General features: G+C 34.9%; 3 protein-coding genes and 1 long non-coding RNA gene across 7 annotated transcripts; all 4 read left to right on the top strand.

Annotated features, from left to right (window-relative positions):
- Positions 1-58834: 58834 nt before the first annotated feature.
- On the top strand, positions 58835-61480 carry ATXR6 (TRITHORAX-RELATED PROTEIN 6). The gene is made up of 5 exons (XM_089810849.1): positions 58835-59190; positions 59300-59380; positions 59556-59785; positions 60646-60746; positions 60859-61480. The coding sequence occupies exons 1-5, from the start codon at positions 58902-58904 to the stop codon at positions 61229-61231; spliced, it is 1074 nt and encodes a 357-aa protein (XP_089666975.1). The 5' UTR covers positions 58835-58901; the 3' UTR covers positions 61232-61480.
- A 79812-nt stretch (positions 61481-141292) lies between these two features.
- Positions 141293-258675, top strand: LOC149531884 (GDP-mannose transporter GONST1-like). 4 transcript variants are annotated; one of them, XM_089809057.1, is made up of 10 exons: positions 141293-141896; positions 146609-146797; positions 147767-147998; positions 148104-148243; positions 150331-150460; positions 181186-181284; positions 197682-197836; positions 248426-248542; positions 257985-258082; positions 258313-258675. In XM_089809057.1, exons 1-10 carry the CDS (start codon positions 141883-141885, stop codon positions 258354-258356), a joined length of 1218 nt encoding a protein of 405 aa, XP_089665183.1. In that variant the 5' UTR covers positions 141293-141882; the 3' UTR covers positions 258357-258675. The 4 variants fall into 4 exon arrangements, with proteins under 4 accessions (XP_089665183.1, XP_089665185.1, XP_089665182.1 ...); XM_089809059.1 differs by lacking the exon at positions 146609-146797 and having other exon boundaries at positions 141314-141896; XM_089809056.1 differs by lacking the exons at positions 257985-258082; positions 258313-258675 and adding an exon at positions 248644-248809 and having other exon boundaries at positions 141332-141896.
- Positions 215122-216363, top strand: LOC149531886 (uncharacterized). Its single transcript, XM_089811161.1, has 2 exons — positions 215122-215890; positions 216036-216363. The coding sequence occupies exons 1-2, from the start codon at positions 215151-215153 to the stop codon at positions 216361-216363; spliced, it is 1068 nt and encodes a 355-aa protein (XP_089667287.1). The 5' UTR covers positions 215122-215150.
- On the top strand, positions 217350-218204 carry LOC149531885 (uncharacterized). Its single transcript, XR_016359103.1, has 2 exons — positions 217350-217495; positions 217592-218204. It is a non-coding gene; the product is annotated as an uncharacterized LOC149531885 (long non-coding RNA).
- Positions 258676-273547: the final 14872 nt, after the last annotated feature.

Here is a 273547-nt window from a genome sequence, read left to right as displayed (position 1 = left end):
CCCATAAGGATTTGAGCTCAACTTGATAACAAGAGATAGGATTTGAACACTGAACAACAAAAATAATTACTAGGTAATCAAAGAATCATGAGAGTATAACATGTTGTAGGAGATATGGAATATCGATAAAGTACAATCAAAGTAATGTTATTAAATGAATAGTAGCTAAAACATTGATGTGCATGCAATAAAGGGAATAATTGATCAACATCATAATAGACCATATGCAATAAAATACATTCAAAGTAATATGGTTTTGTAAAGAGTGGTGGTGTTATTAGGAAAAGGAGACATGCATGTCCTTTACATTAATAAAAGGGTTTTCTTATTCCAAAATGTAATGTCCCCATCTTTTTACCCTCTTAGTGGAGTTCTTAGCCTTTACATTCTTCGACGGTTAAGTGGAAGAATAAGGAGAAATTGATCAAATTAATTTATTATAAAGTCATTAAATAAATTAAAATCAAAAGGTGACTTTATATTTAATTAATTTAACTAAAAGTGACTAAAGTTAATTAAATTAATTAAAAGAATCTTCTAGAAAGAGGAATTAAATATTATTTTATTTCTTCTAGAAGGAGGTCCATCTATTGGAGGAAAAGAATAAATAGGGATGGCAACCTCATTGTTGATCATTGAATGTGTTTCCATCTACTCTATTGGATAACTTGTGGAGCCAAGGGTTTTTGCAATTGCTACATTGATCATTGGGAACAAACACTCTCATTAATTTGCATAAATGAGGTGGTGGAATATCTTTTGAAGGGTTACTATTTGAGAAGACAAATCAGTCTTTTCATTGTGCCAAATTTGTGGCATAGGGCCAGATTTGTGGAGTAAGATTGAAGGAATAAGTTGGATATTGCTACAGTACTGATTTGCTAGAGTATCGATTTGCTACAATGTCACTACTATAGTAATGTTGCTACATTGTCGTCGCTACATTGCTATAATGACTCACTACAATAAAATTCAAATTTTTGTAGCAATTCTAGGTTTTTATCTATTACATTTTGCATTGTTTGAGAGTAGTTATTTAGGGCATCAATAGGGTTTTTTAAATATGTTGTGCACTGGTTTATATTAGAATTTCATTTTAGGAGTTGTCAAAGGGAATTAGAATATCATTTAAATCATAGCATGCATTGCCTTTAGTCTCATTGTTGAAGATGCATATTTTCTAATTTGTAACCAATGTTTATATGTTCCAATAAAATACAAAAAAAAAAAATTGCATCGCCATTGTTAGTCATTTGGAGTTTGCAAGGATATCTCTTTTAGTTTGGCATTTAGGAACAATCAACATTCAGATCAGCGTTATACTCCTTGTGTCCAAAGTGTTTGACAGCATGTCAAATGGCTAAATTATCAAAGAATTTGGTATTTGATGAAGTTATAGTTGGGGTTATTACACATAAAGCATAATGCAAGTTGTTGCAGGAAGTAAATTGGTACATAAGGAAGCATCAAATCCTTAATCTAATTCTTAGACTTTAAAGTAAAAAATTACAAACCTTTGTTAAAATTCTTTAGGACTGGAAGAAAACCAATTAACTAAACTATCTATATCTAGATTTGGAGCTTGTCTAGCATAGTATTTTCTTCGCAGAAAAGAAATTATTTAAAACAATAAGAGATTGATTTATTAATTTCCTTTGTTGTGTATTTTTTCTCTTTTAATGAACAAAGATAAATAAGATTACATTGATTTATTTTTCTCTTCCTTTCTATACAATTTATGAAATAGAGTAAATTCTAATAATGATCTTGGTCAAGAACAAGTGTATGCAAACTTTGTCAAGATTTACAAACAAGGAATGTAAGCTACCAGATAAAGAAGGATATTGTATAAAGAGGGAAGATAAAGAAGAATCATAAAGGAAGGAAAAGCTATTTGGATCATAATAAAAGTATCTCAAAGGTCTTGGGTTTGTGGCAACTCAATCTTAATAATAATAATAACTAATTTCAACACATAATAATTAATCTTGGCTTTGATCTTTTTTTATAGGTAATCAGCTGAAGCCTAGATTATTTATTATTATTGTTAAGATTAATTATTATTACATGTTAACATTGAGTAAATTTGAACCCAAGACCTCCCCAGTGAGAAGCTCGCAATTTACCAATGTGTTGTAGGCTCTTGCCTCTTGGATTTGACCTTTTACTAACCAATAAATTTAAATTTTAAAATTTTCTTTAAAAAATAAAATTAAACATAAGGAAGATCAACGTACTTAGATTTGTACAATGTCCAAAAGACAAAATATGAGTATTGTAAAATATAATTTTAGCATCATTATTAATAAAGCAGTAATTCCTGGTTAATGAACAACACTTCAACAAGAGACACAACTATATTTTCAATGTCATCAATGTTGGTCTGACTTTTTGTGCAACAGAAGTTTTTGTTAAATTATAGAAAAGTCAAAAATTTATTTTGAAACATAGGTTTTCTAGGTAATCTATCCATAAGAAAAAACTCATGAAAACCCTATGTTCTATCTGTTCATTAATTGTCGGGTGCAAAACTTTTAAATTTTCAAATGAGAAGAATATTCTGTCCATTCTAAATTTTTTGTTTCCCCGAGATTCCCTTTTTCTAAATCGTTCTAACCGTCAGATCCAAGCAGATCTACCGCTATCGTTACCTCGCTATGAAAAATTGCATGCTTTTTAAGCCATGCGAGGTAGCGAGTGCTGAGTTTTTTTACAAGGCGGGACCGCAAAGTGAAGATACGGTGGTCGGATATTGGTTTTCTGAATGATTTATTGTGCAGGTACACTTTGCAACTACCATCCAAACAGGAAAAGGGACCCAATAAAATATCTGAAAATGGAGCCAGAATGATAATTTTTCTGACGCTTCGCCACCTCACTATCAGAAAAATCAGACACTTCCCCATTAGCGAAGTAGTGAGGTCCTGTAAAGTCTAAAGGGGTGGTGACGTTACATTTTTTCGGTGCCTCGACTTCACCAGGTGGCGTGACAAGTCATAAATGTCGTTGTTAGAAGCAATTTAAGTAACAACAATTATTATCTTCTGCCCCTTGCATTTCCCGGTACAGAATTCTTCAAAAATGCTGAATCTCGCTACCTCGCTATCAGAAAAATTAGATACTTCACCGTTAGCGAAGTAGCGAGGCCCCGTAAAAATGAAAGATCGGCAGCAACCTTTGGTGACGTGGAATGATACTTAGGACTACACTAAAGTTTTGACAGGCGCCAGCTATGCAAAGATCTTTGTTTTCATTAATGCCTTCTTATCCGAATAAGCAAAGAGATCCTGAACGTCAGCTTGGAACGGAATCAACGGTCCTCGCTACCTCGCTATGCAAAATTGCATATTCTTTAAGGCATGCGACATAGCGAGTATGAATCAGAAGACCCTGCGCAGTTTCCTCACCCTTGATTGAGTATGTGATCAACGGTTGTCGCTTTCTCGCTATGAAGAGTTGCAAGGGAGATAATTATAGCGACATAGTGAATAGGGCCCACCGCCTTCTTTTCGAGCAAACCTAAAGGCATATCATTTGATTGATTCTGAATCAGATCGACGGTTGTCACTGCTTCGCTATGGCAAGATGCTTGTTTTTTATGCATAACGAAGTAGCGACATGCTGACACGTGTCCTCAAATGTCAGTGGGTCCAGATACAAGCGCCATCAAGGAAAGAAAGATATACGTGGTAAGTTCTCATTGGGTAAAGTGACTGACATGTCAAATGCAACTCCTAGTTGTTCTTTCCGTATCACATGATCGTAGGATCCTTAAAGATCGACGGCGCAGTTTTAAACACAAAATGTAGTGCCACTCCTTGTATTAATTAGACATAAAAGCATCATCCGTGAGAAAAAACAGAGTATAATACAGAGAGTTTTCATCAGTTTCATCTCACGCGAGCAAAGATTTGAAGCCATCCTTGTGCAGAAGCAATTACTGAAGGAAAGTGTGCCAAAGTCTGGTAGAAATTCTGAAGTTGTCTGTTCGCGGAAAGTTTGTGGAAATACAAAGGAAAACAAAGACAAAATTCAAGTAAGTAATACTACCATAATCCTTGTAGGATTTCCAGTTCTGTGAAAAATAAGTCCAAGATGCCTCCAAAGAAGGGATTTTCAGGTGCAGTAAATTATTTGGATAGGAATGTGCATGATGATTTGCTTGAGTTGCTTCCTGAGTCTACTGTAGAGACATCACAAGTTAAGAGGTTAACCTCATTGAACTCTAGGCTAAGGGTAGCTGATGGACTTTATGATAAGGGTAATTGGGTTCAGGATGGTTATGGATTATGACCTGCTTGAAACTGTAGCGAAAAGCTATGATCCAGCCACTAAGGTAGTGAGAAGAATGGATGGTGAGGTTTTGATTACCATCAGTCCAGAAGAAATTAGGAAGGTTTTCGGTCTGGGACCTCTCACCATGTATCATGTGCCCATTAATTTGATAGAGTTAGAAAAAGAATATATGTCCAAAAGGGATATAGTTAGACAAGGTGCATTGAAAGCCCACATAGGTAAGATTGGAAATCTACCAGCAATAACATCATCTTCTAAAGAACCTTTCAAGAAATCATGCTTTAATGCCAGGACAGTAGAAGTATACAGGACCCTGTGCAAAGTCTTCGGAGAGGGCGAAGAAGATTTTATTCCAGTGAGCTTCATGTATATGATCGCCCAAATCTCTTCTTTCGGTGTAGAAATAATTTTTGATTTTGCATCTTACCTGGCTAATGAGATTCAAAATGGATTTGTGGGGATTGCAAAGGGCAAGGTGGAAAAGATCTGGGGTCAGTATTCCCTATTGATGCATATGTTTCTTTTTAAGGGGGCTACATTTTTCGCTAAAGAAATGGTTTTAAATAGGGAACAAGAGGGGGAGGCACTACCAGTTCAATTGTGGAGTGCAGACATGACTTGGGAGGCAGAAAATGCTAGTTTTGTCAGATTTGATAGGCATTTTGCTTCTAAACTAAGATGCTTCATATTGAGTGATAATCCCAAAATTCCTAAAGCACTAATGCATCTTGTTAGGCCTATGGACAGAACCCACAGTTTAAAAGTGTCACATAATTGGGGAGATATCATCCCATATCCAGTCTCAACTGTCATTAGGGTCTATGGTTTCAAAGGGACACCCCATGTACTACCCTATCAGGTACCTTTAAAAGTAGGGGTAGCTGAATTTTTATGGCAGTTGGGAGGAGTGGAGGAAACCTTTTTGCACAAAAGAGGAACAGGATCAATTTTTCCTACTTGCACTATAGCTCATCAGTTTGTAATCACTAAAGAAGGATGGATCTTCCTCTACAAATTTTTGGATCGGTATAAGATGGCAATATCTCATGCTCATTTTTGTGACACAGAAGACTTCTTTAATTCTGCTCTTAGACATAGAATCAAGCTTCGTCCAAGTCAGCATGAATTTTATTTCCCTGAAGATATAATAAGGAATGAATATTCTCTCCAGGAACAAGAAACAAAGAAAGAAAAATGGAGAGTCTATTCAAAAGTTTTGGAATTCATTAATTGTTTTGACAAAGATTACAGTCCTCTTAATAATGCTGCAAATAATGCAGATAGGATAAATAAACTCATGAGTACATTTTCAGAAATAATGGAGGTAATGAATGAAAAGAAACAACATTTTATTGATTCTTTTCCAGATAAAGCCAGAGAAGTTATGAGAAAATTGGGTTTCACCCCTAACATAGGAGTAGGTCCACTGGTTGTCCGAAAGAGGACAGGATATACTGTTATTCAGGAGCAGATGCCCATGGTAAACAAAGAAAAATAGGTAATTGAATCTACTAGTACTGTCCTTGAAGAAAGACCCCCTAAACCTTCTCCCAAAAGAAGAAAAATAATAAGGGAAGAAGAATCCCATGATGAAGGTTACTCACCTTCCCAAACTCCAATGAGAATTGAGGAAGAGCAGCTCACCAATGAGCAAATCGAACAAATGGGGTCACAAGGAGGAGTTTTTGTCACTCAAGCAGAAATTGATGAAGGGAACCCCCAGGAGCCTCCTGTGCCAAGTTTTGAATTGACTGTAGCAGATTTCAGAGGAAGGGAATTAGACCCTATTTTGGAGCAGGCCAGTCAACAATTTTTTTCTGATAACAGTTTTGTTAAATCTAGGGCTTTTCATCAGTTTGCATGGAGGGCAAACATGCACATTTTTGAACAAAGGTGTAGGGATATGAAAGCAGAACATCCAGAAATGGATGAAGCCTCCATTCATAATCAAATAAAAGAATAGATGATACAGGAATTCCAAAATATAACCCCTGACGAGGGTAGACAGATGGTGAAGAATGCAGATATTTTATTATTGCCCAATTGGGATATTGTTGATGCATTAATTTTTAATTCTGTATCAAATAATTTAGGATTGCAGGATCCAGATAAAAAGGATTTCTTAGGGATAGCATTCAGTAATGATCAAGCTGCCCTTGTTATGTGGTCATTAAGAAGAGGATCCAGGACTACTCCATTACAGCCTGATGATTCAGGACTAACAGGGAATATCATTGTGAGGAGGGTCGCTGATACTTCAAATGTACAGGCAGCCTACATGAATGTAGACTTTTCTAAATTTGCCTTGGCCACTGCAGAGAGAGAAGAAAAGGAAATGACTGATTTGCAGAATAAGTATGAAATAGTGGTGGATGCCTACAATCAAGAAGTAAAAAAGAGAATTGAGCTGGAAAACAAGGTATCTCAATTGGAGAAGATACTTGGGAAAAGAAAGGTGGGAGAATCCAGTGTGCCTAGAATTATGTACCCTCCACAGTCATTTGTTGGATCAACCCCTATCATTGAAATACCTGACACCCCTGAAAGGCCACAATTCTATACAGCAGAGGAATTTGAAGAAGAAAAAATAAAGTTGCATGAGTTGCAGATAAAATTGAGAAATCAATATGAAGAAAAGTTAAAGCAGGGTGTAATATATTTGAGGGATAAAATACAATGGTCAACTTTTTATGATCAGTTGACAAGAATTATAACCTTTTTGGATGAGTTGAATAAAGAAAAGGATAGACTGACTTCCCTGGCGCAGAAATGGAGGGAGAGAAATAATGATATTACAATCATATGTATATCTGCAGTCCAAATGCCTTATCACCAAGTTGAGAAGATTTTTGATTTGTTAAATAAGCTAGAAAATTTTGGTGATAAAAGAGATTCTTTACAGAGAAGATTGACACTCTGTTTTTCCAAATATATTGCTGAAAATTTCACCCTATTTTCTTGTGCTTTAGAATCTGTTGATACATTAAAGGTAAAGGAAAAATGGAACAGGGAGATAGATGAGTTATTCAATGAAAGAATAATAAATATTATGAGTGAGGCTGGCCACTGGTTCTAGGCAAATACAAGTGAAAAGCTAGTAAAAATACAGTTGTTTTATACTGCTATGAAGAAAGAATTTGATGATTTAGAAGAAAGTGCAAATTCTTTAATAAAGATACAAAGAGAGGCTCTAAGTTTTGATTGGCCAGAGGATGATGTTTTTAATAAATGGAAAAGTCGGTTTCTAGAACAAATCTTAGAAGATGATGAGGAAGAAGGTGAAAAAGTAACAATCACCCCCGAAGTTAATATTGAGGACACAGAAACTCCCCAGGTTGAAGTAAATTTACAGATAAATGAAGACAACACATCTCTTTCAAACCTCATGGCTACTTATTCTGAGGATGAAGATTGATTGTAAGATCAGATTGTTTTTATTTGTATCTCAACAAATAAGAAGCATAACAGAAAGGGACCCACCAAGAATTGTTTGTTGTAATTAACCTTTCTGTTATTTTGTTCCTGTCTTTAGAAGGACACCTATCATTTGTTTAGCCTGAAGCTTGTTGCATCTCACACTATTTAAGTGAGATCCCAAGGCTAAAGAAGGGTCCGAATTCTTTTCTTCTAAGTATTGTGCTTAGTCTAGTTTTTGGTCCAAATTTTGAAGACAAGTTTGTAATGTGTTTCTCTGTAAAATTTTCTGAAAGTACATGAAGATAGAATGAACTGTGTTTATTTTTGAAGGCTTTTCTAAGTTTATTGTAAAAGATGTACCATTTTCAAAGGAAATGAATACAAATTATGAACTGTCCCCATATCAGTTCTTTCTGAATTTTGTCTCCTACTCAATACTTGGATACCTTGATGTTGTATGAGTAAAAGCCTGTGCAATTGAATGCAATCTAGTTAGGTTGTATATCCATCTATCATTGCTGTTAATTCAATGGATTAAGTAAAAGCTTTGATGAATGTGATAAGTTTCCTTAAGTATTGAAAAGGATTTTGAATGATAAATTCTGATAAGAATTGCTAATACAATTTGTTGTAAGGAAACAGATTAGATCTTATATTTTGCTATAGACTCTGAAACCCCAATGGATTAGGCATTGATCAAGTTATTTCAGCTGAAAGAGAAGTATCTTACAAATTGTTGTTCAAATACATCATCAACTCAAATTTTACTTTTATTTCCTGTAGATCTTCAAAGTTGGCCAGCACTTGTCTGCATGAAATCTTTTTAGCTTCAATTAGCCATTGTTGTTGAAAACGTCTGCAGATCTATAGAAGACTTCTTGGCCATATCTATTTATGGGATGTGTTTGGCAAGATTAGTAAGAATTATATATATATTTGAGGATTTTAAAATGAGAATCAGAATGAAACTAAGAATAATCCTCATATAGTCGTTTCATATTTGAACCATCCCTGGGTATACCCACCCTGGTTTTGCAGAGCCAAAAGAGTAGAAAACCATTTGTGGTTTTGTTGAAGTTGGGTCCAAATACCTTACATATGCAATTATTGATAAGAATAGGCTAGTCTTTAGATTGTGTATGTATTGTCATTCTGGTATTAAGCTTTTTGTCGCTTAGTAGTTTTAGTACCATTTAAAACACCAACAATCAACATGATCGACGAGCATAATAATAGATATTTGGCACTTTTAATCACCAAAAAATGGTATATTTGTTACCCCAAACTGATGTTGATGATGAATAATGTAACGAAAGGTATGTTAGAGAATTGGACCAGTTGTTGTATTTTCATTGATGTTAAGACTATTGACTTGCTGATTTATGTAAGTTGACATATCAATTTGAAATATGTGGTGTTGAGTAATGTTGAGTAAATAATGGTTGGTAAAGATAGAAAATAAAATGAAGAAGTGATTTTAAATGTGTGAGCTTAAGTGGGCAATTGATGAATCAGTCTCTAACAAGGTAATATTGGTTTGCTTGTTTTACATGATTTGATGAAGTGCTAGGATGTTACTTAAGTCAATTATATTGGTCAGTAATAAAGGAATGAAGTTGTGAAGTGAAAATAAAAGGAATTAGTGTATGTTATCGAGCTAGAAACGATGATCGATAAGAAAATATATTGTTCGATTGAAGTAAACTGAAAATGTTTTAGTAAATTGAGAATGTGCTAAAACATAATGTTATCAAGCACATAGTGTTAACTAAGTAAATAGTCTTAACCAAGAAAATGAAAATGTTTGATTAAACAAGAATGTAGGTTGATAATGAAGAACAATTTTGGAAAAATCAATCAAAGGATGACATTAAGTAATGATCTAGATTTATCTAGAAGATTATATGGAAGGAACAAAGTTAGTTACTGGAATCAATAGATGAAAAAGGTTAGGTTAAGATAAATGATGAAGATTCAATGATTGGTTCAAGATCTAAGAAAAGTTTAAGTTTCAAGGTAAAGATCTAAGTAGCACGATCCATAAAAATATTTTTTGAGTGATAGATTCAATGCATGTGAGTTAAGATTTGATTAAATGGATGAGATTATTTGAAGAAAGCCTTGACAAATGAGAATTAGTGATAAAATTGGTCTATATAAAGGATGAACAAGAAGGTTGTTGTTGGTAAGAGTCAAACGAATACAAAAGACTAACCGAGCAAAACAAACTTGAAAAAAAGTGTGAATCGAGAGATGAAAAGTGATGAGATCAAGATTGTGTGTTGATCAACTAGTAAGGAGGAGTTTTAAGAATACCATAAAGTAGAAAGGATATCTAAACAAGCAAAGGTAGTTGCACATTTTATCATATTATTTCACTAAATTACTTTCTAACCACTGTAACAAAAAATCTCTTAACTGAGTGGATTTAACAATCCTATTTCTAAATCCTTTGTAAAGTGACATTCTAACAAATTTACTAAGTCCTCTAACCAAACCACTCATTATAGGGTGATACATCTAGTTGATCTTTTGTGAAAATTCCCTAACAAGGTAATTTGAACATGTATAAGAGAGAAGTGCCCAACTTGAACAAGGAACACTTCCCTACGTGGAAAAGAAATATGTGGTTATATCTATATAAAATTGGAAATTTTTCACTATACTATTTGAATAATGATTGCACTCCATAGATGCTTGGACCTATGACAATTGAGCATATGAGAGACAACTAGGAACATAACATTGTAATGATTGAGATAGCTTCTTCTCTGATTGATGTTGAATTTGATGATATCAAGAACTATGTTACAACAAAGGAAATTTGGGATAGACTTACACTTGTTTATGGAGGTGATCAACATGTATAAAAGAAAATTGTTTGACAATCTCAAAGGAAAATTTGAGGAGATGAGAATAGAAGAATGTGAAAATATTACACAATACAATTTTAGAATTAAGGGGTTGGTAAGCGTCATCAAAGGTGTTGGTGGAACCATGATTGAAGATTATGTGGTAAGAAAAATCCTCATAACTCTCTTACTTCAATATGATATTCGAGTCTATGTTATTTAGGAATTGAGATCCATACCTAGTAATGTTGTTACTTTAGATGCTTTGATGGTAAGCTGACTACATTTGAGCTTAGTAACTATGATAATAATTAATTAATGATAGAAACTACTTTCAAGAAATTATAACCATTGGTAGTTCAATAAATAAAGAGAAGAGACAATCACTGTAGCTTAGGTGGAAGTGCCCAAGACAATATACTATCTGAGGAGAAAGAATAACAAGAATTGGAAGCACTACTAGCAAAGAGGTTACTGAGAGGAAAAGGAAAGTAGAAAGGTAAATTGACTCTAAAATATTTTAATTGAAACAAGATTGATCATTCTCATCTAGGTGTCCTCTTAATGACATGAATGATAAGAAGAACAAGAACAAGAATCAATAGCAAAATTTTAGAGAGTACAAGGATAATGGAAAAAAAATGTGTTGTCTAGTTGAGGAAGGCCAAATTGACAATGAATATAATGACCAAGATAAAGGTGACGAAGTAATATATGTTGCTATGAAGGATGACTCAAAAGAAGAAAGGTATGAAGACGAAAATCCCTTATTTATTGAGTTAGTAAAAATGATACATCGATCATTGATAATGGTTGTTCACATCATATTACTAGTGGTGTTCACATCATCTAATGGTATATTAGAGTCAGTTCACATTGATCTATATGGTCCTATGAGAGTACAAAGTTATTATGATGATCAACACTTCATTTTATTTATTGATGACTACTCAAGGATGATGTTTATAATGTTTCTAAAAGAAATGTTTGATGCATTCCAAATGTTCAAATGGTACAAGGCAAGAGTTGAAAAGGAAATAGATAAGTAACTAAAGTGTTTAAGATCTGATAGAGGAGTTGAATTGATCTTGGATGAATTTAGTGTATTCTATAATGAAAATGGAATCAAAAGACAACTCTTTTCACTGAGAACTCCACAACAAAATGACATAGCTGAAAGAAGGAACAAACAAATATTTGATTGTGCCTGAACATTGTTAATTGATAAGGAGGTTGCACAAATATTTTGATGATAAACCATTAGTATTATTGTTTACACCCTCAATTGAGTACAATTGAAGAAAGGTACAAATAAAACTCCCTATGAACTTTGGTATGAGCATACACCTAACGTTAATTGCTTTAAAATCTTATGAAGTAGGTGCTACATTATGAAAGATGCTAGGAATGGAAAATTTGACTCTAAAGGAGATGAAGACATATTTTTAGGATATTCCACAAAGAGCAATGCTTATAAATATCTCAATAAGACTACTAACAAGATTGTGGGAAGTATAAATGTAAGGATTGATGAGTTTGTAGAAAAAAATGATGGAGATAGCAAAAAGGAACCCAAAGATTATCAAAGATTTGTATAATGTGAAGAAATTTTTGGTAGGTTACCCAAGAAATAGGAAAAAAAATGAGAAACTAATTGAATCCCCGCTGAGAGAAGAAAATGTTGAAGAATAGAAAATCAAGTTGGTACTAGCAAAGTATGTCAGAAGAAATTAGTCACCGACTCAAATAATTGGAGATAAGAATGTAGGAGTCATGACAATAAGTAAGTTGAGAGAAAATTCTTGTTTTCTTTATAAATTTGAGCCTAGATTAGTCATGGATGCACTAGGAAATGAAGATTGGGTTAATGCAATGAAAGAAAAGATTGATCAAATTGAAAAGAACAACACTTGGTCACTAGTATTGAGACCCAAGGAAAAAATGTTATTGGTACAAAATGGATTTTTAGAAATAAGGTGAATGAGAATGGAGATGTGATAAAGTTGAATAAACCAAGACTAGTGTGCAAAGGATATGCTCAGGAGGAAGGTATTGACTATGGTTAGACATTTGTCCCTGTTTCTAGACTAGAAGGTGTGAGAATTCTACTTGCATATGCATCTTATAAAGGCTTAAAAGTATATCAAATGGATGTAAAGTCTTCATTTTTTAATGGAATACTAGAAGTGTACATTGAGCAACCAAGAGGGTTTGTTGATGAAAGTAAAAAAAATATGGTATGTAAACTGCATAAGGTACTATATGGTTTAAAATAGGCACCTCGAGCATGGTATGAAAGACTTCACTCGTATCTAACGAGAATACATTTTATTAGAACTAGTGTTAATAGTAATGTGTACTTGAAAAACAAATCTAAAGATAAGGTGTTAATAGCTAAAATCTTTGTTGATGATACCATAATAGAGGTAAATGAGCTAATGTGTAGATCATTTGTTGATGAAATGAGAAATAAATTGGAAATGTCTATAATTAGAGAGATCAAATTCTTTATTGGATTGCAAATTCAACAGATCAAGGATCTGATATATAAAACACAATCAAAGTACATTAAGGAGATCCTAAAACCTTTTGGGATAGAATAATCAAGACCAATTGGTACACTGATGATAATTGGTTGTGAATTATAAAAAGAAGATGAGTCTATTGAGGTGAATAGAACTCTATACAAATCTATGATCAGTAGGATACAATATGTTTTTCATAGCAAGCTAGACATTGCACATGTTGTTAGTATTGTGGAAAGGTTTTCTTCTAATCCTAAAGAGACACATTTGTCTATTCTGAAGAGAATCTTTGGATATCTGAAAGGAGCCAAGGAATATGGCTTATGGTACAAAAAGGATGGAGATTTTGAATTGAAAGTGTATACTAATGTTGATTGGGAAATTAATATGGATGGCAGGAAAAGTATAAGTGGAGGATCTTTCTTCTTAGGAAAAAGATTAGTGACATGGATAAGTAAAAAGCAAAAATGCATTTCACAGTCAACTGCTAAGGAAAAATATGTTATTGTCGCAATCAATTATTCAAGCACTGTTTGGATCAAACAACTACTTGAAAGGATACAAGAGGAAGTAAGTGGTCAAATGACAATCTATTGCGATAATACCAATGTTATAAACATTTCAAAGAATTTGACGATGCACTCAAAGACAAAGCATATATCAATCAAGTATGATTATTTGAGAGAAAAACTATAGGAGTATGTAAAATATAAGGAGTTGAGTATTGATATATTCACCAAGCCATTACCTAAGGATACTCTTGAGTACCTAAGAGGTAAACCACGGATCATTTCTCTATCTAATGTTCATTAGAGAAAGATGAAGGTCACATCAATTCATGCATTATCAAATTATATATTTATGAGTTGATGCATATGTTCACTATTTAGGAGAAACCTAAAGTTGTGAGAAAACTATTAGGAAGAAAAAGTAATTGGTACAAATAAGGTACAAGGTATAACTACAAGCAAATTTACTTTCAGATAAAGTTTTGCAGATACCTTTGGTGTTGTTTTCGGATGGGGAGAGAACTATTGAATAAGGAGATGATTGAAATGATAAGAATAGTCAAAGGGGGAGAAATAGTAGTAAATAAAAGAAGACCAAAAAAATAGTAAAGGAGAATATAAGAAATGTGAGATGACAAGAAATAGAAAGGAAGGAGAACTAGCCAAGGGAAAGTATATGTGATGACCAAGAGAATGAAGGCAATGAAGACCAAAGAATATAATATAATTAATGAAGACTACTGGTATTTGATGGTATATTTCAGATGTGTTTCCATCAATTTCAAAGGGGGATATTGTTACCCAAAACTAATGTTGATGATGAACAAGGCTGGATAACAAAGAAATGAAAGGTGTGTAGGAGAATTGGATTAGTTGTTATGTTGTCATTATGTCAAGACTATTGACTTCTTGAATTAAATAAGTTTCCATATCAATATGAAGTATGTAGTGTTGAGTAATGTTAAGTAAATAATGGTTGGTAAAGATAGAAGATGAAATGAAAAAGTGATGTTAAGTGTGTGAGCTTAAATGAGCAATTGATGAATCAATCTTTGACAAGGTAAAATTGGTTTGATTGTTTTACATGGTTTGATGGAGTGTTAGAATGTTACACAAGTTGGTTATATTGGTTGGTAATAAAGGAATGAAATTATGAAGTGAAAAGACATGGTATCAATGTGTTTCCAAGCTATAAATGGTGCTCGGTAAGAAAAGATATTGACTAATTGAAGAAACCAAAAATGTACTACTAAACAAAGAATGTGCTAAATGACGCAGTGCAAGGTAGGAGAATCCCCAAAGGAGATGTCCTAGCCCTCGGCTATATAACCATGTAGCAAAATCACAACAACAAGAAGCAATAACACAAGATCTGATACCAAATCACAACTCTTTTATTTATAAAATAATTGTTACATGCAATGTGCCGAGTTGTAAGGCCTTCCCAGTTATGGCTAAATACAATAGCAATTACAATAATAGTTCTGCAAGACCCTCAAGATCCAATCCAAACCCTAGCTAGTCCAGATCCACACTCTAGTAGAAACCTCCAAGGAAGATCTCAACTTGTGCTCGCAAGCCTACCAAGCAATCCCCTTATTTTCCAAGCTGCAGCTACTAGCCCTTCTCAAAATTCGCTCTTCCAAGCTCTTCCTCTTCTCCATGATGGATGAATCATGACTAAAGACTTCTCCACAACCCCTAATCATACCAATCTAAGCCACAAGTCAGCCTAGAACACAAATTAAATGTCATAAGTCGGCCAACAACAACAATTAAATGCCCAAAATCAATGTCTTAGAAAAATCGCGATATCTCCTAGCTCCAAATGAATTAGAACTCATGCTTTGAACCATAGGTAGAAATCTAGGCCCTCTTCAATCCTTGAAATTTTCATCCTCTAACTCATTGTGGAAAAATAATTATATGGCCTGAAACAAACACCAAATTCCCAAACCATGTCAAGTAACCAAAGACCATGTCGAGCTCCAAAGACCATGTTGAGCTCCTGGACCATGCCGAGCTCCATAGACCATGTCGAGCTCTAAGACCATGCTGAGCTCCAAAGACCATGCTGAGTTCCTAGACCATGCCAAGCTCCATAGACCATGTCAAGCTCCCAAGACCATGTCGAGCTCCCAGATCATGCCAAGCTCCACAGACCATGGCAAGCTCCCAGTGTATGTCGAGCACCAATATTCACCAAGCTTCATAACTATTAACCAAAATCCCTCCAAACATATAGGATTGCAAGTGAACCCAAGATGCTCCTGCATCATAAAACATGGTTTTAAGGAGCACATAGTGTTAACCAAGTAAATAGTCTTAATTGTTGAAATGAAAATACTCGGTTAAACAAGGGCATAGATCAATAATGAAGAATAGTTTTGGGAAAATTAGTTAAGGATGACATTGAATGATGATCTGGATTGATCTAGAAGATTCTAAGGAATAAACAAATTTAACTAGTGAAATCAATGGATGAAAAGATTAGGGTTATATAAATGACAAAGATTCAGTGATTGGTTCGAGATCCAAGAAAAGTTCAAGTTCTGGGGTAAAGATCCAATTGGCACAATCCATAAATATTTTTTAAAGTGATAGATTCAATATAAGTGGATTGATATTTGATCAAAAAGTTGATATTAATTTAAGAAAATCCTAATGAATGAAATTTAGTGGCAAACACTATCTATATAAAGGACAAACAAGAATATTGTTTTTGAAATTAAAAGCGACCAAAAATAAGGGGGTCGGCCCTTAACAGCCAAAATGTTGGTAACCAGCACATTACCAACCAATAACAAAAATAGACAAATAGAATAGGAGTACCAGCAGTTAGAAACAAAAACCAAAAACCAGAGAGCTAGAACCAGAAAGGAACCCTAGCAACTAACCAAAGTCCAACAAGGCACCCAGGCCTTATAAAAACTTAAATACAGCTGATAACCAGCAAAACCATAACTGCCATAACAGTATATAAAGTCTTTGGATCGTTGGACCCCATAACTGAACAGAATTAAAAAAAGACTTAGATTTCTTTTTTCCCTTTTCCTCTTGCATGAAGAAGAATCTGGGCCCAGTCGTCGGCAAGAAAATTAAAGAGTAATTAGTTGTCCTCCATGTCCAAGCCAACTTCCTCCTCCTGTGCCAGCAATTGGGGGGTAGTTGTAGCAGCATGAGTAACTTTAAGTCCAAACTTGGAGAAGGTGAAAAACCCCTCCTCCAAAGCTTTGACCCTTTCCTCCAGGTTCATGTAATGCTCCTCCACTATCACAGTCTCCTCTTTATGCTCCTCGACCTTCTTAGCAGCAACCTCCTTCATTTTCTATCCCTGTGGTTTATCCTGCAGCACCCTTGGGTTAGAGGAAATCTTTGAATTTTCCTTAACAGGGGAAGAAGTGTTAATTGGGGAATTATCCTTTTTTCTCATCTCATCAAAAAAAGTAAAAGGTTTAGTGAGAAGTTAGCTAAAACATGGGTTGTCTCGGTATTCCTTTCTTTGCCATCCGACACTTGAGTTTGAGTGTCATCCATCAAAATGTTCCCAGAATTGAAAATTTTTTCCCCCTCCTCATTAATATCATCCTTTTTAGAGTTGGAAATACTTTCCTCCTCCCTTTTGTCACTATTATTGTCTGAGCTATCTTCTTCAACTTCCTCAATGGGGTATCTGATGGACTTCTGCTTACCCCTAGCCTGGGACTGAGCTAACCTACCAGACCTTCTTCTTGCTTTTCCCCCAACATCTTCACCAGAATCCTCTCCAACAACCTCAACCACCTTATCAAATTTAAATTTCTTGTTTCCCTTTTGTTCTAGGGCTATGTCAAGTCATTTATTTTTCTTAGTATCCTTGCTAGGAGATGGCCTAGGAGTATGGATTTTCATCCTCGTATTGGAGCTCGGGGGGGAAATCCGACTATGGCAGGGGTTTTCCACAACAACCTCTCTGGGGGGACACAAAGCTAAGTGGAACTGATATAGACATAAACTTAACCCCTGATGAATAATGGTGAAGTTTAAGCCTTTACTCTTTTTTTCCTTAATATCCTTAATCATATCCTCAAGCTAATGCAGAAGGAAAAATGGAATGGAAATGAAATCCCTATTTCTAAAGTGATTCAACAAAGGAAAATGATAGTAATAGCACACTCCAAACCTACCTTCCAGAGTGAGATACTTCATCAAGACCAGACACACATCATCCCAAGGCTCAGGTAACTTATCCCTTTTAAACCCTCCTCTGTAGCGAATCGGCTCCTCATTCTCCGCAAAGAAGTTTTTCATGCTAGTCTCATCCAAGACTTTAGTGACTTTCTTGCATTTTTTTCCCTTCATTGTGAGTCCTGTTGCCATGGCAATTACCTCCTCCGTGACTTGAAAAGTAATGTCGTTGATTGTAACCTTCCTATCATCCCAATTATTCGCAAATTTTAATGCACAATTTTCATCATGCCCAACGATGGACAACATATAGGGCAAAAGACCCCCTTCTTTCAGAAGATACTAGGTTGCCATCCTGTCCTTGAAGTTCTCTAATCTCGTTGGTTCCAACTGATTCAGATCACCTCCCATTTCAATTCCTCCACTATCCTGCCTCTCTTCCTCAGAAATACGCATCAGAACTTTATCACTTTCAAATTCTCTATGGCTGCTCTCTTGCTTCAATCCTTTGGGGGGAATAGGGATCAAAATTACAGACCCGTGTATGATGAGCACCAGAATCCCATAACATCTTACTATGAGATTCGTGGGTATTAAAAAACCTAATTTTCTCTCCATGTCGATTTTTGACATCCCAATCCATAATATCTATCGTACTTCCATTTGGAGAGCGATTCGAAGCTTGCCTCAAGTTTCAAACAAGAATATTGTTGTTGCAGAGAGCCAAACAAATACAAAAGAGTAACCAAGTAGAACAAAGTTGAAGAAAAGTGTGAATCGAGTGAAGGAAAGTGATGAGATGAATATTGTGTCTTGATCAACTAGCAAGTAAGAGTTTCAAGATGAGAAAAGAGCACAAATGAGATCTGAATAGGCAAACATAGTTGCACATTTTATTAGATCATTTCACTTTTAATTTTTATCCATTATAATGAAGAATCTCTTAACTAAGTGGATTAACAAACCTATTTCTAAATTCTTTGTAAGGTGTCATTCTACAAATTTACTAAGTCTTCTAACCATACCACTCCTTATAGGGTGATAGATCTAGTTGATATTTGGTGAAAATCCCCTAACAAGGTCACATCTAGCAAATGTGTTTGTAACCTGTAACAGGGTTGGTTGTAAACTAAGCTCACTTCAGAAGAGTGAATTATTTGTGGGCGATAATTACCATCATGGTTTTTACCCAAATTGGATTTCCACATTAAATATTGATGTTAAAGTGTGATTGAATGTTTTACATGTTATTTTCATATGCATATTGTTGTGGTCAGTTGAATGCTTAAATATGATCAATAAGATTAGTTTCTAAAAAGGTTTTAAGGTTGAAAATTGTTAAGGGACCTGAAGATAACTAATTCACCCCCAACCCCCCTTAATTATCCAAACACTAGTAAACTATAAGGCCTCTTTTCAACATTTTGAATCTATATACTATATTGCATTATGCTTTTGCATAAGTAATTAATCAATAATCTTTGATCAAAACATCAATTAATCATTTATTCGATTATATCATATGGTTTGACCACCTCATCCCAATTCTTGTTTAATTTGAAGAACATGCTCCCCTTTAATTAAATAAAATTTCCCTTTATCCTATGTGTGCACATAAAAAGGAAATTATAATTAAAAAGAAAAGAAAAGAAAATAAAGTTGTCTATAACTTAAATGCACACTTTCCAAGGTAAGTGAAATCTCTTTTGCCTCTTAATACCATCCACTTATCTTTTTCTTCTTAATCTCATCCATCCCTTTTGCCTCTTGAGATTTTTTTGTACATGGATCATCTAAAGAAATAATCTCCATAGTTGCTTTTGCCACTTAATCTCTAACCATCCAAATCTCTTTAAAAGGAGACTCTCTCCTCACTCTCTTGTCTCAAAGAATCACTCATAACAACTGACAAGTCCAATTGGTTTGCTCGATAAGCAACTAAATGATTAAATTTGGTTAGATGATATTGCATAGGTTGTCCTAGTATTGTATGATCTTTCAATTTTTCTCATATGATATTCCATGTTCACGTGACATTTCACATGCTATCATAAGACATATGGGTCTGTATCTTATGATACTCTAGAAACCTACCATGCAACACTTTATAGTTATGCAAAACATCATACAGCCAAACTCCTAACTACATGCAACATTATAGACTATCATATGAAACGTGAACCATATGAGCTAAAAAAAAAAGTAAAAATTGATAGAACCGAAGAAAGAATGAGTTTGGTTTTTGATAACTTATTAGTGTGGGGTAGTCTCATAGCCACTTATGCATCCTACTTACCTCAATTTGGTGCTTGTGGACTAAAACTTGTATCTTTACTCTGTGAAGGCTCCAAGCTCAGTAAAGGACGAAGAAACAAATGATTTCCATGAAATTGAACCTAACCGAATTTTAACATTTTGGATCCATTTTTAGGATCAAAATCAAAATTTGGATTCATCTTTATTGTCAAAATTGCAATTGAAATTATTCTCATTCTTTATGCAATTGAATGACCCTTTCAAGGAAAATATTCACATCTTTCAAAGAAAACATCATTTCTCCTCTTTATCATTTCATCATATTTATTCTTTGCTCAACTTAATTCTCATGTTTTATCATTTTGTTCAAACTAGGGCACATTCTCATCACTTGGTTGTCAAATTTGGTTCTTGGTTTTTTAATCATTTATCTATCATCATAGACCTTATATTATTTTGATTTTATCAAATCTATCTTTTTTCTACATCTCCTCTCTATAATTTTGATTTTAATCCCAAGGGGAAAGGAATGCCATATCTTTCAATCTTACAAATTGATTATGTTATGTTATCTTTGCTAGGGGTATATTAGCTTCATCACTTCACATCAAGTTGAGATCCTTCAAATATTTTGTACTTTGTAGATGCTTGATCTATCTATTGCTCTTTGGACATATTATTTCTCATTACATCGCATTAGTTTTGGCATTATCTTATCAACCTTGTCACAATGTTCAATTTCATTGCTTTACATCAAACTGTGCATTCAGGATTATCAACCTTGCTGCACTTTGTTCGATCAAGTTTAGAGTCAAATCTCTTATCATCCTGACATCATCATTCTTTGACTCAAAGTGCTTACTCAGACCATTCACACACTGACTTAGAGAGGGGCAAATGTAATCACCCAAAAATAGTCTAGTAAACTATAAACCCGCTTTTCAACATTTTAAATCTCTATGCTAGATTGAATTATGCTTTTGCATAATTAATCAATCAATAATATTTTATCAAATCATCAAATAATCATTTATTTGTTACATCCTATGGTTTGACCACCTTATCATAAGTTTTAATTAATTAGAAAGATCATGCTCCTTTTTAATTAAACCAAAAAAAACCTTGATTCTATGTGTGTGTGTGTAAAAAGAATTTTTAAAAGCAATTTGTCTACAACTTAAATGCATACTTTCCAGGGTGAGTGGAATCTATTTTGCCTCTTAATCTCATCCATCTTCTTTGCCTCTTGAGAATCTCTTGCGCATGGATCAATTAAAGAACAAACCTACACCATTGCTTTTGGCTCTTCATCTCTAATTGTTTAAATATCTTTAAAGGAGGCTCTTGTCTCACCCTCACATATCTTATGTTTTCATACTAATGTTATGTTGTTGCTTTGATTTTTGATTTCTTGAGCACTTGAGCACTCACATGCACTCTCGTATTTGCATACTAGACTAACATTTATTTTTTATTGCATTTAGATTAGTCACACAAATTTACTAGGAGGATCATAATCTTGATATTGTCAGATTAGTTTACTTTTCTTGTTCTTGCATATTATACTAGTTTAATCTTTCATTCTCATTTGAAGTTCTTAGATGCTAGCATTCTCAGTCTCACTCCTTTAATCTTCCATTCTACGGTGCACCTTGCAAGGGTCTCCATATTTGACTTCATTTTATAATCCACCATCACATCATTTAGGTTCTTGTACATTATAGATTTGAAACTATAAGCCGCCTATTGAGTCTCGTAATCAATGGGATCACCTAAGAATAATAGTTTATGGAAGTGTGCCTACTTTGAGCATACAACACTGAGAAATTATTATAACTTTATTTTAAAAAAGACAAATGTAATCTAATGATCGCAATAAATATACAACATGGTCATATCATACCTAAAACAAGTACTTCTTTGATAAAGTACCAATAAACAATGATATTATTATTTCAAGAAGTCAAATGACATGAAACAACAATATGTTACAATGGATAAGTAGGACGAAGTCAAGTATATGTGTGGTTGGAGTTTATAGAGCATAAAATATTGATATTTTATGGATTCATAGAGTTGGATGGTGAATCAAAAGAGAGAGCAATAAGAATCTAAACATTGTTACTTTGTAGTTTCATTGTTTTCTAATTTTTTACTATATGTCTAATACATACATGTACAGATACATGAATGTAGGAGACTATACTTAAATGAAAATTCTTCGAGTGAAATTTTATTTAAATCAGGGGTGAGTCATTTTCATGGTGAAATAGAAGAGTTATGCCCATTTTAGTGACAACAACTTGTCTATAAATATTTTATAGAACTTGCAGTAAAATAAAATTGTGGTACGACTACATTTGGACTATTATGACCCTAGAAATTGGTGAGGAGAAGGATGTGATTATTATGAACAACCAAATTTCTTTATAGAATACATATATTGACATTTAAGGGCTCATATAAGTATTTTTTTAAAAAAAATTATCATGTTATTTTCCATATGAGATCTTGCACTATTATGTTAGCAAGATTGAAAATGCTTTGTGGTTGCATCAACAATGAATATGTGATGATAGTTATTAGAAGATGAAAAAAAGAACACATCAAGTATATCCTCAAGTATAATGAATGAAATATGCATATGATACGATGGCAAGAAAAGAAGCTATTCAAAGCTCGTGACCTACAAAGTAATTATAATTTTCATCAAAGCATCACAACCACTCAATGTATGTTTTGACCAAGTATGTGATGGATATCTTGTTGGAAGATGCAAATTCTAGTACATATATTAATGGAATAGTAAAAGGTTGAAATAAAAAATAGAGGCAATTTTCTAGAGACCAAGTTGACCAAATGAGTACCCAATATCCATGAAAGTAGAATGAAGGGAAATGGAAAAGAGAATCTCAAACTAGAACCCTCAAGTCGACGACCTTGAAAACAAAAGCCAGATGAATAAGAAAGAACAATAAATTCCAGTAGTCATGATAGCACAATCATAAAATAATGTGGGTTTCAAACTCAATTATATGACATTGGTAAGCCAACATCATGAAATTACAAACTATGTAGAAAGAAACCAGAGTATAAACAAACATCTTTTATGTAAATCAAGAAATGCAAAAAACACAATCGATTTTGAGTATTTGTCTGAAATTGAAATTCCTTTTGAAATGATGAAGCCTTGCTAAATTCTTACCAACATTGATAATCTATAAATGTCTTTGTAATAGGAATGGAAAATCCATGTTTGAGCTCCATTTTATATCCATGGCGGTCGACTAGGATTCTAGAACCGTCGAAATACTTGTTTTAAAAGTTGGCAAATATAAAATGGTGAGAATATTGTTTGGGTTATTCTGTGCCCTTAAACAATGTTAAGACTTTCTCTAAGTCCACTATCATTTAAATCGCATCATTTTTATCTACTTTTTATTATTTCTATTTAACAATATAGTAATATTTATTAATGTGTATTACTATATTCTCAAGTTAAAATATTAAATTATTATGTTTGTTTCCTTCAAGAATAAACATTATAATTTAAAATTTATTAATTGATTAATATTGTAAATCAAATAATAATTGTTAGACTCTTCCATTTGAAGGAAATAATTAAAAATGGTTTCCAAAGTGGACGAGGGTGTCTTTATGAGCTCAAAGACTTCTTCTCATAAGTTGAAATAGTTTACAGATAAGAGGAGGGTATATAGGGACATTGGAGAAGATTTGGGGATCAAATTTGACTTTTCCCTAGAGTTTGGAAGACATTTATGATCAGTTAGAGCATTTTGTAGGCAATTTTGATGTGGTGTTGGGTTCTTTATGGGATGATGTGATTTTTTCCCAATATTGTGGCATCTTCTTATTGGGTTTTAAATCCTATTTTTTAGCCTTTTTGTTTGCATTTGGCCCAGCTGGTTGGAGGGAAGATTGTACTTAATGAGTTTTGCAACTAATTTTTTGAAAGAGTTTTAGTTATGCAATTTTTTTCTCTTAGTTACATTTGTTTGTCATTTGGCATTATTTGCATTATTGTGTAGCTCATTTTATAATATATACATAGATAGCCTTGGATACATTTTAGAGATCATTTATAACCTTGTCATTTACTTGCTAAATAGTTTATTTGTGTGATTTGATTGAGTTGTAGTGAAGAATCTTATTTTCCTTCAACTTTGTCTCACTTTCCATGCCTTCTCTATGATAGGTGTAATGTGCAAGTTACAAATTGTGTCAACTAGATGCTATAGTATCTTTATTATGAATTTTCATCTTCCTTTATTGAGAAAATAAGTGTTTAGATGTTTAAGTTAAATATTGATGTGCATACATGTTAAAAGCAACCAATATGAGTTTAGTGTTATTACTTTGGTGTCCAAGTGTTATAGATTCTCTATATATCATACTTAGAAAGGTGTAAATCTACGATGGGACTAAGTAATGCAGGTAGGAGCATTATGAAAATTTAGATGATGGTGGAGTATAATGTATATCATTACTTAGTCCCATCGTAGATTTAAACCTTTATACTTTAATCCCTCTTTACTAAGAGCTCTTTTCAAACACACTCCTCCACCATCATGCTCCCACTTTCCATTGCCTGTCTTAGTGAAATTCTAAAAATGTTTCACACTACTTGTCACATGTATCCCAATAAAGCAATAGTACATCCTTGTATTCTTGAACTATGCAATGCAATTGTCTAACCATATTATGTATCGATTGTATCTTACATCTCTTTCCCTTAACTTGTCATAGAAAATTCTAAGAAAATCCTTGCACAAATTTTGATGAATGATTTCAAACATTACTAATATAGAATAAATACTCTCTTATAACCTTTATGTCATACTTCGCACTATCATGTGCATGAATGAATGCTATATGTACAAAAATTGACACTTGTGTAGAGTGGTAGTATATTTTTTGCACTTCATTTTGAGGTTTTAGTGTATAATTTCTAGCAAAATCAAAATGAATAGAATAGTATCCAAAGGAAAAGTGTCCTTACACAAATTGAATTGCTCATCTAGCCATCTAGCTTTATGTGTATGATGTGTATACTCATAAGCTAATTTCTCGTGATTTTTTTTCAAAAAATCGGTCATACATAAATCATTTTTTACTAATTCAGACCTCTTTAATTCTTTTCCATCATTAACACCATACATAGTTGACTCAAGTATTTTCCAAGAGAAATTTATTTAATTTCATGTGTGTTATCTATATTTAGGTATCTATGCAAATGTTACAAAACCACCACATTTAGGACAAAACCAAATCAATCACATCATCCTATAATAAATTCACCCATCATCTTGTATCCATAGTACATTGGTAATAAATTATATCCATGAGTTAGGAGGTGTAAGTATAGGCTTGATTACAAGAGAGGGGAGGGGGGAAGGAGTGAATCAACAATCACTAATTCAAACTTAATCTATCACTCAATCAAACTAATCAAACTAATTAACCTTTTAACTTCTTAAAATTATAATTAGCACAATAGGTAAAGCAAACTTTAAGTAACATGCAATGCATGAAAATAATCCACACAAGTATAACACCAAATATATCTCATAAAAATCCAAATAGGGTGAAAACCACATTGTGAGAATGATGCTCACAAATTATGTACTCTTCTAGAATACACTTTGTTAGGATCTTTCTCGTTTAAGAGTTACAACAACACTATTAGGTGCTTCCCGGTTAAGGGATTTTCCTTGAGACTGGTTAAAGTTTTATACCTTACTAAGATTAACCTTGTTAGAGGATTTTAAACACTCTTTTGAGAATATCACCTAGTCAGAGGATTTTATAATGGGACCCAATAAGATCCACTTGATTAAGGGATTTTTCTGCTACAATGGTTAGAGAGTAACAAATAATAAATTATCTATAATTTGCACTACCTCTGCTAGACTAGACCTAATGAAGCTCTATATATCAATAATAAACCATACATTGCACACTGGCTTGATCACACTCGATTATGTAACTTATTTTTATATCACTTTAATTGAGCCTGTATGAAATGAGATTTTGGGTCCCCGTATCAAATTATTAGAAAGGGGACATAAAATTTCTTTTTATTTGATAGACCTACCTGCATTACTTAGTCCCATCATAGATTCACACCATTCTATAATTATTTATGCATTTACTAACATTATGCCACCTTTATACTTTAATCCCTCTCTACTAAGAGCTCTTTTTAAACACACTCCTCCACCATCATGCTCCCACCTTCCATGCCCTGCCTCGATGAAATTCCAAAAAAAATTCACACTACTTATCACATTTATCCCAATCAACCAATAGTACATCCTTTTATTCTTGAACTATGTAATGCAATTGTCTAACCATATTATGTGTTGATTGTGCCTTACATCTCTTTCCCTTAAGTTATCATAGAAAATTCCAAAACATCCTTGCACAAATTTTGATGAATGGTTTCAAACATTACTAATATAGAATTTATACTCTCTTATAACCTTTATGTCATACTTTGCGCTATCATGTGCATGAATGAATGCTACATGTACAAAAATTGACACCTGTGTAGAATGGCAGTATATTTTTTGCACTTCATTTTGAGGTCCCCATTATAAAGTATAGTCTAGTATGATTATCAAACACCCACGAGACACTATTTCTATCAATCATCCTTTAATTTGTTTCCCTATTCAAAACCTTTATATCTTAATTGTATTTGACTTTGTGTTTCTTTTATGAAGTGATTTTACATGTTTACTTATTTATGAAGTGCCACTTTCATTGACGACATGTCTCTTATCACTAAATACATTCATTTTTCTTATTGCCCTTTGACCATTTATCAATATTACCTTGACGTGTTCAATATAACTTATGAGAGACGAAGTATATTTTAAAGAGTTCTTAATATTTTTTTGTCTTGTAAGCTAATGAGTTACTTATTTTTCTGCTCTTTTTTCTATCTACACCTTAGGTTCTATGCGATGATTATTAGTGTCAATATCTACTTGAATCCCTTACCTTGTTTACTAAAAACAAACTTGAAATCTTTGTTTGTTGTTTAACTAGATCATTCTCTCCGTTATGCAATATCCATCCATTCTGAAATCTTCATCTCGATTGATCTCATAGACACTTAAATCTGATTACATCATTTAAGTAATGATTTTTAGTCATCTCATAAGGCATCATTAATTTAGTATTGTTTAATATTTAATTAATTTATGTTATCCCCAAACTAGTTAATCTAAATTAATTGACTATAGTCTTATTGATAAATAAAATGACAACCTATAGTCTGATTTATTAATTAATCCTTTATTCCTCTTTTAAATTGAATAATCACACTAGCCTATTTAATATAATCTCATTCTAATCCTTTGATTAATTAAATCAATTAATCGAATCCTCAAACCATGGACTAAACCCCTAACCCAATCCTAACCCAAAGACTCTAACCAAACCCAAACCATGCAACCATGCTAATGCACTTCATTAAGTAATTAAAACATCCACTTGCATTTCTCTAACAAGCCCATTTGCCTCGTAATCCATCCCCTAACCCAATCCTAATCCTCTCCCTAAATATTGGCACAACTCTTAGCATGGATTAAAAAATCGTAAACCAAACCTAAGTCCACCCCCCTTGTCACATCACTCACATCTCCAACCACATGCATTAATGTCAACCTTAAATTCCCCTTACACATTCCTTACACATCCCTTACATGCCCATCCCCCTAATAACTCCTCTGTCCCCTCACATTCCCCCAATAGGCCACATTCCCTCCAAAACCATAATCCCCTCACTCTCACTCCCCTTGCAACAACTGTCACCCCATCATTGACCACAAGGAACCACAATCCACATGCTTCCCTCTCGTTGCATCCTAGCCCTCCCTCACAAATCCTCCACTTTTCATCTTGGCCCTTCATTTCACTACCCTTTGGCTTATAAATTGGACCCTTCCCCTCTCACAAATCATCCACCTTCCATGTTAAAGTTATAAAGCTCCATTTTTCAATAAAGTCATCAACCATACCCTAATAATGTCAAATTTCACCCATACTTTCATAGCTTGAAATCCATTCATCCTCCATTGTTGAAGCCAACTTGAAGCTTTGAAGCACATTGAGCACACATATCTCCATCATTGGACAAATCATCTTTACTTGGAGCTATTAAAGGAGTGAGATTTTCTCTTTTGTTTGCTTGGTTACAATTGTAGGTCCTTTCATAAGTGTTTAGCTTTATTGTTTTATCGAATGCTTGCCTTGTTCAGTATTCCTTTAACACTACATTTTAGGTAATAGAGATCCTTGTTATTTTATAATGTGCAAGAATATCTATCATTAGATGAATCATTACCTCCACTTTCTAAACGCATGCTTCCTCTAGATCACAAACAATATTGCCACTTCAAAAACATGTGGATAAATGAGAAGGGTGGGCCTAAGACTAGAAACCCGCCTTCACAAAGTAAATGAAGGTCACAAATCTCATCAGAATGCAAATACTATCTCTTCCAATGATTACAAAACCTTTCATTAACATGAAAATAACTCATCAAATCCATGATTCGATAATTAGGCTTGATAATTTTCAAATTATGAAAATACAACTCTAATAAGATTCAAACTTTACCAACTAATTAATGTCACAACCTATTAGTAAGATAATCTAAGATGTGAACTCTATCAATTAATTATCAACATTGCCAAATTATTACATAAGTTCAAACTCTTTCATTTAATTAATATGTATACCCAACAAACTAATAGAATAATCTAGAATCAAAAGTTCAAACTGTTTTATTTAATTAATATGTATATCCAACCCACTAATAGGGTAATCTAGAATTAGCAAATAAATGATAAATGTTATAAATTTAAGTCCTACATTTGAGAATTAACTATATTTTCAACATTTGTTTTTTGACAATTAGCCATCTAAAATTATAAATATAATTGCAATCTTAATATTTTAAGCTGATAGGCTTTTATGTGGGAGCTTTGCTCCCAGATTTTACAATTTTTTACCAGAAAATTGTCAGCACTACTGATAAGTAATCATTTTAAGAATATTTTAATTTTTCTTTTATTTCTTTATATTCCCTTTAAATTTCTTTCTATTATTTATTGTTTTGGACAATTAGTTATGTGATTTGTTTCTATTTTTACTAATTTAGAAACTTTTGCTCAATTTTTTTGCACGTCACATTGCTGCCCTTAAAACAGCTATTAGTTTACATTTTTCAAAAGCATTCGAAAAATGAGAAAGTTGTGCAGCTTCTCATAGTGAAGAGAAAAAAATCTTTTAGATTTGTGAGAGCAAGAAGTTTCTCCCATGATTGCCTCTATCTAGCACTAAAGTGGGCATGGAGAATACTATGTGGATATAAAAAAGAGATTGTCCTCACACAAAATATTATTTGCATAAAGTTTGCCAAGAAGACTTATTCTGACAACAATTGAATGGAGGGTCTATCTTCAAACAAATGGATGAAGAGATGTTTTCAGTGGCCAGTGCTTTCCCAATTGCCAATTTCATTTCTTCTCTTGACTAGGTTGATTTGCAATGGTTTTGTCATCACATGCACCTCATTCACAAAATATTTGATGGATTTGCTAAAATAGTCACATATATCCTTGATTTGGGCCCACCTTATTCTTGTTGTTTAGAGGGATTGCAATGAGATAACTCCACTACACATGGCTACTGTTCGACTAAATGTCTGTCTTTGTTGGAAATATAGATGGAGTAACTAAGAGGGGGGGTGAATTAGTTACCACAAAAACAAATCCACAAATCCCTTGGATGTCTGATAAAATAGTAATTGTTGTCACTTGGTAAACATACAGAAAAATGTTGTAACTCAGTAGATGCAGTGTATGTTAACTTATTACTAAACTTTAAGCATTCACAGTGATTAACATGCAACCATAAAAGAAATAACATGAACACATGAAACACCAAATTTAACGTGGAAACCCAATATGGGAAAAACCACCAAGTAACTAGCTACTGATTTTCACTCTTCTAAAGTGAGCCCTGTTAGGAGCCAACCTGGTTAATGGTTACAAAACACACTATTAGGTGTGACCTTGTTAAAGGATTTAATCACCCTATTAGGAGTGGCCTTGCTAGAGGTCTTTAGAACAATTCAAAGGAACTGTCACCTTGTTAGAGAATTTATAAATGGCTGCTAAACCAACTCTATTAAGAGATTTTGGAATCACTACTACAATGATGAGAAAGTAACAATGAGTAGACCTGAATGAGATGCAACTGAATTGCTAATACAGATCTCTGTTATGCTCCACTAGATCATTCCTGATCAAATAAAACTTTTTTGCTCCTCAAGGATATCTAACCATCCTTCAAAGTTTTCTCACACTTTCTTCTTCAATCAATACACTTGCATGTTCGCGCATTACACTTTAGAATTCTCAAGTTGACCTTTTATTTATACCTTGCATATTGTCAAGTGGGCTCATTTACAACTTACAATTACCAATAATCATTACATCAGTCAGCTACAATCATTACATGAACTAATTAAACTTTATTTTCCAAAAAAACAAAATCCTTCATTGGCCAACCCTGCTCGGTAAACACTACTCTTGAACTGATTTCCCGTGTTAACCAACAGAGGCTCGGTTAACACTGCAAACTTTGCAAAATCTTTTGGAGACCGAGTGAACTCAATAAACACTGACTTTCCTTCATTAACCATGTGAGCTCGGTTAACATTGACTTCTACCACAAAATCCTTTGACGCCCGGGTTAGCTCAATTGACACTGTTTCCACAGAGTAATTTTCAGGAATGCTCGGTAGACTCTAAAAATTACTTTGCTAACCAACTGAGCTCGGTAGACACTGATTGATAACTGATATGACATTTGTGTAACATCAAAGACAACACACAATTGGACAATTGTATCCAACAATCTCCCTCTTTGACATCGATGGCAACACAACATGTCATAGTAGAATGAAATTTGTAAACAAGCCTTTTCTTTGATAGAAAATTTTCTCCCTCTTATATTTTATGCCACAAACTTCACTAATGTAGTAATCTCCCTTTGTGAAGGAATTACATAGCTTCTTTTCCAAACAACAAACTCTCCACAAAAAAATATTCAAATTTCAGAAAGATATGACAGTAAACTCTCCCTCTTTGACAACACATGCCAAAGAAAATACATATCAAATGATTAACAACGTACCTTAAGTACTGATTCATATGCAATGTTCCCATGACTATACTGCATCAACTAATAGATCTTCAACTTGGTTCCTATTGATACATCACTAAAACTTTATTTTAGTGAGCTTCAAATAGGGGAATGACCCCTAACTTACCTCTTAGATACAAGAATGCATCCTTAGGTAATGAATTGGTGAATATGTCAGCAATCTGTTCTTTTGTATGGACATATTCCAATATGATCTCCTTATCCTGCACCAACTCTTTGACAAAGTGATACTTTATTGCAATGTGTTTGGTTTTGGAATGCATCACTGGATTCTTGGATATGTTAATTGCACTTGTATTGTCACAAAACATAACAACTGGTTCTTTTATCTGAACCTTCATGCCTTCCAATAACTATTTTTAAAACCAAACAGTATTAGAACAATTCATTGCCGATGCAACATATTCTACTTCTACTGTAGATTGGGATTTGTAATTTTTCTTGGGAGTTCCAGGAGCTGATACCTGTCTTTTGATTCCTCTTTCAATGCAAAAGTTATTGAATTCATGGGAGATGAATTCACCACCTCTATCTAATCTCAAACATTTCAGTCTTTTTCCTATTTCCCTTTCTACTCTGGCCTTCTGACTTCTCTCTTAGATACATAACAGTCATCATTCTAGAGTAGTCATCAAAATGAAGAACTTTTCTCCAATATAGCTCTCAATTCCAATAGGTCCACACAAATTAGTATGCAAAATTTCCAAAATATCTTCAGACTGGTAATTTTTACTTTTAAAGCTAGTCTTTTCCATCTTACCAATCTAACAATTCTTGCATAGACCAACATCAGGTTTCTTTATACTAGGAATGCCTCTTACTTTCCTGAATTTGCTTATCTTTACCATGTTATCAAAATTCACATGACATAACCTTCTGTGCCATAACCAACTTTCTTCGACTTGAGCAATAAAATATGAGCACTCACCAAGTTCAAGATAAAACAAGTTACCTTTTGTTTGTATGCCTGATCCAATCAACTTTCCTTTGTCATCCAGCAGTCTTGCCTTTCCATGCATGAATTCCACCTTGAATCCAATATTGATTAGTTGTGCCACACTCAATAGATTATGTTTTAGTCCTTCAACCCAATAGGCATTATCACATACAAGTTCTTTGGTCAATGAGATTCGGCCTCTTCCTTTTATGCAACAAGGTTCATTATTTCCAAACCTTACACTACCACCATCATAGTCCTCAAAATGTTCAAACTTAATTATGTCACCAATCATATGATGTGAACAACCACTATCTATGATCCATGCATCATTTTTGCTCACATGAGAGATAAGTGTCATCTTATCTTCCTCATCATTATCAGATTCATCTTTCACAACAATGTAAACAATTTCATCTTCATTATCATCAGAATCCTTAGAGTCCTTAGCCACAAAACATGTTTTCTTACTTTTGTCTTTGAATGATTTGAAATCTTTTTGCCAATGCACTTCTGACCTTTCTTCTCATCCTTGTTTTGCTTGTTTGGGCACTTGGTAGCAATATGACCAATTTCCTCACATGAAAAACACATTAGGGGAACCTTACTTTTTATTTTCCTTTTCTCTAGAATATTTTTTTGCAAGTAGAGCTTCAACTACTTCAAGATCATTGTCAGAACTTTCTTCTGATTCTTCTTCACTTTCTGATTGAGATTCCTTTATTTTCTTCCCTTGTTCTTTGAGTGAAAGCTTGGCTTCAAATGCAGATTCAATGTTCTTGGAAGTTGGAACATAATTGTCATAGTTATCTAGCTCATATGCAGTCAATCTTCCTACTATGGCCTCCAAATTTATCTTATGATTTGCTTTACATCTTCTTTCTTGAATTGCAGAAACTAGAATTGCATAAATGGGAAGCAATGTTCTAAGAACTTTACTTACAACAATTTCTTCTTTGATGTCTCCTTCAGAAGCTTTGATAGCACTAACACTTGCTTTGACTCTCTCAACATATTTGGCAACGTTTTCATCCTCTCCCATTCTCGTATGATCAAATTGTCCTCTTAGACTTTTTGCTTTGGATCTCCTCACATTGTCATCACCTCCATAGATATCTGTTAGCTTGTTCCACATTTCAAAGGTAGTATTACATAGCTTAGAGTTGATGCAATGTCTATCATCATGGTGTTATGAGTCTTCTTCTCAACAATATCATTAATAGATAATGTAGCAGAAGGAGTTGTGTATTCTTCATGAAGTTTGTAATGGGCACCCTAGAATGCCCACAAATTGAACCAACGGCCGAAATAGAATTTTTAATACAAACTGAAGATGGAACTGATGCTAAAATTATATTAATTCTCAAAATGATGAAATCAAGTACAAGCAATGTATTCCAAAGGCCAAACCCCAAGGGAATGACGTCTAGAATGTTACAAAAGAGGATGAACATCCCCTATTGCCAAGAAAAATATGTGATTCACACATCCAAGATCTTATCAAATGTCATTTATAAAAATTTGATATTTAACAATGAGACTCTCACCCCTATTTATCCTTTTCCTTCACCCTTCTAGAAGGAACTAAAACATTAATTAATTGCAAGTGCTAGAAGCTTCCCCCTTCCAATAATTAATGCACTCTCTAGAAACTCCTCCCTTGTAATACAAAAATTAATTGTGCTTCTAGAAAATTAAATTACTAGACACTTCCACCTTTCCAATAATCAATACACACTTAGAAGCTTCTCCCTTGTAATACAATAATTAATTAAATTAATTAAATATAAAGTCACCTTTTAAGTTATTTAATGACTTTATAAGAAATTAATTTATTTTCCTCTTATGCTCCACTTAGACTTTGGAGAATGTGAAGGTTAAAAGATGGGGTCATTACAGTCCGCCCTCTTTGAAATTGCTCGTCCTCGAGCAATCTCAGTCTTGTTTGCTATAGCACCTACTAACTCTCCCAAGTACCATCTTTCTCTAGCAAATATCTCCATTTGACTAAATATTTTTTAATCAACCTGCTTCGCAGAGTCCTTTCCTTGGTATCCAAAATAGTATTAGGAATTAATACGAGCTTTCCCTCCTCATCTAATGGTGGTAATTCTGCTGAAGGCACAACTCTTTGATTGATGGCTTTCTTAAACCTTGACACATGAAACACATTATGTACTCGACTACCCTCTGGAAGTTCAATCTCGTAAGCAACCTTGCCCACCTTACAAATCACTTTGCAGGGACCATAAAACCTAGGCTTTAACTTCTCTGCTCCACTTTTCTTGAGTGATGATTGTTTATATGGTTGTAGTCGCAGGTAAACCATATCCCCAACCTCAAAACTGTGTTCTATCTGGTGTTGGTCCACATACAATTTCTGTTGATTTTGGACTTGTTGTATATTCTCCTTGAGCACCCTCAAAATATCCTAACTATCCTGCAAGAAGTGTTTTGCTTTGGGCACTCTACTATCCCCCAAAACCAGATCCATGAAACTAGGTGCTTCATAACTGTACAATGCCATGAATGGAGTCATCTTGATGGACATATGATAAGTGGTGTTATAACAATACTCTCCCATATGTAGCCATTTGACCCAAGCCCTCTATTATGCAGTCACATAGTTCCTCAGATATCCTTCCACCCATTTATTCACAATTTCTGTCTGCCCATCTGTTTGTGGATGATAACTAGTGCTAGGTGTATGATTTGTACCACACAACCTAAATAGTTCCTGCCAAAAAGTACTCATGAATTTACTATCCTGATCATTGACAATGAAACTAGGTAGCCCATGTAACCTAAATATATCTTTGAAGAAAAGATCGGCCACCTATGTTGCTATGTAAGTGGATGGAATAACAAAGAAGTGAGCAAACATCATCAACCGGTCAACTATCACATAGATGCAATCTTTCCCTTATACTCATGCTAACCCGGTGATGAAGTCCATAGAAATGCTTTCCCATTTCCTATCTGGAATGGGCAAAGGCTGTAACAACCTTGCAGGATACATGTACTCTCCCTTATTCTGCTAGCAAATTGTGCACTCCCTAACATACTTTTGAACATCATCCTTGAGCCCTTTCCATGTAAACCGCTCACGGATTTGCCTGTAGGTCTTAAAGACCCCTGGATGTCTAGGTATAGGTGCATCATGAAATGCCTTCAATATTACCTCCCTAAACTGTGATGAAGGAATCAAATATATCTTACACTAAAACTTTATCAATCTATCCATCACCATGTAATGATCATCATGTATGGTGCTTGCAATTACTCTAGAAGCCCAAGTGTCCCTCGCATACTCTTGTATGATCTTATTTCTCTAATCTCCTGTAATCTTAGCTAGAGCATAAATATGAGGTCTCCTAGATAAAGCATTTGCCACCACATTCTTCTTACCTTTGACAAACTCAATGTCAAAGTCACTGGCCTATAACTTTGTAATCCACTTCTATTGACTATCATTCAAATCACATTAACTCATGAAGTATTTGATGCTGTTGTGGTCGGTTTTGATAACAAAATTTCCCCCAACTAGGTAGGACCAAACTTAGCCAATGCATGCATTAAAGCCAACATCTCCCAATCATAGATGGAATAGCTCCTCTCCACTCCACAGAGCTTCCTACTCTCAAAAACAATGGGATGCTTCGATTGCATCAAGATCGCCCCAATCCCATCTCCTGATGCATCACAATGAAGCTCAAATGGCTTTGTGAAATCTGGTAGAGCTAGTACTGGACATGATGACATCACCTTCTTGAAATGATCAAAGCTTCTCTAAGCTGCCTCTGTCCATATGAAGACCCCTTTTCTCGTAAGGTCTGTCAAGGGTGCAGTGATCTGTAAAAATATTTTAACAAATCTCCTGTAAAATCTGCAAAGACCAAGGAATCCCTTAAGCTGTGTAAGATTTATAGGAATAGACCAATCAACAATAGCCCTAATATTTTCAAGATCTACTCAAACTCCATTTGTGCTGGTGATATGCCCAAGGTATAGTAGCTTAGTCATCCCAAACTCGCACTTAGATTCCTTGGCATACAGTGACTCTTTCTCCAAAGTGGACAACACCATCTCAAGATGTTGTAAATGCTGCTCCCAAGTCTTACTAAAGACTAAAATGTCATCAAAGAAAATCAAGACAAATCTCCTAAGCTACTCCCTGAATACCTGATTCGTGCAACTCTGGAATGTAGTAGGGGCATTGGTTAGTCCAAATGGCATAACTAAAAACTCGAAGTGGGCATAGTGACACCGAAAAGCTATCTTCTCAATGTCCTCCTCCCTCATCCTAATCTGATGATACCCTGACCATAGATCAATCTTTGTAAAAAAGCATGCACCATGTAACTCATCAATCAGCTTATCTATTCGTGGGATGAGATTTATATTCTTAATGGTCTTCTTGTTTAATGCCTTGTAATAGATGCACATGAACATCGTCCCATCCTTCTTCTTTACCAACACTACTGTTGAAGAAAAGGGGTTTTTACTGGGCCTGATATGCTTTATTTCCAACAACTCCTTAATTGCCTTCTCTATCTCATCCTTACATTTCTTAGGATGACGATAGGGAGTAATCATGATTGGTTTGGCTCCCTCCTCGAGCTCAATAACATGCTTTATCCCCCTGTCAGGAGGAACCCCATGTAGAATCTCGCCAAATACCTTAGTGTGCCTGTCAAGTATCTCCTGGATATCTAGTGGATGACTCTTCACCTGTGGCTCTTGTGAAGTTGGCATAGTGAAACATTCTGTTGCCCACTCTATGCTATTATGCCGAAAAAGTCTCTGCATTCTCCTCAGGGAAACTACTTTGCAACTCCCATCTGAAAGTCCTCTAAGTACAACAGTTCTTTCCTCATGCTAAAACTTCATCTTCAATTTTGCTAGGTTAAGTGTGAACTCTACTAGTGAGGCCATCCATACCATGCCAAGGATGACATCATTGTCTCCCATGTCTACCACATAGAACTCATCTTCCAACTCATAGCCATCTCCAAACCTGATGTGAAGATTAGATATCTTTCGAGTGCATAATAGTTTGTCACCATTAGCTACCATAACTCTAAATCTGGAGTGCTCCTTAGTTTGTAGATCTCTCTTGGCTACCAATTGTGCATCTATAAAATTATGTGTAGCCCCAGTGTCAATGAGTGAGATCACTTTCGGCCGTTGGATAATACCTCTGACCTTAAATGTGATTGCCTTTTGAGCCCCAGTTAATCGTGCTAATGACTTCTCATCCTCAGGAATGTTGCTCTCCTCTGTAGTGTTGTCCTCATCTAAATCAGAGTGTTGATCCTCCCTCTCTGACTGTGACTCTTCTACTAAGAAATATTCCATTTGATTTGCCTTAGCCTTGAGAGGACACTTATGAGATAAATCCCAAGGCTCTCTACAATGAAAACATAACTTCTTCTTTCTTAAATCATTCAAGGTGTCATTATCCAATTTATCTCTTTTGGGTTGAGCATCCTTGTGAAAAGGTTTTTTGTCCTTCTCCTTGTCCTTTTTCATATAAGAATCCTTGTGCTAAAATCTGCTCCTAAATTGATGTAGGCAAAGAATGAATAACTAGTGCCAAGGGCTCACCCAACTATCCAAACCACCCTGCAAGAGTTAACACAATAGAAGCAAACACAAGGGACGACAAACAAAGGAGGAGAAGAAAGAAATACTTTTATTGATTCATCAAAATATCTTCATACATGTCCAGCTGAAAGCCTTTTAGGTTACGACCAAATACAAATACAACTTCCAGATCCATGATCCAGCTTCAAATTCGCATTTCCAGACTCATATCCTACTCTCTCTCTCTCTCTCTCTCTCTCTCTCTCTCTCTCTCTCTCTCTCTCTCTCTCTCTCTCTCTCTCTCTCTCTCTCTCTCTCTCTCTCTCTCTCTACTCTAAGCCTAAACACCCTATTTATACTTGCCAAAATGACTTACAAAATATTCTAAAACATAGAGAAGCCACAAGTCGGCTCTCAGAAAACATAACTACCTATACCAAAATTAAATGTGAGTAGAGTCAGTCCAAGCTAGAACCAGACATAGACAACTTGACAAACATAGGGAAACTCGGTAGCCACTAGAACTCGGTAACAATTGTCACTTGGCAGCAAATGGGATTCGGTAGCAACTGGCATTCGACAGTAATTGGAACTCGGTAGCAATTGGAACTTGGTAGCAATTGGAACTTGGTAGTAATTGGAAAATCGGTAGCAACTGGAGCTCGGTAGCAACTGGAACTAGGTAGTAACTAGAAACTAGAACTCAGTAGCAACTAGAAACTGGAACTCAGTAGCAACTGGAACTTGGTAGCAATTGATAGAATGAACAAAATGTGCAGGATTACAAGGAAAACCCAAGATGCTCCTGCATCATAAATGAAGAAGGTGCTAAGTCACAAGACTTTTTAGTGGCCTCCTACAACGTAGCTGGGTCATGCCCCTTGACCCAACCTCACAAGGGTTCTGAGAGTCCATCCATAAACGACACTACTAACCTCCTCTCTAAAATATTTGTGACCAACACAACTAACCTCTGAAACTCACTAATATACGTCTCAACAGATCCCCATTGCGTGAGTTGTGCCAACTCCTTAAACTGTAATTCGGGATCATTGGTATCAAGTCTCTCTATGTGCTTCTCAGTGAACTCCTTGTAAGATATGATCTGATTATGTCCCAAGGTTACCATGCCATAGTGCCACCACTCATGTACCAGTCCATCCAAGTGAATAACCACATGCTTTATAGCCTCCTCTTCAGGCATAGGATTCAGCTGCAAGTATGTATCCATCTTCTGCACCCAAGCTTGTACGGTCACCTTCCCTGAAGCATCATAATAAGGTAAAGAAAGTTTCCCAACTTTCTTTCTTAGCTCAAGGTTTTGACTTCACCCTCCTAATCTGGGCATGTGTCTCATCCTCAAGTCAGTGTAATCTCTAAAGGAAATGTCCGCCTGAAACTTCGGTTCGCTGGCCTCCCAATCCTTCCTGAACTGATCCTCTAAATCTGTAATATATGGTTCATTAATCAACTGAACTGGATCTCTAGGTGGGAAGGTGGGTAGAAGAGGTCTCGAGTTGGCTGTTCGAGCTTGGCGTGCAACAAGTCTAAAGTTATCAGCCTCATTGCCATTGTTGTTATGTCCATTGTTACCATTAATGTTATCTCGACCTCCATTATCATTGCCCCTCTTATTGTTGTTTCCATTGTTGGCATCACCTGGATTAATATTGATGCCCATCTATCTAGCCATTAGCTGTAACATTATATCCATTTGCCTATTCTGCTCCTGTTGCATCATATCCATTCACCTATTATGCTCCTGTTGCATCATATCCATTCACCTATTCTGCTCCTGTTGCATCATATCCATTCGCCTATTCTGCTCCTGTTGCATTTGTTGCCCCTCCTCTAATGTACCCAGTAACCTAAACATTACATTTTCTTGATCTGGACCGATATTCCTATCATCTCAGTCACCCATACTGCTGTCTTGTTCAAAGAATATCTCCTCTATGTCTGTATGACTGGATTGTATGTCCCTCTACATGAATGAACTACCCTGTTCGTTCTACAAGTTTGAACTCCTACTTTGTCTTGCTCTAGTATTGCAAAAATTATAAAGCCCTTGTTGCATACTCAAACATAGATGCTGAAAATCTTGACGGGATGACAAGACTTGTAACTGTGATACCACTGTAATGGGCACCTTGGAATGCCCAAAAACTGAACCAACGACCATAATAGAATTTTTAATGCAAACTGAAGATGGAACTGATGCTGAAATTATATTAATTCTCAAAATGATGAAATCAAGTACAAGTAATGTATTCCAAAGGCCAAACCCCAAGGGAATGATGTCTAGAATGTTACAAGAGAGGATGAACGTCCCCTATTGCCAAGAAAAATATGTGATTCGCACATCCAAGCTCTTATCAAATGTCATTCACAAAAATTTGATACTCAATAATGAGACTCTCACCCCTATTTATCCTTTTCCTTCACCCTTCTAGAAGGAACTAAAACATTAATTAATTGCAAGTGCTAGAAGCTTCCCTCTTCCAATAATTAATGCACTCTCTAGAAACTCCTCCCTTGCAATACAAAAATTAATTGTGCTTCTAGAAAATTAAATTACTAGACGCTTCCACCTTTCCAATAATTAATACACACTCTAGAAGCTTCTCCCTTGTAAAACAATAATTAATTAAATTAATTAAATATAAAGTCACCTTTTAATTTTTTATTTTAATTTATTTAATGACTTTATAAGAAATTAATTTAATTTCCTCTTATGCTCCACTTAGACTCTGGAGAACGTGAAGGCTAAAAGATGGGGTCATTACAAAGGTATTTCAATCCTATATCTCCATTGGAAGCCAGATGAAGTCTCATTAGTGACTCAACAAGTTACATTGAATTTTGATAGCAATTTTCCTATTTTTTGTATTTGGTTATTCTATGTCGGTAGATGTTTTCTTAAGGATATTTCAAAAAAAATCCATCACTCAAAATGTTTTTTTTTTTTGTTGAAAAAATAATACTCTATTTTTGTATGGACAAAAAAACTTGTTTTAATGAACATATATGAGAGAAAAGGCAATTCTTTATAGAATTAATGATTAAAATAAAATAAAATAATATATTGATTGATCAAAAAGAAAAGTACAAAAAGGAGGAGTGGGAAAGTGAAGCCTCAACCCACCAAGTTCACAACATAAGAACCAATTACAAAGTAAGACTGCTCATTATAGAATATAACAGTTGTTGAGAGCAAAAAGAGCCAATAGTAATCAATGCAAAACATCACTAGTCTTCAACACAGGAGGTCCACCCTTGAGCACCCTCCATCCAAACAACTTTCTTCTTTTCAAGGATATGAGCAAATAATTCCAGCTTATTAAAGTAGGGCCCTCTAGTATCCCTGATTTCTTGCAGCAACTTTTTAAGAGCATCGTCAAATGCAACCTGATCATCAGCAATAGTGACCCATTCATAACCATTCTTCATTTTGTAAATAAACATGGTGGCACAACCATCGTGGAGAAATCTTTGCAAATTCTCCCATTCAAGCCGCATCACACATCATAGCTGCGAAATAATTTTAAAATGTATGAGTTTCCTATAAAACACAGTAAGAGCTCTGCCATTACCTTGAAAGATATACTCATTTCTAAATTTCCAAATAAACCAAAGGATGTAAGAAGAGAGAAATTCAAATAAATGTGTTGAATCTTAGTTTATTTTATTTCATCTTCATTCTCTATACCAACCATTAAATTTAAGAGTACTTATGTAGCTAGAATGATGAATATAGATTTTAGGGATTTCCAATTAGATATTTTAAGGAAAATTTAATTAAATATTAATTAGCTATGAAAAAGAATCTTAGTGAGTAGTATAGTATTAAAATATTAAAAAGTCATTGGAAAATAATAATTTGTGAGTGGTATAATATTAAAATATTAAAATGTCATTGTGTGTGAAATAATTAAAATAAATAAAAAATAAAATTATGATTTTCTTAGAATTATTTCATATTTATAAATTTATTGTAAATTATTAAAAAATTATATAAAGCTAATTTTATTAAACTTTATTTTTTATGTATATTTATTTAATTTTAGTCCATCTTTTTAATAGCTAATTTGAAATTTCTTTTTATTTTTTATTTTCTAACATTTTCTTCATTTTTGCAAAAAAAAAAATTTCCTTATCCATATCCTAATTTAACCCTACTCAATAACTAAATTACAAAACTAAAATTTATTATCACAATAAAATTCAATTAAATAATTAAAAATAAATGATTTTTTAAAAATAGATTTAAATTATTTATCTTAATCAAAATTATAAAGAACTTGCCTTAATAACATATATTGTACATAATATAAATCTTAACTTTGAATTTGAATTATCTAAACTTGGAAAAAGGGGTAAAAATTTATTCAATTAAAGCCAGATTACAAAAGGCCTTGGGCCCAAACAACCAAAACACCAACCCAACACCAATTAAGTTCTATCCTTTTCCACTAATTGCTCAAAGGTCCCACCAAGATCAGCAGGAAGATCATCCCTATCGAAAAATATCCCAACCAACACCTCTCTCCGATGCCCATTTTGCCAAGACATCAGCCACTCCATTCCATTCCCTAGGAATATGACAGAAGGAGATCCCATCCACAAAGCTACTCAAGTGAAGAATCTCTCTAAAAATAGAGGCAATTTGCCAATTAGTTTCATCCACTCTCTGGTTATTTATCATATCCACAACTATCTGAGAGTCTGACTCACACACCATTCTCCTCCATCCAAGAGAACAAGCCTGCTCCATAGCCACCTTAATGGCCAAAGCCTCCATCATGTTATTGGATTGAACTCCTTTGTGAATAGAGAATATGAAAATAACATTGCCATCTGAATCTCTCCCAATCCCTCCCACTCCAGCCTGTCCAGGATTCCCACGGGAGGAGCCATTAGTGTTAATCTTGAGGACTGCATCAGGTGGAGGACTCCATCTCCCCACTCTACAAACCTTCCTCTTTAGTGGCTGAGATCTCTTACTGCTAATAGTTCCAAATCCTTTATCCACTAATCCTAAGTTCTTGACAACACTGAAATCACCAGGATCCACCGGCTCTGACATATCACATTTAGCAGAGATAGTCTCTTGAAGCCTACTTAAGGTCAACTGCCATATTTTAGTGACTCCCAAGCTGGAGTTACAAAAAATTCGATGGTTACGCTCCAGCCAAAGATTCCAAAGAATGAAAGAAGGTCCAATAGCCCAGGCCACCTGAAGGAATGAAGTTTTCGTAGGGGGTTTGCCAAGGCTATCCCAAAATTCAATAAGAGATTCGACATGAATACATCTATGACACCACGCCTCCCACCACTTATGCCAGATCTCCCTAAAGAGAGGACATAAGAAGAAAACATGAGAGACATCTTCCCCATCCAACCTACATAGGGGACATAAAGAGGGTCCCTGAAACCCTCTTCATTAGAGATTATCCCAAGCAAGACACTTTTTTTGAGCAACCAACCATAGAAAAAAATTACATTTCAGCTAAGAAAATTTATTCCAAACCTTCCTCCACCAGGGAACCTCCTAAACTACATTACATTGGCTATCCAACCGAGCATATCCCTGGGCCACACTAAACTTACCTTTAGTGCAAGGACCCCAAGCCAGGATGTCTTTGTCTTTAGAAGAGCTACATAGCCTGGTAGAGAGAAGATTCGCCAGTTCAACCCGAATCTCTGAGGAGCCCCCCATGGGCCAAACTTGTGGATCCTTCCAACTAGCCACCTCCATCGATCCACACCTCTTAACAATCTTGAAGTGAGCTATCGTGGTCCATCCTACGGAAGAAAAAACTTGATACAGAGGCTGAAGGTGGGGGAAGCTGAAGAGAATAGGAGGGTGGCCATCCCAAGAGTCCTGCCAGAATAACACACTTGACCCCTCATTACAGATTCAGAAAAGGCCTTCCTTGATAAGAGGAGCACCCCTTTTAAGGGTGTCCCAAATAAAGGACCCCTTACCATCAAGCTCAAGTCTAGGAATATCCTGAACCTCCACTCTTGGGAAATACTTATGGGTCAGAATCTTGGCCCAATCTCGATCTTGATTCTTGCACCACCTCCAATATAACTTTGTTGCAAGAGCCTTGACATCAAGAGCCATGCATTTAAGGCCTAGACCCCCAGCAAACTTAGGCAAGAAAATAGTGTCCTAGTTGATTAAGCTCCATTTAGAGCATAGGAGATTGTCTGACCAAAGGAATTGTCGTGACAAAGCATCAAAATCTTTCATAACTCCAATGCGAGGAGTTTGCACTAAACACCTATAAATAGGAAGAGCATGAATCATAGTCTTGAGCAGGGTAACCCTTCCAGCAGATGAGAGCCACCTATGAGTCCAGTGACTCACTCTACTACGAAATTTGTCAACAAGACCTTGCCAATATTCTTTTCGTTGAGTCCCCAAAGCTAAAGGTACTCCGAGATAAATCAAAGGGAGGGATCTAACTTGAAACCTGAGAATTCTAGCAATCCTGACCTGAATCGATTGAGGAGTATTAAAGAAATAAATAGAAGATTTACCTTCATTAATTTACTGTCCAGAAGCTTTTAAATAAGTATCCAAAATCTTTATGGAAGTTTCTTGCCTCATTAATTGTAGCCAAGCCCATTAGTCCAGTATCATCCACAAATTGAAGGTGCGTGTATGTTGGAATATCATTGCACCACTTCCACCCTTGAATAAGTCCCAGATCTGCTTGAGATTTTATAAATCTGCCCAAGCCCTCTACCATAATTATAAATAGATATGGAGAGATAGGATCCCCCTGACGAAGTCCTAGAGAAGCAGAGAATAGGTCAGTAGGTTCTCCATTAATAAGAATCGAAAAGGATGGGGAAGACACACAACTAAGAACCCAATCCACCCATTCCATATTAAATCCAAAAGCTAGAAGCACACGACCTAGAAAATCTCAACTAACTCGGTCATAAGCTTTAGCTAAGTCCAGCTTAATAAACATAGCCTTTTCCTTGGACATGGCCATAGAGTGAATAGCCTCTAAAGCAATAACCATCCCATCAAGAATTTGTCTCCCACTAACAAAACCTCCCTATTCCTCAGAAATCAGAGTGGCAAGAAAAGGCTTAAGCCTCTCAGCAATTAATTTTGTGATAATTTTGTACGTGACATTACATAAAGCAATGGGTCTGAACTGATCCAACCTGTTAGCCCCATCAATCTTGGGAATGAGAGCCAGAAAAGTAGCATTCAGAGACTTGAGCATTTGTTTATTTTGATATGACTCTTAGACAACATCTAGAAGATCAAATTTAATAATGTCCCAAAATTATTGGAAAAATTCAATGGGAAACCCGTCTGGGCCCGGGGCTTTACCTTTCGGCATACCAAAAACCACTTTCTCTAGTTCCTCAAGCATAATAGGTTTCAATAGATCTCTGTTCATACTACTGGATACAAGATGAGGAATACAGTCTAAGATAGCCCTTGTCTCCTCCAAAGAAACAGGATCCTCCTTAGAGAAGAGTTGAGAGAAGTAACTAATGGCCTCTAAAGCAATTGCCTCCTTGGAGCATAGCTGATCTCCAGAAGTAGAAACAAGAGAAGTGATAGAATTCCCAAACATGCGAACTTTAATAGTGTTGTGGAAGAAAGCAATGTTTCTATCTCCCTCTTGCAACCAATCCACCCGAGACTTTTGCTTCCAAAATATTTCCTCCTGAAGCTCCCATTCTTCAACTACCTCCAAAGCTGAGGATTCTTTAAACATCAAATATGGAGTCATTCCTAGGTCCCTGATCTGGCGAGTGACACTATCCAACCTAGCTTGAGCTTTTCTCAAATGTTCTTGAAGGTTTCCAAAGCACTTTTTATTCCACTACTTCAGCCTGAACTTTACATGCTGAAGTCTCTTCTCAAAGGTGTACATGGAAGTACCATGAGGAGGCCTACCCTCATACCACCAGGCTGTCATAAGATCCTGCAGGGAGGGATCCCTCAACCACATCAGCTGAAACTTGAAAGAGGGATTCTTAGAAGTCTTGAAAGGAGTGACAAAGAGCCTAATAGGCCAGTGATTAGAGCCTCTCCAATCAAGAATTTCTAAACTGGTAGGCCATCTACTATCCATCCAAAAGCAGGATACTAGGAACCTATCAACCCTTTCTGAAATAGCCTCCGTCCCACTCCTTCTGTTATTCCAGGTGAATATACCAGAATTGGGTTTAACATCAATAAGATTCAAAGAACCAATTTTATCTCTAAGCATACTAGAAGAAGGACCCAGTCGAAAAATCCTGCCCCTCTTTTCCTCTAGACTAGTAACATCATTAAAATCTCTAGCCACAATCCAGGGAAGAAAAGGATCCAAAGATCAGACAAGAATAATATGATACTACATAAGGGATTTACTTACCAAATCTTTAGGAGCATAAATATTAGAGAACAAGCACCTTTCACCTGTCTCAAAATGAGAAGCCAAAAAAGAGATGGAAGACCTACTCGCAATCCACCACAAAGGAGTCACCTTCTTAGGATTCTAGAGACAAGCGAGACCCCTCAAGCTCCCTTGAGCACCTACTCCCTGCCAGCACCCATGGGGCCAAATCTTTGGTCCCTAGTTATCCAGTTCATCAACTGAAAGCTTAGTTTCTTGAATGAAAATAACATCTGGAGAATGAGACTCTATCAATCTACGAACAACCTTTTGTCTAGGGATGCTGCTCAAACCCCCTCACATTCCAAGAAAGAATAATCATTTAGAAGACTGTGAGAAGTGGGAGTCAATGGGCATCACTAACCCTGCCTCAACCAAAGTCTTGCCCATCATCTTAACCTTCTCCTGATCCGTCTTCCTTCCACTCTTAGCAGAATTCTCTAAGGTCCCCTTTTTAAAAGGCTTCTATTGTAAGCCTAAAGTGGAAGCAGCTTTAGAGCCTTTTGTATTGTCAGGCACCCCTTTCTTGCTAGGATGGTTTGCAACTGTGATATTTGGAGCGTCACAGGGATGCGACCCACCAAGAATATCACAACTAATCTCCTGAACCACTCCATCTGATCCAACTAGCTAGCCTTGTTCTTTCTCTCAGAAACTTGGACAAGAATCCCATCCTCCTATAGCTGGGGTTCCGAAAAGGAACCATCACCCGGGGATATCTCAACAGGTATTCCTTCCTCTTGTACCAAATTCTGTAGAACATTAAACCTGTTAAAAGTACCATCACTTTGTCTATCCGTCCAAGTTCTCTTCTGCCTCTTTCCTTTATTATGTGACTTCACTGGGATAAAACCCTCCTTATCTGCAGAGGGACCATTTGGCATATGGGCCTTCCCCTTGTCTTCCTTAGGAGTCGGCACAGCGGCTGTAGATGATTGAGAAATTTTATTCCGGGGGCATTTGCACTGTAGGTGCCCATACTCACGACAAATCCTGCATCTGCACGATAAATTCTCGTAGTCCAACTGTTGAATCCATGAAGAAGAGCCCATACAAATTTCCATGGAATCAGGTAGCGGATTATTCAGATCAACTTCCACACAAATTCGAGCATATGAAATTACCTTTCGGTCTTGGGTTAGCGTGGCCGACCCAACCGGTTTCCCCAGCAGAAGTGATATCGAATGAAGGATGTCCTTCTCCAAAATTCTAGAGGCAACCGAAGAAGCCTAACCCACACAGGGACCCGAGACGGGATCTCCTCAACGGAGTTAAATCCAATGTGCCAGGGTTTGATGAAAAGCCTAACCTGGTTAAAGAAGTATGGGCCTCCCTCAAAGACCTTGTTCCTATCTGACATACTTGAGAAAATAACCAAAAAATAGTTATTGGCCACCAAAAGAATTTCCATATCCCCTTTCGGGTTCCATATCCAATGCGCCCACGATTCCAACACAGGAAGAGAAAGCTGGAGACCCAAAAACTTACATATGAGCGCATGCTTGCCCCAATACTCCACATCCTTTGAAATCTGTTCTGGTTGAATAATTAACACCGGTCGATCATCAGATCGCTCCAAACATCCATTCATCTTCTTGATACAGACAGAATCCTTTGATGATGAAGCATTCATCCTAGAAGGAATATTGATAGCCTTGCCTTCAGCCCCTCCCCGCAACAAAAGAGAGGAATCAACCATCACCAAATCCTTAGATAATATCTGAGATGGGACCTCTGGTTGCCCCATGAGTAAATACTAAGATCCAATCACAAATCGATTAAATGAACAACAAAACCCACACCTTGTTATTGGCTCCACACTCGCTACCCCCAATTGAAGACATGGCAGACTCAGACCCGCCCCAGTCGATCCCAACTCTGCCCGAGCGCTCAAAACCCCCACCCCTCCACACAGTCTCAATGCTACCTGCTGAATCCTATCCTTGCGAACTAGAAACCGTGCGAACTCCTACACCATAGAACGCCCAAACACCAGGCCTAGGGCACACAGGCCCTAGCCATTGCGATTCGCCCTGCACACGCCATCAATGTATCATTCTTTAATTATTTTCATGTCCTGAATTATCTAAACTAAAAAAAATTACAATAAATAATTTAATTTTAATCTTATTAATTAGCCAATAGACTTTGAAATTACCTAAAATGTTGTCACTTCTCTATTTGTTGATTTTCTAATATGAAATTAATACATGTTTCTAAAATATTTTACTAATTAAGCTTTGCTTTTTTCCAATCATGAAACTTTCCCTCTTGTTTTTTTTGGATGATTTTAGCATTCTCAATTCCCTAAACTTCTCTTCTTCTTTTTTGGACAATGACAAGTTTGTAATTGTTACAAGTCCTTTTCATCTTAATTAAGGTTTTAATTTCTTTCTCAAATTTTATTAGGGTTCATAGATTTATTTTATTTTAGGATATGGATTAAATTTGTATGAAGAGGGTTTGTTTTCCTTTTTATGTAGTCAAATTAATAGCTTTAATTACAAATATGCTGAGATACAGGCTTGTTTAGGAGAGTTGATACTAATTACAATACCATATGCCTTTATTTAAGCTTTTAGCATGTATCAATCATGATCTATTTAGTTCTTTTAAAAGAGTAACTTTTATTATTTAGAATGTTATTGTATTTGTCATAGGCTATATTATTGCAATTAGCTGTACTTAACTAGTTATTAATCTTTTCTATCTCAATCAATTATATGTAAGTATTTTTCATTTTAATTTTAACTTTTACTTTTTGTAATGTTTATTTGTAAGATTTTTTATTTTTAAAATTTTAAAATTTATTTTACTTGAATTTCATTGACTTATAAATTTGGGTCTTATAAGAGTAGATTTTGAAGGAGCACTACCGATATTTTAGAATGTAAAACTATTAAATCAATAATATGTTACTTTATCATACAATTATTTTAATACTAGTATAGATATCTTAAATATATCTATCTAAAGAAATGCTAATAGATTTCCACTAAAAAATCATTATAATTTAATTTACTACATCTATTAAAATTATTTATATTTTCTTTATCTGCATTTATTTATTTTTTCTAACTTAAGCTTTTTATTTTAATTTTTTAAAAATGGATGATTTATATCTTCAAATATTATAATTTAAACAAATATTTTATGTGATATTTATTAAATTATTTTAAAAAGTATATTATGTTTATAATAAGATTTAAACTTTTGAAATGTAGATGGTTGTCAAATTTAACCTAGAAGAATAAAAGTTAACATTAACACACTCACACCATCCCACTTCACAAAATGCCTATCGGCATTAAATATGTTTTTCTTGTGATTATATTTTATGAATAATATTTTATATATTATTTTTTTTGTTTAAATAAAATTATAATATTTAAGATACAACTTAATTAGTTATAATAGTACGATGACATTTATACTTAATTATAGATTTTTTTTTTAAATTATAAAAATTTTAATTAAAAATGTTTTTTTCTAAATATTTAAATATTCAAAATAAAATAATGAATTTTTAGTCTTTCTAAATTAAAAATGAGTTTTTTAATATAAAATTATAGTTTAAAATTTTATAATATTAATAAAATTATATTTAATTTTATCATAATTTTAACTTTACTACTCTATCGACTCTATTTAATTAAGCTATTATAAATTACGACAAATACATGCCCCACTTGTTTACATTTAATTAGAACTAAATCAAAATAAACTACTTACATTATTTAGTTCATGTTGTTTGGGGTCAACTTTTATACTACTAGTGATAAATACAACATAACATTTTTTCAGCAATCTCCTTTGTAATACAAGACAATTTAATCCTATCATCTAATCGTTGCATGTACAATGTGCAATGCTTGTTATATTTAAGGGGAATAATGCCTAGACATGGCTAAAAGGAGCATCAAATTCAGAGCTTGCACATATAGGGGAGAGGCACCAGTAGTGGAGCGGGGTCCAATAATGGTTATAGCAAATGTGAATATTAATACTATTAATAAAACAAATAAATATTAAATCGTGATTACATAGATTTTATTTATTGATAAAAATATTACCAGATATGTGATGGATGGAACCAATAATAGTACACGTGAGAACTTGTAATCTTTAATTTGAAAATAAAAAATATACATTTATTATCAAATGTTATGCAATATATTTTGCTTTGATTAATATAAATAAGTTGACTACAATAACTTCTTTAGTTTTAAAATAATGAATCTATCATAACTAAATAGGTGTCTCATAAAATTATATAGATCTCTTGCATCTCACTATTACAAATAAATATATAGATTCATGATCCAATATGTCACAATTTAAGATTTGATTTTGACTGGCAAATGTTACAACTTTCACTAATTAAGCAATGCTTATTTCCTAAATACCATCACTGAATGTACAATAATAGGACAGTTTATAAATCTATACATATATTCTTCTTTTAATATTACACACAAGTGTACAACAACTGGGTACTTTACAAGTGTAAACAAATCTTTCTTTCTTTTAATATTACCCACTACTGTACAACTACTGGGTACTTTATAACTGTAAAAACATATTTTTATTCCAAATAATGCTGAGTGGTGTACAACTACTAGAATAGGCTACCATCAAATCTAGTCTAAATCTAATTTGAAGTCTTCACTCCAGCTTCCTCCTCCTAGCCGATGCAACATTTATTGGCTTATTTGACCTTTCACCTACAAATGCAGAAAACTTATAAGGCTCACCACAAAAATAAGACAAAGAAAAACCAATGTTTAATTAACAGGAGAACTATCAAAATTTCAAACTCTTAATTTATGAGAGCAAATTACATCATACTAAAACAGTCAAATCATGCAACAAAATTCAATCTGTGGCAACAAAAACCATCCAATCAAATTTAGGAAAATCAAAAGCTCAATCCATGGCAACAAAAACCATCCAATCAAATTTGGATATTAAAAAAGAGTAACCAATTGAAATTTAATCTAATCATGGTTAAAGAAGAGTTAACACAATCTATAAACTGGATGGACGATAGTCTCTTTTCTTTCACTGTAGACATTTTCTCTGCTTGAGCTTGTATTTGGGATCAATGATATTTGTAACTACTCTCATCAACCAAAGCATATTCAGAAGCATAATTTTCAACCAGGCTAAGCATATTCAGGTGCATAAACTTTTATTCATTTTCATTTATATTTTCTTTGCATAGATCTTTCCATTTTTTTAAAAAATTGAAAGATATGCTCAGAGAGAACATACAGTTCAATAGGTTTGTACACATACATTCAAACTAGAGCCCCAGACATTTTTTTTGGCTTGTAACAATAGTATTAGTTTGTTTGAGTTCAGACAACACTGTACATAGTTAGAGATTTATGTATATATCTCATTACTTGAAATCAGTCAATGATATCATATTCCTTATTGCTAAAATTGGCTAGTGTTGTTATTCGATTACATTCTGTGATTGTGTGTGACTGTGCGAGTATTTGTATTAGATAACAATCTATAACCTACATTCAAGATAGTATAATATGAAGAAAACAAAATCTTACAAATAATTCGTCAGATAAAAATTTACCAACTTTTTACATTTAATTATGTATCTTCTACATTCATTAAGGAGCTATCTTATACAACACTATACGTACAAAAAAAATTATATAGTCAGCAAGAATTGGTTAAATCATATATCATAGAATCCACAGCAATTAGTAGAATCTCACTCACTACCAGTACCATCTACTTCACAATCCAATCTCGGACTAAGAAAAAGTTGAGAAATATATTTTTAATAAAAGATATGCTCAAAGACAACATACAGGTCAATAGGTTTGTACAAATATGTTCAAATTAGAGCCCCAAACATTTTTTAGGATTTTCATAGAAACCCCATCACCCATTCAAGTCTTTTTATTGCATATTACTGACCTGTGTGAAAAGAAATGATGTTTATATAACTCTAAGTTGTGAAACCAAATAGTCAGCAACAACAAAAAAATGTTGACCAAAGCATTTGCATTATTTTTTGATTTATTTGTCATTGTATCATTAAATATGTATACAAAAGGAAGTGCAATCATTTAGTAGGTAGAATTTGGTGACAAGCATTAGAAGAAAACATACTATTTTGTTAAAATTATTTCTCAACTTTAAGTCATCTTTGTTAAGATTGATTGCAATCTTATATTAAAAGAAAGAATGACAGTAATTTTCTAATAAATTTCACAGAGACTACATATATTTCACCATGAAATCTTCTAAGAGGAATCAAGTTCAAAGAACAAGGCCTCTACTTATGCACAAAAGAGGGGTTATGCTTCACTGCAATCTAGAAAATGAAAGCAATACCAGAGATCAAATTATCATACCAAATCAACCTCAAATACCAACTCCAGATCCAATAGACATATCGGATGTGCAAGGTAGAGTTGACTTCTACTACACCTAAGAATGCACCAATAAGAAAACAATGGTCAAATTCAGACTTGGATAGTGCAATCAAAGATGTTGAAGATAATCTATATTCCATCTGAGCTGCTGCCAAGAAATGGGGTATTCCTTTTACAACCTTGTCAAATTGGTTGCTTGGTATCACAACTAGAACAAAGAGAGGTCCACCCACTATATTATCGAGTGAAGAAGAAATGGAGATAGTGCAATGGTGTCAAGATATGGCAGAGATGGGATATGGTCTTGAAATAACACAATTGAAAGCACATGTTGCTCACATTTGTGAGACCAGGCCAAACCCTTTTAGAAATGGTTTTCTAGGCAAGTCATGGTGGAGAGGGTTCAAAAGAAGACATCCCGAGTTGGTAGTGAGAATAGCAGAAGGTATAGATAAAGATAGAGCTACCATGCTTAGACCATCCATAACAACAACTTTTTATGACAACTTGGCAAAAATTTACAAAAATAAACAATATGGCCCACACCAAATTTGGAACTGTGATGAAATAGGTGTTCAAACTGGGAGAAATTGTGGAATGAAGGTGTTAGCCAAAAAGGGCTCAAGGAGTGTGCCATATGTACTGTCAAAAAGTAGAGAATGGATCACCATACTATGTTGTGTTAATGCTGCAGGATAGAGCATTCCAGGATTCTACCTCTTTAAAGTTCAAAGGCAAATAAAAAATTATATTGTAGGTTGTGAACCAGGGGCTTGTATGGCAGCCCAACCACATGCATGGATGACCAAGGAACTATTCCTCAATTGGTTGCATCACTTTGCCAGATCTGTGCCTGGTGGAGTCTTACCTAGCAATAGGCATTTACTCATATTCGATGGTCATGGGAGCCATGTGGCACTTTCCACAATACAAGAGGCAAGAGTTCTAGGAATTGATCTCCTTACATTGCCAAGCCACACAAGCCACAAGCTCCAACCTTTAGATGTAAGTGTGTTTTCTCCTTTTAAGAACTACTTCAAGAGAGAGAGATCAGAATGGATGGCAAAGCATCATGGATTAGAAATAAACAAGTCTGAATTAGCTACCTTATGCAGCAAAGCATTCAAAAAGGCCCTCACTCCAGAAAATATAAAGGCAAGATTTAAGAGGACTGGTATCTGGCCATTAGACCCAACATCAGTTATAATTGACATGAATCCTAGTAGAGCATTTCCGATTGCTGTTGAAGAGGAAGATGAAGCAATTGCTCTTGAAAGTATTCTACAATTTGCAGGAGTTAGTGAGTCTGATATTCAAGAAAGAGTAGAACGAATTCAAAGAGAAAATGATGCAATTTAAATGCAACTACAACATGATAATGCCACTACTGAATAGGGACAATATGATTCTACCATTGCTAAACAGGGTCAACATGACTCGGTACAGACTATGCAAGATACATCAGATTTAAGTATTCCAATTGAAGTGAGTATTCCTAATTACATCATGGAAGGTGCTAGAAACCTTTCTGTGAACTTGGACTTAAATAATGAGGATATAGGATTGTCACTGCCATCCCCTCCTCCATCTCTTCCAAACACATTGGTTCATTACTATGCAACAATAGAGTTTGGTGTAGAAAATGAAGAAAATCAATCAATAGAGAATGATGGCAATGCCAACATAGCGGATGAAAACATTACAAATATAGATAAAAACCAGCTAGAAGGTAACCGTATGCCATTACTATCATCTTTCTTGAAGTTACCAAATGCAAGGGTCAATGAAAAATACTCTCATGAGAGTGGTGGCATGATCAGGCTTAGTCGACAGTCCCAAATACTCACAGAAGATGAATTTATACAAATTTACATGGAACAAGAAGCCAGAAAGAAAGAAATTGAAGAATTGAAGGCCGAAAAAAAGGAACAAGCAGAGGAGAGAAAAGCTAGCAGAGCTATCCAGAGAGAGCCGAAAGAACAAAAGAAGCTAGAGAATGCAATGAAGAAGCAAAAGAAGGAACAACTTCAAATGATACGGACGAAAGAGAGAGAGCAAAAAAAGGAACAAGTGAAAAAAATGAGAGAAATTGAAAAAGTTAAAAGGGAGTTGGTAAGGCAGAGGCGTTTAAGCAATCCCTCAAATCATCTTATAGAAAATTCAGTTCTCAGGGATATAATGAACATTTACACTCCTGCTTATTCATCTATTGCCAATTGTTCAAACAATAATCAAAATTCTACAAGCCAAGCACATCTTCCTATAACACCTCTCGTGGAGCAAGGAAAAGGAGGATCTACAGCCATAGCTAATGGAGGGTCAAGTTCTAATATTACATCCATACCCACAGATGTTGTAGGTGTACATAAAAGCTAATATGAATGCCATATATTATGAAGTATTTTGTGGTATATGCCATATGCTATGAAGTATTTTGGCTAACTTCATTTATTGAAGTAACTTGAGACTGGATTATGTTGAAACTTGATATACCATGCGCTATGAAGTATTTTGGTTAAATCCGAACACTGATGTAAATCGAGACCAGATTTTAAACTGTGATGTAATGTTTCAAATTTTTTGGATGGAATATAGGCAAATGAGTGATGACGCCATATACAGGCTCCTTGTAATTGGATATACCAATACCATTCACTATGAAGTATTTTGGTTAACTTCATACATAGATTGTAATCGAGACCATATTATAACTTATGAAGTAAAAATTTTGATTTTTGGAAGGAAGATAGGAAAATGATTGATCGTGCCATATATAGCCTCCTTGAAAGTGGGCATATTTACATAAATTCACATTGTATTTATACATGCATATTTACATACTCATCCATATGTTTGGGCATATTTGATTTTAAAAACTTCATGTGACTATTTCTTGTCAGCTGAAAAATTTATAAATACACTAACTAGTCTAGAGTTGTGTTTTAGTATATATATAAATCCATGCAAATATCTACAAGTACATGAATATATGTATGCTTCTTCGATATGTTAATGCTTCTTCGATATGTTAATGCATTAGTGATCTCCATTTAACTACAATAATTAAACTAATAAAACAATAAAAACTACAAGAATTAAACGAATAAAACAATAATCAAAATACGAACTCGAAATTGGGAAAAAATGGATCATTGCCTTAGTGAGGTCTAAATTAACCTCACCTGAAATCAATAGTGGCTTCATCACACTTTTGAACAAGCATCACCATCTCAACAAGCATCAACATCAACATCTAAACAAGCATCAACATCAGCATCTGAACAAGCAGTGAAGCTACAGTGCCATCGGTCCTATAGTCCACCTAAGATGCACGCCATAATTATATATCCAACAATAAGAATATTAGAAGGTGTAGTTAATTGGAAGAAGACCCATCAATGTTATATATGAAACCTATAGATGTATTCAAATAATGTTGTATCAACAGCAAGAAGTGACCTTTGAAGTTTAGAAGATGTATGGAAGAGCAATATGATGCAAGTGACATGAAGATGAAAAGACTTTAAAATATGATTATTTAACTCTATATACATTGCATCCACCTGCAAATTCAATAAATTCAACTTGATTCACATCATTACCAAGCTATATTTTGCACTCTGAAAACTGAAAGAATAAATACAGTCAACAATGATATTGGGAAAAAATAGTTGTTAATTCGTCACAAACTTTAGAGCATTTATGTGTTTAGGGGCAAAATGTTCCATATAATAATTCCTACCTGTCTTACAAAATCCATTTTTCCATTTTTGGTGACTGCTTGATTTCTATGATGGTGACCCTAGACTTTGAATTCCTTAAAGGATGTCTATAATTGTGCTAACTTTGCTTGCACGTCTCACTTGGCTCATCTCAAACATAAATTTCAAGTAAATATATAGGTTTTCCAACCCATTTCCATGTCATTCTCTCATAACATTGTTAGTTGCATTCATGCAAAGCAGAGGAGCATCTTTAACACCCATTAACATTTCGAGATCCATACAGGTGTATAGATGAGGAATATGATATCTACCCACAAAGTGGACCTTAACAACATTAACAATCCATTTCTACACATACGGATAAGTTCACACTGTTGGAAAATGAAATCAAATTCTTATCAAATGTACTGACATTTCAATGTATTCGTGCCTTTCGTCGTTTTTTTCAGAAATCTAACATATGTGTAACAATAGCTAAAACTGCAGAAGCTTGTTATTATAAATTAATAAAAGAACACATTACCTTTAATAAATCCATTTTGTAATAAAACCTTCACGAACCTGTGGCCTCTGGTACGAATTAAAATTCTGCAAATAGCCAACTCAGTATACGAATGATATGTCACAAATTTAAACTAGAATGTTATGCCAAAACCAAATATGCACAAAAAGAGATGATGGAAGATAATTTTCCGCCGACAGAGATGTAACAAGCACAAGCGCAAGGTGCTTCGGAGCACAAATACTCCAAAAGATAAGGTATGGTATCAAAGATCAAAAACCTAATCACAGAAAAATAAAAGGTAAATTCATTAGAGGAAAATGAAATTATGCAACTATTTTGCTCAAGCCATCTTATTTCCTTTCCATATATGGTGTGAACACAGACCTTTGAAAATACACACAGATATAATCTATTTTTCAGCAAAAGCTTATATTGAAAAACCCTGTACAGAATGCATATGTTAAGAAAGTGGAGCTACGGAAGTCGACCCGTATTCGGCCGACCCGCAGGTCCTACTATTCATGCCAATATTGAAAAGGGGGCGCCAAGGCCTCCCCACAATTTTTTTGGTTACAGGGGACCCCCACAAAAAATATAAGTAAAAGCCCTACCCTACAGTAATGACAGCCACAATGTCTCATGAAAACCCGTCGTTGAATGCCCACCACAACTCGAAAGGTGCTGCCCCTACTATTGTAAAGGGGACGTGGACAGAGGATAGCTCGATTGAGGGCGGCATTGTTGGAATGTCGGCTCCTACCCTAGAGAAGCTAACCGTCCATCTCATTGTTTGAGTGGGCGAGCAGGCCATCCGCCCTCATACTGCGCTATTCGTGGGCTGAAAAGATGTGCTCATTTGGGGAAAATATCCATTATATTTTGGGGCATTTGGGTGAAGGAAATTCTTCCCCTTCCGCACCGCGTTTATGCCCTCGATCTTTTTCTTCCTCTTTTTCGTTGTCGGATAGCATAACACCATCCCATCCCCTCGAGTGACATACAACATATTGCCATAGCTCAAAGCAGCTTGGTATAAAGCTGATGCCCACACGAATTAAACCCCCTACACAATCCATTGCCGACATGAAATAAACCCCAAGCTGCGTTTAGGGCACAATCGCAAATGCAAGGTCGGAAGCTTCGAGATGAATACGTGTATGCTACACCTAGGTTTGATCAACGCGTGGACATGTTAGGGCATAAAAAATCTCGTAAGCAACATTATAGTGTTTATTTTTTAGTCAGATTTTTAAATTAATAGTTGTTGGAAGTAGCAGTATAGGTATAACAGTGTCCATAATAAGGGCATCGATATATTCTTTTGGGTTAATGGTGCCCAAATTTGAGGTAGGTTATAAACAATTTAGGTTGTGGGATGTAGTAAATTTGTGATTGTGTTAATTAATTGAAAATAGAAATGAATTAAATAGATTAGATTTTAAATAGGTTTATATATATTATTGTATATTTTAATTGATTTTTAAAATTATAATGTATTACTATTTGAATTTAATTGTGTTCAATGTGATCCACAATTGGTCTATTTTTGTTTCATATAAGAATAAAATATAACTAAAATAAATGTTATTTAAAAATATGAGGAGTCTTTAAGTATTTAATATGTTGCTTTCATAACATGTATTTGTATATATTTTCATAAGAAATCATGTCTAAACAATCATCTATTGACAATTTTATTATTGAGCTTTGGTCAAATGTCTAAAAAGTCAATATTTGGACACTCTGAACTAAATGGATTATTTCGACAACTTGCGTGATGAGTGGCAGCTTCAAACCTTAGTTATAATTAGTTAAGTGTCTATTTTACGTTTGTTAAAAAAAACGGAAGTCTCACGACATTCCATGTGAGAACTATCTATTGACAAAGTTAGCCCGCTCCACTGCTGGTGCCTCTCCCCTATTAAGGGCTTAAAAGAAAACAATTTTGTTCCCGCGAAAAACAGCGCGGGAACCTGAAAAATAGCTCAAATTTTTTGTGACCTACTTTTCCTCTCGTTCTGTGTTTGTAAATGCTCGAATGCATTGATTTTGATTGCACTGAGATGCTAACAATGACGGTAGTGGCATCAATGGAAGAAAGCATTAACAAGAGGGTGAGGAAGCGTACACAGGCTCCCAGGCCTTGCTCTCCCGATGATACATTGTGCGAAGAATGCGAGCACGGCGATAGAGAATCTGAAATGCTCCTATGTGATAAATGTGACAAAGGGTATCACATGTACTGCCTTCGCCCCGTTGTTGTTCGGATCCCCGCAGATTCTTGGTTCTGCCCGTCTTGTAAGAAGCCTCCAATCAAAGGTATCAGGATCTCATTCAATACCCATTTCGATTTTTCCTTTCATTTTTGCTTTTCCCCCAACTTTTTCTCACTGCTAACCATGAAAAACTTGTGGGATCTATTGTGCAGAGTTTCCTCTGGTGCAAACTAAAATCATCGATTTCTTTCGTATCAGAAGGTCTTCCCAGGATCTTCATCCATTACATCAGGGTATGAGACATTCGGCCTGAAGTTTGGATATATGAATGCCAGTTTGATTCTGTTGCTCTTGATCTTTTAGTGGCACAATTTGGTGGGCTGAAGAAACATTTCAATGTTTTGTATTGTGTTTTTTATTTGCTAATTTTTTTAAGGCTAAGTGATTTTACTTATTGTGTTTGAACAGAGTCAAGAAAACGGAAACGGCGCTCTACTTCTATGATTGTGTCGAAGAAGAAGAGAAGATTGCTGCCATTTGTCCCAACTAAAGACCTAAAGAGAAGATTAGAACAAATGGGATCTTTAGCTACCGCCCTTACTAGCTCAGGGGTGGAGTTCAGTAATGAACTCACATACATGCCTGGCATGGCTCCTAGATCTGCCAATCAAGCTGCTTCGGAGAAAGGGGGCATGCAGGTATGGCCCTAAACATTCTCATGCTTATTACATAGAGCAGATTTTATAACCTTTGCCAAAAGTACAATAAGGCTTATGGATAAACTGAATGCAACGCTGCCATTTCAGTTTAACTAAAATGATCCCCTGTTTCCGTTTGTAATTAACCTTTCCCCAGTGTGTCAAGAGTCGAATACATGTGCATTTTGTTATAAATATTTTTCAAGTCCGTCAGATAGCACTCGAAACTCTCAAGCCAGAGCTACACATTCATTCTATATCAGTAACTGTAACTGAAACCACTAGCTAAACTATAAGAATCTCTGGTATTTCAAAGAAGTTTGTGGTTCTCGGTTTTTTGAAATGTTAATGTTGAAAGAGGGCCAGGTGATCTCTGTGAAGCTTGACCTGAAACCTCCACAGTTTGTGTGGGCCAATACAAGTCTGGCAAATCTGCAATGTAAATTACATACTTCCATCATTTTGGATGAGGGTTAGTATTTGTCGTGAACTAGAAAATGCCTGGCTTTATGGTTGGGTTTTATTTCAATTCGCCAAGTACTGTACTTATTTACCCTTAGTGCTTAGATCTGAAATGACATTTTTGTATAGGTTCATTTCTCCAGTCCAATGCCCTTTTGTGTATTCCCATGAAAATTGCTATTGTATTTTAATACCACTCTTAAATGGGAATGGTTAATAGGATTTTACATTTCAAGACTCAGTTTTAAGAGTCACAATGCTATTGATATTATTAGAACACGGTGCAGGTACCGATGAATTTGCAGCCCGCTAAAAAATATTTGTCAGCGTGCTAATTTTTTTTTGTTAAAGATCATATGTCCTTTTGAAGCTCATGCCATTTCCTGGGTTTTTCACAGATTATGCCTAGAGAAGACAAAGCCGCACTGGAATTTTGTCAGGCTATGTACAAAAGAGGAGAATGGCCTCCATTAATGGTTGTTTATGATTCAATAGAAGGGTAACCACTAAAGCTTTTTCCACTTCATGCGCATATTTAAGCTGTTGTAGAGTAAGTGTATCATAATAAAACCATGCTCCATTTCTAAATTTAACTGAGTTCCTTATGCCAGATTTACAGTGGAGGCTGATAACTTCATAAAGGATCTGACCATAATCACTGAATATGTGGGTGACGTGGATTATTTAAGAAATAGAGAGGAGGATGAAGGAGACAGTATGATGACCTTGCTTTATACAACGGAGCGGTCTGAAACCCTAGTTATTTGTCCTGATAAGCGTAGCAATATAGCAAGGTTCATCAATGGCATAAATAACCACACACCAGAGGGCAGAAAAAAACAAAATCTGAAATGTGTGAGATTTAATGTGGATGGGAAGGCGAGAGTTCTCCTTGTTGCAATTAGAGATATTTGCAAGGGAGAGAGGCTGTATTATGATTACAATGGTTATGAGCAGGAGTATCCAACACACCATTTTGTTTGAATGGCTGTCTAATGACTTCCCAGGCAAAATAAGGCATAGGATGTAAATGTTTCCGTGCCAGGGGCGTAGTCCATTTTTTTTTCAGTATTCGTGTATTTGATTGATGGGCTAAATTTGCCCATTATAGCGGCCTTCATGATCAACGAAAGTCCGATGATCATCATTTGATTGTCTGGGTAAATATCTTGGAGTGTATCTTAATTTTTTTTAACACGGCAATTATTTAAAAGTTTGCTTAAACTTCCAAAATGCTGGCAAAGCTTGGTTGAACATGTTTCATTTGGTCTCTCCAGTGTTCTTTGACAATTAGTTTACATTGGAAATCCTGCTGATTAAGGGAGCTTATCATATCCTTCTCTTTACCCTTCACCTATTTTTATATATCTTATATTAGTGGAATCATTCAGGCTCAAAACCAATTATTGCTTAACTAATAGAATTTGAAAATTAATGTATCTTTAAAGATTTTTTCATAATATGTCACTTTGTTATATTTTTTAAATTTAGAAAAGGTCATTTATCTAGTTTTCTATTCACTCTTACTAATAAAGGTAATGAGAAAAATCTAATTTTGAAACAAAAATTGAAAAGAAATTAAAAAAATCTTTTGGACTCGTACTTTTGCATTAAATGTGACACGCTGGCTTGTCCTTTCATCTAGATTATTGTTTGATTTTTCTCTTGGCAATTTTTGGTTCACTGCCATATCCAATGCCACGTCTTCATTACTAATTTGCAAGGATCACTATTGCAGAAAATTTAACTATTCCAAGCTCTACTTGGAAGTAGATGACACTATCTGTGAGTTTAAAATGTGCGGTTTTCTTTAATTTTCTTGGTTTATGAAGAATAACAGGCCTGCTATGTGAGGTAATTTTTTGAACGATTATGATTCTTTCAAGCATATTTTTTTAAACATTCGTAGCTCATGCTTTCTTGTCTTTTTTGTAATCAAAATTTGAGCTTGTTAAAGGAGATGATGCACTTAGTTTAGATGAGGGGCATGTCAATTTGAGCACCAATACTTAATTTTCCACCTACCCATCTTTGCAGCCCTCATATGCTCACCTTTCTCTCGTCCTCGTAGGTGGCTCTTTGCATTTTCTTTAAGGATTCTTGCATAGACTGTTTATGGCAAGGTAAACTTGTGGTGAGCAAAAGGAGGAAGTTTGAATTGGTTATTGCACTCTAAAATCTCATGATTTGACATGTGTGATGAAGCATACCATATTATCCATGGTCCTTTGCTAACTTTGGAAGTCGCTAGAAGCACTACCTCGAGATTAATAGCGGCCAAAAGTTTGTTAACCTCATATGTAAATCCTATGTTAGTGATGTTGGAGACATTGATGTGATGACCTTAGTGATGGAGCAACATAAAAAAGGGTTCATTTCAATGAAATCATTAAATTAATCATTGGAAGGACAATAGGCCAAATTCTTATACAACATTTGTAATCTCCTATTTGGTTGCAGTGTAATATTTTATCTGATCATTGCTTGTCAACAAAAATTAGTTTTAAGATAATGGAAAGGTAACTAGAAAACCATGGTACCTATACACACAACATTAAAAAAACTAATTTCAATTAAAGGAATGGAAGGCTACATATTTTCTAGATTATCCAAGCCCATTACCTTCCTTACATCAATTGAAATGATGTTTTTTGGAGCTATTAAAAAATGCTAATTTAGGCATTTGATCTAATAGAAGTAGAGTGCCCATTGAAAGATCATGAAAATGCATCACATTTATAGGAATTGATAATCTCCTTAGATCGACTTTCTTGTACTGAATGGCTATACCCAAAATTTGCATTTCTACTCAAAAAAATTAAAGCATTCCAATAGAGGAAGAATCTAATCAAGGCCATTTGTAGCAAAACAAAGACAAAAATGACAGCCAAACAATGGTAGTTGAACATGGGCTAAAGCCATTTGTTCGTAATGTGCCACAACTTTTTAGAAGATTTAGGAGACACTTGTCATGAAATTTTGGTACCATACTCCGCATGTCCTCTACCTATTGAAGAAACGAACATAAAATTCATTTTTTAGACATGTCAAGAATTCACAAATATTACAAATGGTTAAAAACATAAAGTATGGTCATTGTCAAACCTTGTAAGGTTAATAGCTAGTATATTAATTGATATTTAGACTTTTAATTTTTTTTTCTAATATTTTCATTTTTATCATTCCTCCAATTTTATTGAACATTATTTCATTTTTAAAGGGATGTTTAATTAACCAAAACTTATAGAGATTTTTAGATTTTCAAACTCTATATATAATTGATAAGGACGTTAAAAATATGTTAAAATATTAATATTGATATCTTAAATTTCTCTTTAAGAATATTAAGAGTTATAGATACTAAATATTCTTATTTGAATAAAGCAAATACTTATTATATATTTTTAAGAAATTTAATATGATTAATTTATTTTATGTATTATATATTTTATTCCATTTTAACAATAAAATCTTTGTACATATGAAATGAATGTTTTTTTTGATTAATATTTCTTCTTTCTTACTATTTTAAATTATATATATCTGAGAACAATTTATTTAGCTTAATTTATATATCTTCATATAGAAGAGTATTTGATTTAGTTCAATATAATAATAGTTACAAGTAGTGACAAATTAAATCTTAGATTATGTAAACTAAATGCTTCAAAATTTTAAAGATAGGATATCTTTTGAAGGAAACAATTGAAACTTGAAAGTTTTTTCTCTTTTAAGGCAAATTTGAGATCCAAGACTAATTTTGAATCAGAAGCTATAAACTTTATAATCTATTACTTATATTTTTAAAACTAAAACGATTCTTCCTTAGCTTGGTAGGATTGAATCCTCAGGATTGAATCCTCAGGATTGTACCTCTTAGAAATCTCACTACACATCGATGTACTCGAGAACCAGGTCTGCTTAAGCAGAACTAATCTTTTGCCGATTCTTCACAAATTAAAAGCTCTCATTCCATTTCAAGTTCAATGTTAGATGTACAACTCTATACATCTCTTACTCCAATAACCACGACACTAAAGGCAAGAACTTTGGTGCTTGCGCCCCTTGATTTGTACACTATTCTAGACATGCATTTCTATACACCATAATATTTTATAGGGAGCTACAGAGTTTCAAATAATAATAAAATATAAATAAATTGCCCAAAATCTTAATGCTAACAAAAAATTCAAGGGAATTGAAAAATTCCTATGCTAATCTAAAATATAAAGAAATTCAAAGATAATGCATCTTAATACTAATGTGAAATTCAAGGGAATTTTAAAAAATATTCTATATTAATCTAAAATTCATTGGAGTTTGAAAATCTTATACTAAATTAAAATATAAAAGAACTTGAAGTTACATCTTAATGCTAGTCTATAATAACCTTCAATCTACTAACAATTTTCATTTGTTTATATGAGTTAAGTATATAATCTAGATTAAGATCAAATATAAGTTTATAAACATGATCTTTGGTGGGTGCATAGAGGCAAAATAAATGGAAGAAAATTTGACTTTAGTAAATAGATGGTTAAGATTTTGGAATAAGACTTTATGCGAAAATAAAGCTTCTAAAACGATATGGTTGATTAAGAAAAACAATGATCTTGACTTCAAGTAGGAAATTCTTCTGTTATTCGAAAAGATGATAACAAAGTTTTTGCTACCATTGTGCAGCTAAATGAAAAGATAGGGATCTATATTGAAGAAACTTTAAAGCTATAATCTACTTCTTTTAATAGTCTTATACATTCTAAATGATTTTTATATTCAATGATACCATTTAATATATAAAACTATAGCATAATTCTTGTATCCTTTAAAGGTACAAGTACTAGTTATCTACTACAACAATATTGATAAATAGTTCATAATGAATATAAGTGTTTAGACTTAACCCTTGTACTCTTCAAAGGTACAAGTGTTAGTTCTCTACTCTAACAATATTGATAAATAGTTCATAATGAATATAATTGTTTAGACTTTTCACCAAGTAAAATAAAAGCATGATGATGTTGAAAATATATTTTATATTTGCGATGAATAAAAAGACCTCGTGCTTTTCAAATACCATTAATATGATACATTATTTGGATTACAAGATTGATTCACAAGAAAATGAAACTTCAAAATAATATAAAACCATGCCACTCATTTAATGTAGAACCATGTTTTTGATTAAGTAAAACAGGTTTTAAGGGGTGCCTAAAACCCAACAGTAATCAAAAGAAAGCAACATTAAGTCCTGAGCATGAAGAAAATCAACAAGAAACAATAGGCCATAAAAGGCCAGGAGAACTTGACAAAACAAAAAATAGCTTCTAAAAGAGCAGGCAAGCCTAGCAAATGAAAAACCAAAGGAAAAACAAATAAGCTAGGGGTGTAGAACCAGAATCAGTATGCAAAGAACATTTACAAATAAAGTAAACATTCACAAACCAAAAACTAAATTCACATATATGCTTAGACAAAGAAAGCAAACAAGAAGTGCAAACCTCACAAGAGAAAACACTCCATGCTTTCTTGATTATGTAGATGTGTCCTTTTGCTGTGGATGTATGCTCAAGATGCTCAAAAGCTGCTTCAATGGAGATGGGTAATGGCAAATTGGTAGCTTTGTGAGCTCTCAATTTGGCATTATAAGGGTATGGTTGATGGCTTTGGTTCTCAAAATAGCATGGTAACTTTAGCTCAAAGATTGTTGATGAAATGGCTTAGGATGGGATTCAATTTATAGGCTAAGGGGTAGAGGGATGGAGGGCTTAGATGCAAGGATGGATGAAGGCTTAAGGAGGGCTAGGATGCACTCAAAGGAGAGCACATGGATTGTGCTTGTTTAGCACCAATGGGAAGGTGACACTTGTCACAAGGAGGATGAGTGTGAGAGGGTAGGGTAAAGGGTTGGTTAAAGGCATGATGAGTGGGGTTGAGTATGTAAGAGGGATGTAAGAGGAATGAGTGTGGAAGAGGGAAGAGTGTGGAAGATGGGTGTAAGAGTCATGAGTGGGCTTGTAAGAGTCTTTTATGTTTTGTAAGAGCACTCATGACTTAGTGGTTGGTTTTTTTGAGGGGAGACTTTGGTTTGGATTAGGAAAGTCTTAAACTTGTTTAAGGAATGTGATAACATTAGGGGGTGGATTAGGCTTGGGTTTAGGATTAGATTAGGGATGTTAGAGATGTGCAAGTGGATGGCATTAATGAGGGTGGGTGAGTTAGTGGCTAAGCTTGGTTAGTATGGGTGGATGGGGTGGATTAGGCTAAATGGAGGATTAGAGATAGGTTAGGGGTTTTTGAATTTGAGGATTTCATTTATCAAATAGATTTATTTAATAAATGGGGATTTTTGGAATTAGATAGGAGAAAAGGATTTAATTGATAAATAATAGATTATTTGATTTATCAATTAGGACTATAGATGATTAATTAAATTAATCAACTAGGGATGGCAAAGGATTAATTAAATAAGAATTTAATTAATGATGCCTTTAGAGATGGCTAAATTAGATTACCAAAGCAGTGTAATCAAATTTAGGTGTCTACAAGGGGAACCAATTAGGGCACCGTATTTTTGACCAGCTCAGCAACCTTGAGCTCCAACAACCTTGTGGAACCATGTTAATAGTTAAATTACTAGCTTAATTAAGCCGATAGGCTTATTGTGGGAGAGAACTTAATATTTTGACGAAAAAGTTGTAAGACCTCAATTTTTAATTTTTCAATTAATTTTCTGACAAGATTTAAAAAAATCCAATTTTTCAATTTTTTTAATTAGTTATGAATGTTAAACATGAAATAGATTATAGATATTATTATAAGATGGGAATGGTTACTTGATTATTAGAATATTCTATTCCTTTCTACAACATAACGTCTAGGCATATGTTTTTCCATAAATTAGAAATAAAAATAATTAATAATAAAATATTTGTATATTTTTAAATTTTGTGATGTTTGTAAAATTCATCTAATTATATGAATTTTTTTTCATATATATATAAATGAACCAAATTGTTATATTTAAATATATATTTTTTTCATTTCTCAATTCACGATGCTTGAATTAAATTAAGATTATATCAAGATTATTTATATTTATTTATGAGTATCGTAAGAAAATAATTTCTTCAAGATGTCTAAAAATAATAATATTTTTATTATATAATCTGATTTTTCAATCAATACCCTTAGCACATGATGTGCATAAAAGAAGAATAAAAAATAAATGTGATCAAGGATATTTAAATTTCTTGATTAGAATAAAAGATAAACCTATAATCTTAAATGGTATATCAAATTTAACACATATAAATTCACATTTCCATTATGAGTAGTTAAACTTTCATTGTTGGGTTAAATTTTGTTTGTTTATGTTATGTGGCATCTTCACATATTTTGGAAACACTTAAGCATTTTAGGGAATCAAAAAAATTTCAATCAAATTTGAAGCTTATCTTTCATCAAGTTTATATCATTTTTTTGTAGTATTATAATAAATACATATATCTTAATTTAATTATTTGGTAACTATTTTTAAAGATTTATATAGTTGTTGTGTTTTGTTCCATTTATCATAAGAATGTATGTTATTGTGTTACAAATTTTGCAATAAATGCATAAGGTTTGATTTGGTATATATTATTTTCACAATTCTCCTATCGGATTATCGTTGCATGTACAAAAACATGAAATTGCTAGTGTAAAATCATGCTAATAGTTAAGCAACTAATTAAGATGCATGAATTTGGTTTTCATATAGATGGAACAAATTTTCAACATCAAATAAAAAAGTTTTCTTTTTCATTATGTTTGAAATTTATTTATAAAAGAATGTTTTAAGAAAAATAAATTTATATCCATGACATTTTATCATTAACCCTTCAAAATAGCTCAAAACACATCTTTATCACATTGTCACATAGCTGCCAAAACAATTAACCTAGATACTTCTACTTTAATTAATATAGAGATTAAATAAAATTGAGTTAAGATAAAAATGCCATGCTTGTAGTATATCAGGTAATTGCACATCGATTTTTGTAATGACCCTTACTATAAAGGCCACTGAAACCCTCAAACTGGACTTAGGAATTTTGTCAAACAGTTGGCATGTAACCGAATAAGGCTGCAATATTACTAATTGTTGTACAATGAAACCTCAATATATGATGCCAATAATGTATGAGCAACAATTCCAGATTATAACACTACCAATCTAAGAGATAGATGACAATATGAAACTCAAATATGAAGTCCAATGCAATTCTGATTTTATGACAGCAAATAGAACTGATTACAATGAGAGACTGTCACAACTATGCACTTCTAATACATCAAGCTCTTGACAATGCAATGTTATGACATGAACAATAACCCAGTTCAGATTTGGAATGCAAATGAAAAAAATTTTACAACAGTTATTAATGATTGGAAATAACTATTTATGCAATGACAGTGCAGACTGTTCTAATCCATAACATACAATATTTTGGCAATCAAAACTTCAGTTTGTGCACCTGGAATAGTTCCAATTTTGCCGGCTATGAATGCTGAATTAATGCCACACGAAGACCTCACAATCTGCCCCAAACCGACTCACAAAATTGCTGCTGCTGCCCAACTGACAGGGCCGTACAGGTACGGCCTGGTACGGCTGCTAGATAAAAAATATTGCAGCATTTTTTTGTCACTCCAAAAGCAGTAAATCTGGGTGCCTAGGGTTGCTGAATAACCCCCTAAAATATGAAATTCATCCGTCAAGCCAATTAGGAGTTATGAGCAAAAACGTGGGTCCAAACCCTGGACTGGCAGTCTGAAAATAATGCACAACTGTGTCTTCAAACCCTGTTAATCAATCCAAAAATGCTAGGGCACAACTGAAACCCTTATTCCAACCAAAGTAAACCCTTATAACTGAATCTCAATGAAGTCCAAATGAGATGGCTGAATTACCAACTCCTCAAATGCAACAATTTAGGTGATATTTCACACCCTCAAAGTCGCCAATCCAAGGGAGTGATTCGTTCCCAAAGATCAAATAATAATTTGTAGACCCAAGAGACTACAAATTTGCTCCACAATGGAAGAAGTAGAAGAAATCTCCAATCCAAGCATGTCCAAAAATGAGAGGCCCAGCCCTCTCTTTATTCACTTTTCTAAGAAGTTGCTAGAACTTCTAGAAACATCCTTTATAAAATCTCATTATAATGCACTTTTTATAATAAAGTAATTTTATAAAATAAAAAGTGCAACTCAACTTAAAATTATAACATGTAGGCCCCAATAACACATAATAATAAAATATAACCTCTTAACACTTCTTCAAGAGCAAGATATGACCATCTGATCTGCATAATTGACTCTATCTCCACACCATTTGCCTACGAGAGTCTGGAATAGGCAAAATCCATGATCAATGTCATGTCGAACTAAAGAGGGGACATTACAGTCCGCCCCTCCTGAAATTGCTTGGCCTCAAGCAATCTCAACGCCGGGTGCTGTAAAATAGCTTCCCCCTCCCAAGTAGCATCCTCAACAGGTAGATCTTTCCACTTAACCAAGTATTCTCTGATCACTCTTCTACGAAGCTGCTTTTCTCTGCTCTCCAGGATGGATTCTGGCACTAAAATCAATTTTCCCTCATCATCTAAAGGAGGTAATACTGCGGAAGGCACCACATTCTGACCCAACGCCTTCTTGAGGCGGGACACATGAAACACATTGTGCACCCTGCTGTCTGCCAGAAGCTCCAACTCATAAGCCACCTCACCAATTCGCCTGATAACCCTGAATGGTCCATAATAGCATGGCTTGAGTTTCTCTGCACCACTCTTCTTAAGAGTAGATTGCCTGTATGGCTGCAACATGAGGTAAACCATATCATCCACCTTAAAACTACGCTCAGTCCTCTTCTGGTCTGCATACTGCTTCTGCTGGTTCTGAGCTCTCGCAATATTATCTTTGAGAGTAGCAACTATATCCTTACTCTCCTGTAATAATTCTCCTGCACTGGGTACCCGGCTGTCGCCCAACAACAAATCTAAGAAACTAGGTGCTTCATAACTGTAAAGTGCCATGAAGGGTGTCATCTGTATAGTGATGTGATATGTAGTATTGTAACAATACTCGCAGAGATATATCCATCTGACCCAAGCTCGCTGCTGAGCTGCCACATAATTCCTTAAATACCCTTCCACCCATTTGTTCACAATCTCCATCTGACCATCGGTTTGTGGGTGATAGCTAGTGCTGGGTGTAAGCTCTGTGCCACATAACCGAAATACCTCCTGCCAAAAATGACTCATGAAACGGCTATCCTTGTCACTCACAATGTTCCGAGGCAATCCGTGCAATCTAAAAACCTCCCGAAAGAAAACCTCTGCCACCTGAGCTGCTGAGTGGGTAGTGGTGATAGGAAAGAAATGAGCATATTTTGTTAATCTATCTACCACCACATAAATACAATCCCGTCTTTGTACCTTGGGCAAACCTGTGATAAAGTCCATGGAGATGCACTCCCACTTCCTGTCAGGGATCGAAAGTGGCTGTAGGAACCCTGCCGGATAGGTGTGTTCTTGTTTGTTTTGCTGGAAAACAAGACACTCTCAAACGTACTGCAAAACATCAGCTTTCAGCCCCTTCCAAGTGAACCGCTCTCGAACTGACCTGTAAGTCTTGAAGTACCCGGGATGGCCTGCTGTCGGTGAGTCATGAAATGCTCTCAAAATCAGTTGCTTAACCTTCGATCCTGGGACTAGGTAAATCCTGTTCTTGTAAATGATTAAATCATCTACAAGTGTGTATCTGGTATCAATCACTGTTCCCTCCACTATATCGGAGGCCCATGTATCCCTGGCATACTCTGCTATAATCAAGTGTCGCCAATCCTCTGATATCTGAACCATAAGAGTGAGGTGTGGTCTTTGAGAAAGAGCATCTGCAACAACATTCTGAGTTCCCTTGACATATGAGATGTCAAAATCATATGCTTGCAACTTACTTACCCACTTTTGCTGGCGATCATTCAGGTCCCGCTGTCCCAAGAAATGCCTCAAACTGTTATGATCAGTTTTAATACAAAACTTGCTACCCACAAGATATTGTCTGAATTTGGCCAAAGCATGCATGATGGCCAACATCTCCTTATCATATATACTGAATGAACGCTCGGGGCCTCTGACCTTCCTGCTCTCATAAGCTATGGGGTGCTTATTCTGCATAAGTACAACACCTACTCCCTCTCCAGATGCATCACATTGAAGCTCAAATGGCTTCGTGAAATCAGGTAATGCTAGAACTGGGCACGTAGTCATTATCTCCTTAAATCTCATAAAACAATCCTGTGCCTTCTGAGTCCACACAAATTCCCCTTTTTTCAGTAGATCTGTCATGGGAGCTGCATGTCGTGAGTAGCCACTGACAAACCTGCGATAGAAACCACATAAACCAAGGAACCCTCTCAACTGTGTAAGGTTCTTTGGTGGAGGCCAATCAACAATAGCGCAAATCTTTTCAGGATCCATCTGCACTCCATCTGCACTAATAATGTGTCCCAAATATAACAGCTCGGTCATCCCTAAGTCACATTTGGACTCTTTTGCATACAAGGACTCCTTCTGTAAAATGCTCAACACTGTCTCCAAATGCTCTAGATGCTCCTGCCATGATCGGCTATAGATCAAAATGTCATCAAAAAACACCAGCACGAATTTCCTCAACTAATGGTGGAAAACTCTGTTCATAGTGGACTGGAAAGTGGCAGGTGCATTGGTCAGGCCGAAAGGCATGACTACAAACTCAAAGTGCCCACAATGACATCTGAAAGCAGTTTTCTCAATATCCTGTTCACAGACTCTGATCTGGTGATATCCTGATCTCAAATCAATTTTCGTGAAATAACAAGCCCCATGCAATTCATCTATCAACTCATCAATGCGAGGAATGGGATACCTGTTCTTAATGGTTCTCTTATTTAATTCCCTGTAATCAACACACATCCGAAGAGTTCCATCCTTCTTTTTTACCAAAACAACAGAAGATGCAAAAGGTGACTTACTTGGTTGGATGTGCCCCATAGCTAGCAACTCCTCGATGGTTCTTTCGATCTCATCCTCGAGTCGCTTTGGGTGTCGATATGGTGTGATCATGATAGGCTTAGCACCTTCCTCTAGCTCAATAATATGCTCAATGCCTCTGTCCGGTGGCCTGCCTGGTGGAATCTCACTGAATACCTTTTCGTACTTAATCCTCAATTTCTGAATATCAGGATGATATTTCGTCTTATGTTGCTCCTCTTGTGTAGGTGTCAAAGTACAAACTGCTGCCCACTCTATATCATTATGCCTAGTTAATCTCTCCAGCCGCCTAAATGAGATAGTCCTGATGTCTCCATTACGGATAGCCTTAAGCACATGAGTCCTACCATTCACTTCGAATTGTATCTCCATATCCTCTAGTCTCAGGGTAACCACCTTCAATGAATGTAGCCACTGCATTCCAAGTACTATATCCATGTCACCCATGTTGACCACATGATAGTTCGCCTTAAACTCATAGTTGTTCAGGCACAAAGGTAGGTCTCGTACCATCCTGTCACAATGAAGAGTGTATCCATCAGCTACCTTGACTCTTAGTCCCACGAACTCCTCAGTAATGAGTCCACGCTTCTCCACGAATCGTGCATCAATGAAATTATGTGTGGCACCTGTGTCCAATAATGTAATAACCTTCTGCCCAGCCAAAACTCCCCGAAGTCTGAAAGATCCCTCTCTCTAGATACTAGATAGTCGTGCTTCCTGTAAATGTAGCTTTGTTCCCTATTGTTGCCTTGCACTGTCTATCTCCTGCTCTCCCTCTGCTTCCTCAGGATCCTCATCATGATGTTCTGAACTATCTGAATCTGAGCCTTCGTAATAAGCCCACATTGCTCGGTTGGTCTTCCCTTTTGGCCTCATAGGACAGTCATGGCCGTACTCATACGGGCCTTTGCAATAGAAGCATAGCTTCTTCCTACGCAAGTCATTAAGTGTCTCCTTGTCCAACCTCTTACTTTCCTCCTTAGGTAGCTGTGCCTCTCTATGAAAGGGTTTCCTGTCCCTATCTTTTCCTGAAGGGAAACTCTTTGCCTGAAATTTATTTTTAGAAGCTGAAGAGGAATCCATGTCACGAGCTTTCTTAATGGCTTCCTGCAAAGTGGGAGGGTTGAGAGCTTTAATCCACCCTCTCAACAGATCAACTAGCCCATCCATAAATAAAACCAATAGCCTCCGTTCAGATACATCTGTTACTAACACTGCAAGTTTTTGAAATTCTGAAATGTATGTTTCCAATGATCCCCATTGTTTAAGCTGAGCTAACTCCTTGAAATGGAGTTCTGGATCCTTCTTATCAAAACGTTCAATCAGTCTCTTCGTAAACTCCACATATGAGGTAATGTGTGCATGACCCATAGTGATCATACCATGATGCCACCACTCGTGTGCTAACCCATCCAGGAGAATTGCTGCATACTTAATAGCTTCTTCCTCAGACATAGGGTTCAATTGAAAGTATGTGTCAAGTTTTTGAACCCAAGCTCTTGCTGTAGACTTCCCCGAGCCATCATAATATGGTAACTGAAGTTTCCCTACTTTCTTTCGTAGCTCATAGCTCTGAGTCCTATCATGTCCACGGGGCATATGCTTCATCCGCACATCCATATACTCTCTAAAGGTGATTGCAGTTGTAAAATCTGGACATCATGCTTTCCAATCTCTCCTCAGCTGATCCTGTATGTCAGTGATCTGGGGTTCTGGTACTGGCTGCTCTGGAGCTCTAGGAAGGAACGTGAGAATCATAGGTCTCGAACTCACTGTCCTAGCTTGCTGGGGTGCATGACCGAAATTGTTCCCAATTTGTTCGCCTCCATTATGTATCCCATCCTGATTATTCCCATTCTGATTGTTACCATTCTGATTATTTCCTCCACCTATGTTAGCGTTCAACCCCATTTGACGAGCCATCATCTGCATCATAAGCTCCATTCTCTGATTCTGTTCCTGTGCTCTTTGTTCGGCTAATCACTGTCCCTGTGCCAAGGTGTCTAATAACTGTAAAAATCTTTCCTCTCGCTGATCTGGACTGATATTCCTACCTCTATCCATATTGTAGTCGTAGTCTTGATCAAAGAATACCTCCCCTGTGTCTGTATGACTGGATTCTATGTCCACCTGTACAGATGAGCTAGACCGTTCGCTCTGCAGGTCTGAAATCCTATCTTGTCTTGCTTTGGTATTGCGGAAATTATAAAGCCTCTGTCGCATGCTCAAACATAAATGTTCTGATTTTAGTGTTTTGACATTTTGTCAAACACTTTCCCTTCTATCCAGCTGTTCCAAATTCCCTATAAGACCTCCACAGGATGGCAGGACTTATAGCTTTGATACCACTGTAATGACCCTTACTATAAAGGCCACTGAAACCCTCAAACTGGACTTAGGAATTTTGTCAAACAGTTGGCATGTAATCGAATAAGGCTGCAATATTACTAATTTTTGTACAACGAAACCTCAATATATGATGTCAATAATGTATGAGCAATAATTCCATATTATAACACTACCAATCTAAGAGATAGATGACAATATGAAACTCAAATATGAAGTCCAATGCAATTCTGATTTTATGACAGCAAATAGAACTGATTACAATGAGAGACTGTCACAACTATGCACTTCTAATACATCAAGCTCTTGACAATGCAATGTTATGACATGAACAATAACCCAATTCAGATTTGGAATGCAAATGACGAAACTTTTACAACAGTTATTAATGACTGGAAATAACTATTTATGCAATGACAGTGCTGACTGTTCTAATCCATAACATGCAATATTTTGGCAATCAAAACTTCAGTTTGTGCACTTGGAATAGCTCCAATTTTGCCGGATATGAATGCTGAATTAATGCCACATGAAGACCTCACAATCTGCCCCAAACCGACTCACAAAATTGCTGCTGCTGCCCAACTGACAGGGCCGTACAGGTACGGCCTGGTACGGCTGCTAGATAAAAAATATTGCAGCATTTTTTTGTCACTCCAAAAGCAGTAAATCTGGGCACCTAGGGTTGCTGAATAACCCCCTAAAATATGAAATTCATCCGTCAAGCCAATTAGGAGTTATGAGCAAAAACGTGGGTCCAAACCCTGGACTGGCAGTCTGAAAATAATGCACAACTGTGTCTTCAAACCCTGTTAATCAATCCACAAATGCTAGGGCACAACTGAAACCCTTATTCCAACCAAAGTAAACCCTTATAACTGAATCTCAATGAAGTCCAAATGAGATGGCTGAATTACCAACTCCTCAAATGCAACGATTCAGGTGATATTTCACACCCTCAAAGTCGGCAATCCAAGGGAGTGATTCGTTTCCAAAGATCAAATAATAATTTGCAGACCCAAGAGACTACAAATTTGCTCCACAATGGAAGAAGTAGAAGAAATCTCCAATCCAAGCATGTCCAAAATGAGAGGCCCAACCCTCTATTTATTCACTTTTCTAAGAAGTTGCTAGAACTTCTAGAAACATCCTTTATAAAATCTCATTATAATGCACTTTTTCTAGAACTTCTAGAAACATCCTTTATAAAATCTCATTATAATGCACTTTTTATAATAAAGTAATTTTATAAAATAAAAAGTGCAACTCAACTTAAAATTATAACATGTAGGCCCCAATAACACATAATAATAAAATATAACCTCTTAACACTTCTTCAAGAGCAAGATATGACCATCTGATCCGCAGAATTGACTCTCTCTCCACACCATTTGCCTATGAGAGTCTGGAATAGGCAAAATCCATGATCAATGTCATGTCGAACTAAAGAGGGGACATTACAATTTTCATCCCCACAAATCAATATAATGGCAACCTAGTCCTAAAATACATACGAATCCTAAACACCAAATTTCTAAATTAATGCAAATAGGAATGCAACTGAGCATTTAGTGTGAATTTTCCACTATAGTGGATATTAAATGTGTTCGTAGGCATGCATCTTATCTGAGAGGCACTAATAAATGATGTCTCCTTTTCGTTACAAGATTAAAATACTTATCTGCAATTATATTCAACAAAAACATAATGAATTCCATACCATATAGCTAGTCCAAGGACAAACAAAATTGTAAAAGAAACATAATAAATTCCATACTATATAACTAGTCCAATGAAAAACTAAATTGGGGAAAGAAGACAAAACTAGTAATTATAAATATGCATTGTAGAAACAATAAAAAAAATGTTCTCTACACAATCATTTAACACTGCAATGCTATTAATCATTAGTTAGAGCCTCAGGCATACAATATGACAGAAAGTGCTTGCTAGTCATAGCACATATTTAACAGAGGATACTACCATGGGACATTAAGAAGCTTATGCATAAACAAAGGACACAAAGCCCTTGGTCAATTTTTATTGCAGATCTGTAGGCAAGATGTATTTGTGCAATGGAGAAGCCATTTACTGCACACATTCACTACTATCATAGTGTATAATGGTAGTCTGTTTGGCATAACAGATTTGAGACTTTGACCACTTCTATATCTTCTTTCAAGAAAGCTTGTCCCATTTTCTCTACAAATCCACTTGCAAATTTATTGATACCCAACAAATTTCCTAGGACATCTAGGACAATAACCAGATCCTCAAGGATTCATCCATGTAGGGAGACCATGAAATACAAACCATTTAACCAATGTTCCCAAGGATTACGCATTAGTTGGTTACCTAGTGCCACCTCCCATCAAACTCAACATTTTTTGAATACATTTACCTAGCACCACTTTCTTGTTTAGTAGCATAAGACTGTCAAGTTGTCTAAACAATCCGGTTGAAGTCTTCCAGGAGAGAAGCCTATTGGCTTAATAATAGCTCTGTTCAAATATAAGGATAACTAATTGTAGTGCCTACCCCTAGTTCACATTTTGTTTTAATTGCCAAACTCTTTTAGGCCAGTTTTATACTTGATGTTTAGTAGCATTACTTTCAGATTATCAGATGTTGTTTTACACTCAATTTATTATATGATGAGATGACTTGGTACTCTATATTTCATGCATGTATGATGATTATTCAATGTTTTCAATTATCGATGATGATTAGTTAGATGGTTTATTCTCACATGTGCTTTCTTATGGATACTTACCCCATACTGCATGTGTATGGTGTGCGTGTTTGTTTTCTTTATGTATGGTGTTTCTGATGTGGTTAAGGAAGGGAGTCGTAGTCACCTGCTAGTCGGGATCTACACGATGCACCACTTCCTGCCATTGTTTGTTTAGCTTAGAATATTGTGTCTGTACATGCGTGGATTTTATGCAGGTTGCAGGTACCGGGTATCGACTTCCCTGAATTGCCAGGATGAGCGTACCCTATTGCATTATCTCAATGGTAAGAGAGGGGAGATAAACTCTTAAGTCCAATTCCTAAACCCTTTAGCCAATTGTCCTAATTCATAATTAGGGCAAGTATCTGAGTTAAGTACTCTCCGAATGCATCAAATGATGTTATTTCGTGATTATAACCCTTTTGTTTGATTTAGTATGTATTTTTCTATGATGGGTTTTCGTATGTTGCTTTATGAGTCCTTGATGTATTTTCTATTAATTAAGTTTAATTAAAAAGATTAATTAATGATTTAATTTAATAGAAAATTATTATGATATTTTAATAATTGATTATATTTAATTAATTGAGAAATTAATTAAATAAAAAGAATTAAATTTGGAAATATAAAATTTAAGTATAATTTTAGAATGTGATAATATTTATTTAATTTAATAATAATATATATTTAGAGTTCATTTTTTTAAATAAATGCTAAATATTATTATGAATTGAATTAATAAATATTTTATCAATTAAAGTTTCTTAAATAAATTAAAAGTGGGAAAAATATTAAATTATTAAAGGTTTCTAGATCGCATGATCTAAGCATGAGTTTAAATATAAAAGAAATTAATTAAAATGATTAATTAATGATTTAATTTAATAGAAGATTATTATGATATTTTAATATTTAATTATATTTAATTAATTTAGAAATTAACTAAATAAAAAGAATTAAATTTGGAGATAAAAGTTTAAGGATAATTTAGAACATTATAATATTTATTTAATTTAATAATAATATATTTAGAGTTCATTTTTAAATAAATGCTAAATATTATTGTTATTTAAGTTAATTAAATATTTTATCAATTAAGTTCTAAAATAAAGTAAAAAGTGAAAATATATTAATTATTAAAAGTTGTAAGATTGCATGATGCGAGCATGTGTTGAAAATAAATAAATTAATTAAAAAGATAAAATAAGAGGAAATTATAATATTATTTTAATCTCATAAAGTGCGCATGGGATTAAAAGTAATAAAGATTAAAAATAGAAGTCAAGTGGAATATTAAATAAAGTTATTTAATGATTCATTTAATATGCATTAAAAAGATAAAGCAAAGATTAATAAAAAGATAATTTTGAGTTAACTCAGTTGAGCAAAGAGTCCTCTTGGGGGAACGCACAATTAGTGTCCCGATTTGAGGAGAAAACTCTTTATCACAACTTGGGGGTTCATTTTTTTGGAGAGAGCAGATATTGGACACGGGATTTGGGAACAAAGGTTGGAGACGAATTTTGGAAGTGAATCTTCTCTCAATTCTCGGAAGGTTGCGTGTTAGCATCAGGTTCAGGTAGGGTCTTGTGTTTTGATCACTAATTGAATTAAGCAAGATGGTGTTCCAGTCTTCTTTGTGATTGTTAAAATCAAGTCTCTGGGCTTCATGACATGAATCTCTTGTTCTTGGTTCTGAATCTTCGATAATTGTATTGTTAAAATATGTCTAGAAAGAATATATATATATATATATATATATATATATATATATATATATATATATATATATAGAAATTAGAAAATTTGAATGGATTGAAAATATTTCTCTTATCAGATCAATATTGTAAATGTTATTAAAAGTAATTAAAATAATAAAATATGTGTATATAAATTTGTTTTATTAAATTTTTTTAATTACAAAATTATAATAAAGTAAATTAGATTTTATTAAGTAGGAAAGCTTTGTTTATTTTTAAATTTATATTTGAAAAGAATTGGTTATAAAATGTAGTATCTGTATAAAATTTATAAAATAAATTTATTTATTTAAAAATTTTATTTTACAAACATAATAATTATGATAAAATATTTTATAATAATAATAATAAAAAAAGGAAGTAATTTAAAATTTATATTTATATGGGGGTGGGGGGGGGGTCGTTGACCCACACCCCCACCCGTCCTTTCACTGTCGCGTGTCGCAGTAGATACTGCTGCGACAGCAGGTACTGCTGACGCAGTAGTACCTAGCTGCGACAGCAGTCGGTAGCGATTTAATATCGCTTGTTCATACTTTGTTCTGATTTATTAGTTAGGTTATGATAAAGTTTTATATATTCAGTTTAATTATATATATATATATATATATATATATATATATATATATATATATATATTTATGCATTATTAATATTTATTAAATATTATTTAATAAATGAATGTTTATCATAGTTGTTATTATTGAATTAATTAATGATTATGAATATTATTTATTAGAGAATTTTGTTAATAGACATTGTTTATTAATTATTTATTTATTATTAAATAAATAAATATTATTAATTTAGTAAGGTAAATTGGTTTTGGGATTAAGTAAGTTAATAAGAAATATCATAATTATGTTATTATTAAAAAAAAAATTTGATTATTAATGAAATTGAGATTTTTATTATTAATTTAATAATCAATTATTATTATTTTAATAATTAATAAATGATTATTATTTAGTCAAGATTTATCTAAGACAAGAATGAGTTAACTCGTAAAGTAAACTATGAAAACTTATTACTTAAAATATATATGAAACTGGGAATAGAGACCTTACATTGGCTCAATAGTATATTATCAACCAATTTGAAATACGAGATTATTTACTTGAACTCTACACTGAAACTGAAACCCTCTTGTTTAACTCAAACTATGTGTTTTCTAATTCAACCAAATTGTAGATTGTCCTTTTTATGTGTTCTTTGTACTGCTTATGTTTGGGGGTGTTGGGGGTTGTTCTAGTACTGACCAGTTTAGGTTGTTACTAGAGGCTCGGGGTTGTGAATGTGATGTTATGATGATTTGGTCTCGATCTTTCTTAATCCCGACCATGGTAATGTGATGGAGTGCTCTATGACATGATTGCATTTACTAGTTGTTACTGCTTTTAGTCTTCTTGTGTGAAGCTGAGGTGTATGTTTATGAGATACCTGACTTAACCATTTTCGAGTCTCGATCAGTTATATTTGATAACCATTTTTGAGTCATCGATTAGTTATACTTGGATTGCTTTTCGGTCGCTTGAGAGGACTGAAGTGTTTGTTATGTTCTTGATGATGTCATGTGTTGACTTGACCATTTTGGAGTCTTTGATCAGCATTGTGATTTATTATTAGGATACTTTTTGGTTGCTCATTGGAGAACCATTGGATTTTTGTGATTTATCATTGATGCCTTCAATTGCTGATAGAGAACTGTTGTGATCATATGATTATTATTTGATGCTTACCTGTTGCTCATGAAGAACTGATGTAAATTTTGTGGATTATCTTTTATGATGTTTTTCAGTTGCTTGTATAGGACTGAGGTGATTTTATTATGATTCTTTGATTTGTGACTTCATGAGCCTAGGGTAGGTTATCTATGTGTAGTGTCGGGAAGTGGCTTGCAATGGGGATCGGGGCCCTAAGAGGCTGCCTGGAGTAACCCATTGTAAGTTGTGTTAACAAGTGAAAACATCTCACCTAAATACTGACTTAAATGAACCTAATAAGATAATTGTATGTTCTCTCCCATGCCATGAGTGCTAGTACAGGCTAGGATGGGGTAGAAAGAATGCTTGGTTACGACCTTGCATTCCGCAGTATGCCTCGTCAGTACGAGAGGATACTAGTGGCCGCAGGAATCACTAGGGACCCGGGATTCCTAAGGGATTGCTCGGGTAACTTCTACGTGACTTTTGTGATGACACTTTCCCGCTTGCATAGCAGGTTTCCTACATGTCTTTGTGGTGCCTCTGGGTCTAGATGTCTATCTATGTTGGAGCCTTTGCGTTAGTGTACTTTTAGGATTTCCCAGACTTAGAGAGTACTTGTGTTTTGTGTTTGATACCTTGTTTGGGACTTGAGACTATCTCCTCAGCACGGTGGGAGTGGACCATTTAGGTTCCACGCGGTCGGGTGGTAGTGCTTTTTACTCTTACCATTGAGATCCATCCGTGGTCACCGTGGCTAGAGCTTTCTTGGTTGGCATTTACCTTCACTATGTTCTTGGATTATTATGATGGATGGTTAGATTTTATGATAGATGTTTTATCATTATGGATGTATGGATGTATCAGGTATGTTATTAGTTTCATTTATTTTACCGTACTTTGTATCATGGATTTGAGGATGATGTATCTTTATCTTTACATATGTATATTCTTTTAAGCCTTTCATACCCTGTGACATGTACAGTGGATGATTGAGCATTCCGAATTAATTTGCCAAGAGGCATTCAGAGAAAATGTATATTATGGACATTGGACTTTTTGATTATTCTTTCATGTGGAGGTAGTAGTTGTTAGACTTAGAATTAATTAAATTTAAATGTGACTCAACGTCTTGGGATCCTTAAGGAATGTAACTGGTTATGTATGTTTGTTGATGATTACATGTTATTGCTTCCGCTACTAGGTGTTTGATGTGTATGTTATACATTCTTACTTTAAAAAAAAAAAAAAAAAAAAAAATGTTTAGCAAACTTAGTAAAACTTTAGGTTAATTCTTTTGGATCCCTTGGCGGGGCGTTACACTAATTATGGTGACTATGCAAATGTGCATATATGTATTATATAAACTGATATACATGCATTCATACACACTCACATAGTCCTTGTGCTAAATTATCATGCCTTGAATTTCTCACAACAATTATTCTTGTAGTTAATTGAAACTATGCATAGTCAACTAAGTATATATAAATATGTACTTCTAGATTATATAGTATCTCTTGGTGATCAAGTAAATGATCTATTGCACAATATCGATCTAGTGTTGATAAAATATGTTCTAAATATATTGGATCAAGCAAATGATCCATCATAGGATATGCATATTGAAGGTCTTTTATATGGATTTTTTTTATTCCTTAATCACACCTTATTAGTATTGGGTCTATTAAAGAATTCATTATACTTTTGCGTCTCTTCCTGATAAGACATATCAATGTCCCGTACAACATTATAAATATAAACCAGAACTAATAAATATGCAAGAAAATTCATAAATGCATTCTCTTTTTGAATCAATGACTTTTGAATAGAGATCAAAATATATATTTAGATTTGCCATACAATCTTCAACATTGTCGTAATTTAGATCCTCACTAATTTGATTATCATCTGAAAGCAAATTAAATATTGGTATCCATCAAATTTGAAAAATTACTATTCCATTACTTGTTTGATCATAAGTTTGATTAACATTTACATGGTATTAGAGCCTTGTTAAGGAAGATGTAAATTAAACTTGAGAAATGAGATTACTTACCTTAATAGTGCAATCACATTCCATTCTTTAAAATGACAAACACAATCCTATTTGAGGATCACCTTGAAGGTGCTAACAACTTCACAACATGGAAGTTAAGAATCATGATGATATTAAAAGAGGACAAGTTGATTCATATGTAAAAGACAAAAGGACAAAACCTGGAAATGAACTAGAAAAATCTATGAATTGAGAATAACAAAAAAACCATGAAATTAATAGTAGATGTAGTTAGGAACCACATAGTACTTGGCAAAACAAAAAACTACATATCTTATACTCAAATCCCTTGAAAGCACATTTGAAATAAATAACACTAGCAGAGCTCTTGCACTAAAAAGGCAAATGAATCATATAAGCATGAACAAAGGAGAATCCATGAATGTATTCTTCATGAGACTACTAAACTGAGGGATCAACTGTCATCTGTTAGATACAAAATTGATAGCAAATATTTATCCCTAATAGCTTTAGGTGGCCTACCAAATTCATGGGAGTCATTCGTGCAAGGTATAAGTGCAAGTCATAACTTTTGAATTTAGATCGGTTAAGATTTGATTGCCTTAAAGAAGAAGATAGACATATGTCAAAAGGAAATTAAAAAAAAACCTATCGATGAGGTTATTCATGTCCTTGACACAAAATCACATAAGAAAGGAAAGAAGAACTTCAAAAGGAAAATAAATTTCCATGGAAAGGGTTCATCCAATTAGAGAAGAGATGTCTCTCAAGTTCAATGCTTTAGATGTGATCAATATGGACATTGTTGTCAAATGCCCTGAGAAGAAAAATAAATAAGCATCCTATGATAAACTTGAAAAAATGAATACGAAAGATGATTTTGAGAAGTTCTTATTCTACTCAACACTATCAAATTATGTATCAAACAAATTTAACACTTGGGTGACTGATAGTGGGTCATCAAGACATATCACCGAATTTTGAGAAAATCTAGATACTATGGTGGAAGAAACTAATGAAGAGGTAACCATTGGGGATGATTCTACACATCCTATAAAAGGGGTACAAACTTGTACCATCAAGTTAGAATTAGGTATCACTATCCAACTAAATATGTACTATTTGTATATGAAATTAAAAGAAACTAGTACTAATATCTGTGCTTGAAGATAATGGATATAGGGTCACATTCATGGATGGGAAAGTTCTGGCATGGCCAAAGAGTTCTACACATAAGAAAGCTATAACTATAGGTATAAGACAAAGATAACTATACAAACTCTGTATTGAATCTAAACAAGCACTCATTCATGAAACTTCTGACTCCAATGAGATTTGACATTGAAGATTAGGGCATATACACTTCTGTGCCATAACCTCCATTGAAAAATTGGTAATGGGACTATCCAGACTAAATCCAACTCATAGTGGCACATGTAAAGGGTGTGCCTTAGGGAAAAACATTAAAGGATCCTTTCAAGATAGTTTGAGCAAAGCTAAAAATATATTAGAACTAGTCCACTCTCACCTATGTGGATCTATGTCTACCACCTCCATGGGAGGTGCCCTATATTATGTAATTTTTGTAGATGACTTCTCCAAAAAAACCTAGATCTACTTCGTTAAGTGTAAAGAGTCAGAAGAGATCCTTAAAAGGTTCAAGGAGTTCAAATTCCTAATCAAAAACTCCTCTCGAAAGAAAATTAAAACACTACAAATTGACAATGGGAAAGAGTACACTTCAAACATATTTAAAGAATTTTGTTGTTTTCGGGATTAAGGAGTTTACAATACCTTATGATCCTAAAAAAAATGAGGTAGCTAAGAGGAAAAAAAATATGTTGTGGAGGCTGTAAAATCAATGTTGTATGACCAAATATTAGGTACCTCATTTTGGGCAGAAGCATCAAGAACAACCATTTACATCCCAAACAGATGGGCCCATTCACATCTTGATAACAAAACCCATAAAAGCCACCTAAGGATATTTGGTTGCCCTATGTATATTCATGTGCACATAGAGAAGAGGTCAAACTAGAACCTTTTGGGAGGAAAGGAATTTTTGTAGGCTACAATGAAACCTCAAAAGCCTACAAAATCTACATAACTAGACAAAGACAAATATAATTGAGTCAAGATGTCATATTTGAGGAGGACATTGTCTTAAAATGGGAAAAGAACTCAAATGAGTTTGAAATTCAGAATTCACCCCTAAAAATGGAGAAAGACCCTACTCCTGAGTTTTAGAGAGAGTATACAAAAGAAATCTCAAATGAAAACCAAATTGATCTTAAGAATTAGAGGGAGCATCAACAGGAAAATAAAATCATTAATAACAAGAAAAGACTATTTTGTTAGCTTGAATACTGATGATACTACTTTGGAGCAGTATTCTAAGCATTGGAGAGTATTGACATATTGCATTCATGGCTGTGTTTGTTATTGATGTCAACATAACATGATTTCTATAAAGATTGGTTGAGTACTAGACATAGATCTTGATGGTATGGACAATGGTTTGATTGTCTGGTGATATGTAGTTATGGACATATTCAGTACAGTGTCCTGATGATGTCGTCAAGTGTGCAGAGTCGAAGTCGAAGACGTACAAAATTTGTACCTAATTTATAGAGAGCAATTCAAAGACAAAGTATTGGAAAAGAAGTTCCTAATGTTTGTTGGCTATCTTACATCTAAGATGTAATGAAGAGATGCATAGCAAGCAGTGATAGAGGATAGTTAGGTGGTGATGTTAGCAAGTGTGCAGGCCCTAATATCACACGTGTGAAGTTTTGTATAGACTATGAGCCGAAAGTGCTATTGTAATTGTAATTAATTAATTATCTTTTTATAATTAATTAGGAAAACTCAAGGAATTATTACAAAGATATGGTATAAAGGAAAGATGTTTTTCTTGATTGTAATATGTGTTCAAGTATTGTGATCATTGTATAAAGTGCGAAGTGCGAAAAGAAGCAGAATGCTTACTGAATGCGTGTAAGCGATCCAAGGGATTATTGGATTTGAGATTTGTGATCTGGTTACAAGATTAGAAGGTGTAGAGGTCTGATTGACAGGAAAGAGAAAGCAAGAGAAAGAGGAAGGAGTAGTACATTACCATTCTATTATTCTATAAGGAGTAATATAAAGATCATGTTTATAGTGGGTTCATTGGTCTTGCCCTTGAAGCTGTTTGGGCAGTGGGTCCAATTGTCTTCCACAACTCCTAATAGGGATTCAAAGTCTCCTAATAGGGACTCATATGTACTGAATGTATTCATTGACACCTAATAGGGTCTATCCTCTAAGAAGGAATATTTATATTAGTACATCATCTTATGGGTACCATCCCCACCAGGGTTTTCCCTCTGATCAAGGGTTTCCCTAGTTAACATATTTGATGTTATTGTGTATGAGTATCTTGTTGTGGTTTCAGTTTATATTACTCATATAGTTAATTTTGTTTAATGTTGATAATTGTGATAATAGATGGATAATTGATTCACCCCACAAACACCCCCCCCTTCTCAATTATATTAGTGGACTATATATTCTAACACACTTTGGGCTAGAAATATTGTCGAGGAAGATGAAAGATTTGCAACACCCAAAGGAACCTTTAAAGAAAGTAAGAGCCCCAACAAATTCTCGAGCTATGTGGCCTTAATGAGTGAAATCATGAACTCAAAACCTACTAGTGTAAAAGAAGCTCTCAAACATCACTTATGGAAAGATGCCATGACATAAGAGTAAAAATCCATCCTGAAAATGATGTATGGTATATAGTACCTAGACCCAAAGAGAAATATATTGTCTCTTCCAAATTTCAAAATCGAACATGTTGCAGATGGTTGTATGAAGAAACACAAAGCACATTTTATTGCTAGAGGGTTCTCTAAAAAGGAAGGTATTGATTATGAGAAATTTTTTACACTTGTTTCTAGATATACTTTTGTTAGAGCAATCATAGCTATTGTAGCAACTAAAGGCTGGAAGATACACCAAATGGATGTAAAATCTGCATTCTTGAATGAGACTATTGAAGACGAAGTCTATTTAGAAATACTTGAAGGTTTTATGATTCATAACACAACATCTCAGGTATGTAAATTGAAGAAATCCCTATATGGACGTAAGCAGGCTACCTGAGCCTAGTGCAAAAAGATCAACAACTATCTCATGGGTCCAGGGTTCACAAAGAATGTTTAAGATCCTACTATTTAAAGATAGATTTTCAGATCACTGATGTATTTGGTTAACACTCAACCTGATATTTTCTATGGAGTGAATGCTTTTAGCCATTTAATGTGTGAACCATAGGAGATTCACCTTGTTGCTACAAAAAATATATTAAAGTACCTATAGGGTACTATTGGATATGACCTCAAATATAAGAAAGTTAACCTAGATCTACATGGATACTTTGATTCAGATTTTTTAGGAAGTGTGACTAATTGAAAAAACACATCAAGATGTTACTTCAATTTGGGATCAACCATGATTTCTTGGATAAGTAGGATATAATCTTTAGTAGCACAAAGTTTTATATAAGAAGAATACATTGCAGTTGTTATGAGAGCTAGAGAAGCAATATGGCTCAAAAAGTTGACCGTGGGACTATTTGGTGAGCTCCCAAAGCCTACTACTATCCACTACAAGAATCAAAGTTGTATCAAACTCTTAGTGAATCCAGTGTTCCATGATTGGTCTAAGCATATAGAGATTCTTTACCACTATGTGACGGATATGGTAGGTGTAGAACCAGAATCAGTATGCAAAGAACATTAACAAATAAAGTAAACATTCACAAACCAAAAACTAAATTCACATATATGCTTAGACTAAGAAAGAAAATAAGAAGTGCAAACCTCACGAGAGAAAACACTCCATGCTTTCTTGATTCTGTAGATGTGTCCTTTTGCTGTAGATGTATGCTCAAGATGCTCAAAAGTCGCTTCAATGGAGATGGGTAATGGCAAATTGGTAGCTTTGTGAGCTCTCAATTTGGCATTATAAGGGTATGGTTGATGGCTTTGGTTCTCAAAATATCATGGTAACTTTAGCTCAAAGATTGTTGATGAAATGGCTTGGGATGGGATTCAATTTATAGGCTAAGGGGTAGAGGGATGGAGGGCTTAGATGCAAGGATGGATGAAGGCTTAAGGAGGGCTAAGATGCACTCAAAGGGGAGCACATGGATTGTGCTTGTTTAGCACCAATGGGAAGGTGACACTTGTCACAAGGAGGATGAGTGTGAGAGGGTAGGGTTAAGGGTTGGTTAAGGGCATGATGAGTGGGGTTGAGTATGTAAGAGGGATGTAAGAGGAATGAGTGTGGAAGAGGGAAGAGTGTGGAAGATGGGTGTAAGAGTCATGAGTGGGCTTGTAAGAGTCTTTATGTTTTGTAAGAGCACTCATGACTTAGTGGTTGGGTTTTTTTGAGGGGAGACTTTGGTTTGGATTAGGAAAGTCTTAAACTTGTTTAAGGAATGTGACAACATTAGGGGGTGGATTAGGCTTGGGTTTAGGATTAGATTAGGGATGTTAGAGATGTGCAAGTGGATGGCATTAATGAGGGTGGGTGAGTTAGTGGCTAAGCTTGGTTAGTATGGGTGGATGGGGTGGATTAGGCTAAATGGAGGATTAGAGATAGGTTAGGGTTTTTTTTTTTTTGAATTTGAGGATTTCATTTATCAAATAGATTTATTTAATAAATGGGGATTTTTGGAATTAGATAGGAGAAAAGGATTTAATTGATAAATAATAGATTATTTGATTTATCAATTAGGACTATAGATGATTAATTAAATTAATCAACTAGGGGATGAAAAAGGATTAATTAAATAATAATTTAATTAATGATGCCTTTAGAGATGGCTAAATTAGATTACCAAAGTAGTGTAATCAAATTTAGGTGTCTACATTTTGCCCCTCTTTGACATAGTGTTGAGACAACACTATTTCAAAGAAGTTTGAATGAAGACAACATGAGGAAGATGTTTTAGCAACAATGTTGCCCCAGTCTCGGATAAGAAGAGGAGAGACTAGACTTAGATGATGCCCCCTCAAGAAGGCGGCGGGGAGAGAAATGAGGCTTGACGACTTCTTGAAAAGTACAAGAAATTGAGATGAGCTGAGACGCTGGTTGGCGAAGAGAAGGGGCTGAATTGGCTCAAACTCTCACTACGGGAGAATGATAAAGGGAAATCAGAGAAACAATAGTAAAGCAAGCTTAAGACTTTCCAAGATTGGGGGGGGAGATGGAGGAGCGGAGCGCTATAAAAGGAATCCATTGAAGCTTTTTGAGCGGGGGGATACTTCAAAGAGAAGTACCACCATGTAGTTGAGCACTAGATTTGCTATAGGACTGTTGGTTAATTGCCAAGGTTACCAAGAACATCAATGCCTTTTCACCAACCGTCCAGAGGACTGACAAACTGACTCAAAACAAACACACAAGGATTGCCCCAGTATCACACATGAATCCCAGAGGAGGCAGCGTGGAAATGACACTAGGTAACCCACAAGCAGAAAAAGAAAACAAGAAAAAGACCTGATCAAGACCTTACGCTCTAATTGCCCCATTCGCAGCATACCATGATATGGAAGATCATGGCAACCTTGAGGAGGGAACAAGGAGATTGCTTGGAAAAGATATTTCAAGACCCAAAAGGGAAGATCCCAAATCAAAAGAAAGTGAAAATCCAAAAGAGAACTATTTGCCAACGAGATGGGTAAGACGAGGTACTAACGGACCAAGATCAGACATGAGGAAAGCTATATCCTGCAAAAATCTATCAGAGAGCACCTAAGCTGATGGATCTGGATGAGTGATGTGTCTGGCAAGCTGAACTAAGAAGGATAACACTTTGGTGATAGGAGATCTAGCTAAAGGATGCATTGGAATATCTAACCAAGGTGTGTAATGTGTGCAAGATGTTGACCAAGGATGAACTAACATGAAAGCCGGATAGATACAATGATACTAAGCTAAAGAGGATGTATAAGCTGACAGACCAAGATATGTTACAAATGTACAAGTTTGTTCATGTTTTGGTTTTTTTGTGAGATGGAAATTTTTGTGAAGGATGTGATGTCTATAATAGTTGATAGGTGGACAGGTAGATGGTTTGTGAAAAGCTTAAGGAAAATGGGATTCTGTGTGTGCATGTGATAGGATACGGGCTAGGGTACAAGATTATTTACAAGCTGGAATATGGTACAAGCTTTGGACAAGATTTGGATATATACAAGGTATGGTACAAGATTTACAAGGTATAATACAAGCTTTGGTACAAGACTTACAAGCTGTACAGGAGGTATTGACAAGCTCCATCAGATTTTGGATATTTGATTGGAACACCAAGGGAACAAGTAGGTGTTTTATGGGATGGTGGGTGGATGGATGAGGGATAGGATAGTGATAGATAATGGATTAGTCTTTAGCACACAAGGCACCTGAATTACCAGGTTTTTACCAAGGTACCTATCCAAGGCGCTTGAATTGCCAAGTTTTCACCATTGGACGCTTATTTCTCTTTACTATTTTTTTTTTTGTATTTTTTCAAAAGCTGGGTATACCAAGGATCTTCAAGCATAGAACTTCTTGAGGTGAATGATGTTAGTGGGATCATTCAAGAGTTCTCCTTCTGGTGTAGATAATTGATAGGCTCCGGAGCCAAAGGAGGCAGTAACCACATAGGGACCAAGCCATGTAGGTTCAAACTTCCCTTTCTTTTCTCGATCTGCTTCGACTTTCATATTTTCTTTGAGGACCATGTCACCTGGCTGAAAGTGTCGTGGGAGCACCTTCTTGTTGAAATTCCTTTTGAGACAAGTTTGATAGACTGTGAGATGGTCATAGGCTTGTTGTCTCTTCTCGTCTAAGAGATCTAGCTGGGTGAGTCGAGCTACTCTATATTCTTCATCTGAGATTTGCCCTCGCAAAGATATGCGTAGTGAGGGAAGTTCAACTTCTATAGGTAATACCACTTCGGCACCATAGACTAGGGAGTATGGAGTTGTGCCTGTGGATGTACGAAAGGAAGTTCGATAGGCCCATAGAGCCGGATTTATTTGAAGGTGCCAATCACGGCCGAAATCATTGACAACTTTCTTTAGGATTTTGAGGAGGGTTTTATTAGTTGCCTTTGCCTGGCCGTTACCTTGTGGGAAATATGGGCTAGAAAAGCGGTGATGGATGCGGAGGGAAGTGCATAATTCTTCCATGTTGAGATTTTCAAAATTACCTCCATGGTCGGTGAAGATGGTGGATGGGATGCCGAAGCGGCAAACAATGTGGTACAAGATGAACTTGGAGACTTGAACTCCTGTAGCTGAGACTAGGGGGACTGCTTCCACCCACTTAGTGAAATAGTCTGTAGCTGTTATTATCCATTTATGTCCATCAGATGAGAGAGGGGTGATAGTTCCAACTAGATCAAGGCCCCAACAAGCGAAAGGCCAAGGTGGTGCAATAGGTTGTAGATCCTGTGCTGGAGCGTGCACAAGATTTGCATGCTGCTGACATGGGAGACACTTTCTGACAAAGTCACAAGAGTCTTCTTCAATGGTAGGCCAATAGTAGCCTGCTCTAAGGATTTTTCGTGCTAGGACAATACCACTCGTGTGGGCACCGCAAAGTCCGGAATGTACTTCTTTTAATGCCATCGCGGCCTCATTTTCATCTAAACATCGAGAGAGAGTATCGTGATAACCCCGACGATATAGGGTATTGGCTATGATAACATAGCGGGATGATTTTCGGATGAGGTTCTGGCGTTGGGTACGTGTGAGGTGAGGGGATATGATACCATCGTTAAGGTAAGCATGAATTTCATGGTACCAAGGGGATTGGGGACCAACCAAGATACAAACACGGTTCGAATCCTCATTCGCATAGGCAGGTGTGAGGAGCTGCTCAACTAAAAACTCATACTGTGTAGCTTCTTGGGGAATTTCCAAGAGCGAGCCGATAGTGGCCATGGCATCTGCTGCCTTGTTCTGCATTCGAGGCACTTGTGTAAACTGAAGCTTTGTAAAATGCTGGGTCAGCTGATCAACTAGCTCTTTGTAGGGTAATAGCTTTTTATCTTTGGTTTGATATTCATTTAAGACTTGTTTGATGATGAGTTGGGAATCACCAAAGACTTGTAACTCGGTGATATTCCATTCTGCAGCTATCTTTAATCCTGCTACAAGAGCTTCATATTCTGCTATATTGTTGGTGCTAGGGAATTGTAGCTTGAAGGCTTTTGGAATGTAATCTCCTTGAGGTGTAACTAATAATATTACTGCCCCTGATCCATGAGAGGTGTATGAGCCATCAAAATAAAGCTTCCATGGGGGCTGTTCTTCAATTAGGCAAATATGCTCATCTGAAAATTCTGTGAGCAAAGGATATGCATCTACTAGAGGTGCATCAGCTAGGTGATCTGCTATAGCTTGCCCTTTGATTGCCTTTCTGTCCACATACTGGATGTCAAACTCACTTAGTAGCATAACCCATTTGGCCAAACGGCCTGTAAGTGTTGTTCTGGAGAGCATATACTTGAGAGGGTCAATCTTGGAGACTAGTTGGATGGTATGACTTAGCATGTAGTGGCGAAGCTTTTGAGTTGAGAAAACAACTGCCAAACAAGATTTTTCCATAGGAGTGTAATTGATTTCATAACCAACTAGGGTTCTACTAATATAGTAGATGGCTCTCTCTCTGCTATAATCATCATGTTGTGCTAGAAGTGCCCCTAGAGTAGTAGGTGTTGCTGATATATACAAGATCAAGGGACGACTAGGAACTGGTGGAACCAAGATAGGGGGATTGGTGAGATATTGCTTGAGCTGATCGAAGCTGCACTGACATAAAAGATCCCACTTGAAGTTCTCATTCTTCTTTAGCAAGTGTGAAAATGGTGTACACTTATCTGCAAGTTGGGAGATGAAGCGCCGGACAGATTGAAGTTTTCCCTGAAGAGAGCGAAGCTGTCGCAGTGTCTGGGGAGGAGGCATGTTTAAGATAGCCTTGACCTTTTTGGGGTCGATCTCTATACCTCATTTAGAAACTATGAAGCCTAGAAGCTTGCCAGATGTGACCCCAAAGACACACTTCTTTGGATTTAGCATGAGATGATATTGGGCCAACCTATCAAAGACTTTCTCCAGGTCAGCAAGATGATCCATGAAGGTGTGAGATTTGACTAGGATATCGTCCACATAATCCTCCAAAATGCTATGGATAAGATCATGGAAAATGGCTGTCATAGCTCTTTGATAGGTAGCCCCAGCATTCTTTAGGCCAAAAGGCATCATGGTGTAGCAAAAGGTTCCCCAAGGGGTAGTGAATGCTGTCTTATGCTGGTCCTCTTTTGCAATCTTGATTTGATTATACCCAGAAAATCCATCCATAAGGGACAGGATTTCATGTCCAGCTGTAAGATCTACAATCATATCTATGTTGGGCAAGGGAAAATCATCCTTTGGACAAGCTTTGTTAAGATCTCTAAAATTAGTACAGATTCTGATGTCACCGGAAGGCTTAGTGACAGGGACCATGTTGGAGATCCATTCTGAGTAGTCGATAGGTCGGATAACCTTAGCAGCTAACATTCTTTCTAGTTCAGCTTTGACTAGTAATGCCACCTTGGGGTGCATTTTCCTAAGCTTTTGTCTGACAGGCTTGATCTTTGGATCGACTGCAAGATGATGAACTACAAGCTTTGGATCGAGTCCTGGCATGTCCTGATATGACCATGCAAATCGGCCAATGTTCTCTAGTAAAACCTCAAAGAGGAGGTCAGCTTGGTCTTGTGATAGGGATGCAGCAATGTGAACAATTCTAGGGATCTCTGAAGAACCAATGTTGACTTCTCTAGTATCCTCTATTAGAATAGAAGACACCTCTGGTCGATTATCTTGAGGAGGCAATACTAAATCCTCATGTTCTGCTTGTGGCTCTGGATTTTCTTGCTGAGGGGTTCTCTTCACTGCCTTAGCTAGTCCCAGATTTACCTTAGTTCCAGTTTTGGGTGTATCAAAACTAGGTTGGGGATTTTCTCCAAAATACCCCTTGGGATCTAGCTTGTAGATGTAGGCAGAATCTGGCTTTGTCTTCTTATGAGGAGTTTTAGCTCCCATGAATCTTAGAAGCGCTTCCTCTGATGCGAACTCATCAATATGTATGACACTTGGTTGGTCCCAATCTATGAGTTGTGGATGAGCAAGTGGTAGGTCAATGAGATGGATGGATAGTTCTCGGAGAACAGAGTCTCCTAGGAAGATTTGGTTTGGGATATCGTCGTAGGCTCTCTTTTCAACTTCCTTAGGAATGTCTTCAATTTCAACAAGGTCGCGGTGGATGTTCGAAAAAGCGTGACCATTCTCGTTGGTGCCCCCAGTTGTGGGTATGCCAAAGCCAAGACCTGACTTTATTTCCCAATCATGTGCTTCGATGGGACATTGCATGCCCCTTTCTTCTGGTCCTAGTCCACCTCCTTGATAGTTCCATTTTTCAGTGACGAGCTTATGTTGTTGGGGATACTTTTGGCTGAAGTGATCAAGGCGTGCTTGATTTCTTGGAGGTGCATCCTTATGTAGCCAATTGTTGATATCTGGAGTGAGCTCCTCATGAAGAGGGGTTTTTGAGGACACAAAGGTGGTTGGGCCAAACTGTTTGTATCGAGGAGGTGGAATCTCCTTAGCTTTGTGATATGTTGGCCGTCCATGGGTATGTGGATCAAGTGGGATTGCTCCGACAGAAAATGCATCTGATAGACTATATTCTCCACATCCTTTGTTGTTGATCTTTATAGTAGATAGGGTAGAGGCAAGGATGGTTTCTGCGTCATTACAAGTGTGGGATGAGCTGGCGATGGCTGTGCCGATGTCTATTCCAGGGCAATGGTTTGTATATGAAGCTTCAACTGCATTGCAGTAAGCAAAGGGTTCTGGATCGGCATGGATGGTTACCTCAGTGCCTTGATGCAAAAATTTGATGCACTGATGGTAGGTGGATGGAACGGCCTTCATAGCATGAATCCATGGGCGACCGAGGAGGATGTTAAATGGTAGGTTTAGATCAACAACATGGAAAACTGTCTCTTGAATGACTGGCCCAACCTTGATTGGTAGCAAAATAGTCCCTTCTGTGGTCCTTTCCAAGTTGTCATAAGCTTTGATGGTGATAACCTCACTAATCATATCTGCCTCAGTATACCCAGCTTGTTTTATGAATTTTAGGGTGCAAATGTTCAAGGCTGATCCATTATCTATCATTACTCTTTTCACGGCAAAATTGGATACCATGATGGCTATGCGAAGTGGAAGGGTGTGGTCTGGCTCAACCGCGGGTATGTCGGTGGGTTTGAAAGATAGGGCACATGAGGATGAAAGGTGTCCAACAAGATTACGAAAATCAGTAGCATTGATATCAGAAGGGACACGGGATTCTATGAGAGCACTGTCAAGGATGTCTTTGTACACAGGACTAGTGCGAAGAAGGTCTAAAATGGATATTTGGGCTGGCATGTTCCCAAGGTGTTCCAAGATATTGTACCGGCTTTTTGATGGAGCTGATGGTGTTGATGAAACTGGTGGGCCTGCGATGTTAAATCGTGCTCTTCGAGTGGTGACCGCACACTCATTGTCTGGTCCTCGGATATTGATAACATTGACTGAAGGCTCTTTCTCAGATATACAACCTATAAGGCTACCATAGTCTATATAGGATGAAGTGTGGTCATTGTTCTTCCCATGCTGTTGGTTTGGCTGGCGGTTGTTGGTGTTGTTTTGGATAGGTGCTTTTCCAAGATTTTGGTTGTTGTGTGGAGGAAAAGCATTTTGATAAATTTGTAAGCCTGCATTGGGAGAGTTTTGGGCACCAACAATGATTTCCTTCTGATCAATGAGGTCTTGCACATAGTCTTTCAGTTTCATGCATCTGAGGGTGGTGTGACCATTTACCCTATGGAACTTGCAATACTCATTGTCCTTGTACCATGCAGCTTTGGATTGGCTTGGATCAATTTGCTGGGTAGGAGGAAATTTGATAAGGTTTTCCTTAGCCAATTTCTCAAAAATAACATCCAATGGCTCACCAAGGGGTGTATAGTTTCTAGGTGCAGGTTGGAATCTGGGCTTTTGCCCTGCAGCTACATTGATGGCATTAGCTTGATTGTTAGACCCTTGAAAGTTGGGTCTTGTATTGTGGTTTTGATAGCTTTGGTTATTTCGTTGTTGGTAATTGGTAGCTTGTTGGTTGTTTGCTTGATATGGTGGGTTAGACTGGTTTCGAGAAGGACCAATGATATTCACATGTCTGGTGTCAGTAACCCCATCTGTTGCAACATGCTTGTTTTTGTTCCAATACCTAGACTTGTCATTGGAATGTGATTGATTTTGGTTGGCCTCTTTGTAAATCTTTACCACACCATCTTTGATGAGTCCTTGCTCAAGGATCATTCCTTTCTCTTTGATATCCTTATAGGTTTGCAAACAGCTCATGGTCATGTGGTGAGCCAAGCTGGGATGTGCATTATCAATAAACATTTTCACCACATGGCGTTCTGGCAAGGTGCAGGATATGCGGGTGGTAAGGGTTTGCCATCTTTGCAGGTATTCGGCAAGGCTTTCTCCACCTTTTTGCTTGGTGTGGACAAGATCAACTATTGATAGCTCTGTTTCAACAAGATGGGCATATTGGGCTACAAATGCCTCAGATAATTCAGCAAAGTTCTTAATTGTGCCATAGGGGATTCTATAAAACCATTCAAGAGCTGGTCCAGCCAAGCTTTTGGGAAAAAGGCGCAAGAGGAAGACATCATTGTATGCCACGTCCTGGCAATGCATGTAAAATTCTTTGATATGTGTGACAGGGTCTCCTTTTCCTTTGAATTTGTCAAATTTAGGTACCTCAAAGTGTTTGGGAAATGGTGTTGTGGTAATGGCTCTGTCAAATGGGTAAGGACACACATTCTCAAACTTGAATGTCTTTGGATCATTCCCTTCTTGGATGGCTTTCAGGGCTGTCTTCATTTGCTCCCACTCTGAATTGATAGGTGATGGTTGGGGTGCCCCCAATGTAGGAGTGTCTTGAGGTAGGTATGTGCTGGATGGGGCCATTGAATATGGATGGTTATGAGGGATTTGCTGATAGGGATTGTACATTGTTTGGGCAGCTGCATGGTGGATGACGGGTTGTTGAGGGGGAGGTGGCGCATATTGATGCATGTGCTGCGAGGCTTGCTGTTGATATGGGATTTGAGGTTGGGATTGAGGAACATAAGTTGGCTGTGGTTTAAATGGATTGCTTTGTGGAGGTAAGGTATAAGATGGTTGTGAAGCTTGGGGGAAGGATCGGAGGGCTTGTGGGGTTTGACCAATATATGTAGGTTGTGCCCCCATTTGGGATGGCATCTGCAAATAATTGGTGGTTGGCTGGGGTGGTGGATTACCTCCTAGAAGTGGCATTGAAAAGTAGTTGGTAAGTGGAGGTAATGGATTAGTTGGTGGTGGAGGTGGTGGGAATTGAAAGCTTGGGAATGGAACTGATGGGGTTTGATAGCTTTGTGGCTGGATTTGGAAGCTTGGTAGAGTGGTGGTGGGAGCTAGGGTCACTTGGGAGCTTGGTAGAAGATTGGCAGTAGCTTGTGGGATTTGATAGCTTTGTGGAGTGAAGGTAGTAGCTTGTGGATTTGTGGCTGGTGGTATTGAGCTCCCGAGACCTAATGGAAATGATGGGATTGTGCTTTGGGCTGTGGTGAACAAGCTGGGGGCGATAAAAGGTTGATTACTTGGCCCCATGGGTGGCATCCCTGTTGTATATTGTTGAGGTTGGCCAAAGATGCTAGCACTGATTTGGGAGATGGGTGGATTTGGAAGGCTAGGTGTGGGAGCAGTAGCAATAGTGAAGGGGGTGAACGGTGAGATGTTTTGGGTAAAGGGGGTTTGGAGTGGAGAGGTATGAACCAAGGATGGAGTGGTGGTGGCTGGGTTGGCTTGCGGCATGGAGATTTCAACTTGGGTGGATGATGGTATGTTTGGGTCTGTTGGGTCATATGGATTGGCTGGAGGCTCTTCTTTTGGAATATATTGAGGATAATTTGGATCATAAGAGCCTATGGGTGGTGGTAGCTGCCCAAACAATGGGTGAGATGGATCTAATAATGGAGGGGGTCTTCCAAAGTCAAAGGATCCTACATTGTCCCTTCGAAAATTAGCCATGATTGTCTCTTTGTTTTTGTCTATAATGGCGTTTACCAATACTGCATTTCCTGGTTGGTTTATGAAAGCTTCAATGTCAGTAGGTGATGGCATAGCTGGCTCTGGGCTGAAGGATGGTTGAGTGCTCAAGGGGGGTGAGGCTGTTCGATCTAAATGATAGGGCTCCATTGTTTCTTTCTTCTTGGCTAAGCGAGTGACGGGTGGCATGAAAAAATGCTCCTAGGGATGAGATGCAATAATGCTGATGGATGCAAAAGGGGGAAGGCTTTTCTATGCAAATGATTTCCTAGGTTGAGGCAAAGCTATATGACAAAACCTAAGGAGGATTGGGTTGGGGATTCTAACTTCAAAGATATGTTGTCAAAGTACAAAAGGTCTGCTTTCCTATGTGGAAGCTTGGTGGTGATTGTGTCAACTTAAGGATAGACTGATGATCCTTTAGGAAGAACACGAGATTGACCACTTGTGAATCCCAACCTTTAGCTCAAGGTGATGAGGGATAACAAGTGACAAAGCTAGATTACCCTAGACAAAGCTATGTCAAAGGGATAACCTTGGTGAGATTTGGTGGATTTGGAAGATTTTAGGAATGGCAAACTTTTAGCAAGGTGACAACAATTTTGAAAGCTTAGATATGCAGAATTTTGATTACTGGCTAGATGGTATGATTCTAAATGAGATGGATGAGCTAATAATGCTTAAGGGGATAACCCAAGATGGCTGGCTTTTCTACAAAGATGACTCTAGAGTGAAGCTTATCCAAGAAGATGTGGAGAAACAAGGGTGTCTAATCATAGAAATCATGCTTAGTTGGTAAGGCATAAGCAGGATTAACTCCTGGATGTTGGCTAAATTTGATGGTGCGCTCTAACCAGGCCTCTTGAAGTGCTTCGTCGGTAGCTTTGTCCTCTGCTTTGTGGAGTTTTGAAATTCGTGGGCTTGGTGTTATTGCTTTTCTCTTGGCTGAAAGTTCTTGGTATGCTAGAGATGGCTTGAGTTTGACCTTGTGAAACTTCTGTTTGGGTTTGGGTTGTTTCGACATAAATTCTTGAATCTGCTTGGCTTTGGGAAAAATCTCAGTTGTTTTGCTTCAACTTGTTCAACTTCCAAAATAGGCAGTGACTACGCTAAGTGTGCCCTAAGCTAGGATTGACCAAGTTTGGCAAACATTCATTCAACAAGTAAAATAAAAACAAGCAATAGATAGGAACACCCAGATAGAAGTTTGTGGTTCTCAGAATGTGGTACTTGCGCCAAGGAGTGTGTATGTTCTACAAATGTTTCGATCAGTCATTCCAAACACATTAACATCCTAGATGGTTTTCTGCAAGGCAGACAATTGGTTTAGCTAGGGAGTCCTCGATATACGCAAGGTACGTGAGGCCCAAATCTGTAGATGAGACCAAAAGGATGTCACACAACCGAGAGGAGCGGTAACCCACTTCTCCTCTTTCACTTCTCAAGGGTATAAAGTTCCTTGAGGCTTAGCCCGAATGACAAAATCTTGATCCCAAGAGAGGTGTCTTTCGATTCACCTCCCGATTCTTATACTCCGCCGAAACGCTGGAGTTGAGGTCGTCCAAGGGGTGATGAAATCCCCAAGTAGGCCTCCTAAAAAAGAAACAAGGTTTTGGATCCTAATCTTATGCACCCAAGATGGCCTCGAAAGACGACAAGGGGAGAGAAGACTCGGATGACCTTGGGCTAAAAAACACGCTTGTTCTTTTACCAACTGACTCTTATGTGTGCTAATCTAGACTTTGCAAGCACTCATGTTTAAGAGACAATGTTCAATTCCAACTTGAAGCGCCAACAAAAGTAAATCGATCGAAGAATGCACACAATAAGAAGAGTTAGGGTCAAAAAAAGAAAACTCGCGCGCCCGGAGGCCCTCCACATCAAGTATCGATTAATTTTCTTTAAGGCATTCAAGATTGAGTGTGAGTTTGTTTTAAGCCCAAAACAAAAGTGTGTGAGATTTGATTTCAAGCGCGCGCCCGAAGGCTCTCCACGTCAGTTGTTGTTCAATTTTAGTGCCCAAACTTGAAGTGTGATCGATTTAATCTAGAGTTTTGACCATTTAAGAATTTTGATAAAGTTAAAGCAAACGTTCAAAGACCAAGTGAGTGAGTTAGATTGTGGAACATTTAACACCTTTTTCAAGTAGACCCATCCCCATAAATGGCGCTGAGATTGCAACCAATGGTTAATATTTGATGGGTGATTAGAAAAGAGGTGAGTCCAAGGAACTACTCAAATTGATTTTTGTAAATTTGTATTTTAACTTAACAAAGTTTCTTAAATGTCCAAAAATCCAACTTTACCTAGATTGCATGTGAAAAAGAGATTTGTAATGGTTTATTGATCCTTGGCATTCAAGATTGATTTTTTTTTGTTTTAAGCATGCATTCCAAAGAAACTTGATTTTAATCCATGACATTCAAAAGTGTGTTTTTGAGCAACATTCATTCAATGAAAAATGTGTTTAACCATTCAAGTTCATTTTTTTTTTTTTAGCAACATGCATTCAAAGACAAATGGTTAAACATTCAAGTTCATTTTTTTAGCAACATGAAAACCTGCAAGAAGCATGGTTAGTGGTTCCATATGTGCTCCAACCTGCAATGAGACAAAAAAAAAAAAAAAGCAATTTAGTTAGTTAGCCAAAATCTTCAAAAATGAGAGCTTAACTATGGGAAAATTTTTTAAAACTTTTTTTGTTGTTTTTTCTACGCGTAAAAATGCTTAAAACGGTCTAAATCCTATGGAACCACTAACATAAGCAAGCAGAGAACACAGTCTGCCAAAATACGAAGATGCTGAACTACAGAGGCGCCAAAATATGAAGAGGACAAAATAGATTTGCAGCACAGAACCCAGGTGACAAGCAGAGATGTCAATTTTCGCAGACGCAGATTTTCGCAGACGTCGATTTTCGCAGACGCGGATTTTCGCAGATGTTGATTTGTGCAGACGCGGATTTTCGCAGAAGTCAATTTTCGCAGACAGTTGATTTTCGCAGACGCCAAAACCGCGCCAAAAAAAAGCTGAAAAATGCGAATTTTTTTTTTTTAGATGGTATTTCTTCTTCCTAAGTGCGTTCTTTAACCTGCAAAAATAAGCAAAACACCCTCACAACACACTCAAACAACAACAAACATTAGATGGTTAGAAAAATGACATATAGATGAAAATAGATGATTAAATGACCCATAGTGGGGTCCCACCAGGCGTGCCAAAATGTAGAACCAGAATCAGTATGCAAAGAACATTAACAAATAAAGTAAACATTCACAAACCAAAAACTAAATTCACATATATGCTTAGACTAAGAAAGAAAATAAGAAGTGCAAACCTCACGAAAGAAAACACTCCATGCTTTCTTGATTCTGTAGATGTGTCCTTTTGCTGTAGATGTATGCTCAAGATGCTCAAAAGTCGCTTCAATGGAGATGGGTAATGGCAAATTGGTAGCTTTGTGAGCTCTCAATTTGGCATTATAAGGGTATGGTTGATGGCTTTGGTTCTCAAAATAGCATGGTAACTTTAGCTCAAAGATTGTTGATGAAATGGCTTGGGATGGGATTCAATTTATAGGCTAAGGGGTAGAGGGATGGAGGGCTTAGATGCAAGGATGGATGAAGGCTTAAGGAGGGCTAAGATGCACTCAAAGGGGAGCACATGGATTGTGCTTGTTTAGCACCAATGGGAAGGTGACACTTGTCACAAGGAGGATGAGTGTGAGAGGGTAGGGTTAAGGGTTGGTTAAGGGCATGATGAGTGGGGTTGAGTATGTAAGAGGGATGTAAGAGGAATGAGTGTGGAAGAGGGAAGAGTGTGGAAGATGGGTGTAAGAGTCATGAGTGGGCTTGTAAGAGTCTTTATGTTTTGTAAGAGCACTCATGACTTAGTGGTTGGGTTTTTTTGAGGGGAGACTTTGGTTTGGATTAGGAAAGTCTTAAACTTGTTTAAGGAATGTGACAACATTAGGGGGTGGATTAGGCTTGGGTTTAGGATTAGATTAGGGATGTTAGAGATGTGCAAGTGGATGGCATTAATGAGGGTGGGTGAGTTAGTGGCTAAGCTTGGTTAGTATGGGTGGATGGGGTGGATTAGGCTAAATGGAGGATTAGAGATAGGTTAGGGTTTTTTTTTTTTTGAATTTGAGGATTTCATTTATCAAATAGATTTATTTAATAAATGGGGATTTTTGGAATTAGATAGGAGAAAAGGATTTAATTGATAAATAATAGATTATTTGATTTATCAATTAGGACTATAGATGATTAATTAAATTAATCAACTAGGGGATGACAAAGGATTAATTAAATAAGAATTTAATTAATGATGCCTTTAGAGATGGCTAAATTAGATTACCAAAGTAGTGTAATCAAATTTAGGTGTCTACAGTAGGAAGGAATGTGATCCAGCTGGAGTACATTAGTACAAGTGATCAAACAACATACATTTTTACCAGGCCTCTCTCCAGAGTCAAAGTTGAAAACTTCAGAAAAAAACTTGATATGGTTGAAATGTAATTTATTGAGACTAAGTCTCAAAATTATTATATTTGTACTAATATATTTATTTAAATATATTTAATGTGGAAACTCTTATGTCATATGTGTGACTCTATGATTTTATGCCTCCCCTGTGTACATTACTGAAAGGTGACAATCTTTCTGATAATATATACTTGTATACAACATTGTAATGCGATAATGCGATGACTTTACAATGTTCACTATCATGTTGAATATCATGTAACTTGATATATGTGCTTTGATAGTAGTATCTCTTGGACATTGTGATAAATACCATGAGACATTATATTTGTTGGATCATTATATTCCTTATGAGATAAGTATGGTGGATATTATGTGATGTAATATCAGTGAACATGCCATGATATGTTATGGTAGACATCATGAGACATGATGTCAATGCACATACCACAACCATGATATAAGAATGTCATGTGACTTGATGTTTTGTATACGCCTTGATTACACAAGTTAGGTGATAAGTAAATTGATTTATACTTAGTTATCTTCCCTAGCTAAGAGGGAGCACCTTGTTGATATATAATAGCTTCAGTTGGATACAAAGATAACTAATTATGGTTTCTATACACAAATGTGCATATATTTATGTATATCAGTTCACTATGTGAATTGATATACATGCATGCATACACACTCACATAGTCCTTGTGCCAAATTATCATGCCTTGAATTTATCATAGAAATTATCCTTACATTTAATCAAAACTATTCATTCCAACAAAGTATAGAGAAATATTTACTTCTAGATTATATATTATCTCTTGGTAATCAAGTAAATGATCTTTTGAACAATATTGATCAAGTTTTGATCAAATATGTTCTTAATATATTGGATTGAGAAAATCATCCATCATAGAACATGCATATCAAAGGTCTCTTATATGGATTTTGTTTATTGCTTGATCACACTCTATTAGTATTAGGTTTATTAAAGAATCCATTATACCTTCGTGTCTCTTCATGAGAAGACATATCATGAGTGGACATGTCCGCTCATGACATGTCCTTTATAAAATTATAAATATAGACAAAAACCAAGAGATATGCATCAAAATTCATAAAGACATTCTCTCTTCGGATCAACGACTTCATAATAGTGATCAAAATATATTTTTAGACTTGACATATAGTCTTCAACATTATTGTAATTTAAATCCACACTAATATGATTATCATCTACAAGAAAATTAAATACTAGTATCCCTTAAATCTAACAAAATTACCATTAGTTTACGAGTCTGATCATAAGTTTGATTAAGATTTACATAATACATTCTACATAATTTTATTTTATCAATAATTTTAGATATTTTGTTAATATTATAATAAAATATGTAGAACATACTTTTAGAAACTAAAGTTAAAACACTAACCCCATTACAATCATGTATATATTTGTTTGAAAGTAGTTTCCATTGAACCATCTTGAAAGTCTCATCCCTAATTGACTACCCAAAACCACCCTAACAAAATTTTCCATTCAAAGCATAAATGACCAAAAGAGAGGCATTTTTTATTCCTTCATATGCATACCACAACAATATTTGATGTTTCTATTTTCATTGGGGATTATCATTCCAAAATGTAGGTCTTTGGACACCACCAAAAAAAGTTCGTTGCAATGCCACACCCTTGCATCATTTCACACCACCCATACTTGAATCAATTGTCAACCTCACTTGTACCCCATTGCTATATTGAGTCCTCCTTTTCCTTCACACCACTTGTTGTACAAAGCCCCCATTCACCAATTCTAGCTCCTTGAGTTCAAATTTTCTAATCTTAATCTTTAGGTCCTCCCATCCTATATGTATTTTCTCCCAATACTTCTTGTCCACAAAGTTTTTCTAGGGAATGAAAGGAATAAGCCCAAATTGTACTTTTTGTTGATTTGAAATACCCTAAAACACATCAAAACCTTGCCTAAGACTGCCCATTCAAAGAAATGGTCCAATCCCAAGAGCATATCCTCCGTGACTAGGACCCTCAATGCTCACTCGATAGTCTTTGCATCCTCAGCAAGTTCTAATTCTCATCCCATCACAATATTGATAATGTCAATATTGATTCAATACATATGTTTCACCATGACAAATTTTCCCCCAAGCAAGTTTATCATTGCCTTCAAACCACCTTGTCCTTACAATGACACATTTGCATCTCCACTTTCCCCAAAAAGGCTTTTTGTTGCAATTTTTGAGGAGAGCAAAAGTAGCCTCCATATTCACTATAAACACCTAGAGAAAAAACACACAAAGACAAATTTTGATCTCAAAAAAGGAGAAAGTTGTCATTTAATACCATTACACCATCTATCACTATCCAATGTGCCTAAAACATTGCACTTTAATTATGAAATTTCTTCAATTGCACGAGCTCATCATCGATATGGTTATGGTCGCTAGTGCCTGATGCAAGACTAAGATCATGAAAAATCTTTAGATGACTTAAACATCACACATTAAGGCTTGATTCCTAGACTAAAAGTGTTAAATAATTAAAGTTGACTTATTCTTTCAAAGCTTAAATTTTCCCATAATGTGTGATGTTTAAGGGTGGCTGAAGATCTTGTTGATGCACTTCACCAATTTCAGACATCAATGCCCATTTGGGAAGGACATCCACCACCTTATTTCTTTTCCCTGTTGTATGATAGACTTTAAATTTTTTTAAATGTGGTAATTCACTTTGAATGACATTGATTTTTTTTAGATACCAAGATTGGAATGATCTTGTTATGATGGCCTTTACCACCACTTAAAAATCCCCTTCCAAATGTAAACATTTTACTTATAATCTTCAACCTATTCTTATAGCCTATAATATAGTTATAGCTTTTGCTATATTATTAGTCCCATCATGAATTTTTTTTGCCTCCAAACATACTATACTCCTGCCACAATCTTGAACTACACACCAATCCTGGATGGTCCTAGGTTTCTTGTTGAAGCCCCATCAAAGTTAATGTTATCCATCCTTTCTCAAGTTGTTCCATTCGATTGCATCTTTACCTTTGTCTTTCAAGGTTGATTTCACCTAACTAAGCCCATTAACATGCCGTTGCTTTGAAAGTGTTTATCCTATTCCATGAATGGAACCTTTGAATTAAAGTATCTCGAGGTGGTTGCATTCACTACTTCTATACTAGAGAAATTTATCCTAAAAACAACTTGTCTAAACATCCCTTCTTCTCTTGAGAAATTATCTTATTATCCTCCTTCCAAATTTTCCACACTGCTAATGATGAACATACCTTCTATACACATGATAATGTTAATGTGCAACTCATTTGTAGCCAACTTAAAAATATTTTTTGCAAAGTCCTACTTGCCAGTTACCATTCTCCAACATGAATAAGCCACTTTATAGTTTAAAAGGAGATTGTTCGTTGACTATTCATTTCATTCACACATTACATAGTGTGACAACTCTACCATTACTAGTTGTTTTCTCCTATTCCCTGTCAAAATCCTCTCTCTAAAAGATGTTCAAGCAAGAGTGCCAACTTGGGGAGACACTCATTTTCGCAAAATAGGTGTACATGTCACTTCTCTCCATTCCTCCTTTATTATAACATCTAGTGACCCAATTTGGCTAAAAATATCACATTAAAAAAAACCACAGTACACTACCTTATTGATAGCATTTGAAAGTAAAATATACCTATTGTCAAAGATCTCCTTTAGCAACCATTATTGATCCAATGGAAGACATGTCGTCTCATATCTTTCCACACATAGACTTCTCTATCCACATTATATTTGCATTCCATATAATCTTTGAATTTAATTTCCGATTGTTGTGTTAACAATAATTTTAGATGTGAAAATTTATCATTTTAAGCTAATGTGAATAAACCTTCCACGAATCATCCCAAAACTTAATCATTTTCCCATACCCCACTTGCCACATTACATGATCCTTATAAGACTCTACATAAATTTTTAATAAAAATTGTTAATTATATTTTGCATATGAAAGTCAAATAATTTATTATTTTAACAATTGTAATTACCTTCAGAAATTACGGACATTCAGAAGTTAGACTTCGAAAGCATCTATTTTGTATGCTTTCATTGTAAGAAAGTAGGCCATGTGGCTAAGTTATGCCCTAGATTTATGGAAGAGAAAGCTAGGAAATAGGTGTAGAATAGGAATAAGGCCAAGGGCATTTCCAAAGATAAAATTAAGCACTCTAGTGAGGGAGACAAGGTATGGCAACATAAGGAAATTGTGAATTAGGAAGGTGGGCGCAAGCAACAACATGAGGACTAGGTGGGTGCCCTGCCTTCAGCTATTGATGTGGTCCATAGGGAAAATTCTAGAGGGATCTACATTAAGAAAGTTAAAACATTGAAACCTTTGCCAGCCGAGCAGCAGGCTACTAATGAGGTTAGCACAAAGGATGTTCCTCTAGGAAGAGATTCTGAGGATCCTGTTTTCCCCCTGAATTTGATGGAGGTTACTTGTATGGGGGATCTTTTATCTAGGGAGCAAGGGATTTTAAGCACTGATTATGCTGCAGTAGTTTATATAGCTCATGTAATAGATTCCCAAGTTCTTGTAGGGGGTGTGGATGCTGATCAATAGTGTGGTCCCTTCCATAGGGAATCAAGTATCAACCTCGACCTAGAGGTAGCTTCTCTCGAGAAGGTTTCAAGAGTATTGGAAATGATTAGAGCTTCATTACTAGGCCAATTAACTAGAATGGAGGCTCTATTTGCAAGTTGTGTAGATGAGAAACAAGGGGGAATGAACGACGGTGAGAAAGAAAAAGAAGGGTAGAGACCCTTCCCCAGTTTCCCTAGCTGCTACTAGGGGTAGAACGAAAACTAATGTTGGAGCAAAACCTAGAGGTAAAACAGGAAAGAGGAAACCAAAAGGAATTTAGCGGATGGGAGTCAAAAGACCATCCAAAAGGCCTGCCTTGGTAAGAAGAGATGAAGGTCATATCCCAGAATATACATGGGCTAAATGGAGCCCACAAGAAAGTGGTTCTTAAAAATATGATAAGGGATCATAGACTAGATTTTATACTCGTTCAAGAAACTAAAATGAAAAATCAAAGTGTGGAGAGAATCTCTTCCAGTAGTAGTATGGAGAGGTTTGCTATGAACTTAGATGGGGCTTCAGGGGGGTTGCTTTCCCTCTGCAAATCTAGCATTTCCAAGTCTTAATTCCTATATGGTGAAGGTAATATTCTTCTCCATAAAGTTCTTAATATCAAAAATAATGAATTCTGGTATCTTTTGAATGTTTGTGCTCCTAATTCTAAGAATGGTAGGAGGAACTATTGGGTAAAGATTAGAAATATTTTAACCAGCTTCCATGTGGGCAATTATACCATTATGGGGGACTTTAATACCCCCTTAGGGTTGTTGGAAATTTGTTTATCATTCCCCTCAAGATTTGTGACAAGGGCTTAACCGCTTCCTATGTACTATAAGTTGAATGGTTGTATCGAGCATTGATAGATCGATCTTTTGGTGCAACAACAACCCCACTCTAACAAGTGGTATCAGAGCCTGGTCATAGGTTCAACTCCTCAAACCCTCAAGTAATGCTTAGGGGGAGATTGTTGGAAAATTTTTTAGTGCTCCCCTCGTGATTTGTGACAAGGGCTTAACCACCTCCTATGTACTATAAGTTGAGTGGTTGTATCGAGCATTGATAGATTGGTCTTTTGGTGCAAAAACAACCCCACTCTAACAAGGGGATGATGAGAAACAAGGGTTTCTGGCTCTGGATCTGGAGAGTAAGCAGGACTTTTATGACTTCATCAATGATCTAGCATTGTTGGATGCGATGCTTCAATGAGGTTTCTATACCTGGTCAAATAGAAGAATAGGCAGGGACTGCATCCAAGTTCGGCTGGATAGGGCTCTCATATCTTTAGATTGGATGAATTCCAATTATTGTAATTTATCTTTAATGACTCAGATTGGTTTGGATCGCTCTCCTATTTCTCTCACTTTGGATCCCATTGCTATTAAATATAACTTCACCTTCAGATTCGAAAGAATGTTGAGTTTTCACCTAGATATCTTGCTTCACATTTCAGAGTGGTGGAACATTCACATAGAGGGCACTGCCATGTTCAAGGTGGCTAAGAAGTTGAAAAATATCAAACTCAATATCAAGAAGTGGAATAACTCAAATTTTGGTAACATATTCCAATCCAAAGCTAAGATTTCAAGAGACATTAGTATTATTTAGGGTGCTATTCAAAAGGAGGGCTATACTGAGGAGAGGCTCGAGGAGGAAAAAAATCACTCTTGCTAATCTTCACAATATTATTGGTCAAGAGGAAGCTTTTTGGACACAGAGATCAAGAATTGTCTGGTTAAGAGAGGAGGACCAAAACACTAGATTCTTCCATATCTCTACTCTGAAGCACAGAGTTCATAACAGAATCATAAGCATCAAGAAGGGGAATTTTGTTTTGGAGGTTGAAAAAGATATTGTAGCTGAGACCATTTCTTTCTTCTCCAATATTTTGACCAGAGACTTCGATCTTGAGGTTGGGGACCAGCAGGATATTATCTGTAACATTCTAGTTTTGATCTAGCTAAAACATAACTCCATGATTGAGGCTATTCCTTCCCCTCTCAAAATTGAGCAAGTTGTTTTCTCGCTTCTTGTAGAAAAATCACCAAGCCCTGATGGTTTCCTTCCTTTCTTCTCTCACTTGTTCTGGGAAGTGGTCCATCAGGATGTTATCAAAGCGGTTGAAGAGTTTTTTGGAGCTAAAAGTTTGCTCCAGGAGGTGAATGCTACCTTTTTAGTTCTTATCCCTAAAATTCTAGGGGCAGATTCTATGGATCATTTCAGACCCATCAAATTATGTAATTCTTTTTATAAGATCATTTCTAAAGTCCTGGCTAATAAGATAATTGAAATCCTCCATTTGATTATTACTCCTCAGTAGTCTAGTTTTGTTCTGAGGAGACAAATCCTAGATTCTATTATGACTGTCCATGAAGTCATCTGCTCCTTGGATGAAGGTGAGATAAGTATTTTTCCTAAAGCTTGACATGTCGAAGGCTTACGATTGGGTGGACTGGTCTTTTCTCTTTAAGGTCCTCAAACCCTTTGGGCTTGATTCAAAGGTTTGCAAGCTTATCAACCAGCTGATTTTGATTTTCTCTTTGGTTGTTTTGATCAATGGATCTCCTTCTATGTTCTTCAAATCCTCAAGGGGGTTAAGGAAAGGTGATCCCCTTTCACCCATTCTCTTTATCATTCTAGATGAGTACTTAGGAAGGATGATTTCTACCAATAGAAAATCTAAGGCTTTGAAAGGTATTAGACCCTCATCAAGCTGCCTGGTGTTCTCTCACCAACAATTTGTGGATGACACTATTTCAAGTGGGGGGGGGGGGCTTGATTGTGGAGGCTAGGGTGGTCAAAAAGATTTTGAGCTCTTACACTAGGGGCACAGGTTAGCTTATCAATTGGAACAAGAGCTCCATCTTCATCAATACTCTAGCTGTGAGACAGAGGAATATAGTTGATATTTTGGGATGTGGCATAGGTAGCCTTCCCTCGACCTATCTAGGTCTCTGTATGGGCCTCAAACCCCTTGATTCTTTCTAGACCAATCTTATTGATAGGTTTAATAAGTAATTGGCTGGATGAAAGTGTATAACCCTTAACAAAGCTGGCAAAATTCAGTTGGTTAAATCCACCCTTCAGAATTTTCCTACATATGTGCTGAGCTATTTGGGTTTCCCTATAAATATGCTGACATATTGGAGGAGATATAGAGGAATTTTCTTTGGTCTAGTTCAAAGGAATAAAAGAGATTTCCTCTCATTGCTTGGGACAATGTGTGCCTCCCCAAACACTTAGGGGGCTTGGGAATAAGAAAACTGAGACCTTTCAATAAAGCCCTTCAAGCCAAATAGATTTGGAGAATCTTTTCAAGCAAGGGGGATTGACATGATATCATGGTAGATAAATACCTTGGAAGACCTTCCATTAGACAATTATTCAATGAAGCCACCAATCCCAAGGGCTCATGTATCTGGAATGGTACTCTCAAAGCTAGAGATACAACCAATAACAAGGCAAAATGGAGAGTGGGCAATGATATAGAGATTATGTTTTGGTAGGATAACTAGCTTTTCTAGGGGCCTCTCCTCAATCTTCCTGCTTTTGACAGATGGGCTAATACTTGCATTCAAACATTTGGCAGCAAAGTCAGTGACTATAGATTAGGCAAAGAATGGAGAGACCTTTCCTTAATCTCTGAGGAGCTCAAACCTTTGATGACTATCCTTCACACTGTGATTTTGAATGAGGATCAGGACTAGTTAGTGTGGGAGAACACTTCTTCTGGCATTTACTTGGTGGTCTTGGGGTACAAAGCTTAGTTGAAATAAGATTCCAAACCTATATGGGAAAATGCTTGGTACCCTAGCCTTATTCTTGAAATCAACATTTTATTTTGGCTTCTCCTCCAGAATAGGGTGGTTACTATTGACAATCTCATCAAAATGGCTCTTTACATTCCCAATAGATGTATCCTTTGCAAAATTCAGGCTGAGAGTATGGATCACTTGTTTATTCTTTGCTCTTTCATGAGAGAGGTTTGGTCTTTTTTCAGCCATGTTTTTGGGTTGGACTGGTGTGCCCTTGCTATGATTACTAAATTCCTAAGGCAATGGGACAACTAGTGGAAGGTTTCTAGTCTACAAGTCATCAGTAAGTGAGATTTGCCTCACTTTGGTTAGGGAATATGGAAAGAATGTAATAATCAAATATTTGGGAAAGCTAGCTTCCCTGCCAAGATTGTGTTAGGTGAAATTCTCAACACCCTTTTGAAAAGCTACCTTTTTTGCAAAGGTTCTAACCCGTTTGTAGGAGACACCAAGTGCAGTAACGTTATACAAAAAAGAAGAGAGGAATGTTAATGGACATTTCCCCCAATGGAATGGCATAAAGAGAATTTCAATGGGATGACTAAAGGCAATCCAGGGCAAGCTGGCAGTGGTGGGGTGATTTGAAATTGTTACGGTTATGGCATATGGTGGCAACCTTCCCTCTGGGGTACCAAACCAATCACTTCATTGAGGCATGTGCTACCCTTCAAACCACTATGTTGGCTAAGGATATTGGTGTTAAATGCCTTTGGCTTGAGGGGGACCCAAACAACATCATTAAATGCCTAAGAGGTGAGCATTCTCTGTCCTGGTCAATCAAGAATTTGGTAGAAGAAACCAAACAAATCCTGCTCACTTTTGATAGGCTCACTTTTGATAGGGTCCATGTGTCACAAAAATATAGAGAAGCAAACTGGGTTGCTAACTAGATGGCCAATGAGGCAGTCAAAAGGGAAATGTCATACAGGTGGATTAATGGTGACGGGCTTCTAGCAGCAACAAAAAGCATGATAGAGATTGAGAGAATCTAGGGGAGGACGGGAAATATTAAGAGTAATTATGAAAGGTAATATTGTCAAAATCACATTAATTTTATTAAGAGCTAAGCACAGGCTGAACACGAGTTATCTTAATTGGGAGGATTTTTGGCACCCTTTATGGGTGATTGGTAAGCTTAATTACTACTGCATTCTTGAGAACAAAGGTAAGCTTCATTTCGGTGAGTTTTATCAACAATTTATTCTTTGACATCAGAGGTTGCTGAAAATTTCTACTCAAAGCAAGAAGATGGTGGGCAAAATTCATTACAGGGAGCCAAAGGATGAGGCAACAAAATGGAAAAAGCAGTCGAAGGTTTGGGAGAAACTGAGGTATGGTGGCATTTCCAATTTCATTGAGAAATTGCATGGCTGGAACCATAAGTTAGTAGTTACTAATCTTATGGTCATGTCTTGGAAAGATGGGAAAGTAAAGATTGACGATGTTGATTTCTAGGTTAACGAAGGCATTATAGTAGAGGTTATTGGTTTCCCTGTCCCAGGAATCAAATTCTTTGGGGAGAAGAAATTTTCCCTCAATACAGTAAAAGATTTTGCTAAAGATGCCAAGGAGATGAATGGTGAAGACAAGAGCGTACTATGAACCAGATTCATTTTAAAAACTTTGGAGGTTTTTCCTAAGGGCAATTATTTCTTACATTACGTTGGATACTAGGTATGATAGAATCCATACCCATCATTTTCTCATCCTCAACCACTTCAGGTATGGCACAACAATCTCCATACCCCAATACCTCTTCTTCTCTGATAATAAGAATATCATGGGTTACAAGAAGAAATTGTATGCTAACCTGACTTTCCACGAGGGCCTGTTGTTACTGATTTATGAGCACTTCAAGGCTAAAACCCATGGTAGATCTATTACCCACAAAGTGGAGTCCTTGAATGAAATAGAAAGCTCACATATTATGTCTGATATTGAGGATGATGCGAAGCTCCACTCAGATGATGAAGAGGAGGTGGCCAAAATAATTAAGGATTTGACCAAGTACAAGAGGAAAAATTCTAGGAAAGGCTCGGTGGTAAAAGTTTCAAGCTAGAGGTTATTTCAGCTAAGGATTATAGTGAAGAGGATGAGGGAATGGATACGGAAGAGGAGACTGGTGTGAAAGAGGAGGGTATTAGCAAGGTCCAGGCTCGTAAGCAGGTGGAAAGCCTAGCAAAGTGGAGAAAAGGAACACAAATTGAAGCTGAGTAGGACTTTGGCAAGGGTTAGGAGACCACTTCCATTGCTCAGGAGGTCAAGAATGAGGATTATGACAAGGAGAGAACTACCATATCTTTTGGCTCCAAGGGCAGGAAAATGGTCTAGAAGAACTTCAAGTCTTAGATTGTGAACCTAAGGTCTTAGAGGGAGATGATGGTGAAATCCATCTAGAAGAACTTACTAATTCGATAATGGTGGTTCTCAGCAACAATGCTAGGGAGGTGGGGATGAATCTCCTTAACAATGCCCACAACAACATGGTGGATAACTTTTGGTCAATCAAGTGGATTTTCCACAAAATCGAAGAGATAAAGAATAGGGTTAAGGGGCTCCAAAGGAAGGAAGGAGATGATTGGTCAGATAGATTTAGCATTCTGGAAACTAGGGTTACTGAGATGGATAAGACATTGGACAAGATGGAGTGCACTCTTCACAGTTCTGCAAAGTAGAGCCTTAATATTATCAAAGGCTTAAATGATAATATCAAAAAAATGTAAGAGATGATGAAGGTTGGTACAAATGAGAAAGTTGAAATAGTGAATGAGGAAAATGAGGTTCCTAAAGTGGATGCCAACCCCTTGTATGATAGGTTGAGCTATAAAGCGAGATCGAATAAGAGGAAGAGGGACAGGGATGATACTCCAAATGACAATCAACTGATGACTGAAGCAACAAAGACCATGGAAAAGTTGGAGCTTGAGACTGCTGAGTTGGTCAAAGATACAGTACCCTAATTTTTTCTCCCAAATTTTCTATTTTTCCTCTTGGTTTTTAATTTGGTTGGGCTTGCCTGCTCCTTTAAAGGCTATTTTTTCATGGACTAGTTTGTAGCCTTCCTTGCCTTTATAGTTTTTTACTATTCTACTTTATGTTCTAGATTTTAATTCTGCATTATCTTGTTTATTGCGAGATTTCAAGCACCCGTTAAAACCTGTTTTACTTAATGAAAAAAAAATGCAGTTACCTCTCACCTTATCCTTTCAACTCTCAACTCATGTGCATTATTGATCCCACCTCATGTAACTAAATAAATTAAATAAGTTATCTGATAAGTAAATAAAATAAATAAATTCAGATAATTTATTTATTTTTCTATCTTAAATATAAATTATGTTAATATTCAGGTAAGAGTCTGCAACACAACAGTAAATTGTGAGCCTCTTATGGCGGAGGCCTTGGGTTCGAATCTGCTTGAGCTTAACAAATAATAATAATTAATCAACACATAATAACAATTAATCTTGGCTTCACCTCTTACTGATAAAAAAAATAAAAAAATAAAGTTTTAATATTGTAAATATTTTCTCTAGGTATCTACACATCACCTTATCCTACCATCTCATCAATCCATGTCTAATCTAGGTCTTACCCTCTCATTTTTTCTTGAGCATTGATCTTGTCATTTACTTTCTACCATTGATCAAATGTATGTGAGACATTAATAAGACATTCACCCCCTCATTTAACATGTAACACTTTTTATTACTTACTCCATAATCAAATTATCACTTGAAATTATCAAACATTCTCAATCAAGAGCCAAAATTTATCCTTGATTATGAAATCATGGTTATGCTGCTTTGAAGAGAAACCCACATACCAATAAACAGAGTCTCCTAAGATCCTTATGTGTCAATATTATAGTTTATTATTTGATTTGAATATAGCTCTTAGACTTCATTTCATAATTATATGGATTGTGCCTTTGGATCTTGCATTGTGTTATTTCCATTATTCGGTTTCACATTTTTATAGCATTCATATTCTTTGCCTTTTTTTCTTGTCTCCATTCTCTATGCAATTTAGGTACCTCAATATTTTTAGATGGATTTCTTGTCTTACAACTTGGCACTCCTTTTCCACCTATCGACAATAAATGAGAATAAACTCTAGCATAGTTATTGTTGTATTCCTTTTTACAAATGACATGGCCATACTCTGTTTCCCGCTTGATTTTTCTTCTTCTTCTTCTTGTATATTCTTGATACAAATGAACCTTTTGCATTTTTCTGAGGAGTTTGAAAGAAAATTAAAATGGATTAGATGAACTTGCTAACTTTCCTATGCTTCGATTTCAAAAGGAAAATGTATTGGAAGTCATACTTGTTTGACTTCTACTCTTAGTTTTGGTTGCATTTAAACTTTAAAATACTACCCATTGATTATATTTAAATATTTTATAATTACATATTTCTTAATTATTAATAGTTTTTACTTTGTCGGCTATAAAATGATTTTGAGTTAACATTTGTTTTAATAACATGCTCATGTCATCTAAGTTGCCACTATGATAATGCCTCTGGGTGCAGTTAAATTTTTAAAAAAACTAAAAATATTTGAACAAAAAAATGGTAGATGAAGAAATTAATTGATATGTAGTTAATTTGATGTCATAGTACCTACTTTGCATTGGCTTTTTCCCCTTTTTCAATCATTGCTCTTCTCTTGTTAATTTTCTTCGTAAGTGTAAAAATTTGAATTTTCTTCTTCTTCTTCTTTTAGCTCCTTTGAGGGTTCTATTAGGTTTAGGTTTTGTTTTAAGTGAGGCAGTTTAGGTTTAGGTCCTCTTAGACATCCTTTTGGGCCCCACCATCCTTTTGAAGAAAAAAAGATTTGAGAAGCTGTTTGCAAAACTAAAGCTCTAATATAATGGAGGAATTGATTGTGAACTCCCTCCCCACACCCCATGATCATTGCAAAACAAAAATAACATTCCACAAGAGAGAATAACCAAGATACATTACTTAACTATGTATGCTTGAATTGATTTATTAAAAATGAAATACATATAAGATGACTTGCTTATCAAGACAAGGTTGGGAAATAAGATTAGGTGAGAGTATGCAATATTTCTTAAGCCTATGTTATGATACAACTAACTCTGTAATTGCTAAATTAGCCAAGTCTGAAGAATTTAATTTTAAAAATAAAATGAGATCTTATGACAACTAAGAACTTTATAGAAATATTTATATGACTTAGCTAAACATGTGAATGAGATAACTACTGACCTAATAAGGTAAAATACCTAATTCACACAACATAAATATACACATTTAAGTCAACTATCTTCTTTTGTACATAGAAATTATAAATACTAATTGTAAAAAGTACAAATACACACATACTCAAACATTGCACGAAAAACAACTATAAACACAAGTTCATTAGTTCTAATGATTTTTAAAGTTGGCTCATTTAACAATCAACGTTGACATTGATCAAATCATACAAGGTGGGATGCCTATCTACTAAGACAAACGAACAACTTAGTGAAGCTATTTCACATGTAGGAAAATCATCAAAATAATTTCAATATTAATAACTAAATAAGCTTGAAAGATTGTATTCTTAATAGAATGGATCTTCCTTGGAACACTAACTTTCCAAGTACAAGAGTATTACATAAGGGATGAGTTAACCACACAATGCTTGTGTACTACCCAAATGAAATGAGTGAGGCACAATTTCTTTATGTTTTGTTTATTCATTCCTAGCCTAATAATTTCTTCCTTATGACAATATTTTACATTAATTTGATTTAAATATGGTAATAATTTTATGTTTGACTATGTAATTTTTCTGGTTGTTGATGTTTCAAATCATACTCCATGATTCACCATTAAGATAAGTAATAATTAGACAAGAGAATAGTTGAATAAAAGTAGACCAAGAAAATTGAAAATAGATTTTTTTAATCACTAATAGGCCAAAGCTGTGGTTAATTATCATTATTTGTTGCAATTAGTTATTGTTATTATTATTAGGTAAGCTTGAATAGGCTCGAACCTTAGACCTTTCACATTAGAGGCTCACAATTAACCATTGTGTTGTAGGTTCTTGCCTCAAAAACTAAAAATGGATTGTGAAAATTTCACATTTTTAATAAATTGACAATTGTTATATTAATTTCAATATGAAAATTAACCATTGTATTATTAGGTAATCTTGAATAGGATCAAATCTAAGACCCCTCACATAAGAGGCTTACAATTAACCATTGTGTTGTAGGTTCTTGCCCCAAAAACTAAAAATGGATTGTGAAAATTTCATGTTCTTAAAAAATTGATTGGTGTTGTATTAATTTGATATTCCTTAAAATTATTAATGAGACAAATTCAATTCATATTCTTAATTTATGTCATAAGGATTAAATAACATTTTTAAAGATAAATATTCTTTTATTGATCCTTCTCAAGTTGCTCTTACAATCACTATATAAATATAGTGGACTATTTATAGAGATTTTATGCATAGGGTGCTCGATCCCTCTACATTGTACTCAAATGTCACACTCTTCAATACTTAAACCATTCATAATAATTTTACACTTTGTCCCTCTACAAGAGTGGTAATTAATGAATATTTTAGAGGTTAAGTTCCTTCGTAAGAGCTTGGAGTGCATATACCTTATCAAATACAATAGTTAATTAAACCATTTTAGATATATTTAAATATTTCCATATATCATTTTTGCTAGTTGATGATCTATTGACTCCATTCATGTCTAGAAAAAAACATGCATCGATATTAATGAGAATATCAAACAATAGGACATACTTCTATCTAGTGAGATTTTCCACCATCGAGCTACTTGTCTTCTTATGTTGGAAACATTTAAATTTTATTTCAATTCCAACACACCCTCTCAGATGTATTTATGTTGAAATTAGCTATAATACTATCTTTAGAATTTCAAACATGATATAACTTAGTTATAGGAAATTTTAGACATAGTAGAATCTTTCTTATGATACATAATTTTTAGTTATAATTATTTTTCTCCTCTTTAATAATAATTTGTCTATTGATTATTATCATATATAAAAAAACATTCAATAAATCACCTAGTTTCCATATTATTTTCCTTCTAATTTAATATTTAACTAATAAAAATTCTATCTTACAAAATTCATTGTAAATTTTTGTAGCTCGACCAAAATTTCCTTTTATTTTTCTACTAAAATGATTATATAATCCTTTCAATAAAAAAATTATGGCTAGATTAATTAAATATTTAAAAAGTTAACATTCAAAATTGAAATCTTTGTAAAATTGCCAAAACTATAAAAATAATTTATCAATAAAGGGGCTAAACCCTTGTGCACTCATAGGACCATTGGAGGTTAGTAGACATAAAAAATTGCTCCATTGACACATGACTAGTAGAGTGATCAATAATATGTATGGTGTAAATAGTGACTCTATCAAACTAGCTAGCTTCTAACATGCCTAAAGGTACCCTTTTTCGTATTGCTTAAGTATCCAATTAGGAACTTTTAAATATATTTTTAATAGTGAAAAAGATAGAAAGAAGCAACACTAAAGCATTGGGTAGAGATAATTAGTTGTCATTAAAACTTGATAATTCAAAATTCCAAAACAACTTCGTTAGAGAATACATCATAAAACCAAATACATAGTAACCCCTTGAGAGAAGAGACACCATTACAATTTGAACTTTAGCATTTGTTGCTATGAAAAAAAACACCATTTTAGTGAATTTATAGTAGTTGGAATTTAATTTTGTCAAGCTAATTATTAATCCTCTAATGCACTTTAGAATCACTCTACAATTGAAAGCATAAAAAGATAGTTCGAAAGAAAATTTTCAAGTAAAATCATAGAAGCTCTCCTTCTTTATGAACATAATGGTTAGAAAAAATAACCATTCATCTAGTTCTCTAGATATTAAATTGTTGGAAAAAAACTTTCTTTAGAATGATACTATCTTTAGAATTTCAAACATGATATAACTTAGTTATAGGAAATTTTAGACATAATAGAATCTTTCTTATGATACATAATTTTTAGTTATAATTAATTTTCTTCTCTTTTATAATAATTTATCTATTGATTATTATCATATAAAAAACACATTCAATAAATCACCTAGTTTCCATATTATTTTCCTTTTAATTTAATATTTAACTAATAAAATTTTTGTCTTACAAAATTCATTGTAAATTTTTGTAGCTCGACAAAAATTTCCTTTTTTATTTCTACTACTATGATTATATAATCTTTTCAATAAAAAAATTATGGCTAGATTAATTAAATATTTAAAAAGTTAACATTCAAAATTGAAGTCTTGGTAAAATTGCCAAAAATGTAAAAATAATTTATCAATAAAGGGGCTAAACCCTTGTGCACTCATAGGACCATTGGAGGTCAGTAGACATAAAAAATTGCTCCATTAACACATGATTAGTAGAGTGATCAACAATATGTATATACTGGTGTAAATAGTGACTCTATCAAACTAGCTAGCTTCTAACATGCCTAAAGGTACCCCTATTCGTATTGCTTGCTTAAGTATCCAATTAGGAACTTTTAGATACACTTTTAATATTGAAAAAGGTAGAAAGAAGCAACACTAATGCATTGGGTAGAGATAATTAGTTATCATTAAAACTTGATAATTCAAAATTCCAAAACAACTTCGTTAGAGAATACATCATAAAACCAAATACATAGTAACCCCTTGAGAGAAGAGACACCATTACAATTTGAACTTCAACATTTGTTGCTATGAAAAAAAAACACCATTTTAGTGAATTCATAGTAGTTGGAATTTAATTTTGTCAAGCTAATTATTAATCCTCTAATGCACTTTAGAATCACTCTACGATTGAAAGCATTAAAAGATAGTTCGAAAGAAATTTTTTGAGTGAAATCATAGAAGCTCTCCTTCTTTGTGAACATAATGGTTAGAAAAAATAACCATTCATCTAGTTCTCTAGATATTAAATTGTTGGAAAAAAACTTTTAGCTTTTTTTGTTTTGTTTAAATCATTTAGTTGAGACGTGTATTCCCTTAGTGAGACACCTAGTGGATACACATTAGGCACTTTCTCACACACTTGTCAAGTGTGCTCACAAGTGTCTCCTATTTTGAAGGAAACTTAGTTATTGTTTCCTACCTTCTCACTTCTCTAACTTGACTATATACATAAGGTTCTCTTCATACATTACTTGCACTTTCATTATGTGTGATAGGTATTACTATTTGTATTAATTTAGTTTCACATACAAAAGATTGTTGTGCTTTTTAACTATGGGAAATTCCAACATGGTATTAGAGTTGTACTTACATGTACCTTTTCTCATCTAAATGATTCCACACATAGCTTGATCAAGAGAGTGTCACAAAATCAATCATCATCAAGCTATAAAATCCAAAAGGATTGAGAAATGAGGGAAAACCTTTTGTTTGGTGCAAAAATTATAAATGTATTTTGTCAGAAAAAAAATTCTCTTGTAAATACATGAAACTCTATTCCGTACATATTTTTGGTTGAAAAAGTTTTTTTTTTTAAAAGCAAAGGGTCAAATGATCCCCTATCCATTTTGTCTTTGGGTGAAAGTCAAAGTTGCAATGTGAGTTTTTTTTTAGCGAAGCCTTGGCAGTTTCTTAGTGGACACCATGCACAAGTGATTAGCCCGACTCTAATAATGTGACTACATGAATTCAAAACCAACATCTAATGCTTTTTTTTTAATAAATTGTAATATAAAGTTAAAAATTATATAATCTGATGAACAAAGTGTCACTATGTAAATATAATTGTTGTACAAACCATATGCAATGGAATATGTTAAGTGTGTAAAAAGAACAATTTACTAACTAGAGATCTATAAATTTTATAGATGGATGACACCAATAATTGCATTGTAGGGTACAAATTTATATGATCATATGGATGTGCAGAAAAAAAAAGTATTTAAAACTTCCTCTAATGGAGTTGGGATGGAAGTGTTGGATTTTAATGCTTTGATATACATTCTTGTCGGGTTATATTATTTCAAGAATGATGGTAGAATATGTTTTGACCCAAAATTCTAGGAAAAGTCAATAATTTATTGATTGTGGTAACCATCACCTAACTTGAATCCCTTTTAGATATGGTTGAAAACATCAAACATTAATTTATAAGAAAAGTTGAATATGAGTTTCTTTGATGCCCTAGGTTTAACCACAAGGTCCTTGTATTGTCAAAATAGATTGAACACAAAACTCAATCCAAATCGTTCTCCGTACATCCAAGAAGGTTTTGTAAAATTGGAGCTCTAATACCATGTAGGAGTTGATTTCAAACTACCTACACCTAATGATCACTTGGATAAAAACAACAACGATCCACAGTAGATAATAGAAATAACAGATTGCTTACATATGATGGTTGAATTGATTGACTAAATATGAAATGTGTATAGTATGACTTGCTTATAGAGATAAGGTAGAAAGAGGATAAGATCTTGATCATACATGATTATGACATATGTCTAAATCTTATGGTATGAAACAACTCAATTGCCAATTGTTAAATGATGGTTTCATGCTTAGATGTTTTAGCTAATAATTTATTTGCTTAGGTTCTAAACACATATTTTATTAAGTTTACTTAGGAACCACTTAGAAATGTTCTCACTTTCAATGGAATAGTCACATTATCACTTTTCCACTTTTGGTGCACTTATCACTTTATAAATTTTGAAGACTTAAAGAGTGATCTATCTTCAGTGGACATATTGAACAATAATTTTTTCACTTTGGAGGGTCACCTAACTTTAGTGAAAATGTGACGCTTTTAACTATCCACCTTTTGGAAGATGATCCAACTTTATTAGACATGTCACACTATCACTTTTCCACCTTCATTAAACATATCATACTGTTAATTTTCCACATTAAGTAAGAAATAATATATCACTTTATGTATTAAATCACAAGATTAAGACACATGTCATAATATTATGTCTTCCTATGTCTCACTTTGGCCTATTTAACCAAGTGGTCTCTTTTGTAGTATCATTTTTTTGTTGTCTCAATCTATTCTATTCTAAGGAATTTATAACAGGGATACACCATATTATTGACATATTTATTTTCTCTTATCCACATGCTTTATATTATGCCTCTGTATCTTAGGTGGTTATCTTTGTCGAGAAATATCATAAATGACCTAAGACTCAAGATGTTAAAAATATGAGATAATTCCTTATGATAACTAAGAACTTTCAAGAATATTCTTAGGACCTAAGTAAACATGACATATGAATCATACCAACATGAAGATAAAGATGTTTAAGGAAGAAAATTTATCTTGTACATTGCAAACTAAAATATTCTAATTGTTAATAACACTTGCATGCATACAAATTCAAACTTTGCACAAAAAATACTTATATGCACACAATTTTACATGTTTTAACAGTTTCTAAAATTGAACCCTTTTAATAATTCTACATTAGTAAACTATCAATATTTATTTAGTCGACTTAGATAAGGCAAGATTCCTTTTTCGTAAAAAATAGGAATGGCATCATCCATGCATTTTCATATGTAAAATGACAACTTCAAGTGCCACTCATACAAATGACATAATTGAATGTACATGAACTTAATTACAAAGGAAAATTATCAACATAATTTCAACATTGATAACTGTTGAAGTTGATGAAAGATCAACCCCATAGCTCCCAAGAATCACCTGCATGCAAACACCTATCATAGAAAGAGAAAAGCAAAAACCGTGGCGGTTGAAATTCATAGATCCACAGATGAGACATTCTTGATGTGAAAAAAAGAAATTGCAATTATATTAAATGAATGTAATATTTGCAGAGAGAGATCATCCTTATAAAGAAGATCAAAGCCCTAACAGGTAACTAACCTAGGTTGCATGATAACAATTAATAAAAGAATTAATTATTATATGCCCAAAGTTTAGCTTAAGTAAACTAGAGATAATAAGTGACTTAATAATTAAATCAATCTGATTCAATTAATAAGAAAAAACTTTATTACTTTGACACCACCCCTAAGATAAACTTAGGAAGTAGCTAAAAACCTAGAAACTACTACTGAAAGTAAATTTGGGTGGCTTGATGAGGTACCCAAGCACAATCAAATCTCTTGAAAGAGGAGAAATATAGAAAACCACATGGGAAAAACCCCACTCCAAAAACAGATGGAAATAATGCTGAAAAGAACTAGTGAATGATTGACAAAACCTCCAAACTGGAGAATGTCCTAGAAGATAGGATCAAAAAATGGTCATGAAGAACACCACTAAAGCATGTAGAAGTTGCAAAGCTCTCTCAAAAGTAACCACTGATATGAAGAACCTCCATTGAAATAGAACTTGACCAGGTAGAGAAGACTATAATCTACATTGAATCAGGAGACACACAAAGGCAAACAACTAAACTTGAAGATACGAATGACATGAAACACCAAAGCCTAAAGAGCTGATCAATCGAACATGGAAGGCTGCAACTAGAGTAGGAATGAAAATAATAGTGTCTATATGATAAATGATCCATCTCACCAAAATGCATAGGTACCCAACCATTGCATCTTCCTAGTACATAGGAACAAATACTGAGTACATAGCTCACTCCATCGAACCAAGGAAGCATGAGAAATAATAGAAGAACACCCCAATGCAAACAAGGGTGAGGTGATAGGCAACTAGAAAAGTGGGCCAAAAGAATTGCATATTAAGAATCACAATCAAGATGCACAAAAGAGTACATATGTGTGTACTGAGGTGATCAATCTCAGACATGTCATGAGGCTAATGTCACATAACGTAAACTCATTGGATAAAGGAAGATGACAAACAAAGGCAAAACATCAACCCCCCATGACACTTTAATCAGAGTAGTGCATGTACAATAAGACACAAGATATGGTGAATCTGAAGAATACAAAAATCTATATGAGTGTCCTCAGATGATAGTACTCGAATCAAAAGGCAAAATAAGGCAAAACAACTAAAACAAAAATACAAATACAATATGGCACTTTATCTCAATGCGTGTTTGCAAGAATGCATACAAATGATGTCTAAATAGACCATAAGAGACACAAGGCTAATACAATACATAGTACAACTCATGATGAATCATCTAAAGAAATAAAATTGATGCCCGGACCTGAAACAATTAAGATATCCACCAGAATGCAAAAGTGCAAAAAATGCTCAAGATATGTCTTCCAGAGTGCAAAATAGAACCCGTAACTTTGATAGCACAAAAAGCCATAAACAAACATCAAAACTGAAAATTACTTGTACCACTGTGATGGGCTTGGAACCAACTTTCTTGTGATATCTTGTTCACAAAAAATGGAGTCCGTATGCCTGAGGTATGAGTAAAAATGTGAAGGTAGGTCCAAATAGAGTTAAAACAAGAAGTAGAGGTGAAATGCCTTGGTTTTCGTGCCAACATGTCTCAGTTTCCATACCAAAGTACCTCAATTTATGTGCCAACAGGTATAATTTGCCTTAATTTCTATGATAAAAAATCTTTATTTTTGTGCCATAAAATCTTTATTTTCGTGCCAAAAACACAAATTGTTGCATTGAGAAATGTGCCCAATTTGGGAGCAAATTATTTTTGCCTCAAATTCCAATTGTGTCCAAATTGGATGTACCTTATATGAAAATAGGGGTTTTTGGGCGCTACAAGCTCAATGGTGAGGTTCATTTGTTCTCAAAGTGCACCAAAAATTAGTGACCCCCTAGGTCCAATACAAAAATCCTTTGAAAAATGAAACACTTTGAAAGAAAAAGCACAGATCTGAAAGCCAAGCCAAACCTCTCATAAATAAAACATGGGCGTGCAGATCTAGAGCTCTTATACCATGTCAAAGTTGATGAAAGATCAACCCCATGGCTCCCAAGAATCACTTGCATGCAAACACCTATCACAAAAAGAAAGAAGCAAAAGCTATGGAGGTTGGAATTCATAGATCCACAAATGAGACATTCTTGATGTGCAAAAAATAAATTTTAATTATATTGAATGAATCCAATAATTACAAAAAGAGATAGTCCTTATAAAGGAAATCAAAACCCTAATAGGTAATCAACCTAGGTTGCATGATAATAATTACTAAAAGAATTAATTATTATATGCCCAAAGTTTAGCTAAACTAGAGATAATAAGCAACTTAATAATTAAATTAATAAGAATTTTTTTTACTACTCTAACAATATCTAAGCAATGCTCAGAAATCAAAGGTTGAGACACCTTATTCTTAACATAATAGATCACCTTGGGAACATTGGTCTTCCATGTATGAGAGTATCACATAAAGGATAAGTTAAATACAATACTCTTCTATGACCCTCCTCTGGTACCCAAAGCCAAAAGCATGAGGTTATAATTATTTAAGTTTTGAGGTTTTTTTTCCTAGCCTAATAATGACTTTGTTGTGAATATAGGTGATGATAATTTGATTTCAATATGGTAATATTTTTGGGGTTGACTATGCATTTTTGTTATCATTGATGTTTTTGATCATGCTCCACAATTCATCGTTGGGATGAGTTATAACTGGTTAAGAGAATAGAAGGATAGAAGTAGACCATGATAAGTAAAACTAGATTGGGAAAATTTCATATTTTACATTGTTTGACTGATGTTTGTTTAATTTCATTTAACCTTTAATAGTCTTTCATTTTGTACTAACACAATTTTCAACTTTTATATTCTTTAATAAATTTTTATGAGGTTTTAATTTTTACTCTCAATTTATGACATAAGAACTAAATAACATGTTTTTGAGATAAATATTCTTTTATTTATCCTTTTCAAATTACTATGCCAATTATGATATAAACATAGTGGACTATTTGTATGGAGCTTCGTGTATAGGGTGTTCCATTTCTCTCAACTCCACTTGAACATCATAGTCTTAAATAGTTAAACAACTAATAATAATTTTATATTGCATCCCTTACAAAAAGTGGTAGCTAATGAATAATTTAAAGGTGCAAATTTATTCCTAAGAGCTTGAGTGAACGTATACAATCAAATATATTAGTAATTTAAACCTTTAAAAAAATTTCACATTGATTTTCAATTTTTCCCTATTATAAGATAAATGATTGTATTTGTTTCCAATATGAATGCTATCTACATAAATGAGAAAATTGGATAATAGAACCTACTTGTGCCTGGTGATATTTTCAATCTTCAAGCAACTTTCTCTTTTGTGATGAAAACTTTAAGAATCTATGCAAGTTAGCATACCCTTTTGTAGACAACTAAATCCAATCACATAAATTTGTAATCTAATTTAGTTCTCCTCTAGTGAAATATTTAATATTTAATTACTTTATGTCATTCCACTAATTACAAAATTTAATTAATTATCTATTGATTGTATACTAGAAAATGGGGTACAATTCTATAAACTATTACACTTGGGAGAACACATGAAGTAGAGAGTCTCAAGAAGCAGCTTATATCTTTGTAATTGTAACATGCAAGGAAAATGAAAGAGATATTGTACTTGTGGCTCTCAAATGAACCAAGATAAGTGACCCTTGCAAGGTGCACTACAAGATGGGAGATTCAATGGAGTAAGAGCAATGAGATGCTTATATCCAAGGATTTCCAAGTGAGAATGCAAGGTCGAATGAGAGTAGACTAAGATGATAATGCAAGAACTAAATTAGGATGTAATGGAAGCAGATGAAAGGAAAACCTAATCTAACAATACACGAGAGTTACAATCTTCTTAATTAGACTATGTGATTTAAGCTAAATGCAATAAAGGAAATATTAAGCTAGTATGCAAGTAAACTAAATGATAATGCAAATGTGAGTGCTCAAGAATTCAAATGAAAGTGCACCAACATAACAATGGCATAAACATTAGAGATATGAGAGAGTGAGGAGAGAGCCTCTTTTTAAAGAGATATGGACAATGGGAGATTAAGAGGCAAAATCAAGGGTGGAGAATTATTCTCATCTTGACTTTGTGCACGAGATTCTCAAGAGGTAAAATCAATAGATGTGTTTAAGAGGCAAAAGATGTGTGAAGGAGGTTAAGAGGCCAAAAAAAATCCACTCATCTTGGAAAGTGTGTATTCAATGTGTAGTTTTTTTTTTTTTCAATTAGTAAAATGCCTTTTTATGCGCACACATAGAATAGAGGGGATTTATTTAATTAAAGGGGACATGTCTTTTCAATTAAATAAATGTAATCATGCATGATGATTTCTAGGCAGAAATCTATATAGCATAAGTGTAAAGCTCCGGCCCCCTACTATTATAAGGGCGGGCAAATAACCTGTACTTTCACTTCAGTTTTGGACCAAATACCTATGAACCTCTTATCTATGGGCCCCCCCTTCAGAGTATTGTAGGGCATGCCCTTTGTTTCTATAGGAATTTTCTTTTTGGGTGCAAAGGGCTGAACTTAGAATAGTAGGGGAGCCAAGGAAGGTTCAATCAGCGAGCATGCTTTCAAATTCTTATTGGGGCTTTGATGGAGCATCCTTGTTATTTAACTATACCGGGCTAGTCGATTTGGAGGTCCATCATTTATCTACGACTTTCCTTCTATTTATATTATTCTCGTGATGATTTTGATAATCTTCTTCTCATTGATTGGAGTTGCCTCTTGAACTATACATTTTTCGTATTTCTGAATCCTAATCACCTCCATTGATATAGTTTGATCGGTCTCAAAAAATATATGTTCACATTGTCTATGAATGTGAGGTATCTTCCTCCGCTTGAAGTTTCCATTTACCTCTGCACTAATGCTATGGTCTCTCCTTATTACCGCTGAAGATATCAATTGATTATTTATTTTTGAATGTTGGCTTACCTTGTTCCATAGTAGATCTTGCTTGATGTAATGTATTTCTCTGTCCATGATTTTTTTGACCGCCCCTGAAAAATAATATCTTATGTTGTTCTTTGTATCTTCGCTTTTATACATGTTGCTTAGTATTGGCCAATAGTCACATCCGTAGGTGTTAACTAATTAATTATATCATATATTATTATTATTATTATATTATGTTATTAAATATTATGGTTATCATATTAAATATGTTATATAAACATATATAATACCATATTGTATTATCATTAATTCTTGTATCATTAATATATATAATATTATATTGAATAGTTTATTAATCAACTTATTATCTTAGCTATTAATATGCTATATATTCAAATGTGATAATATTTGAATATATTATAATCTTCATTGATTTATAATGTAATTATAATATTTATTATTATTGGTTTATTATTAAAATATATGTCAAAATTAGGGATATTACAAATGATATCATAACATTATTCTGGAGTATGATCATCTCACAATATTCCATTATAAAGTTATTATTGTTATTATGAATAATATCAATTTAGGAATAATTAAATATGATTATTTATATTACATAATTAAATAAATATTGGTCTATATAGTTTATCATTATTATTCTTTTTGTGAGAAATCAATAAGAATATAGGAATTATTATAGTTTATCTAATTATAAGATTCTCTTTAGGAGGGGTCGTGACAGTCCATCCCTCTCGAATTTGCTTGTCCTCAAGCAATAAACATATTCATAGTTGTTTCACCGTATATAAACAAATTGATTACTAGATCCCATTCAAATTTTTACTTGTAATATTACTTCATTCTATTCTATAAAGAGCCACACATGCAGGATATACATTAATACAATGAAGCACATAGAACATGAATTCACTCAAATCATGAAGTACATATAACACATAAGCATATACATGGTTTTTTATTTAGTCATAAATAGATTAAATACACATAGCATACAAACTATGATATGTACATATAAATCATGTGTAAAGATACATGAATACACATGGAGCATGAATCATATATTGAGAATGAAGCTAAGAATTTTAATATAAAGCATGGAGTAAACATGTCAAACGTAAGGAAATAAATTCATGGTGAACACCAAAGATATGAAGCAGTATACTCAAATACACACCAAACATGTAATGCATGGAATAGTGCTCATTGGACACATAAATCATAGGTACAAGTTATGTATGTAAGTCATGAAAAAATTAAGAATACATGAGTACCTGTAAGGCATGGCTAATGAAAATGAATGCACCTAGCACATACATAATGTAATGTACAAAGCATACTTAGGAATTCATACAAATCATGAGGTATACATTAGTGTCTATCATGCACACGAGCTTACTTAAGTCAAGGAGCATACATATGAATAAAGCATGCACATTAGTTCACTTAAGTCATTGAGTATATATGCAGACACATCTAGAACATAAGGGATTAAAGTATACAAATAAGCTTTATGAAATATTCATAGAGGCATCTATGAAGAGTGTGAAGGATATATTCAAGGCATGAAGCATGAGGTGGACATATGAAAAGAGTATATATTAAGCTCATAATAACATATATAGTCATACACTCAAAGCATGGGGTATCACACCTAGCATAAAGACATGAAGCAGTACATAAGTACACATCAACACATCACAGATAAAGATATAAATACACACCAAAATTTTTAAGACATGAAGAAGTACATAGGTATATGTCAAACACATAAAGAAAGAAGCACACAAACAATACACAAAACGTACATGGGGAATGTGCTCATGAGTTACTCCTACATGAAGTTGCAACCACAATGTGTACATATGAACATATGAGGACATGAGGAATACATGTGTTTGTGTAAAGACATGAGGTAGACACATTGAAAACACAAAGCATACACATTGATGCATGAAGACACAAAGTATACACATTGATGCAAGGAGACACAAAGCAAGCACGAAGTAGACACATAAATGCATGAAAACACAAAGCATACATGATAAAGACAGATGATGCATGAAGGCACAAAGCATACACGATGCAGACACATCATACATCCTTTGTTGATTAGATCCTAAAATTAACAATGCATAATGATTATATTTCTTCTTTAGGCTTATGAACCCTGCAACCACAAAATAAGCATTAGTACATATATATAAACTTCAAAGAAATTTGAATATTAATAAGTTAATCCAAGCCAACTCCGTACTAAGCCCAAGAGCGAAACTTTGACCCCCTTGGCCCCGTTGGCAGGGGTTAGGCATCCACACGAGGTGGTCTACTTAGTGGATTTCTTGTTTGGCTAGAAAGATTATTGTGAAAAGGAGCCATTACTATCTTTCCCTTAACTAGCACTACAATAGGGTGTTCTCTCCTGATTGAAAACTCGATAGGAAAGTGGTAGGGTTCCCTTTTCTTATTTACATAATCTTTTGGAAGGAATCTTTCTCTCTCCTTATTATGATCATCATAAGATGGTAGATTTACGGTGCAGAGGGCGCGTGAAACAAGCTCCAAGCATATTCGACAAGTGCTCAAAATTACTCTGCCTCTCCCTCCACCAACTCCCTATCTTAGGATATCATAATGTGGATGAGAAGAGGAGTATTAGATTTAATTAACTTAGTTCATTTGAAAGATTTCTTCTTATAGTACACAAACAACTTTCTCTCTCCTTGTTATGATCATCTTGATGGTAGAATGATGGTGCAGAGGGCGCGTGAAACAAGCTTGAAGCATATCCAACAAGTGCTCGAAATTACTCCGCCTTTCCCCCCACCAACTCCCTATCTAAGATTATGTAATTTGGACGAGAGATAGACTCTCTGTACTATAATTGAAATGTATTCTAATTACTATGTTTTCCTTAAATCAACATTTATTTATATTTTATTTTTTTCCTTTTCATATATATATTTTCGATTTATATTTCATTTTCATATATTCTTTTTATTTTGTAACTAGAACCATTGATAGATTATTCAATATTCTTCACAATAACAAATGTGTTAGAAATAAGAAAGACACTAACAATATATGCACAAATATATACCTTACCATATTACCTTTATGTGTTGAAGTGGTAATTATAGGATATTTAGCCATTATTTATCCTTAAAGTATATTAGTCATCGTATCGCATATTTGTGTATTTCATCTTCAATACATGTCTTCTAATTGCAGTCCCTCTCATTGCATCATGTTTAGGTCTCACATAGATTTCTTGTATTAGAAATTATCACCGCTCTTTTAGTATAACTCTCGCCCCTTTCGGTGCTTGTGCTTATCATTTGCTGTTGATTGGATACTTCCCTCAAAGATTTCTATTGTTCTTCTTAATGCTGGGAACTTAGGCACTCTTCTTCCACCAGGGTGACTACCTAAGACACCTCATCAACTCTCTATTCTTCCAGAGTCAATTTGCCAAACATCAGTATGAAACTCAGTTGCTGGTGAGAGATACTTGGTTGCTGGTAGCCGAGCAGCCTAAAGAGCTGGTACTTGTAATGTCCCCAATTAAGACATTAGATTTTAAAACCGGACTGTGCATACAATTTCCAATTTTCTCTCTAATATAATCAGTGTTTTAATCACTTCATTGTTAATTGCTGAAAATTTCATTGTTCCTTATTCATTGGATATGACTGTTGATTGTTCTAATGATAAGGGTGGTTCAAATTATCCCATCACTAATGGATCTTATTTTTTCTTACACATTAGTCACCGTTATGCATTTTATATTTCCCTTCATGTTATCATGGGGTACTAGCTGAGACTTCGCCGCAATTACTAATTATTTTTATTGTTTGTTTCTTCTACTAGACAATAGATACATAGGTATTCATTTGATTACTTATCTAAGAATTTCTCCTGTACTATGTTGCGTGATGCCCTATAACATTCACAATCCCTCCAAAATATCATATATTATATCCACAAGTTAAACCTTTTGCTAATTGTTAGGTGCTACATATAGCGAATGGTGATCCATTCTATTATGTCTCTTGAATGGAGGAAGGAAATAGAATCATGAGTTCTCTCCTTTTATAATGGTCTTGTTCTTCGATAATCATGATTGCTGCTGGAATTCCCTGATCAAGTTCATATTGACGTTGACATGTAGAATGTACAAGGAGATAAAACTCTCACTGATTTTGTATTGACCCTAAGCAATACCACCGTCTTTTGCTCAATATATACTCTTCGAAGGATATTCTAAGATAATTGAATGTAAATTGATCAGGTTTTTGTTGTTCTTTCAGATCCCCTATCTCATCATGCACTTTGATCCATTTTATTATGATTCCATATTGATATCATCTGTTGCTTGATTCCTCTTACCATGCAACTCAATAGCTTCCATTTTGTCATAGGTGATTGTTACACTGGCAAAGTTTTCTTTACACGTGCTAATAAGACTTGTTTTGAACTTCTTAGAATATCTTAAACATGTCTATTCCCAGCATACAATAATTTCATTTTATCTTTTGTTATGATTAATTTTGAGATCACAATTACCAGAATTCTAAATGAAATCGGATATACAACTTGTGACAGCACTCTCTATTGTACTGACCAGCGATAATGGACAATATGACCACTAGATATTATTCACTTTTTAAGTCATATGTAACCTGCGATGTAGCAACTTAAAGGAAGATAGTTATGCCGTGAGTTGAAAAGAGGTGGTTTCTTATATCATATTGGCTGATTCAAAGTATGATGAATGCATTCATAGGGGAGATTGAATCGATACAATACTGTCAATTCAAGGCTATCGATTCAATCTCGTCAACCACAAACCACAGAATCATCACTCACAACCTGCAAAAATTGATAGCTGGACTCGCACAAGCTCCATGAAATGCTTAGCCCGATATGTTAAATATTTGCCAGACTTAAGATATTTCTTTGGCCAACTTTGTATTAGGTAAGCGCTGAATAGTCATTTTCTCTTTCCAAATATTTTGTTCAAACTTTACACCCAATGATTTTGAATGCTTTAAAATGCGAAGGCTTCATTTTATAAATTTGGGCATGTCTCTAAATATTTCGGGCTCAAATTATAGAGTCCTTCCGATAATTATCTAAAACATTTGAATAAAGTTAGGCTTTAATAAATTGCTCATTGGTCTCCGAATGGCTTCCTGGAATTTTATTCCCAACTTTATATGTTCCCAAGTTAATCTTTCAACAGATATTGATAAATATGCACATGCCCAATGATTTCTATCACATCCAAACTACACAAATTAAACATTAATAATTTTATTCCTTTCACTTGTTACCCAGGACTAAATGAACATGCTTATATTTGATTAAATTTGGGTCGTAGGTACAAATACAACTTCTAGAGGAAATATTCTGAATTACCACTAATACATAAATTTCAACAGACTTGTAAATATTAATTTTCAGTTAAGGATTATAAACTTTATTCCGCTGTCGCCATCTGAAATTTAACTCAAAATCCAAGCTACTATTCTCTTTATCTGCTCTGATAAGAAAAGTTTATGTAATTATTTCTGATAAAGTTTCACAGGTTGGTAGGAAAACCTGCTCTGATACCATTTGTAATGAACTTTTTTTGGAGGTCCATCATTTATCTACAACTTTCCTTCTATTTATATTATTCTCATGATGATTTTGATAATCTTCTTCTCATTGATTAGAGTTGCCTCTTGAACTATACATTTTCTGTATTTCTGAATCCCAATCACCTCCTTTGATATAGTTTGATCGATCTCAAAAAATATATGTTCACATTGTCTATGAATGTGAGGTATCTTCCTTCGCTTGAAGTTTCCATTTACCTTTGCACTAATGCTATGGTCTCTCCTTATTACCACTGAAGATATTAATTGATTATTTATTTCTGAATGTTGGCTTACCTTGTTCCACAGTAGATCTTGCTTGATGTAATGTATTTCTTTGTCCATGATTTTTTTGACCGCCCCTAAAAAATAATATCTTATGTTGTTCTTTGTATCTTCGCTTTTATACATGTTGCTCGTTATTGGCCAATAGTCACATCCGTAGGTGTTAACTAATTAATTATATCATATTATTATTATTATTATTATTATATTATGTTATTAAATATTATGGTTATTATATTAAATATGTTATATAAACATACATAATACCATATTGTATTATCATTAATTCTTGTATCATTAATATATATAATATTATATTGAATAGTTTATTAATAAACTTATTATCATTAGCTATTAATATGATATATATTCAAATGTGATAGTATTTGAATATATTATAATCTTCATTGATTTATAATGTAATTATAATATTTATTATTATTGGTTTATTATTAAAATATATGTCAAAATTAGGGATATTACAAATGATATCATAACATTATTCTGGAGTATGATCATCTCACAATATTCCATTATAAAGTTATTATTGTTATTATGAATAATATCAATTTAGGAATAATTAAATAGGATTATTTATATTACATAATTAAATAAATATTGGTCTATATAGTTTATCATTATTATTCTTTTTGTGAGAAATCAATAAGAATATAGGAATTATTTGAAATGACCCTAGCTATAAAGGTCACTAAATCCCAATATTGTACTATGGAAATTTGTCAAATAGTTTGCAAACAGGCTCTGATACCACTGAAATGACCTTCTTATATATACGTCAAGTTATATAACAAAGGTAGTGATACTGGTAATGCTCAAGAAGAATCAACTCTTACAAATTTTAAGAACAATTCAAACATACATATAAAAATTAAAACCTGAATTTGATGTCTTCATGGGTTGCAGGAAGCAATGGTTACAATCCGAAATATTTCCTCCATCTTCTAAGGATGGTCAAGACTTTGAAGGTCGCTGGGCCGATCCACGCAATTACATCTGCGGGTGATTGAGTCCTTTGCCAAACGCTAATCCTCCTCAATGCATCCGGCCGGTTCTTCAAGAATGTCGTGTTCCCCTACTCAAAGTAATTCAGCGCTTAAATAAAATGAGAGGCTTTTTCCACTGAATGGTCTGCTGATGGAGGAACGTGCCGATCCACAAGGTGCTACCTGTTTGATCACTGAAAAATTAGTTCCAGCAAGGTTGGAAACTGCCGCCCTCCTATTATATCCACCTATGGATCCGCTCGTCTATACCCTGCCGTAAATATGTGTGACTACGACCTTGCGATTTAACAGCAAGGGGTGCGGAATGGAGTTCCAACAGCAGACAGCAACACAGATTTCTTTGGTCATTTTAGGGGTTTCGAATTGGGGAAGGAAAAACGCTCCCGTTAATGGCGAGCTTAAAAGACACCGATTGCTTATCTCCAGAGGAAGAAATCCTCTCCACTACTGCAGTGACTTGTCCCCTTCTAACTAAATCCTTGATGCTGGCCCCAGGCCACGAATTCGCCCAACCTGAAATAGCTGAATGCTACCTCCGAGTGCAATAATTCGGGTGATATCTCACACCCTCAGAATTGCTTATCCATGAGAGTTATCGTTCTCACAGATAGACTGGAAATTTGCAGACCAATGGCTACAAATCGCTCCAAATGGAATAGAAAAACAAATCCTCAAATCCCTGTTTCAAATGGAAGCCCTATGTTCTCTATTTAATCCCTTTGCTGAGAAGTTTCTGGAGATTATCCGGAATCATCTTGCACTACAATTATTAACTTTAGAAAATTAAATAATTAACTTTATAAAGTTAGAATACAACCTTTATTTAATATTGGAATGAGTAGGCCCCACTTACTTAATTGTAATTATCGGAAGACCAAAATGACCCTCTTCCCATAATCATTTGCCTACGAGAGTCGATGATAGGCAAATCCCCTGTTAAAGTTATGCTGTTTAATAAAGGGACATGACATTATTATAGTTTATCTAATTATAAGATTCTCTTTAGGAGGGGTCATGACAATAAAGACTTAGGATAAAGTGGACAAAGTGTAGAATATAATCGAGTAAATGATTAATTGATGATTTGATCAAGGATTATAGATTATATAATTATACGAAATCAATTAAGCATAAGATGTAGTCTAGTATTGAGATTAGAAATGATGGAAAGGGGGCTTATAGTTTGCTAAACCATTTTTGGGTGATTACGATGGAAACCCATTTTTATTAATTTATTGAACCATCACTCTTCTACTAATTGAAACAAATATCATTATTTGGTTTATTTAATTCATAAATTCATTATTCCTCCTTTGATTAAATAAAACTTACTTAAACAATTTGAGCACATGGCTTCTAACTTCAATCCTTAACCTAACCCTTTCTAAACCATTTCACCCTCAATTCTAACTCAACTCAGCTCCTTCACACACACAGATCCTACTCAATTAGATTATAAACTCTGATTAGCTAACTTAACCATCCACTCATTTTCTTCTTCTATCACATGCTTCATAATCTCCCACTTGCCCTCTTATCTTAGCCTAATCACTCACTGAACATTTGTACAACCTTAATCATGATGATTAAGATCTTCCAACCCAAATCCAAGTAAACTCATGACACATCTCCTCCAATCCCAACTCCTTCTCCACTTGTCAACCTTAAATGCCCTTACACACTCAACCACATTCTTCCACATTTGTCCTCTCTTATACACCATCAAAATAGTCATAATCCTCAAGGCTTGACCTTTGAGGATTTGAGACAAGATGTGCCTTTATGACATATTTCCCTAAACCCTTCAAATGCATCTTGATGATCCATTTGACTCTCTTGTTGTTTATAAATTGAGCCCTCATTCCTTCACAATTCATCTACCATTTGGAGAAAAGTTATCATGTCCCTTTGAGATTTAAAAATATGGCTCATAACATCCTAATGCTAAAATTATTCTAGAATCCATACTTAATAATTGAAGCTTGCATCATTTGAGCACACATCACATCAAGAAGAGCTTACTTGGTTAAGAGAGTTTGCGCATTCTTAGGCCTCTTTGATATTTTAGTTTTACTTTTGTCTAATCTTAAATGTTATTACAATTTTAGTTGTTTGAATGCTTAACTAGTTCAGGTATTCCTTTAGCCATTACTTTGTTGTATAGACCTTTAAGATACATTCATGCTGAAAAAATTAGTTATATTACCAATTTGAAAATTTCTAACATGATATAATTTATTTTCTAAGAAATTTTAGACATAATAGAATTTCAACTATGATACATAATTTTCAGGTTTAAGTAATATACTATTTTTTTAATTTTTAATTTTTGTAATTTGTATCATTTAATAATATATAAAAATAAACTACACACACATAATTATAAATATAAATAATATCATTTTTCTTCTAATCAAAATCTTGACTATAAAATAACAATAATTGGTGACATCCATATTTCCTTTTTTCACTCCTTCAATTAAAACTAACTTCATTTATCTATATAGAATAGAGATATCCTTTTGGAAATGTATATATAATGTGAATTTTCTTTTTTTACTCCTTCAATTAAAACTAACTTGCATTAATCTATATAGAATAGAGGTATCTTTTTCGAGATGTATATATACTGTGAATTTATTTAGTATATAAGTGAAATAATGAGAAATAAAATATAAGCCTCCTCTAAATGCATTTTATATAGTTAAACTTAAAGAGATGAGCTAGGATGAATAGGAAATGGAAAGTGTAATATTTTTGTTATTATATTATTATTGATATTATATTAAAAATCAGTGAAACTAAATTAAATATAATAGTATGAGTATATCAACTTAAGTCAAAATGAACTATGAGACATGTTTCAAATTAGTTTACTATTTAAAATTTTTAGGTTAGGTTTAATGTTAGATTTCAATTAGATTTACTATTCATTTTAGTTTAGTGTTGGATTTTATTTTATTGTATAGTTAGAGTTGAGTTATATATATATATATATATATATATATATATATATATATATATATATATATATATGAATGATGAAGGTCTTTTATGAAATATTTGGAACTATCTGATATGGGAGCATGAGCCTTACAATTGAACCTCTTCGGCTAAGAGCCAATGACTAAGGGGTATCTCTTTTTAGTGTCGGAGCCACACGACTTGATCTCCCGTGGGCTCTTTAAGAACCTTTCAACTTCATTGGTACCATTGACAATTAGATTTATACTGAAGCTTAATAATAATCTAAAAATGAAATGAAATCAAATCTTAATCCTAATCCTAAACTAAAATATACCCTAATCAAATTTAACCTTAGCCCTTAACTAAAATTGAACCCATATCTTAAACCAAATCAAGCCTTAATTATAGAAGTAAACAAAATTGATCTCTAAGTGAAATTTAATTTACCTCTAACTCTAAACCTAATTACTACTAAATTAAATTGAACTCTAGCCTTAATTAATTTAATTTGTATTATTATGTGATTTAATGTTTATTTTGATTTTACACAATGATTTATTTTGGTTTTATATTAGAATTAGAATTCAATTGATTTTCATTTTCAATACACATCAACATAGATGACTTCTTGTAGATTTTGGAAAGTTAGATATTTTAAAACTTAGAGTAGACAAACTGGATGATTGATGTATTAAATTCTAAAATAAGAATGATATATTAATTAAAATAATATCACTTGATGATACATATGTTTGAATTTATGATTTTCTACCTCTTTAAGTAAAATATTATTTCATTAATTTATGTGATATAAATAATACATTCCATAAATTATATAAATTATATTATTATTTTTCTAATTAAATATTTGACCATGAAAAGATTCTTTACATTGTAATTAAAAAACATTTTCATTATTATTATTATTTTTTGCAATAAAGGAGTAGAAAATATTGTATGGCAACTCATGTTTGAATGTGCAACATGTGAGGATATTGATATGAAAACAATTTAATTATGAGGAGTCTAAATGAACTATTTTAAAATACTACTTCACTAAACCAAACATTTCTTGACCGCAAAGAATTTGAAAGAACCACCAACATTAAAAAAGAAGAAGAATATTTTTGTATTCTTGATCCCATAAATTAAGTCTTATGAACATCATTAAATTCATTCTTCCATTCATTTATTCTATTGCCACCATTAAAATAACTAGCACTTGCACCAACAGGAGGTGCAATAGTTACGCTGATAGAAAGACATATCTTTTTTTTATATACTAAGAAATTGAAGGGAGAGAAAATCGATTGTATTTCCCCTTATTCTCATTCACCTCCTTCTCTAGCTTCCTCTTTCTCCTACCTCCTTTTTGCCTTTCTAGTTTTGTCTGTTCTTCTTCATCTTCTCCATTCCCTCTCTTTCTTCTTCTTCTTCTTCTTCTCCTCTTTCTCCATTCTATTCTCTTCATTTAGTTGCACCGCTCCTATTTAATTTCTTCTTCTTTTTCTTTTCCTTCTTATTCTCTTTTTGCCTTTTCTTTTTCTTCTTCTACTTCATCTTCCCCTTATCCTTCTTCTTCTTGGCCTTTTCCTTCGCCACCTTCTTCTCCTTCCCTTTCTTACTCATCCTTTCCTCATTTTTCTTCTTCTTGTTCTTTCCATTCTTTTTCTTCTCCCTCTTCTCTTTCAACGACTCCTCCTCCTCCTCCATCTTCTCCTTCTCCTTGCTTCTTTTTTTGCTCTTTTTTTTCCTTTTTTCTTCTTGTACTACCTTTTCTTCATATTCAGTTTCTTCTTCTTGTTTTTTGATTCTACTTCTCTTTCATCTTCTTCTCCATTTTATTGTCCCACTTCTTCTTCATCTTCTTTCGCTGTTCTTTGGAAGAGAGGGTGCCCTAGAGTATTTTTTCAAAATTCTCTTTTAGCTTCTTCTTCTCCTTCTTTTATTGTGCACATGGAGTGTCTTATTTTTTTTTTCCAATAACTTTATTGACTATGTTTAAAATCACTTTTATTATTTTTTCAATATAGAATGTAAACTATTAATTTTTTTCTTGACTACATCCCATCTATCCCTCTAATGATTTCATTATGGTGTCACATGTCAACAAATTTTTATTTTTTATTTTTTATTTTTGAATATAAAAGTTTCCAAATTTTTGAATAATTTTCAAATATATAAAAATAATTAGATAATAAAATAAAATTAGTATACATTTTTTCAAAAAAATCTATCTAAAACATTTCTAGAAATATCATTATAGAAGTGTGTTAGTTTTATTATTTTCTTATTTATACTATTATTATATTTTATTAAAAAAATTATTATATAGTCTAATAAATAAAGAAGTAAAGAATGAGATAATAATCAATATATTTGAAATAATGATCATTTTAAATAAAATATTTTTATTACAAATATCTAACCTTTGAAATTTTAAAATAAAATAATAATTTGAAATGGTTTAGTAAAAGTTATTTTATTCCTTATTTATTTATTTACTTAAAAGTGGTTTTGCATTAAAAAAAATATTATTGTTCTCCATGAACTTGAACTTGGAGTAAAAATTGAAAAGTAAATTTCCATCGAATCCCCATCCTTATAGTGTTGCAAAATTAAGAAATGGTAAAGTTCAGTTATAGTAAACATATTATTTATCATCATTTCCTTCAAAATATGTATTTTAATGTTCATTCTCATTGCTTATTGAAAAAATAATAAAAGAACATACAATTAGATGTAAATTTATTTTAATAAAAAGAAGTACCCCTTAAGAGATTTAAGTTAAGAAAAATTTGCACCTGAATTGACAGTTTATGTAATTAATTAATTAATTTTAAAATCACAAAACCAGTGATCTATGACTTTAAAATTAATAAATTATATAAATTGTCAAATCTGATACATTTGTTTGGCTATTTAGCCAAAAAAAGCCGCTCTCGTTTCCAAAAGATTAAACATCGTAAACCTAATCGCTATGTAGTCCACCTGTGTAATCGTGAGAGAACCGCCAGCTCAACGATAAAATTAGATCATTCATTAACTTTTTTACTTCTACGAAAACCTCCAGGTCAACGACAACGATAGTAGCTAATTGCTGGACAAACACAATTTCAATTTTTTACCCTTTTCTGCGACCACATTTTAATTTTGCCGGCGTCCTACATTGAAAACCGGCGGGCATCCCCGCACAAGGTAGCCTACCGGCTAATAAAAATCATTTGATGTATAAAAATAACAAAAGTAAACGGATTACAATATTAAAGACATATTAAATTTATATTTATTTTAACCAAAAACAATATGACTAGATTATCGTTGATATTAAAGAAGATCACTTTCAAATTTCGAAATCTTCTTGATTTTCCTCAATGGATAGACCCTAAATAATAGATAGGGTCAAATACCCAGGTGGATTAATTACTCCCACCTAGGCAATAAGACGAAGCGTGCCTCACGCATTTGCCAAGCAGACAACACTAGTGAACAAAAAAAAGCAGAAATGAACCATACAATTCAACCCACATGGCAGACGAGGGCGGCCGTACACACTCAGCCATGCCCTGCAAGTGGTGCTTGACATTTCAATTCCCTACGGATTTTTTTAATTTCTGCCCTCCGGTTGGCCAAACTTCATCCCCTCGACAAAAATAACTTATAATACCGAGAAGAACAAAACACCATGGAATTTCCCAACCCTCCAAAAGCAGGGCTTTTCAAATTTGCCCTCCATATCTTCACTAACCCTCTGTTGCAGCCACTTTCCACCCACTTAAATATAATTCAATGTTGGCGCACTTGCAGATTATAGGGTCGAGTCTTCAAATTCGAAGTCCGTCCTCCATAGCCTTCTTCCGGCTTCCCAACTGGAATCTGTGCCCAAGATTGTAAAATCCAGAGCAATTATATGCTTTTGAGAAGGGATTGTACTGTACCGCTGGACATTGGCTGCTGAGAATACGGATGTATATTTGAGTGGGGATTTCAGCTTGAGTTGGCACACGTTGAACGAGAAAGAATGGCCCCTGACACGTAAGTTGGCGGTAATCTGGGTGCCTTTTTTAAGCTTTGGGACTTTCAAACATGATCGATAGCATGTAGAAATGGAAGTCTAAAATTAATAGTTGAGTGAATGGTTTTTTTTATCTATGTTCAGCATAGCTCAAGCATTTGATGACCACCTACGAAAGTTCATGGATACTAGATATATTTACTTGGTAGCTATTTGCAATTGCCTCTAGCCTCACACAATAACCTAGAGGCGAAGAGTTTGTAGTAAAAACAATGCGAGGCTATTGTATGCGTGAGCTTAGAAAAGCAGGGCATTATATTTGAAAGAACAAAATTACATTTTAATTGGACTAGAAAAAGAGTGAATAAGGAAACATATATTTTTAGTAGCGTGGGATAGATTATTTGTTATTGTATACCTCTCCTTTTTTTCCCTTCGATGACAGGGTGCTTTCAATTCCATCCTTACCTGTTATTGTACAACTCTCCTTTGCTTTCTTCGATGACAGCACGCTTCCAATTCTATCCTTGCACTGCCTCTTATGTGATAGCAGCCTTCATTGCATCATCCCACTATGGCCAGTTGACGAACAACGGGAACTATTTCAAAAAGAAAACAAAAGCTTTAGTGAGAATGAATATTAAATGTTTAATAGATTCTTTTCTCTTGCTATTATTTCTGACTGTCATGTTGGATAAGAAGAGCTATACAGGAAAGAAAACAAAAAGACCAACGAATGTTAAGTGAATTTTCTGCTGGGAATTGGTCTTCTAACGGTTTTTAACTTACAGATTCTTCTAGAAGCTTCCTTTTGTCTCCCTCTTGCTATTTTTCTGTTTATTGTCACGTTGCAGACCAGCCAGAACTACAGATTAAAGGAAATAGAAGCCCGTCAAATATGAATGTTGTATTTTCTGTAGGGGATCAGTCTTCTAATGGTTTTGGTTCTTGAACTTCTAGCTTTTTCTAGGATGTTCCTTTTGGCTCTTTCTTGAGCTATTTATTATTATTATTTTTGGTTATGTCATGTTGAAGAATGACAAGGGCTTTATAGAAAAGAAAAGAAAAGCTCCAAAAACTGTGTAGTAAATTTTTATTAGGGGATCGGTCTCCTAATGGTTTTGAACTTTTGGCCTCTTATAGGAACTGTCTTTTGGCTCTTGTTTGGAATTTTTTCTGGTTATGTCATGCAGAAGATGAACAAGAGCTGTGTAGGGAAAATTTAAAAAACAAAAGCATTGCTGAAACTGAATAGCGAATTTTCTGTGGATGATTAATTTTCTAATTGCTTGAGCTTATATATAGAAGCTAACAAAAATACTAATGAATTCCTCAGTAGAATATACACACCAATCACTGAGACAGAATCAAATATCATGGCTACATCATCAACTAGGACTCATCTTAGATGCCAGCACAGGATTTATTGTGATGTTGGGGTGAGTAATGCAACCTCCTTGGTACCATAATATTATAGTTTTAGTTTTGATATTTGTCTCGATGCCATGAATTTCATATTCCATGAATTTATACATTTGGCAATAGTTATTTATCTAAGTGGGTTATTTCCTTCAGCTAAAATTTATCTTTGTACTTATGTGATTGATGTATACTTGTGTATGGGATCAGATTAGCTTCATGTGAAAGATTCTGAACATTATATTTAAACAAATTGCTGATGGTTTTTCCAAATTTTTCCTTTGTCTTTGACTGGCATTTGCTAATAGTTTTTGGTTTTTTTTTTTTTTTGCAAATTTATGTTCTTTTTTTCTGATTTCTTGAGTCCCTTGATAAATTGAAATGCAATGAACAAGAATACACAAAGACAACTGCAACAACGATTAACTAAATTAAATATAAGCTGAACACTGGTTTTATTCCTCAAATAGAGTTCTTTCACAGCTGGATCAGATCTCTCCAGCCCTAGCAAATCAAGACAACAAGTAGCTGCCTACAATTCGATTTCTCCCCCACTAATCTGATGTTGCTGATTGATATTAATTGTGAGTTAAACTCGCAGCTCTGATCTGTCAAAGCATGCCTTCAGAAACCCCAATGCCAAGCCTGGAATGAAGATATGCCAGCTAGGAATATGTACGGCCAGCTATGGAGTTGATAGGAAGTCTGAAAATCAATCCAAGAGTGCTGCTCTGCAGACTGGGAACTTGATTCTGCCTGATACAATTTGAATTCAGTGATGGCCTTGCCAAATTGATGCCAAATATGACTCCGTCCTCTTCGATGCTGCTGTATGGCCAAGAGGAAATGTCTGTCATCTCTAATTTGACTTGCAATAATTCTGATCTATAGATGTATGTTGACCTGTGGGAACTCGAATGATAGGTCAACCTTTGCTCATCTCGTTGCCTAGGAAGGGGGCATTACAGTCCTCCTCTCCCAAAGATTGCTTGTCCATAAGCAATCCTTTTCTGCACCACCACAATTTCAAATAAACCGTATACTGAACACCGATTGCTCCTCCTGCTCTGTTTTGATATAAATGCCATGTAGCCTCAATATACCTGAAACAACTCACTAGGGCTCTGAAGTGCCAATGCAACATTGAAGCCACTTCTCAGATCCCACATTGAAGTATAGTCCTTGCTGTACGTAATGTATAAGTAGATCACATCATCACCAAAAAATAACCATCAGTATATGCTTTGGAGATTCTTTTTTTTCCTGTGTTCTCCATGATATATTGTGCTTTCTCCTCTCCTTGTTGTCTTATTCTTCAGATTAAGGGCATTAAGTAAGTTCGTAAGTCTTTAGCTTGTAGATTTCATAATATTTCTGTGTTGACATAGAAAATTCTGCTACCATGTTGAGCATCATCTTTTGTAGTTTTGTTTAAAACTTTTTACCACCCATTTCTACATGAATTTATAAAGTTATTTTAAATGTAAATATATTTTGAACTTTTATATTTTTGAAAATGTATGTGTATATGCCAAAGTAATGAGAATCGGAATTGGCGAGGCCGAATCAAATCGCGAATCGGCCATGAATCGGAATTGAATCAGCAAATTAAAAAAACCCTTGAAATTTAGTGAGTAACTTATTTCATAAACCCTTTATCGCTGATTCGATTCACCGATTCACAAAAAATTGTTTGGCTTGAATTGAATCACCGAATTGTGTGAATCACCGCGATTCTCATTACTATGGTATATACATACAGATATTTTAAAGGTTACAAGGATTACTTAAACCCGATAATTAAGATAAGAAGCAAACATTGAAAGAAAGCAATATTTTTTATTATTTTCAGTGTATGAGGATATACTTGCTTTCAAAACAATTTTTATTTTGAAGCTTCCGCTGGATAACTATAAATATATATAATGGAATGTGAATTAATGACAAATTATGTTGCAAAGACTGGCATTCATGTTCGACATTGATTAAATTGTTAAGTGTCTTTGTGTAAAGAATGGGAAGTTGAAGTTTGCTTATGTTGGTGAGATTTCCATTTAAGTCCAATCCCCAGCGTGAAGGAAAAATCCAATTAATAATAAGATTTAACCACATGTGACATTAGTGTTCAAATAAATAAAGCACTTTTGAATGCCTTGTGATAATTACTTGTCATCATCTTTTCTTCTTCTAGTTGTTATTTTATGTGTTATGTTTTCTCCAAGATCACATTATTTGTTAATACAGCTTCAGAGATCTTTGTTTTAATCTTCTTTTGTTTACATTTTGGCTATCATAAATTGAGAAAAGTTACTAGTGAGAATGAGTTCTTCAAAGTCTCTTGCTCTTGTTTACCGTACAGGGTAAAGATACTTAACGCATGTAGTATAGCACGATACAACACAAAACAGATACTTTATTCATATATGCAGTATGCACTCAATGCTTACAATCTGAAAACAATGATTACAACAATCATCCAAAGTCCATTTCGGACGGTGTGCATATACCTTCCCGAAGGGGTGACTCAAGCGTCACACGCCCGTTCGGATACTATTCTGCCTGTCGGCTATACTATAGATTTTACCGACAACAGCTCCAGCTTGCGAGATAAAAAACTAATAGGTCAAATTTGCTTATTAAATTTTATCTGTATGTGAAATCCTAAAGAATAGATTGTATAGTTTTCATGTTGGCATTTTGTTTTAGTTTTACTTTTTACAGTAGATTAAATCAAGTAGCTTCCCTCCCGAGTTTGAAGAGAGGATTTCCTCATCCACTGTTCTATTTTGTGTTGTCATGCAAATAACGAATTAAAACACCAACAATTTTATTATTGGGATCTGTTGTATTGTCTTCCAACTTAAACACCTGCCCTTTCATGAATTTTGAATTTGGCAAAGACTGGGAACCATTCCAGTTGGCTAGTGATCCATCCTCTGCCTTGGAAGATCTTTTTTTCACCTCTTATTTTTTCCACCAATATTAGTCATGTTGGACTAGAATATGAAGTGGGTTTGTTGTGAGAGAAAATAAAAGTCATTGGAACTGTCTAATAAATAACGGAAATTATACAATTACCCCAAAAAAAGGCAAAAAATTGTATATATATATTATTTCATTGTCACAATGTACAAATCCTCAATAAGGAGGTGTCACTTTTTAAGTTTTTAGAAATCTACCACAAAAAATAATTTTTCTTCAAACTTACAAAATCATGTACTTTATTCTGAATGTCTCTGTTTGTTGGGTACTTTGAATTGTATTCTGTCATGTTGGTTTTTTTTATGTTTTCTTGAAATCCCTGTGCTTTTAGGGTCACGGCTTTACATGCCTCATTAAATGCAATGGAAAGTCGAACAGTTGATAAAGCTGTTTTGGAGGACTTCAATAAAATAGATATAAATGGAGAATCAAATGAAGTAATGAACAATTTTCCCAATGCAGCATTGAGTCAGGCACCGAGTATCCATAGCCTGATAGGTGGTGGGAGAAGAAGTAGCAGGTAAAATAGCCATTTGTTACATCTTGGTACTTCTTTTAATTGTGTATTTTTAAAAATTATAAATGAATTTGGCATTGTTTAAGGCTTTAGTTTTGCTTGGTTTTTGAATTCCAATTTAAAATTTTAAATGCTTGTTAATGTTCGAGGACCCAAATTATGTCAGCATCAGTATGTTGCTTTGTTTGCTCTTTGTTGTTTTCCTAGCTTTTCCTTTCTTAATGATATGAAGCAGATGCATTCTAATGAAACAATTGGTAAATTTTTATAATCTAAGATATATTTTGTTACATTTAGAAATAAACGATTACTTTTCTGATGCTAGAATTCCTTAGCTATCTTTTGACATTAATGTGAACCGCTTGAGTGTGTTTCTAGACCTTGTAGATGTTGCCAAAATATTGGGCGATAAATAAATAAATGTCAGGAAATTCTCGTCAAGGAATTTACCTTTTGAAGTCTCCTGTTATAGGACATGACTGGACCAGTCATGCAATTCTTATCACTCACTGCAAATTAGTCTTTCAAAATGTCACGTTTTGACTTCTATTTCAAATTTTCAATAGTAATGGACATTATTGCTGTTAATTATCGTGTTTATGTTCTTATCATCTATTTTAAAAAACTAGCATTGTAGAGTTAGCATGCAATATTTTCTTACTGAAGGTTGTGGGGAATACAATGGTTAATTTTTAAGCTGCACTTTTGGTACAATGGACTTCCTCTTTCCTTTGCCTTTGTCTTCTGCTTTATATTTCAGGCTATGTTTTCTGTTTTATATTTCTCTTGTTACAGACTATATGTTTTCTGCTTTATATTTCTCTTGTTACAGACTATGTTTTCATGAGAATATTATGTAATCTGGTGTAGGAGACTCTAGCTTAAAACTTTTTATGCAGATGAGCTCTTTTGATTTTTGATACCATTTATTTATTCACATCTATTTTTATTGAGCTGTTGAAGTTCTTGCAGATCATTGTCAGTAGCAAGGCCTTTGATAAATGATAATGCTGATTTAGAAGATGGTAGTGTGGAGAAAGATGTTGAGAAAACTGTGCGGGAACATGGGTTTATTAAATTGCGGAATCAAGCCCTGCTGTCTGGGATAGCATATTGCCTTTCATCATGTGGCATGATTTTGGTTAATAAGGCTGTCCTATCTAGTTATAGTTTTGATGCTGGAATTTCCCTAATGTTTTATCAGGTACAGTTACAATGCTTCATCTACAATATTTTAAGACACCTTGAGAGAGTAATTATTTTAATCAATCTGAGAATCATTTTCACCAAACTATTGTTCTATATGCAGAATCTTGTTGGCGTGGCAATTGTTATTACACTGAGCTCCTTTGGCATCATAACAACTGAACCACTCACTTGGAAACTTATTAAAGTCTGGCTTCCTGTCAATATTATATTTGTTGGGATGCTTGTTACAAGCATTTTTAGGTATGTAAACTTCTTTAATATTGCAAGGACACACGTTTTATGAAAATGATCCAGCATTTAAGATAATTTTCCATTTTCAAATTGTGTGTGACATTCTGCTTTATTAACTTGATTTTGATTTTGACATATATAAATGTAATTGACATTAGGAAGGAGACAACTGTTTTAATTATTGGAGAATGTCAAATCCTATCTCATTTTGATTGTTGCCTAACGTTTTTGGATGTACTATAAGTTTTTCTCTATTTCAGTTTTAATATATGTAGTTCAAATCTGCATCCTCACCATGGAATCTTCCAATGACTGGGATCAAAAAGCTTCGAATTAGGTTGATTATATTTCATTGTATTTCATTTCATTTGAAGGAATTGATATGAACTTTGGTTCAGAGACTTGCCGATGAAGTACTATATTTTTGTAGTCCATTAGACATCTTCAGTCATAGTTGTACTAATAAAGATGGCACTAAGGTGTTATTTGCATCCAAATTATATTTGCGGTTATTTGTTTTTACTATTTTCATGAATTTTGATCTGTATTGAATTTTTTAAGATTGTGTATTGAATTGGAATGCATTATAGGATGGAAGAATTGACATTGCAAACATCTATAGGTCATATGGAAAATGTACACCTAATTGGCTGAATGGTACTGCTCATCAATAAGCATTATAGTATGGGAATTATCAGATCATATAAAACTACAAATTGAATATTTTATTGGCATGCTGTTATCGTACTGCTACACTGTTGCAACCAACTTTTGTTATCTGTTTAATTGTTACTTGTATGCCACTGTAACTTCCATTGTAATGCTCTAATTTTGCTACTTGTATGGTTATAGTATCACGATCTTGTACACACTATATCATTTGTTCACTTATGATTAAAGATATACATTTATATAAGATGATGTGACATTCATTCCTCATTCATGCAAGTAATTTTATATCAATTATTAAATAGTTTGCATATCAAGGATGTTGCATGAAATATCTTTTAATGTCTGGCATTGTCACACTAGTACATGTGCCTAGGAACAAACGTACAAGTCCAAGGTATGAAACACTTGAATTCACATCTCACACAAGTATTTAGCCAAAGCTCAGTTACTGGGTACAAGTGAAGATAATTGCAAAGCCAAGTCTTGCAGAGAGGGGCCCCCTAAGGTTTAGCAACTCATGGTATCACCCTAATGCAACTCTTTACTAAGGACCTCTCTGACTCTCACTAGTCCATAATAAATAGATACTATTGAAATTCGAAAGTGATTCCAATAACCTTGCAATACACAATTTGTCAATATATAAAATTAGATTTCAATTCCATTTCATTTAGAAATATGGACATTTGCCTGGCTGCTTAAGTGATACTCAGGGGATGTAATATGACTCTAATGGTACAATAAGTGCTGCACGTGATTCATCTCTTGGTGGACATTTGGTAAATAATGCTTAGTTTTTCAATAAGAATTGAAGAGTGAACTAAAATCCTGCTATTGGCAAGCATTTGTAGTTGAGGCCAAGATATTTGCTTATGAATCTAAATCAAAGGTCATTTTTGTTGTGACAGAGAAAATATAAACTGACACTTCTAATACACAGGTGTGGAATAGGGAAAGAAAGAAAGAAAGAATTATATAATGTGTACGGATGACCAAAAGTAGGTCAATGTGACTCGATAGAACAGGAGTATACAATAGACAGTTAAAATTCCCATCAATGGGAAAAGCAAAGGTAAAAAATACAAAACAATAGGGGACAAGCAAAACAAGTGGTCACGAAATAGCTACTGATAGCTAAGTGAAGGAAACAAGAATCCTGAAGAGAAAAGAACAGCCCTAATAGGGTTTTTAATTTTATAATGACTGAATCATTGTGGTAGTCCCCATCATTTGTATCAATTTGTGGTATATGTATTGTCAGTTCTGACTCAGGGGTGTTGAAATGATCTACAAGTTTTGTATCCTGTTGTGTACCGTAGAAAAATTTCCCTATCATTATTAATTTATGCAATTGAAATATTATTAGAAATTTGTGCCATTGAAATATATTTTAGTTTCACTAATTCAAGCATACCTATTGGCAGTTTGAAGTACATAAATGTTGCCATGGTGACAATTTTGAAGAATGTTACAAATATTATAACAGCTGTGGGAGAGGTTTATCTTTTCAAGAAAAAGCATAACAACAAAGTTTGGACTGCCCTCTTCTTGATGGTATATCATTTATTTTTACTTTAGTAGTATATCATTTAAATTTTTTTTTACTAAACACCATTTGGCATAGGAATCAATAAGCTTTTTTAATCTTTTCATTGCAAATTGTCAGTATATGGCGATGTCTCAACTGAGGGCATGCATTCCATTTTTTATTTAATTATCATTAAAATTGCACTGTCATTGTCTTGAAATTTCAAAAATATATGAAGCTGGATTGTCTATTGGAATTTCTTGTGTTATATAAAAACATGTATGATGTTTGATTTCGGGAAAACACCCTTATGCATGTGAACTAGAGTAGATAAAAACTGACAAGGAGTAGGTTATGTTTGTGTTAAATATGATTTATTTTGTCATACAATCGAAATTATTGAAACAAAATTTAAAAATAAAAAAGTTCGAGCATAAAATGAATAGACATGGAGCTACTTCATTGCACCAGTAACTGAAATATTGGACCCACAACAGACTTTTCTGGTACACCGAAATCTGTGACCCTGTGGGGATCAGTGTCCTTTAACCTTGGAATGTGTGTTACCCCTTGAATGTGCAATGGGAGCAAAGGAAATAAAAGTTGCTTCTTTTGGGAGGGATGCATGTTGGATGGCAGTCTTGCATAAAACCTCCAACATCGAGCAAATGAGTTGGTCATAGAAATACAAGAGAGCACATTAATATGCCTCAATTTTAAGTATGTCTCAATGGGTCTCCGAGTTTTAGCAAATAAAAATAGAATTATGAAGTCAAGTTCGGTAGGAAAAAGTGAAACCCAAAAGCTCACATTTCTAACAAAATATGTCAGTAAATACAAGCTACAAGGTAACTCTATGATTTATGTAATGGAAAAATACATTGTTCGTGTAGTAGTATGAGTGGAAGTATCAAACTGAATGTAGTTATTGATTGTCAGGTTATTTGCAATACAGGGTATTATGCTTTTGTTAGTAGAATTGTTTGGGTGAATAAGACCTGGTGGAGTTATTTCTGATTGTTATAACTTATTTTATTCTCCAATATTGAAGGTAAATTGCCTTCTCAAGGGATTTTTAAAGATGATGATAGCAGTTTTGGCTACATCTGTTCCGAATATGTGGTTGTTCAGACATCTCAATAAATTAAATACAAGAGATACAGCCTCTAGCATATGTCTTTTCATATATTTCAATCTTATTTGGAGCTCCAATGTATTTGATACTTCTGATTGGTGAGAAACTCTTGTCAAGAAGCACATGAAAAAATGGTTCCAACATCCCATAAGCCTTATAATGTGTGGTTGCTTTCTAGTTCAGGGGATGTAACTTTTGAAAGTGACAAAAGAATAGTCTTAGAAAACATGAAAATGGAGTCTGTAATGAAATTACCCTTTATTTGGCTGAGAATTTGTAATACCCCGACAATATTTTTTTTTCCATTTTTTTATGTTCACAAAGATATGACCATAGACTCTTAAGACCTTTTGGTCTTGAAGGTTTGGTGTGCGCAAGGTGAAGGCATACGTGGAAGGGATTAGACCATAGTTACACTGCTCTAGGGGACGGGGACGACAGAATGGGGGGACAAGTTTCTGGGACAGGGGGACAGAAGGGCCTTAATTTGGGGACAGTTGGGGGACCGGGGAAGGGTGGCGGGGGACCGGGAGGGGGTTGTGTATACTATACATATGGTATTTAAAATGCTAGTTATGAAAAGATGTATTGCAATATAAGATATAAAGATGTAAAAGAGTAAATACTTGAACGTTGCATTGAATTGAAATATCGAACATTGAACATAAATAGTCAAATCAACAAATAGTCAACATCAAGACGTTCCCCATCCTTGGCGGAGGTGGTGGAATTTGGTGGCGCCGTTGGGGACGGGGAACAGAGTCCCCAAGTCCTTAGTGTGTCCAAGTCTCCGAGACGTGGGGTAAAAAGAGGGGTGACACGTCCCTGTGTTACTATGGATTAGATTGATATTACAAAGATGTATTTGTTGGCAGCAAACCGGACAACTCAATACTGCATTGCTACAAAAAGTATGGAAGCTATGAAATATTTGTTCTAGTGGCAAGCTTTTCAAAACAAATATAATCTTAATATTGAATCAGGTGGTGAATCACCTAGATTAGCATTAGACAAGCTTGGTCATGAGAGATTCCATTATGAGATCATAAACATCCTCTTGAAATCGTCACCATAAATCATCCACCTTTTAAATGTGACCTAGAGATGTACCCCTTGGGCCAAATGCTATCACTCACTTCACATCTCATGGGTTAATCAAGATACAAGATCTTAGGGTCCCCTCCATTATAGATATAGTAGAGCGTAATTTAGTTTTACTCCTCTATATTGTAAGTATTATTAATTTGCAACAGTTCATATTATGAGAGGAGAGTAAACATTGGCTCCATTGGCTTAAAATAAATCAGGTTAGATTTGGGAGATTCATGACCTTGGACCACAACAAAGGTGGAAAGAGACCACAAGGTGGTCAAGACCCAAGAGATCAAACAATCATTACCATAGAGCAAAATAATGAAGACAAAGATTACATGAAATAGTTGAAGATGTACAGTTCTGGAAATTCGCGACCCTTGAATCAACTTACAGTGCAGTTCCAAGATGCTGAGAATGATTTTTAAGACATTATGTGTATTCAGATTTTATTGATGCAGATATAACTGATGTTTTGCTGCATGTACAGTCTTCTATACTCGATCTTGAGTGATGGAGAATATCTCAAGTTATATCTTTGTTGGAAGGAGAATGCTTGGAGAATTAGACTACTGTGTATGTGTGTTCTCCAAACTACATTCTCAACCTTACATATATATCCGATCTAGAGGGTATGTCCCTCAAGGGACATGACCCTTAGTTTAGGCAATAAAACACTATTATCCCTAAATCGGCGATTTCAAGGATTATGTTAAGAATAGACAAAACTAAGCATTAGTTTAGTTAAATGCAAAACAATAACACCTATATGGGAATCGCTGACACCTATAGGGAAGATATAAATGTGTTATTTGCCAATCACTGGATATATATTATCCATACAAGAAGGTACGACCTGTATTAACAGACCTGTAGAATTATACAGGTTACTTTCTGAACACTCCCTCTTAACCTGATAATCCTACAGAGAGATATCATATCTAGCAACATCAATACAGATGTTAAGCAAGAATTAATGCTCTATATCTGTCTGTCTCTTCTTAGTATGTAGTATCATAGAACACATGATACAAAGTCATATTACTAAACCTGTGATATGACAAATCACTGCTACTAGTGTTAAGATACATGTTGTGACTCATAGAAACTGGTATTTCTATATCACAATGAGATCTTGAATTTAAGATCTACCAGAATACAGGATAAACCCGAAGAATTTCTAAAATCCTTCCTTTATCCAATTTGTGACCCATGAACATAGCAATGTCAATGTCACAAGACGATCTAAAACTCATCTGGATCTTACAGTAAAATCTATTGTTTAGTACATTATCTAAGAGATCGTCATCTCTCATAATGCCTTTTATACAAGTATTCATTATTTCAGAGATTGTCATCTTTTAAATAATGATTACACATGGTGGAGCCCATAACAATCAATAGCTTGACAAAAATAAAATTTATTATTTATTAATAATGAAAAGAGTACAAATGAATTACAACTCAACCATACCAAGTCTCTTTTTGAAATGTTTTATCTTTACTCTAGATAGAGGTTTGGTGAGTATGTCTGCTGTCTGATCTGCTGTACAAATGTATTCCAATTTTACAGAATTCCTGTCTACCATATCTCTTACATAATGGTTACGAATTTCAATATGCTTGGATCTGTCATGGAAAACTGGATTCACTGAGAGCTTGATGGAACTTTGATTATCACAATGAATAATTGTAGGATTCATGGCTTGCCCAAATAATCCCACAAGTAACTTCCTTAGCCACATTGCTTCTCGAGAGGCCATCGCTGCTGCAATGTATTCGGCTTCTGTGGAGCTGTGAGCTGCTGAAGACTGCTTTCTGCATATCCATAAAATCATAGCTGATCCTAAACTGAAACATCCTGAAGTGCTTTTCCTCTTTTTAACACTTCCACTCCAATCTGAATCGGTGAATCCATGCAAATCTAAATCAACTTTCTCATATTCGAGTCCATAATTAAGAGTGCCTTGTAAGTATCTCATAATGTGTTTAACAAGAACTAGGTGAATCTCCTTAGGTTCACACATAAATTGACTTAAGGCATGAATAGCATAGCAAATATCAGGTCTTGTATTTACTAGGTACATCAGGGACCCAATCATCTGCTTGTAGAGGGTAGAATCTATTGGAGGTGATTCTGCAACTGCTTTTTTAAGTTTATGCAAATTGGTGTCCATTGGAGAAGACATAGACTTGCAATTCCACATTCCAAATTTCTTCAAGATATCTGAAGTGTAATTTCCTTGATTCAGTATGATACTATCAGCATTCTGTCGTACTTCCAATCCTAGGAAGTAATGGAGAAGACCCAAGTCTTTCATCTCGAATTCTCTGGTTAGATCTTTCTTGCATTGACCTATAAGATGATCATCACTTGTGATTAATAAATCATCAACATACAATATCAATATTACCATACCATCTTTATCTCTTTTATAATATAAGTTTGGATCGGCTTCATTCTTAGAGAATCCTAAGCCGGTGAGATATTTATCAATCCTGTCATACCAGGCCCTGGGAGCCTGTTTAAGCCCATAAAGAGCTTTCTTGAGTCTGCAAACAAAGGCGTTAGGATCATGGGTTTCAAATCCTTCTGGTTGCTCCAGATAGACTTCTTCTGAAATCTTTCTATTGATAAATGTTGTCTTTACATCCATCTGATGTACCTTCCATCCCTTAGATGCGGCAATTGCTAGGACAGCTCGAACGGTAGTATATTTGGCAACAGGAGCAAAGGTGTCTTCATAATTAATCCCTTCTTTTTGAGAAAAACCTCTGGCTACAAATCTGGCTTTATATTTCTCAATACTCCCATCAACAGCATGCTTTATCTTGAATATCCATTTGGAAGAAACAAGGGATTTTCCTTTTGGTCTTGGAAGTAATTCCAAAACATCATTTTTCATAATTGATTGATATTCTTCTGTCATAGCTTCTTTCTAGGCTGGATGTTTAATAGCATCAGAAGGATTGGTTGGCTTTGTTTTGGATAAATCAATCATATTTGCTATATAACCAGAGAATCTTTTAGGTCTTTTACTTTCTCTGACTGATCCTGAAGGTGCAGCAAAATCTTGAGTTGCTTCAATTGTTTTTATGGCCCATAGTGGTCTTTTCTTTGAATTTTTCTCAAGGTTCATATTTTCATTTTTGACCTCTTCTAGTTTTCCCTTTGGGATTCAGATTCACTAATTCTTTTAGAATTTGATAAAGGAGAAGGTTCATTGGAACTTAAGGCTCTTTTGAATGCAAGATCTTCCTCAAAGATTACATCTCTGCTAAGTTCAATAGTTTTCTGTCCAGGTATGAAAATTCTATATGCTTTAGAAGTTTCACTATATCCTACAAGGATACCTTTCGTCCCAGATGGTTCTAATTTGGTTCTCTTTTTTTTTGGAACATGAATGTATACAGGACATCCAAAAATTCTGAGATGACTTATATTGGGTTTTACTTTAGTAAATACTTCTTCAGGGGTTTTATCTTTAAGATAGGAGCGAGGGCTTCTGTTTTGAATGTATATAGTAGTACAAGAGGCTTCTGCCTAGAGATAGTATTCTAGATTTTGGTCAAAAATCATAGCCCTAGCAGCTTCTATAATTGTCCTGTTCTTTCTTTTAGCTACCCTATTTTGTTTTGGGTTATAAGGAACAATGTACTCCCTCTTGATCCCTGATTCTTTACAAAACCTTTTAAACAAGTTTGAGGTATATTCTCCTCCATTATCTGTTCTAAGGGTTTTAATTTTTTGTCATGAAAATTTTTCAGTTAATGCTTTGAATTCTTTAAATCTTTGTAGGATTTCTTCTGATTCTTTGCATTTAAAGAAATAAATCCATGTTTTCCTAGAGAAGTCATCTATGAACAAGACATAATACCAGAATCGTCCAACGGAGGGAACGGACATAGGTCCCCATAAATTTGAATGAATTAATTCTAGTACATTATTTGTTTTTTCTAGTACTATCATGAAAATGACTTCTAGTACTTTTACCCAGGGCACACCCTTTGCAAATACTAGGGTGATCTTTATTTAATTTTGGTAATCCGGTAACCATCTTTTTCATAGTTGATAAAGTTTTAAAGTTTATGTGCAGTAATCTTCTGTGCCATATTTCGTTTGAATCTTTAGCTTCGTGAACTAGGGCTTGAATGGGTCCACTAGATTCTGTATTCAATTCATACAAATATCCCTTTCTTTGACTAGTCAATTTAGCTTTCTTGATGGAAGAGTTCTTAGCCCAAGTTAATACTTTGCCATCCATGAACGCAACATTGTGTCCATCATCTTCAAGTGCTGTTATTGAGATTAGGTTTCTTTTAATCTCTGGTACATAGAGTACACCTTTAAGAAGAAGAGTATTTCCTGTGTTTAGTTTCAAAGTGCAGTTCCCAATTCCTTCAACTGAGTGTGTAGAGTTATCACCAATAGTAACTTCACCGTTAACTTTCTCTGATAAGGAATCTAGAGTTTCTTTGTATCCTGTTATATGTCTTGAAGATCCACTATTTATTACCCATGCCTTATTTGAGATTTCATTTGATAGAGGAATACAAAACACAATTCTCTGGATCATAAGCCTCCTCTTCTCCAATGACATTTGTACAATTTGCTTGTTGTTTGGAGTTTTCCGGACAATTAGATCTATAGTGTCCAAATTTTTCACATTTGAAACACTTTATTTTACATAGATCTTTCTTGGGCTTTCCATTCTTTTGATTTCCCCTTTTCTTCTTGAAGTGGTTTTTCTTGCCTTTATAGGAGTTTGTATTAAGAACGTGAAGTTCTTCATCTTCTACTTTTGGTTTTTCTCTTTTCTTTAGCTTTCTTGACTCTTCTTGAAGACAATCATTCTTGAGCCTATTAAAGTCTGGAAGTTGATCTCTAGCACGTATTTCTTGTGCAAAAGTTTCTAATGATTCTGGCAAACCATCTATGGCCATGAGTGTTAGTTCGGTGTCATTAATGATGGTTCCTATGCTTGACAATTCATCTCTAATGCCAACAACTCTTAGGAAATAAGAGTTTATTGGTTCTCCTTTCTTTATCTGGATGTGATTCAGTTGTCTTTTTAATGCAGGACCCTAGTTGCATTGTTTACTTCAAATGCATTCCGTAATGCATTCATCATATCGTAGGCAATTTGGTGTTTAGTAAGCATAGGTACGATATCATTCTTAACTTCATCCAAGATGATTTGAATGGCTTTTCTATTTCCATTGGTCCATATGGATTTGTGAGGTTCAATTGGTGGCTGTTTGGATGCTCCATCAACAAATTGTTTAACATTGTTTTCTTCAAGAATCATCAAGATTCTGAATTTTCATGCTTCAAAGTGTTCCTTCCCATCGAATTTGTCCTCAGGCCTGATTGTATATGCCATTGGAAATGGAAGAAAACTATTGAATATATAAAAGGTCTGATTACTGAAAATTTGTAGAGCCTTAGCTCTGATAACTTGGCTGTGATACCATGTTCAGTTTTGCAAATTCGTGAGCCTTGAATCAACTTATAGTGCAGTTCCAAGATGCTGAGAATGATCTTTAAGACAATATGTGTATTCAGATTTTATTGATGCAGATATAACTGATGTGTTGTTGCATGTACAGTCTTCTATACTTGATCTTGAGTGATTGAGAATATCTCAAGTTATATCTTTGTTGGAAGGAAAATGCTTGGAGAATCAGACTGCTGTGTATGTGTGTTCTCCAAACTACATTCTCAACTTTATATATATATCCGATCTAGAGGGTATGTCCCTCAAGGGACATGACCCTTAGTTTAGGCAATAAAACACTATTATCCCTAAATTGGCGATTTCAAGGATTATGTTAAGAATAAACAAAACTAAGCATTAGTTTAGTTAAATGCAAAACAATAACACCTATATGGGAATCGCCGGCACCTATAGGGAAGATATAAATGTGTTATTTGCCAATCATTGGATATATATTATCCATACAAGAAGGTACGACCTGTAGAATTATACAGGTTACTTTCTTAACAGAGGAAACTCTAGCTACACAAGTTCAAAATTGGAACCCATTCTTAGAACAAAGTCAAAGTTGGAGCCATAGTTAGAGAAACAAAATCATTTCCATTGCAAGACAATGTTCGAAGGAAGAGCAGGGGAATAGCAAAGCATTTATCACTTCTTGACAAAGTATGGGTTGATCTTTTTGAACAATTGGATAATTCAAGAAAAACTTATATAAAAAAGAGAATTAGGGATAAAGTCAAATGTCTTCACATAATTGTATGAGTAACCTTCAACACATTGAAGGGTTGTCAATTGAAGGAGAAGAAATTGAGCTAGAGGTGTATAAAAGAAATATTTTTAGGAAAAACAAGAGTGCAGGAGAAGCACTAAAACACTTGGAATTAAAAAATCTCTATCGAGTAGGTCACATGCTAGGTTTACATTAGAAAAAACCATGATAGGAGGAAAATTTATCCAAATTCATAGCAATGGGTCATAGAATATTGTGAGGCATTGTAAGACCTGTGAAATAATTTGAATAGCAAATGGGCAAGGTAATATGACAATTTGGCTACAAGATTTTCCAACAATCTTGTGAGTTATAGCAATCAATTGGTTTATGGGAATTGATAATGGTTCTCAAATGTAATAACCCCAACTAGTTATAACTTCTTCAAACACCAAATTCTTTTATACTTCAGTTGTTTGACATTTCGTCAAACACTTTGCAAGCAAGAGATATATTGCATATGTAAATTTTGGTTGCTTTCTAAATGCCAAACTTTAATAAATATGCTTCCAAAGAACACACCGAACAACTAACAATGAAGATGCAATTGTTTTTGAATAACACTGATTACAAATAGGAAAATATGCATTTACATCAATAAGACATTAGGGCAACAAATTTTGATATAAAACTTTGATATACATTAGATTACAATAGATTTTACAAACCCTACCAATGCTGTAAATATCTACTCTCAAACAATGCAAGATGTAGTAGATAAAAACCTGGAATTGCTCCAAAAACATGAATTTTCTTGTAGCAAATCACTGTAGCAAACTCCAGCTTATTCCTTACTCCACAAAGCTGGCCCTAGGCCACAAATTCGGCACAAGGAAAAGATTGATTTGTCTTCTCCAACAGTCGGAACCCTTCGGAAGATATTCACCACCTTAGTTATGCAAATCAATTGGAGTGTTCGTTCCCAATGATCAATATAACTGTAGAAACTCTTGGCTCCACAAGCTGTCCGAAGGAGTAGATGGTAACACATTTGATGCTCAACAATGAGGCTGCCCTCCCTATTTATTCTTTTTCTTCACCTTTTTAGAAGGAAATCAAATATTATTTAATTGCACTCTCTAGAAGCTTCCCCCCTTCCAATACAATAATTAGTTGTATTTGTAGAAAATGCACTCTCTAGAAGCTTCCCCCTTTCCAATACAATAATTAGATGTGCTTCTAGAAAATAAAATTAATTAAATATGAAGTCACTTTTTAATTTTTATTTATTTAATGACTTTATAAGAAATTAATTTAATCAATTTCTCCTTATTTCTCCACTTAGCCTTCGGAGAATGTAAAGGCTAAGAACTCCACTGAGATGCTAAAAAGATGGGGACATTACATTAAAAAACATGAGAGAGATTAAATAAGGCCTCCAAAGAAAAGTTCAAGTTGCTTCATGATGATATGAAAAAATAGCAAAAAATTACAATCGAAAACAAGGTAAGCACAACAATATTGCTGATTAAGTTAGAGAAATAATTGACTAACAGTTTTAACAAAAAATGGTCATCAAAGGTGTGCTCTCATTAAGCAAAAGGATGAAGGTAGTGGCCCCCTCTTCCTATTTAGAAGCCTACAATTGATTGGGGAACATAAAAATTGAAAACAAAATGTTGTCTCATGGTAAAAGAAAAATAGAGGAAGATGAAAACTGTAATGTCCCCGTTTTTGAGATGGATTTTAATAATAATAGAGTTTAAATATAAGACTAAACAAATAAATAAATAATAATTTTTTATTAATCTAAATAATAATACCAAAAATAGAGAAAGAAATAAACCATACAATATAATTAAGAATACAAATAATGATATATTATTTATAAGTCATATATTATCAACATAATCAAGAAACAAATATAATAGAATATAATTATAATAGTTATATAATAATAATGATGATAAATGATAAAATGAATAATTAAAATTAAATTATACTATAAACATAAACAAATAAAAGATATGTATGAACAAAGGGGCGTGATCCATACCAAAGGAGTCTATGAAATATATATAATATAATATGAATTCTTTCTAAAAGAATATATCAGGGGCGGATTAGAAGAATATATATTTATCAGATATGAGTGGAACTAAGGAAGGAAAATATATAAATTACAGGCAGCAGTAGGAGATTAGAAGGCAAGCATCCGGGAGACACAATTAGCAATGATAAAGATGGACTGCATTTAATACAGTTGGGTACTGATTATGAAAGAAAAATAAAGAGACTTACCTATTGATCGAACATGTTTTCTCCAGACTCTTTGACTATTACATTCAGCCTGATAAGTATTACCTGGAGCAGTGTTGGAGGAGAATAAAATAAAGAGCATTATAATTTACACGTGGATTTATGAAGCATAGGGAAGTTACTTATGGAGGGAGAAGTATATTTAGATGTCATGTGAGCAAATGGCAGAGCCAGCATAATAATATTAGAACAAAGAAAACATAATTAGCAAAAAAGATCTGCTTAAGGAACTGAGGTCAGCAGTGAACATATAAGCTCTACAAGATGGATAGACATTGAACGTTATATATTATAGAGAACTTTGGGGGACCACTAACAGCCATCATCGTATAAAAAGAAGAAGACAATGATACAATACCACAGCGATAGGAATCAAATCCAGCAGAGTCTATGGTAAGTCCAAGCAATTTGAGCATCATGAATCGACATATTATTGGCTAAAAACAAATACAGAGACGTAGACAATAGGAGCATCATCTCTACGAGGCTCAAACTTATGTCGATTGAATTAACAGACTGCTTGCATATTAAATGGGACTTTGGTTTCAGAGAGTTTGCAGCATCTTCACATCACCCCTCGTGCAAGGCAATACATGGGTATGAAGAAAAGAACAACCACAATAAATCAGAGAATATCCATATGGAGAAAAATAATCATCAAATAAGGACAAATATATACGTACCCACCAAGGTGTAATCACATCCAAAAACTCATATTAAAGAGCATAAAAGATCAATTTTCTATTGAATCTATCATTTATGGAGAATGAGGATTATATACTATCGAAAGGAGAATGAGATGATATTTAATATACATGATATTTGATCAAATAGAAAATAATACATATATTTCCATCCAGCGATAGGTAGGAAAGTAATACATATAAAGGAGGAGAATATTTATTATAGTTGGTTTAGGGTAGTCAAAATATCACAAGAACATTGACTAGAATTGGTCATTAGGCATTCAGGAAAGAGCTGAAAAGGACTTTACGTCTTGTGAGGATTCATATCAGTGAATAGAAATGCATCAATAAGGAGGAATTATATAAAAATCACTTAAGATAACAATAGTGATAGTAAACAAAAGATGGTACAAGCACTTTTGAGGGACATGCTTTGAATATGAAAGAATTGAATGTAGAGATAGAAACCAAGAAACTAATGAATTGGTGTACTAATTGCAAGACTAGAGTTCACACCACTAGTATTTGTCTAAGTTGCTGGTTCGGGTTTGGTTCCAAGTTCGAAGTTCGAGAACCAGTTTGCAAGTTCGACAAAATTTTGGAAAGGGGTTTGGGTTCATTTGGGTTTGTTAGTACAAAAACATGTAAAAATTAATTATATATATATATATATATATATACACATTTTTATGAAGTATGAGTTAAAATTAGAATGTAGCATAGTAGCATAAACACATTTAAGCAACAAGAACTTTAAAACACCATAAACAGTAGTATATCATAGTGATCATACCATCATATAGTAACATAGTTCAATCAACTTCAACATCAAAGATTCAAAACATTTAAAATATCAAGTGCAAGTATCATTGTTTCACGTTCATGGTTTAACTAATGGAATGAAAATCTATTAAAATTCAGAATTTTTAGTTCTAAGTTCTTCAATCTTCATCTTCTTCTTCATCTCCTTCTCTACCTCCGGTATTACTTGCACTAAGGCCAATGGGATCAGCGGCAAAATCAACAACGGTATTGACATCAAAGTCATCAAAATCATCAATTGTAAGCCCATCAGTGGAAGCATCCAAATCCGCAATCTCTACACCTACATCCCACTTCTTTGTCTCCCTTTCTTTGTATTCTTGACTCTTGTGCGAAAGAAGGCGCAAGTTGTTATGCACAGATATCAGGTTCTTTGCTTTTTTTGATTGCATCCTATTGCACTTCACCGAGTGGATGAAAGAATAGGTGCTCCAATTTCTTTCTGATGCAAAAGAACTAGCAACCTATAAAGACAACATAGGATAAGCAATTAAAAAAGAATTAATTCAATCTTAAAAAAAATTTAAAATCACTATCTAGTCATGATTCTTTTGAAGATAAAGTGAGCTAATTTTTTAAAAATAAAACTTACTTGTGATATAACTTTGATTGCAAGGGGCTGCAATGTTTGGAATTTTTGGCCATGGAGGTACCACCAACCATGAGCAGCCGTCTTGAAGCGATGACAAAGAGCATCATTACTTAGACCTCTAGCATTGACAAACTCTATGAACTCATCCATGATTACATCTCTCATATCATCATCAGGAAATATTCTTCTAAATGCTGCCTGGTACCCCTCAGACACTTCCATATCTCTATATGGTGGCAACCTTCTTGGTAGATCACAATATTGTGAGCTATAGTATTTTGGGGTCAAGGCATAGGCAAGCAAATGTAATGGAGTGGTCATTTTGTTCCATCTTTCATTAATAATTTTTTGCACTTGTTTGAAAAAAGTCTCTTGCGTATCTTGCTCCTCCTCATTTATAATTTGCTTGATCTTCTCAATCATTGGAGTGTATGCCATCATAGATCTCTCCAAGGCAAGGCCTATCCATGTTAGTGTACCTAAGCATGCTCATAATGGGCTCAGTGATCTTAAGGAGATATTCCACACGTTCCCACCATGACTCAGCCAATAGCCTATCATTTATTTTGTTTGCCCTTTTAGTGTTCTTTTGCTTCCATACACCCCCATTGTGGCTGATTACCATAACTTGAAGTGCATCTTTCACTTGCACGAGTCATCTTAATACGATTATATGTGATGCAAAACGGGTCTTAGCAACCTGTGACATAAATTAGAGCAAAAAATAACTATTAGATACATATTTTAGAAAGCTAAGAAAACTTTATACACATTGGCAATTGTACAAGTAAAATATGAAAAATCAGAAATTGTTGAATATTGAAAATTAAATTACTAACTTGAGTTCAAGTTCATTTACCTTCAATAACTCCAATTTTGAGTAGTTCCTGAAAAGAGATTGAGTCATGTGGTGGTTTGTGACAAACATTTGTATGTCCTCAGCCTCTTCATACACTGTTTTGATCCACTCAATTTGGTTCCCAACCTTTTGTAGCATAAGATTGAGCGAATGGACTGCACAAGGTGTCTAAAAGATATGTTGGTATTGTGATTCAACCAACAAACCTGCTCCTCTACAATTCTTTGCATTGTCCGTTATGACTTGGACAACGTTTCTTGCACCTACTTGTTTCATGGCCTCAATTAGGATATCGACAATAAATGACCCATCTTTTACTTTGTCCTCACAGTCCACCGCTTTCAGAAACATTTCAGAAACATTGCCCCTTTAGGGGACACCACAAGGACATTGATCAAGCGCTGGTTCTTGGAATCCTTCCAGCCATCTGAAACAATTGTCACCCTTGTCTCAACCCATGAGTCTCTTATGGGCTTCAATTGATTTTCAATCCATTGGACCTCATCATCCAACAAGGTGGTGCGCACTTTCTCATACCTGTGGCCACAATAACCTTTTGGAGCTTCATTGGCACCCCTCAACATGTCCTTCCAAAGTGGAGAGCAGACAACATTAAAAGACAACCCATTTGCATATAGGCATCTTCCCACCTTAATGTTAGCAATTTCCCAGGGCTTATTTTGAAAAGAAGTTTCTAGTGGCCCCTTTCTTTTGTGTACAACAGGGATAGATTCAGTGTCAGTGTCTGCTGTAGTACTGAAGAAGGGGTGGTCTTGTACTATAACATCTGAGGGGGGCTGCATTCCCTTTGCTCTTTTACTTTTATTGCTACTGAGTTCTGTTGCCCTGAGTCCTTTTCTCTCTTCTACTGCCTCATGCTCTTCAATATATTTTAACACAATTTGATTTGGTATAGGGGCATCTTTTTTGCCAAGGCATTTCTTGAACCACATAAATGACCTACCACACGATAATAAGAACTATTTCTTTCTACACCACATCCCCAACATCTCCAACAGAATGCACCACCTCTTAGAAGGGGTTTTATAATGTCTACATACTTCCATAGAGGAGAACCAGAGCTGGGTTCCATTCTTTGTTCGGTGTTGCCTATTGATGAAGAGGTAGATGACATTCCTTTCCCTATGGCAAGAAATTAAATACATGTTCATAATTTATATGTAAGAAAATGTCAAATTTTGGAATAATGGAAAACATTCAAGAACATATGAAGATTGAAAGAGAAATGAAAAAATGAAAAAACTAGAACAAAAACAATAGCAAATGGAATAAGATCTTACCTTTTCTAGCCATTGCAAGTTTGCAAATGTGTATGAATGATGCACAAACACTTGAAGAACACCAACAAATCAATCTTCAAACTCCTCCTTGCACAATCAGATGCTTGCTCAAAAACTTATGTGCTCTTCTTTAAGACAAAATAACCTATTTAGAAACATCAAATGACAATGAGAGGGCACAAAACCAATTAATAACACCTTTTTAGGTTACATGGATGCCAAAAAATTATACAAAATTGCAAATAAAACACTTAAAATCACGTTTGTAGTTGCGGGTTCGAACTGGGTTCGATTTTTTGGACGTGGTTCGCTCGGGTTCGAACCAGATCGAACCAAGCTTGTGAAAAGAGGACCTTGGTCGAACCAAGTTTGAACTGGACCCGAATTTGGAACCAGTTCAAACCAAATCGTGGTCCGGAGAGGGGGGGGGTACTCGTGCAACCTAGGTATTTGTTATAGAAATATGTTTTGCAAGATTTGCCACCTTATGGGTCATTGAATAAGAGATTGTCCATATAATAGGAAGACTATGAGTACTTAAGTACTCTACAAAGGGCGGGTAATCCACTATGAAAAAGCCACATAACATTTCTAGGCAATTATTAAAATAAGAGTAGGTCAAAATTAAATATATGAAGAGTGCAAAAGATGTGCCATCCTACAATGCTAAGAATATAATTGAATGGGGACACTTAGCAAGAGACTACTAGCACAAGCAGTACAAATTGTAGCTATCATGCAAATGATGTGGGCTTGGAAATTGTGAAGACATTAGATGTCCAAAGGAAAAGATGAGTATCCACATGATTTTTCTAAAGCATAATGAAGTATTGGCCGTTAATTGTTCCCTAACAAAGACGAACGTGTACTCGAACCCACATACAAAAGAGGAAGGCTTTGTAAAGCAAGGGTGAAGTGAAAAATGCTATGGCTAAAGAATGATCCCTATGCAAATACAAGTATGGTAACAAATCAATTACAATTTAAAACAAATGTTACAACGTAGGTACTTTAAACTATTTTACGAATTAAAGTAGTGGACTAGTTATGAAGTATACTTTAAATTTGAAAGGATGTTGTACTAGAGAACAAGATAGTGCATGCTATAATCCATGTGGAATTTAGTGACAATGAAGATCCAATAGTTGATGATCAACTATTAGGTAGCCAAGCGATTGATTCAATGATATTGAGAGTTAACACAACAAATAAACCAATGGTGGTGAATATGGAGATCCTTGGAAGGAACCTCACCAATATGATTATTGATGGGGAGTCTAGTGTAAATGTTCCTCCAAAAGACATTTGGAGATGTTTTGAGAAGTTGATAATTTGGACCTGAACTTTTCAATTAGTAGCTATAGATTAATGGGGTATTAAGGTACTTGGAGTTTTAATGGGCCAAAGTTAACTATTAGAACCCAACTTTTTTTGTTGAATTTTGTATTCATTTCATTGTGGAAGAAAGCATATGAAGCTTTGTTGACTTGGGGTGTACTAGTAGCAACAATAGCCAACACAATTGGAAAAAGAATACAATCTTTATTGTTAACAACAATTGAAAGTGCTCCGTCCCAAAAAGTAAGCACTTAAAAAATTGTGCTCATTTTGTGGACATTTTTAGCGTACTTTTGTGTATTTCTTATAGTAGGATCTCATATTACACTTAAATGCTTATTTAATTCAATCAAAGGTTCTCCTTTTATGCATGATTTCTCATTTTTTCATCCATTTCATAATTCATCTTCAACTTAGGACCTATGCATGCATTTTTAGGATTTTGGGATTTGCCTTGATTTCTTGGTGAACTGTGACTTTGACAACCCCCTTTTGGCACAATCCCCTCGGTCTGAGAAAAAATTAATAGAAGCTTGCTTTGACTAGGTTGACTAGGTTGGTCTTGTCCTAGAACATTGTAATTTAATAGGCTTTGGGCCCGATGGGGTGGTTTTTCTCCTACATCTTGAATCGAGGTCGACCAAACAAAATCTGAGCCCTAGAATGTGTATATAAGGAGGCCTCTTCCTGACATTTTCACTTCATCCATTATTGCTATCGCACATACAAGCAAACTATTATACATGTATTGTGCATTCAAGATATTTCAAGTTCAAGCAAACATCCATTGAAGGCATTCCATTATCAAGCATTCAAGTGAGGAAGCCATCAAGCATTTGAAGTCTTTATTCCATCATTTCTGTCTTGCATTCAAGGCATTTCCTTCCGTAGATCTAGCTTCTTTTTCTATTGGAGGCCAAGCAAAGGAGCTGACATCAAGGAAGGAGATCTAATCTTTGTTGCGTGATAATATTCTTTAAATTACAATTATTTCAATTCATGGCTGATTCCTTAAAGGGGTTACACTAAGGTGAACCCCTCCCTTCAACCTTCTTCCCCTTCTTTTCTGAGCGTAGGAAAAAGTTGTAGAGTTTCAGATCCAAAATTGAGAATATTGGTCATAGTTGCAGATCTTTTGAAAGCTTCATCAATTTTGGAGTTAAAAAGACTAGGTCCAAATTTTCCTTTGAGTTTGAGATTTTCACATGCAACTGTTACAAGCATCAGAGTTCTAGATCCAAAATCTTACCTGATTCCAATATCTCTGCGACAGTGAGAATTAGATCTGAAGGTCCACTTGCCTCTTCTTTCTTCAAGGTGAGTCCACTCTCGCACTTACTTTTACATATGAGATATACATTGCTTTCATTTATATATCATTATCATCCCTTTCATAAGGAAATTCGTAAACCCTACATTGTGTAGATCATGAATTTACATTCTTACTCTTTGATTGTGCTAACCAGATTCACTTTGTTGGAGGTTTTAGGAATCCTAGTTTATGTAGGAAGTGGGATCCAACATTGATCACTGTTTCTTACATTAGAGGAAGTATATAATTGATTTGAAAAACCAAGCAATCAATGAGAAAAAAGCTTCTCAAATTCGTTAGATTCTAACTTTAAAGAAGAATGCACAGAGAACTAGGATTAGGGTTTGTTGGAATTGAATGACAAAGGGGTTATATAATACAATTGTTTTTGGAAGATGAAACAAATTTTATTTGTGCCCTGTTTCATTGGAAAATGGAAGATTATGAAGTTATTTTGTTAAATAGTAATTTAATTGAAGCCACTAAGATCAACGAAGTCAACTAGGGATTGTGTGATGATAAGCAACTAAATAAGAATTATTTAGAAAAAATGAATAATATATGCATGCCATACATAGTATGAGACTCACAAAAGTTTAGCAAAAGCACCATATTTCACTTATGCTTTCCAAATAAATGAAGTTAGATTAGGTAATGTGTCATAGGGGATTTATAGGAAAAATACCATACAAGGAATTAAATGGAAAAAGAAAAGGAGATTGAAGGATAAAAAGTGGTTGCAACATGGAATAAATGAAATATAATAAGTTCATACTTTTGTGGGGTGGAAAAGTAAAATGTTTGAAAATTAGATATTAAAGATCCCCTAATACCATTGTGTGCTCCATTTCTTCTCCTATTGTATAGCTTAATTCAATCTTCACAATAGAGCACGCTTGTATAAATTTTCATTTTCTTTTCCAAATTTTCATTTTCATTATCCATAAGAGAAAATCAACCCCTATAAGGGGTAATTATAACTCCCATACCTAACATTCTTTTTTTCCATTCATCCATAATAGCTTCCAAGGGAAAATAGTCCTCATCTACACCTGGTAGATTTCATGTTCACTTGAACAAAGGGGAAATTCTTCTTCCATCAGAATTTTCTTGAATTTGGTGCTTAATTTATTGTAAGTGCTGGATAGTGGAAAAATCATCTTCATCTCGACAAAGGGTAAAATCCATATCCAGTGCTTTCTTTTTATATTGTAAATATCATCCTCATGAGTGGGAAATCGGCTTGAATAGGGATTTCCATATTTTTTAAGGGGAAATTCTATTTCCATCGAGATTTTGTGCATTTTTTAAAGGAAAAAATGATTTTCATAAGGTTTTTGCATATTTAAGTATGAAAAATAATTTTTTATGGGGATTTTAAGGCCCCTATGCATAACATGTCTTTTTAATTTATTTGCACTATTTGACTAGCCAAAATATTAATAATGTACTTAAGAATTTTATTTCAAACCATTACAACTTGACCCAGTGAAACCATAACCTTGACACTCCTGTATGCACTTGCAACTTGACAACTTAATCACTTCACCACTCCTTAATCCTTTTGAGCTTTGAATTGTCACCTTAACAACCAAAACCGAACAACTATGTGCAAAAAGAGGGAATCTCCATTTGCAATAGAGGGACGATGTGAAAACCACAAAATAAAGTCTTACTTAATCATGGCATCCCTCCAAACACTTTGATCAACAATCTCCTAAAAGTGGATGGCTCAAAATCTTTGATGTTTGTCACCATGGCCAGATAACTACAAAACCTCTCAGGTGCGTGACTCTCTCTAACCATCTTTTGTGGTTGATCCACTTACTCCTTGGCCTCTTTCAAGGTGTCGTGAAGCCATCTCAACTTCCTCTTCCCTAAAGTGATCTCTTGTGGAGCAAGATCCTCATGCCCCCTAATCTCTTGTGTAGGTCCAGGCATAGGAGATGTACTGCTAGAACTTGTGCTAGGACCTATGCCTTGTATACTTGGAGAATTTGTACTAGGTGAACTTGTAACCCCTAAACTCTGTGTCTTGAGACTTGTGACTGTGTCTCCTATGATATACTGTCTTGTACATGTGGAATCTGATTGTTACCACCTATTGACTCACATGACCTTCTAAAGGCTCGCTCCTCAAATTTGACATCCCTCATAACAATCTTCCTCTTTGTTAAACCTTTGAGATTTCATTGTAGCCAACAAGAATGCCCCTTCTTTGCAGTTGGCTCCAACTTTGTCCTCTTCTCTGAAGGGACACGTGAGTATGTCACACACACAAAGATGCAAATGTATCCAATAGCTGTCCTCTTTCCAATGAAGGCTTCTTCAGGAGTCTTGCTACCCAATGCCTTTATGGGGACTTTTGTTTTGAAGGAAAATTGCTTTCTTACAAGCCTCAATCCATAAGAAAAATAAGAACCCCTGATTATGTATCATATCTCTTGCTGCCCCATCAATAACCCTACACTTTCTCTCTGCACCTCCATTCTGTTGTGGGTTATAAGCTATTGTTAGCCTCCTTCTAATGACCTTTTATTTGCAATAGTTTGCAAACTCATTTGACCGGTACTCACCTATGTTAGCTGATCTTAGGACTTTGATCTTCTTTCCCTTTTGGTTCTCCAAAAGAATGGTAGCTCTTAAAAGTTTAAAATTGTTTGAAGATCTTTTGTTCTTGGTTTTCAAGAAGATCCAGGTCCTCTCGGAGTAGTCATCAATGAAGGTCACCTAGTATTCATGACCGCAAAAGGAAACTGTAGACATGGACCCACATATGTCAGAATGTACCAAGTCTAGAATGCCTGCTGATCTAGTATCACCGGCGGATAAGACTGTCTTAAGTGTATTTCCCCAAAGTGCAATGCTTGCATACTTCCTGGTACTTAGTACTAAACTTTGGCAATCTTTTCACTATCTGCCTTAGTAACCTCAAAGATTCAAGATGCAGGCAAGCTATCCTCCTATGCCATAGCTCACACAAGTGATTGCTGCTACTATTGTTGGTCAAGGCATGTATAGGCTATAGAGAAAGTTGATACGAGCTCTTCTGTTGAGTCCCAATCACTTTAGCTGAAGTGACACTAGATGCCTCGGGGTAAATAAGTACCTGTCCTCCATGGTAGAAACTGAAATCAGATTCTTCCTCAGCCTTGTAAAATACAATACATCCCGTAGTACCATAGGAGATGAGGCTCCCTCTAAAAGGAAACAAATGTCCCACTGCCCTGACACAGGTAGCATCTCCAATTATAATCTCCATGCCATTTGCTAACTTTGTGAGATTTGAAAAATATTCTCAGACACTTGACATCTGATAGGATGTTTCTGTCAGTCGACTGGATGGTCCCGGCGGTGTTTCTGTAGCCGACGGAATGATTGTCGTCGGTGTTTTGTATTCTGTAGCCGATGGGTAAATAGTTTGTAGCGGACATAATGTTTGTGGCCGACGGACTCCTCCGGGAAGGTTCGGAGGATAGTATTTATATCCCGTCTGGGATCATTGTAAATCATCTTCTATCATCTATCAATTATTCATCTTATGAAGCATAATGTATGTTTGGCATATGCGAATATAATTCTGCTATTCATGTTCCGTTGTCTGTATGCGTTGATTTCTTTACCAGTACGGTAAACAACTTCATTGTCTATATACCACACACTTGAAGATTTGGCACTAGTAGATAGCCATACAAATTGGGAACTCATTCTCAAACTTGGAAGCAAACTCGTCCACCTTAGTTGAAGCTGCCACACCCTTCTTCTTCTTGCTGGGACATTGCCTAGCATAGTTGTTACGTCCCAATTTTCTATCCAATTTAAAATGTTCAAGTCAGTTGTTAGTTAAATTTTTTTATAATCCTACGAAATGATAAGATGGTTAGTTGTTATAATTTCATATGAAGATAACATGCTAAACTTGATTATTTATCATGAATTCATGGAATTGAAAAGGCGGTTAGCAGTTATGATTATTTATGATTAATAACTTGTTATGGTAATATGACTTAACTGCAGAGAATTTCCTTGTAGGGAGCACGCCAAAGGGGTGGAAGCATGGTCAGAAAAGAATTGGGCATCACCATCACTGGGGAAATGGGTATGAATCATGAATCACCATGATTCAGGACCTAGCGACTGCATAACAGGATACACACATTAGACACGCATGAGCTATTAGATAAACATTAAAAACATTAATGATTTTGACTCAATTAAAGTACATACCTTTATTGGATTATGATTGACATTTCCATCATTTCAGTGTAACACATATTTATGTATGTGCACATAGATATAGAAATAAAGGTGACGCCATAGTATTATTTCTATACAAGATTCTTTCTATTGCGTACATTTAAATACATGTACAAGAAGATAAAATAATATTCCAAATAAAGCATGTATTTAGAGATACTACCTTGGATAAAATATATAGTATGATGCCATCTTATAAATACATCTAAATGCAAGTAGATAAATATATTATAAATTATCCTTGATTTATAACCTTTAAGATCTTCTCCATATTTATTCAATTCTTTTCTAGAAATTGAAATATACACTTGGCATATTATATCGACGTCCAAGAAGGCAAGACATTCTTTAAGAGTTACAGCTTATTAAAAGCCTGGAGAGATCGAATGCCTCTATATATTGGGAGTCGTGAGAAACTGAGAACATGAAGAATTGATTTCCTCTCCTCATACTATTTCCGATTCATCTCTACAGTTGTTGTCACGTCCTTACCTTCTCATTTTTACCTGTACCTGAAAGTCGTGATTGATAATCACCCAGAGCTGTGTTCGGAATTACTCCAATGGAAGGATTGGATTGTTAGCGCCCAGCCAAGGCTCTTCGTTCTTCCAACAACTAGGTTATGTGGTCAACTTTCCATAATCAATTAATATGTAAATTTTCTTTATCGAATTACTATTGCATTTGTACTTACAGCAGTAAGGTATATTTCCATGCAAAACTGAACTTCATCTTTGTTTGGTGTCATCGAATAGTTTCTCAGTAAGCTAGCTATTCCCTTGCTGAGCTGAGATCAATTGCTCATGACAATTCTATACATCTTCAATTTTTATTGCTGTATGACAGAATTGTATTGTATTGCTGCAAGTCTTAAGATTATTTTTCTCAAGTTATAAAAGCTGATTATATACTAGAACATGTAATTTTCATACACTAGCTGAGGATCAGCAGAATGAGTTGGTTTACTTTGAGATATAAACACCAGGGACTCACCCGAGTGTATGGCCAAGGAAGAGGTGATAAAAAAATCTGCAATAATATGGAAACAAAATCAGACATAACAATTATATATATTATTTTAAAAAGGAAAATCATTTAAAAGCTTATGCATGTCTAATTCATTCTCTATTGTCAAGTCAAGTGGTGTGATTAAGTACCAGAATGCTCAATGGCCGACAAGGTGTTCCATGTCTATTCTGGGTAGGGAGGGCTTTTCTAGTTAAAAAAAGTATGGGGATAAGTTTAAGGTTCATGGTTGGGAGGTTAAGCCCCTAACAATGTTTCCCCTCTCCACGAGATGTAAGGACGTGCATCAGATAAAGATAAGTTGAGCATTCAAACATGTATTGGTAACAAGTATTTTTACTTTTATGATATTTATACAAGTAGAAGATATGATGGATTAATTTATATCGTTGAATTCTGTTATTTCTTTTGATGAAAGCAACCTTTCTCGTCAATGTAATTGTTAACCATTTAGATCGATTGACCTTCGGACTGAATATGGAATATATCTATAGGATTGTTATTTCAGTCTTTTATTTATAAGAATAATGATTATGAGCATATCTTCTAATCTTATGTTATTGCCACAGTTACCAATAGGAAGAAAGGGAATGAAACAGAGGTATCTGATGCCCTGAAAGATACAGTGTTTTCTAATGTCTTAAATGATAGAGTGGTATCTGATGCCATAAATGATACAGTGGTATCTGACGCCCCAAATGATACAGTGGTATTTGATGTCCCAAACGATACAGTGGTATTTGATGTCCCAAACGATACAGTGATATCTGATGCCCCAAATGATACAGTGGTATTTGATGCCCTAATTAATACAGTGGTATGTGATGCCCTAAATGATCCAATGATAATAGATGCCCTAATTGATACAGTGGTATGTGATACACTAAATAATTGAATGGTAATTGATGCGCTAATTGATGTAGTGGTATTTGATGGTAATTGTCATTTGATTTTGAGTGGTATTTGTGGACTAACTTGGGTGTTTGCAGAAGCATCCCTAGATTGATTTTAGTTCAAATTCCATGGTATGTAGATTTTAATTTCCATAGTAAATTCATTGATGGTGTTTTGAATTGTTAGCTATGAATTTTCCTTTAACTGACTATAACCATTAATCTCTTTCACATGAACATAACTGATATAACTGTCTTACTATGAATATGAAGTAATAACTGTTTATCTTTGATATGATAGTGGTTATTTAAGACTTGGGAAAAGTGATTGTTACAATAGTGTCCCATCTTCCTACAAGCAAAGCAAAGCATTTTGTTTTATTGGAGTCCTTTGGCTGCTCATCTCCATTTTGCTACTTGTCCTCACCCTTTGAACCATTTGGTCTTTTTCTTACTCTTTGCAGCAAGAGCCACATTCTCCTCCTCATCCCCACCATGCTGCCTTCTAGAAGATCTAGAGCTAAGTCTCAGCTCCTCTTGCACAAAACAACCCAAAGTTATCCCAATTAGGCATGTTTTCATGTACTACAATGCCTCTCGCAAAGCTCTCCCATGACTTCTAAAAACCGTTCAAAGCTATCCTTCCTAGCTCAGCTGAATCAACATTCTCACTTACAACAGATAGTGCATCCCATACTTGAGATATCTTGGTGAGATATGAGATAACTGCCTTGGACTTCGTACTTCTTAACTTCTCCCTGAATATGGTTTTCCTGTTCCACCCTGCGCCTTGGTAAAGACCCTTAAGGCCTCCCACATCTCAAATGCATAAGCACTGGTATTTACATGAGGTATGATGTGGTATTTCATGGCATCGAAAATTAGCCTTTTGGCTTTTATATTCTTCATCTTGAAATCTGCAAGTAATGCTGGATCCTGAGGAGTTGTTACAGATTTCTCCACAATATCCAACAGTTTACTCTCCCCCCAAGATTAAGACGATTCTAGCCTTCCAGGCACTCCAATTTTCTGCTCCACTCAATATGTCTTCATACCTAAGTCTAGAAGAAGTCATGACTGTCAATACTTCTCTGAAGAAAACCAATAAACAAAAATGAAATACAAAATCTGCTCTTTGTAAAAGGTTTATTGTGTCAAAATTTTGAACCTGAGTTGAATGTAAAGTTTCAAACACTTATGCCTCTGGCAATTTCAGATCCTTATGCCTTCCTTAACTCTGATACCATGTTAATTTTTGTTGTGAAAATGATGTGATTAACTGGACTGTTAACTTTCACATGTTAATTTTTGTTGTGAAAATGATGTTATTAATTGCACTGTTCACTTTCACATCAATTTGCTTAATGTTCTTATATGTTTTTTTCAGTTTCATGATTAAACAGAAGCACTGTAGAAGATGCGACATGGAATGAATAAACAGTGATATCTAGAAACATGAACTGACATAAACATAGAAACCATTGCAGTGTCTCTTAACATAAGTCCGATACACTATAGCAAATAGAAAAGATGACTCAAAATGACATGGAGATTTGAGCAAAAGCTGAGGTAGAAAACCCCTGAGGGCCTGAAGGGGAAAACCCAGAAGAAAATAAATTTTATTATCAAATGTTTTCAGTATGCCTTGCAACAGTAAAAACAAAAAAAAAACTTAACATTCTCAGAAATTACATAGCTCAGAATGAAGAACTTCTCAGTCAATTGAGAAGGACTTTCTATGGTCCAACATCTGCTGTACATGGCACTGGTAGAACTAGTCTGATTTTCTCAGAGAATGATTATCTTTACTGTCAAGAAGATTCTTCTTCTTTCCTGCTCCTGTGTCTGCAAAAGACCTTTGTCTTCACCCTTTTTTACACTTCTTCTCAATGCCCAGCTGCTGCTCTTCCGCTATTTAAAATTCTCTAACAAACCTAAAAGCACCAACCCTAAACATGGACAGTAAGGATTAGCACAAGGGAACGGTCAGGGTTTAATTTTAATCACCCTTGCTTGCATTAGGCAGTCACCTGAGTGAAGTTAAAAGGACATATCAGAATGAGAATTCTAACACACAGGAAAAGTGCTCTACATTAACCTCTTGGAACTCATGGGCAAAAGCACTTCTGAGAGTCACTTTCACGGTTAACTTCAAAAAATTCTACACTAAGAATATCAGTAATAGTTATTTTCCATAGTGTGTAACCAAATAGTTCTAATTCATACTGCTAATGATCATCAAAGTGATTTTTTAAAATTGTATGACAATATTCAAAATATTATTTAAACTGGAAACTCACATGAAATTTGATGCAACCTAAACTAGATTGAAATGCAAACAGCTTTTACTATTAATACCTGGATTCAGACAGTGATCGGGACAACAGGATCAACCCTCCTTAAAGGAAGATCAAAGATAACCATATGATAAATAATAGTCCAAAGCAGAAAATATAATACTCCATTGTCTATACATTATCGTACTGAGCCTGCACATGAATCTTCCCTACCCTGTGATTATCCAGATATGAGGGTAACAGCTATTCTCAACTGTATGTTGTGTGTTCAGTATTTGATTTGTATCACTGCTACATTGTCAACATCTTTGGATAAATCAGATATGGGTATTAATCAATATTAAATGGCAATCAGTAATTTGAAGAAATGTAATCATAAAGGTCCAGATCATTATCTAACAGCAGCAGTAGTTATTATTTGACTTACAGATTTTAAATCCTATGATTTTTACTCAAATATGTATGCGAAACATAAGCAAGAAGCTTGACCATAAGGAATAATACAATTTTTTGAGTGCACAACACTTCACAAAGGCAATTCTGGGTATCTTCTACCTTGCTGTAATTCTGAAGTCAGTTTTTTAATTTAACCTCATTTTGGAGATAATCCTGGGCCTGTTTGGTTGCTGGAATATGATAAAGGAATTGGAATCTAAAATTCTTGATTTGGGATTCTGGAACTTGAAATCCATATTACAGTTTCAAAAATTTATTTAGGGACTGTTTGGTTCAAACCCAAAAATATTTGATATTCGGAATTTGTTATTCCAAGCCTGTTTGGTTCAGAATACGAATATAAAAGTTACAGTGAGAAAGGAGATTCATATCTCCAATTTGTTCAAGGACCTGTTCATGGTGCTTTCAACTCCACACATGCCGAAAATGTCGATGTTCATTGCAAAATAAAAATTCAAGAAAAAGTTAAAAGGACGAAAGAAATTATATATGTGCAGTACTAGTTCTTTTATTTAATCCAAACATATGAGCAGGTGCGACAATAGCCCCCAATTTATAAAAATTGTATTTGTACGAATTTCTGCAATAATCTTTCTAATTTCTTCAAGCAGTACCTGCTATTTTTTACAAAATGACGTTCAAAGGGTGCTCAAAGTAGATGCAAAGGGTATCATTTATTGAAACGCCTCACTCTCTCGGTTACAACTCAATTAAATTTCAAAAATATGTTAAAAAATAGGTTCTCCCAAATGGGCATCTGGATGTCAAACCCAATTAAATTTAACTTTAGTTGAAATCCTTATTTTTAAAAAATGGGATTTAAAATGGGAATTAAAACGAGAATTCCAAATAACATGTATATTGAGAGGAGACGGAATTGTTGTTTTGGGGGTCAAATGGGGATACCTAATCCACATTTCCCCGATTTCCAATTCCCATTTTGCAGACCCAAACAGTGGATTAGGAATTTTTGAGAATTCCGAATTCCAATTCCTGTTCAAATCCACGATCCAAACGGACCCTAGGTGTAGAGACTTTGGGGTAGATAGACAACTACCTTAATGTTGGCAGTGGGCCAGCATCCCTCATAGGATTCACAACTACCTTAACCTGTAGGTACCTTTTAGGCCTGTGTTTTCTATTCAGATAAAATTCTATAATTCACCACACCATGAATATACCCTTCAGTTTGAGTTTTGTCTGTAGAAGAAACTCCTTATCTCAATACAAAATTGTGATATGCAAATTTCAACTAATATTTATCACAATCTAATGAATGACAGATTAGTGATCATATCTTTAATGTTGCCCTTCTAGCCTTCTGTTCCATTAACTTTGGCATTAATTCCTTGTCATATCCATTTCCTGGCTGTCTAGAGATCTTGCAAATATGTCCTCAAATGGTGGTCAGATTCTTAGATAGCTGATACATAAACATCATGCTGTGTTTCATGTGTGTGAAAGAGTTTAGAAAATAAAAAGTACAGTTGGAAAGAAAGTTGGAAAAAGTAATTTTGAGGAGCATAGCATGTTGCAAATTTAATAAAAAACTACTGACAGTATAAGTTTTAGCAATTCATTGGTGGGGCAATTTTCATGAGAATACTGTAGTGGTAATTGTATATTCAATAATGAACACGGAGTTTATAGTATATAGGCAATAATATTATGATGTTTCTAGAAGAAACACATGTTAACAGAAGTCGGAATTAGAAACTATCTAAGCAAACTAAAATGAACATTGAAGAAGCATTGCATTATTTTAATGCCCTCCCTTAATGATCATCAGTCTAACAACCCTGCATAAGACAATTTTTAGGTCTCTGGTCACAAATTCATAGAAGGCTGCCCCCTTGTGGTTATGAATGCATAGAATGCTCTACAAAATGAGTCAATTATTTAGAGTCTTAGACCCTCCCTGAATCTATAGAATTTTTGGAAGTGACCAAGATAACCAAAATCCTTCCAATGGTCCAACCTGAGGTTGGAAAACAAAAGTGCCCCTCCTTATAGCCAGAGACACCGAGTAGACACTATATTGTGCAAAAAGTCTGCAAGAACGTTTGCAGATCAATGATTCAGTACTATGACTCAAAACAGATTGTAAGAAACCATTATTTTTGTGGAAAAAAATGCTAAACCCTTGATGTGATGCTGAGATCACCCATGCAAAACTCTGGTTATTTCAGTAGAAAAATCATAAAATTAAACAGTGATTTTTTGAGGAAAAATATATAAAACCTTATAGTAATTTTTTGGGGAAAAAATATAAAACCCTACAGTATTTTTTTAATGAAAATCAATATTAAACACACGACTTTTAAGAAGAAAAATGAATAAAACAAATGTGACTTTTGAGGTATAAAATTAATCAAAACTAGACATGATTTTAAGAGTCCAAAAATCTATCAAAACCAGACACTACAATGTCAGCCATGTTTTTTTGTGGAGAAAATCAGCGAGCCTTCTTGCAGAGAAAGATTCCATGATTTTTTTGTGAAAAAATCGTGCAAAAAATAAAAGTAGCACCATGATGTTTACAATAGAATCATGCAAAATCCTTTAAGCAATGCATGACAGAATAGAGATATCACGCAGCAAAAAACCCTCAATAACTAGCTAGCAAAATCCAAGGCACATTTTTTCAGAATACAAAACTTTTTTTGAGGAAAACTGGTAACACCTACGAAAGAAAACCATGGTTTTGTCCAAAATTGCTAAAAAATTAGAGATTTTGTTTTGCAAGGAGAAAGCTCGAAACCCTATCGCTGAAAACAATGGACCCATGGTTTTTTGTTCAAAATAAAATCACAAAAAATGCTGCAAAATGAACCCACAAAACCCTAGGTGCAAGTTGGACAAAGCAAAACCAGAACTCAGGGTTGTGAAAATCCCATGAAACATGCAGTCCTTCCAATTACCAAATGGAGAAAACACACCTAGTGCAAAAAATGCAGGCTTTGAAAACCCTCAAAACACAAACAAAAAACAACCACCCTCCAAAAATAACACAAAAGAAAATAGAGTTGCATCATAAAGTGTCGTAGAGCAAGCACAAAGGACACTAAATCTTGGAAAAAAAACATCTGTGGGTTCAGGCAGAATAAATGTGAGTAAAAAATGGCTCATGGAAATGTTTAGAACCATCATGAGGTGTCACAAGAACTGTCGCACAGGAGAATAGATGTATAGCAAACCAAAAATGACTTTTCCTTCCTTCATAAAACCCTCTTCATGAAAAGAAGTGATTTGCAAGGAAAAATGGGCTGAAAAACCCTTGATACTGCTTTCCTAAACCTTCAAAACTTGTAGAGGGTTCACAACTGTTTTTTCAAAAAATGAAAAGAACAATTCATTTATTTTTTAATGCCCATATTTTTATTAAAAAAATCCCCAAACTTTAAGGAATTCCATTGACCCACTCTAATACCATGTAACAGTAATTATATATTCAATTATGAAAACAAAGTTTACAATATATAGGCAATTACATTACGATGTTTCAAAAAGGAACAAATGTAAACAAAGGTCAGAGATAGAAACTACGGAAACAAACTAAGATGAGCACTAAATAAAAAAATGCATCATTTTAGTAGATGCTTGTGGTAATCCTTGGTCTACACGAGATCCTAGATTGAAAATTTGATCATATGTACAGACTGTAATGAATGGATACATTTCAAACCTGCCTTTGTTCCTTTACGAGTCTGTTTTCTTGTGAGTGTTTATGCCCATGTACAACGTTATTCTCTTCAATCTCTTCATCCTTTTCAAAACATGATATGGTCAATTTCCCAAATCAAGCTTACTTTAATGATTCACCATCTCTTAGGTTTCCATTACATTTCTAATTTCAATCAATTTTTTTAAATTGCTAGCAGCAGAACTTTCATATTTCATGTCGATACTTGAAGGCACAATTGTGACCGGAGTCCTATTTTATGCAACATGACATTTTATTTTTTTTAACAAAATTTGTCCATGTATGTATTTCTTGTGTTAAGTTTTGGGACTACTGTGGTTGTATGTGGAGTTGTGAACTATGCTAGTCAACATGTTTTTTGGGTGCTTTTTTTTTCGTAATATTAAATTTGGAATTTTTTATCACAAATAAAATTATTTGATGTGATATTGGTGAACTTTTATTGCTGTGCAGATTATATCTGCCATTTGTGGAGGCATTACAGATCTTTCTTTTCATGCAGTGGGTTATATGTGGCAAATTTTGAATTGTTTGCTCACAGCTTCATACTCGGTAAGTTCTGTCACTGATCTGTATAGTTGTCCCAATTTGAAATCATACATTCTATTAATGTCATTTGTGCCTTTATGGAAAGACAGCATTCTGTACATGTTTAAAAACATGCAATTCATCCCCAGGCTGCGATATACTTCCTAGACAATAGTACACTTATTTATTCAATAACAATGCCTGCTAATATTTTTGAAGTCTGCATGTTTAATAAGAAAAAAAGACAAATTGAATTTGGCAAACTGGTTCTGGAGAGATCACACCCCGAGCCACCACTAAAAATCTAATTTATAACTCTCTTTACTTTTCTTATGATTCTATGAACTCGTATCAAATATTAAATGTACAACAACTCTCATGTAGGTGCAAGAAGCATAGCTACTGAAGTTGATAATTTGTATTAAGACATGTACTGAAAATATCAAAGGTGCATATCAATGTTGGAAAGATTGAAACATTGTTTCTAGAGTCCACATATGCAATTAGACAAGCTAGTGCCAAATTTCAGGAGGATATATAGGAAACATGATGCTGTGTCTGTATTAAAGGTGATTTTTGTTAGGAAAAATCCTAGCCATTGTTTGAGAGGAAGCAACACTAAAGATTTGCTTTACTTAGCAATATGAGTGAAACAACTTGGTATAGTATAAGTATATAAAGAGCTTACATATTCAAATAGAATCACTATTCTTTTTGTAGGTCAAACTACACTCAACTTTTGTTTTTCCTTAAAGATGCTAGTTATCTGTTTACATCTACTTAGTAAATCATAATTAATAGTTATCAAGAGCATGCAATATTATTAGCTTATTATGTTTTATAAGATCAAATTTCGTTCCAAACTTGTTTGATATGTATGAAAAAATTATTGATTTGACGAGTTGACAGAGGATGCATATGAAGGTAAAATTGAGAACATGGTAACTGTATATACTATTTGTAACTATTTCAGGGGTTTGTGCCAATTGTTTTGTAATGTTCTGCAAATTCTGAGTCTTGAATCAGACTTATAATTCAGTTCTGAGATTTTCCTGAGAATGATCTTCTTAATATTATCAATATTAAGTATGTTGTTGAAGGTTTATCTTGAATGTAGATTCAATGTTCTATTTCCAAACTGATAATATATAATATTGGAGACTTATTGATTGCTGGAAGTGAGATGCTTATAGGAGCAGACTGTTGTGAATTGTGTGTCCTCTAATCTGCATTCACAACCGAATATATACCTTGCTAGAGGGTGTGTTCCTTAAGGGACACAACCCTTCACTTGACATTTAAAAATACATCTTCCTAAGTCAGCAATTTCAGGAGACTTAGTTTAAGATTTAACTAACTAAACATTAGTTTAGTCAAACACAAACAAAGACATCCCGAGAAAGTCGCTGGCACCTATAGGATAAGCACGTATAAATATTAGATGCCAATCTTAAGATATATCAACACTAAGAGAGGTACTGTCTGTACTGTCAGACCTGTAGGATTATATAGGTTAGAATCTTAACATGTTTTGAGTCATTCCAGTGGTGTTTTAGTTGTTCTGGATTTTGAAAATTTTCAAACCAATTTGAAAGGTACGCTTGCATTTCCTTAAAACATGCTGTGAAACTATATACAAGATGGAAAACTCTTATTTTACATAATTATGATAATCAAAATTTTCTCTGGAATAGCCATTTTGTGTATAAATTGTGTCAACAAGTACTCATAATTCTCACAATGCTATAATTGTGGAGTTTTGAGGTAATTGTGGAGTTTTGTTCGCAGTACCATATCATTGTAGAGTAATTTTCTAGATTTAAATGTGTAAGGGTCTTTGTTCTGACATGTTCAATCTATTATTGGAGGCATAGGTTGCTTCTCCTTGATGATGAGTGGACAAAAACATTTACATAGTTGAAACCGATAGTTGATTTTTTAATATCCCTTGTGACATACAGTACCAGGTAACACGAATCCTTATTTTACAAATTAAATCATTATGGATTTATTCTTGCGATCATCTAAAACATAACTGCAGTTTTCATTGAAATAAATTCCACAATACTTGGGTGATGTTTGTGCTCCGGGGGATAAAAATCAATAAAATTTGAAATGTCCCCAAATCTCCAAGGATTAACATTATTAAACAAAGTGTTTGCAATTCTGACTCCAACGCAACTTTAACGGGCGAAATCGAAGTTTAGATGCAAAAGTTATGGCTAGTCAAAGTTTGGTCAAACTGGGAATAAATGTTGTCAAAAGGTGAAAAAAAAATCATCTCCAAAATGGTCAACAATGGATTTCAAATTAAAGAGCTCACCGAGAACTTTCCAATGACGTTCGTTTCGTCAAAGTCGAAGTCTGTATGTGAAAGTTGCGATAGTGTGAATTTAATAGGAAAAAATGGGACCCTGCTGACATCATCATGCTGATGTGACAGTTGGAAGTCGGTTGGCAAAAAAGACCCTCATGAGGTTTGAACCCACGACCAAGTAGCACCAACAATATCGCTTTAACTGCTAGATCACACAAGCATTTTGAAATATTTTGGAGGTAATTCATTTTTAAACCTTTACAAGTCTGCCAAGGGAGTACATAGGGGTCGGTGGGAGTTGAACCCTTAACCACTGACCACCCAAAATTAGATATGACCGCTGCGCTATTAATAGTGCTTGGTGTTATATTTGGGTAGTCTCTATTTAAAGACATGGATTCTTGCCTTCCCTTAATTAAATAAGAGTATATGGTCAAAACAACCTCTATTTATGGAGAAAAATCAAATCCATAAATTGGTAAACCCTTTATTAGGAAGATTTAATCAGCTGAAAGAGATTATTTTTGTAATTAGTGGTTTTAGCCTAAACATGGTTAATTTCATGTATTTAAGCAGGGGTTGTAGGGCTTTGCAGGGCATTTAGGTGAGGAGGAGGATAGAATGCTTTGGAGATTTTGTTGTCAGTCTTGTACATCAGAATATTGTGATGCTGTTGTACTTGAAGGGAATGATCTTGTAAACACTTGTAATTGACTGTTGGAGTTAATCGGATCAGTCACCTTATTGGAGAGGGACTCGGAGACATAGTTTGACCCGCGGACAAACTTTGTTATCAATTTGTGTTTTGCCTTCTATCTCTCTACTGTCTTTCTTTCAGTTTATCACTTTTGTATGCTTTATTCCTCAGATACCGATTCGTCTCTCAGTGGCCTGGCTTTCGCATCCGATGCGGACAGATGCGTGGAGCGCCCGGATGCGCTGCGGGTGCTGGCCGAAAGCCATCCGCAGGCATTTGGATGCTTGCGGATGGCTTCCGGCCAGCACCCGCAGCGCATTCGGGCGCATCTGCGGGTCTAGTGCCGGCTAAGCCCTAAAGAGCAATAAAATATCATTTATTTTAACTTAAACTCAGCTTCCAGGCGCATTTGGATGCCTGCGGATGGCTTTTGGCCAGCACCCGCAGGGCATCCGAGCGCATCCGCGGGCCCAGCGCTGGCTAAGCCCTCAAAAGCTATTAAAATATTATTTATTTTAACTTAAACTTCCATAACAACATGTGATGAAAAGCATTTTTAAAGTGTTTTTTTTCACAATAAAACCCTAAAACGACCCTAGAAGTCAACATAGAAGCATTCACAAGAGTTATTTTAGAATTTTGTTTGCACCTACAACCACTCTTTCATTGTGAAGCTAAGTTCAGCATTTTTGAAGAGGATCGATCAAAGAGGGAGAGATAGCTTTTTCAAAGAAGTTTAAACCATTCAAGGTAAGTGATCAATCGTTTTCTTGAGTATTTAGATGAATTTTTTTGAGTTTTTGATATTTTTTTCTAGTTCTTGAAGATTGTTTTAAAGTTTTTTTTTCAAATTTTTTTTTTGAAAGATATGTAGAAGCAACTTTGGGTATTTATTTTAGTAGTTTTTCTCACTTTTTTCCACTTTTTATACATGATCATTGATGTTCATTGTTGTTAGGAACTAATTAAAATTTATTTATTTTCTTATAAAATAGGTTGCAAAAAACTAGGCAAGAATGGATACCGGTGGTAGTGCTAGTCAAAGTTTAGTGGGGGGCCAAGGAGGGGAAGGGACTGATAATTTCAAAATTGATGTAGGCTCTCCTTTGTGGAGACATACAACACGGATATCACAGGTTTTAGGAGGTGGCTCATACTATTGAAAGTGCAATTATTGTCAAAGTAACAAAGGAAAACCTTTCAATAGCTCATATTCCCGAGTGAAGCTTCATTTTATGGGCCCTGCTGGCAAAGGATTTGGAATGTGCAAAGGCAAAAATGGTACTGGGATGACTAGTGCGGAAATACTTTCATTTGTAAGAGAACAAGAAGCTGTTGATACATTGATCAATAGATAAAAAAAAAGCTACTATCAAGGTTCTTCCTCAAAGAGCAAGCCACAGACACCCACTGAACCAATTGCATCCTCCCAACACCCATTCTTGCAGGTACCTGTGCCAGGAGAGGATGAGGAAGAAGTGGAAATTTCAACCCGCAAAAGAGGCGCATTGGACACCGCATTTAAAATGGGGGCAAGAGACCGCGCTGATGAAGCTATTGCACGTTGCCTCTATGCGAATGGGCTTTCTTTGAACTTGGTGAGATCACCATATTGGAAGGAAATGGTGGCAGCAATCAAAGAATCATCAGCTGACTACACAAGCCCGGGCTATGAAAAGGTGCGTACAACTTTATTGCAACAAGAGAGGGCACATATAGAGAGAGACCTTCAACCAATCAAAAAATCTTGGAAAACTTCGGGTCTAACTATTGTGTCAAATGGTTGGAAGGATACAAGGAACCGGCCATTTATTAATGTCATTGCAATTTCCCTTAAAGGGGCAATGTTTTTGGAGGCCATTGATTGTGAGGGGCAAGTGAAGGATTCGGAATTTATTTATAGAATTCTCATTGAGGCCATCAAGATGGTGGGTAGTGAGAATGTGGTACAGGTGGTCACTGACAATGCCAAAAATTGTAGGGGTGCGGGTGCTTTAGTTGAGAGTCGGCATGATCATATTTTTTGGACTCCATGCACTGTTCACTCCCTTAACTTGATCATGTAGAGGATTGGCACTGAAGTAGATTGGGTGAAGAAAATATATGAAGAGGGGGAGGGCATACAGATGTTTGTGACCAACCACCACGTCACAATCCATTTTTAGAACATACTCCAAATTGGAGTTGCTGAAGGTAAATTAATTTTTTTAAATTACTAAGTTTCATGGTTTTATAATTTAGTTAAAAATAAAAATTTATAATTATATTGTCAATTGACATATTGTTAACTTGCTTAAGGTTGCTGAGATCCGTTTTGCATCTCATACAATCGTTATGAGACGACTCCTCAAGGTAAAAGATGCATTGAGTCAAATGGTCATCGGTGATCAATGGGGTGTATGGAAGATCTCAAACTTAGAAAGAGCACAAAGGGTCAGGGATTTGATCTTGAATGAGAGTTGGTGGGCTCGTGTGGCATATGTATTGGATTTCACCAAGCCCATCATGACTATGCTCCGTTTTGCTGATACAGATACACCTTGCTTAGGGGATGTGTATGATGGCATGGACACCATGGTTGAGAAGGTAAAACATTCTATACAAGCACATGAGAGTGACCCCACACAATGTGAAGCCTTATGCAAACAAGTGCAAGCAATTATCAACCATTGCTCGAATAAGATGACTACCCCATTGCACCTCTTTGCATATGCCTTATCTCCTAGGTACTATAGTGAGGGGATAGCTGGTATGCTGGGGAGAGTTGCACCATTTGCGGATGAGGAGGTTGTTGAGGGGTGCCACAAATCCCTTACAAGACTCTTCCCACTAGAAGAAGTGCATGAAAAAGTGAGGGAAGAATTTGGGTTGTTTGCTTTGGGGTTAAAGCATTCTCCATTTGCACTAAAGGACCAAAATAGAATGGGATCTATCACATGGTGGTACATGTATGGTCAACCTTTCAAGCATCTTCAACCTCTTGCAATCAAAGTCCTATCACAAGTAAGTTTTTTATTTTGTTTTATAAATTTGTTTTAAAATTTTATGTTTACACTTGCATTGTAGAATTTAGTGTTTCACACATTCTATAAAATTAATTTGCTTTTCATTTGTATGTTTTGTGACAATTATATAGGTTGCTAGTTCTTCTGCTGCTGAAAGGAATTGGAGTACATAATCCTTTATCCATTCAGTGAAGCGCAACCGGTTAGGCTCCAAGAAAGCTGAGGACTTGGTCTTTGTCCACACCAATTTGCATCTTTTGTCACGTAAGAATGATCATTACAAGGAAGGGGCAACAAAGCTTTGGGATGTAGCCCTTGAGTGTGCAGATTTATATGCAACACTTCATGATCTTGTTACAGTTGGAGACAGTGATGATGATAGTGTGGCACGTGGTGCATCTAGCATAAGTGGAACCGTGCTTGGTTCAAATGATCTTTCAGCAGTTAGAGATGACAATGAGAATGTGGATTTTCTTGCGAATCCCTATGATTCAAAGTCAGACTCTGATTGATTGAATTTTCAGACTTCAATCATTTACCATGTTTTTAAATTTTATTTTGTTGGAATCTTGAACATGACCTATTTGAACTTATTGTTTAAGAGTCAAGACTAAACACTAATGTTGGACAAGCACATATTGATATTGATATATGAAATTGAATATCATATGAATTTTGAAATATCTTGAAATTTTGTTTAAGGGTTCCAGTTAACTGTTAAGTATCATAGATTCATAGTCATATTATGATTTATCAAATGATTTGTTTTTGTATATTTCTTGCATTTCTTTGCATATGTTAATATTATAATTTATATATATATATGTGTGTGTGTGTGTGTGTGTGTGTGTGTGTGTGTACGTTTCCTCCCGCATCCACATCCAAAAAAAAAGAAAATCCCTGCATCCCGTATTCGCTTCCGGAATCCGCTTCGGAATCTGCATCCAAATCGGTAACTTAGCTTTATTCATTTAAGCATTTCATTACGTTAATTCTCTTAGCTAAAAATTTGAATTAACTTTATGTAGTTATGTTAAGCATTCTTTTGTAATAGTCCTAGATCCTAATCAGATCAGTTTGTTTGTGTTTTCAGATTCACATTTCACCATAAGGAACTTATATTTGATATTTTTGAAAGTGGGATTTGAGTATTTTCTCGAAACATGGCTAAGACCTTCTTGGTGCAATGGATAAATGCTTTTAACTATAGATGGTTGATGGGATCCTTTGATAGTTACTAAATATAAACTATGTAGTGATTGTTTAGCATGTAGTGAATGGACAAGAAGATGCTGCTATCAAGACAAATTACCTCTAGTATTTATGCAAGCTTCTGTAGGAAAATCTGACGTCAAACAACAAATTTTCAATCAAGTTAGGAGAAGATGATGAAGTCAAATACCTGATGGTGTTGAAATCAAACTATTGCTGATGAAGATATCTCAGTTGTTGTTGAAACAATGACAGACAGTTGTCACCGATGTTAATAGATGGTTGTTGACAAAGATGACAAGGTGCTGATGAAGATTTTTTAATACATATACAGTTTGCTGGACTTTTTTAGGCATTACGTGTTTCAGTCTAACTATCCAAGACTATTTTTTAAAAATACCAAATTTAGGGGTTTATTTATTAATTAGATGCTGTTTTGAGATAAAGTCAGTTGCTATGTTTGGGATAATTGTTTTAGGCGATTTAGGGACTATTATTATAGGGCATGTTCTGCTGATTTATTTGCTTATATTTTTGTTTGAGTTCAGTTTCAAACGCCTGCTTGGAAAACTGCTTGCAAGGAATTTTATTTTAGGAGGGTAATTCAATGTATTAATAATGGGGATTGAAACCTCCATATAAAGGAATTACAAACATGATGTTTCTAAAAGAAACAATAGTTAATCTAAACATAACTAAAGATACATGAAGTAAAAATTAAATATTAATAACTATGACAATATTAATTTAATACCCTCTCTTAAAGGTCATTCTATTAGCTACACCAAGCTGCCCCCTAAATTTTAGAAACTTGTCTGGGCTCAGAGACATGGTGAAGACATTCATAGTCTGATCCACAATCGGAACATGCTGAGATATCATAGTTCCATCTTCAACAAATTGTCTAAAATGACAATGAAGCTCTACATATTTGGTTCTCTCACAGAAGACTGGATTCTTGGCAAGCTTTAGCACCCCTGGATTGTCACAATACAAAGGTGAAGGTTGTGCTTGAGATATTTGCATGTCAGAAAGCATCCTTTGTAGTCATACTGACTCACATGCTACTTTAACAGTTCCCCAATATTCTGCTTAGGTTGAGGAAAGAACTACTGCCTGCTGCTTTTTACCTGTCCATGTAACTGTGCATGACTGAAAACATGCCCAGCAGTAGACTTCCTATCACCAATACTTCTTTCTCAATCTGAGTTTTAAAAACCTATCAGCTGAGGATCTTTGCTTCTGCTATACAAAATGCTAAAATTTGGCGCCCCTTCCACATATTGCAGTATACACGTCACTACAACCCAATGGTCTGCCTTAGGCTGTCAAGAAACAGTATACGTAGCTCACAACACAACTTAGATAAAGTACTAGCTGTAAGATAAATTAGGTTGCCTACTAGTTACTTGAAAGCTGACTCATTCAGCACCATGAATCTGAGTTGGGTGATAGTTTCAGCCATTTCTCCATGGGTGTGGATGAAGGCTTCAATCGGCCATCCTAAACTTATCTAGCAAACTCCTGACATACTTCGACTGAGAAATGAAAATGCTGCCACCTGTCTGCCAAACCTCCAGGTCAAGACAATAATGCAGAATTCACAATAATGCTTGATTTTCTCTAGCAGCTGTGCCCCATTAGTGGTAATGATTATATCATCCACATAGATAACAAGAAAAATGATGTCACTACTAGTGCTCTTGACATACAAATTTGAATCTAAAGGACTTATGTGAAAACCTTTTGCAACCAAATATTTATCAATCTGGATATGCCATGCCTTGGGGGCCTGCTTGAGGCCATAAAGAGCCTTCACAATCTGCATACCTAGTGCTGTTTGCTGGCAACCTTGGAATTTGGAACCTAGACTTCTTCCTCCAAATCACCCTTTGAGGAAGTCACTCTTCATGTCCATTTGATAGATGTTCCATCTTTTCTGTGCTTCAATGGCTAGAACCACTTGGGTGGTGCTCATCTATGTTGTGGGAGCAAAGATCTCTTCATAGCTGACTCATTTTTGCAAGAAGCCCTTAGCCACCAACCAAGCTTCATATTTATCAAGAATTCCATCAATTTCATATTCTACTTTATACACCCATTTGCAGCCAATGGGTTTCTTTCTTGGTGGAAGATCTAACAAAACCCAAGTGGTGTTTTCCAAAAGAGTACAATGCTCAACTTCTTAAGCCTTTCCCTATTCAGCTATCCCTTTTGAATCTGAATGATTCTAAGGCTCATAAATACTCTAAAGTCTGGCTATAAGAGAAAAATTAATTGTTTTCTTATGCCTATGGATGATCTACCCTCAATAAGGTCATCACCTCAAACATCACTGTTAGGCTTTTACCACTACTTAGGTTGAAGAGTAAAACCATCGTATTCCAAATCAGGGTGATCGTCATGACTTGGGCTGCCTCGAATAACATAATCTGGATGTTGATATAGGTTATCTTGAACGAACCCTGGTCGTACAATGTCATGCCTAGGGGATTCCACCAATTTAGGTTCAGAATCATCAAAATCTTTCTTTAGGTAAAGCAAATGGAGCATTATACCGAATTTGTTTTTCTCCATAGGTTGATCTTTAGGATTGGATAGGAGAAGAGAGCATAAAGGGCCCTCCTTCGTCAAAAGTCACAACAACCGATATGCTTATGATTGTCATTGTAGTCTCTAAATATCAACTTCAAACTCTTGGAATCTAGTTTGGTCCTTTTTGCCTCTGGAATCCAAGCATATGCCGATGAATGAAAAACCTTTAGGAGATCGATATTTGGTTTCCTCCTAGACCATGCTTCCTCTAGGGTCTTCTTCTTGATGGCTTGTGTGGAAGACCAATTCATAAGGTCCATTGCAGTGTATCCTCCTCTGAAAACTTCTTAAGAACATTTCAATACTTAGACATAGATTGGACCATTTCTGTAATCACATGATTCCTCCTCTCAAGAACATTACAGTTTGAGGGATGTAGGGTGTGGTATTTTAGCTAATCTTGTGTAGCGCTAAAGTCAAACAAAAGAAAAAACCTGACACCAATAATCGATGCAATACTCATTATTCCCAAACACCCACATGAATTAGTTGCAAGGCTTTGGATATTCTCCACGAGTCTCCATTTGAGAAGGGAGTGCGATGTTGCTTCCTTGTCTAGTAAGCTGCACAAATGCCATGTGTTTGTGCTTGAATCTTGGGCAAGCCATTCACCGAATTCTCTTGAGCCAACAGAGAGAGATAGTATATCTTAAGGTTACCATACCATTGATGCCATAGAGAACTAACGGATAAAGCCTTTGCAACCATTGTAAGCTCTTGAGACTCTTTAGTATCAACAAGGGAAAATAATCCATTATTTTCAAGGCAATTGCAATTGCAATCTTGAACTTTTTGTCAACAATGTGATATTTGTTCATATTGAAGACAACAACCAACTTTGGTTAAATTTGCGTAATTAGACCAAGCGAGAGTAGATTTAGCTCAATGCTCTCACAACATAGTATATGTTGAGAGATATGATTGTTACTGTAGTCTCTAAATATCAACTTCTAACTCTTGGAATCTAGTTTGGTCCTATTTGCCTCTGGAATCCAAGCATATGCCAATGAACAAAAAACCTTTAGGTGACTGATATTTGGTTTCCTCCCAGACCATGCTTCCTTTGGGGTCTTCTTCTTGATGGCTTGTGTGGGAGACCGATTTAGAAGTACATTGCAATGTATCCTCCACCCAAAACTTCTTAGGAACATTTCAATGCTTAGACATAGATTGGACCATTTCTGCAATCACATGGTTCCTCCTCTCAAGAACATCATTTTGTTTGAGGGATGTAGGGTGTGGTGGTTTGACGCTAAATATTGTGTAGCATAGAAGTCAAAGAATTCACTCGAACAAAACTAGCCCTCATTACATGATCTAAGAGTAATGATTTGACATCCTGAATTTTTTCAACTAATGTTTAAACTTTTGAAATTCTTTAAACTCGTGATTTGTCTTTTATGAAAAAGACCCACATTTACCTACCAAAATCATTTGCAAACAAAAGAAAATACTTGACACCAATAATCGATGCAATACTCATTGTTCCACAGACACCCACATGAATTAGTTGCAAGGCTTTGGATATTCTCCACGAGTCTCCATTTGAGAAGGGAGTTCGATGTTGCATCCTTGTTTGGCTAGCTATAAAAATGCCATGTGTTTGTGATTGAATCTTAGGTAAACCATTCACCAGATTCTCCCGAGCCAATAGAGAGAGATAGTATACGTTAAGTTTACCATACAATTGATGCCATAAAGAACTGATAGATGAAGCCTTTGCAACCATTGCAAGCTCTTGAGATTCTTTAATATCAACAAGGGAAAATAATCCATTATCTTCGAGGCGATTACAATTGCAATTGCAATCATGGACATTTTGTCAACAATGTGATATTTGTTCATATTGAAGACAATAGCCACCTTCGGTTGAATTTGCATAATCAGATTAGGCCATTCACCAGATTCTCCCAAGCCAATAGAGAGATAGTATATGTTAAGGTTACCATACCATTGATGCCATAGAGTACTGACGGATGAAACCTTTGCAACCATTGCAAGCTCTTGAGACTCTTTAGTATCAACAAGGGAAAATAATCCATTAACTTCGAGGCAATTGCAATTGCAATCTTGGACCTTTTGTCAACAATGTGATATTTGTTTGTATTGAAGAGAATAGCCAACTTCGGTCAAATTTACATAATCAGACTAAGTGAGAGTGGATTTAGCTCAATGCTCAGAACATAGTATATCTTGAGAGATATGAGATTTCTCCCACCAAATGTAATTTGAACCTTGCCCTTATCGACAACTACATACTCTTCATATCCACCAAAGATCATTTAATTAGAGCAAGGTTTGTACTTTGTGAACCAATCTCTTTGATGTGTAAAGTGTCAAGAAGCTCTAGAATCAATGTCCCAAACATATGTTTTGACATGATCTACTGGACTTTTGGCCATAAAAGCATAAAAGACAAACTCATGTTGCTCAATATCCTCTGCAACATGGGCCTTTTCATTAGACCCTTCTTGGTTGTATTTTTTTATTAGTCAACTGTTTCTTGCATGGGTTCTTCATATGACCGAGTTCACCACAATAAAACTGTTTAAATATGATGCAAGAGCATCCTGGAGTAAGGGAAATCTTGCATCACCCAAAAATATTTTTGGGTTTGTCTTTTCAATAAGGGCTATCTTAGTGCAAAGTTGCTATTTCTAGAATCTTAATATTTTTAGTAAGGTGTTTGTTGGAGCTCAGCATGTTCTAATTTCTTCCTTGGAGGTTCACTTTGGATATATCAGCCTACTCGTAAAGTTTCATTGCAAGATCAGGTCTAGTTTTGAAGATATTGATTTTTTTTGGTATTAGCAGTAGGGCAGAAATTTTGAACTCAGTTTTGAAGGCTTTAGAGGCTCCGAAAAGGGGTCGAACCTCGGCTGATTGGAGCTTGCGCAAGTTAGGCATTGTATAGCAATTTGTGACATTTCCAAAATGGGGTCATAATAGTAATTGAGCAATTGGTGATGAGTTTTGGTCTCTAGAAGTTGCGAATCCTGCAATGGATAAAAAAAGAAATTCTTTCAAAATTTCTTTTGAGTTCCGAAGTTGTTTGCGACCTACTCTAATGTAATAAAATATAAATAATTATATCTTGGGGTTGGTCAACTTCAAAGTCTAGGGTTAAAATTTCTACAACCTTCTTGTGTGGTTAAAAATTGCCTATATAAAGAAGGCGTGTAGGGTTGTCTGGGACAATTTTGGGGAATGATAGGTGGCTTTAGTTTGCAGAATATTGTAAGGAAATTTCCCATGTGGCTTAGAATGTTATATTTCTAAATATAGTAATCCATTTTAGTTGAGATATTAAGAAGCCATTTTCCCGTTCTTGTAACTTGTTGTGATTTCTCTATTCTATTGTGTGTATTTGTGTCAATAAGGGGAGTACCCTTCATCAAATTACCTTCTTGGAACTTTCCTCATGTTTGCTTTGTCCTTTTTGCTGAAAGGACTTGCCCTTGCCCTTCTTGTTGTCTTTGGCTTGAAATGCTTGTTCCATAGTAGTTGTTGGTTTTCTCCCAAATTATTGTTTCCACTTGTCTTGCTGGAGGAGCTTGATACACAAATCATCAAACTTTAGATTAACATTGGTGGATGCAATGTTGAGAGTTTGATTGAAGTGCTCATAGGATTGTGGTATGCTTCAACATGATGACAACCATATCCTTGTCTTCCATTATGCAACCAATGGCTGTTGGTTGATCACGAATCTCTTTTATCACCAAAGACATTTTTGTCCATCATGTTTGGAAATAGAATATTCTTCACAAAGAATCCTTTGGCCTTGTTTGATGTTTCATGGAGATCCTTCAAATGTGTCTAGCTATGCCCAACTGTCTTGCCAATTGGCAATTGTGGAAGCATGCCATTCGTGATTGATATCCTGAGGAGCATAGCCATGTCTTGACTGTGCTCATCAAACTTGTCCTTATTGTTGTTTGTCCTCAAGGGGTAAGCATTATTACCAACAATGATGATATCTAGGTAGTGGTACTCAAAAATCACGAGCATCTCTGTTTTCATGTGTTGTAATTTTGTCTGTTGAAGCATTGATTGCTTTCCAACATTAATTTGATCAATGATGCCATCCCTACCATTTTCTAATGCATGAAGAATGAGGTTAAAAAAGAACATTGATGCTGATTGTAGAAAATCTGATTTTTCGGGGGTAAAATCAGTTAAAAGCATGCAGCACAGATCCCAAGTAACTGAAGACAAAATATACCTCTGATTTTACTTTTAACAATCAGTATAATATAGAAGCCTCCATGATTCTGAATTTTTTTAAAAAGAATTTAGGTTGAAATATTATATAAAGCCTACGCATATAAAATTCCTAGGTTGGGCATAGAAACCTCAATTATGGAAGAAAATTGAGCGAAAGCCCTCAGCCAAGAATGACATGTTTAATTTTTTTTCCAAAAAATTGTGAATTTTTTTGCAGCAAAACCCAAAATTCTATTTGACTTTTGTAAAACAAAAATTTTCTGATAAAGAAATTTTTTAATAGGCAAAAAAAAATGTAGAGTTGTTGCATGAGCATAGAAAGAGGAATAGGTGTACTGTGTGGGCTTTGCAAAAGAACAGTGAGTGGACTTTGCACAAAAAACGATGTCATGAGCCTTTGTGTGTTTGTAGAGGTGACATAGAAGAATGCATATGAAGAAAGGAGAGACACGACTCTGAGGTCATGGGACTTTAAAAAATGACAAAAGAAATTCCTCTAAGAAAAATGGCACCTCTTTTGTCAAAACAACAAAACGTGATCCTTTGAAGTGAAGAAAAACACAATGATGTGATTGTCAGAGATTTTCGATTGCAGAGAACTGTCAATTCTTCAAAAAATTGTCCACGAAATTCTCAGTGCAGCTGCAAATCGACGAAGCAAATAAAATGCCCTTTGATTTTTAGGGAGAAAAGAAAACAAATTTTATTTCAAATTCGAATAAAAAACTTTCATTTTGAAGAATTTGTTAGGATTACCTATGAATTTAATGAGAAAATATTTGCAATAAAACTTAATAATGCTCTGATACCATGAAATGGTAATTCAATGTATTAACAATGGGGATTGTAAAATCTCGATATAAAGAAATTACATACATGATGTATCTTAAACTAACAATCTTAATTGGGAATAGAAATAGAAAGAATCTGAACTAAACTATAGATACATTAAATGACCATTAAATAATTAACTATGTCAAACTTATCTAATATGTTTGAATATATTTTTTCAGTTATTTTAGGAGGGTCAAACTCTATACTAGATGCATTCTTTAAGCCAGTTTGTAAGAGATTTAGAGAAGGGGGAATCAATTGGTAGTTTAGACACAAGGAAGTTGATTTTAGAATAATTAAAAGAGGTTTTTTTGGAAGCAGAGTAGATGTGTTTTGCACTGGAATGGTTCTAGGGTGAGTGTGGAATCTTGAACTAGTGAAGTGGGGTAATTGATTATTCAATGGGATGGCTTGATGAACCAGTTGTCCATCATTTTAGTGTAGCTTGTTATCCATAATGGTAAAGGAGTTTGTTGAGCTGGGTGACTGCAAGGGGTGTGATGTTTTTGGAAAAGCTATATTGGATATGTATTGAATTAAGGATACATGCAAAAGTTCACCATTGTATAGGGCACAACTTGAGGTTGCTTAAATCTAGAGGATGCTAGAAAGAGGCTTGTAACTTTTGAGTCTCATGAGGAAGAGGTGAAGTGGCTTAGTGTATAGGGTTCCATGATGAGTGAACACACTTATTTTGAGAGTGGGGTAAATCAGTATAAGATAAATACTTAGCTATTTAAAGCTCAACAACAAAAAGAAATCTTACATCTACCAAGAGACACAAGATATATGTGGAGACCCTTTTTGGAGAAATTACTGGGATCTATTGTTCAAATCCAGCCAACAGTAATTTTTTCTTTATAAATCTCTGTTATCACTAATCCATCGGAAATACTGATCTCCATCAATAAGCAAGAGGTCTCCCTACTTTGTAATAGGAAGTTGCAAATTTTTAGATGAGATCTAGTTTTGATTTGTTTAAATCAAGGTTGAGTCATTTTGGAAGGATATGAATTGGAATTGTCAGAAAATGTTGATGTATTTAGAGTTATCTATTTGAGGAATATTGACAAAGCTCTTGGATGAAACACATTAAAGAATTATCCTTTGCCATGTAATTTTTTATTTTTTTCTTGAATTGGTAAATTGGTAAATGTGATGTGTTTGGGTATCAAATTCCTTGTTGACATAGATATACTAAAATGATATTATTTGAGGTTGCCAAGTGAAATGCTTATCACAAATAATGAAATAGTTAGCTTGTCATCGAGCAATGTTTGGAATGGCTTCCATTTATTGGCTGTCAGAATGTGGATTGATCATAGAGAAATACCTTAATATTGTACTTTTTGTCATATCTTTAACTCCTCTGAACTTGAGAACGAGAAATGTGTAATTTTCTTCATTTTCTTTTTGCTTGGAGTTTCAACTATTACTGATTTATGTCTGATATATCTTATTCTTTTTTCTCTTCACAAAAACTGAGCTCAAATAAATCTAATATTGAATCCATTTATGATCCTTTGTCATTCAGCTTACGTTACGGAGGCTCATGGATGTAGCAAAACAAGTCACAAAATCTGGAAACTTGAATGAATTTTCCATGGTTCTTCTCAACAATTCCCTATCATTGCCCTTGGGACTTTTACTTATACTTATTTTCAATGAGTGGCAGTACCTTTATGAAGCGTGAGTCCTCAACCTGGTTCTCTTTTTACGGAACTATTTAACAAAACAGTTGTAACTTTCGTATTTACAATTAGTCTTTTATATCTATTTACTAGTTGAGTCTGTTATCTCTCATCCATTTTCAGATTTACATTAATTGTTTGTTCTTTTTGCGTATATTTTCTAATTCTGTATGACATTAAATTGTTTCTGCAAGTAATGCCACACTGGCTTTAGGTAAGACTTTCACTTTTTATTTTGTCACATGTTATATTTTTTATTTTATTATATATTAAGAGTTCACTTTATTCTACTGGACATTAAAAATTATCATTATGCAGCTGCATAACATATTTGATATTTGGCTTCATATTTTCCCTTAATGTTGTACTATTTTTCTTTCTCCATAAGTTCTATAATGCACCTTCAAATTTGGGTTATTTTTTGGTTAAGAGCGGCAGTCCAAACGGGTTTGTATTCTTCCAAATGTTGTGACGTGTACTTTCAACTTTGTATTGGTGCAGCCCACCCAATAAGTAGAGGAGCAAGTTAAATGGGATTTGGACCTGGGTCATTATCATGGAAATTGAACTTACATTTTCACATCATGGCACACATACAAAATTGTTTTTCATGTTCCTCATCAACCATCCCCTCTCCACCAGATTAGGCATTACCTTGAAGATTGGTTCCCTATTTGGAGCGATGTCTATGCAGCCGATAAAATCTGCCTGATTAGAAAAATATTTCGCATTTATTAATTATATTAATAATCACAAAACAACCGTCCTGCAATTTTTATTTTAATTAATATGCAGGAAATATTTGTCTAATCAGGTGGATTCTATCGGCCGCATAGTCAGTTCGCCTATTTGGAATATCCTCAACTTCTCCCTGATTGGGGCAATGTAGGGATACTGTTGTCCTTGATTTTCGAAAGCACTTGTGAAATTCAAGGATAACCTATCAAAATTTAGTGTTTGAAGGCCCTAAATATGCTTTTCAAAGCATTAATCCTTGTCCTTGGTGTTCGTTGATAAATCCAAGTCATCGACCTCTATTTTTGTTAAGTGTCCAAAAACTGGCCTTTTCTTTGATTTCGAGTTTCAGAGGTTGCATTGCAAGTCTTTCCCGAATGTCAGATATCTGGCCTGTAATTGCAAGTAGCTGACGTTACAAGTAAAAAACACGTCTTTCCTACTTGCACTTGCAATCATCTTCTCTATACCTGATTTTACTTTGTTTCTTTTAATGTTTTTATTATGTTTTAAAGTTGAGTTGGTTGCTTAATGTGAAATTGGGCTTTAAGGTTATTGCAAGTAAGTGCTATAGCATAACTTGCAAGTCGTCTTGGGAAGCCGGAAATGCAAGTTACACTATTTTCATTAGCTGATAGGCTTTTTAATTGTGGGCACAACCCACTAGTTTTGTCTCACGCTGCCAGCATAAATGTATTTTTCTGACCGTCGACTCCTGCTGTGGGCAAAAAAGAAATTGTCCAACCTCTTTGCAAAATGCATTCGCATAGGCCATCAAAAGGAAAATAGACAGTGCCGCAGAAAAGTTGCAGAAGGTATGAACGTGGGCATGCCCGACAAGAAAGTTCTCAAAAGATAAGACGAGTGAGAAGAGGAGATGTGGTAGCTATCTATGCACTGGTGGCATACTAGTGGTACAACGATGATGACACTCCTCTACAAACCATGGCTATTGCCGATTCCCCTATACATAGGCACTGCTGTTTGTCCACTGACCTTTTGTAGCATCCTCGCAGACTGTCACAAAATGGGAGTTTTAAGAACTGAGCAATGAAGATTCAACAAAACATGGCAATATTAGTGGAAATATCATGGCATAGGAGGACATACTCAAAAACAGACTTGTTGAAAAGGCCTTAGAGACTTATGATCGAGTGCAACTGGCAGGCACCTTTGGTTGCATCCGTTAAAGCATATTGAAGGTGGATTTCTGCCAAATATTATTGTTGGAAATGCTCTGGTAGATATGTACGAAAATGTGGAAGCACAAACAAGGCACACAAACTATTTGACAAAAGCCTTCTGAAAAGTCTGGAAGCATTAACAAGGCACACAAATTGTTTGACAAAAAGCCTTGAAGAGATGTTGTCTCATGGAATGTAATGTTTACAGGATTTAAGGAGATTTGCTTTATCCATCCTTCACTGTTCAATAGGTGGCCTGAGGAAGCAACTATCTGCTGTTTGCAGTTGAGAGCTTTACTCACTCCTCAATCGGAAGGAGCCTTATTAATAGTAGGGGGTTGTGGGTTGGGGTCTGCCTTCGTAGGCTAACAATTTGATGGATTAGATTAGGTTGGGTTCTTGGGATTGGTGCGAAGGGTTTTACCACGAATGTGGCACACAAAATTGTCTGAGAAAATGAATCAAAGAAATGTCATCACAAGTAGTGAAATTAAATTGTCACCTAATGCCTCAAAGAGGTATCAACATAGGGTTCTTGCAAAATGCATATCACAGAGTACACATAATGCATTTGACAGAATGATTAAGGCTTGTGAAATGCGGAAATATAGACAGAAAACCCTAATTGTTCAGTAGAATCTCTAAGTGTTATGTGCAATGGCAGATACAAACATAGATTGTGTATTGAATGTTTGACAAAGCACTTCAATTTCTGCATATGTATGTGTGTGTGTGTGTAATGTGAAGCACAAAAAACATTCGAATTGTTTGATAGAATGCTTACATACTAACTGTGAAATTTGATAAGAGATACCTCATCTAAATTGTTTAACAGATTCTTCAATGTAGAAAATGTGATCTCAACAGATAATATGCATGCAAAGTGTGGATGTGCAGACAAAGCATATGTACTCTTCATTCAAAGGATTGTTGCCTCATGATTGTGTGGTGAGAAAAAAAAGTGTCTAATGAAGAGATACTAGAAAAATTCAAGAGTATGCAAATGTTGAATGCATGCAAACTATGAAATCACAAGCAGGGCACATGAATATTTGACAACGAGTTGAAGAAATAAGGTACTAAAAGGAAATGATAGACTTAAGGAAAGTGTAGCTAATAGAGGTATATGATAATGGATTTGCAAAATTCTAAGAGAGTTCAATTTGTTTATATAAAGCATAACTGAAGATTTGAATTTCTGATGATCACAGAGAATTGATAGAAATTGGTTCTATCAACAAAAAAATAGAGATGACTACCAAATGTATAACAATGTTACACATGGCACAATACAGAAACATCATTCTAGGAGGTCAAGTTATGCAGTGAATAGAGATGTTATATCAATGTTGCAATAAAATACACGTGCTTTCATATGAAAAACATCGCACAAGGCAAGGGAGAAAGAACATAAAGTAAATCGTTTTAGTTGTCTTGTGATTAGTTTTTCTTAATGATTATATCATAATATAATTTATAATATTAAAACAGTTTAAAATATTGTAATTCTTAAAAATTATAATATTTGTTTACAGATGGGAAAAAAATCTATTTTATAAGGATATTTAAATGGAAAAATATGCAAATACAACTAATTTTACTGATAGTCTTAACCTTCAAAGTAGAATAATTTGATCTTATAGTAAATGTAACTTCTTTCAAACTAACAATATTTTTTATTTATTTTTGCTCAATAAATGGTCTTGGCCTTGATTATTTTATTATTTTCAAATTATTGTTTTACACTCCATTCAAGTGAGGGCACTGGGGGAAAAAGAATGGGGAAAGAAAACCCCTAATGTAGCTCAGGGACTATTCAGCCCTGTTTTCAGTAATACATTAAGCTTTGCACTGGACTAGCAAATACAAATAAAAATGTCTAGTTTATACAAATCATTTATAAGCTTATTACATTATCACTAATTTAGTAATTTAAACATATGTTAGTGATTTAAACATTATCACTAACAGCAAGACTTTCGATACACACCCAGCCACCCACGTACCCACACCCACACAGAAGTTTTATGATAATTTTTTTTTTGATTTGTTTTAAAATTTAAATATCTGAAAAAGAAAAAAGAAATTGTCTTCATTTGACTTAAGATTTAGACTTAATAAATTATAAAACTTATGATCCAATGCCCTTTTGCAATCAAATGCTAATCCTAATTTCTTTTCTATTCCTGTTCATTTTGAATCAACTTCTAATTCTTTTCTTCTCTTTTTGCCTATTCTAATTCAAACCAAAATTGCAATGAAAACCCGTCTTTTTGGTGGGATCCCCCGCAACTCAGTAATGGAACGAAGGAGTAGGAGGAGAGAGATATGGAGATCATGTTTTTGTAGGGTTTGATTCAAACTCGTTCGTCAAGGCTTTGGGCATGAGGAGATGAGTAGTGGTCGACTCTTAAGAGAACAACTGAGACAGTGGGTGCATTGCGTACGTAAATGAGCCTCATAGTATAACACCCCGCTAGGGAACCCAAAAGAAATTAATCTAATATGTCACTAAATTTGCCAAACATTTTTTTTGAAAGATTAAATCAACAAGAGATAACATAGTGGAAGCAATAACCATATACATACAAACAATCCAAAAACAGATTACATCTCTTAAGGGTTCCATGGCTTTGAATCACATATATAAGTTCTATTAAGACTAAATCTGATACATAACAAAATCCTCATCATAGAATAACCATAAGTACGAATCAGATGAAATGATATACAATTACATAAGATGCCACATGGCATAACCCAAATGCAAAATCATCCTCTATACAAGTCACAGGGTATGAAAAGCTAAAAGAATATACATCATGAATAAATACATCTCATAAGATCTCCACTAATCAAGTACAGTACAACAGAATATGACCATTGAACATAAACACAAGATCAAAAGAATAGAACATCTGCACAAGTACATCCAACAGTCCGATCTCAATGGTATAAGAAACACCACCACCTGACCTTGTGGAACCTAAATGGACCACTCCCATCGTGCTGAGGAGATAATCTTAAGTCCCATACAGATAACAATCCAAAAAGTCATAACCATAATCTAGGTCAAGGAAATCCTGATAGCAATCTAACTCAAAGTTACCGAGACACAAGTAACATCTAATCCCAAAGGCAACAAAGACACGTAGGATATCTACTATTTAAGTGGGCAAGTGTCATCACATGAGCCAACTCTAAGGTTACTCTGGCAGCCTCTCTAGACTCTGGCCCCCTAGTGACTCTATGTGGCATCAATATCCTTTCTTACAAATAGGGCATACTAACAAAGCAAGGTCTCAACCAATCATCCTCTCAACTCCCATCTTAGCTTGTACCAGCACTCAAGGCATGGGCGAGGTAATCCACTAACTCTTGTTAATTCATTTTAAACCCATTTAATGAAATGTTATCACTTATTAATACAACCTACAATGGGTTACCCAGGCAGCCTCTTTAGGGCTCCGACCTTCATTGTAAGCCACTTCCCAACATGCATAAAGATAACCTACTCTAAGCTCATAGTAGAAAGTCTCACCAAGTCACAATGACTACATCAATCGTATACAAACAATTGGAAATAACAATATAAACACTGATCAAAACTTCATAGATCAAATCACCTAACCATGACATCAGATGCAACATAATAAAAACAATAACTCCCAGGCCTCTGGTAAACATCCAAAATTGGTCAACGTAATAAGTCAAACTCAACCCCACCATAAAATAAACCATACATCACATCATGCATTTAACAAGTGTAGTTTCATAGTTCATTTGGTTTGAAATCATAAAAGTTCGATTTATTAATGGGTTCAAGTTTTCGTTTTTTAAAGTGTCACATTTGATATAGTTTTCGAGCTCACAATTATTTCAAAATTCCTTAGTATAAAACCATTTCATATAAAATGAACCATCTAAACCAAATATGAGTTTTATTAAAAACAATCAATTCCCTCAATTAAAATAAATTAATTAACAATTTCTAATTTAAAAAAAATACAGCTCTAATTTACAAATTACAAAACAAAATCTTTAATTTATAATAATTAAATTATTAAATTAATAATAATTATTAAATTATTAATAAAATAATATTTATTAATTTATTAATAATCATAATTACGAAATATAATAACATAATAATAATTATTACTAATAATAATAATAATTTTATTTAATAATAAAAAACTATAATAAGAATAATTTAAAAAAACAAACATGATTTTTTTTGGGGCTCGAAGGCTGACTGCTGCGTAGTCTTGGTGCCCACTGCAGCCTCGGATGTCGTGGCAGCTACGGCAACCAAGCTGTGTGGAGCTGCAAGGGGAACAAGGGAGGTCATGGCCTTCGTTTCCCTTTTTTAATTTAAATTTATTTTATTAAACAAACAAAGCCCCCTCCTCAAAATATATATATATGCAGTCAATATTTTTTAGACGCAATTACCACAATAATTTTTCAATTTCTGTGGTAAATAAATAAATAAATAAATATATATATATATTTATATTTTAATATATTTACAATATAGATCTAACAGGGCAATAGAATTGAAACAGTCAAAATTAATAAATTAAGTTTGGTTTTCTTTTTCAAACCCTATCTCGATCTTTATTTTGTAAAACAATACAATTTTCCAATAAAAGTTTTCAATTGATTTTTTTCATAGATAATGAGTAACAAAGTTTCTCAAACAAGGGTTTCAACCATAATCGATCTATGAAACAAGATCTACAACCAAACATGAAGCAGACAGAGAGAAAATTCAAAGCAATCTACTGTAATAATTTCTACAGAGTTCCTACCTCGATCTAATTAACCAGACGAACGCTCGGAAACCCTTTTCGGAAATTTGCTCCTCCAAACTTGTGTGTGGAGAAATGAGCTCTAATTTCTCAATAAAGAGATTTCTCCTTTAAGATTTCGGTATTACAAACACGAAAAGTCTTTATTATTATTATTTTAATTTCATGTGCAAACGTTTTGCGTTTTAATTAAAATAAACTTCATTTAATTTATTCTCTCTTGCTTTTATTAAATAACAAGAGCTCTGGAAGAGCTAGAGTCCCTACCTTTTGCACAAAAGAGAAGATTGATTTTTATCCCTTTAGTTATAGCGCAATGATTCAAAGCTAGAAGAATCTGAACCACGACCAATGCTGTGGGCTGTTGATTTTTGAACTTGCAACTTCTATTTGGATTCTAGAAGTTTGAACTTGCAACTTCTATTTGGATTCTAGAAACTTCTAGCTTCCTCTGAGAGGAAAGATCTCTACCATATGTCTACTAAGGCAATTGGCAGAACGTAAGAGTCTATCCACTAGAGCCTAGCCTATCAAGAAACATTAAAAATATTTACAAAATGAACGCCTACCAAAAGTTCAGTAGAATTCAAATTGAAAATGTTGAAGCAATGCAAGCTATAACATAATTATTTTATGTCTATTGACAATATAAAACAAACAAGATTAATTATCTTCAAACAAAGTAAAACATATAGATTAGAAATAGTATTTAATTCGTTAAGGAGATATCATGCCTAGGTATAGAGATGATAATACATAATAATGGTACATGTTTGTAGAGATCTGACAGGACATATTACGGAATCCAATTAATATATTCAATTTAGTTATTGTTATTGTTGCTTTGTGTGACATTATTGTATTTATTATTGCTATTTCAACTGTTGCTGAAGCCATAAAACTTTTTTTAGCATTAGCTCCCGTCAATAAATCTATACAATACCTTAATTTAGGCTCACTTAAAAACATATTATAACACTTGCATGCAGCATGAGTAGCTTAATCATCGCCATGTATTCATTCCTCTCACTCTGCGGCGAATTAATCATGGCCAAGCAAAGTCTGACTCAGTCACCGACAAATATTCATGTTCTGAACTTGACACGCTGTCCTCATACGCACCGCACACTTGATATGTAGTAAGGCTGCAACTTTCCTCTTGTTTGCAGGATCTTCTAGCTGGATGAGATAGATGTCTATGAGAACAGAGGGGCCAAATTAATATGCCACCGTGCCCCTGTCTGATGGATCGATATGTCTTGGAGCAATTTTGGGCTTTGTATTATTATTTTTTTCATCTGTATTTTGACCGAAAATATGGTCTGTGCAGGCAATGGCATTATCCATAGTGCTATACTAGTTTCAGATTGCACAATGCAACAATAGAGGAAAATGTACAAATTAATTTTAAAGCTTATTTCGGGATGGATCTCAGTCAAGTCAGTCCAACACAAAGATGAACAGTTATCGGAAAGAAGCGGTTCTTTGCTGCAGCAAACATACAAATTGTAAAGCTCCTTTCAAACATGAACAATTACTGAAAATAAACGATTCTCTGCTACAAAAAATATTATGTGTTAAGAAAATTAATTTTGAAGCTCTTTTCAAAAAATTTTTTTTACTGAGGATATGCCTCTAATTGCGTTGTCTGTCTTAAACAAATTAATTTTTTGAAGCTGTTTTCAAAGATGGAAGTCTGTCAAGTCAATCTCTATTGCATCCATATTTTTGACAGGAATCTTCCCATTCTGCACCATCTAGACGCACAATTTTTCTTAGAAGCCTGGACAAGCATGAGGTGTTTCTGTGAGAGGAAGGATAATTTTTTAGCACTGATATCATTTTATTTTATTGCAAACTGCTTCTGGGGGTTTGTAAGCAGGGTACTGGAGATTAGCAGGGCAATTTTTTTTTTCCCTTCAGTTATTGGATGTTATTAACAGGGTGAGGCTTGCAGATCCAAAAATTCTAACCACAGGGTCTGAGTTTTCATTATCAGAATTGAAAAAATTCTCCAATCAATGCCGTCCTCAATAGAAAACTATTTTTCAACAAAATCATTCAGAACCAGTCTCAGAAATTAAGACCACCCAACAGACGTTCCTTTGATAATCAATGAGGATGTGATCTCAATGGTAGGATTACAGTTGATCCCTTGTGTATTAGGGCAAAGACGCCAAGGCCCCGCTGGGCAAAGAATCACTGCAAGCACGAACAACATAATCATTCATTTTTCTCACGTCTTTTTCAATCGTTAAAACTTACTATTCTGGCATTAATGGCATCTCCCCAACGAACTGCCTACTTGCTGCTCACAGTATTCTTACCATTAGCTTCGAACAATATGAACAACATTCTAGAGATTTTCAAAAAGTTTCTAGAATTTAATTTTTAGAAATTTCTGAATCAATTAATCAAATTTACCCTTGGGAAAAATGGGGTCAACCAATCAAAATTAAAGAATTAAAGTTTAAAAATTATTTTAAAAATAAACTATTTTTCAAACTTTAGAATAGGATGAACTTGCTTATAAAAATTAATTACTGGACCACAACTTAAAACATTAGTACCCTGCCATATAGATAAGGCAGGGACTAACAAGACATTTTTTGAGAGTATATTTATTAATTTAACTAATAATAATATTTAGAGTTCATTATCAAAATGAAACTCCTAAATAAGTTATTATTAAATTGAATAATATAATTACGCCAAATTTGGCACTTTCATTAAATCTTTTAAATTAAATTCTTTTATTTAATTAATTTCTCAATTAATTAAATATAATTAAAAATTATTTTTCTTTATAATTTTTTTTGTTGAATTAAATCATTTAATAATCTTTCTATTTGATTTAATTATTACTGAAAATCACAGCAGACCCACAAATCTGAAAAAGAAAACATAAGTGAAATACAATACAAATTAAAACTCAAGGGTCAAAATCTCGAATTCACGTCACTTGATGAATTTATAAGGTAAATAACTCAGATACTTGTCCTATTTTTTAGGACAATTAGCTTGGGGTTAGGATTTGCACTTGGGAATTATCTCCCCTCTTTACCATTGAGATACTGCGATAGGGCACGCTCATTCTGGCAATTTAGGTTAGGTCGATGCGTAGTACCTATAATTTGCATAAAAGTCGAGCATGTACATATACATATAAATCTAAACTAAATAGGCAATGTCGGGAGTGGTGCATCGTGTAGATCTCGACTAGTAGGTGACAATGAGTCCCTCCCTCAACCACATCATAAACGTCAAACATAAAGTAAAACATACATGTACACCATACACATGCAAGTATGAAGTAAGTAACCATAGAAAACTGCATATAAATCATCAATCTAACTATCATCATGAAATAACTAAAATCACTATATCAACATACGAAGCATCGTCATCGAAAGAATAAGCATAAACACATGAAATAACCGAGTATCAAGTAGCACATCAAATATATAAACTAAGTATGAAGTAACACCCAATCAAATAAGGTAACCGAGTACCACTAAATCATAAAACATAACCATAAAGCTGGCCTAAAAGAATTTGGCAATATAACATGAAAAGTAAATTAGGGGTAGGCACTACACATAGAGCACAACTAGGAGGAAGAGGTGCACCTTGTTTTTTCAATACAATAGCACTAGAATAATGAGAGGGACATCATCATTTTCATTAATAATTCAATGTTCACAAGTCAACTGTATCTTGATACACCTGTAGCATGTCTATAAATGACATCCCTATCCCTGATTACACCTTCGTTTATAGAAGAATAATTTGTTAAAATGTAAGACATTTTATGGTGGAATCTAGTTACAAGATATTATGTTTGGCTTTGAAAATTTAAAATCTTATAATCAATACTATGGAAATAAATGGAAATGTATTCCATTATACATCAAATGTGACATGTGGCAACAAGTACATTGGCAGCTTGTTGACAAAGTGCTCTTAGATACCAAGATATGCAAGGGTTTATTTAACAACATAGATTTCATATTCTCCAACATATGACTGATTGTGGAAATAGACCTAATTGCATGAATCACAATGTCTACCTTCCAAATCGAATATGAATGAAATCAGAACGACTTGGGTAAGCCAAGATAACTTTACCAATAAAATTGACACAGGAAATCCTCCTTTCAGCGTACAATTGCAATTCAGTTTGGAACTTGCTTCCTCTTAGATGGCCTAGGTTTCTCATAAATAAGTAAATATGTTCATTAATTGTTTATGTTCATAGGAATTCATAACAAGCTTTGGATTGAAATCGTTATCAATCATCATCACAACCCTTTAATACAACATATAGAAAACTGAATCCTATTATAGATGAACAAAAAGTCATTTTTCGTGTTTAGAATAAGTTGTTCTTTACGGAATCCTATACCCGTGTGTGTGTGCATTCAGCTTCCATGCATTCTTTAAAAAAATGCCCAAACTTGAATTTTGGATTTTAGGAATCATTTTGCAAGTTAACATTACCAAAATGAAAATGCAAGTGTTCCGACTGTAAATATAAATATTGTTTTTCACTTGCAGTATGTCCCAAAAACCCGGTTTGAGTGTCAAATGCACTATAAATCACTTGTAGTCAAGTCTTAAGGACCTGATAACAAGTGATAGTTTGCACATTACCCTTGCATGCATGAATTTGCAATTGCATTTTTCTCCATTACAAGTGAATGCTTATGTTCTTCCTACTTGGAGTGTGTATTACAATAACCAAAATTAAGCTTTGGCCCCACTTTTGCATTCTTTTGTCCTGTCCTCGCTAGCCTCGTTTAAACACACAATCTACTAACCAACAAAATGTGGGCTTCATTTTACAACATTTTCATCTTAAATAAGGTGTCGTGGGTTCTCCAATGGTGGCATAATGAAATGTAGATTTTTAGAGTTAAGATATTGACATTGGAAGCATCGAGAGGCGTTTGTGCATAAAAGAAATACAATGATAACCAAGAGGGATCCATGAAAGAACAAAGGTTGTGAGGTCATGAGATAATAGTAGTGATTCATTTTTCAACTTTTCATTACCAAAATGAAAATGTGGGTGTCCCAACTGTAAATATAAATATTATTTTTCACTTGCAATATGTCTTGAAAACTCGATTTGAGCGTCAAATGCACTATAAATCAGTACTTGGGTCTTAAGAACCCGATAACAAGTACTAGTTTGCACATTACTTAGTGCAGGAGCACCTAGGTAGGCTAGTTTGTACCTAGTGCTTCTTTCTTGTCATTTTTGGCTTGTAGTGATGCTAGCCACATCACTAGTGGTTTAATAAGACCTATTAGGTCCTTAGGTAAGGTTAACTTAGTTGCTAAGTGGGTTTTTGCTCCTAAGTTGCTGTTATGCCTATAAGTTGCTCAATAGGGGTTAGGTTGACCAAAGTGGTAGAAAAGTTGACTAAGGGTCAAAAACCATCTTGGAATGTCTAAATCAACTTAATAGGACTCCTTAACAAGTTTGGTGAACTCGTCTAATTAAGAATTTTAAGTTTAGCAAAAATTGCTCAAAATTGCAAAAATTTTGCAACTTTTTCTTGCAAAGTTGAAAATGAGTGCAAAGAGTGAGTTAGGGGTTTGAGCACGACCAAACAAGGTTGGAAACACATATATAAGTCCATTCTTGATCAGTTTCAAGGTTGGAAGTGTTTTGGTCATATAGTGTACGGATTGGGCATTGAAATGCATAGCAACCACTATGTAAATGGAGTTTTTTGGTGTTGTTTTGGATTGAGAATGTGGATCTTTTTCTTGGAGTAGTTATTTTAATGTTTCTTCTTGTTTTCTAATCCTTCAATCAAGGTTTTTTTGTTTGTCTAAGTTCTGTACATAAAATATCTTGTTTTAGACTAGTTTCTTGTAAAAAAAAATTGCAGTATTTTGGTTTCTTGGAGTTTTCCTCCTATTCCCACCATAGAAATGGCTTGAAAACGTGCGATATGGGAGGTTGCTCACTGTACATTATTGTACCAAAAGCAGAGCTCAAGAAAATGAAGGCAACTATTTTTATGGTGATGCTCTAGGCAAGAAAAGTGTCTTGGCTAGTGGAAATATGGTTGTAACCAACAACATATCACGTGCTGGGTGATTGAAAACGTGAAAGCAAGTATGGGAAGTGGTAGGGAATGTTCTTACAAAACTCTTGGTGCAATTGGAGGTGATGGTGTGCTCTAGAAAGAAAGTTATGCAAGATTTTATAAAACTGGGTTCAAAACCCCCTTCTAGCTTTGGTTTTTAGCGTTTTGTGTTTTGAGTGTTTGGTATGTGGTGGAGGGCTAAAAGTGATGGAATCATCTCTGTTTTTGAAAAGGGTATTCATATCCCTAATTTGTTTTAGGCTTGTTATGTGGTTTTTGTGAGCAGCACACATTTCCAAGTGTTAAAACCCTCTTTTCTTGGTTTGTAGCAGCAGCACTTTACCATATTAGTGCATTTAGTTCCAAGAACTTTCTTTGGTGGATTGTTTCAAGTTGAATCATGACATTTTGAACATGTTTAGATAGTTTAAAGATTAACTATGCCTTTAAAGGAGCTGTGGCATGCTAAATTTCTCGTTTTGGCATTCTTGAAATGCACTTGCAGCAGCACTAATGACAGAGGTTGGAAAAAACCAGTAAGAACTTCATTTGGAACTTGTTCTTGAGTTGCAAAATGCCAAAGGACATATGCACAAGGTGTTGGAATCCTCTCATGCCATGATAAAAGGGTGAGGTGTGAAATGACCTTGCTATGACTGTGATTTTAATGTGCTAACAGCAGCAACTGGTTGAAATTTGTTTGAGATATTGATTTTTATTTATTGTAGAGTTGTTGGTTGATCCAAACTCATACATATCAATGTCATGATGCTGATGGAAGTCTTGAATCTTTCTTGCATTGCCAAAATGTCATGTGGGCTTGGTAAGCTGAATGTGTACTAAAGTCTCATAATAGCACTTGTTCTCATTTTTCTTTGTAAAGTTGATGTACTAGGGTGAAGGAGGTGGATCTTAGTTGGATCCAAAGTGGAAGAAGCAAGAAAAACACAGCAAGGTTTTGAATTTGACCTTTGGAAGTCCTAAGAAGGACTAGTCAGTGTGAGCAAGCCTAGCAGTACATCATTACCCTTGCATACACAAATTTGTAATTGCATTTTTCTCCATTACAAGTGAATGCTTATGTTCTTTCTACTTGGAGTGTGTATTACAAGATCCAAAATTAATCTTTGGCCCTACTTTTGCATTCTTTTGTCCCGTCCTTGCCAACCCCATTTATACACACAAACTACTTAATCAACAAAACAACATGGGCTTTGTTTTACAACATTTTCATCTTAAATAAGGTGTCGTGGGTTCTCCAATGGTGGCATAATGAAATGTAGATTTTGAGTTAAGATATTGACATTGGAAGCATCGAGAGGTGTTTGGGCATAAAAGAAATACAATGATAACCAAGGGGGGTCCATAAAAGAACAAAGGATGTGAGGTCATGAGATAATAGTAGTGATTCATTTTTCAAGATTTCATTACCAAAATGAAATGGTAGGTGTCTCGACTGTAAATATAAATATTATTTTTCACTTGCAATATGTCCCAAAAACTTGATTTGAGTGTCAAATGCACCATAAATCACTTGTACTTGGGTCTTAAGGACCCGATAACAAGTGCTAGTTTGCACATTACCCTTGTATACATGAATTTTTAATTGCATTTTTCTCCATTACAAGTGAATGCTTATGTTCTTTCTACTTGGAGTGTGTATTACAAGATCCAAAATTAAGCTTTGGCCCTATTTCTGCATTCTTTTGTCCCGTCTTTGCCAGCCCGGTTTATACACACAATCTAAGTAATCAACAAAACAACATGGGCTCCGTTTTACAAGATTTTGATCTTAAATGAGGTGTTGTGGGTTCTCCAATGGTGGCATAATGAAATTTAGATTTTTAGAGTTAAGATATTGACATTGGAAGCATCGAGAGGCGTTTGGACATAAAGAAATACAATGATAACCAAGGGGGATCCATGAAAGAACAAAGGATGCTAGGTCATGAGATTATAGCATTGTTTCCCAAATCTATAGTTTAACATGAAGACTCATTGTGAAAGAGATTTTCATGTGATTTGCGGTCGAGGACAGTAGAATGCTTTCAAGATAGTGATAGTCATGACATGAAAAGAGGGGGGCGTCCCAAGATTCAACAATTCTCTGACGTCACTCATGAATATAAGTGACAACGTGAACCAAGCTTGGAGAAATAGTGTCCAAGAATGCACCAGAGAGAGAAGTTGAGAGAATTTTCTTTCTCAAGAACTAATACTTTCCCAAGCATAAGATGAGGTTGAAGTTCATTGGTCAAGGGCAAAAAGACCATCGAGAGTAGTTCTTGTTCTAGTTCAAGATGCCTTCACCAAACATGAGTAGTTAAATCACAAAGTGTCTTGTAATAGCATGAAGATGAGAAAGAGAATTATGTAATGGAAATATGTCTCTAGACATTTAGATTTGATGCACTTCTAATATCATTTTGTTAAATTACGTGTACAATGAAAAGATGTAATTGCATGTGATAATTATTAGTATCACTTGTAGAGTTGCAACTTATAATTACACATAATTGCATTGCAAGTCAGATAGGCTAGGACTTGCCTTGTTTAATAAGTCAACTGCAGTTAGTTAGCTGTGGATTAAGTTTTAGTTGAACTTCTTTCACTTTTTACTCTCATTCCCTCATCTATAAATAAGAGAGTGCACTCATTGTAATTTTTATCTTTTGGCGAGGCAACAAAATTTTGCTAATTTGTGTGTGCACTCTAAGACTTTGAGCTTAGATGTAAATCAAATTGTTTTCGATTGAAGAGGCAAATTGCTTTCAAACTTTGTGCCGATTCAAGGTGTTCCATGACGACTCTTTCTGTAGATTGATTGTGAGTGTGTCTTTTGTGCGAAAGCAATTTAAATTCAATCTTGCAAACTATGAGCTGCTTATTGCATTTAGAGTTATAGTTTCTTTTCAGATTCGGTCATGCAATATTTGAGGTGCTTATCACATTGGAAGCTATTGTAGAATGCTCTAACAAGGTGGTGCTTGCAGACTTTGTGCTGCTTTTGTTATTGCATTTGTGCCTAAAAGGTGAAGTATATGTTGGAGACTTTGAGCTGCACGTATGTTCCACTCTTGTTCCTAAATTCATGTAAGACATCCTTAGAATTTTTTGAGCTTTCACAAGCTTCTTGTTATTAACTTTGTTGAATTGTACTTGAGACGTTGTAAAGATAGAATTGTGTATTCTGAAATAAGAGAATATGAAGAGAGAAGAACACCTATTCTGAAGTGTTAAATTTACGGATCGCTGCAAATGTAATAGCACTGCCATGAATTTGGTATGTGTTTTCCAAATGCAACATCTTCTTTAGATATAGATTGAGAATAGGATAATGAATAGACGAAGGGACATGTCTATTTGTTAATCAGATAATTAATATAATAATATATTTAATCATATATATAATAGATATATATAATATATATTATGATATTAATTTCTTATCTCATATATTTATAACTCAATTATATCTCATATAATTATACATATGTTTATCCGACAAAAGCTATCAAACATTAACACTCCCTCTTAGCTAGGAAGGATGAACAAAAGACAAATATTACACCATTGGTAGTATTACAAAATTTAAGGATATCTCATTAGATACCTCAGAAGTTTTCCACCATATGATATTGCATGCAGCATCACAAGTATTGGTCTCCTAGAATATCAATGATATTCACCAAGTACTCAAATAAGGTGTGATATCACATTTGACATCACGAGTATTGGTCTCCTAGAATCATAAGATATTCACCAATTACTCAAAATAAAGTTTGATATCACATATGATATCAAGAGCATAGTTGGAAAACTCGCCGAGTTTTCTAGCTCGACGAGTTTTTCACCAGTTAACTCGCCGATTCAAAAACTCTGCGGACTGGTAAAAACTCGCAGAATACTCAGCGAGTAATCGCAAAAAAATCGGCTAGTTTTTAAAAAAAACTCACGATTTTCTGGTGAGTTTTTCACCCGCAGCCTGTGATGGATTAAAGCAGCAGTGAATGTGTTTTTTTCTCATTTTTTCTTGTATTTGGATTGTTTAGAGCCTTGAGGAGTGAAGAGAAGAAGGTTTGGAGGCATTCTTGGCTGATTGCAAGTGATTCAAAGCGGATTTGAGTGGATTGTAGAGGATTCTAACCGATTTTAGAAGACAAATTTCTTTCCAGGTATGTTCATCTTATCATAGTTTGAAAACTTTTTATAGTTTTATAACAAATGTTCTTTTGTTTTTGTTGTTGTTAACTTGTTTGTAAATGTTTTCAAATCATTTAAAATCATTTTGAATCATTTTGATTTGAAACCCTAGCTTCTAAGGATATGGTTGAAGTTTGTTGTTTGCTAAGGATATGGTTGAAGTTTGAAGTTTGAAAATTTGAATCATTTGAAACCCTAGCTTCTAAGTTCTAACTTTGTTTATTCATTTTTCTATATATTTATGTGTAGGGCAGTGGTCAACCATTAAAAAAATGACAAACCCGCAAGAAGAGTGGCCACAAACACCATGCCCATCTGGATATATAGGCACTCGGCCTAAAAATGCAAGAGATAAGGCATGGCGGTATGCCTATGAAGCTCCAAATCCAAATGATATTGGGAAGGTGATATGCATTCCCTGTGAGAGAATTATTTCTGGAGGCATAAACCGCCTCAAATACCACCTTGCAAGCATAAAGAAACATGACTCAAATCCTTGTCTCAAGGTAACTGATGAAGAAAAAAGATTCATCCATGCCCTACTTGCAGCTGCTGAAGAGAAAAAATTGAATAGGGAGAGGGCAAAATTAGCTATGAGGGCAGCCATAGCTGAATCAGAAGGAGCTCCTTTTGATATGCAAGAGGAAGAAGAAGCACTTGAGAACATACCAGGATCTCTTCGTGGCCCACGGATCTGCAAACAAAATTTCTCATTTACCGGTACCACTTCTTCTACATCTCCTACTTCTTCATCATCACCATCCGGATCCCCATCAGGGATAGGTGGTTATTTTGTGCCCAGGAACACACCTGGAGCACAGCCATCATTAGAGGGCACTGCATGGTTTAAGGAGGTGCATGAGCAAACTGATATTGCAGCAGTTGATTTTTGGTTTTTCAACAATATCTCAATGAATGCCGATGATAGTCCCTATTGGGTCAATATGGTGAATGCAATGACAATATCAGGCAAAGGGTACAAGCCGCCTAATCGCAAGGATATGAGTGGAAGGTTAGTATTTTACTATTTAGCAATTGTAAATAATTGTGATTCACTTTAGTTCATTGTTATATTTTAAATCTTAATTGTTATAACTTATTTCCTAATTTTTTACTAACAATTACACTTTATTGTTTATTACACCTAAATTTTGTAGGTTGCTTGACAAAGCGGTTGGTAGGGCAACATTGTTGATAGAAGACCAAAAGAAAGAGTGGAAGAAGTATGGCTGCACCATTTTATCTAATGGGTGGACAGATGGAAGAAGTAGAACCATTATTAACTTCTTGATTGCTTGCAAAGATGATGTGGTGTTTTGGAAATCTGTCGATGCCTCCAACAAAGTGAAAAATGCAGCCACATTGGCTTTAATGTTGGAGAATGTTGTCATGGAGGTGGGAATAGAGAATGTGGTGCAAATAATCACAGATAATGCAGCAGCAGGTAGATTTAATTTTTTATATTTGAATCAATATGAATTATGAATGTAATGCTATGGAATCTGGATAATGGTATTATTCAATTTAGATTTGATGTAATTTTTAAATACTAAATATGGAAAGTTTGTTATTGATTATTGATTTTTTGCTAATCTTTTGGGTAGAATCCTCCAAGAGAGGCATCCCACACTTTTTTGGTCACCTTGTGCAGCATGCGTCCTTGACCTTCTTTTGGAGGACATAGGAAAACTTGATTGGGTGAGTCCAATTGTGGAAGATGCTAGGCGAGTCACGAAATATATCTATAATCACCCATGGGTTCTCAGTTTGATGAGAAAAGCCACTAAAGGCAAAGATTTGATGAGACCTGCTATGACAAGGTTTGCAACGATCTTCTTGACGTTGCAAAGTATTCTTGACCACATATTGGCTTTGAAGCAAATGTTTGTGTGTGCTGATTGGGTTGCTTCACCTTACGCAAAGAAGCCCGAAGGAGAGGCTGTGGCACGAATAGTGTTTGATGATAGCTTTTTTGCAAAGGCTAAGGAGATTGTGGAGGAAACTTCATTATATTTTTAGTGTATTCAAGTTTCATTATCAATTCATAACTTACTATGTTATTAACTAATTTGTATTTTTCAAATTTCAAATGTAGATGTCTCTGCCCCTGGTTCTAGTCTTGCGCACATGTGATGGGCAGCAATCCCCAATGGGAGGTCTTTATGAGGCCATGGATAGGGCGAAAGAGGCTGTTAGAAGTTACTATCACGGGGATAGTCTCAAATTTGACCCCATTTGGGAAATAATTGATAGGAGGTGGAACAATATGCTCCACCAACCTATTCATGCAGCAGGCTACTTCTTCAATCCCAAATTCAGGTACTATGATAATTGATTGTCCTTGAAGTTGGGATTTTAATAATTCTTTATTTTACTTTACTTTTTAAGGTTGTGTAGTAAGATTTGATATCATTTTCTATTTGTTTTAGGGCTGATGATTCCTACTCAGATCCTAATGGAGAGGTCATGGAAGGTCTCTCTAAATGCATTGAGAGAATGATATCAAGTGAATAGGAGAGAGACCTTATTGTGACCAAACAACAAATCTATGTGGAATCAAGGGGTCCTTTGTTCTCTTCTATGCTAGCAAAGAGAGCAAGATCTACTCAAGCACCAGGTAAAGTGTCAAACTTAAAAATTTTTGCTAATTGATAAATTGTGCTTCTGATTTTTTTTTTTATTGCTTTATAACTTTTTTAATTTTGTTTTGCAGATGCTTGGTGGGCAAGTTGGGGTGGCAATACCCCCAATTTAAGGAAATTTGCTCTCAGAGTCCTATCCCAACCTTGTAGCTCATCCCATTGTGAGTGCAATTGGAGCTTATTTGAGTCCATCCATACAAAGAAAAGAAACAGATTGACTCAAAAACGGCTTAATGACCTTGTTTATGTGCACTATAATCTTAAGTTGCGCATAAAAAGGCACAGCTCTTAGAACTACCTGGTCCGCTTAATCTAAATGAGATAGATCCTTATTCTGATTGGACAGCGCAGGAGCCAAGTCCATTGTTTACACCAGACGAGATCGCTGATTTGGAGAGGCAGGCCATGGAGGGGGAGGCTAACGCTGATTTTCAGTTCACTATGGATGACATTGAGGATGAGGACGAGGATGATGATGATTCAGGCGAGGATCAGGCATTGCCATTAGGAGGAGATGCATCCTCTTCTAGGACGCCGAGCCAGTCAGTAGGGATGTCGAGCGAGGGGGCACAGCCACAGAGTTCACAGTCACGCAGCTCACACCCTATCCCAGTGCGGGGCACTTCTTCTAGGACTAGACCCCCTCGCTTTCCTGCTAGTGCAAGTGGAAAGAGGAAGATGTGATTGACATTGTCAAATTATATTGATGTATTTAGACTTTTAGTATTTACTTCTAGTTTGACAAATTGAAACTATTTAGTAATTTACTATTTTGCTTCCTACCATGAGCATTCTGCACGAGAATGCAATTTTGTACGCATTATACATTTATATATATCTAAACTTCGTTTCTTTCTTTTGTATTGTCTTTAATTAACTTATTAGATGCATCTTCTCATTAAATTTTGCAAAATAAATGTATTTTTAATTAAATTTCAGCGGTTTTTTAGGTTCTCAAGTTTTTCCCGAGTTTTTTTTTTAAATCGCCGAGTTTTTCCCGATTAAACTTTTGGCGGGCTTGGCGAGTTTTTGCATTTGGCGAGTTTTCCAACTATGATCAAGAGTATTGGCCTCCCAAAATATCAAAGATATTCACCAAATACTCTGAGTAATGGTCTCCCAGAATGTTGAGATGCAAGACATTCACCATTTACTCAATTTATTTGATCTCATAATACAAGCTATTGTAAGATCGTCACCTTACAACAACTTCTCCAAATACAAGTGATGATCATTTGGAAGTCATCACTTCCTCACGATATACACAAGGGGTAGGCCCATTAAAATGACATGGTCACGATGTATGAATCAAAGTACTCATGACTGTGACAATTTATTGATCACTGGAGAATCCATCTCATCATGCATTACTCCCTCTTAATCAATAACACTGAGACATTGAAGGTTAATAACATCTCAATCTTCTCCCTCTCTTTCAAGGTTGTCTCTAATAACATGTTAGGCTCCCTCTTAATCTTAGTCTTCCTTTTCCTGTAGTAACATTCTCAGAGGAAAAGATCAAGGATCATAACTCTTATAATATAAATAAGAATGATTTGCATAATAATATAAGATCATTCTAATTCAATATAGATAAATATCTAATTTAAAGATATACTTTAATCTGTACTCATTAGTCGCTGCCTTATATAAGGTAGGGAACTAATGTTCTCATTTGCCCCCCCTCAATTAATTTTATGGCAAGAAACAAATGACATATTCTAAAGTTTATAAGGTTTGATTAAAAAAATTATATCATCATATACTAATTCTAATTTTCTTATTGGTCTAATGGCAATTTCTTGGGGTTTAATATGATTTTTGGAAAACATAAAATCTGGCAATTAAAAAGAAGGGTGGTGCTCGGAAGTTTCTGGAGTAGCCAGAGAAAGTGGCAAGCGTCTGAAAACTTCCTCCAAATTTTAGAAGCATCTGGCATGTCCTCTTCCAGCTTATACATTGGTGGGCAGTCTATGAAAATGTAGGGCATATCCGCCACTGTGCATGTTGATGCAGATTATGATCTTTTGGATGAAGAGAAATATCTTATTAATCATGGACAATTTAAACGCAGATTTAGATATGTTGTGAATGCATGGCAGGTGGCAAATCACTAGCAAAAGCCTCGAAATTTCCACTTCAAAATTGGCGTCTTTAAGAAAAATTTCAATTTCTGAAATGAGCTTTGAAAGATTACATACGAGGCAGAGAATAGAAGCCGAGGCTAGAAGAAGTAAGAAAGATGGAATGCTTAGCTTGATGCCATCAAAATCAGGGTAAGGCAAAAATTAGAGACATTGGAATTGTTTATTGTAAGGTCAATTTTAATGTAGGTTCTAATGTAGGAGTCAACACGTCAATTGTTTATTGTATCAAGGTTCAGATTAATGTCTGTGACCATCTAATTATTACTATATATATTGCATACCAAAGTGCGAGTAATTGCTATTTTAGAACGCTAGTTTCTGATTGTCGAAAGATGAAGACATTAGAAAAAATTCAAGAGAGTTTGGATGGGAAAATGGGGAAAATGGGTTTCTGAGGTGAGAATTTCCAATTCTCAATCTAAAATATGGCTGGGCTCATACGACACGTCTGAACAAGCAGCCCATGCATTTGACACATCCATTTATTGTCTGAAAGGACCGAACCCTTCAAAAATCAATTTTATGGACACCGTGCCTGTCATTCCGGCTGCCTAGTCACTTTCTTAGTGCAAGATTTAGATTGCAGCGACCAAATACACGCACGATCAAATGCCTTCCACTACCAAAATATTGATATGGTAAATGTTAATTTTTTTGCTCCCAACAACAATGCATAGTACATCTGCAAATATTTTCTTTCAACCCTGGATAATCATGGAAGGAATGTCATTTTGTTATGAAAATAGACGGGCAGAACAAGAAAATGAAGAAACATCAAAATCTCACAATTTCTTAATTTCTTTTGTTCAATGTTATTTTGCACAGTAGGATCAACCATGCCATTTTACATAATTTTATTATTGGCAGATGCAAAGAAATGGAGGCGGCGATATAGCAAACAGTACCATGGGTAGTTCAAACTTCAGATAGCCACCGCTAACAAAACGACGACTTTAATTTTAAATTAAAATAGTTCACTTGTAAATTAAAATTTTAGTTAATTTTTTAATATATTTTTCTTCTTATTATGTTTTACTCTACATTAAAAAATGATATATTTGAGTTTTTAAATAAATAAAAAAATATATAAAGACTATTTTTGAATCTAAATTGGAGGGCAAACTTTATAATAGTATCATTTATTTATCGTTGTGAAATCTTCAAAATATTTACAATTAAATAATTTCATATTTCGTTAGAAATTTTTCTATTATTTTTTCTTTTGTATATTAAAATTTTATAGTATTTTATATTTAGATACTTATAAGTTTTTATATTTACAAATTTACAATTTTTTTAGATATTTATAAATTTTATATTTTTAACTATTAAATATGTTACTGTAAATAGTTATGTTTGATCAAATATAATTTTTTGTTTGTAAATTCAATGATCAAGGTCTTAAAAGATTACTGAAAAGTGAATTGTTGGAAATGAAATGCCATAAATACTAGACATGCATCAATAACTAAATCTCTATAAAATAACAAAATAATAAAATTGTCATTCACAAACATTTATATTCTACTATTTGTTTCCCAGTTCACTCTAGTAGGTCGGACATTTCAATAATTTATTTCCTTCTACTTGCAATATGCAGGGACTCATGCTCAATAGAGCTCTTGTATTTATAAGAGGTTATATTACTATATTGATGTACATCAACTAATTTTTTTTTACATTTCATAATGTCAAATTAGTAAATTAAAAGATGCTACACATAGATATATTTTATATATTCATGCTATTTCCATTTACATACAAAATAATAGTATATTATACTTACCTTAGGAATTGCTACCCAATACTTCTATTACCTTAGTAGTTAACTGAATGTATGCCCTTATGTTGCACAGACACAAATCCCACATCCAATAATGATCATTGATCCTTATCACTATTGACATTGTTAAAGTTGATGTCCAGCTCCTCTATTCAATCTTGCCTCAGTGATGATGTGGCTATTGATTCATAATGTGAGGTCCGTAGTGACTTTATGCAATTGCACTACCAAGGTAGTCCAATCGAACTCGCAATTGTTTTCTACAAATTTTGGGAGCCTATAAATCCTTCTCTTAATTGATTGTGTTATCCCTCTTTTCTTCTTTATAAAAAAATGAATAAGATTGAGAAATCCATCTTCCTTCCTCATTTCGCGAACACTAATAGACATATCGATGCTCCAAGAGTCTTTCCCTTTGTGTAAGATTACTTGGATATGAAAATAGAGTTCAAAATAATTGAGACTTTTATATTTGGAAATGGTTATTCTTCTTTTTAATTATGGTGTTCGATGACTATATATTTTCTTTCACTGATTGTGTAATAATGTCTTGATTTCCTATGAGCACTGACAGTGAGGTCAAATTTGTTATTGGATTTCAATAAACAACAACATCATACATCGTGCATCATTACATTCTCAGTAAACATGAATTATTTGAAGTTTTCGCTCTATTCTTTGCTCAATCCATTTCTCAGCGGCAGTAGCTGTCATGTAAATGTATCTATGCACATATACTATTGATACTATTGACTCATGCCTAATAGATTGACCATACAATCACATCTTAGAGTTTAGCATAAGGCTCATGACCAATCTATACCATCCACCCACATAGAGATCGAGAGTCAACCCAAAATACAATATTTGAAATCGTGCGATATTTCCAAATATTTTGATCAGACATCCTGCAATCTTTATTTATCCCCATCAATGTTCATGTGACAGTTTTGACGTGCCGACGCCTTGAGCACATGTCGCAAATAGCTCGAGCATTGTTAGAAGCCTCTAGCAGTGAAACACGAGGAAAATATGAATTTATGGGTGACTGCATCAATTCATTGTGGATACACAACTCTATTTTTCCTTGAACCATGGCCCTGATATATCATGTTAAATTTTTGGATCGCTGCAAATGTAATAGCACTGCCATGAATTTGATATGTGTTTTCCAAATGCAACATCCTCTTTAGATATAGATTGAGAATAGGTAAATGAATAGACAAAGGGACATGTCTATTTGTTAATCAGATAATTAATATAATAATATATTTAATCATATATATAATATATATATATATTATTATATTAATTTGTTATCTCATATATTTATAACTCAATTATAATTATTCATATGTTTATTCGACAAAAGCTATCAAACATTAACATGAAGAAAGAGAGTATGGTGAATGTAACACCTTATCAATTAGCTCAGTGTATATAATCTTAGGTTTTAGTTTAGTATTAGTTGTTTTTAGTAATAGTAGATAGGCAGAGTTTTCCCTTATATCTAGGAGAGATCGTGTCTTACACGCTATGGTTGGAACCGCTATTTTTTATTTGATCTTTCAAACTGTCCGTTGCAAAGTATACAACCAGCAAACATCCGTTGTTCCCCTATAGTGTGCTGTGTAAGGGATATTTATTGTACTTGCTTACTGTTGATGCGAGTTTTGTATCACTTACATAACATATTAGGATTTGAATATTCAATATGGGATATCAAACATGCAACTCCTTTCTTGAAAAGTTATTACTCATGAAGACATAAGCAATAGCTCCAATGTTCCTTACACCGTTGGATACTCGCTCAATTTTATCGATGTGATTTGCTGGTAATCACATAGGCGGCCTTATGCTATTCATTTGAGGATGACTTGGACTTTGGTGGAATGATGGAGATGATGATGGGTTTGTGAAATATGCGAGTGGCAGATAATGTTGATGGTGGTGGTGATGGAGGATGTGTCTGCCAGTGATGATGTTGATGGGAAAGCGATGGTTATGGGAGGTGAATGGATGTGCTCTAATGCCTTAACTTACTCCTCTAACTTGCTTCTCTAAGCTTCGACTACCCAACTACTTACTATTCTACTCCTACTCCTATGAATGGAAGGTTAGCAAATGGACAGGGATTGAACCTAATAAGAGCTGACCAACGCCCTCACTTCCACAGGTGCAATGATTCAAAGGAATAATAAACTAGCTTACCACACAAAGCTTCCCAACCAGCCGCTAGGATGCTAGTGGTCTAGCATTGATCCCTATCAAACATTTACCAATGCTACCATACAACTATCCATCTATTCAACTTTACTTAAACAACTTCAAATGCAACCAACTTTAATAACTTGAAAGGAAATCTAACTAAGTGGAAGTAGAAAACATGCAATAATACCCAATGTTCTTAATCAACATGCAAATCACAACAATGAAAAAGAGAGCAATTTTGGTATTATCTTCGCAACAATTTCTCCAACCTCTTTACAAATGAGAGCAAATGGCCTTTTATAGGGGCCAAAAATACAACGAACGGTGGAGATCAAAACAAGATCAACGATTCAGATTGGATCCTTAAAACCCTAATTAGGGTTGCCACCCCATCGGCCAATGAGAAGCCACCACCTCATCAATGGACCAATGGAAAAAGTGCAAAAAATGGCAACCAATGAGAAGGCACCAAAATGGTGGCCAATCAGAAAGACACTTGTCCTATTCTAGAAGAAAGGGAAATTGCCACTTGGGCTTACATCAAATGATCTTCTAATATAAATCTTCCCTTTTCTTTCATCTTCTTAGCTAAGGCAATGAACTTAGCTAACCTTTAGTTAACTTCTTCCATAGGAGGAGAAGGTGTGTGCTTCGCCCTGAGTTCCGCTGACTTCGCCATGCCACTTGCTACTTGTAGTATCCTTTCATGATCCTTCTGATATTCTTTCTCAAATCCAATAAAAGCATTGAGAGAGAAAAGGGTGCCCAAATGCTTCTTCTTGATAGCAACCTTCCCCAACTCATCCAACCTCGATCCAAAATCTGTTTCATTGACATCCTCTTCTCTGATATCCTCAAAATCAAGTGCCACCTCAACGTTGCTCATCATGTTTGAAATGGAAGTGTCGACGCTTGGGTTGTGATGTGCAACTGCCTTTTGTATATCCTTTTATGGTACCGCCATTGGTATCAGTTATTCGCCTCATTTTCAAGAAGGGTGTTTTGGACATCATATCCTCTTTGTCTTTCTCAGTGTTTGCCCGCTTGGGATTCTTACTTGCACTACCATCCTCCATGCTCGTCGCCCTATTACGGGATGGTAGAGTGGTGGACCAGAAGGCAAGAAGAACCAAGAGGAGCAATCCTTAGACTAGAACGAAAGAAGGATGTCAGCTTAAGGACCCCTTGCAACTCTAATTGATTTTGAAATTACCTCTACCTATAGCCAAGGGGGATTGTCCTTCCTTTAGTCTGTCCTTCATTCGTATCATGTCCACTGTAGTGATATTGGTGTCGGTTATTCTCTTCATTTTGGAGAAGAAGGGAGTTTTGGGCATAATATCCTCTTTGTCTTTCTTAGTGTTCGCCCACTTGGGATTCTTACTTGCACTACCATCCTCCATGCTCATCGCCCTATTACGGGATGGTAGAGTGGTGGACCAAAAGGCAAGAAGAACCAAGTGGAGCAATCTTTAGACTAGAACGAAAGATGGATGTCAGCTTAAGCACCCCTTGAAACTCTAGATGATTGAAAATTCACCTTAACCAATGATCTTATAGTGACTTTTCGGAACCTAGGATATGACTTTCAAGAATTTCAAATCCCTTTGCAAATCAGAAATTTATCATGCAATTCACCTCCAAATAAAATTACCCAACCTAGGGCAAAAATCGCTGCCTCTTGAAAAAAATCAGAATTTTATCTTCCACAAATTTCGGCTCCCACAAAATTCGCCCTCCATAGAATTCGGCTCTCACAAATTTCGGTAAGCAAGAAGAGTACAGATCTGCTCTTGCAAAATCACCAACACCTTGAGAAGGAGAAGTGAGAAGTGAGGAAGAAATGGGAGAGAGGCCTTCTCTTATACCCAACTTTCTTCTTGGACCCTAGGAGAAAGAAAAACAAATAATTAATGCAAAATTATGGCCCACAATTAAATACTTAACCAAAATTAATCTTGCCATGATGAAAATTAACTTTGTAAATTGCCAATTAGTTCTAAATTGCAAAAAGAAATTAAATAATGCCTTGAGGGTGTTAAATATTTCCATTTAATGGGGGTTTAGTAATTAATACGTCATTAAATTTGGATTTTGGCTAACCAAAAGCCACTTTTTCAATATTAAATTACCAATTTCATTAAAGGCAAAAAGTTTTCAAGGCAATTTTAATCTATTAAAGCCTTTTTTTTTTTTGCAATTTTTAACCAAATTGATTTTGCCATGCCAATAATTTATTTATTTTTGACAAAAATAAAATAAAATTTCTTCTAGAGCCAAAAATCGATTTTGCAATTTTATTTCACCATCACAAAAATTAATCTTTTTCACCCAAAATAATCAAGATTTTCCAAAAGACCAGATTTAACAATTTTCATTTTTTTAAAATTATCCAATTTTATACAATTATATCCAAATTTTCAAAAGAAAGTCTCTAAGTACAAAATTTACAATTTTATCCTGCCAAGTGTTGCTCTTTTAAAATTTGTTCGGCCTAAGGATGAAATTGGTGGCTTCGGAAAATCAAGTTGAAACCGGGTAAAAATAAATCTAACCCTCTCCCCACTGGCCCTGAAGATTTCCAAGACGTGAAATCTTCAAATTTGAAACCTCTGGACCGAAAATTGCTAAGGCAATCGAAAAAAAAGGGGGTCCCCAAAATTTTGGGGCGATGGTGTGAAAACCTCACAACACTTACAAATTGTTTACTTCCAATGACTTATTTATTTAAATCTCCTAGTTGTTTATTTTATTTCTTACAAAGCTACTTAGTACAGTAATGTCGTGCTTTGAAACAAAGCATGACGATGCCTAATTTATTTTTCTCTACTAGATGGAAGCTAAGTAGCTGAATCAGGTTCGAGAATGGGTACATGTACATGGGTACGAAATGCTGGTACAACAGAAATGTTTTTAGGGTGTTGGGTACAAGTACTGGTATATCCACACACACACATATGCGCACACACATATATAAAGAATTCTAATATATATGTATATGTGCTGCTAAAAAACACACCAATATCAAAAACAAATTAAATTTAGAATTCACATACCAATATATATGCTAGCAGTTAAACAAAACCAATACAAATTTCAGATTTTGAAACATAAGTAATTTAATTTAAAATTCAGTTATCGATATCAAAAAGATCAAACTAGTCTCATGAAATATAGTCATTGTTTGAAATAGAAATAATACTAGAAATCATTGATCAGAACCATATGGATCATCATCAATATGAAGATTGTCAAGAACATTTGCATTAGAAGATTGAATACCATCGATACTTGCACTAAAAATATGCTGGCCACTTGAATCCTCCATTGGTAAAGTTGGTGCACCAATAGGAAGTTCCAAGTCAGTAGACTTGGCTTCTACATCCCATAACTTTTTTGCCCCTTGTACTTATCATTTTTGTGAGTAAGAAGGCGCAAGTTTGAATGCACACAGACTAAATCCTCAACTTTGCTTGATGCCATCAATTGATGCAAGAGCATCCTAGGCTTACTTGCAATCCTCATGTTTGGAGGAATTTTGGTTAAGTGTTAAGGAGCATCGAGCTTGGATTTTGGTGGAGTTATGCCTTTCATGGTTAGGGATGTGTTGGAGACACATTGGAGAACCTTTCCATTTCATGATTGCATAGAGATTGGATAGATTGAGTTGAAGTTTGAGTTATTTTTACCTTGTTGCTGGAACTGTGTTTTCTAGTTTTTGGGTGCCTATTGTAGATCGTGTAACTAATTTTGCACAATGAATGAGAGGTTGCACACTTCAAGGATTGAAGAGGGCCTAGAGTACTGTCTATGGTCCAAGGCACAAGTTCTAATTCCTTATAAGTTGGGAGATATGGCAATTCTCCCGGAGTATCGATTCCTGGCAGTTTTGCGCAATATTATTTTTGTGCTTGACTTTCAAGATGGATGCACACTTATCCTTAAGGAATCAACCTTTGCGCATTTAAGGGGTTGTAGAGGACCTAAAGTTCTACCTTCGATTTGAAGCATGAGTTCTAATTCAATCGGAGCTAGGAGATATCACGATTTTGCTCGGATATCGATTTCTAGACATTTAATTTATGTTGGAGGCCGACTTTTGGCATTTAATTTATGTACGGGTATTTAATTTTAGATTTTAGCATTTTGGGTCGACTCGTGGCTTAGATTAGTATAAGTAGCGGTCTTGTGGAGTCTTTTAGTCATTGAGTGGGGATGGAATGAAGAATATATGCGAATTTGAAGAGCTAGAGCTGCAGCTTAGAAATTAGAGGATCTCTTGGTGGACCTGAGGGTACAAGTGTGGATTCTTCTAGGTGTTCTTATCCAGTTGTGTATCTGGACTAGCTGAGATTGGTTGTAAGTTGGATCTTGTTGGATCTTGCAGAACTGATTTTGTAATTGTTGTTTGTATTTGACCCTAACCCGAAAGGCCTTACAGGCAGGCATATTGCAGGTAATTAGTTATATCTGCGAATAAAGAGTTGTAATTTGGTATGAGATCTAGCATTATTGTTTCTTGCTGTTGTGTTTCCGCTGTGTGATTATATTGCTGGGGGCTAGGACATCTCCTTTGGGGATACTCCTGTCGTTCGTTGCATCAGATGGTATCAAAGCCTAGTTGTTCCTGAGTGTGTTGACAGATCGCCGAAGCTGAGGCAGTTTACACCAGGATTTGCAAAGAAGGTTGATCTTGTGGCTGAATGATCTTCTAGATTGGTGGATTTGTTGCTTAGGGTTTGCTAAAATTTTGGAAGATGCCTCCAAGATGATTGGACCCTAGGGCAATTGATGATCTTAGTGATGTTGTAGAAGAACGGATCTCAGAGAAGATGAGATTAGAGTTCAGCTCTGAGATTGCATTGATGAAGAGTGACATGATTGCTGAAATTGTAAGTGCTTTAGGTCGTGTACCTAGACATGTGGGTACTGAAGAGGGTTATGAGGAAGTTGCTGAAGACTTTGAATTTGTTGAATCAAGTGGTGAGGCCGGAACTGATCGTATGGAGAGACCTATGGGAAATAGGGTTGGTCAGTTTGCTCGACCTAGATCTCAGTTGAAGCTGAAGCACAAGATGGAGGTTTCTAATTTCTCGAGTACTTTGAATCCGGAAGACCTAATTGATTGGATTGGTGAATTGGAAGAGTACTTTGAGCTTGAGGATATTGAGGATCCACTCAGAGTAAGGTTGGCACAAATTAAGTTGAAGGGACATGCTGCTCTTTGGTGGAAAAAACTACAAAGAGATAGACAAGAGGAAGGTGAAATGAAGATCACTAGATGGAAATTGATGGTGACTAAGTTGAACGCTAAGTTCATTCCTACTGATTATGAACTTGAGTTGTTTAAGAGGTTGCAGAATCTGAAGCAAAAGGATATGATTGTGAAAGATTATACAGAGGAGTTCTACAAGTTGACTATTCGGTTGGGCATAGAGAATTGTCAAAAGAGAAAGTAGTGCGGTACATTAATGGTTTGAGATTCAATATTCAGGATGAGGTTGGTATGTTGAATATTTCTTCAGTCGAGGATGCTTATCAGTATGCTTTGAGAGTAGAGGAGAAGCTAAAGAGGAAGAATCAAGGTATTTCCCGAGGGAAGGAGAAGCAGGATAGTTCAGCGCAAACTAAACCGAATAGAAACAAAGGACAAGTGGAGGTGGGTTCAGAGGTAAGTGTTTCAAGTGTAGTCAAGAAGGGCATAAATCTTTTGAATGTTTGATTGGGAGGACAACTGCTGTTGTGAATGAGGCCGCAGTCCAGGATAGTCAGCTTGAGCAAGGAGAGAGTTTGTTGGCTCCGTGAGTATTGATTGGTGAGAGGACATTGGATTCTTTTCAAAGTACTAGTTTGTTCAGGACTTGTTGTAAGTCTGGTGGCAAAATCTGCAAGGTGATTGTGGATGGTGGTAGTATTGATAACCTTGTTGCTGAAGAGATGGTTCATAAACTTGGTTTGAAGAAAATGAGACATCCTTATCCTTATAGGATTGGCTGGTTGCAAGGTGAGCATGCTTTAGAAGTAAGGGAGCAATGCCTTGTTGATTTCTAGATTGGGCAGTATAAGGATCAAGTGTTGTGTGATATTGTGGATATGAACAATTGTCATGTGTTACTTGGTAGACCGTAGCAGTATGATTGTAGGGTTGTGCATGATTGTGTTAGGAATGTGTTTACTGTTGAGAAAGGTAGTAGGATGTTTTCCTTGATTCCTTTGCAAAATGAAGAGCTCGGTAGGAGGAACCTGAGTATTGGCAGTGGAGTTGAGTTGATAGATTCTAAGAAGGTTGGAGATCATCATGGAAAGCAGACCTATGGAACACCTGTGGTGGATGTGAAGAAGAAGAAAAACAAGGGAAAGAGTGTGCAAGTTGAAGACTTGGAGGATATGTATGTTAAGAACTAGTTTGGGATTTATGTGTTGAATCCCAAAAGATGTTCTTCCAATTACTAAAACATCTTTTCGAACCTGGGGTGTCTGATGCAAGAGCATCCTAGGCTTACCTGCAATCCTACGTGTTTGGAGGAATTTTGGTTAAGTGTTGAGTAGCATCGAGCTTGGATTTTGGTGGAGTTATGCTTTTCATGGTTAGGGATGTGTTGGAGACATATTGGAGAACCTTTCCATTTCATGATTGCATAGAGATTGAATGGATTGAATTGAAGTTTGAGCTATTTTTACCTTGCTATTGGAACTGTGTTTTCTGGTTTTTGGGTGCCTATTGCAGACCATGTAACTAGTCTTTCACAATGAATGAGAGGCTGCACGCTTCAGGGATTGAAGAGGGTCTAGAGTACTATCTATGGTCCAAGGTGCAAGTTCTAATTCCTTATATGTTGGGAGATATGGCAATTCTCTCGGAGTATCGATTTCTAGCAGGTTTGCACAACAATTCTTTGTGCTTGACTTTGGGGATGGATGCGGACTTATCCTTAAGGAATCAGCCTTTGCACATTTAAGGAGTTGTAGAGGACCTAAAGTTCTACCTTCAATTTGAAGCACGAGTTCTAATTCAATCAGAGCTAGGAGATATCGCGATTTTGCTCGAATATCAATTTCTAGACATTTAATTTCTGTTGGAGGCCGACTTTGGCATTTAATTTATGCATGGGTATTTAGTTTTAATTTTTAGCATTCTGGGCCTACTTGTGGCTTAGATTAGTACAAGTAGGGGTCTTGTGGAGTCTTTTAGTCATTGAGTGGAGATGGAATGAAGAATAGATGCAAATTTGAAGAGCTAGAGTTGCGGCTTAGGAACTAGAGGATCTCTTGGTGGACCTAAGGGTAAAAGTGTGGATTCTTCTAGGTGTTCTTATCCAGTTGTGTATTTGGATTAGTTGAGATTGGTTGTAAGTTGGATCTTGCAAAACTGATTTTGTAATTGCTGTTTGTATTTGGCCCTTACCCGGAAGACCTTACAGCCGGGCGTATTGCAGGTAATCAATTATATCTATGAATAAAGAGTTGTAATTTGGTATCAGATCTAGCATTATTATTTCTTGCTGTTGTGTTTCCGTTGTGTGGTTATATTGTTGGGGGGTACGACATCTCCTTTGGGGATACTCCTGCCTTGTGCTGCATCATCAATTGTGCTTCACTAAATGGATAAAGGAGTGTGTACGCCAATTTCGTTCAGCTAAAGATGAACTAGCAACCTAATGAAGCAAAGGAAGATCTCATTGGAGTCTCTAAAATTTAAGTAAATCAAATGAGTTTGTTAATTTCAAAACGACAACTAGATTGAGTGTATACAAATTTATAAACTTACTTGTGGTAAAACTTTAATTGCTAGAGTTTGGAGGCTTGGCAATTTGTGGCCATTGAGGTACCATGAAGAGTGAGCATCCTTCCTATACTTGTCATGAACAAAAGCAAGATTGCGACAAGTGGATGATACAAAATCAGCAAATTCACTTGTAACTGCATCCTCCATTTCAATATGAGGGAAGAGTTTAGCAATAGCTTTCCTAAACCCTTCACCTACTTCTTCGTCATGATATGGTGGCACCCTTGTTGGAAAAGCAAGAAACTCTTCACTATAATATTTGGGACTCAATAAGAAGGCAAGAAGATGGAGTGGGGTGGTCATTTTGTTCCATCGCTCAACACATTGATAGCACCTCTTTGAAGAAGGCTTCTTCAAGGTCTTGCACTTTTGCGTTTATGATGGATCTCATATTCTCAATCATAGTGTCTTTTCCATCATAAACCTCCCCCAAGCATGGCTTATCCATGTCAGTAAAGCATATCATACTTAGGATGGGCTCTATGAAACTGAGTTATTTTGCACATTTCCACCAAGTTTCATCCAAAATCCTTTTCCCGATATTTGTTGCCCTCTCACTACTGGATTGCCTCCATATATTCCATTATTAGCTCATCACCATACTAGAAAGTGCCTCTCGAATATTCATAGGCCATCTCAAGATAGTTGTATTCGATGCGAATCTAGTCTCAGCAACCTATTTGAAAATTTTAAACAAAGTAATAAAAAATGAAGAATATGTACATATATAATTTTGTTGAAATAAATAAGTAAAGTAAAAAAAAATGTAGTATTTGAATTTTGAAGTGCCTTCAATAGCTCCAACCGCAAGAATGATTTAAAAATAGCTTGCAATATGTGGCGGTTTGTTATGAACATTTGGATATCTTGAGCCTCATCATAAACTTGTTTAATCTAAGCTATTTTAATACCCAACTTTTGTAGCATGAGGTTGAGTGAATGCACATCACAAGTTGTCGAAAATATATGTGGCAATTGTGTCTCAACTAACATACCAACTACTCTACAGTTCTTTGCTTTGTTTGTGTTAAAGTGTAGCTTCAGGAGAATGAAAAACACTATATGATTCTGTAATTTCTACACACACACACACACACACACACACACACACTTGGAGTTTACAATTGCTAACAAATGTTGTCTATATTGGTTTGCTAAACCAATCAGCGGTCACAATAATAATTAGTTCATGAACCTGTAGGGCCATGACCCTACGTGGCCTTTGGCCTCCTAGAGTCATGTCCCTATGGGAACATGACTTCTTACTTCCCTATATTATGCAATCGCTGATTGAAGAAGAACATCAATTAAAAACAGCAATGATCTCTCCTCCTTCAGTGATAACCATATTTAAAATACAATAACCAGCCGATGCATAGACAGTCAATTTTGACATTAAGAATTAGATAGAATAAATCATCATAGTTTGAATTGTAATCAAACTCAGATTTAGAGAACATATATATTATTCAGATAATACTATATCAGTATCTTGCAGTTTATAATTAGAAAAGTAAGAGGAAGATATCTGCATCTCTCTATCAGAGATCTTATAGTATTTAACAGTCTGTTCCAACTTGGACAACATTTTGAGGGCCTATCTCATTAATGCATTGTATGAGAATGTTAGCAATAAATTGTGCATCCTTGACTTGGCCCTCACAATCAACAACTTTTAGAAACATTGTCCCTTTAGGGGACATTGCAATCACATTAATAAAGGGTCTATTTTTTGCATCCTTCCACCCATCAGAAATAATGGATACACCCATTTCTTTCCATGAGGCCTTAATAGGAGCTAATGCAGTTTCTATATGTTTGACCTCCTTTGTCAATAAAGTGGTACGGACCTTCTCGTAACCTAGGCCTACCTACCCCTTTGGAACTTCATTTATTTTTCTTACCATGTCTTGCCAATAGGGTGATCTAACAACAATGAATGATAAACCTTTTGCATAGAGGCACCTAGTAATTCCTTCATTAGCAATATCTTTAGCATCATTATTAAATGCCATCTCCAATGGTCCTCTTGCTCTCTTCAGATTACTAGTCTCATCTTCATTTCTCCTCATAAATGGATGGCTTTCTACCACAATATCAAGAGCATCACTAGGTGTATGACTATGAGATGATGAAGCATGCGACTTCCGTGAGCCCCTTCTTTTGCCTTTAAGCAATGGATGCCCATACCTACTTCCAACCCTTGCATTTGCTTCCTCTTGTTCCTTAATATATGTCGTTACTTGAGAAACTACTATAGGTACTTTATTTCTTTTTGGACAAGCTTTTATTACCTTTCCAAGAATTACACACCCCTTTCACCTAGTTGTAGGAACTTGTATACCGCATGTCACACCTGAGATGTATCCAAATACATGTCCCTCCACCAAAAACATGCTCTAATATGTTCACATTCCTCCATAATGGTGAAGTTGGGTCAACAGTGAATGAAGGAGTAGTGCTTGCCATAATAACTGCTAGAATTCGAGCACCCTGCAATTACATAGAAAAGCTTTTAGAACATATAATTTCAATTAAAGTTAATAAATTTCTGATATTAATGTGACATTCCAATATTAAATTTTTTACTCTTAAATTGACACAGAAACCAATTCTAGGTTTACCATTTAAAGTTACTTATATTTTTTATTATCTACTTTTTTCATTTTTCAATTTAAATTTTAAATTATATAGAACAATATAAAATAAAAATATTTAATAAATTAATACTAAATAAAAATAACAATTATACAATTAATTGTTTGATTTATACTATATTAGTAATTAGAAGATGGAAGTGTTTAAGTTTTTCAATTGTAAATTAGAATGAAATTTAATTTACTAACATTAAATAATCTATATTTAAAATTAATGAAATTTTTGAAGTTTTAATTTATTTTGTTTTCTATTTAACTATAAGTCTACAAGTCTATTACTTGGTTTTAAATTTTTATTTATCTATTTATTTATATTGATAAGCAAGAGGCCGAGGCCATACATTAAATATAAAAATAGTACAACCCAACTAGTGAGGCATTGAAAGGACGGAAGTGGGTGATGGTCCCTCAGTTTAGCCCAAATTTTAAAACTATATCCTTTATTCCATATCCAATGGTTATAATTTTCCATCTTCTCCAAAGAGATCCACTATTGTGTCTTAAATTACCTAAAATGTCACAAAAACACTAACCAAAATAGATGACTCCATATTTCTTTAGTAGAGATTAGAAAACTTAAATAAAGATACAATTAAAAAGATTAAAAAAAAGGAAATGCAGAGGCCATCAACCAATGATTGAGGAGCGGAAACCTATAAAGTCTTAAAGGAGCATTTAAACATAAAAGCAAGACTTCAAATCGAATAAACATCAACACACCCAAAGCTAATTAATAACATCACAAAATACCTTTTTAAAATACTTCTACATACCGATCATATTGATAAATCTCAAAATCCAATCAGACAAAGAGTAAGAAAGGCAAGAAGCTTGAAAGAGGGGAGGCTTCTACCAATTACTTAAAGGGAGTAATAAAAGCCTCCCTTATGACCTCAGATTTCCAACTTCGCAAAGATTTAGAGCTTGCAAATGTAATCATGATTCAGTAAGGGGAAGAGCACAAAAACTAATGATATCTCTCTTTTCCTACTTAAAAGACAACTTGTACTTACCATCTTTCTCGAGCATTGGAACTAATAACTAATAAGGAAGATGAGGTAATAATTAAACATTCGATGCTAGAGATGCATTAATCCCCATGTTAGCTAATTCATCCACTTGCTTATTACCTTCCTGATAGATATGATTGAAAATAATTTTTTCAAAATATTTGCAAAGTTCTAAAGCTATAGCTTATTTTGCATCTATTCACCAATTAGAAAGGGAATCTTTTCTAAGGGCATGAATTATGATGGCGGAATCCCCCTCAACTTCTAAAAATTTAATATTTACGGATTTACACAACCGAAGGCCCTCCACTAAAGCATAAATCTCTACGTAGTTATTAGTAGCTTCACTTATGTATTTGGACAAGTTAGCTACTTCAATCCCTTGATCATTGTGAATGCAACACCTTATACCTACTTGACCCAGATTTTCTCTAGAGGCTCCATCGAAATTGAGCTTGAACCAGCCATCTTGCGGAGCCTGCCAAACACATTCTAATCTCTTTAACTTACCAAGAGACCCCCCATCACCCAAAAAGGGAGGAATTTTCAAACCGATCCATCTACCTCTCATTCTTTCATCCCAATGAGCTATCTTAGCATGTTTGCAGAGAGAATTAAGCAATCTGTTGTTAGTTAATGATAGAGACTTCAATCTTTTACTTTAATTGATCGACCAAGCATCTACTTATCCTAGAAGATTCTACAGTTCCTCTCCTTCCATAGTTGCCATAGAATTATGGAAGGAGACGTAATCCAAAGGCTATGATATATACTATTTGTTCTCAACAGAGACCAAGAAGTCAACATACTCATTGAATTTGGAAAAACCAACATAACTCCTAGTTTTGAACATAGCCAATGCCAACATGAGCTTGAATAAGGGCAGTTAAGAAAGAGTTGGTCAACAAATTCCTCATCAAATTCACATAGTGGGCATATGCTAGGCTGCTGAATCCCAAACTTTTTAAGTCTTTTTGTTGTAAGGGCCCTTTGATGGACAACCCATGAGAAAAATCCTGCCTTGGGAAGGCATAACTTATCCCAACACAAATAGAGAGGGAAAGGAGATGGAGAGAATCCTTGAAGAGATTCAAGATACAAATAGCTCATTTTTGCTTTCATCACATATGAGTTTATCATCCTCTCCCTTAAAAGAGATCATCTTAGATCTTAGAATTGATTGAAGAAGAAATTTCTCTTCTAAGAGAATATCTTCAACATCAAGATTTCTCCACTTACAATGCAATCCATCTTCTCCAAAAATCACATAGTCCTTCACCTTTGTTCCCCATTTCTCTACCAAATAAGATTTGGCTTTCAGCAGGGAAGGATAATGAACATGGGGCTTATAGCCACCCCAAGAGTCTTCCCAAAACAAAACCTCCTTTCCATCCCCAAGATTCCACAAGAGCTTATTCTGAATAATATTTCTGCATTTCAAGATGAAATTCCAGAATCTTGAGCCTTTGGGAGGGTTGATCGCCCTAAAGATATTGACTAGATTAGGGGATGAAAGGTATTTATGGGAAAGAATCCTAACCCATTTGAGGTTAGGGAACCTAACCATCCTCCATAATAACCTTGCTCCTAAGGCCATTCTTTGACATCTAATATTTTTAATACCAGCTCTACCTAGACTTTTAGACCTACATATTTGGTCCCAGAAAAGAATGGAAAACTTACGTCGATCTGCATTACCCTGCCAGAAAATGGTTCTAAGTAGACTTTCAATTTCCAACACTTATCCATTTGGGAGATCCAAACATGAAAGCTAGTAAATAGGTTATGCCGACAAAACAACAAAAACCATAGTCTTCCTTCCTACTGAGGAAAGCCACTTACCTTTCCATCTAACAACTTTTACTTTTAATTTTTTTGCTAGGGGATCCCATTGTTTAGAAACATTGTGACCCGAATTGAGAGGGAGATTCAAGTATCTGAAAGGCAAGATACCCTTGTTAAAGTTTAAAATGGTGCAAATTTTAGCTTCCAAATTGGTGGAAATGTTGAAGAAAAAGATCTTCAATTTATCTCTATTAATCTCCTAACCTGATGCCTTGATATTATTACCAATAATATCCTTCAATGCATAGGCCTCTCTAGCTGATCCTTCTCCAAATAACATTGTATCAGCTACAAAATGCTGATGTGTAGATGGCTCCTCCCTGTTGGTTATTGAGATACCTTTGACGGATGCTTCCATTCTTGCTTGCGTAATTGACCTCCCTAACGCATTAGCCATTAGAATAAATAGAAAGAGAGAAATAGGATCTCCCTATTACAATAATAGATAAGTCGTCTATTATTAGTTAATGGTTATCTATTGTAAATATCTAGTTAGCTTTAGTTAGCTTTCACTTTTTTAGCTTTATCTGTTAGAATAGAATATTTCTATTCTTTTTTATTGTTTCCTAAGGAAACATCGCTTTATTCTTTTATATAAATTCACCTCTTGGTCTCTATTAATAACAAGCAAGTATTTTACCAATTACTTCTGTAATATGGTATCAAAGCTAATACTTGAAGTTTTTTCAAAAATTCTATAATTTCTTTTTTGAAATTATTTGCTTCAAAATTTTCGGAATTTTTTCTGCGATTTCTCAAAAACCCGTCTAGGGTTTTCCATTTTTTGAAGAATTCGTGTGTTCACTGTCATTTTTCAGCTGCTGAAAATCGCATATCTAGAGGTTGTTTTTCTGCAACTTGGATCCTCATCATATCTGAAAATCGCGAGCTAGGGTTTCAGTTTTGGCATCTGTTTTTCTGCAATCAAGGAACAGTGTTTTTGAGGGTGAAATCACAGTTTTTTATGCTAAAATCTCTTTGCCTATGTTGTCTCAGGAAAAAACGCCCCTGTTCTGATCAAAATCGTCTTTTTCAGACCTCCAAACACCATTTTTTTTTTGCTTTGACCTTCAAATCCGATTCCACCTCTACTGAGCAAGCCTTTGCTACGAAATCCTTTCAGAAGGATAAGGGCAAGTTTCAGCAACCATCTCAGCAAAAGTCTTCTGCTCCAGCATCCGATGGTACCAAAAAGAAGAACATTCAATGCAACTACTGTCACAAGTTTGGTCAGATGAAGGTCGAATGTCAGAAATGCTTAGCCGCCCAGTCTAAGCAACCCGGTTCGCAACCCAAAGCGAACAGTGCAGGCAGAATTTGCCTTTTATGCCTTTATGGCTAAGAGACTTGTAGATCATGTGAAGTCGTCTGCCTGGTACATTGATTCAGGTGCCTCTCGACATTTCACTCACCGCAAAGACTAGTTTACTGACTACCAACCTTATTCAGATTCTGTTATTTTTGGTGGCGAAGAAGAGTACACGGTTGTCGGTAAAGGTAACATTCAGATTCAGTCTGTTGGGAGATATCTCATATTCCTTGATGTGTACTACGTTCCAGGGGTGGAACTAAATCTACTCTCAGTCAGTCAGTTGTTGCGACATTCTCCACACTTGGTAGTCACCTTCAGTTCACATCAGTGCACCATCACTGATCGGGCAACTAAGTCTACCGTTGCAGTTGGTCTTGAGGATCATGGTCTTTTTAGACTCACTAATTCTGGTGATTCTCAGGACTTAGCTATGGCTGCTCGGCAATCTTCCATAAGCATACTTTGGTATCAGCGATATGGGCACTTAAATGTGCATTATCTCTCACAACTTGCTCGGGATGAGCTTGTTCTTGGTTTGCCAAAGATTCAAACTCAACACTTTGGATTTGTGACACATGTCAGGGTGGGAAGCAACATCGCACACCTTTCCCCAATGGCAATTCTTGGCGAGCTTCTTAGGTACTTCAGCTTGTTCATGCTGATATTTGCAGCCCTATGGCCACTCCTTCTGTTCTTGGGTACAAGTATTTTCTGTTGTTTGTAGATGATTTTAGTAGAAAAATGTGGGTGTATTTCCTTAAAAAGAAATCCGATGCATTTACTATATTTTAGAAGTTTAAAACCTTAGTTGAAAAAGAGTCTGAGAAATCTATTATTACTCTTAGATCAGACAATGGGGGGGAATTTTGTTCTAATGTTTTCTCCAGCTTCTTGGATACACATGGCATCCAACGCCAGTTCAACACACCCCACACGCCACAATAGAACAGTGTAGTTGAACGTCAGAACAGGATAATCACCGAGATGGCTCGTTCCATGCTCAAACATAGACATGTTCCGAAGCAGTTTTGGGCAGAAGCAGTTAACACTGCAGTTTATCTGTTGAACCGGTCACCCACAGTGGCAGTCAAAGGTAAAACTCTGGAAGAGGCCTGGTTAGGTCGCAAGCCCAGAATCAGTCACCTGAAGGTTTTTGGCTCTCTTGCTTTTGTTTGGATCCCTGATGCTTCATGCACCAAGTTGGATGCCAAGAGTCAAAAACTGATGCTTGTTGGATATAGCAGTCTTCACAAAGCCTACCACCTGATTGATGTGGAGACATCTCATCTTATATACAGCCGTGATATAGTCTTTGATGAGCAACGAGGACCATTCATGCCTATTTCTCTTGTTCCTGATCCAACAAACTAGCCTATGCAGGCTTATGATTTGGGAGTTCGGCTTCCATTAGGTCCACCTGATGGGAGGGCTCCAGTAGCTCCAGTTATTCCAGTGACACCTGTACAGACTCCTCCGGCTTCTCCTGCAAGATCACCTCGTTTTGAAGATGCTTCACCTGAGTTTGATCCAGCTTCTTCTGATGCGGATCCTGCTGATCAAGCATCTCCTAGTACTACTGTTGGTCCTTCTCCTATCCGGCCTAAGTGGTGGGCTAAGACACTTGCTGATCTTCATGATGATGAGCTCATAAATGGGAGAACTGCTCGGAAAAAGAGCAATACTACAGATTTTGTTAACTTTGCTCTTATGGCCAACATTCACAATGTGTTTGAATCTCAAACATATTCTGAGGCTAAAGGAATTCCAGAGTGGGATCAGGCCATGACATCTGAACACCAAAGCCTACTGAAGAACAACATTTGGGTCCTTTTTGATCTTCCACCAGGGAAGAAACCCATTGGCTACAAATGAGTCTACAAAATCAAATACAAATCAGATGGTACTTTGGATAAGTACAAAGCTCATTTAGTGGCAAAGGGTTTTTCTCAGCGTCAGGGCATTGATTATGAGGAGACTTTTGCTCCTACTGCAAAGATGAGCACCATCAGATTAGTCCTAGCCATGGCAGCATAGTTTGGCTGGAAGGTCCATCAGATGGATGTAAAGAGTGCTTTCTTGAATGGTGATCTCCATGAAGAGGTCTACATGACGCAGCCTCCTGGTTTCAAGGTCGCTGGTAAAGACCATCAGGTTTTCAAATTAGTAAAAGCTCTCTATGGTTTGAAGCAGGCCCCTCGAGCATGGTACATCAAGATTGATAAGTACCTCAGTGATCAAGGCTTCAAGAGGAGTTCTTCAGACTCAAATCTGTACATCAAGACTACTGATAGTGACATCATCCTTCTGGTTATCTATGTGGATGATCTGATCATCATTGGCAGTTCGGCATCTTTGATTCAGGGAATCAAAGTGAACTTATGCTAGTCTTTTGATATGACTGACCTTGGGCTCATGCATTATTGCCTAGGTGTTGAAGTTTGTCAACAATCTTCTAGTATATTCATTTCTCAGTCCAAATATGCCAAGGCCTTGTTAAACAAATTCTGAATGCAAGATTGCAAACCTGCATCTACACTTATGGAGAAAGGTCTCAAGTTATCAGCAAAGTCTAATTCTCCTTTCGTTGATGATACTACATACAGGCAACTAGTAGGTAGCCTCATCTACCTCTCTGCTACTAGGCCTGATATTAGCTTCGCAGTCAGCTTTATTTCAAGCTTTATGACAGCTCCTAAGGCTGATCATTGGATGGCAGCAAAGCGTGTGTTTCGTTATGTAAAGGGCACTTCAGATTATGGACTTTTGTACTCTCGAAGTTCTAATCCTAAACTCAGTGGGTTCACATATTCAGATTGGGCAAGCTCTGTTGATGATAAAAAGTCAACATCTGCATATGTGTTCAGTTTGGGATCTAGTGCAGTCACATGGACCAGCAAGAAGCAATAAGCAGTTTCTCTCTCTTCTACAGAGGCTGAATACAGAGGGACTGTTAAGGTAGGATGTGAAGTTGTTTGGCTTCGTCGGATGCTTGGGGATATGCAGATGTCACCAGCAGGACTGACTACTCCGTTTATTGATAACGAAGGCGTTATCAAGTTAGCACGGAATCCAGTCTTCCATGAACGAACCAAGCATGTGGATGTTCATTGTCATTATATACGACAGTTGGTTGAAGACGGGACTATTGATCTGCAGCATGTTCCTACCACAGATCAGACTGCAGACATTCTCACCAAGCCTCTTGGTCTTGATAAGTTTGTCAAATTCAGAGGATAGCTTGGTGTTCTAGATAGATTAACCATTAAGGGAGGGTATTACAATAATAGATAAGTCGTCTATTATTAGTTAATGGTTATCTATTGTAAATATCTAGTTAGCTTTGGTTAGCTTTCACTTTTTTAGCTTTATCTGTTAGAATAGAATATTTCTATTCTTTTTTATTGTTTCCTAAGGAAACATCGCTTTATTCTTTTGTATAAATTCACCCCTTGGTCTTTGTTAATAACAAGCAAGTATTTTACCAATTACTTCCGTAATACTCCCTGCCTTAGTCCACGAAAAGTACTAAAAAAGCCTACTGAGGTTTTATTTATTCAAACAAACATTTTCGAACTAGATATACATTCAACGATTATTTCTATCCATTGTTTAGAGAAACCATAAGCTTCAAGACATTTACATAAAAAGAGCCAGTCTACCCTGTCATATATGCTTTCATAATATCCAATTTGATGAGCATACTAGGTAACTTATTATTCTGAACTATGAATAGCCTCTTGGGCTTAGAATGAAGTCATCATATATCGATCTTCCTAGTACAAAATTTGTTTGTTCCTCACTTATAAGACTAGACAACATCTTTTGAAGTCTGCTGGCCAAAATTTTGGTAAAGAGCTTGTAGAGAGTATTATATAAAGCTATGCGTCTAAAATCGTTGAAAGATTCTACCTTATCCTTTTTTGGAATAAGGGCTATAAAAGTATTATTGACTTCTCTTAGTAGTTTGTCGCAGTTCTTGAGTCCTTCCAAGGCTTTCGTTACATCTTCTCTTATGAAGTCCGAACATTTTTGAACGAAAAAGGTTGGAAAACCAAGAGGACCTGGAGACCTGTCCACATTAATTTTTTTGAGGACTTCTTCAACCTTTGGTTTGTTGATCTTTTGTTCTACGAAGACGAATCTTGGAATGTTAGAGAGAACACTCATTTGAGCTGTCAAATTAGAACTTACATTGTTATTATAAATACCTTCAAAGTATGAAACGACATCTAAGTTGATTTCCTAAACTGAGTTCTTTGGATTTCCATCCATTCCTTTAATGGAAGTAATTCGGTTAATAGCTCTTCTTTGCTTAGAGCTATTATGAAAATATTTGGTGTTGTAATGGCCATCTTCTATCCACATTTCTCTCGACTTTTGTCTCCAAAAAAGTTCTTCTTTAGCCAAAACTTCTTCATATTGTTGCATAAGCTTTCTTTCTTCAAGGAATTGAGCCTTTCCCATTCCATTTTCCATAACTTCCTTGTTTAACAATTCTAGTTTATCTTCCAGAGTTATCTTATCCACAAAGATATTTCCAAAGAATTCTGAGTTCCACTCTTTTAACTTGCGTTTGATTATTTTCAATTTGCTAACTACCTGGAACATCCTAAATTCCGAGACTTCTGTTTCCTCCCACTATCACTTAATAAGATTAATATAATCATCGTTTTTGAGCCACATTTGCTTAAACTTAAAAGGACAATTGCTAGGTCATTTATTTTCTAGAATTTTAAGCTCTATAAGATAGTTATTCGATCCTGATATTGGTTTAATTTCATATTGAAATGAGATTGATATCGTTGACAGATCTCCATGACTGAAACACCTATCTAATCTTTCTACAATATTACTGAACCCCTTCCTTCTATTGTTGTAAGTGAAGGTGTTGTCCTATCTAGCCAACTTCATAAGACCTAACCCATTTACCGAATTAAAAAAATTCTTTTGATGGTAATGAGAGGGTGTTGCTACCTCCTCTCATTTTTGAAGATCGAAGAATAGCAATAAAATATCCTCCTAGAATAGATAGACTTTCCTATTCAAACATTAGTCTGTCTTCCGGCTCTTTCCATAACCTAACTTCATCTCCATTGTGAATTGGGCCATAGACATTAAAAAACTTATAGCGAAATTCAGATCTGATTCCTTTCACCATACCACCCATCCAATTTTTATGAATTTCTATAGATTAAATCAATACATTTCTAGGATCCCATATTATGGCAAAACCTCTAGAAGTCCCTTCAGTAGGGGAATCTTCTATGTCCCTCCAACCTAATGATCTTTTGAACTTATTAAATTCTTCACTATTAAGTTTTGTTTCCTGAAGAAGAATTATGTCAGCTTTAGTGTTAGTAATGTAACGTTTTAGGAGTTACTGCTTGTTAGGGGCACTGAGGCCCCTAACATTCCAAGTTCAGACATTCTGTAAGTACTAAAATAAATAAAATAATTTTTTAATTTTAAAACTTTTGATTTTTTTTTTTGTCTATCTTAGTCCATTTTCGCAGGCACTGAACATTGTGAGGAAGGAACTGGAAGCCAACGAAGGCACACTTAGAGCCAACAAATGAAGTCAGAGAAACCAATAACGGCAACATGAAGTAGCAGAGCCACCAAAAATGTTCACTATAAACCACCAAGAGCCATTGCGAACCACTGAAACACTACCGTCTGTGCCCTTGTGCAGGAAAACTAGTCGTCGTGGGATGGAAAAGCGACATTATTGAATACATTCAATAGACGGGTGAATAAAATAACAAGTGGTGTTATTGAAAAAGCTCAAAATTTAGGTTTTTTTTCCCAGTCAAAGTCAACTACGCAGTTAGAGTTGACGTGGAATCACCACGTCAGCACCTGAATCTTCCCAAAACAAAACAAAAAAGTCAGAATCGTTTCTGCTTGGAAAATCAGTACCCTACTCAATTCCAAATGGTTTCTGTTTCGGAATTGATTCACTTTCAGGTAGAAAGCACTGAAGGTGACAATTCGGCTACGTAGAATGGAAGAGATTCTGGACAATCAACAGAAAATTTTGGTCCCTATTCAATGACATTTTCCTTCCAATTTTCTTGAAAATTAAACTGTCTCTCACTTAGTGCCTTACCTTCTTTCTATAGGAATAGTATTCAACTGTGCTATTATTTATGTTGGAGGATTAACTGCATAGATTCGGAGAGAATAGATGGTACACACTTCAATGAGAGTATGCTTGTATTTAATAATTATTATATTATGTACTTCTCAGATGCAACTAATTTGATTTGTAATGTACTAGAATAATTTCCATCCTCAAGATACTGCAACTTTAATGTGTTTTGGTACAAAAGTATTTTTTCCAACAGATTGTATGCAATTCACATGGAGGAATTCCTTCTGTAGTCTGATATAAGAATATTTCTCTCTGATTTGAAAATATATATATATGTTCAAAGCATTCATCTAGTCACAAATGCCTGTGGAATTACAACAAACATTTGGCATACATTCAATGTGGTTGCAATCATTAAATGGAGAAGTTAACAGCTTGCTGGTCAGACACAGAAATACAAAGATATATTTTCTGATCTCTTAGCAGATTCATACATAAAACAGTAAGTTGTTTATGAGTTGCCCAAACTCAAGATTGCAGAAACTTCCTCCAAAGTTAATGCCACTACCTCCTATCTGTCAGTAACCTTACAATAAGGCTGTTCCACCTGCTCATAAGGATCCCATGGCCAATCCTAACATTGCAGCAGCTCCAAAAATCCTCATGCCACTCCTGAAGAAGGTTTGTGGTCAGCAAAGTGGCTCCTATATCTAACAACTCCCTTCACAATGCAATGCCTTACTGCTGAAATGTCAAATGGCCAGCTAGGAAACTCATTCAATCGCCAAGAATCCTTCTTCGATCGTCACATCAACAGGGAATAATGGTTGAACAGGAAAAGGGACAAATCACCCCAAATATTGCTTCAGTCATCCTTAATGTGTCTCAGTGTTCCATGCAAGGGCAACACAGATTAAATGTCCAACAATTTTAACAGTTCCGCTTAACAATAGAGGGAAATAACACCCAACAGTCCATCTTCATTCCATGATATCCAAATGTTTCTCTTGGTCCTCGTCATGATTGACTTCTGAGTTGCAACCAAAAGTGATAAATCTTTATCCAAATTGGAGAAAGCAATACTTTTCCATTTGCTAGCAAACCTTTGAAAATTATCAAAACTTCAACCTTCAGAGAAGATATATCTTTCTCACACCAAATACATAGAAATCCAATCCAATAGATGCACTTGTGAATCTTGTGTGAAGCCATCAAGGTTGGATAAAATGTGTTTTTGTTCAATCAACTAAGAACCTTGGGGTTTTTGTCCGACAGTTTTCTGAACCTAAAGAACAAGCTCTCAAAGAAATTCTCCAAGAAATAACATGTCAAGAATGAATTGCTCTTTGACTCTCAACTCTTTTATATCCCATCCTTGAGAGAATTACTTAATTTTATTTTCATTTATTATTTCATATTCCCACTGATGGAGTGACCCACTTTGTAAATTTTCCATTGACATAAAATAAAAGTCTCTTTATTTATTTATTTTGTTTTTCTGATAGATAATGGACCGAAGCCTAGATTATTAATTATTGAGATTAATTATTATTATGTGTTAAGGTCAAGTAGACTTGAACCCAGGACCTCCCAGATGAGAGGCTCACAATTTACCGTTGCATTGTAGGCTCTTGCCTAAAATAAAGTCTCTTTATTAAAATAACCAAGGTTGAACTTTTAACTAATGAAATATAAATAATCTGCAGAAGCCTAGGACAATTTAAATTTTATTTCATTAATTGTACCCTAATAAAGCTGAAAATTAGCTTTTGAGAATTAAATAGGCTAAAAAGGACAGGATTGGCTACTCAAGACAAGGTGACATTACCATCCTCCCTTCCCAAAGACCAAGCAATATGAGCCCAAATGCCAATGCCAGGCTCCCATAAGAACTTGTAGAATGCTTTGCCATATCTCTGATGTTCCAACTTGATACACCCAAGCTTCATGGTTATTTCAATCTCTGTTGCATTGTGAAGCAATCCACCAATCATACAGAACCTTGGATTCCAAACCAAATTGGGAGATCATTGAGAGATACTTTTGCGCCAAAAAGGGAAGATTTGTCACCTTGCAAAATTTGATTTTCAAGCCGAGTGGATCAAATAATGACAAGAGGTTGAGATTCTTGGAGGTGAAAATAGAGGAAGGAAGATTTCTGTTAGAACTCTGCAAGTTGGTGAAAGGGAAACAAAGCACAAGGATGAAAGGCAGGATTTGTAGAAAAGGTTAGGAGGTCAATATGTTTGGAGATTTTGGGGATGGAAAAGGATTGAATGGAGTCTGAATACATTCCACAAGTCAAAAATAGTAAGACAGGGAAGGGATAAAGAGTTTTTGAAATGGGGAACAAAGAAGGACTACAGTTTAGGAGGCAGAAGGAAATGGAAGAGGTCTGGCTGAACCTTGCAAGTCCGCAAAGCACATGAGACTTGATTGGATGTTGGAAACTTGGAAATGGGAGAATTTGAAGATACAAAAGAGAACTAGAGGTTGGGACATGCTAAGGAACTGAAAGAAGTCCGGGTGAACTCCGCAAAGGAAAAATGCAATGAAGCAAGAGGAAGGAAAATAGTGGAGATGCAAAAGAGGACAGAGGGCAAGACAAGGCAGTTGAAGTTTATATGTTCATTGGAAACCCACAAACTGATGGAATGAACGAAACAAAGGGAAAAAGGGACTCGTTAGACCATGATTGATAAGCAGGACATAAGGCAGACAACTAGAAGCGATCTGGCAGTCCATTGGAACTCTGCAACACTGTAAAAACTGAGGAAAAAGACAGATCTTGCTAGATAGATAGTTAGAATTTTTGCAACTTTCATCTTTTGTTATGAACGTGGGGGGTGAAGATGAGCAACAATTAGGCAATTTTAACCAAGGGTGAGAAAATGAGACCTTATGCATAAGGGGGTTGGGACTTGAAAATTTTGCATTATCAAATTGAGTCCCAACATTGGCTCTAGTTGGAATGTATGCTTCTTGTAGGCACAACAAGAATCCAACTATCTTTGAAACAAAACGACAAATAAAGATGACAAGAAGGGGATTAGACAATATATTTCATAGGGTTTACATTTGCATAAGGAGAAAACATAGACCTTATAATATGTATTGGATAGAATCCATTGCTTACAATAAGTAATGTTTAAGGGTATTAGAACCAATTGAATTCTTTATTAATCCACTTTCCAGCTCAATATGATGATGGTTGAAAATTTGAAACGCATTACTTTTTGAACGGTGATAATCAAATGTTATGGGTTTCTGACAGTTCTTTTGTGTGTGGACATGTGTGCAATCAGATATGTAGTTACATATAATGAAGATATAGAATTAATGCATGGAGGGTTTAGTGTTTTATTTAAAGTGAGTTTGGGAGCATAATTATTTTTGTCAAATACATTGCTCTATTTTAACCTGGGCTAATGGAACCATAAGTAGAATCCTTGGAACACAGGCTTGAATTTTAGGCTTACAGGAAAATTAGTTACCAGGGTAACATTCAACTGTCAGTTGAAACCTTTTTAAGTATGCAAAATTTTGATTCAACTTGTGAAGCATTGTATCCATTTCAGGAGATAACCCTTGTGATGTCAACTCACCGAACCTCACATGTTATATTATTAAGTTAGTAACTAATTAATTTTTGTATTCTGTTGGTAGCATTATAACTTGGGAATTTGTTGTAGGTTCCTATTGGTTATCTGGTAAGCATGATAACCATTTATCTTGGTGATTGATGCGTTACTGAAATATTTTGAAGAATAGGATTGTGAGCATTCTCACGATTCAAAGTCTATTCAGGCCATGAAGTTTCATGTCTTTTTGTCAGCAATTATTATGTCATCTGTTTGAACTTTGAATAAAAATTCTGATATTTGCTACATAATATTTCAAAAAATGGCAATTGGCACAACCTTTTATGGTGTAAATTATCAGTTCTTTTTTGCACCTGATTTTTAGATAAGTTTGAATACTTTGGATAAGATGATTTGGCTCACAGTAACAACAACGTTCAACTTAATGTATTGGGATTGACAATCTTCTACATTTGCAGGCCAGTTGTCAGAGAACCCATGTTTATATTTGTTGCAACCTTCAGTGGATTTCTTGGTTTTGCCATCAGTTTCACATCAATGTGGTTCTTGCATCAGACTGGTCCTACAACATACAGGTGATATTTCCTTGTTTAATGTCTGGGAATTTTGTTGCTGACATGATTTTTCTTTAGTCAGCTTTTAGAAACTTCAGTAAAGATGTCAGTTGTATCTGCAGGTTGAACACAACATATTGTGTGTTGAATGAATACATATTTATGATCAAGATAGTTAACTTTAACAAGCTCGGGTTATTTCAATTCCACCGTTTCAGGCAGATTGATGTTTCAATTAAATTAGAGACTGGACAAAGACTTCTAGACAGATAATGAGTAAGTTGGGTACAAGGATAAATGCAAGATTACGTAGGTATCTACAGGTTGAACTCAATAGATAGTGTGTTGAACGAACACATTTTGATGATCAAAGTAGTTAATTTTTACAAGCTTTGGTTGTTTCAAGTCCACCATTTCATGATCTATGTTTTAATTAATTAGAAATTGGACAAAGACTTGTAGACAGTAATAATGAGTGAATTGTCTCAGGTCGTGGAATTCATCAGCCCTTTGTTGGTTCCATTTCTCTAGTAGGAATCGCTCGCGGAAGTTTTCCAGGAATAACTCCCATGTGACATTGTTCATGTTTATACCCAGTTTCTTCTCTTCGATAGTCCACCATGTGGCTCCAAAGAGTTCTAGGTTGGTAATAGCAAACCTCTCTTTGACATTAGTGTCAAAGTCTTGAATAGCGAAAGCCCTATCAAGAGCAATAAGCCACTGCTCGGCTACATAACCTAAACCCATCCTATTAAAGGGTCTGACCTTGGACCTCTAGAGGTCCTTCATCTGAGCAGCTACAACTGATCTCTGTCGGTCCCTTCGAGGGCTCCTAGACCTAGGTCTATGCTCATTCCCTGCCTGGTGTGCCCCATCTTGACCACCACCTTGAAGAGGAGGTAGGTGATCCGTGATGGTCTACATCATTTGCCTCAGGTCAACCTCCTTTGAGTCGGCCTGCTGCTCTCTACGGTTCTCTTCCTGATGCTCACTAACATGCTCTTCCCTACCCTCTTCCTGATTAAGGCCTTCATGGACATACTCATGTACATTGATGTTTTTGCCTCGTCCACGGCCTCTACCACAGCTTAGGCTACAACCTCTAACTGAAGAACTCGTCCCAGATACCATCCTATAATAGTATACAAGATACAAGATGCTATAATAACCATAAAACATACTAATTTAAGGCATACATAAAAGACATGTTTTGAAAACAATATAAATTCAATTTTCAGTTTTGCCTAATTTTAGGTTTAAATATATTTCAATTTTGAAGTTTAAGTGTTCAAGTTTGAAAATATACAACTAATAGTTTAAGTTTTGTTTCAATTCAACTAGTTCAAGTTTTCAATTTGTAATAGATATACATAACAATTTAAATTTCATTTTAGTTCAACTAGTTAACAACTAGTGGCATTCCAATATGCCCGGAGCTCCCAATGTAGAACTCGGGCTCCGATACCAGATGTAACGCCCCGCCAAGGGATCCAAAAGAACTAACCTAAAGTTTCACTAAGTTTGCCAAACATTTTTTTTTTAAAGAATAACATGTACAACAATCATAAAGTAGCGAAAGCAATAACATACAATCATACATAAGCAAACATAACAGATTACATTCCTTAAGGATCCCAAGATGTTGAGTCACATTTAATTTTAATTAATACCAAGCCAAATAAATAACACATCCACATGAAAGAATAACTACAAGTCCAGTCCATTTAAATAATATACATTTGTTCTGAAAGCCACTTGGCAATAGATTCGGAATGTACAATCATCCACTATACATGTCACAAGGTATGAAAGGCTGAGAGAATATACATGTATAAAAATAGATTACATCATCCCTTTCGGATCCATGAAACAAAGTACAATACAATAAGTAAAGTCATCCACCATATAGATATAACCATCCATCATAGAATGAAAGGAAATGTAGAACAAGGAACTTCAGCCACGACATCAACAGACGGATCTCAATGGTTAAAGTAAAAAACACAACCACCTGACCTCGTGGTAACCCAAAAAGTTCCACTCCCACCGCACTGAGGAGATAGTCTCAAGTCCCAAACAGGATAACAATCCCAAAAATCAAAAGTAATAGCTAGGTCAAGGAAAACCCTAAAAGTAATCTAACTCAAAGGTTCCAAGATAATACAACATCTAGACCTAGAGGCAAACAAGACACGTAGGAAATCTATACTGCTAGTGGGCAAGTGTCATTGCATGAACCAACTCTAGGGTTACCCAGCTAGTCTTTTAATCCTCTAGCCCCCTAGTGACTCTATGCAACACTAGTATCCTTTCGTACTGACAAGGCATACTAACGATGCATGGTCGCAACCAAGCGTCCTCTCTACTCCCATCCTAGTCTGTACATACTCGAGACATGGGCGAAGAAAGACAAAAACTCTTATTAGGTTCATTTTACTCTCATTTAGTGTAGTGTTTTCAATTATTAACTACTTACAATGGATTACCTTGGCAACCACTTTAGGCCCTGACCTCCATTGCAAGCCACTTCCCAACTTAGCATATAGATTACCTACCTTAGGCTCATAGAAATACAAATCAAAGAATCACAATTTTCACCTCAGTCCTATACAAGTGACTGGAAAGCATCAAAAGATAATCTACAATAACACCTCAGTTCTTTACAAGCAACTGGAGAGCATCCCAAAAATAACTGATTGAGACTCAAAGGTTAAGTCAAATATGTCATACCATTCCTCACGTTATCACACAAGAACATTGAAAGCAATAATGAGCAATAGATCCAAACTCATCATAAAGCATATGAGACACATTACCATGGTCGAGTTTAAAAGATCAAGATCAAATCATCATCATATCACAAACACAGAACTCCCAAGATTTTGGTAGACGTCCTAAAACTGGTCAACGCTCTAGTCAACCGAAACCCAAAACATAATACAACATACAAGTAACAGTGTAGTTTCATAATTTGGTTTGATTCTGAAAACACGTAGTTTTGAGTTAACAGTAAGGTCAAGTTTTCGTTTCAATGTATGTTTTCGAGTAGATAAGATTCATAGTTTACCCTTACAAATTAGCCCATTCTCATTTTAGAACAATTTGCTCAAATCACAACAAAAATCATTTCGTATAAAATTCATCTAGGAAAATCCCAAGTTCACCCATTAATCATTCACAACTTACAATTCTAATTTATTTTAATAAAAATTATTTAAGTACTCTAATTAAATATTATTAAAATTCAATAATCATTTTTGCTCCCCAAATACATTTTAATAATAATTAATTAAAACTTTTAATTAAATATCATTAACTTCTTTAATAACTTATTTTTAAATTATTAATAAAATAACTAATAAGCTGAAACTTTTATTAAATTATTAAAATTTAATAATTTTTAATTATATAAAAATTTAATATAAAAAACATGATTAAAAAATTAATAAAAATAATTTTTTTTTAAAAAATAATCTCAGTGCCTAAGGCCTACGCGACCGGTAGAAGAACTGCAGCAGCAGGGTACTGTTGTCATAGCAGTTGCTACAATTGCACTCTTCTTGTAATTCACCATTGAGTCCAACTTCTGATACTCGTAATATGTGAATATCTCAAATGGCACAAACTTCAAGGTGAGAAAATGAAAGACCTAAAAAAATCGGAGTACATAAAAGAGAGCTCGAAAAACTCAAAAATAATATGCTATCGAAATCTAGATCCACTGGCTCGAAAATTGAGGCACAGAAAACAAGGCACCCACAAAAAATTGACGAAGACCCATTTGAGATCTCGAAAAACCCACAAAGAATATGCGATCAGAAAATTTTTCGAGCAAAAAAGTTAGGGTTTTCGAACAAAACCCTAGTCAACGGATTGGAAGGTCGAAGTTGCAGAAAAATGGCGGATACCAAGCAGATTGAAGGTATTTTTGTCTCGACGTCTTCTGCAAAAAACTTGGACGTCGTAGATGAAGTCGTGCAAACCAAGAAATGGATGTAAAAATAATCTGAAAAATAATAAAAAACCCAAGTCGTGAGTTGCTTCAAGCGCAAGAATGGAGGTAAAACAATTTGAAAAAAAGTGAGCTACTTCAGACTTTTGCTTGCGTCCACAACAAAAAACCACTCGCCTCGAGCTATTTAGACGAAAAGAGAAAAAAAAACGTTTATTTGCTTCCTCAAAAAAAAGCCCAATCTCAAGTTGTTTTTGTAAAATCGCTCTGCAGATAGACGCAAATGCATTTTGAAGTCACGGTTTTTTCAACTCTTCCAAGACACGAGTTGCGATTTAAAAAGCTTTAGAAAAATTAATTTAGTCAAAAATCTTAGGTTTTGAGATTAGAAAGCAAGGATCACCAAATAATTTGAAAAATGGGTCTAATTATTTCGGAAAAGAAATTATAATTTTTCGAAAAAATTAAGAACTTGCTCTGATACCATGTTACAAACATAAATGGTAGAATACTTAATTGATTAAACAGAGATCAAAATGATCTATATATACAAAGAGGAGAGTCAAATAGAATAGAAACATTCTATTCTAGACTACACCTAAATATTAGAAACATTCTAATATTTACAGAGATACAATAAGATACAATAGAGAGCATTAAAAATATAGAGATTATTCTAATAGTGCAATCACCCTAGGGAACTCCTTGATCACAACACTTTAACTTTTTATTATCTTTTCTTCATAGTAACATGGAAACACATCCCCCCCTTTTTGCCCCACGTCTTGGAGACTTCAACGCATCGGGACTTGGGGACTCCATCCCTCTGTCCCCAGTGGCGCCACCAGATTCCGCCACCTCCATCGAGGATGGAGGACATCCCGATGTTGAATATTTGCAAATTCAACTATTTATGTCTAATGTTCGATGTTCCAATTCAATGCAATATTCAAGTTTATGCTCTTTTACATCTTTATATCTAATATTACAATACATATTTTCATAACTAGCATTTTAAGTACCATATATATATATATATATATATATATATATATATATATATCCCCCCTCCTGTCTCAGAAACTTGTCCCCCTGTTCCACCGTTCCCCGTCCTCCATGGCAGTATAACTATGCTTTTCTTTTATGTTTTCATGCACGCTTTTTGCAATATAAAATATCTTTGTTAAATTTACTTGCTTTCTCTTTTTAATTTATTTATTATATTTTAATCTCATGCATAAACTTTATGAAATTTAATTAAAATAAAATTTATTAATAATTGTTTGCTCTCTCATTAATTTTTGAAGCGTTTTTAATATAATATTTATTAACTTAAGTAATAATAATATTTAGCATTTATCTAAAAATGATCTCCTAAATATATTATTATTAAATTAAATTAATATTATTACTCTCAAAATAGATTATAATTTTCTCTTTAAATTTAATTCTTTTTATTTAATTAATTTTCCAATTAATTGAATATAATTAAATATTGAAATTATCATAATAATTTTCCATTTATTAAATTATTAATTAATCTTTTAATTTGACTTAATTAATAGAAAAATCACCAAAGGCTTACAAGACGAAATATGAAAACCCATCATAAAATACCACATATAAGATTCAAATTCAAAGGTTATAATCATGAATTTACGTCATATGACAACGAAAGGGTAATCATCACAGATACTTGTCCTAATTTTCTAAGACGATTGGTTTATTGCGATAGGGTACGCTCATCTTGGTAATTCAAGGAAGTCAATACCCGGTACCTGCAATCTGCATAAAATCCACGCATGTACAAATACATATATACTAAGTTGAACAGGGAATGGTAGGAAGTGGTGTATTGCGTAGATCTCGACTAGCAGGGGACTATGACTCCCTTTCTTGACCACATTAGAAACGTCATACATAAAGCAAACATACACGTACACCATAGACATGCAGTATGGGGTAAGTATCCATATAAAACACATATAGATAATTCATCTACTAACATTATCAAATAACTGAAATAACTGTAAATAATCGTCATCAAAGTATAATCATGAATACATGAAGTAACTAGTACCAAGTAGTCTCATCATATAATCAACTGAGTATGAAAACAATATTTGATAATCTGAAAGATAATGCTACTAATCATCAAGCATAAACTGGCCTAAAAGAGTTCAGCAGTAATAATAAAATGTAAACTAGGGGCAGGCACTACACAACCCGATGTTGGATAACAAAGATACTCTTCCCTAAAGGCACAGACAAACACTAAGAACAACTAGAATGATATAGAGGAAAAATCGGCAAACCCTTCAAACTTTGCCGATACGCACAATGCCCCAAAACAGATTGCAAAAAAACCACAATTTTTAAGGAGAATAATCAAAAAAGCTAGACACTATTTTTTAGATGAAAAATCTATCAAAACCAAACAACAGATTTGAGACAGATCAAAGAATACAAAGCTTCATTTTTGAGGAAAAAATAGTAAAACCCAACAAATAATTTGAGGAACAAATTATTTACCCATCAAAAAAATTTGAAGGGAAAAATTGTGAAACCTCATCAAAAAAATTTTAAGGGAAAAAATAATGAAAACCCATCAAAAAAATTTGGGAAAAAATTATAAAAACCTATGTTGCATGGGGTTGGGGGTACTTAGTGTACGGCTACGGGTACACCTATTTTTCATAATAGGGGGATGGGGTACTTAGGTATGTCAAATTTTAGTTATAATTAAACTTTTATATTTATAGTATATCTGAAATTATGAGTCATGACAATGGTTTTTCGAAGCAAGAACAGTGATAAGGTTTGCAAATGTAATGTATTGTTTTCAGTTTCAGATTTGCTATGTGTTTGTAATAATAATAAATGATAGATGTTTAGATGCATAACAGAGAAGGTAGACTTTAAACATGAACAAGATCATAATCATATGACAACGTCATATTGCAAATGATAAATTTCTGACTTGAACAATTATTAAGTTTATTGTTAATCAATATTGTATTAAAGTTTCAAACTGATTGAATATTGAATTAAGCTTGATAAACAACAAGCTGATACGCAAACAAAAAGCCAAAAAAAAATCAAAAATCTTAACAAAGGTCCTTAGCTGTGATGCTCTCCACCGAGTACCCGATACTTGGGTACATGGGTACTCGTACCCATGCTGTAGAAGTTGATGAAAGCCAACTTCACAGCTCACCAAGATCACCTGCATGCAAATAACCTAGTGAAGGGAAACCAAAGAAGGAAGAGGTGGAGCTTTGAAAAACTAAACGGATTGAGAGAGAAGATATTGCAAACAACGAAAAATGTATTGCTATACAATATGACTTAAAATGAGTTGAGTTGAAAATACAATAGGAGAGCCCGAATATAAAAGCCTCAAGGAGACTTCTAAAACAAGCTAGAAGATGCTAGGAGATAAGAATGACAACTAAGCATACGTCCACAAAAGATGGAATGTCCTCGATCAAGGTGAGTAAGTATGACTTAGATAGGAACAAACTCTTGTGTTGTCAACAACTCCTAAACTACAACTAAGAAATAAATGCATTAACCTAAGTAAACTTAAGTAAAAGCATAAATAATAATTATTTACTCTAACACATGCAACCTTGATAAAATCCCATCGAAAAAAATTTTAAGGGAATTTTTTTTTGAAAGGCCATTAGAATTTTTTAAAGGAAAAAATAATGAAAACCCAGTAGAAGTTTTTTAATGTAAAAAATTAGGAAACCCCATCAAAAAAACCTTCATGCAGCAACACACGAGACTTCGCATGGTAAAAGAACACATGCAAGTACATGCAAGCAAATGTAAGAACATGCAACTCACATGCAAATACATGATGTAATCTTTGAAAACCAGAGATTTTTTTTGAAAGTGGACTTGCAATTTTCAACAAAAATCTTCAAAGACGAACCACAAAATTTTCATAAAATAACATTATTTTTTTCAAAAAATAGAAAAACAATTTTTTGAGAAAAAAATTCCAGATCAAAGGAGGCTCGAACTTTCCTTCAAAAATTTGCCAAATTTTATGAAATCCCATTGACCTGCTTTGATACCATGTTATGATAAATCGATGTTGTTGTTTTAAACAAAGGAGATGAAAGTGCTTTATATATATTTACAAAGACTATGTTTCTAAAAGAAATAATTGTGAAGCAAAGACGAAAATAGAAACTATTTAATAAACTAAAGACTAACTAAGATGACCATTATGATATTCTAATACCCATTTGCTTTGATCATTTTAGTAAATTGTTTCCTTATACATTTTTTTTTTGCTGTGAATGTAAAGATTAGAATTCTTTCTTAACTATGATTTTTAAGGCTTTCTACATTACAGGAGATCATTGTGTTCGTAAACACAAAGAACCAAAGGGGTAGCATTGTATTAAAATGAGAATTCATCTATTTCGAGTCCTCACTGTTTTCTTCTTGTTTTTTTCCATGGATGCATTAGTTTTGATTCTCACATTGGTAAATTTAGGATTTTCAATGGCCACGGGTGTTATTATTCGTGGCTGTCTTCTCAGCTGTCTAACTAACCTTTATTGATTATTCGAATCTTGTTGTCTCATTTTAAGTGAAAGCAAATGTGATGGATTCATTGATATTTTTATTTTGATTTAAGCCATTCATTGATGTTTTTTTCTGATATAAGCCATTCATAATGATGGCTAATTAATATTTTTTCTGATTGAAGCCATTTCTAGTAAGATTCTTTTGGTTTTTGTTTATAAAAAATAATATATAAATTTATTCTTATAATCTCTGTTTTTTTATTGAATAGCCTGTTACCTTGCAACATTTATTTATTCCATGAATATTTTGAGTAAATTTTATGCCAAAGGTTTTAATTGATATTCTTCTTTTCTTTTCCACAAGGTTTTGATGACTGCTATTTACTTGTCATTAGACTCTACGAATGACTTGTTTAGTTTGTTCGAGGATTGTGTTGAACATTGTAAAATTTTGTAAAAAATGCTGTTTAATCCTGAAAATGTAGAGTGCTTGCAACTCAATTGAAAGAATATGCTGATTATTACATATTAATTTGTTTGTGAAAATTTTTATTCCAGATGCTCTTTCGTATTAAATGTTAATTTATCAATAGGGGATTCCAATTTCTACTCAATCTGCATAGACTCCAAAGCATGGATAAAATTAACAAAAAAATTACTGAAAAAAAATGAATACTGGTCACATATCTTTCACAAATCATTGTACACAAACACTGTAGGCACTAAATTTTATCTGTATTAATCCACACTTGTACATATTATCTAATGCATGTTTTCAAATGAAAAACCTTTCACATTTGCAATGGCCATTAACTTAGATCCACTGCCTCCTGGTCTAATATGATTGTACTTGAAAATATTATTCGTTTTGGAAGACATCTAGAGACAGGAAATGATGACAACTCTTTTCTTCCCGTTAATTTCTTTATTTATGTTTTTGATTACTTTATGGCTTTTTGTGCAGTCTGGTAGGGTCATTGAATAAAATTCCTCTATCCCTAGCTGGAATCTTGCTGTTCAAAGTGCCAACAAGTATGGAAAACTTTTTAAGCATACTATTTGGTAAACACCTGGAAACTATTTTGAACTCTCTTCTGTTTTTTTTGTGTAATCGTGTTCCAGTTCATATTTACATTTTGTGCTGACAAGTTCTTCATTGGGTTTTGATCTTGGTTTATTTTCCAAATAGTTCACTTTTGTCTCATTTCTATGTACAATATTATGCATTCATTGTGCATATTATATTGACATGTGTTGGAATGCTAAAGCCTTCTGTAAAAATGCTTTTGCAGGTCTGTTTGCAGGGGTATTGTTTGCAAAAGCCAAGATGTCTTGATCACACCCCTTCAAATTGAATTCACACATTCTTACCTCACAAATAACTTGCAATGAATTGAGTCAAATTATATCGTTCTAATATTTTTGGATTGTGAGGTGGGGGCCATAATGCTAATCCATGCTTTTTGGGATGCCAAGTTGAAGATTAGATTTTCAACACAACCATCCGTTTTGATATGCAAGAAATTTTAGATGAAAAAATGAGTTATTTATTATTCATTGAAAGCAATCACATAGCAACTTTTTCTCTTCACAGAATGCCTTGTTATAACATTGTCGTTTAAAAATTGAAATGGTGCGGGAGGCCTTTCGTCGCATGAATAGATTGTATATATTTGGCATGCTAATTTTCTGTTTATAATAGGATATTTTAGTTTTTAAAGCAATTAGAAACACATTTTTCAGGTGTATCAGATATTACAAATTTATATTGCTGTATATAAATCTCATTCATTGTTTAATCATAAAACTAAATTTTAAATGACTCAAGAAGTTCATATTCCTCATTGGATTCTTAAATAATGTAAGCAACTAAGACATGATAAAATTTCCCAATATCTTGGCATCTCATTCGGTACAGCGTTAACACAGTCTATTATGCGGAATTGCTTCTTGAATTGAACTAGGCATTATCCTAGTGGGAAGTTCATGTATCAGACAAAAATATGTTTGGAAGTGTCGAAAGGTTCTACATGCCAGTTTACTAATGTCTTAATATGGATATTATGATGCACTAGAGATTTGCCTCCATTGTTTTATAACTATTTTACTTGCACATGTATGACAAATGTTTGACCATAAGAAATCCATATTGGCCTGCGTAAATAAGAAATAATAGAAGTACTAAAAGGAACCTACCCTTGCCCTAGCTAGGTCAATGGGAACTCTTTTATTCATTACTTAATTGCAAGTATAAATGATCTCCATAAGATTTCAGTGATTAAATTGTCAGCTACAATGGTTTATTGCTTTGAGCCTCAGTAGGAAACCCAATGGATGGCTTCAATTAAATTAAATGTATGAAGGTTATTGGATGACAGGTTAAGGTATGTAAATAATAATTGGAAAAGAAAAATAGCGAAAACAAGTACCAACATATGTTTAAATTAATAGTCAAATTGTATTATGCAATAATTGTGAAAACAAATGTTCGATGCCCATCTCTCAATGATCTCCCTGGTCTTGTCTAACTATAAAGAATGCTGATGGCCATTAATATACAAATAAGGGGCAATGAAACACCATTTAAACTAAACTGTTTTATAACAGACCATGGTCGTGTCACAATTGTTGAAGTCCTTGTCAGGCTTGCTGTTTGAGATGCAAATCTTGAACACGGAGGTGGAACTTGCTAAAAGATAAAGCAAGGGTTCGAATAACATTTGTTGAAGAGTCTACAAAATCTGATGCATCCAACAAAGATGTAAAATAATGATGCAAGAGCTCAGCATTGAAGATTTGGTTGGATTTGTAGATGGCCTGCCATATTCTAATGGTAGGGGGTTTCTATGCTCATCATAATTATGGGTAAGGGCAGTGATAGGAGAGTTGCACATTCACTCATGGTAGATCAATTGTTTTCTCTCTTCTTTTGTGCCTACACTCTCAACCTTCACACACGACAAAAATGTCAATGAGTGATGCACAACATTGCCTTTCAAGCACTCACATGGATGCAGCCCAAGATTAAAAAAAGAAGAATAACCTTGATAGTGTTATTTCCAACTTGCGCAATTGTAGTGTGGGGCTAGTGCCGAAGTGAGTAAATTTTTTGTGGGATCTTGTACAACAAAACTCAATTGATAACCTAAAAAGTGTCGTGCTTGATGCTTATCACATGATTGCTTGCACTTGGAATTAGCTACCTGTAGAATAGTTTGTACACTATTATTGAATGTAGTCAATGAGTCTTTACAGATTTGAAACCCATGTTGGGTTGAAAAGGGTTGTGCAAAGCTTTGTTGGAGTTGCATTGAATGAAAGGTAAGAGTTCCATCCTGTTAGCAAACGGATTTGTCTTCTCGAAAATACCTTCACAAATGACTCTTAAATGCCCAAAGTTGAAAGACAAAATCAGAACTAACAATTGAGTCACTTGCAACGATGATGTGCAAGTGTTCTCTGAATTTTCATATGAAGGTACAACTCCTTTCGTTTGATATACAAAGAATGAATTATTGGCTATGCCTTTAACCAGAAGGCAAAGAACACACACAATCCCCTACTCGTAGCTATGAAGTAGATGTGTGAGAGAATGAACAAATGGATGAAAACCAATGACACACAGATCCTTGTTGTCACACCCATAAATGATAAACCAAGGGAAAGATTTAAATTCATTTCAGAAGTGTAATACATGAAACTCACAGATTTTATTGCACAAGAAAACAATTTAATGGGCAGAGATTGTGCAAGGCAATTATATTAACACAGATAAATTGCAGTCAAATTGAATACATTCAAAACTCAAATTTAAAATATACCCCATCTTTCTCCTGATAAAAGATAATAGCCAACCGGCTACCATTCCCTTCTACGCAGAAAATTATATTTGAACATAAAACATACTAACCTTTCCCCTCTGCAATCGGAAATCAGAAAATTTTATCCTCGCTTTGTAGCACACATACTCTCGGAAAAAGATCACACGTCTTTATTTAGCGTATACGACCTGTAGTGTCCCCTTTCCATCAATAGAACCTCCCAACGCATCCATATTTAAAGATTATTTTAATGAGACCTTTCAGCTTCATAACTGATTATGGGAGAATTGTAACCGTTTCTTCAATTGTTATTTATTTTTGAAAGGCTCTTTAATTCTCATCCTCATCGGCCATTCTTGTTTATATGGCCCACATAACGATTTTCTTCCCACTTTCCAGACACTTCCTTTATAGATACAATTATAAACATAGAAATTAAGCCAATCATTATTTGTAACAAATACATTGATGTGATTGCTCTATCTCTACAAATTTTCTATATAAAATTGACTTCCATTTGATTCTCTGACCTGGATTCTTTTCCCACAAGGGTCTATACCGGGTGAATTTCTTTAGCAAGAACTTGTGAATCTACTCCTACTCCAGTCGAGTCTTGGTATCACTTCTCTGTCCTCGTTCTTGGCAAAAGATGTCGTCTCTTCCATCGAGCTTTTGATCAGTCCGACCCTTCGGGCTCCCCCTAAATCAGAGTTGTCTTCTCTAACTCAAATAATTGAAGGCACCTTTTCATGTAGATGTAAAGAAACATGTCCTGCTACTATTTGTTGATTTTAGACTTTGTTGATGCAAGAAAAGATAAAAGACTTCAAGTGTTGTATGTTAAGGAAGCCACAACGAAGAAACAAAGAGATCAAGTTTTGGAGAACTGGAAGGCTCGAACTATGCAATAGCCGTATCAAATGCCAGTCGTCACTTTAGCGTATTTGTGGCCATTTGCATTTGGTTTGGAAACTCAATTTGGGGCGAGCATATTTGATCAAGTAGTCAACAAATTTCAACATCATAAGAATACTTGAAGGGTCATCAGGTCATAGTTGTCTTTTGGAACACTTCAAACATGTTGCATGACCTCTTAAAGATTGTCAGGCCTTTAAAAATGATGCAGGCACCCCTTCCAGAATCCGATGCTGGAGGAGGAAAACAAATCTCAACCCAACAAGATCAAATAGGCATCTGTAGATAAAGTGCAATTCCTACTGCTCTTCTATTTAGAAACAATTGTTCACCTAAAGTTCTCTTATTTCCATAAATTGTGAACTCATCATGAGATATATATAGAACAAATCGGGCCTTCATCTTGAAGATATTGGCAATGGTTCATTTGTCACTGTCGGCGGATTCTCATTTTACTAAGCTGAAGTCTCTCTCTAAATGACTTTTGCAGACAGAGGATGGAGAATTTGAATTGAGGCTTCACATTGCTCCTGGTGCGCATCATCCATAGAAGATATCAATTCCTTTTGGTGTGCTATAGCCTATTCTTGAGGAGATTCATTATAGTAATAAAAGATCTTGATGAGTTGCCAATCCATCTCAATATTGGCCTAGATGGGCTATTAATAACTACAATAATTTAAGAGTGGCACATTCCATTGTGGTCGCTTGGATCCCATCATAGATTCTGTAATTCATGGTTGAACTTATCGGTCCTCCTTCCATTTGGGTTCTTTGATGCTATACGAGCACACAATACTTCTTTTTGTTTTTAGTATTTAAGTAGTGTCATTTTGGGATGGAAACCGATAACCCTTTGTTTTAACTCCATTATCATTGAGGGGAGATCACTTCCATTGAGCTTCAAAGAACGTGCCTGTGAACTAATACGATTGAATGAGGAGTGCGGGCCTTGCCATTCATTGGACTAGAGAATAGCTCTTTGATTATTAACAAGAATGCATATGAGTTGAATGCCGTCGACCTAAAAGCTATTTCAACACTGAGAATAAATTTCTTTGAAGCTTGTGGATAACTAACCCTCTCATGACGAGTGATAGGTTCGAGGCTTGGGGAAGTGTAGCAATGGCTTTTCAAACCATCAAATACATAGAGCCCAATATGTGTCGGTATGTGCCAGCTAGCATATCTCATCATAAATAGAGTTAACAACCATCTTACAACTGGTGAACTTTGAAAAAGACATTCATGATAATCGAAGTTTTATCTTTGAGGAATGATGATAAAATGCATCGAAATACTCCGTGCAATGAATATTTAATTCAATTGGTTCTCCATCTGTCTTTGACAATGGACACTTCCAATCCTTAAAGAAATGAATTTGTGAATCAGTCCTGAACTTCTGAACCTTTCAAACCATTCTAACTATTTCAACCTTCAAATTCTTGAATTTTTCAAAATTTTGAACTTTTTGAATTCTTTGAATTTATCAAACCCATTGAATTTGTTGAACCTTGAACTATCTCATCCCTGATTTAGCAATTCCCTCAAATGTTGCCACTTATGAAATGCCATCTTTATAAAAAGGCGATGAACAAAAACATTGAGGGGAATTGGCATAACTATATAGATTTCATTTTGGTCATTATTAATAAGATGGATTTGGTTTTAAAAAAATTAATTTGGGGGACCATAAGTGGGCCAACACATCTCAAATGCACTTGCTTCTTTTAGCTTTACACTTGGGAATGTTCATTATCATAATGTTTACCACTTTTAGTTGTCCATTATTCTATACATCAAATGTAAGGCTTGTACAATTTTTCATTTTGCATAGAGCAAATTGCGTTTTAGAATTGTTGGAGAAGTTATCTCTATTAGATGAGATAGTCTTTGGGATTCCAAAGAGGATCACAACATGTTGAAAGTTAAGTTAGAGATTGATCTCTTATGAGGTATTAGAATCTATATTTTGAGAATATATCGACTACTCCATCACTAATTACCATTTTAGGAGTAGGGTAGCATAAGAGGAAAATCATAGAAACAAATTCCCACAGTCTTGTTAGAATGGATAAAAGTATTAAAAATCAACCTATTTGCTAGGTAGTTGGACATTTGCTCATGCAAGACTTGGCTTTGATGTATTTGGCAATAGTTGGCTTGTGGCCAAAAGTACTCATACAAAATTCCAAGAGTCTTTAATTATATAGTATTCCACAATCATTTAAAAGAGTCTCTTGCATCAATTTTTTCCTCATGCAAAGTTTTTAAGTGTCTATGGTGGTATATGAGTCATTCCTACAAGTAAAAATTTAGACCTAAATTACCATATCATCATGAAGAGAAATGAGAGGTTGACTTGACACACGCATATAATCTATGACTAGATTCATATTTTACTTGTGTTTGATGTTTGGATACAATTGTTAAAGATACGACAATTTCTTTATGATGCTTTTGTTGTAACTAAACTAAGATAGCAAAAAATGGACTAGCTTGTTTGTGTGGATTCTAGTCTCCTCGCCTAATATAAAATGTGTCCAAATTTCATATGCCTAAATTAACATCATAAAATTTGTGACCTTGTGTTGGATACATCCTTACCAATTTTATTAATATTTAATATTTCAACATAATAAGCAATTGTGTGACCATGTCGAATGAGGATTGCTCAAAGTGATACTTTGATGCATTTGTTTCAATCTCAAATGGCTGCGAATTATCTAGTAAGATTAATAGTCAAGTAGAATATAATACACATTTAAATTCTTAGTCATTTTTGTTGTATGGTTGACCAAATGAACTATGCTTTCGGACCATGGTAACTTGGTTTAGAGGTCAAGTCACATGAGAAAAACCAAGTACAAATCTCCTAAAGAAATCATTAATCCAAGAATCTTTAGAGCTTTGTTTTCTTGTGGTTATTCTTATATTACTTGTATCTTGGTTAGATTCACATGCATTTGTGTGCATCTTCTATACATCCCAAATAATGTTTTTTCTCATGGTTGCCTATTATTTATGCTTTTATAAAATCTCATCTCTCTACGTAGCACAACACATGTTTTGAAGATTAAATATTGTCAAGCTATAGACTACAAGAAAGTGGCGAATGATCTAGAAATTATATCATTTGTGTGATGTAGTTAATGCATGACTTTGACTAAATGACATGACTCACCATTCAAACATTCTTTTGCATGAAAGGTTGCAATCTATATTTTTGCAGATTTGATAAGAATTTAATGATATCCAAACATATAAGTGATTTTGGTGAGCAATTTTGTAGGGGGGAGCTAGTTCAACAACTCCTCAATCCTTCAAAATGAACAACATTTATTCAATGTGATATAATTGAGAGCTCAATAAGCAATACAAAACCTTTGTGGTGTTGTACAACACAAGTATATTTAAGCTACCACAAGGTAATGTGTTGGGCTTGATATGTTCCATGAATTGATGGATTTGTCGCTCGATAACCACACTCTCTAGGAATGATCTATACGTAAAAAAACATTAGGTAAGGGTAGTGCAATAATCAACCCAATAATATGCTTTATTGTATAGTGTGTAGACTATTAGATGACTAAGAAGGGGCAGGTGGGGGGTGAATTAGTTATAACAAGTTATCCTACAGGCCTTGAAAACACTTTAAAACTTTAGATCATTAACTTGGTAACTAGATCTAACATCATAATGTAAAATGACTTAAACTTTGCATCAAACTGACAACTTAATATACTAAGTATTAGAGTAAACTTCTAACTTATACCAAGTTGCAACAATAAACAATAAACATGAAATAAATATGCAACACAATAAGCATCCACACAATTTTGACACAAGTATTCAAAATGGAAACCTTGTTAAGGGAAACCACCTAGGAATCGACAACCCAAAACTTCCACTCTTATGAAGTGCCTCTATTAGGAGCCAACCTTGTTAAATGTTACATACTCTGTTAATATGACCATGTTAGAGGGTTTTCACCAAAAATCATCTAGACCTTAGTCACTCCTTGACAATTTCTAAAGTGTGGTATACTTTAAAGGACTTACAACACGTTCAAAAGAATGTCAACATATAGGATTTCAAAAAATTGTTATGTCTACTTAGTCAATGTATTTTTGTGTTACAATGATTAGAAAGTAACATTGGAATGATCTATCAGGTTTTAGCACTTCCTTGCTTGTTCAAATCTTTTGTCGCTCAATCTCTCTCCTCTTTCAATACTCTGGTCCCTTTTTGGTTGATTGACATATTTAACACTTCAACTTAGTACTTACTTTTCTTGATCTTCACAATGTTGTTTTGTTCGATTCTCCTTCTCGCCATCTCTTGCCTCTTCCTTGATAAACAACAATGAACATCTCATTTATCCCTTAAATAAAATAGTTTTTGTTATTTCTCTAAAATCTTCTAGGTTTTGTCATTTAATCATTATCATCAGATCTTCATCAAGTTCATATTCATTGAATCTAGACACTCGCGAACTAAATTCCAGCTTGAACTTTGTGCTTTAATTCAAATCGTTAAATCTCCTTCATTAGATCTTCTTTGAATTTCTCCAATTGTTTATCTCATAACTAACTTCTTCCTGTTCATGTTTGGTTATCATTACATCTTGCTTGGTCTACACTAGACTCAGTTAACACTGTAATTGCTTGGTTAACTCTATACGTTATTCACATCTTCACCAGGTGCTCAATGATAAATGTAGTAGCGCGATTAATATTGAGGTTCTTTATTCACCGACCAAATTGTATTGTGTATACATGATCTCAACACTTAATCAAATCATGTAAAATAATCAAACCCACATTATACTATCAGAGTCCAACTCATTTAAGTGCCCATTGAAGACCATGCACTTATTAACACTTACATCATCATTATATTTTCTTCAAATCCTCTTCATCAATCAAATGATATGGGACTCTATTGATTTAGCATATTGTCTAACCAATTAAGGCCTGACATCAATGACAACATAACAACTGATATGCCTCTTTCACATACATTAACAACTTATCAGTTGGGACTAACAATCTCCCCCTTTGGCATCAATATGGAAACACATAAGATATTACATTACATAATAGTACATTATGAAACAATAAATATCAAATGCCAACACATGTTAAGCTTTTCTGACTTCATTCAAGTTCTTTGCAACGAGTTCAACATCAAGTTCTTCAACTCACAACATCATATGCTCCAATTTGACAATTTCTCCCCCTTTGGATGTACTTCTATGTTCAACAACATGTCTCTATATCAACAACTTGTACAACTCACCCATTTAACTATGCTTGTACATCTACTTCATATTTTGCTTCTCTCTTACATTCACATTTTCTTTATGTCTCTCTCCCCCTTTGACAACAATCTTGTTTTATAATCATGCTTCCAATCATTCCCCCTTTGACAACAATGCCAAAGTTAACTATAAGATATAAAGAGAAATTTATAAAACCTTGTAGTTATACCATGTACCTTGCATGTTCTATTTACATCTGTTTCATGACACCCACTTTCACAACTTTAGGAAACAGTCCCTAAAGAGTGAACTCTTGCATCAACTTCATAAAGATATTTCAAATCATCCATGAATTGATGCAACATGCATCCTTTCATAGTGAAACTTGAATAAGGGAAGGACCTCTAACTTACCTCTCAGATACTCAAAAGCATCCTTAGGCAATGACTTTGTGAATATATTTGCAATTTTCTCCTTAGACTTCACATACTCCAGCTTTACTTGTTTCTCTTTTTCTTGCTCTCTCAAGTAGTGATAGTTGATAGATATGTGCTTGGTTTTTGTGTGCATCACATGATTCTTTGACATATTAATTGCACCTGTGTTGTCACAATAGATAGTTATAGGCTTGACGCCTTCCTCTTGCATACCTTCCAACAATTGCTTGATTCAAACAATATTTGAACAGTTAATAGCAACAACATACTAAACTTTAGATGTAGATGATGATATCTAGATATGTTTCTTGCTCAACCATGTAATCAATCTTTCTCCTAAAAGAAAGCTCCACCACTAGTGCTCTTTCAGTCATCAACATTTCTTGCCCAATCAACATCGGTAAAAATTTAATCTTAAAATCACCTTCTTTCTTGTACCATAGTTCATAGTCTTTTGTTCCTTTCAAGTACCTAGATATCCTCTTCACTGTAGTCATATGTGTTTCCTTAGGATTAGAGAAAAATCTTGCAACTATACCAACTGCATGTGCAATATCAGTTTCGCTCTGTACAACATACTACAACTTGCCAATGATTGATCTAAATTTGTGTCTCATTCATTTCATCGGTATTATCTTCCTTAGATAATTTGCATCCAGTGACCATGTAACGCCAACTGGCCTTGACTCGCTCATACCAAATGTCTTCAATATCTCCTCAATGTACTTAGGCCTAGCTAGATATATACCACCTTTTGTTTGATGAACTTGTGAACCAATGAAATACAATCTCACCAAACATAAACATCTCAAATTCCTTGCTCATCTGATCAATAAATGATTTGCACAACAAATCATTACCACCAAATATTATATCATCTACAAATGTCTCAACAATCGAGACCTTATTTTCAGCCTCACTTTTTAAGTATAGGTTACTGTTATCACTTGTTCTAACAAATCCAATCTTGATCAAATATGAATGCAATTTTTCATATCATGTTTTTGGTGCTTGCTTCAATCTATACAATGCTTTGTTCAATTTGCATACCAGGTGCTTCTGATTTGGCTCTGCAAATCCTTCAGGTTGTTCAATATAGGCAGCTTCTTCAAGAATTTCATTCAAAAATGTAGACTTAACATCCATTTTCTAGACTTTGAATGTCTTGTAAGTTGCATAAGCCAATAGAGTTCAGAATCCTTCCAATCTACCTACAAGTACAAAGGTCTCTCCATGATCAATTCCTTCTTCTTGGGCATAATCTTTACAAACAAGTTTGGCCTTGTTCCTCACAACTTCTACTTTCTCATTCAATTTGTTCCTGAAAAACCCACTTGGTTCCAGTCACATTTTTGTCTTTAGGTCTTAGTCCCAGTGTCAATGTATTGTTCTTCTCAATTTGGTCTATCTCTTCATTCATAACATTGATCCAATCATCATTATCAAGTGCAACTTTCAAAGTTCTTATCTCAAATTCAACAATCAAACATGTATTATCCTTCAATTTACTTCTTGTCATGATTCCAACACTCTTATTTCCAATGATTTTCTCTTGTGAATGGTTCCTTCTCACATACTTTGCTAAGACAAGTTCAACTCTATGATCTGCAACATTATCATTGCTCTGTTTCTAGTTGTGGCTAGGGTAATGCAAGTTGTTGCTCGGTGGCTTTCAATTGTTGCTCGGTGCACCATTGCAATGACTTAGTTTTGTGCTTGGGTACTATACTAGGTCCATCTCCAGATACATATACAAACTTTTTGTAATCATCAAGTTCCTTTTGTCTCTCCTCATTGTTCTTACCTACAAACTCATCAACTCTAACATTTGCACTTTCAATCATTGTGTTAGTCACTATGTTCAAACATTTGTAAGCATTTCTCCTAGTAGAGTAACCTAGGAATATACCTTCATCACCTTTTGAATCAAACTTCCTATTTCTTGCATCTTTATGAATATAACACCTACTTTCAAATATTTTAAAATAACTCACATTCAGTGTATGACCATACCAGAGTTCATATGGTGTCTTGTTTCTTTCTTTCTTCAACTAAACTCAGTTAAGAGTGTAAAAAACAATGCTTATAGCTTCTCTCCAGAATATTTGTGCAACTCTCTTTACAATTAGTAGTGTTCTAGCACAATCAATAATGGATATGTTTCATCTCTTTGCAATCTTATTCTATTATGGTGTCCTCGATGCAGATAGTTGTCTCTTAATTCCATGCTCAACACAAATCTCAATGAATTCATTAGACATTAAATCACCACATCTATTGGATCTCAAGCATTTCAATTATTTACCCATTTCTTTTTCAACTCTATCTTTATACCACTTGAACATATCAAATGCATAGGACTTGAAATTCATAAACATGATAGCCATCATTCTAGAATAATCATCAACAAACATAATGAAATATCTATCTCTATAGTAGCTCTTAACTTTCATAGGACCGCACAAGTCAACATGAACTAACTCCAGAATAGCATTAGTTGAATGCATCTTACTTGAAAAACTAGACTTTGTCATCTTACTAAGTTGATATTGCTTGCACACAACGATATCAGGTTTATGCAAGTTCAGTAAGCCTCTCACTTTATTTTTTCTACTTACTTTTACCATAGTATCAAAGTTTACATGATGTAATCTCTTATGCCACAACCATACATCTTCAACTTTTGCAAATAGACATGTGCTAATTGTAGGATCTAGGTAAAATAAATTAGCTCATATTTGCTCCCCGATACTAATCAAGTTTCTATTATTATCATACATCTTTACCTTCTTGTTTTGTAATTCCAATTTGTGACTTGTATTATTCAATTGTGCAACACTCAATAGATTATACTTTAGTCCTTAAACTCAATATGCATCATCACATATGATTTTATCATTTAGCATCAATGAAAATCTACCTTTCACAAGACATGGGACATCATTTCCAAGTTCAATAGTTCCTCCATCAGAATCTTCTAGCTTATCAAACTTACTAATATCACCAGATATGTGATGTGAATATCCACTATCAATAATCCATGTATCACTTTTATTAACATAAGAAATAAGGGTTTTTACTTTCTCATACCTTTCCTTATATGAGTCTTCTTTAAGAACAACATATACCACTTCCACACCTTCATTCTCATCATCAGTGTCTGACTCGGTGTGCTCCTCTTCAACAATGTGGCATGGCTTCTTTCCTTTATCCTTATAGTCCTTGTAATCCTTGCTCTTTTTGTATTTGTGCTCTTTCTTGTCTTTCTTGTTATTCATGTTCTTGTTAAGACATCTAACAATATGACCAACGTCATTGCATTTAAAACAATCAGAGGCAGTTTACCTTTGAATCTTCCTTTGCCTCCCTGTAGCCTCCTTGGTAGCAGTGCTTCAATCTCATCCATCTCTTTGTCATTTGAATCTGAATCACTCTCATCCTTACTAATCTTTTCTTTCTTTTAACTTCCAATAGTTAGTGAGGACTTAAAAACATTCTCAATCTTAGGCACACTATTATCAAAGTTACTTAACTCAAATGCACTCAATCTACTGACCAAACCATTAGGGGTAGGATCATTACTGGCCATAGCTCTAAATTCTTGAATAACATATACTCTTATAGCATAAATAGGCAATAGTGTTCATAGAACTTCACTTGACACTTATTCATTACTAATGACTCCTCCAACAACTTTGATGGCACACACAACTTCTTTGATTCAATTAAAATATTGAATAATGTTTTCTCCATCTTTCACCCTCATCTCATCATATTTACCTCTTGGACTTTCTTCTTTAGCTCTCAATAAATTATGATCTCCGCCATGCATGTATCATCGTGTCCCACATCTCCTTAGCAGTATTATAGTTCTTGACATTATCAAACTCAACATCATTCAACACACAAGCAATCTCAATCATTAGACTATAATTTTTTTTCTTTTGGTTCATCTCTTCTACTATAATAGGAGGGTTTGGAGGGGTGTACTGGTTCTCCAAATAATATAATGCATTATCTCCAATCCCAGATAGATGCACTTCATTTTGCATTTCCACGAAGAGAAATTCTCCTTGTTGAGCTTCGGTACCTCTCTTATACATATTCGAATCTTTAGCTTAAGTTCCTTCAAACTTTTCCTTCAAGCACTCAACTCTGATATTGATTGTTAGATAGTTGGGGGGGAGGGAATGAATCAATTATAACAAGTTATCCTATAGGCCTTGAAAACACTTTTCACCAACTCAAACATTTTAAATTTTTACATCATTAACTCAGTAACCATATCTAACATCATAATGCAAAATAATATAGAATTTGCATCTAACTGTCAACTTAATATACTTAGTATCAAAGTAAACTTTCAACTTATACTGAGTTGCATCAATAAATAGTAAACATGAAATAACATGCAACACAATTTTGAGACAAGTATTTAACACGGAAACCCTATTAAGGGAAAACCCACCTAGGAACTGACAACCTAAAACTTTTACTCTTTTGAAGTGAGTTGTGTTAGGAGCCAACCTTGTTAAAGGTTACATACACAGTGTTAATGTGACCTTGTTAGATAATTTTTACCAAAGATCATTTAGACCTTATTCACTCCTTGACAATTTCTAAAGAGCGGCCTACTCTAAAGGAGTAACAACACATTCAAAACAATGTCACCATATAGGATTTCAATAGACTATTAGGTCCACTTAATTAAGAAATTTTTCTGCTACAATCATTAGAAAGTAACAATAAAATGATGTGTTAGGTTTTAATACTACCTTACTTGTTTAGATCTCTATGTCTCTCATTCTCTCTCCTCTTTCAATACTCTTAGCCCTTTCTAGCTAATTCAACACTCCACACTTCAACTTAGCACTTTCTTTGCTTGATCTTCACAACATTGTTCTACTCGATTCTCCTTCTAGCTATCTCTTCCTTCTTCCTCGATCAACAAAAAAGGACATCTTTTTCATCCCATAAATAGAAAACTTATGATTTTCCTCTAGAATCTTTTAGGTTTTGTCGCTTAATAACGATCACAAGTTCAGATTCATTGAATCTAGACACTCAGGAACTATACTTCCACCTTCAACTTTTTGCTCCAATTCAAATAGTTAAATCTCCTTCATCATATCTTCTTTGAATTTCTCCAGTCGTTGATCTCATAACTAATGCCATCCTTATCCTTTATACATTAAATCTTTTCTAAACTTGTTCTTCTTGGTTATGTTCAGTTATCATTACATCTTTCTCAATCTACACTAGATTCAATTAACATTGTAATTACCCAGTTAACACTACACATTATTTACTTCATCAAGTGGTTAGTAAAAATTGTAGTAGCTCGGTTAATACTGAGGTTCTTAATTCACCAACCAAATTGTCTTTCTTATAGATGATCTCAATACTTATCAAATCATGTAAAATATTCAAACAAACATTATAATGTTAGAGTCTAACTCATTCAAGTGCCCATTGAATCCTATGCACTTATCAACACTTCACCATCATTATACCTTCTTCAACTCATCAATCAAATGATATGGCACTCTATTGAATTAGCATAATGTCTAACCAATTAAGGCTTAACATTAATGACAACACAACTAGTATGACTCTTTCACATACACTAAAAACTCTATCAGTTGGGGTTAACATACACACTCCCTCTGAAGGTTGAAACATATTTTAGTATTCTCTCAACTTGTGGTTCAACTCCAAAGTTTATATTGGTACTATTGAGTTTATCGAATTACTACAAATGTATTAGCACTGCCTTTTTTATGGTATGTGTCTTTCAAATGCAACAACCTCATATATTTATATTTAGCATAAGCCATGAATAGACATGTCCTTTCATGGGACATGTCTATTTGTTAATCAGATAATTAATATAATTAAAAAATTAATCATTTATATATATTATTATATATATATATATATAATATAATATAATATAATATAATATTAATTTATCTCATATAACAATAATCTTATGTCTCAAGTATAATGAACACACATATATAAATTATATCTCATATATATAGGTAAACCGCTTGAAGCTATCAAACATCAACATTCCCTCTTAGCTAGG

The sequence above is a fragment of the Cupressus sempervirens genome, chromosome 11 (assembly GCF_028749045.1).
Source record: "Cupressus sempervirens isolate cs-2001-9-10 chromosome 11, ASM2874904v1, whole genome shotgun sequence".
In the NCBI taxonomy this organism is placed as follows: Eukaryota; Viridiplantae; Streptophyta; class Pinopsida; order Cupressales; family Cupressaceae; genus Cupressus; species Cupressus sempervirens.
This window is presented reverse-complemented; position numbering and strand designations above follow the sequence as displayed.

Excerpts from the sequence above, each read along its gene's own strand:
- ATXR6 (XM_089810849.1), top strand. The coding sequence starts at position 58,902 with ATGCTCGAATGCATTGATTTTGATTGCACTGAGATGCTAACAATGACG. Across the intron at positions 59,381-59,555 it reads TCTTCATCCATTACATCAGG|AGTCAAGAAAACGGAAACGG; the intron begins GTATGAGACATT and ends GTGTTTGAACAG. Across the intron at positions 59,786-60,645 it reads CGGAGAAAGGGGGCATGCAG|ATTATGCCTAGAGAAGACAA; the intron begins GTATGGCCCTAA and ends GGTTTTTCACAG.
- LOC149531884 (XM_089809056.1), top strand. Across the intron at positions 148,244-150,330 it reads CTTGTTACAAGCATTTTTAG|TTTGAAGTACATAAATGTTG; the intron begins GTATGTAAACTT and ends ACCTATTGGCAG. Across the intron at positions 150,461-181,185 it reads GGACTGCCCTCTTCTTGATG|ATTATATCTGCCATTTGTGG; the intron begins GTATATCATTTA and ends ATTGCTGTGCAG.
- LOC149531886 (XM_089811161.1), top strand. The coding sequence starts at position 215,151 with ATGACAAACCCGCAAGAAGAGTGGCCACAAACACCATGCCCATCTGGA. Across the intron at positions 215,891-216,035 it reads CGCAAGGATATGAGTGGAAG|GTTGCTTGACAAAGCGGTTG; the intron begins GTTAGTATTTTA and ends TAAATTTTGTAG.